Source organism: Phalacrocorax aristotelis, chromosome 3, assembly GCF_949628215.1.
Source record: "Phalacrocorax aristotelis chromosome 3, bGulAri2.1, whole genome shotgun sequence".
In the NCBI taxonomy this organism is placed as follows: Eukaryota; Metazoa; Chordata; class Aves; order Suliformes; family Phalacrocoracidae; genus Phalacrocorax; species Phalacrocorax aristotelis.
In genome coordinates this window covers 5,591,713-5,841,101 of record NC_134278.1, presented here as the reverse complement: position 1 = coordinate 5,841,101, position 249,389 = coordinate 5,591,713, and the positions used below count along the sequence as shown (strand labels likewise).

At 43.2% G+C, this 249,389-nt stretch overlaps 8 protein-coding genes and 2 pseudogenes across 24 annotated transcripts; 2 read left to right on the top strand and 8 right to left on the bottom strand.

Annotated features, from left to right (window-relative positions):
- Nucleotides 1–402: 402 nt before the first annotated feature.
- Nucleotides 403–36,165, bottom strand: CDC5L (cell division cycle 5 like). Its single transcript, XM_075086618.1, has 16 exons — nucleotides 35,984–36,165; nucleotides 33,617–33,720; nucleotides 32,536–32,697; nucleotides 31,597–31,724; nucleotides 30,551–30,650; nucleotides 30,072–30,290; nucleotides 28,391–28,535; nucleotides 28,078–28,266; nucleotides 26,376–26,524; nucleotides 23,921–24,083; nucleotides 22,037–22,201; nucleotides 20,322–20,402; nucleotides 19,720–19,965; nucleotides 16,817–17,014; nucleotides 2,675–2,887; nucleotides 403–911 (listed from the first exon to the last, which is right to left on the bottom strand). The coding sequence occupies exons 1-16, from the start codon at nucleotides 36,026–36,028 to the stop codon at nucleotides 807–809; spliced, it is 2,412 nt and encodes an 803-aa protein (XP_074942719.1). The 5' UTR covers nucleotides 36,029–36,165; the 3' UTR covers nucleotides 403–806.
- Nucleotides 36,166–39,534: 3,369 nt separating this feature from the next.
- On the bottom strand, nucleotides 39,535–46,363 carry LOC142054275 (uncharacterized). The gene is made up of 3 exons (XM_075086617.1): nucleotides 46,218–46,363; nucleotides 45,352–45,978; nucleotides 39,535–44,485 (listed from the first exon to the last, which is right to left on the bottom strand). Exons 1-3 carry the CDS (start codon nucleotides 46,270–46,272, stop codon nucleotides 41,829–41,831), a joined length of 3,339 nt encoding a protein of 1,112 aa, XP_074942718.1. The 5' UTR covers nucleotides 46,273–46,363; the 3' UTR covers nucleotides 39,535–41,828.
- A 31,599-nt stretch (nucleotides 46,364–77,962) lies between these two features.
- Nucleotides 77,963–86,352, top strand: LOC142055706 (opsin-5-like). The gene is made up of 4 exons (XM_075089827.1): nucleotides 77,963–78,272; nucleotides 81,498–81,791; nucleotides 82,396–82,727; nucleotides 83,541–86,352. Exons 1-4 carry the CDS (start codon nucleotides 78,200–78,202, stop codon nucleotides 83,886–83,888), a joined length of 1,047 nt encoding a protein of 348 aa, XP_074945928.1. The 5' UTR covers nucleotides 77,963–78,199; the 3' UTR covers nucleotides 83,889–86,352.
- A 3,906-nt stretch (nucleotides 86,353–90,258) lies between these two features.
- On the bottom strand, nucleotides 90,259–120,954 carry MMUT (methylmalonyl-CoA mutase). 4 transcript variants are annotated; one of them, XM_075086596.1, is made up of 13 exons: nucleotides 120,869–120,954; nucleotides 118,502–118,913; nucleotides 115,997–116,364; nucleotides 115,057–115,214; nucleotides 113,509–113,680; nucleotides 111,016–111,264; nucleotides 110,440–110,551; nucleotides 109,031–109,146; nucleotides 108,260–108,375; nucleotides 94,913–95,044; nucleotides 92,277–92,424; nucleotides 91,994–92,161; nucleotides 90,259–90,692 (listed from the first exon to the last, which is right to left on the bottom strand). In XM_075086596.1, exons 2-13 carry the CDS (start codon nucleotides 118,878–118,880, stop codon nucleotides 90,564–90,566), a joined length of 2,247 nt encoding a protein of 748 aa, XP_074942697.1. In that variant the 5' UTR covers nucleotides 118,881–118,913; nucleotides 120,869–120,954; the 3' UTR covers nucleotides 90,259–90,563. The 4 variants fall into 4 exon arrangements, with proteins under 4 accessions (XP_074942697.1, XP_074942696.1, XP_074942695.1 ...); XM_075086595.1 differs by lacking the exon at nucleotides 120,869–120,954 and adding an exon at nucleotides 120,674–120,702; XM_075086594.1 differs by lacking the exon at nucleotides 120,869–120,954 and adding an exon at nucleotides 120,568–120,681.
- CENPQ (centromere protein Q) lies at nucleotides 120,740–187,260 on the top strand. 14 transcript variants are annotated; one of them, XM_075086605.1, is made up of 10 exons: nucleotides 120,741–121,054; nucleotides 122,043–122,198; nucleotides 122,913–122,970; nucleotides 123,688–123,802; nucleotides 124,644–124,712; nucleotides 125,979–126,108; nucleotides 126,389–126,508; nucleotides 126,773–126,850; nucleotides 127,283–127,445; nucleotides 186,622–187,260. In XM_075086605.1, exons 1-9 carry the CDS (start codon nucleotides 120,962–120,964, stop codon nucleotides 127,409–127,411), a joined length of 948 nt encoding a protein of 315 aa, XP_074942706.1. In that variant the 5' UTR covers nucleotides 120,741–120,961; the 3' UTR covers nucleotides 127,412–127,445; nucleotides 186,622–187,260. The 14 variants fall into 14 exon arrangements, with proteins under 14 accessions (XP_074942707.1, XP_074942706.1, XP_074942705.1 ...); XM_075086608.1 differs by lacking the exon at nucleotides 120,741–121,054 and adding an exon at nucleotides 121,188–121,247; XM_075086613.1 differs by lacking the exon at nucleotides 120,741–121,054 and adding an exon at nucleotides 121,238–121,299.
- LOC142055593 (cytochrome P450 2K6-like) lies at nucleotides 134,530–142,672 on the bottom strand (annotated as a pseudogene).
- On the bottom strand, nucleotides 141,733–149,851 carry LOC142054272 (cytochrome P450 2K1-like). Its single transcript, XM_075086598.1, has 9 exons — nucleotides 149,425–149,851; nucleotides 147,991–148,159; nucleotides 146,506–146,655; nucleotides 145,250–145,410; nucleotides 144,421–144,594; nucleotides 143,832–143,973; nucleotides 143,476–143,660; nucleotides 143,105–143,246; nucleotides 141,733–142,886 (listed from the first exon to the last, which is right to left on the bottom strand). Exons 1-9 carry the CDS (start codon nucleotides 149,608–149,610, stop codon nucleotides 142,711–142,713), a joined length of 1,485 nt encoding a protein of 494 aa, XP_074942699.1. The 5' UTR covers nucleotides 149,611–149,851; the 3' UTR covers nucleotides 141,733–142,710.
- Nucleotides 161,609–169,963, bottom strand: LOC142054271 (cytochrome P450 2K4-like). Its single transcript, XM_075086597.1, has 9 exons — nucleotides 169,541–169,963; nucleotides 168,108–168,276; nucleotides 166,600–166,749; nucleotides 165,344–165,504; nucleotides 164,514–164,687; nucleotides 163,917–164,058; nucleotides 163,561–163,745; nucleotides 163,190–163,331; nucleotides 161,609–162,971 (listed from the first exon to the last, which is right to left on the bottom strand). The coding sequence occupies exons 1-9, from the start codon at nucleotides 169,724–169,726 to the stop codon at nucleotides 162,784–162,786; spliced, it is 1,497 nt and encodes a 498-aa protein (XP_074942698.1). The 5' UTR covers nucleotides 169,727–169,963; the 3' UTR covers nucleotides 161,609–162,783.
- On the bottom strand, nucleotides 174,109–193,521 carry RHAG (Rh associated glycoprotein). Its single transcript, XM_075086599.1, has 10 exons — nucleotides 193,283–193,521; nucleotides 186,566–186,749; nucleotides 185,172–185,322; nucleotides 184,820–184,967; nucleotides 183,908–184,074; nucleotides 182,894–183,031; nucleotides 181,966–182,087; nucleotides 181,229–181,314; nucleotides 177,479–177,552; nucleotides 174,109–175,735 (listed from the first exon to the last, which is right to left on the bottom strand). The coding sequence occupies exons 1-10, from the start codon at nucleotides 193,416–193,418 to the stop codon at nucleotides 175,658–175,660; spliced, it is 1,284 nt and encodes a 427-aa protein (XP_074942700.1). The 5' UTR covers nucleotides 193,419–193,521; the 3' UTR covers nucleotides 174,109–175,657.
- Nucleotides 193,522–208,176: 14,655 nt separating this feature from the next.
- Nucleotides 208,177–213,203, bottom strand: LOC142055592 (cysteine-rich venom protein triflin-like; annotated as a pseudogene).
- Nucleotides 213,204–249,389: the final 36,186 nt, after the last annotated feature.

Below are 249,389 nucleotides of genomic sequence, written 5' to 3'. Positions count from 1 at the left end.
TCAGCAGAAAAAGGTTCAGCAACCAGACGGCGCCAACGCACATTACGCACAGACGATTTTAAAAGCATTAATACTTAGAAAATTTAAGGGTACATTATTCTGCTGACGTCTGTGGGAACCGTTACGCGATGCCAGGTGCTTTTATAGAATTGAAACCTACCCTGATTCAGGATGGTGAAGTTATCCTTACTGCCACTATGACCATTTGAACATCTTGATAAAAATGGGAGTTTTTAGTCATGTGCACAGTGAAGAATCAGGAACATGGTACTGCACAGACCACAATTATCCTGCCAGGCCCTTCCTATTACAAATTAACAGTCTTAGAAAATAAAAGCAGCAGCAGGGGAAGAGAAGAAAGACAACGTACCAGAAACAAAAGAGTCCAGGGATAGGGGTGGATTCAATTTAAGTGGAAGGACAGGCGTTTTATTTCTTAATTATTTTTTAACATTTCAGATTTATTCAGACACATTATTCTGCAGGCAGGTATCTTACAGGACTTAAGACTGATAAAACACTAGGAATAACGTGATAACCCTAGCAAATGAAGACACGACTAAAATCATACCAGAGTGATTTTTTTTTTTTTCTTTTAATAAAATTTTGGACATTTCGATCCAATTTTTAATACTGGCCAAAGCCATTCATACCTAGAGCATCTGGAATAGTCCTTTAAAGGAACAAAACTTGACAAGATGCAAACAGCAGACTACAGTGATCTCTGCAATTGACGGCAAAAGCTGCTGGAGAAGTATCTGTACACTTTAAAAATGTCACATTGGTGATGAACAGAATTTTGTGCTTTAATACTTTGCTTGAAAAGTCTCTTTATCCAACATGAAGTCAGCAAATCTCTGCTGGAGCTCCTTTTCTCTCTCCTGCTGCCGCTGCACGTCTTCCTTCAGACACTGTAAGGAAAACATAATTAAGCAACCAGTCAGCTGTTTCCAGTAGTCACACCCATGAAGATCTTTACCAAAGGTTATATTTTAGCTCCTTCAGAGCAAGCGGTCAGAACTGAGTCAGGCCATTGCTAAAATTACTTATTTTAAATATAAATGTAAAGTACAGCAGCCGATTTAGAGTATCAAGAATCACAGTTATCTTACTTCAAATGTCAGGTGTCTCACCCTGGTTTTGACAGCACTTAATATCAAATGCTTCAAAAGGAGAGATTTCAAATTGGAAACTTGCCACAAGCAGCGCATTGTATTTAACAGTTATCCATGGATTCCTCTTCCATGAGTTCATTCAAAAACTTTTTTGGGTAAACTTCCTAATTAACCCTGAGTCCTGCCACAAGGCCTTCCACTGGCCTTCTTCCACTAACTACACAGTGCGTGAAGGAGAGCTACGGCTTGTTCTAAAACTGCCAGCTGCTAGTTCATTTGATCTCCCGTCACTCTTGTATCAGAACAGACAGCAAATGTATTCGGAGGATTAGCCCTGAGTCAAGTGCCATTTACTAAAACCAGCTGCTATTAGTAGCTATCAAGCTATTTAATACACTTTTACTGTTAACTTTCACTAAATCAATTAATCACTTCTGAGTCTGTAAACACATCTACCAGCATCTCTAAACTGTCTTCACACAATCAGTTTTAAGAACTGATACATTTTATCTTTTTTACAGCAAGTGGTTGAGAAGATTTGAGACTCAATGGAACCCTCTCTTCTGGAAAAAAAAAAAAATTAAGAGGAAAGTTGTGCTCAGATGAGTACTTATTTCTCAGAAGGCAAGCCTGGCACTGGCTCAAGCCTAGGACTGAGTTTTTGTCGAGGGTTGCCTTGTCAGCTGAATAAAGTAGAGAAGAATATCCTGGAGATCCTTAAACTAAGAACAGTGGCTCTAGGGCAGTGTTTTCAGGTATCTCAGTGTATCTGTTTCTGCTAGTTCCAGGCAGAAGTTAAGGCTGCTTAAGAGAAAGGTATCTTTCTCCTCAAAGCCTGTTAGAGGCCGGTAAAGGCAGGTTGTGTTATACAGGAGCAATGGTCCAGATCATACACACACACGTTGTTAGGCAGCAACAGGACGGCAGGCAAATGGCCTGAACTCTGAGGATGGCTCAGAACTATAATTACAGAACAACCGCTCAGCTTCTGAAACAGAGAGCCGTGTTTAAATCAGTACAATAACCCCATTTCAGTACTGCCTTTCTAAAAGTCCAGCCATCTGTAAGCCTGACAACATTAGCTTCAGGGAGTAATATAATCAACATGTGAAAAGAAAGGAGAATCTCCTGTAGTATATACGGGCATTTGGTCCACTGGCTTTTGAGGAAGTAGGAGGCTTTACACAAATTTCTGATCTACCCTAAGTTCTAACAGTAATTAAAACCAAAACAAGCCAAATTATGATAGATATGGAACTTCTGCCGATATGCTTTGCAGAAGATTAATAAAATAAACCACACAAGGAAATAAAATAAAAACAAAGTTAAAGAACACACTAGTAGATTAGTCCCAGCTTCTAATATATATATATAACAGAGTCTTTGATATTGAAGTGAACAGCAGAGGAGACTGGTAACAGCCAAAAATATAATTTAAAAAGACCATTAAAAACTTGATACAAACTCCGGCTGTGAACCTCAGAGCCCACGCACTGTAAAAACATCTTTTCCACTACAGGCTTGTATTTGACCTAAGGTATTACATTTAGGAATCTCACCTCCAGCCTCCGAGGGATTGCAGCATCTTCATGTTTCTTCAGTTCCTCAAAAGTACGTAGCTCCAGATGTGCCTGTTCGATTTGGTCCCACAAATCATTCAATTGTTTGATGAGGCCCATTGCTCGAGACTGATAACCACCAAGCAAGATCTTCAGCTTCTTCTCCATCTTGGCAGCCCTCTTTGCTTCAGTTGTCATGTGGCCTCTGTTTATCTGTCAGAAGGAACCCAAGAATTGTTTTATTTATCCAGAACTCAAAATTCAAGAAGAAAAAAAACCCTGTAAAAATATATCTGTGGAACTGTATAGAATTGATCGAGTTCTTTGATTTCTATTAACAAACCATACTGCACGTTTTACAACAACTTAGATTGCTGGATGAAAACCTTCACAAAGTAAACACATTATTCCAGGGGTGAAGTCCACTAGCCAAAACAGAGGTGACGACACGCTATACAAGTACAGCTTTATAGACAGGAATTGTTGCAGTCGCTGAGCTAAGTAAGCAGACGACTCTTATGGTAGCTTGCTATGCCACATCCCACTTACACAGGAGATGTTAGTGATTCTGTGATTTGCCTTAGTAAAGGAAAACTAAATAAAGATATTATGTACCTCCTTTTCAGAATTATATTCTTAGTATGCAGAAACAGCTACATCTTTCAATCCTTCTGCCTATCCCAAAAGCATTCACCTAAATCACATCCCATCAGGTAAAAAGGCAAGCGGGAACGTTGAAGCAGCTCTGAATCCGTCTCTCTGTTACAGAGAGCCGTAATGAAAACATTTAGACTGGTCTGACTGGCAAACGAATGGCAGTGCTGTGGCATGGAAGCACTGCAAGGAACAGCAGATCTATGAGAACGGCAACCAAATCCTACCACCTATCTGATGCATGTTCTCAGGACAGCCACATCAGGAGACAAAGGACCAAGACTAAATTCTGGTAACTCACAGAGCTGAGACAGGATGGACACACCAACTACTGTCTGTTTCTAAAAGGTATGAAAGGCAAATCCAAAAAAACCCTCCCAAAACCAAAATAACCCCCATGGTCACCATCCAATGAGGAAGCCAGGTGCCATGATGAGAACTCAACAGGTGGTGACCCTTCATTCCTGGTGTCAACATAAAGCATCTCAGAATGACCCCTTGGATTCAGACATCTCAGCAGCTGAAAGCTAGACAGATTATTTGATTCAGTGTTCAAAGTCAGGTTGGATGGGGCTTTGAGCAACCTCATCTGGTGAAAGACGTCCCTGCCTATGGCAGGCGGGGTTGGAACTGGAAGATCTTTAAAGGTCCCTTCCGACCCACACCATTCCATGATTACATGTCTTGGCGTCTGTAAGCACGTGAGTATCAGACTGCAAATAAGTGGAACTGGTTTTGTCTTAAAATAAATCTATAAGATCTCCCACTCAGCTTTACTACCTTCTATTATGTTGCAACATTAGTCCCTCCTGCACCATACCAAAAATCTGGAGCTCCCCCGTGGCCCCCCTCCTAACACTGCTTTTGTGCAGGGCTTTTCCCTTATGGATCTCACAGCAAGAAGGTAAGATTATCTTCAGCTAACAGACCAATACTGGGATGGCACAATGAATCAGCTGCCTGAGGTCAGTAGCAAAAGCCAGAAGCAAACCCCCAGAATTTACAATCCAATAGCGTACACAACAGATATGACAAAGTGATGAGATTAAAATGCGGTATCAAAACCACAAAGCAATTGGTGTGTTAGACATGAAGCTCTCCTTCCCGTCTCATTCTGGTAAGTGCTACCTGGTGCGCCCTGGATTAGGAGTCTTAGTTCCCTCAAAGCTGTCCAGGTCAGTCCTCTGAAACCATAATCCAGACATAATCCATAAACGGACAAGTGATACAAATTACAAAATTCTGCCAACTAGGACACAACGCAAATAAACAGGAATATTCCCGTTAACATGTTATAAATGTTTTATATAACATTTATAAAATAGCAAAGGTAACAGAAACCTTTGCGTACTTTTATACATGTATTCAGTGGGGCAAAATTAAATGAGCAGTAACAGCATGAAATAGTCATCAGCAGTTTTAAAGCCTGATGATAGACAGCATCAAAGAGATCTTTAACACTGAATCACAAACCAACGAACAACACAGGCCTATACCGCTGAGCCAAACTGTGAAGAGGTGTCACATTTCACATCTCTAAATAGGTACATAAAGTTCCTGGTTGGGTTTTTCTTTTAATGCTACTTCCTTTCAAAAAATAAACAAAACCCACATCTTTTTTTCAGAAAGCATTGTGCGAAAGACGCCACACTCAACAAAAAAGGACTCAGGCTTCTCAGACCTTGATTTTTGTCACAGTTAAAGATACATTAGTGCAGGAGATGAAGAAAAACGTGTAAGTTTCTCAAGTGTTAAAATATAAAAGCCTAACTTGGAACCACAGTGGCTAAATCACCTATCCTTGCCTTGTTTCTTTAAAAATCAAAGCTCTGCTGGTGAATGTTCTTACATACAAAGGAATTACCACTGATCAAGCAAAAAGCAGAGGCTTTTCACTGCTCTGAACCCTACAATTACCCAAGATATCATCTTTTACCAATGAAACTAAACTCCATTGGGAAGGAACTACTTTCTGATCTGTGTGTTACAGATCTAACCACAGTCAGCCAGGCAACCCCAGCCACCAGGACTAGTGCAGCCATCATAGTCATATGCACCAAGCTATTGCAAAGTGCATTTCATCAACCTTTCAAACGTCCAGCTTTATTAAAGCACACTCTATTACGCAGCTGCACATTTCTGTAAAATGCCCTACTCCGTAACAATTTATTCACTCATTTAAAACGGTTTTAGTAGGCGGTGCAGGGATAAACAGTGAATGGTCAAGGGAGCAAACTGTTAATGGGTGAGTGAAAGAGAAATGTGACTTTCTGAGCTGTCTGGTTTGCTCCTGGGGAGAGAGATGCAGACTGCTACGCTTTTCAGATTCTGTTTGCAATGTAGACTTAAGCTATGCCCAAGGTGCTTTAAGCATACAGAAAGGCGCCTCTTTTTCAATATTTATATAAATCCAGAGAAAATTAAATAAATAGATTAGGGATTTGTGAGGATACTCTGATGGAAAAGTATGAAAGCTTTAAATGTCTTCACTGGTAAATAATATGCTATTACTGCAACAACAAATACAACTGTGCGGTAAATGAACTATTTTCCAATTACTGTTTCTTGGATGAAAAACGTGTGTTGAGAACCACTGACATTTAGAGATCATGGAATAGATGGATGCACCCGCAAACAGAATTTTGTAACAGAGGTCTAACAAAGATCAGTTGTCCCACGTTGTTTCACAGCATTACAGACAATGTAGAGCATGCTTGGTGTGAAATGAAACTTCAACAAGATTTAACTTTTGAGACAGGTTAAAAAAGACCATTTAGAAATGTTCCACTATTCTGTCGTCCTGAGTGAAGACCTGTCAAACAACCTAATTTTCTAATAAAATGTTAAACACTGAGTACCTGAGGACATGAAATGCAGATATAGGCACTATCTCCACTGTACAGAAAAGAGACCTGAGCAAGGCATTGTGATCAGAAGTGCTGAATTATCGGCACGCTCCGAGTATCGCCAGTAGCTGTGGGAGTACTGGGTTGGTCACACATTTTTACAGACTTCAGTTGGGATCCACTTTGCTTGGCTTTAGATGTCAACATCCGAGCTTGTCACCTGAGGTCCTTCCCTAATCTGGAGAGAAACCGGCAAATCTCGGGCAAGGCTCATCTGATCTGGGGCCTCAAAATGAGACTAAGCACGCCACTGAAGTGCTCTTCACTGACCAAGATGGGAGCACAGGCTGCTTGTTCTGACACTGTTGCCTAAGGTCAGGTGGATCAGTCCCACCCTAAGTGTGTACTGTTTCAGCATATGAGATAAAGCACTTTTTTTCTCCAACAAAAAACACAGCCAGTTCAAATCTAATGCTTATTATAGTATCAGAGCCTGATTACTTAAGGACTCTTGAAATTTTCAGACAATGAGAACTGGACTTAATACTTCCAAGTTGCTCTGGATATAGATTCGTACGTTCAACTACTAGAGCTCCTTAGGCTATATACTGCTATTCGGCCCCTGCTTTTCTACTCAGTTCCTTGTCCACCTTGGGTTCTCATAGGCTTCACTGCTGTAAAAGAAAAATGGGGGGGAGGGGGGGCCCAAAAAAAAGCCTCCCAAGTATCTAAACCCAGAAATAACGGCCCTTTCTTCCTTCTCTGCTTATAGAGAGAAATGTGAACACTCACCACCTTCCCTCCTTCCTCCCAACTACAAGATTTTAGGACCTACTACAAAAAGGTCAAAGGAAGGTCTCAGCTTTTGTAACAAATACTATTTATTAAAAATTGCTGACTACTGCATTAATGCCAACAACTGCATATAATTTTAGTTCAAGCTTCGTAAAATTTTAAGGCTCAGATACCAAGCTAAAAATTCCAAGCAGTTATGCAGAGGTGTGTTTAAACAGTAGTCTACATTATTTGCTTAAAGCTAAGAAATAGATTTCAGTAAAATCTGACAACCATTTCCCCCCTGAACCTAGCAGAAAATGTAAAGGCATTTGAAAGATTTCTCCACTTAGTTATTTATTTTGTAGTGCTCCCTGGCTGGCTTTGGTTCCGCTGACTTTTGTACCAGCTATAGCAAAACCAGAACAGCATGGGGAGACATGGGGGAGGATGATATATGATGTTAGGGAAAGTGTGAGATCCTCATCCCGTCCCAAATCTCCTATCTAAAAGCCTTCCCTTGTGCCTAGCAGAGTTGTGTTCAGTTTTCAATACTACACTAGAGATCCAGAGAAGAGAAACCAAAATAGAGCAACAGACATAATCAGAGGTTTATATAACATGATCTCGAAAAGGGAGACTGACTGAAAAACAGGGTGGTTTTTTGTGTTTTGGGGTTTTTTTTCCCCCTCCAGAAAATGAAGAAAGGCACAACAACATGTTTTAAATATCCCAACGTTCATTGTAAAAAGTTAGTCTGCCTTTATGCCCACCGAGAAAGGAAGAGGGAATTAAATTTGGCAAAGAAATTTTAGATAGGAGGTTAGTTTTAAGGTTTAACTGAGGACAACAAAGAACAGGGAAAGGCTGCTTTATGAGAACAAACATCTACTGGGAAAGATTTAAGAAAAACTGACCCTAAGGAAGGAAGGGCACAAGTGCCTTCAAAACTACATTTTCACAATTCCTCATCTCACTAAGTCTACTGAGGACACCTCCTCAGTTCAAAGAGCTGTTTTTCCATGTACTGACTGTTTTGTTTTCCTTCCATTAAATGTGGAGCTCCTGGTAATCCCTAGAGAGCATTAAGCTCTCTTGTCTTCTAATTGATCTTCTTAATCATGCCTGATGGATATAACACATGGAATTAAAACTGCTGCATGTTCTTACCAGAGCCATAGTCAAAAGTAAACCTACTTGTTCCGTGACCTTGGAGAATCAACATACCATCATAAAACTGCTTAGCTTGTGCAGAGAAATCCTCTGCCAGCTTCAGCTACGCTAGCTGAATAGGTTACTCTTGGAACCTATATAGGATTACTCCAAACGCTACTATAACTTCCTTCCTCACCTCAGACCCACAAGCGGCCCTCCCATACTCAATTCTGCTGGCAGCAGCTGGATTAACGTAATTTAAATAGCAGGGTTTGTGAACTTGCCTCATTTTGGCTCAGTCAGCCAGAGTAGCTGGAATGAGACAATGCACGCTAACATGCCAGGTTACACCGAGCAGGTTTCACCAGCATTTCAAACCACCCCAGGGACAATGATGGCTGTAACACCAGAGCATCCTCTGTGCATATTTTGGGGATCTGCCTTTAGAAGCTTGATGGTGCACTCTAAAATAGGACAATTTTAAACAAAAATTCATTAATTGCTCTACTTAAAAATAGTTTGCCACTTCCATGCTCTTAGACAGATTTCTCAATTTTTTTGGCTTGAAACACCATTTAATCTGCCTATGGTCTGTCCAGGCAAAACTCTCTGTATAGCCTGCCACTTACCTCTGAGTTAGTAAAAGGTAACAGTCAACTCCGCTGAAAACTGAGGCTTGGGGTTACTATCAAACAAAAAATTGCATTTCCAGTGTAGAACAACATGGGCTCAATCCATCAAACTCACATCAACCCTAGCATTAGCTCGGCTGACCAACTGAAACCACTCCATGGCTTGACAAGGATCATTAAGAAAAGATGTTGATCGGTATCAGAGCAGCCAAGAGAGGACAGAGTGTGACATTTTCAAGAGGTGACAAAGTAGGATTTAAAACTAGTTGACTGGGATCACACAAAGTTTTTTGTGGAAAGATTCAGTCATAGGTGATCCTCAGATTAAGGCACTGCTGGTATGCAACTGCAACTTCACAACTTAAACTAGACCAAATGTTCAAAGCTTCCATGGGAATATAAAGCTACCTTTCCCCCATTTAATAGGGAAGCCTCAACATAAACTCCTATATTGTACTTTGTTGTGTAGATCATATAACATTATGACTTACTGGTATCTGCAGAAGGCTATTGTCTCTATTCACAGTCAAAACTAAACCCAAGAGCAATCTCCATGTGAACTGTTTCAGAAATTGCAATGACTTGCCTTCAAATGTCATGGTAGGACATGGTAGGACTGCCAAATAAAGACAGTACAGGGTATATCAAGAGCAAATGTTCCCACAGAGGTTCACAGCATCCAACTATCTAGATCTAGAATAATCCAGAAAGTTACTGGATCACTCACTGCTGATCTACAACAATGACATTAAAGCTCATTTTCAATATTTTTATTTGGGAGTTGCTTCTAAGACTAGCAGTATTATCTGAGATACCCACATATCACAATCACAGTAGAAACATGTCTAGAAGAGCACAGTTTAAGAAGAAAACCAAATAATTTATTTTTACTAAGCTTTTCTGAAAACTCTCTACCTCTCCCGGGAGGGGGTGGGGGTGGGGTGGGGTGGGAAATTACAGTAAGATCACAGACAGCAACAACTACCTCAGGCTAACAGCTCTGATTAGCTGTAAGCAACATGGGGTTACTGGTCTGTCTGATAAGAGGATACAGCAGCAAGCACAGTGTAGTTACCTTCAAAAACTATCCCTGCAAACCCAGAGTTCTTGGACTGGTCTCTTCCAGAGAAAAGGCTAACAACTGTGTGGAAGCTCGTGCAATAAACAACTTAGCAGACAGCCTGGTTCCCTCTCAATGCATAGCAGAAGTGCAATGATGAGCTTGCAGCAGTCACTAGTCCTCTTATTCCAGCAGCTACTATTACAGAAGTATAAATGAAGCAAGTTACTTTGTGAGCAGCAACTCACACTGCCCCAACATTCGCAGGTTCTGACACTGCTTCACATTAGGACAGGCTTTAAAGAGCAACACGTCTGCAGACGAGGTGGCTTCAGCAAAAGGCCGTATCAATTTATACTTTTCTCTGTCCAAACACAATTTTCAACGGTGATGGTGTGCAAAGGCCTTTTGCAATGAAGAACTTTGCAGAGGCTGAACTTTATTTCTAAGTACGTAAGTTCCCACTATGAACTACATTTCCAAATGTGAAATCTGATTTAACCTACCACCACAGAGGAAATCAATACTTGTAGACATGGAGGGAAAAAACCTCCCACCATACTGTGAGCAACTGGCCAAACAAAAAGTAACTGCTCCACAGTCTAAGCTTATTTTTAATGAACTTTTTCGTTGCTCATTTCCAATGTTTTGGCATCTCCTGGACTGAGGACATGCAGAAAAAGACTTTCTTCTATACAAAAAGAAATATCCATCCCCAGCCCCCAATTATGACTTTAGAAGAAAGACTAGCAGAAGAGTCCAATTTGAAGACAAATCTCAGACTCGTAGACAAGAACACAGAAATAAGAATATGATGAACCCTTTTCCTGGCATTCATCTGCTTCCTTCCAAAGGTCCCAAAGTAGGTCAATAACAAGAGAACTGGTATAAAATCAACTAGCACCATTTTCCTCTGAAAATAACTGTTTAACAGCAAAGTGTAGTTCTGTTTCCCAAAGCTGTTCAACTGACAGTCTGGGAAACATCATTGTTTTAAAAGTTGACCAGTTACATTTACATAAAACTAGATCTGCTTTCCTCCTTCCTGCTCAGGGTGATGAAGGTTTTGGGGGTGGTAGCTGCTAACTGCAGATGTAATTTGTGGGGAAAACCAAGGACTTAATAATTCACCTTACAAGTACACTTAAAGATTTAGCAGTTTTAGGTAGTGATTTTCGGTCACAGGTCTACAAGTGCTTCGCAAACAGAACTGCAGAGAGGCCCGTTAGGTAGACATTACTCCTGTTCCAGTGACAGAGGAACCAAGGGAGACATTAAGACCTAGTTTTGTTTCATTGATCTGTGGTGCTCTAGGTGCCTCTGTAATAAAAAGAGAAAAACAGGAAACTCGAGAGGGAAATTCAACTCTTAAATGGGCCAAGCCGCTCTCAGGAGGTGCCTTGTCTCTCTACCAAAACCAAAGGGAGCCTAAGGCAATTGCAGTTCTGTTTTAGTTAGGAGGCTAAAATAAGGTGTATCGAATCAGAACTCGTGCGACTTGCTCAAAAATACGCAATGAATACTCACCCCACTAGAAAGAAAACACAAGATTTCTGGCTAAATCCTTTTATCTTCCCTGGCAGGGTATTTTTTCTTACTGTAGACATAAGTTCTCCTTAGCAATACAAAACCTTTTACTTATTGCTTTCCTCATTATAGGTTATGGGTTACCTTCATTGTGGATCTCACAAATATTCCAAAATTTTGCAAGCAAAGACGTGATGTGTTACAGCAAAGCTGATCTAATATCTGGCTACTGTGGAAAGGGGTCTGCTGCTTAATCTAAAAATAACTTTTCTCCTGCCAATTCAATGAACTGATTCAGATTACCACAGAGTCATAAGAACTCTGGTACAAGGTCAGAGGTAATGGCAGGGGACGGCTGGAGAAAAATAAGTAGCACTGACCCTTTTTGGCACCAGCTAAAATGTTAGAGCATTCTAGCTATAGGACAAACTGTGTTTGAACTATTCTGGTAAACAGTAAAAGTGTTTTCTCCCACAGGTAAATACAATTTGTATTGCCAAGGAGAAGTAGATACCCTCCAAAACTGCCACGCTAAGTACATGTACCCTGATGATCATCTGTACGTTAAGCAGAGATCAGACACTGCAACAGTGGTCTTGCATAAAGTCAGCTCTATCAGATTCTGAGCAGCTTGACAGGCAACACCACTGACAGTCCTCAAATGTGATCCTCTGATCCCAACTACATTTCCAACAGACCTTATTTAAAAAAACACGAACAACCAAAACAAAAAACACAACAGCAAAAAAAAACCCCAAACAAACCTGTATTTCACAATGGCAACACAGTAGTACAAATGAATATACGCGACCATAAAAGCAGAATACTCAGGGATTCCATCATATTTTAGTTTTATGAGTAATTTCTCTATCCCTAGTCTTATATATTCTCTTATTTTCTCCAGGTGTTTTCTCAGTAACAGAACACCTGAAAATCCATAAGAAACTGCAAGCTTTAGAAGCATGTAAACCAGAGAGAAAATTAAAATACAATCTCCAATAAACCAGTAAGTGACACACCTTGCAGCCAAGAGTAAAAGGCAGCCCATCAAACTCCAGCGAAGCAACTGGTTTTCAATGTAAATTAATTCAGATGACTTGGGCTGCAATCAAAGCAAAAATGGACACTTTGGTCTGGTAAACTACCATCTTGGTGTATCTTGGATACTGCAAAAACCAGATAATGTACTATGCTTTGCATATACAGTGTAACTAGAGCTTCCTCCCCTGTACACTTTCAATTGTGTTTTTTTATAATTTAGCAATCAACTGAAATGATGACATTAACTACCACAGTCTTAATAGAAATATTTGTATGCTGCAAGCCAACATTACGAAACATCTTCAAAGCAAAAGTAATGCCAGCAGGAAGTTTCTACACTACGAACTACGAAGGGAAGCAACTAGCTTGGTAAACAGATGCCTTTACTATCTCATTTCATCTGAGAAGGTTCCTAGTTTAACATGCACCTTAGGTAGGAATGCTTTTCTTTATAAATATATTGCTTGCAAGAGAAGGCAGTACAAGGTATTGTAGTGAACTAAAGCACTGTGGAACTGTGAGCATCAGAAAACTCCCATTTCTGAAATGACTGGCTCTGCAGCATAGCTCAGCCTTGAACAAATACGCTAGACTTCCAGAAGCTACTGGAAAGATCAGAAAATTCCACCAGGATTCAAGCAAATCTAAGGTGTACCATAGTCATAGAGTGAGGTCACAAGGATTCACTCGCATGGACCTGAAACTCCCCATCTGTAATGCAAGAAAGTTCACATACTGGTCTTGTAACACTCTTAAGCCCCCTTAAGTAACACATTCAAAGAGTCCAAAGCCCTCAAAATAAAGAGGTGGGTAGTATTAGTAATACACAGCAGTGCATTCTAATACTAAAACTATTGCCGAGTTGTGCATTACTGCTGGTGCTGCCTGGACAGGATACCAAGCCAAACGGAAGCTCTCTGCAACTGCTCCGCTTGGCCTCCTCAAGTCCATCAATAACAGTGCAAATCTGTTTGTGATATCGCTATCAACTGCAGAAAGATAAATGTCATGTCAACATTATACAAGGCTGCCACCACCAAATCACTCAGGCAGTGAAAACAGGCCAGTTAGAGAAAGACGACCATTTGTCCATGCCATCAACCCACCCCGTAATCTCCAAGCAATGAAGACAGCACTAGACATAGCTGGCTGTTTTGCACAGGATCTGCAGGGTGTTAGCACTCCCATCTAGCAGTATTAGACAGTGACTACCCGATGTGCAGCTGTCTCCAGCAAGTATCACTAAACACTCATGTTTTTTTTTCCTAATGATCTTAGTGCAATATGAAGGGGAAGCAGCAGTCCCCAAAGCTGACCAACATCAGTTTCTGTTGCTGGCAAACTCTGTCTTACAGTTTCTACTCTTCTCTCAAAGGAAGTTAAGAGTACAAGCAAGTATCTTGGGGTATTGAAAGCTGAGCTAATATCCCTGCTTTTCATTAAGGTTGTCTGATACTTCCCATTAAAATATCTATTTCAACTGATATTGCTTTCAGACAATTTTCCTTGGAAAAACGTTAAAATGAAGGTGGGTTTTGCCATTGCTGAGAATGGGTTAGGAAAAAATAATTGCTGTGCTTTTTTCATCGTACATTTGTTCATTAATCTGCTACGCCTTTTATTATTTAAGAAATTATTCAGCTGGTGACCTATACTTGGAAAACTGTATATGTACACTTTGCTTTTAGGAAAGGCTTTTTAAATAGGTCAGGCAACAGAGCTGCACTAAACTGCATTTTACACACACTTGGGAGAGGTTTTCAGGTCAAATTTAACTTTACAGAGAGTCCACGTGCACTCAGAAAACGTTGAGCTGTGAAAGGCAGTGCACTACTTTCACTGCACCTGCAGCTGTGGGGCACAGCAGGCTCTCCTGGCCCTGGGTGCCTGACTAAATTGGGGTGTGCGGTATTTTGAACACACACACACACACAGGCACACTCTCTTACTTAACTGTAAGCACACCAAGCAATTAGTCTTATCTAGCAGTGCTCCAAGCTCCCAGCTAATCTGAGGAGCTGTAGCTACATCAGCGAGGCATGGAGTCTCATGACCACAGAACTTATCATAGACACAGCTAGCTAGATTTTGATAACTGCCTTCCACAGAGTCCCATGCAATGCTGGTAGCAGATGAAACCCAATTTTCTTTCTTAGCAAGACCTCTGATTTGTATTTTGCTTCCTGGGTGACTGTCTTGTGCCTACAGAGCAATGAGCACATACAGAACAAATCCAACAGCAGTTTGAGGAATGGATTACTTGACCTTACTTTCTTTGCTCAATAAGCATACCACCAGCAACTACTCATTCAAATACTGGGAGATGAACAGAAATCAACAGCACAAGAAAGCCCACACAGAAGTAACCAATTTGGACTGCAGAAATAGTGCACAGCATAAAGGCACAGGGCCACACACCGAACAATAAAGAGAAAACAAAATATTCAATAGCGACTCATTAAGCAAGTACCATCCACCCTGTGCAGTAAATGAGTCTGTGGAAAAACCAGTCTGTAATCATGAAATTAAAGACTGTCTCATAATGCATATGCATAGGCAAATTAAGGCTGCCAGAGTAAGGCTGTTTGTGCACTCCCTAACTTTTGACTGTTTGACTTTGCAACTTCAATAATGCACTTCTAATGTAGTTTGGGGTGTAAGATATTTAAATTTCAAAAGCATTTGTACACAAATTAGGTACAGCCCTCAGATCGCTGGCGTGCTGCCAGCGCAGCCCCTCCTGCCATGCAAGCCGGCTGCTGCTGTGCTCAGATACCGTTTTTGTGAAAGCAGAGCGGAGCAGAGCATGTCAGAGCGCATCAACCGGCGGCCGGCGTTGGGCAGGGCAATGGTGCTCTCTGCTGGGTGAGCGGCAGCACGGCAGCTGCTTTGGCACTAAAGCTAAGTTATTAGCATTACTGAATGCTGGGCTACGTGCAGGTGAACCGCTCCTGGCCCAAGTGGTTGACTAGCAACTGCGGGAGTCTACACCTGGACGACATTCTTGACTGACAGCCTTTACAAAACACACATTCACGCTGTATTTCATGTGTATGAATCAAGTGAAAATTCAGTCTTTCTGGCCTCTCTCTCTTGTTATTTCTGTGGTAGTAGCTGTTTGAGGAGGTTTACTTCTAGCAACAGTAGCTATGTTGATGTTAAATACAGAACTTTTTTTTAAAGTTTCCTTTTACCATGGAAAAAAATAATCTCATGCCTGCATAATTTAGAGAGACTTTTAGGCTAAAATGGTATTTTGGAAAACAGTTAATAACTTACTGCAAGTCTGAACAAAGCACATGTTCTGTGGGAAGAAAGAGTTTAAGACCAGATTACCTTTTATTATAAAAGCTGTATATTTTTGTGTTTTGCATGGAGTGTTTGGGTGAAACTCTAGAGAGGGGACAGGGCAAGGGAAATCAAGTGTCAAAGGGGGTTTGAACTGATTTCTTCTACTTAGTGCACCATACCTCCAATAATTGCCTCTCTGCACACACCTCCCTCAGCCACACCCAGGCTGAGCTAAGGCCTGTGACCGTTGCATTTTGAATAAACCGATGCATGCATGTTGACCCTGGAGAATGCTGTACTCTACAACTCAGCACAAAAAGATGTAGTGTCAGTGCTTTGGTCCTTTAGTACCAGTGCCCTGCCATAGTACTCAAACAGCACACGGACACATCGGTCAGACGTTGCTATCTGACCTCTGGCATTTTGTACATGCAGAAAATACCAGTTATGCAAACACACAACAGCAAACTCAAAATTAGAGTTTAAAATGCACTCATAAGGAATCCTACTATTTCCTGATAAAGTAGAACGGGATCATAAGCATCCACTGTTCTCTTTTTTGGAGTTAATCACTGGAATTGGTAGAGGACACCAGTCTGGCAAGAATTCAGAACTATCTGGACCCTGACATATGTAATAGTCAATCAGAAACCAAATCTTAAGTTGGAAAGAGAACTTGAGAGGAGTTTGGGGACAGAGATGTTTTTAAGCATCCTTCTCTGAAGTATCTCATACTGGCCACTATCAGGGACAAAGTGCAAAAACAGAAAGATCAAGTATCTGATCTACTAACAGCGGAGATTAACGAAACAGCAAAAAATCCACATGGAATTGAGAGAGGGCAGAACCTGACCTTCTCTCCAGTTGAGAATGAAGTGGGTGAGATGAGCAGTGTTACAGTTAGTAGTGCAAAGAGAAACTGTGTGTGGGAATACTCTAGGGATATTTTAAGAAAAGGAGGAGGATAAAAGAAGGTGATTTAAACACCTTAAGAAGATCTATGAACTCCCTAGAATTCCTCAACAACCTTTTCAAAGGAATCCCACCAAAAGACCTAAATGATTTATAAAGTAACCTGTAACTCTTACCTGGAAAAAAGAAACAAAACACACAGGGAGAAAAAAAACAGCTGGTGCAAAAAGCCGAAAGAAGTGACACTGACCTCAAGCCTCTTTTCAAGTGACTCTATCCTGTCTTTTTTGCTGGCCAAGTTAGCTCTTGTGTAGCGGCTCTGTCCAGGCAGGTATAACACTTGGCTGTAGCATTCTTCCCACACCTGGTTATAAGCTTCACTTGAGAGCTCTCCATGCCCCATTCCTTGCTTTACCACTTCCATCTCTTGTGCCAGTAGATCCTGTGCCTATTGGAAGTGATGAGAAATAAATTGCAGTTACAATACACACAATACAAGAAAACTCCTCGTTTTCAATCCTTCAGTGTGCAATTCACAGGGGCAGTTTCTCTCTTCATACTTAAACCTCACCATCAGGTTAAGCTAACTATGAAATCCAACACAGATGCTGTGGATTATAAATGAAACCCAGGCTAGAAGGCTACTCACGGTGCAAATATCCCTCATTTTATATAATTTGGCCAAACCTGACATCACTCTGCTGTAGCTAATGAAAGCTGTGGCACAGTTAGATACTTCATCTTGCTGCAAAAGAAAAGAGATAAAAGCAAGGACCTTGAGGGGAGAGAGAACTGTACAGACAGAAGCAGCTGTTCTATGAAACAAGTATCACTTTTCATTTCCTTTTGCTTGCCCTTCTCCACACAACCTGGAAAGTCGACTCAATATTAACTAACGGGTGAACTGCATCAGCTCCATTGCAGGAAATACTATTCTGACTTTAACTAACACACATTCTGTTGGTAGAGGACTACTAGTGAGATATGAGCATTCTGCTGTTTCCAGTTTAGTTTACAAAGTAAATTACAGTGAACTGAAAAGGTTCATGTTGTTCTCAAAATTCTTAATATTTCTGACATAGAACCTGACCCACAGACCTACCCAGGCACCCAGGTCCTTCCAATTTTATTTGTAAATAAAAAACTAAAACATCTTTGCTGATCTGGACTTCACTGGTTACAAGTGCATGTTGTCCCTTTCAACAGGATTTATATGTGCATCACGAATTTCCGCATCAGCAGTAGATATTTCACTACAAGCAGACGTAGGCTTTATTACAGCATATTGCCCAGGAATTAATTCAGATATCACCAGATTAGATTATTCCAGGGATATTGGGGAAAGGAAAATTAGTTACTTGTCCTCGATGGTCAAGACAGATAAAATAAGAGTACTCTAACCACACCTAAGAAAGCTAAATCTTTTTAAAGTTCACTTTCAATTAACCTCTATTCGTACACTGTGAGGAACTACTCAAGGCTATTTAGTTGTGGCACCAAAACAGTTCCACAGCTTTAAGAGCTCAGCACACTGTGCTTAGCACCACTGCTAATCCTTCCCAGAAGACCACTACACATCAGGAAAAGAAAGAAGCATTTTATGAAGGGATTTTAGTAGGAAGATGTTCTAAAAGCAAGTGAAGAAACAAAGCAAAATAAACAAGCCCCAGATGAGAACACAGAGATAGGAAAACTTCCTGGCTTGAATTTGATTTTTAGACAGAGGGAATATTAGGCTGAATGTTAGAGAGCAAGCAGGAGCAAGAATGCAAAAAAACTTCTGCCCACGAGTTAGGAGACAAAATTTCCAGGGACTCTGAAGAAAGTTTCCAGACAAAAACTACTGGACTGTGTAATAGTCTCTAAGGGAAGTGATACAAAACCCAATTCTCCTTGCACTTCAAAACAACCAGAGAAAGCACTCTGAGAGTGTTCCTAAGGGAACAATCTGACACTGGCAGGGCAGGGAAATTCATGATCTAACTGTATTTTCCATCTTTAACTTCTGCTCAGAAATCTTCAAGTATAATTTTTCATTTAACAGCAAATTGGAAGTACATACTGTTCAGTGCTTCTCATTTTAGGCTCTTAATTCATTGGTCAGATATGGTCAAGGAGACAGATTTAAAATCTGCTTGTATATCTTCAAAGTCACTTTAAAGTAATATGGGACTTAGGGGTAGAGATACACACAGCTATTGTCAAAACGCAAGCTTCAGATAGCAGGAGTCTGCACAAAACAGATGACTTGGTGGCACGTGATTTTGTCCTTTTCACTCAGTTTTATTCCTGTAAGCATTTGGTCAAAGGTTACTGGCACAGCTTCACAGGTGAAACTCTTTGAAAGAGCTAACCACAGCACTGTGTGTCTGAACTGCCTGTCACTTGGCAGCACAAGGCAACATCTGTAGCTGCTTAAATAAGCTAACAACCCGAACCAGAACCCTTGGTACAGGACTGCTATTTAACTTGGGATTACAATGCAAAACAGGACAGAGTGCCCAGACAGCCTACTCATTTCATCCAGCAACAACCTATTCTGCCTATTCAGCGCTTTTTAACCAGATATGCTGTAAGATCAGTTACCATAGCCCAGCAGGGTCTGCGCTAGCACAGCTAGTACAAGATCAAGCTTGACAAGCACAATTAAACAACTTGATTTGCTGCTTGAATTTATAAACTGGCTACCACTGTCGTATTTAGTCTGCACTGCTCTGGAAAAAAAAAGCTTATGATTACGGATTAGCAAGCTACACAGGCAGCAAAAGGTGGACCTCACAGCTAGTTAAAGAATCAATGATTTAACATCAATTTTCAGAAACAGCAAAGTAGAATTTGTTAACTGTCGGGGTATTATAGGTCCTACCCTTACTGAAAATGAGAAGCAATCACAACACATTCAAAATTGTATCTAAAAGACAGTATCTCTGGACAAATACAGCATTCTCATCATTCTCCTGAGTGCCTAGATTAATATTAGCTTCCAGAGAAGAGAATGTGCTCTTAAATTATCCTTACAGCTCCTCATACAACCCTCTGGAGACCTCTCAACTAAGTTCTGTGCAGACTTGACTCCACCTTTTTTCACAAGGTTACAGGACTACAACAAAAGGAGACACTAGGTCACTGGTCATTAGGCCACACAGTTCTCACCTTCTTGAGATCCTCTTTGGAGAACTTCTCATAAGGATTTTGTTCCAAGTAAGCCATATGTTCTGCATTGTTGCTTCCAAATCCTGGGCCTTTTCCCTTCTTACCACTAGGCTGTTCTCCAAATGGGTGGTGTAAAAGATCAAAATGAAGCATGGTAATCATCTCTTTCTTTATTAGCTCTTCGCTTTTCTGCAAGTCTGTTAGAGGTGGTTCCACATTTAAGGGTCTCAGTATTGTTTCATTAACCTGCCCAGGGATGAAAAAAAAGAGTTCATAAACACCATACACAGCAAAGACCACGTTAAATTCACAGACCTCCCCCTGAGCATGAATTTTATGTATCAGCTAAACCATGCAGAACAGGTGCCAATATCCCATGTGGTGTGACACACAGCAATCCGAACACCCAACCATGCTTTCATTTGTGCATATGAAATTACTCATAACAATTTTGTTGTGGAAGTTTCCTGTAATGTTGAAATCAGCATACTCAAATAAAGGTTTCATTCTCTCAGGATCTACCTAGACTGTATTTCCTCTTATAATGGTTAACACATTTATTTCTACTTTCTTCCATAAAAGTGAATTTTGTTTCCACTTACTTCTGAGGGCCGTGGTAGATTCTTCTGAACAGCTTTGTGCATTCTCTTCAGTTCCTTCGCACGCTCTGCATCTCGGAGAGCCTAGACAAAGAAGCTAAGTGTTACTCCAGCTACTGCAATACAATCAGATGCCTTCTACAAATGTATGCGATATAGAAACTGATTGATTACTGCAGCAAAGATTTCCTTAAAGTATAAAGACTTCATGTTATGAAGCCAGAGCCAAATAGCAGGTCACACTCTACCTGATGACATAATAATTTACTGCCTTTAAAGTAAATGGGAAGAGCACAGCAGACTAACTTAAGAGGAGAAATATCCTAAAAAGTCATTTCCAGCCATCAAAATTCTCCTTCAGCTTCAACCCCAGCAGACTGCTTTTTACAAATTTCTCCACATCAAGTTTGGCATCTGCTCTACCTCACCAGACAGGAAATCCACCAGGAAAAGACAGACCCTTAAATTTACAGCCAGGACTATTTGTACTCTTCTATGACATAAAGTAACTACTTCACTAAAACAATACTTGTGAAAGTATAAAAACATGAGATTTCTCCTCACATTCCACTTTCACGCAATAAATAATATGAAAAGGCAGTGTTGTCTAAAACTTCAGGAATGATGACCAAGATCTTCCATGTTCTAATCCCAGCCACGTCACACCTTCATTTGAAAGGCAGGATGCTTTTCTCTTGTATGATACTACAACTCAAATTCTTTTCCCTGTTCTACATACACAGATTATCGGTATTTATGTAGACCTTTTATGTGTGTGTGTATATGCATGAGACATGCATCTAAATGTATATAACATATTCCTTCCCAAATGGCACATGGTAGGAATCAAATTCTGGGAAATCCTTATCATGTTAGAAGATAGCAGAGCATAGGATTTTTTAAAAATATTTTGTTCACTTGTCAAAGCACAGGCGTTGGCAAAAACCTCTCTGAACTCAAAAACCACTTGAAGGTATATAACAAAAGCAGATTTGCATCACACAAATTAGGATAAGCAATAAATGGAAAAGACACTGTTCTTACAAACAGAAAAATTGAAAGTGTCTCAAATAGCTGTACTAGCCAGTAATTAAACCAGCAGAATTTAATCTAGCACTTTGTCCAGCCTTCCTAGATTCTGAAACAAAAGAAAAAAAAAAACACCCAGAGACCCATTCACAACCTGGCTGCCTGTGTAATCCTGTGGTACAAGTCATACAAAAGGGACCAATTCACCACATGGCAGATTTCTATCTGTGTGCAACCAGCCTTCCTGAATTCGTATATACCTGTCTCACATTTCACAAACAGTAACTTTAACTGTGAGAGAATAACATGAAACTGGAAAAAAAAAAAAGTACAATTCTCATGCGCTTAAAAATCGAACACACGCCTCTGCAGAAAAGTGATTTTAATTATATTTTTATCCTTTGGGGGACAAACGCAGGAGGTAGGTCATACACACTCTTAGAGACTTCATTGTAGAAAATGACGTGCGATACATAACATTAACAAATTAAGAAAAGGATTCAGAGAGAAACCTGGCTTAGCCACCGCGTGTGTATTGTCTGATGGCAGCACAGACAACAGGTACATTTTACTTTGTTATTCCGTAGAAGCTGTACCACTTCCACTAAACACGTGTGAAACTATGCGAACCATACAAGGAAGATATCTTATTTTAAACAAAAGGCACTACCCGCATCACACACACCTACCTGCTTGCGGGCATCTATATCAGCAGTATCTTCTACAAAGGTTTCATCTACTTCGTTCTCCTCAAGTTCTTTTTCTGCATTTTCAGGTAAAACAATCTCAAAGTCGTTCTTTGGAGCAGGAAGGGCCATGAGTCCAAGGCGCAGGTGTTCACGAGACTCCCTCTCCTGTTGAAACAACAGTAAGATGTAATGCTTCTGAATTCATGCACTACGGTGCAATACAATCAAATTCCATTAATCTACGCTAGCAGACATAAACAATACACAACTGATATCATCTGGCAATTTTAGTCTGCTACAAAGCCCAAGGGAATGGCAGGAAGGGACCTGAGGGAATGGCAGGAGGATGTGCTAGGGGAGATTTAGGTTGGGTATTAGGAAAAGGTTCCTCCCCCAGAGGGTGGTGGAGCCCTGGAACAGGCTCCCCAGGGAGGCATCAGAGCACCAAGCCTGACGCTATTCAAGAAGCACTTGGACAACGCCTTCAGACACATGATGTGAATTTGGGGTTGTCCTGTGCAAGGAACAGGAGATGGACTTGATGATCCTTGAGGGTCCCTTCCAACTCAGGACATTCTATGAAAGCAAACAGAAACAAAATATTTGAAGTCTGCCAAAAGGGGTATGTTATTAATCCAGGCTGGCCTACAGACCACCACCCCAGAGTTTATGGATTATAAAGCACAGAAACTCTCTGATGCTGAAAAAGCAACACACAGCTTTCTTAAAGATAGCTAATGAAATCTTCAAACAGGCTGAAACACTCAAGTAGAACAACAGCATGGCACCTTCGCCTCCCAGTAGCTTCAGTACAACAGTAGAGATTCACATAAACACCTTTCAAGAAACTGGAAATATGTGAAAATGGGTCTAGGCTGACAACGGACACAAGGGTATTTGCATGCCTAACTGGAACTTTTTTCCTTGCAGCTGCTCACAAATCTGGGGATTGTGGCACAGTACAAAAATGAGACAAACAGCACCAGATCTGGAAACAAGTGGAGTCCATCAGGAAACTGAAGCCCCAGCTTTCCTTTAGCAGCAAAAATCCTTTTTACTGTAAAAAGGCTAAAGACAGAACCAAAGGAAGTATAAGGACATGAAATAAACCTTGTCTTTCAAGCTAAGGGGAAAATCTGAAATTCTGAACTTGAAGAGTTATTTTTGCAAGAACAACATGCCCAAAACTTTAAGTAGATATCCTCAGCTAGCCCCAAAAGAAAAATGTCAATAGCTCTGGTGGGAGATACCTAAAGCCACAGTTAAGGCTGCAGAATGAGCCACATAAAAGGAGTTCCCAAGGTGCTACCTATTAGGTATATGCCCTTTTATACCATATCTAATTGGCAGGGTACATCTGGCTGAATCTCCAAGAATGGAAACATCTGTTGCCAAAGGCGATGAAAGAATCTGGATGGGACTCAGATTACTGGACATCTCAAAACCAAGTGCTCCTAATGGCAAAAATTAAACTCCTTTAGCTCAACGTTGTCAATGGGACAGACTGATGAAAAGGTCCTGGAGGTAAATCGGGAAGCCAAGATGACGAGGGATTTGAGGGCTGCATAGTATTGCAAGAAAAATGAATCTTTCCTTGAGATACATTTCCTGCTCAGCTTCAAAGATATAAGTAGGACTGAAACTTAACTATGTCTTCTTTGACAAATCGCTTTAGGGTGCTTTTACTGAGCACACCGAAAGCCATTCTAAGTGGCAAGATTTCTGTTCTTTCAGATGAAGATTTGATTTTATCAGGTGATGAGTACAGACCTGTAGACAAGTGGTAGAAAGTAACACTTGCTATCAAATTAAATTCTGATCAGGAGATGAGAATTAAAAATCCTAAAAGTTAGCACTGATATCCACGTCTTAAGTGCTTCTTACCATTTGTTTTGCATAAGATGGGTCACTGTAATCGGCCATTCCTTCTTCTGGGTTGATGTTCAATTTATCACGCAGTGGAGTTCTACCAGGAGTTGTACCAACCACAGGTTTAGGAGTTAGTCCTCCACGAGGAGTTAAGCCTTCTGGTCCATGAGAAGGTGTTCTAGAGGAAGAGGGATACAGTAATTTATTGTTTTCCCCAAAGAGCTCTCCTTGCAAGTCTGAATGCTGCAAAAAGTTATGTAAATACTGTTAATAAATTCAATCTAGATTTTTTTTTTTTTTTGGGGGGGGGGGGGGGGCAGTGAAACCCTAATATGCAGTTAGAAGAATCAAAAAAAAAATCATTTAAACTTGCCAAGGTGTAACCAAGTACCTGTCAAGCGGAAATCTAGGCACATCATTGTGTTAAGAAGTTTCAGATACTACATCAACACAAAATCCCACAGTTACTTTTGAGAGAAGAGGCTATCTACTCACCAGGCACTATTCTGGAATACAGTAATCAGGATTTAATTGCAACCTCTGATTTCCCTACCACCTGCAGCAAGTCACTCTAAATTCATCTGGCTTAACAGCTGTCCCATCTTACAGCTGAATGAATCACTCTGAAGATGCCTCTTTGCTTTCACTGACTAATTATTGTAATGTAATTACTCCTTCAGTACTTTTAAACACCTATGGTTAGGCAAGATGGAATAAGTCTTAGATTTTGTGGGCCTCAGTTGCTTCTCCTCTAGAGTGGGAAGAAATATTTTTCTCTGTCCCAATAACCTGCTACATGAAAGGCATGCAGACATTGTCTTGGACATAGTCACAAGTTTCCTGTTGCCAACTTTTAATGAGGTTTCACATAATGATGATAATAAACTGATAAGACGCTGTTAAATGTCTCAAAAAGTTCAGGAAGGCGAAGAACTCTTAGAAAAAAGCCTACATTATGGTACTCATCTACACTTACGTAAATATTTTCCGACAGCAGTGACAAGTATGCGTGCTGTAGAGAATAACCCCAGCAGAAGCAGACTGGACAAGATAATTTAATACATCGTTTCCGCTACTAACTACTGTAATTCTGTAGTGCCAGTAAGATGCCATAATAGTGGACAAACACAGCTGTATGTATGGCCTGTCACACACTACTGGTCCTCTTGTAAAGGATACAACAGTGCCTTATTTACTGGGTACGTCTGTGGGAGGCAAGTGATACTAAAACAACACAAAAAGTCTAATGCAAGGCAACAACTTCCATAAAAACCTTACATCAAGTATTACAAATTTCATACCATCATAGGAAAAAAGGAGTACTTAAATTAAACATTTGCTCTTTTAGCCTAATTAATAAGATAATGGCTCTGCTTCACTACTCCACCTCCTTAAAAATTTTGGCTTCCCTTTATTTTTAACCATTTAACGGGGTTTTTTGTCTCTCTGCTCAAGGTCCTGGATTTTGACACTGATAGAGCACTTTTGCAAGCAAGCCAAGTTGACACACAGGCATCATATTTACATGTCCAAATCTGAACTTCAGAAACTAAAAAACCACCCCAAACAAACAACAAAAAGAACCCCAAACAAACAACAAAATTATAATGTCTTTACATTTTTTAATACAAAATAACCCAAATGAACAGCCAGATCACTCCAGGCCAAACTCTACCTTCATTCTGCACCGCGCTGACGCCAACAGATCTCCAGAAAAGGATTCATTTACGTAGATCCAATTAAAAGAGCAGGGCTTTTGCACACAGCTTTTAAACAACAAAATAAAGCTGCTTTTGAAAAGCTGCCATAAAGGTCCTTTTTACTTCATTCTCCACTTTTCCTACTAGCATGATACAAGTAAAATTAGAACCTAAGCTGAAAAAATTGACAGACAAAATGTACCAAGCGTAATATTTTTTAGCTGTATGGTATTTGGCATTTGTGGGATATATATTTATTCAGGACCCACCGTAAGAGTTAAACCAGCAATTCCATACTATTTAGATTGGCAATACAAGAAATATTTTATTTTGGATATATATGGCTTATAAAATATTTACTCCAGCTTTTCAAAAATTCAGTGTGGGTTTGGCTAAGGGACCTCCCACACCTTCTGCTCAGAGGTAGTACTTTGGAAAGGCTAGGATTCACATACAGAACGACGCTCCATCTTACTATTTATATTCCTATGTTACTTCAGTATAATTTATATTGCCCTAGACCACCGAAGACCTCATTTTGGACCAAAACTCCAGTGAGCTATATACTATACAAATACAGATGAAGATGATGTGGCTGCGCTTGTGAAAGACACGGAGAAGGAGAAAGTTGTACAAGGGCTTGAAATAAAAGTGAATTAAAATTTGTTTTGAAGCACTGATTATAACCTACTGTCTCACACACTGCAGTCCGCTCCCTCCACTAGACATGCGCCCAGCCAAACACCCACTAGAAAAAGAGTCGACTTTACCTGAAGGGCGTGGAAAGCACAGTGTTTGGAGTCTGAACAACCTGCTTCTGTGGTGTTACCCCCGAAAAGTCACTTTCATGCAAGGGAGTGTTAAGACCTCCTTTCAGGGGGGTATCCACATTTGTGAGAGCCATCAAATTCTGTGCTTCCTGTATAACAGACAACACATGCAGTACATCACTAAGACTTTCAGAGTCACACTCTACTATACATGTTTAACAGATTCATTAGCAGTAAGAACAGCTGAAGAGTTCTTTGAATATCAATCAGTTTGTGGAAAACGTTTAACACTTCTTAACTGCCATACACTGGTATTTACAAACCCTACTGTTCCACTGAAAGGGATTTTAATCTTCATTTCCTGCAAAATATATTCTAAATTGGAACTGCAGAAATTAGAGGCTTACTTAATGTTTCAGATTCCTTCAGTCTGCCAGACTCCATAAATCTGCAAGATTTGTTAGTGACTGAATAGTCAGGTCATCCTAAGGATCCTGATTTTCAGCGGGAACAGGGCACTTGCACTCTGAAATCCAACATCAATGAAGTTTCTCCAAACTCCACTTCAGGGAGAATGCTCCACAAGAGACAGGTTGCTATTCAGGTTTTTGGTCCATGACTCAACTGGGGCTTTTATGAATACCCCCTTATTTTTTATTTTTCCTTTTACAATGAAGAATTAGAACACACTGAAAATGAACTGAGATGATGAAACTACTGCATATAGCAATTATTTTCACAGAAGACTACCAATCCGCCTACAGAACTGTGTATATGCATAATACTGAGACATATGTGATGTCAGAGTACTTTATCTGAAGGTGAACATGACTGTTCCTGCAAACACTGCACAGAGACTTAGGTCACAGAATCCCAGAATCGTGGGGGGTGGAAGGGACCTCTGGAGATCACCCCACCCCACCCCCTGCTTGAGCAGGCACACTTAGAGCAGGGGCACAGGGCCGCGTCCAGGCAGGGTGTGAATGTCTCCAGGCAAGGGACTCCACAGCCTCCCTGGGCAGCCTGTGCCCCTGCTCTGGCACCCGCACAGGGAAGGGGTTTGTCCTCGTGTTCAGGTGGAACTTCCCGTGTTCCAACTTCCTGTCATAATCTGCAGAGTCAGTAACCTTCTCTTTTCTCCTATCATGAAACAAAACCTGTTGAAATACAGCTTATTATCAACACGCAACTCTCAATCAGTACAACACAAATTCAGAGGTTTGCAGAGGTAGGTGTTTGACAATCTTTGTCTTAAGTGGTTTTAAGCCAATAAAGTGCTAGGAAAATATTAGTGCGCTGTTGCAGTTAGTTACTTCTTGTTAACTGAAATAAAAGCTGAACAGCAAAACTAAGTAGGAAACAACATAAAAGACATTCTTTTAAGGACAAAAACACCACATACATCTTCAATGCTGAGAGGTACCCAAGACAAGGAGAAACTATATAAAACACCAGGAGAATGGTTAATGCTGAAAGTTTCATGCAATACAAAAAAATGAAAGTATCATGGTGTTTTGAAGTGTCGTGACAACTGATCAGACAGAACGGCATCTGGTTCTATGCCTTTTGGTGTATCCTCAAGATCATGTGTCACTTCAAACCCCAGTATGGCACATAATCTAAGGAACATTTCTGTGGTACCTTCTATTCAGTTGACGACTGCACTAAAACTAAAAGCCCATTCTGTACATTTGTACTGTACCTGCAGGATCCTGTCCTGTGCTGCCGGTGTTTTGGGAGTCCTTAGAGCTATGCTGTTGTTGGTCACATTATATTCAGACAGAAGGGTGCTGGAAGCTGAGTTTGTAATTCCAGATTCCTCAGCAGTCTGGCGTGCAATCTCACTTGCTTGGCCTACTTTTACAACTTCTTCAAGTTCTGTATCAGATATCTTTAAAAGAGAAAATTCCAAGGCATATTAAGATAAAATACATCCACAAGACCCACTTGATAAAACAGGAATTATTGATAGGCATTGGCCTTATAAGACGTTTATTGGTCAATGAACAGCTTACCTGAGGAGCTGGAAGCACTAGTTTACTTCTTTTTTTGGTAAATTCTGACACTCCACTGGTCTGTAGAATAGCTGAAGGCAAGTCTGACTCCTTTTTTCGTTTCATATGTTGTTTGTCTTTTTTGCGCTCTCTTCCCTCCCTTTCACTGCCATTATGGATAACAGAATTATTTTAGAACACACAGAACAGCTACCAAGTAAAACAAACAAACAAAGAGCAAAAAGCCTGTACCCTAATCAGAAGTTGGATCTGCTAAAAAAAATACATGTTGCAGGAGGAGTGAAACCACCTTGTGGTGCAGAAGTTAAACCATTAGAATCATAGAGTAGAATCACAGAATCATTAAGGTTGGAAAAGACCTCTATGATCATCAAGTCCAACCATCTACCCACCACCCCCAGGCCTCCTAAACCATGCCCTGAAGTGCCACATCTACACGTCTTTTAAATACCCCCAGGGATGGTGACTCCATCACCAATCTGGGCAGTCCCTTCCAGTGCCTGACCACCCGTTCAGTAATGAAATTTTCCCTAATATCCAAACTAAACCTCACATGACGCAGCCTGAAGCCGATTCCTCTCGTTCTATCATGAGTAACTTGGGAGAAGAGACCAACCCCCACCTCGCTACAGCCTCCTTTCAGGTAGTTGTAGAGTGCGATAAGGTCTCCCCTCAGCCTCCTCCAGGCTAAACAACCCCAGTTCCCTCAACTGGGGGACATGGTCTGCAGATCTTGCAGCAGAATTTACAACAGGGTAGTATAAAGCTTCTAAATTATGGAATTAGGCAACAGGTGGTTGCTTCAGCCACAGTCAACAGGGTCACAGGAGCAAGAAAAAAATGTCAGTTCAAGAATTTATATAGCAAGAATCAGAGGACATGAACAGTCCCTTTTCTCCAGCAGTTGCTAAGGGAAGACGAACATTTTCTGTGGGATATGGGAACCAATTTCTCTTCAGTATTTAATAAAAATTGTATTTTCTTCAAACAGCAATGGATTCTGGCTGTGAAAACATAAGCTTCAGTCTGAAGCTCCTGCCAGACCCTCTGAATTAACAGCCATACAGAAAGAATCAATTAGATCGCAAGCTAAGCTAATAAACCAAATCATATGTAGCACTGGACCTACTCTCTCAGTAAAAAGCAATTGGCAGAAGTAGTAAGAAATGCAATTGTATCATTAAATATGTACCATACTGCTCATGATGAAGATGGGCGTTTAATTTCTCAGCTGCATGTTTTGGGGGTTTTTGGGGCGAGGGAGAGAAATTAAGCATTTAAGGAGATTCTACTTAAGAACAATTCCATCAAAAGTAATAGCACACCAAATAAGATCTAATCCTGTAAGCAATCTTGATAAAGTTATTACTTGGAGCAAGGTCTGCAGATACACAAGCAAATCTACTGCTAAAAGAAAATGAACCTCAAAAATCTTAACATTTCAATTTCAACAGCAAGAACGTGCATGAGCAAGTTTATTCTCATGAAAAAAGGTCAACTAGACCTTTTAGAAAGATTAAAAATACAGGAGACTTAAAAGGCAGAAGCAAGCTGCACCTGTACCACAGAAAATACAACTCCTACCCACATAATATTTCAGACATTTCCAGGACTTAACACTTATCTATACTTTGGGGTTTTTCAAATACACTGTTCCCTCCTTAGTATAACACACACTTACGATCTTAATTCTCCATCCAGGTCTTGCTGACGTAGCTTCCTAAAATCTGCATCCAGGGACTGGTAGTTTTCCTCTGATGTATCATAAAAACCAGGGGCAGGCTTCTTTTCAAAAGGAATTTCTGCATTATAATCAACACCCCTCTTCTTTTTTCTCTTTTTCTGGATTTCAATTCCAGCAGCCCGAAGTTCTCTTCTCTTCTGGAGAGCAGCAAGCCGTCTAAAGAAGGAGTAGCACTATGTGATTTAAAGTGCATACCTATAGGTGGCTCCTGTAGCCTAAGATCTGGTACTACTTTAATTGGTTGCCCTGAGATAGGGCTGCACAGACTTTCACAATGAGAATGAAGCTCTTGTCGCAAACGACTATCAAAAAGTCTGATTCTGCAATGACTTAAGGCTGTGCCTGACTTTATATGCATTTTAAATGCTCCAGTCAACAAAAGCAGTCCCAGTAAATGAAACTACGCCTCAGCTTACCTAGCTTCTTCCAGCTGTTTCTCTCTTGCTTTTCTTTTGGCCTTCTTCCCCTGTGTATTAGCCAGACGAGCTCTAGCCTCAGACAGCATTTCAAGTTCATCTACAATAGTTCAGAAAAATACAGCTATGAGTTTGCACTTGAAGATGGGAGTAAGGGAAAAAGTGACACTAAGATCAGAAGCAATCTTTAAAAGCTGAATGAATCAGTGTTTTCCAAAGGTTCTGCATGAGCGCTAAACTACTTTGCTCCAAGTTGTGCCAATATGTTTTCTAAATCTTTGGCCAGATGAAATGAAGACTTTAAGAAAAACAAATGCCTAATGATGAAAATGATTCAGCTCAATAGATTTTCCAAATCACTGGCCAGATGATCGATGATTGGCCAAACTAAGACTTGAAGAAAAAAACGTCTGATCTTGAAAATAATTCAACTGATTTCTACAGCATCATCAAAATTTCTACAAAAAGAGGCAACATGACCACACCAATGAAATTTTAATTTCATTTACGTCTTCGCCTGAGAGTACTGCATTAGAGAATTTGTTCATTTCATTTACATCCAGACCCAAGAGTGTCGTATTTGTGAACCCAAGACTCTTCAAAAACACCATTGGTCCACTCATGGAATTTTGGCAATGTTCATTTTTTAGTTCCTAACATTGCTATGTGCAATGAAAAGCGCCATGTAGTCCTCCTGTGCTTCAGCAGGGATTCATCTGGGAGGTATGAGCTGACGGAAAAAGATGAAGATGCAGAAGTAAGAATGTAAACCAGCAGAGCAGCTGTCAAAGCAAGGAACAGTCCGTCATGGCAAGAGATGACAAAGACAAATGAGAAGGCAGGAAACAGACCAAGAAAAGGAAAAGAAAACTGGAAAAATATAGCTGACTGGTCAGACACAGAAATAAGACAAAGCCTGTAAGAAAAAAATGATCTGGAGAGAGAAGAAAAAAAGACAAAAGAAACACGGGTACAGAGGCTGTGTGAAAAGCAAAACCACAGAGAACAGATTTCTGTCAAAAATGGTAAACAAATTCCTATTTTACCTTCATCCATGTCAATAGGATCGGGCCTGGCTGGTTTGGTTTCTGGATTTGGATCAATTTCTCCCGGTTTAAGTTTCCGAGGATCGTCAGCAGTTTCTTCTTCATTGTCTCTCTGAGCAGCTTTGTCCCTAAAAACACATTGTATGTACGTCACACCTGGCTCTTTGTCCCCAAAGACTGATTAAAAAAGTAACCTTATACTACATACCATACACAAACCTGTTACACAACTACTGCAGAAAAGATTCATGAGCATGGTACAGTTTTGTGATCTTAAGTTAGACAAAAGAAGCCAACACAGTATTATATTAAAACAATAAAAAATATTATATAAAAACACTATACTGACAACGCTAATAGTAGAGAACTGTCCTCGGGTAATCCTTAACAGCAAGGACAAGAATTCAAGCAGTGTGACAAAACTAGCAATCAAGAGTTTCCCATTATGCTTTTATACTCAACTAATTACACCAGAATGAAGAAAGCTCACAAGGGAAAACAGCACTTCCTTCTCTTCTCATGGCCTAAAGAAACCCTCTGTAGCATACAGAGATGACACATGACAACACATGGTTTATGTCTTTCTTTTCTCTCACACACTCTCTCGTGCTTATCAGTCAGTCAAAAAATACCCAAATAAACCTGAAACAGAAGCCCACAAAATGCATTAATCTTGACATTCCTCTAGCCAGAACAACCAGAAGCAAGAAAACACACAGCTCGCTCTATTCTAGCCTGCTCTCCCAGGTTTCAGGAGCTGCTTCTTTCAAGCCAGACATATCGACTGAAAACAAACAGTCCTCAAGGACTTGCTTACAAAAGGGCTTGGTCAATTTGAAACCACCATACTTCAGCACTGTAGGATAAAGGAATGACACACCGATACAAGAAACTCTGCAGATTCTCCTGGTATGCACCGCTAGCAAAACAGTAACTCACAGCAGAAATTCATAGTGTTCCAAACACTGTGCAGCAGTTCTCCCAATGATCGGGGCAATGGTTCTCCACTGGGTTGGCATTAGCTTGGCCAGGTGCAACAGCTTCTCCTCTTCTTCCCGTGACCACTCTGTCTTTTTGATGCTTGGGTCTAGCCATTCATACCTGTTAAAAAGTGAAAAAAATAAGGACAACAGAGCCAAGCTATCCACTGATTTGTCTTAACTCAGAGCAGTATTTACCCAAACTATCACAATATGGTTTCAAAATCTTGTCATGCAAATTTCACAAAAGTTATTTTCTGTACAAAAGGATATTACTCCAGAGTATTTTTATGGCATATGTATTAGAGCTTTAAAAAGTATTATTTATCCACCACTTCTCATGCAGATACTGCATCTTCTTCCTTTCCCCTTCTCTATACTGGCAAAATAAGGAGTCAGAGAATTAATCCAGAAAAAGAAAAGCAAAAATCACCACCAAAGTTACCATTTATGGTAGATTTGTTCAGTCTGGATCCTTCAACGGTTATCTTACTAATCTTAAATTGTGCCAGTACTGTTACCTTTACACAGAAGTATTCTAATAAATATGTACAGTTCAGTACTTGAGAAACTGAGTCTGACTCTGAAACAGATTCATATTACATGCATTTGCATTAGTTTTAAGCTTCTGGGTTTTTTATATAAACTGAAATGCCACAGTACAATTTCTAAACATTTATCCTCGAGTCAAACTCTCATTATGAAAAATTAGGAAGCTATCTATAAGGGAGATTAGTATCTTACCATTTTACTTCATTGGAAATACTCTCTTTGATTAAAAATGTGTAAATATGGAAAAAAAATGTACGCAATTTTATGTGATCTTGCATTTGCTGGCACTGCAGCCACTGGCAAAGAGAACATTTGGCTACTCTTGTTAATTTACTTTCAAGCAACAGGAATTCAAAATACACACAATAGCAGAAATCAAACAATCTTAAAACTATTGTTTCTCTGTGCCGTAAATTAATCTGTGGTAACCTTCTAGATTCCCACTAATTATGAATCTCATATTCCCTGACATGGCATTTCTTTCTTACCATCTGGCTTTGCACTGCTTTGCTGATTTTCTATGTAATAAAGAAGCAATACGAGACCACTGGTTTTTGCCATATTTCATCACAGCCGCCTTCAGAATTTCATCCTTAAAGAAAAAAAGAAACTGTTACAGATCACAAGAGAGAAAGCTTAAGCTCAAGCAGAGGAGTACATGGCAGATTTCATCTAACGGGCTGACCCAGTGGAAACAGCACAGCACTGCTGCTCCTTTTGCACATTTTATTCTCAAGATGAATGAGGATTTGTATTTCAAAGGCCAATGAAATCAATACAGATTAAATGAAAAAAGATAAGTGATGATTATTATGGCCTATTTCACAGGCCAGACAGAACCTCCCAAACAATTACTGTCACTGCTCTTTAACATACAGTGTTTAAAGGTTCTGAAAGTCTTCCTTGAAGAACAGCAATAAAGACTTAGGGAAGTCTTTGTTTGGTAATGACACAACATTTGGAAAAATAAAATAAACTTGACAGATACCTCTCGTGGCTTATTTTAGATAATACCAAAAATTATCCTTTTTTGTCTGTTTTTCACATTTTAATGCAATTGGAATATTTACCTATCAAAGGAATATGCTGTTAAAAAAACAAGTACCACAAAAAGCTTATGAACTGTAGGGGTGGGGGGAGAATGTAATGGATTCAGCTTGGGAGTGAGGTATTTCATATACATCAAAGTGTGCACTGAGATTTGATCATAAGCTAGAAGTTCTACCATTTGTCTGTCAATCCACCCATCAGCCCTCTCTCCCCTCCCCCCGCTACATGGGTTCATTATTTTTGGTTTCCTCAAAGGTCAGAAAATGGTATTTTAAATGCATCTAAGCTATTCTTGCAGCCTTGTCAACCAGAGATGTTCCCCTTCTGTATCCAATAAGTACTTGTAGTTGTGTCCGGAATCTGTCCAGCTACACTGTGCCAGTCATCAAGGACAGACACTCCGTCCAGCACAGGCACCTCTCAGCACATGGCAGCTTTACCTGTAAGCTGATGACAAGTTCCAGCTCGAGCTGCTACAGGAAACAATTCATTAAATTTCTATTAAAAAATAAACCCTTGCTTGATTTTTAAAATTTACTTGGTTTTATATGGCATACAGTAGCCATACCGATGACATTAGAAGGCTTTTTTGGAAGTAATGGGTCATTTTCCTAATTACCTGATATCAACTGGTTCCACTTTCTATAGTTTTAATGTTGTGTGTATAAACAAAATGTTACTAAAAAAATAGCACTAAAGAGAGCTATTTCGCCCTGGTACACAAAAATGGGTGAAACAGTAATCTACGTAACCCACTGCTGTTTCTCTTAACAATCACCAAAATTATGGAAGGCCATAAGAACTGGGTAAGCGCACAGTGGTTCTTCCTATCCTCTCCTGACCTCCAATTCAGCTGCCTCCTGGCACACAGCTGATATGTGACAGGGGTTAAAAGCACCTCCAGTATATTTCCCAGCACACATTACGTTTATCTTCCATTAATTTTTCTCACTGCTTTTTGGAACTATGTACATGCCCAGTGGTCACAGTATACAGTTGTTGACTTCTGGATTTAACAGTTTCAAGTACCTGCTTTTCCTTTAAACATGCCATCTAATAAAACTGACATCCTTGATTTCTTGTGATATTTTCCTTTCCATGATCACTTGCTGTTCTGAAAGCATGTGATGGTGAAAACGGGAGAGGAGGGTGGGGGTTTTGTGCTCTTTTTCAAATGGCACGTGAATGTCTGTGTACAAAAGCATTTCAGTGTATGAAGAGCCCATACCCATCTTCACCATTCCTGCATTTGGAAAGGTCTTCGAAGGCAAGAGATTCCAGCTCCTTCATACCTCTAGAGAACCCTGCCTAGCAGTAGAAGACACACTCCAGTCTACAACAGGGACATCTCCGAGAACAACACGGCCCACACACCCACTCCGGCTGCTTTGGGGACGGCTCCTCCAGGGGGCAGGGACAGGACAAACGGACAGCTGACCACCCCATCCTCGCCAAGGCGCAGCCTTCAGGCCAGACAACACCGATTTGACCTCTGCCCGCCAGGACAGGGGGCGAGGAGGAAGGTGCAGGCTGCTGAGGAATCCAGCCCTCCATGGCCACAGTGCCTGCAGACGCCTAACCCGCCGCCGCACCCCCCCCCCTCAAACACAACAGAAGGCCCAAGAAAGTCCCCGCCTTCCCCACCCCTCCCACTGTCTCAAGGCACCCCACGACACGAGGTCGCTGCGCATGCGCACCACCACCCCCACCGCGCCTGCGTACTAGAGCAAGGCGCCCCCCCCGCCCCCTCAGCCGCTGAGGCCCCGGGCCTGGGGGGTGTGGGATTAAAGCCCTCGCAGTCCTACCTCGGTGTTCCGCCACACGCCGCCTTTTATCATAATCCGCGGCATCTTGGCGGCAATGGGGGCTCGAAGTCCTGCAGAGAATAACGGGGTGAAAGGAACGAAACACCGCTCGCCTCAGCGAGGCCGGTCGAGCCCCTACGCAGGCGCCCTCCGCGCTGCAGGCGCGCGCTCTGCGCAGGCGCACAGGGGACACGGTACGGGCCGCGGCGGGAGGGGCGGGGGTAACGGGGGGGGTGGGCTGACCGCTCTGCGCAGGCGCGGGCTCGGCCGCGCTGCGCCCCCGCGAGCCGGACCTCTTGGAAGGCGCTTTGCGCTGGCGCCACCTGGCGGCTGGAGGTGCGCAGGGCGGAGCGGCCCGCGCGGCGCTGACGTAACGCAGGCGCTGTTTATTTAGTTCTGTCAAATTCCCCAACGGACACAAACACTGTCTGGGCGGCCGAACCCAGAGAGTTGTAGTGAGCGGAGTTAAATCCAGCTGGCGGCTGGTCACGAGCAGGGTTCCCAGGGCTCAGTATTGGGGCCAGTTGTGTTTAATATCCTCATTGCTGATCTGGATGAGGGGATCAAGTGCACCCTCAGTAAGTTTGCAGATGACACCAAGCTGGGTGGGAGCATCTGTCTGCTCAAGGACAGGAAGGCTCTGCAGAGGGACCAGCACAGGCTGGATCGATGGGCTGAGGCCAACAGTATGAGGTGTAACAAGGCCAAGTGCCGGGTCCTGCCCTTGGGTCACACCAACCCCAGGCAACGCTCCAGGCTGGGGCAGAGGGGCTGGATTCACTCTGCCTGGGTTCAGTTTTGGGCCCCTCAGGACAAGAAGGACATTGAGGTGCTGGAGCGTGTCCAGGGAAGGGCAGCAGAGCTGAAGAAGGGCCTGGAGAGCAGGTGTGATAGGGAGCTGGGGGTGTTTAGCCTGGAGAAGAGGAGGCTGAGGGGAGCCCTTCTCGCTCTCTGCAGCTGCCTGAGAGGAGGTTTTATGAGGGCGGGCTGGTCTCTTCTCCCAAGTTACTCATGATAGAACGAGAGGAAACAGCCTTAAGCTGCATCAGGGGAGGTTTAGATTGGATATTAGGAAAAATTTCTTTACTGCAAGAGTGGTCAGGCACTGGAACAGGCTGCCCAGAGAGGTGGTGGAGTCACCATCCCTGGGGGTATTTAAAAGACGTGTAGATGTGGCACTTCAGGGCACATCAGGAGGCCTGGGGGTGTTGGGTAGATGGTTGGACCTGATGATCATAGAGGTCTTTTCGAACCTTAATGATTGTGTGATTCTATGAAGGGGACAGCAGAAGAAAAACAAATTTCACCAATGTTACATTTTCAGTATGTTTCTGTAACTTGCAAAAAAACATGCATTTACATGGGTGCACTGTAGCCCAAATGAAAATTGAACAAGTAGCATATAGTAACATATGGATTTTAACACCTATTAAATCATACATTTTAGGCTCCCTAGCAGCACTCAGAGATCTCTGCACCTTGCTGCCTGCCAGGACAGGCCTGGCAAGGATTTCAGACATGGCTAAGCCCTCCAAGTGGAGCACCAGGCAGAGACAGCTGTCTTCTCCTCTTTTCTGGCACTGAGTCCAGTGAGTTTAAGGAGGGGTCACCCATCATGATTTTTGCATTAAACTGTTAGTAGTTGAAAGAGACCAGATAATCCACAGTTTGTACTTACATTCACACCTACAAGATTTAATTAATAGTATTTCTCACAGCTGAAGTCTCACCTGTGTCATCCGTTGTCCCACAGCAAAACTGGAATTTATCAAGAAGGCCATGGAGGAGCTTCATTACTGGATTATAGCTTACCAGTATTTGCAAGAGCAGCTGCAATAAGTCGCTGTTACAATGCCTCTTTCACCATCGTTTCTGAGATGCAAATGTTACCTGGGGCTCTGAAATTCCCAACTGGGTAACAATGCACTGAGCTGCCATTGCATTTCTCGCCCTAATCTATTTCTTGGCATTGAATTAGCAGCTATTTCTGCTATTTCAAAACAACTGCTGGACCTTCCACACTTCTTACCTTTTCTAAGTGAAACAAAGAAAATGTTGTATCTCCTTCCTTGTGTTGTAGATGAATCTGCTTGGTGGTTAACCCTATTGCAGTATGGCCTTATTCACCTACATTAATTTTGTGATCAATGGAGCAGAGTCTGGATGGAGGCCTGTCACTAGCAGTGTTCCCCAGGGGTCTGTGCTGGGTCCTGTCCTGTTCAACATAGTCATCAATGACCTGGACAAAGGGACAGAGCGTAACCTCAGCAAGTTCGCTGACGATACGAAGCTGGGAGGAGTGGCTGATACACCAGAAGCTGTGCTGCCATCCAGCGAGACCTGGACAGGCTGGAGAGCTGGGCCCAGGGGAACCTCAGGGAATTCAACAGGAGCCAGTGCCAGGTCCTGCCCCTGGGAAGGAACAGCCCCCCGCACCAGCACAGGCTGGGGGGGACCTGCTGGAGAGCAGCTCTGCTGAGAGGCCCTGGGGGTGCTGGGGGGCAGCGAGGTGACCCTGAGCCAGCACCGGGCCCTTGGGGCCAAGAAGGCCAACGGTGTCCTGGGGTACATTAAAAATAGTGTGGCCAGCAGGTCGAGGGAGGTTATCCTCCCCCCGTGCTCTGCCCTAGTGAGGCCACATCTGGAGTACCGTGTCCAGTTTTGGGCTCCACCGTTTAAGAAGGACAGGGAACTGCTGGAGCAAGTCCAGCAGCGAGCTACCAAGATGATCAGGGGGCTGGAGCATCTCCCTTATGAAGAAAGGCTGAGAGACCTGGGTTTGTTCAGCCTGGACAAGAGAAGGCTGAGGGGGATCTCATCAATGCTTGTAAACACCTAAAGGGTGGGCATGAGGACAGTGGAGCCGGACTCTTTTCAGTGGCGCCCAACGCCAGGCCAAGGGGCAATGGGCATAAGTTGGAACACGGGAAGTTCCACCTCGATATGAGGACAAACCCCTTCCCTGTGCGGGTGCCAGAGCAGGGGCACAGGCTGCCCAGAGAGGCTGTGGGGTCCCTTCCCTGGAGACATTCAAACCTCGGCTGGACACGGTCCTGTGCCCCCTGCTCTGGGTGTGCCTGCTCAAGCAAGGGGTGGGATGGGGTGAGCTCCAGAGGTCCCTTCCAACCCCCACCATTCTGTGATTAACTTACTTCACCCTGTGGTTAACTTTTGTTCACTTATTTAGTAGATGCATAGCAGATAAAATGACACCTATTTGCTCAAGCTACTTGTCATCAGTGTGATTTCTATTACGTTCTACTGCTTTGTCCAAATTCAAGATGTGTTCATAAAGAAAGTTAAGCAAACTTTTTTGGTTGAGATAGAAAACTTTGTAGTATGGTCTAGGAAAGGCTTTGATTTTTGTTAAATCTCTGCAAAGATAAAAAATTACCTTTAGCTAGCAAAACCAGTAATACTGAGAATAGCCTGTGTCTTTATTTTAAAATGAGTGTGTCTTTACATTTAAATTTCTCTGACTTGTCAGACTGAGAATCACTTCCAATCCCCAAAAGCGCAGTGCATTGCATAAAGAACAGAAGGAAGCCTCCTGAGTCATGAAACACTTTATTTTTTATTAGAGGCAACAACCCAGAATAATTATTTCTACAAATTCATCAAGCTCCATCTGAAAATGTCTTCTGTTCTTACTTACAACTAAAATAAAAACTTATGCTTCTTACAAACTCCTTTTACAATTTCTGTCAATGAATTTTTCCCCTTAAATTGGGCTCCCTTCTTCATCATTGTACACCATACTTTTAAACAATTATTCTCAGATGTAGCTTTCTTAATCTTATCTGATATTTAGGCTTACAATTGTCTTCACCAGTTTTGTTTCCTCTTTGTACTGGTTCTTTTGAGTTTTTTCTTCAAATAAATGATCAGAATTGTACAGTAATGCAGGTAAAAATTTATCTATGCTTGTATAACAGTGTTAATATTTCCCAGAAATGCTTTTCTTTATTCATATCAGAATAATGCTCTTCTTTTTCACAACTGTGTCGGGTGTTAGCTCAATTATTCTATGATTTGAATCACTGATTCCCAAATGGCAACTTCCCAGCTTGTAGTAAAAACATCTGTAACCACCAGGGTTCACAGTCAGACATATTTACTTGTCTGATTTTACTGCGACTACAAAGAACTAGATCACTTTAAAGACCTTTGCTGATCTGGCATATACATATATCTATTCATGAGTTTCAATCACTCTTGGAAAATTGAGTTCCAAATCACAGAATGGCTGCGGGACCTCTGTAGGCCATCTGCTCCAAAGCCCTGCTCAAGCAGGGCCACGCAGAGCTGGTTGGCCAGGACCACGTCCAGATGGCTTTTGAGTATCTGCAAAGAGGGAGACTTCACCACCTCTCTGGGCAACCATTTCAAGCCCATCTCCTACACTACCAGAGAGCCTCTGCAAAATATTATATTTATGAAGAAAAGCATACGTTAGAGAACAGTAAAAAATGCTAGTTTCATGTTTACATTCTCTAAATTAAGCTATAGCTTTACTCTGCTGTCTCATGGGCTGAACTGTAACATTAGGGGACAGTTAGTCTTTCCCCACACAGGAGGGTAACACCGCTGTTATCGATACCACTGAACATACTACAGTCAGTGATGTCCACATATGAGTTTCTGCACCTGCCTGGATGCATTCCTGTGCCCCCTGCTCTGGGTGTGCCTGCTCAAGTAGGGGGTTGGACAAGATGATCTCCAGAGGTCCCTTCCAACCCGTGCCATTCTGTGTTTCAGTCATTCTGTATATCTCTGTAAAACAAGCAAAGATTTGTCTAGATTTGAATACAAAGTGGAGGAACGATACATCTGTCTTCACCATACCAGGTAACAGCTGCTGTTTGGCACAAGTGGCCCTTATACATGGTATTTTAGACACACAGTAAAGCTCTTTAACAAAATAAAGTTTACAGTTCAAGATACTGCTAAGGTTTTTATTTAACTAAAGTAGTATTTGCGACATACCAGCAAGTGGTTAAATTAACAGAAGTTCTTTGAAAGCATGGTATTGTCTGTTTTAAGAAACAAAGAACACAGTAACTACCAGCCTGAGAAAAGATAAAGAATTTCATACTAGATTAACATTAGACATTTGCTTAAAATTGAAGATTAACTTAAGGATTCTCAGTATCATAAAGTATCCGATTAAGGATGTTACCATTTCTGTCAGACTGCTCAAATTACCCCACGTACCAGTAAGATAACTGCCTAATGAACCTTTTATAGACACACACATACAGAACACATTTTCACAATTATCCTGTGATGACATCAATCTTATTTCTGTAATTTGGTGAGATACTATTTTTCTTCCTTGCAAGTATTGCAAGAGAACCTGGGAGTACCGAATGCAACTTTTAGCAGATGGGAGGTAGCATTAAGCATCCAAACACACTGACAATTTTTAAATGAAGAATTATTACTACACAATATAACGTGCACTTCCTTCCCTCCCTTTAAGCATTCTTTCATTTAGACATGAGATTTTTTTTTAACTTTTTTTACAAGAAAATAAGTGGCACAGAGTAACTGTTTAAACTGATGAATATTGGTCAAATCATAACTGACCTCATGGTATTAAGAAATTACTCGGGCATGAAAAAATGGCTCCAAGATCTTCTTTAGCCCCAGCTGTGCCAGAACTGAAGCTCTCAGAAGAACCTGGAGCAAGCCATTACCCCTGAGTCTCACTCACTGGATCAAAAAGCTAGCTGCATCCATTACCAGCCATCATTCTGGGGACAGCAGGGGAATATAAAACAATGAGCAAATTCAGGACACGTAAGCACCTCCAGAATCGAGTGCCAACTTGCAGTTCCCAAGCTTATACTCCAAGCTTATGTTGCCGCTTATGCTTTTCCAGAAGTTTTTTGGTAGGCAGCATCACATTACACGTTCCACACTTGTACTTTTTTGCATGTGTTTTTACATGCTTTTGGAAAGCAGGTTTATCTACCGTAGAAAATTTACACCTTCTGCAGCGCAATTTTAAATGGGTCAGTAAGTGGCGCTTCAGGTGGCTAGATGTGCGGAAAGCAAGAGCACACTGACTGCACTTGAAGGGCTTCTCCCCTGTATGAATTCTCAGGTGTAGCTTCAAGTTTCCGTTGTGGGCTGTGCAATAGCCACACTCTTCACACGTGTATGTTTTGACAGGTAGCTGCTTTTGTTCATAGAGACAGCCAGTAGATAAGCTTTCCCCACACGAGTGTGAAGCCAGATGCTGTTTCAAGGACAGCCATTTGTTTGTTGAATAGTCACAGTTCCTACACTTGAGATGCTCCATATTAAAATGTGTGACTCTGTGTCTTTTCAGGTGACTGGAAGTACGAAACTTCTTCTGACAAACACTGCAGCTGTAGGGTTTCTCACCTGTGTGAGTTCTTACATGCAATTCAAGGTTACTTAAAATATAAGTAGTGTACTCACACTCTGCACACTGATAGAATTGTGGCTGACTTTGTTCTAGCAAATCATCTTCTCTGCCTTTCTGGACATCTGGCTGTACTCCACAGAATTCCGAACCAAGCAAGGAATGGATGCTGTTTGAACCTTCCGAGGAACGAAATTCTCTCTCTGGACACATGCCTACATGCATTTCATGTTGCAATTCAAGATCTTCTAAGCGGCTATCTACATAGAGGCAATGGCCAAACTCGTATTCATTCTTAATGTGAACAAGGCTGTGTTTCTTCAAATGGCTTGATGTTTGAAATGCCTTATTGCATTCTTTACACACAAACAGTCTTTCATCTGTATGTATTTTTAGGTGCAGCTTAAAGTCGCTATGGACAGCAGTAGCATAATTGCAACGTTGGCACTTGTACATTTTGAATGTAGACAAACTGGACGGCCACGTATCCTTTAATTTTTCCACAAATTTATGATATGCATCATCATCTTGAACTTGTGAATGAGAGGTCTTGGAGTTGAATAGAGGTTGCTCTTTGCAAAGGACTGCATCCATTTTGTATGAATTCAGAGGAACTTCTGATCTATTCCCAATAAATGGTAAGCTGCTGCTTCCATGGCTGTTTTCAGGGATTTTCTTTCCAGAGCACATTTTCTTATTGTCCTGCACATCACCTGCCCACTCAAAGTCTACTTCTGGAGCCAGCATTCCCCCACTGAGACAATCATTTTCTTTACCAGGAAACAGAGAAACATGATCCTGGGAGACACTGTCAACTTTGCATATTTTGTCTTTATGATATTCATTGCTCTGATTCATATATCCATTAGCAGGAGCCTTAAACTGTTCATGAAATTTCTTATGAAAGCTGAGATGCCCTCTAGTGTAAAACACTACGTTACACTCATCACATGTATAATTCTTTAAAGGTCTTCGAGTTCTCTTCCTTCCACTTACAAAGTCGCATTGCTGCCCTTGGCATGGTTCTTTGCCCACATGTAATCTTCTGTGTCTCTCCAACCCAGTGGTGCTTGTGAATGCTGACTGGCAGAACTCGGAGGAATATGGTTTAGCCCCTGTGTGTATGTAGCTATGCCTTACCATGCTTGCAAAATATAATGAGAAAAAGGTGCAAAACCTGCACTGGTACAGCTTATATCCAGCATGCCAGTACATGTGATTTAACAGATAGGATAAGCTAATGCAGGAATAATCACATTGAGGACACTGGTAAGGTGGTTTCGCTTTATGTCCTTTCATGTGATGAATAAAAATCCTCGGATTTGATGAAGCAAAGAAACAAATTTTGCAGGAAAAACTAACTGGCACACCCAGAGGTGTAAAGTCCCTTTCAATTTTGATGAAAAATTTCTCATATTTACTTTCTCTTTTCTTGGTCTCAAATTTCCTTTCTTCAGATTTTCTCTGACTAGCTTTTCTCGCATTTATTCTGTTTTTTCTTGCCTTTTGCAACCTAGTCATTTTATTATGAAGTTTAAGGTGATTCTTAAGGTTGACAAAAAAGAAGAAGGTTCTTTTACAAAAGCAGCATTTATGTATTTTCTTATCTTTATGAGCTGAATAAAGATGTTTCTTTAGATGCGCACTGTATTTATATAAAGAACTACAAAACCTGCACTTAAAATTCAATCTTTCAGGCTTATTTATAGAACAAGATGCTTTAGAAAGAGGTATGAAAGTCACATTATTACTTAGCCATGCTAAATTGTCTTGCTGGCTTTGGAATTCTTTTGGGCTTGCAAGAGAAGAAGCAACTTTTTGTTGCCGATGTCTTTTTCTAGGAAATGGTGTTAATGTCTTATAAATATGCTCTCCAGTAGTATTTGATTCAGCGGAAGTGGAAGCATTTGACTCCAGTTTCCCTAGATCTTTTAGCAATTCTTCTGAAGTAGGAGAACATCCATTATGAAATGGAGCAGAACAATTATAGGTAAGTTTCAGTTCTTCTTTCAGGCCATATTCCAAACGAGAACTCAGAGTTTCATGTTCACATTCGCTTCTTTTTCTGTTAGTAGATTCATTATCTCCATTCTTTGAAGAATCAGGATCTACAGGGGGATAAAGTCACATGCATGACATTGGTGAATGTTCATGATTAATTGGTAGTAATACCCCCAAATTACCTAGTGACTTGCTTACTCTTCACTCCTTTTGCTTCCTTAATATTTTCCTACCTCCACTTCTTCCCTAATGCCTCTCTCCGTGTCTCTCCCCCAATATTTAAATAATATTTTAAGAGAAGAAACCCTAATTAGGAGCCTCCTTCTTGCCACTTCCTCTTTTCACTCAAAGCTCTGAATTTCACAGACAACACTACATCCCCTACAGTTTTTAATAGAACAGCTTTATGCCAGAATTCCCAGGAAAGTACTGTCACCAAACTTTGCTAGAGCTCTGTTCTCAGAAGTACGATGCTCCTTCTGGTGTCTTATCTGTTACAAAGTACTCTTAGTACTTCTGTATGACTTTCTTACTGAAGGAATTCCATTTGCTGTAAGGGATGGTAGAGTTTAAACCTAAATTATGCCTCTCCCAGTCTCTGCTTACATCGATGAGAGTTACTGCCTGTTGGTTTTCTCTCCCTAATATCTCTAATTGGGATAAAAAAAAAACCTTTAACCTAAATTTTTTTTCAGATCCTTTTCCCTAATGAAAGGCCACCCTTTTGCAAACTGCAGCAGAATGAAACAGTACCAACTGATTGTAATTTCACTATTTTTCACAGGAGTCTGCAGAAGAAGAGAGCACACTCAAGCCAATGTTCTTTTTCTGCTGCATATATTAATCAATGCGGAAATGCTTACTCTAAAATAAACGGCTTTGCCATTCTTCCTATATACTTTCCTACCTATTTCAAAAAGTTGAAATTTACCAGGTTTCTTAAACTCTTGCACTAGTCTTATCAACAAGTTACCTTCCATTTCAACAACTGCCTCCATCTCCGTGTGAATTTCTGGTTGTTTCTCTCGACTGCCATCAGAACCAACACTTGCAGTACCGACGAGCTTCTCTTCACATTCGGGTATCACTGCCAACGTCAACTGACTGCTTGTCTTGACAATGTCATCTCTACCTTCATTGCCAGCAGAGGAGAGGGGAGGAGGCATCTTCTGAAGGCCATCATCACCATCACATTCTTTTCTGTCGCTGGTTTCGTTTATCTCCATAAGCTCTGTTTTGCAAGACGATGTAGGCAACACACCATTTTGACTATATTTATCTGTGCCTGCATCACATTGATCACTTAAAGATGATGATTTTGATCTGTTACACACACTCTCGGCAGCCAATTCTTCTCCATAGCATTTCATACTATTATCCTCATTTGGAGCGCTGTTTTCTTCCCAAATGCTCAAACTGTTACTGTCACTTGAAGGCATCACATCGCTTTTACGGAAAATGCTGTTGTTTAAGTTATGCTTCCACTCATCCTCCAGCTCGGGAAGGGACGCCACCGGCTCCTCAGCGTCATCTTGGAGAAAGTCATCATCGCTCAGCACAAAGACGGTGACTGGGAGAACAATTTCAAAGACGTGCGACTCTGAGGACAGAAAGGGACAATATTAATACAATTCCCCAAATACCCGAAGCGATCGGAGCCCGCCCTCCCGCCGCTGTGCCCGCGCGTCGACCAGTGCGCATGCGCGCACCCAGGCCACCACCCCGGCCACCCGCAGCATGGCGGGGGAGCGGCCTCTCCCCTTCCGCGGTGCCTCGCGCCCCTCTGCCCCAGCCCTGTCCGAACCCCACCGGGTCCCTACCAGGGAAACGGGCACTTACCACTATCGGCCTCCGGCTCAGGCTCAGGCACCGGCCCCCCCTGCCCCGCCGACATCTCCCGGCGCGGCCTGTACCCGCCCCGGCTGCGCGCTGCAATCAGACCGTCTCCCCCAAACCGCACCGCGCGTGCGCAGGAAGAGCAGGGGAACGGCGCTTCCTGGCGCGCGCGCGCGGTTTTCAAGTGTGCGCGGCTCCTGATTGGAGGGTGCGTCAGGGGGACGGGGCCTGAGGAGGGGCGGGGTGTCCGCCTGCCTGAACGCTTGTGGTTTAAGCGGTTTAAAAATCAGTTTTAAACGCGTTTTCTACCCGTTGCCTGGACCAAAGCACCCCAGCCGTGGGCAGGGAGGGATTTTTTAAAGCTCCACAAAACCTATTCCCATTTTAAGCAACACAAAAAGTTAAGGTAGCCTATGAAGCAGGCGGTGGAGGGCTCGGACCTCTCGGTGACCCCGAGCGTTACTCCATCACGCCGAAATACGAGGGGTGGTTTGGTGGTTTGGTAGTGGAAAGCCGTGTTCCCTTGGATCCTGCTTCTCGGGAGGGGGAGGTCTGAGAGCCCGCAGGGGAGGGGAGAGGCGTTTGCAGGGCGGGTCTGAGGACGTGTTTGCCGGGTGAGGATGGGGAGCTGCGAGGTCTCCGGCTCACCCAGGCTGCCGTTTCCATAGATACCGTGGGCCATCCCTCAGAGATGGCTTCCGGAGTGAACTTCAGAGTGTGTTGGTGAGGGTCTGAGCTCAGAAATCAGCATACTGCTTTCCTGAAGGACACACAGAAGGAGGGGGTTTCTGATTAGCGAATGAATTCTCCAGGCTTAAAGACTGCTTTGCCCCACTGTTACTTAGAATCATAGAATCATTAAGGTTGGAAAAGACCTCTAGTATCAAGTCCAACTGCCATCAACCCAACACCCCCAGGCCTCCTAAAATATGCCCTGAAGTGCCACAGTTACACGTTTTTTGAACACCTCCAGGGATGGTGGCTTCTCCACCATTCTGGGCAGCCTGTTCCAGTCCCTGACCACTCTGTCAGTGAAGACATTTTTCCTAATATCCAATCTAAACCTCACCTGGCACAGCTTCAGGCCATTTCCTCTCATCCTACTTGCTCCTTTGTGCCATGTCCCTGCCAACTCAGTGTATAAACAGAGGAAAAAAACAAAGTAATTTTTTCATTAGGCCCAAAAGCTTTCGTGGAAAGTGAAGTAAATTTTTGTACTGGGTCTGGCTGCCACAATTTTCTTCATAGCAGCCAGTATGGTGCGGTGTTTTTTGTTTGTGACCAAAACAGCGTTGATAATGCACCAATATTTTGTTTCAACAGTGTTTGCACCACATTAAGGCGTTCACTGTTCCTCTCTTTGCTCCTCATGGAGTGGGCAGGAGGTTGGGAGGGGGCACAGCTGGGACAGCCAACCCCAGCTCTGCAAAGGAGTTTCATCAAATGACTGACAGGGTCATTCCATACCATATGACTTCCATGTGTGTTATTAACACACAATTTAGTTACAAATCTAAAACACAGCACCTTGCAAGCTGCTTTGAGGAAAGTTAACTCCATCCCAGCCAGAGCCAGTGCAGGTGCTGGTGGCCATCTCACAGAGTGATAGGAGGATTTGTTCCTTTTTTGCTTACTGCTCGATTATCCATGCTCTGGGGCTGTTGAGAGAAAAGGCAGCGAAGGAAGGTAAACTGAAATAAAAAGTAAACCAGTAATGAGAGTAACTTTGGTCATATTTGCCCTGAAGAGATTGTTCTCAAGTGGTCTGATGAGCTCTGGTGTGCTACCAAAAACTCGCAGTCCCTTATAACGAGGTAACTATGCAGTGAATTGCTCATGCAAAGGCCTGAGAGAAAAGTGCTGGGGTTTGCTGAATCCAGCAGTCCACTACATGGGAGGCTGCTGCAGCTCCATCCTCCCTGATCCAGCCAGTAACACGGCTGAGCATGTCATCCCAAAAGGCACTCATGTTTTCATACACCTAGTACACAAATATGTGTATGTACCTATCTAAATATACATATACATATGCAGTCAGCCACACAGATAAGCTTGGGCAGAAAACACAAAGCACTCACACAAATAGGAATGGTACAGATGGCCTGATCCTGTTCCTCCTCACTGCCTGATCACAATGGGATTCTGCTAATGGAAGGGGTATATGTACATATATATATCCGTGCATACTATATATGTATGTAAGTACACGTAGTATGGATCATTGCAATAGCTGGTGGTGTGCTTAAAGTCTTGTTTATGGGCAAAGAAGCAGCACACCTTATGTGTATATATCAAGCCAAGAATTTATTATTAGCACAACTGATATCTCAACAGTCTAATTCAAGAATTATTATTAGTCTAGATCTAATTATTAGGAAAAATAGAAAGAATAAGATTGCACTTAGAATACTTCTGTGGAGAAGAAACCTCAATAATAGTAATGCAACTAAATATGCGCTTAGTTTCTATCCCTTTTTCTTGGTGTAATGCTCACCCTTTCATTGTTTCTCTGGGTATTAAAGTCAGAGGTGTTTGACTGTGAAGAGGATAACATCTGAATTGTCATCCTCAGGTCCTTCACTGGGAAGAACATGATGTTGATGTTGCTGGTTTCTTCTTCCTGCAGAAATGGACATTCATGTCCACCCCCCGTACTTAACAGTCCGTAAGCTGTGAGTGACAGAAACTGTGAGTGACGAATCTGTCCTACATTCACGGCAATTCCCCAGTTCATTAAGGCAAATATCCACCTTGTGTGCCATAGCCTGGAAACATGACTATTTGGTACTTTTCCTGGCACAGTGTCCTTCAAGGGCCTAAGTTTAGCCTGAACTCTAATTGGACTGTCCTCTATGATACAAGACTAGTCTTCTAAGGTCCATATCGACACCACACAGTTTTTCATACCAAGTGAACTGTTTTCAATATTAGTGAGGGCATGTTGTGATAACATGGCTCCCTACATCTCTACTGGTTGCAAACTGCAAACAAAATGGTTATGCTGGATCAGAAAATCATCATGAAGGTACCTATGCTAACTTGCTTTTCAAAGCTGACAGGGCTTGATCTCGGTCTGGTTCAGATTCCCAGTCCTTTTTTTTCTTTAATACTTGGTTAAAGGTTTAAAATTTATGTAAATATGGGTGTAATATCTCTAGAAAAGTTAAATGTTCCCAAACTTAACTCACACAAATTTAGATATGCAGGGAGCTTTCATCTGGGCAAAGGACAGTCTGCTGGAACACCCCGTATAACCCTAGAATGAAATTACCTGTCTTAGGAGGAGCAGGGGAAATGTGAGCACACCACCAGGAAAATGGGGGAAACTAAGTGTGTGTAAAACAACTTTAAGTAATTATTATTTCTTTTTCTGAAAAAGTAGATCTCAATGATTAGGCTTGCTCCTGCCTGAGCTCTATCCCTGCAGCATTGCAGTGCTGACTGTGCCTGGCCATGGACCCACAAATATGGACCCTGACCCCTACCGTGGGCTGGCTGCCTGGCCTGGCTGCAGCACCATGGACTTGCCCATCTATCACTGAGCTGTGCCTGACCCTGGTTACTCTCATGGGGCTTGACCCTGACCGTGACTTCCTGACTTGTGTTCCCAACCTGACCTCGGACCTGTCCCATCACTGTCTGGGGATCTAGGCTCTTCATTGATCCAGGCAGCCAACCCCAGGCCTGCCCTGCTGCCCCGCTGGGGTAGAGGGAGAGACCCTGGCTGGCAGAGTCCTTATCATAGAATCATAGAATCGTTAAGGTTGGAAAAGACCTCTGCGATCATCAAGTGCAACTGTTAACTGAACACCCCCAGGCCTCCTAAACCATGCCCTGAAGTCCACACCTACATGTTTTGTGAACAGCCTCCGGGATGGTGACTCCACCACCTCTCTGGGCAGCCTCTTCCAATGCCTGACACCATTTTGGTAAAGAAATTTTTCCTATTATCCAATCTAAACCTCGCCTGGCAGGACTTCAGGCCATTCTCTCTCATCCTATCGCTAGTGACCTGGGAAAAGAGGCCAACCCCCCCTCGCTACAACCTCCTTTCAGGCAGCTGCAGAGAGCGAGAAGGGCTCCCCTCAGCCTCCTCTTCTCCAGGCTAAACCCCCCCAGCTCCCTCAGCCGCCCCCCAGCACACTTGTGCTCCAGACCCTGCCCCAGCCCCGCTGCCCTTCTCTGGACACGCTCCAGCCCCTCCAGGGCCTTCTTGTCCCGAGGGGCCCAAACCTGAGCCCAGCATTCGAAGTGGGGCCTCCCCAGGGCCGAGCACTGGGGCCCCATCCCTGCCCGGCTCCTGCTGGCCACACCAGGGCTGACACAAGCCCGGGTGCTGGTGGCCTCCTTGGCCACCTGGGCACTGCTGGCTCATGCCCAGCCGGCTGTCAGCCAGCACCCCCAGGGCCTTCTCCGCCGGGCACTTCCCAGCCCCTCTGCCCCAGGCCTGGGGCGTTGCCTGGGGCTGGTGTGACCCAAGGGCAGGACCCGGCACTGGGCCTTGTTACACCTCATACTGTTGGCCTCAGCCCATCGATCCAGCCTGTGCTGGTCCCTCTGTAAAACCTTCCTGCCCTAGAGCAGATCGACACTCCCACCCAGCTTGGTGTCATCTGCAAACTTACTGAGGGTGCACTTGATCCCCTCATCCAGATCAGCAATAAGGATATTAAACACAACTGGCCCCAGTACTGAGCCCTGTGGGACACTGCTCATGACAAGTTGCCAACTGGATTTAGCTCTGATCACCACAACTCTCTGGGCTCAGCCATCCAGCCAGTTGTTGTCCTGCCAGCCCAGGGATCCCCTTGGCTCTCAATGCCCTGGTCCTGCGGGAGCAGCCAGGCTGCACAGTGACCTGACAGTATTTTATCACCACCCTCAGGCTGTGATCCCAAGTCCTACACTGCTGGAGGATTTCCAGTTCTCATTTTACAGGCTCTGCATCTTAATGGTGCCTCCATGTTTAGCCATTCCGATAGAGGGATTTCCTCTAATTCCCTGTCTTTTTTGTTCCCCCGTAAAAAAACATGTGAGGACCTAATTACAGGTCTTAACATCAGTGCCTTGCTTCCTGACATAAATGCAGATGCACCTATGTATTTGTTTTTTTGTATCAACAGGCAGGTGTTTTGTATGTAGGTCACTTCAGTATTGCTTTGGGTTGTATTTAAATAAAAATGTAACATGTTTAACATGCAGCATTGTTTTATTAGGACTGATCAAATCATGCATAGATAAAGGCAAGGGCAAGGTGTAACCTTCTCTATCCAGTTAAAATTCAACCAAATCCATGCTAGCTTTGGCATGTAACCAGTCATCATTTGCAAATATTTGTTTTGTATGCACAGAAATGTTACAGCTGGAAACCTGAAAGAGGATAGAGAAAAGCGGTACCATCCAGAGCCAATTATGTGCCTGCTTCTGTCTGCTGGACTTTTTTCTGCCTTCCATGAATGCTACCCAGGTGCATACCAGGCAGAGTAATTTTTCTGTATGTACAAGTACGCTGGTAGCATTTACTCTGGAAGCCTTTATTTTTAAAATAAGGTGGCTTTTCCTAAATGCAGCGTTGCAGCCCCCTTTTAACAGAAGATAACATGAAACTCCAGGACAGTTAGAATGAATAACCGAAATACTGGTCTTTCTTCTGCCTTTTAGGTAGAAACATTGGTTCGGTTTGTGAAATGCAGATGGCATAGTTATATTTTCAAATAGAAGTGGTAAAACCTCTTGGTGGGAGGATTGTCAAAACCCTCCTAACTCAGAGTATTAGATTAGGCAAAGATGAGGGGAATATTGGCTTCTGTGTTTCAGCTCTAAGGGTAAGAAGACTTGTTGATACTCCAAGCTGGGAGAAGCAGATCCTGGGGTGAGCAGGATGCCTTGCCTAGATTTTTCCTGCCACAGAAATCCATAGGACGTCCTCCTTCTTGTTCCTTCTATGCAAAAAAAAAAAAAACAAAAAACCAAAACACCAAACCAACCCAAAAAGTCTCCTCCCGCCAGAAGCGGCTGATTCTCCACAAGAGGGCTCTGCGGCCACAGGCTTTCTCCGTGGCTGTGCTGAGAAAGGCTCTGCAATGAAAGGTCCCGAAAATATACGAGAGATCACAAATAGTCCTGTTCCTGTTCAGCTGGTCCAGAACACCTCCTGTGGAAAGGGGGGAAGAGAATAGCTGAATTTCAAGTAAAATTAAGGAGGAAAAATACATAATCTCGGTTGTAATTATCAAAGCTAATGGAAAGGTAATATCCCACGCATTTGTTACTCCCAGTTCATAGCCGACTTTCAAAATGCACAAACCCCAGCTGTTTTAAAGAGACTAAACTACAAGAAATCCTTTGTGAATAGGATTTAATTTTGGCTGCGAGTCATGTCTGAATTCCCAGTGGTGTATATGCTGATTTCTTGTAGTGATTTGTGTCTCAGCCATTTGCTGAATCTTTTTTTAACATGAGCTAGTTCCAAATTTGCATTTTAAAAGTGCAGGGTTTAACAGATGAAAAGGATGTCACAACTCACACAGCTGCTGTTTCTTGTAACCTGAGTCTGCATCTGAGAAGATGCAGAAAATGAGGATAAGAACAACTTAACTGGGAATGTTTTAGTTGCTTTCATATTCTCAATGGAAGGACTTCAATATCTGTTTCCATTCTTTCCTCTTTTAAAGCATAAACTTTTAAACATTCTTATTTGAAAAATATCTCCCCCACAAAAAAACCTACAAAACTTTGCACAAACTTTACAAAGCTATAAATGACAAGAGTTTTTGATTCTTGGAGAAGTAAGGAGGGGGTCAGCAGCATGGCTACCGTGGACTTCCAGAGGGCAGACTTTGGCCTGATCAGGAGACTGGTTGACAGAGTCCCTTAGGAGGCAGTCCTGATGGGCAAAGGAGTCCAAGAAGGCTGGGCATTCTTCAGGAAGGAAATCTTCAAGATGCAGGAGCAGACCATTGCTTTGTTCCGAAAGATGAGCTGGCGGGGAAGAAGATCAGTCTGGCTGAACAGAGAGCTTATGCTGGCACTCAGGAAAAAATTGAGAGCTTTTGACCTTTAGAAGACAGGGCAGGCAACTCAGGAGGACTACAAGGATGTCATGGGGTTACTCAGGGAGAAATTTAGAAGGACCAAAGCCCAACTAGAACTTAATCTGGCCACTGCTGTAAAAGACAATAAAAAACACTTCTATAAATACATTAGCAGCAAAAGGAGGGCTAAGGAGAATCTCCAGCCTGTGTTGGATGGGGGAGGAAATATAATGACCAAAGATGAGGAAAAGGCTGAGGTACTTAACACCTTCTTTGCCTCAGTCTTTAATAGTAAGACCAGTTGTTCTCAGGGTACCCAGCCCCCTGAGCTGGAAGACAGGGATGGGGAGCAGAATGAAGCCCCCACAATCCAAAAGGAAAAGGTTAGTGACCTGCTGCACCACTTAGACACACACAGGTTTATGGAGCCAGATGGGACCCACCCAGGGGCACTGAGGGAGCTGACAGAAGTGCTCACCAAACCACTTTCCATCATTTATCAGCTGTCCCAGCTAACTGGGGAGGTCCAGGTTGACTGAAGGTTAGCAAATGTGACACCCATCTACAAGAAGGGCCGGAAAGAGGATCCGGGAAAGTACAGGCCTGTCAGTCTGACCTCGGTGCCGGGGAAGGTTATGGAGTGGTTCTTCTTGAGTGCCATCACGTGGCATGTTCAGGACAGCCAGGCCCAGTCAGCATGGGCTTATGCAGATTCTGTTTGATTCATCTGATGTCCTTCTATGACAAGGTGACCTGCTGTGGATGTTGTCTACATAGACTTAGCAAAGCCTTTGACACCACTTTCCACAGCATTCTCCTGGACAAACTGGCTGCTCATGGCTTGGATGGGTGTACTCTTCACTGGATAACAAACTGGCTGGATGGCTGAGCCCAGAGAGTTGTGGTGATCAGAGCTAAATCCAGTTGGCAACTTGTCATGAGCAGTGTCCCACAGGGCTCAGTACTGGGGCCAGTTGTGTTTAATATCCTTATTGCTGATCTGGATGAGGGGATCAAGTGCACCCTCAGTAAGTTTGCAGATGACACCAAGCTGGGTGGGAGTGTCGATCTGCTCTAGGGCAGGAAGGTTTTACAGAGGGACCAGCACAGGCTGGATCGATGGGCTGAGGCCAACAGTATGAGGTGTAACAAGGCCAAGTGCCGGGTCCTGCCCTTGGGTCACACCAGCCCCAGGCAACGCCCCAGGCCTGGGGCAGAGGGGCTGGGAAGTGCCCGGCGGAGAAGGCCCTGGGGGTGCTGGCTGACAGCCGGCTGGGCATGAGCCAGCAGTGCCCAGGTGGCCAAGGAGGCCACCAGCCCCTGGGCTTGTGTCAGCCCTGGTGTGGCCAGCAGGAGCCGGGCAGGGATGGGGCCCCAGTGCTCGGCCCTGGGGAGGCCCCACCTCGAATGCTGGGCTCAGGTTTGGGCCCCTCGGGACAAGAAGGCCCTGGAGGGGCTGGAGCGTGTCCAGAGAAGGGCAGCGGGGCTGGGGCAGGGTCTGGAGCACAAGTGTGCTGGGGGGCGGCTGAGGGAGCTGGGGGGGTTTAGCCTGGAGAAGAGGAGGCTGAGGGGAGCCCTTCTCGCTCTCTGCAGCTGCCTGAAAGGAGGTTGTAGCGAGGGGGGGTTGGCCTCTTTTCCCAGGTCACTAGCGATAGGATGAGAGAGAATGGCCTGAAGTCCTGCCAGGCGAGGTTTAGATTGGATAATAGGAAAAATTTCTTTACCAAAATGGTGTCAGGCATTGGAAGAGGCTGCCCAGAGAGGTGGTGGAGTCACCATCCCTGGAGGTATTTAAAAGATGTGTAGATGTGGTGCTTAGGGACCTGGTTTAGTGGTGAACTTGGCAGTGACAGGTTTATGGTTGGACCTGATGATCTTAAAGGTCTTTTCCAACCTAAACAATTTTATGAATCTGTGATTTTTTATGAAATATTATGATTTTTGAAAAATGTACTTCAACAGAAAACATCCCAGCAGCCTACAGCTTTTATCTGCAAGATGAAAATCAGACATTGATTTGTACTGAAGTTTTGTCTGCTCTTATTAACAGTCAAATATGTATCTTGTATTTGTGGAAGATAAGAAATTTTGAAAAACAATATGGAAAACATTAGACACTATGAGAAACTCAAGTGTCCCCAGTAAAACGTAATCATTTGAAGTGTGGATTTTTGACATCTCTGGGGCCAGAATGGTGTCCCACATTTATCTCAGCTAACATAAAGTATTGACATGAAATGCATAACTTGAGAGTACAGTCTAGTTTCTAGAGCAGTGGTTTTTTATCCTCCTGAATCTAGTGATCTACATTGGAAGTGCCTGTAACAGTAATTTTGTAAGGTCTTATATCAGTTTGCCAGACAGGGCTCTGTACCTCCAAGAGGGACCATTAAGGCTTCTGCAAGCTGAAGAAGGTTGAAAACCATTGCCGTGCAGTGAAAGCAGAGGTGATGTACCCTACTAGAGATCAGCTAAACTGAATCACCTTTTAGAGTGTGTCTTTCCTGACTATGGAAGAACCTATGGAAATTACACTCCTACTATGCAAGCTTTGGCTAAAAGAGTAAAATGAGGTGGAGTACAGGTGGCCGTCTGCCTGCGTTTCAGTTTGCATAGTACCGTGCTTAGTGGAGCACAGTCTGATTACAGCCTCTAAGTGCTGCTGCTGTATAAATACTATTATTGCAGCAGTTGCACATGCCACTTCGTATTTCATGCTCCTGATTCCGTTGCTATTAGTGGCTGTGTGTCATTATTACTCACACAGATACCAGCAGAACCTGTCATTTGTAAACCCTGGCAGATGGCAATATGAGTCCTTTCCTAGGCATTACAATGTGTTGTTTAACACCTCAAGACAAATATGGTCATCTGTAGGTGCTTTCAGATTGCCCTCTTGCCGTAGACATCCACGGCTCCTATAAATTTAATTTAAACCTTTGGGAGTTTGGCAGGTAGCAAAAAATCAAGCTGGAAATATCTTCATTGAGCAAAAAGCCTGAAACCCCAAGGACAAAATACAATGTCACTTTTAGACCAGGGAGAGTCAGAGAATTCTTCGTAGGAAAATAATGTAAAAGCAGTTATGGCCTGGAAATTAGAGCACAAAAAGTGGTGGCTGAATAGAAATCTAGCTGGAAAAGCATGGAAACAGGCTGGATGACTTGAGAATTGAATCATTAATCTATCAGCTAATGTAAAGAAAGGAAAAATCTCTCTAGGTCAGCACACTATCAGCTGTCTTAGGACTGTGAGCTACAACGACTGATAGATTTTTAAAAGCCAGGATTTTGCAATAACAAACCAAGACATAGTAACTAAATGGCTTCTTTTATTGTAAAGCCTGCTGGGTTGTTATTTTTCTCATTTTCACACTGCCACTGCCATTTTTTATTTTTTCAAATGCCTTCACTGAAGTCTATTCCAGAGGGAAGAGAAGAAAACACATCCGTGAGGAGCTAGTCATTGACAACGAGCTGAGCAACACTTCATGACAGAACCTTCTAACACCAAAGGCCCACAGAGAGCTGCAGTTAGGGATTGAGAGAGTCAAAGTCCCCAGCACACTCTTCTTTTCAATACTTTCTGCCCCAAGCTGATCTCCTTGTCATTAAGTTCACCTTGAACTTGTTGAAACTGTATGACTAGGGAAGAAATCAAGTGTTATGGTTAGGGCAGTGGAGCCAGGAAGTTTGATTTTCACTCCTGATTTTCGTGCAGGTTTGTGTAGATCACTATTGTTTGCGAAGTGCTTCAAGTTCTGCACATTGCTTAAATTGAATCATAGAATCATAGAATGGTTTAGGCTGGAAGGGACCTTTAGAGGCCATCTAGTCCAACCCCTCTGCAGTGAGCAGGGACATCTTCAACCAGATCAGGTTGCTCAGAGCCCCGTCCAACCTGACCTTGAATATTTCCAGGGATGGGGCATCGACCATCTCTCTGGGCAACCTGGGCCAGGGTTTCACCACCATCATTGTAAAAAATATTTTCCTTATATCCAGTCTAAATCTGCCATCCTTTAGTTTAAAACCATCACCCCTTATCCTGTCACAACAGGCCTTGCTAAAGAGGTTGCCCCCATCTTTCCTATAGTCCCCATTTAGGTACTGAAAGGCCACAATAAGGTCTCCCCACAGCCTTCTCTTCTCCAGGCTGAACAACCGCAACTCTCTCAGCCTGTCTTCTTAGGAGAGGGGCTCCAGCCCTCGGAGCATTTTGGTGGCCCCCTCTGGCCCTGCTCCAGCAGCCCCCTGTCTGTCCCATGCTGAGGAGCCCAGAGCTGGACGCAGCACTGCAGGGGGGTCTCCCCAGAGCAGAGCAGAGGGGCAGAGCCCCCTCCCTCGCCCGGCTGCCCACGCTGCTGGGGATGCAGCCCAGGGCACGGTTGGCCTTCTGGGCTGTGAGCGCACATTGTCAGCTCCTGTCCAGCTTTTCATCCCCCAGTACCCCCAAGTTCTTGTCCTCAGGGCTGCTCCCCACCCCTCCATCCCCCAGCCTGTATTGATCCCAGGGGTTGCCCTGACCCAGGTGCAGGGGCTTGCACTTGGCCTTATTGCACGTCATGAGTTTCTCACAGGCCCACCTCTCCAGCCTGTCCAGGTCTATCTGGATGACATCCCATCCTTCTGGTGTGCCAACTGCACCGCTCAGCTTGGTGTCATCTACAGACTTGCTGAGGGTGCACTTGATCCCACTATGTCATTGATGAAAATACTGAACAGTACCGGTCCCAGTATGGACCCCTGGGGGACACCACTCATCACTGGTCTCCATCTGGACATCGAGCCATTGACCACTACTCCCTGGACGCGACCATCCAGCCAGTTCCTTATCCACTGAACAGTCTACCCAACAAATCTGTATCTCCCCAGTGCAAAGAGAAGGATGCTGTGGGGGACTGTGTGAAAGGCCTTACAGAAGTCCAGGGAGATGACACCCATAGCTCTTCCCATGTCCACAGTGCAGTGGTATTATGTGTTTGCAGCTCTTGGTAATTGGAAACAGAGTTTGATTTATTGCCATACACAGCATTTTCCTAAATCAGGAGGCAAATATACCCAAGGTGGAACTTAGGAAAACCTGGAAATACACAGCCTTTTCTCTGGTGAATTGAGCATGGTCCATTCTACTGAATTTGCTCTTTCTCTCTCCTTGCAGTTCTCTTGTTCCTTTTTGATGTGAAAGACAGAAGATCTCTGCCAGCAAGCACACCAGTCTGAGCCTCCAGAATCAAAGGATTGCTTTTTATAAAGTCACATGTAGAGACCAGTCTGATACAGACGTTGCTGTTCTTGAAGGTGTGCAGAAAGATCTAGTAACATACTGAAAACCAGATTTTGTTTCCTGTTTTGATCTGAACAATTAGCCAAAAATTCTGGCTTGTGTTGTTTGTTGCAGTTTGAGAGAGGAACAGGAGGTGATACCACATATTTCTCTCATGCAGTCCTCATTGCAGTTGTTTCCCTAGAAGGGAGGGGGTCCTGGAGGTCCTGTGTCTGAAATACATGCTAAAATGCATAAACCATCCCCTTCATCTCTTTCCATTGTTCTGCAAGAAACATTGCAGAACCTGCTCTTCTCTCTGCTCTTACTTCTATTCTTTTACAGTTTTCTGTCCCTTTTTCCTACCTGCCAGTTTTCTTTTTGCATTCCCCAGATGCCCATCTTTCTTTCTGCTCTCTTTCCCTGTTCTTTCTCTCCTAAACTTTTTCACCCTGTCTTACCCTTATTTTTCAGAAATCTTTATTTGACTCAGTTTGCACCTTTCTTTGCATGGTAGGGGCTCCAGCAATTCCTTCTGCTCTCTGTATCACTGACCAGCACTTTGGTGGCGTGCAGCTCCTTGGAGAAATCTTTACAGGGAAGGCCTTGCTCAGCCCTGGTGACCCCAGGGTGGATGTGCCTGATGATCCAAGGGATGGTGGGAAAAGGAGCTGTGCTAGAAGGAGCTCAATGCCAGCACACTGGGCAATATAGCTGTCAAACTAAGTCTCTCCTGAGCATGTATAAACTTATTTTTCCAGGGGCTCAGAGCTGTGTCGCGTTTGGGAGAACATAATGAAAACAGCCAAAGACATGGTGTTGTTCCCAGGGTTACATGAGTGGCTCAATTTCAAGTTCCTGCTTCAAAGCACAGAAGCGCTAGAGCTTTTCAGCAATACTGTATGACTGATCACAATTTTTTATTATTATTTTACATACGCAAAATATTTTTTAACATTGGTCTTGGAAATGACTGAATATTTTAATTGAACCTTTCTGAAAAAATACCAATGTGAAACAAATGTAGCAGAGGTAATTTCAGCTTCAAAGTTCCATCATAGCAAGGCTTTATTGTGGAAAGCATGAGGAAATCTTAATATAGGATATTGGTGCCTCTGCCTTCGATAATCATTTGAAAACTGAACATTAAAATACTGACAGTTTAACAGAGAGTAATGAGCCATTACTTGTCAAAAATAATATTGTAGGAAAAGGTCAGCTGTTTAGGGAAGCAAGTGCCTATAGATTTGCAAGGTTAATCATAAAAGTAAAAGTGTATCGCTGCCAAATTGTCAGTTGCTGGGTAACCCACAGCTGAAGGAAAGTATATTTTCTTAATGGAAGGAATTTAATGATTTACCATCTGTGTGAAGCTTTATTCAGTGGAGCGTGTCAGACTGAAATATGTGTTGGACAGAAAAGAAGCAATCATCGGCTTTGTCGCTGGAGTTCAGGTTATAATTAAGACATGAGGCTCAGCCCAATTACCTGCACCCAGGTAGGTGCCTTGGGGTGATTGAGAAGCCATAAGGTACCTTACTGGTTCTGCTACTGATGGTCTAGAAGGAGCAGGTATCCTAGCTGTGTCATATTGGTGAGCCCCGTGAGGATATCTCCCATATCACAGAGCATTTAAAACAGTGCTGGAAGTCCATCTATGAACTGACTCAAGTCTTTAAAATGAGATTGAGCTACAGCTGAAGAGACCTGCACCACATGTGCCTACAGGTGCAGCAGATGTCTAAGCTCCCGTTATAGGCAGTAGACCCTAGGGGGTAATTAAGCTGATCAGCCACTACAGATATGGTTCAGTTGCCTAAGCATTTGAGGTGCCGTAGGGCATGTGACACATCTGTGTGGGCTGGCAGATATGACAGATATGATAGGAAAATGACCCCTTCTGGAGAAGCATCTGCAGACCAGGCAAGATAAATCGGGGTATCTCAAATGGCTCGACATTTTATTTAAGCAATGCAATCTACCTGCTATGTTTGGTCAGCTAATCTCTCTCCAGACTGCATTGATAACATTGACTGCAGGCTCAATTCAGCTGGCTGAACATGAGTAACAACAAGTTCCTTTATTTAGTCTCAATGTATCCCTAAGGGACTTAAAATAGCTTAAAATAAAACATCCACACCAGATAAAATAAACTACACATGATTTATTTATGGAAAACTTGCTTTACAGGCATAAGGATTGAAGACCAACCTGAAAACGTGATAAACAGAACTTGATAGCTAAGGCGCCTCACTCAAAATGGAGAATGTTCTGCTTGCTTTTGACTGGATATTATTAGATTGTTTAGCTGTTTCTCGACATGGTTTTTGCATGTGGCAGGGATTTTTTTTGCTGATTGGAGTCCTTTTGGTGTGATCTGGTCATGCCTTATTGTGAATTTCACTTACCCTCCAAAAATGGGTGGCTAGATCCCAGCTGCCATTTGGAATTATCCATCCATCTCTCTGCCAGGCTACACCAACAAATTAAAGAGTGACAGACACCTGCACAAGGCAGTAAAACTCAGTCCATCTATATTGTCAACAAGGTACTGGCCTGGCTTAGATCCAGGCAAACTAAAACTCTCCTAAGGAATTTCCAGGCACAGTTTAGGAGTTAGCATGGGCCAGGGACAGCTTCCCAGGACAGAGAGCAAGACAGAGAAACAGACAGAGGGAATGACCTGAGAAGATTAATTTCTTTACTAAATCAGGTGAAAACCTCTATCTAGCACCAGTGAAGTCATCTAGAATCACAGTTGCTACAAAATAAAATAAAACTGGGCAATTAGAACTGAATAAACATTTTCTCCTCTTTTGCCAATTCTTAGAATAATGCATTACCTCACCTACCATTCTATAAGGCTTCCTTTGTACTGGACACCTAAGGCCCTCCATCTGAATAAAAGAGAAATAGACACCTTTCATGTGCGATCCATCTGACCATTAGATGTCTATATTAAAAGATGAGTCTTTCACCTGGAAATACCTGTTGTAGTGTGTAAAGGGGATCTAGACTAACTTAGATGACTCACATCCAAATCTACCCCTGTAATTTCCTGAGAAGCTTTTATCTGCAAACTTAGTCCACTAAACCTCAGCAAGAGACACTAAATAGGTACATGCAGAACAAGAAACTCAGAGTTAGGGCTTCTGTTCTGGGCTGCAAAAAGGATATTTTGCTCGACTACATAAAAAGATATTTTGTCTGACTATAACATATAAGTAGCACCTAAACTATATGCTGATCAGATGTGGCGTATGGATTTGTAGCCAGCTTGGTTACTTTTCTGTAGTTAGGAGGAGTGTCTCAATTGAAAATGAAATAGATAGATGGTTTTTCAGCTGATTTTCAACTTTGTTATGTATTCCACAGCTGCTTCATAATCATAGCAAACCAACTATATTACTCATGCCGACCAAGACTGAAAATGATTGAAAATTAATAAAAAGGAGAAGCCAAAGCTTTTTGAGTTTGCAACCTTTTTCCCAGCTAAACACATCAGGTATCTCCTAGCCTATTTTTATATTTTCTTTACATCTTCGATTATTCCATCCTAAAGAGCTTAGGTTATACTTTTAGTAATGGAAAAGCATGTGAGGGGCATTTTATGTGATACAAAAAATTCTCTCCAGAATTGATTTTCCCCTGCATGTTGCAGAGTACCAAGTCTGGTTTCAAGCAAATTCCATCAATGCAAGTACAAAATACTCTTTTTTCCCATCATTTGCCTTGCATAAGTGAGTTACACAGCATGTTAGAAGTGATTGAGGCTTTCACCAAGTGGTATGGACTTCTCATTAGGGCAGGATGATTACTAGGGTGACCTGGCAGTCAAAAGGCATTATATTTGCAATGGCTATTGTGTAGTTAGAATCATAGAATCATTGAGGTTGGAAAAGACCTCTAGGATCATCAAGTCCAACCATCAACTCAACAATACCATGTCTCCTAAACCACGCCCTCTGTCCCCATTAGGCACAGATGAGACCCACAATCAAGCATTGCTCTGAAAAATACAGTTCACAACGCTGAACTGAAGGAGCTTCCCAAGGAAAGGGCCTAGGAAGAAACTTATCTGGCACACACGATGTCTCTGACCTGTCCCAAGCCACTAGCCTGTGGTGCTTCCCCAGAGACCAGCCTGTGGCATGCTATAGGGAGACACTTCATTCTTTCCCTGGCAAAACCAGCACTTGGGGTTTTTCTGGAGGGTCATTTCCTGTGCCTGGATTTAGCACATACTCCAGAAGTGGCAAAGCTCACACTGACAGACTTCTCCCTCGCTAAAGTTACCTGGAGTAGCTGTGGTTCACTCAGAAACAAAAGAAACCATATTTCTATTAGACTGCTCACCAAAGATATTACAAAGGAGAGATCTCATTTTAGAGAAGGAGAAAAGAAGACCCAGAGGAATCTCTTGCCTAAACAGAGAACTGGAATGCAGTCCTGGTGTCGCAGGTGCCATCACAGTGGTGTATCAATGGGGACACAAAAGGCAGTTAATGTTGTTTATTGCACTGACAGTTCTGCGGACCATGTGATCTTGCGCCAGTTCCCTTGCCTGATGCTGCGGTACTTTAAAACCTTATGCCATCTCTCTGGTGCAAAAGAGAGAAATCCTGCTTACACCGTCTCATTAAAAAAGAAATCATGGTACTCTTTCAAAGGTTAAATATAGTTTCTAGGCACATTCTGAGAGCAAAATTCATATTCAGCCTACCTGAATATCCAAATCTGACTCAATTTTCCGAAATCTGTATTCCTGCCTTTTCTGTATTTCTTCACAGATTTTTGAGAACAGAAGTCCAGTTCTTGCCCCAGAGGGAGCTGCATCCCCTAATAGACATGAGTCCGTACATCCCAGATAAGTCTGTTAAGTTCACAAAGCGCTCTGAGATTTCAAAATACAGCTATTATGGAAATAGCCATTGTTATTCTTGTTTTTAATAGATGCCGACAATCATGAATATTTTGAGGATAAGTGCCAAGTTAGAAGCTGTGTTTCTGAATAGAGCTTTTCAAATGCACAAGGACTCTATTATGTTTTGGGTAATTTCGTGAGAAGCTTTATGTTGGTGTGTCTGGACTATCATCCGAGAAACATCTGGTGGAGGGGATCAGACTGACACAACAAAGCCTGGCAGTCATACTTACATGTGGAGCCAGTTTATAGTTTTGGTTGTGCTAAAGATGTTGTACACTTCATCTCTGCAGGGCTTTACTGAATTTACTTGAGCTGTCTGAAACTCAACGTTCCCATTTCACGGCAAATGCCGAAGTTTCACAGTATATTTTCATTCTCAGTATGAACAAACACACAAGTATAAAGACTTTCCTGCCCATTTAGAAAAGTGTTGTTTTAAAAAAACACACATATATATATATATCTGTATGTATTCAGGGAGCTTCACTTCAAAATGAAATTGTTACTTCAAAGCTTATTTTGGGTTCTTTTTATCTATGTATTAGTTCATTATATCCTGAGAAAACAGTTCAAGTGGTCCAGGATATGGCACATCTCATCACACTGTATCCTGTCAGGATATGGTTCAGGTAAGGATGTAATTACTGGGCAACCAAGTGAGCAGTTTCCAGTGGATGGGATTCAACTACAGTTATGTACCTTTAGGTATCTTCACTGTGTACTGACTACATTGGAGCTGGTGGCCAAATCCCTGGTTTGGAGAGGGATTTTCTATAGCCAACAGAGCCTAGAGTGTAGTCTAAGTCACTCTTAAGTAGATGCCTACATTTAAGAAGGTGAATTGCTTTCCAGTCTCTATCTCCTGTACCGACTAGTTCTCCAGTAAGTGTAATGGGAGCCTAGATTCTGTTGTAGACGTGTGTACATTTAGGTTTGAGTTTGGTGCTGAATTTCACCCTATACTGTTCAGTGGTGGGATGAGAGCTGTCTGAGAATAAAGTAATGGCAATAATTCAAAGCCTCGTGTCTATTTAATATTATTATCTTTGGAATATACCTGAGACCATTTTGGATCTATCATCCAGAACATGTAACCAGAAAGGGGTACATCAAAGGCTATCTTGTCACTGAAAAAACTTGGTATATTTTTAAGCTGTTATTATAAAATCCTACTGAGGCAAAGCTCTGTAGTTCACGCAAGACAAAGCTGACTGGTTTTACCTGAACCTGTCTCCACTAGGATCTTGTGGTGACTTAGCTGGATTTAGCAATCGGATATAAAACCACAACAGTTCTGAAGCTTGTCTAATGAAGATGCTTGGAGTGAAATTCTTCCGACTACATGTCAATGTCTGAGTCTGAGAAAATTACCTCAGGCTCTCTTTATTGTCAATGGGAAGAAACAGGCATTTAGAGTATGTCATATGACCTATTTTAGATGTCCATTTTGGAGTGATGAGTTGCAGATTAAATACTGCATTGAATACCAGAGAAGCAGGGGGGCATTAGTTTAGCTGTAGGTTTCTAATGGGATTAGATGAACTCATCCCATCCCCACTCCAGACTACCATGAACGTATGCTTCACCTTATCAACAGCAAATAGCTTTATCACCCAGCAAACACCATGGCTGATATGGGATCTGCCCCAACTAACCTGCCTGGAGATTAGAACAGCCACTGGAACTGGCACTCCATTTCCATTTGAGAATGATTCGCACCCCACTGAGGTCATCGGGAATCTTTCCACAGGCTTACGTGGGCTTTGCAAACCCTGGGGTTTTGGCGTACATTAATTTAGCAGCTCGGTGCCACAATTTAAGATAACATCATTCTTCTGGTTTTTGTCATTAATGTTTTGCCAAAGGTCGCCACTCTTGCACCAGAGCTGGCAGAACAGTAGACTAATGTGGGTGCTCACTCTGTCGTAAAGGCTGTACATATGGTCTCCTGTTAGCATATGTGTCCTGGTTCTGGCTGGGATAGAGTTAATTTTCTTCGTAGTAGCTAGTATGGGGCTACGTTTTGGATTTGTGCTGAAAACAGTGTTAGCACAACCATCTCTTCCCTTAGTACCTGAGTCTCCTCTGATTTGGTTGATCTAGTCCACAGTCTTCAGTGTCACAGCAATCATTACTTAACCCCTTTTGTCCATCTCATCCAAGGCTGCCACTGGTCTGTGGTTTACAAAGAACAGCTTCGCCATCCAATCTGAGTGTTAACCGCCTTCCTCAAAGAGCCCCAACGGTCTGGTCAACTGGCTCACCAGAGACAAGACTACGTTAGGGATTAGGGATCAGTTAGGAAACTGATTACATAGGTTCTCGTTATGATCTGTGAAGGGCAGGTCACCTCCAGCTGAAGGGAGCTGGGATGACGTTTCACATGGAGGGAGCCTGTGTCTGTGCTGTAAGGGGGGCCTGTGGGTGACTAATGTTTACAGGACTGTAACCAGAATATGAATCCATCACTATGTCCGGGAAACTATTTCCCTGACATACAATCTCTGTCCTTTCATCATTTGACCATTCTTGAAGCCTACATCTCAGTAGCAAGTCTGGTGGATTAAACAAACTACCTCCGGTGATGAGGGGATGGAAAGTACCTTTGAGAAAAATTCAGGGTAGACAAAACTTTTGGGATAAAACTGTATGTTCTTCCTCTCTGCCAGACAGGCAGAGATGTTGCTTATACGAGGGTGTCGTGGTTTAGCCCCAGTCAGGAACCAAGCACCACGCAGCCGCTCGCTCGCTCCCCACTGGTGGGATGGGGGAGAGAATCGGAAGAGTAAAAGTGAGGCAACTCATGTGGTGAGATAAAGACAGTTTATCAGGTAAAGCAAAAGCTGCGCTCAGAAACAAAGCAAAACAAGGAATTCATTCACTCCCTTCCATGGGCAGGCAGGGGTTCAGCCCTCCCCAGGAAAGCAGGGCTCCATCATGCGTAACGGTGACTTGGGAAGACAAATGCCATCACTCTGAATGTGTCCCCCCTTCCTCTTTCTTCCCCAGCTTTATATACTGAGCGTGACGTCATATGGTATGGAATATCCCTTGGGTCAGTTGGGGTCAGCTGTCCTGGCTGTGTCCCCTCCCAGCTTCTTGTGCCCCCGGCAGAGCACGGGGAGCTGAAAAAGTCCTTGACCAGTGTAAGCACTGCTCAGCAACAACCAAACATCTCCACATTATCACCGCTGTTTCCAGCAAAAATCCAAAACATAGTCTCATACTAGCTACTACGAAGAAATTTAACTCTATCCCAGCTGAAACCAGGACAGAGGGAGAACTGTAAGAGGAAATACATTATTGAACTATATTACTGAAGCTTGAAACTTCATTAATCAACAATAAGTAACATGAAAGGACATTGTAGCTTTTAGGGTAAGTGAAGACTTCAGAGAGAAAATATGAGGGCTTAAGGATTTGTCTTATTTTTGTGGCATTGTGGGTTCTTTTGCAATACTTATACTTTTACTCACCCCATTCCAATCTTCAGTTTATGGGTAAGATTACTCTCTTGTACCTGGAGAACACCTCAGAGAACATGCTGTTGCCTTACTAGCACAGCCTCTCAGGTACCAGCCATTGTCTGCAACAACATAGTGGCAAACTCATGTTCCCCATTGCCCAGGTCAGCGTGATATGACCTGCACCATCAAACCAGGATCATTCAAGTACTAACAACATCATTATCCTAATCATGTTTCTACAGGAGGAAACTGGTAATTTAAAACCTTTGGGAAAATAATATTAAAGTTAGATGGCTAAATACTTTTTCATTTTAAATAGCGAGCAGGATTCATGGCTGTTGCGTGATCTGAGGAATTTCAGATTTTGGTAGTAGTGGAAACAAGGAGAATATACACAAAGTTTAAAGCCTTAACTCAAGATCTGAGACACCTAGGTTCCCGTTCATCCTTCCCTGTAGGATTCTTGTGTTGCCTAAAATAAGTCTGTTAGGACAGGATTCAGCTCAAGCAAATCTAGCCATGTCAAACGAGGTGGCTTGTTTAAGACACCTCCTTGGCCTCCCTGTAATGTCAATAGGCACTTCCAAATGGCAGTTGATCTCATTCAGAGAAGGTGCATATTTCTCCAGCAAGAGTGCCTGTCTTTCACCACTGGCTCTAGAAGTCTGGATGACCAGTTTAAACTAGATCTGGAAACTTTTAAATGGTTTTATTTAGCTGAAATAAATTCTGTTCTAATGTTAGGGTTATAAAATCCATTTAAGTACATGTGACAGGTTTTAATATATTCAGTTACAAGCCAATAAATAAGTTTTGCTTCTAATGTTAGGGTTATAAAATCCATTTAAGTACATGTGACAGACAAATATTTTAATATATTCAGTTACAGGCAAAAATAGATTAATATTAACCTGTCAACTCCACACATTAAAGTTGTCACAAGTCAGTATCACAGAAACGATGAGTGAAAAAAGCATCATAATTATGGTTCGTTATTGACCTCATGGTTTTTGTGCCTCTTGTATTCATGCTGTCAGGGTTTTTCTAAATAACTGTAATGGGTAAAGATGGCCCAGAATTTTCCCTTCTGAGTGAATACAGAGATTCTCTCCTAATGAGGAAAAGGAGTCTACAAACAAACAAACACGTTTGCAACACAGACTGAATAGAAAATGCTCTTGGGGAAGGATTCTCCAAGTGACAAGCATTTCTAGTTCCAGATAAGCCAAAGTGTGCCGTGAGGGCCTTTGCCCCCATGTGCTGATGTGAGTTCAACAAGCCCCTTTTGCTCCCGACCTTTGTGGTTATGTGAGGAAAACCATCAGCTGTGCTCTGGGCAGCAGGGCAGGTAGTGGAGTGCAGCTCAGATCTATGTGCCTGAACCTTCTTCCCTCCCAGCGCGAGGGAAACTGGTCCCTGGCGCGCTGGTACCCTTTGAATCGTGTCCGGACTTTGCTGAGATTGCTGGTTCACACAGGCCAGAACTCTGCCACGAAGCGTGCTAGCAATTTGAAGGATATAAAGAACAAGAAGAAAGCTTTACTGACATCCATAGTTTAATTTCTGAGCATTAAGGCACAGAAAGATTTAATCACTTGCCGAAAAGCAGACAGGAAGACTGTGGCAAGGCAAGGAGCTGAACCCAGCACTCCCCAGGGCCCTTGCCACAAGACTGTTGGGTTTTTTTTTTTACTGAGGCTAGGTTCATGTCTGTTTTTTCAGTGTAACTGAGTGCAGAAAGTATTCACAGTTGCTGTTGCTGTTTTTAAGCATGGTCTATTACAGAATAATCTGATCCAGTGTCTTAAAAGCGAGACAATATTTTTTCCGATGTACAGTGGTTTACTTAAGCAGCAGAGGAATTTGTGTCATACCTACCTAGAGATGCAGGAGGCTGCAGTGATGTGTGGCTTTTTTGAGGCTTTTTGTCTTCTTACTAGTTTTTCAGTGTAGAGTGGCCCTTGGAAGGTAATCAAAGGGGTAACTCAATGTTAGCAAAGCATAGCTGAGCACTGTTTAAACATGGAGGAAATAGCTGAAAGTGTCTCTGTGCAAATACAGGGAATATCCACTAAATATTTAACTTACCTCCTGATCCTACTTTTGTTTCCTGCCAAGTATCAAAAGCGATGAGCAGAACACCTGACTGTGAGTCAATGGCACTTGTGGGAATTATTTTTTGCATCTTAGATGATCTCTCATATCCCTGCAAACAGCATTTCACGCCACTGCAAAGAGGGGGTGAAGTGCCAGGAAGTAAACCCCAAAGCACCTCCCAATGCAGAGGTGTGGGATATGCTCTCTGAAAGCAGCATGGGGCTGCAGCTCAGTTAGCTTGGGAAACTCAAGCAATTGAAATGCTAGTGCCTAATATCTAATAATATCAGCATAGTACAGCAGTTTCTCTTCTTTGCCTCACAATCATACTCTGTGCCATATTTACAGCCAACTTGAAGCTCGGCGGTTTTGTATAGCGAGGATTAAACACTACTTGGCTTAAATCATCAAAAGGCAGCTCTGACTTGCCTCACTCAAATAAATGTAATCTGAAGGCTGAAAAAGAGACCTGACCGTGATTTTGCAAATTTGATGAAGACCTCAAAAGTGACAGAGGGTCTTGACGTGAGGCTTCTAGTGCCACCCCTGCTGCTCAGGACCCTTAAGTACACTCAGCCAAGCGCTATCTTTCCCATGAAGTTAAGGTCCAGGGAAGTTGCCTTAGCAGTGGGTTGTTGCGTTAGTGGTTGCCAGATAGGCAGCTATGCTGAATGCTGTCCTTAACAGGGTCATTTTAAAAGTACAGTTGGTGCCACCACAGCTTATTGTAGAACAGAAGTTTTGTCTTCCCCATTCTACCTAATAAGAGATTTGTTATCATAAAGTCTCTGTTGTGCCTTTGTTTCCCAGTCTGTCTTCTTTCTCCATTAAACATTGTGTTCCAGATTGAACAAGGAAACCTGTTCTTTTCCACCCAAAAGAAGCACGCCTGTGAATTTCCACACATATTTTCCACTATATTCTTACAGGGTTCAGTCTCTCAGCTATTTTTCTCTTCCAAGTCTCTCTAAATAATAAGTTGTAATCCTGGCATTTCTGAATTCCCAGTGTGGGTCCATTTAAAAATTAGTAAGAGTAAAATTAGCTAAATCCTAATATGAAAGAAAATTGGCCTCCTCCTTAAAACTATTGTTGTTGTATCACAATGGTGCTGAGAGGCAAAAGCCAGTAATGGCGCTGCATTGTTACCAGACGCTGAGCAGACGTAGTAGGAAATCAGTCAGACCTTGAAAAATGTACGATCTCAGTGGATAAATCAGAGGCAGAAAGAGGAAGGAAGGGACTTGGTGAGTGTCACACAGTAGGCAATAGCAGGCCCAGAGCAGTACCATCGAGTTCATCTGTAGTGCCATATGATTTCACCCTTGAACCCTACTGCAGCGTCTGCCTGCGCTGGACACACAGCCATGCTCGCTTTGGTATCACCCCAAGTCTGCTGTATTCCTGTCTTTGTGGATGAACTGGAAGAGGGAATAGAGGCGGGTGCGCCTTGGAGATTCAGTCCTGCAGACAGTTTGTAAACCAGTGTCCAGGGACTCCGTGGTGTCAACACAACTAGGTTACACCATCTGAGTAAAGAATATCAATATGTACTTCAGCTCTCTCTCCAAAGGCAGTAAAAATACCTTGATGTCTTGTCTCCCACTCTGGTAACCTTCCTCTGACTACCTTTAAATAAATCTTACAAGCTTCCCTCAAAACAAATCCCCCTTTCCCTCCTCCACTGAACCATGCAACACCAACACAAGCAAGGATATGATCAATGCGCTGGGCAGCACTGGGTGGGTTTTATTGTCATGCCTGTGTTGAAAAGGGCCCTCTAGTCTTTTCCATTCCATATGACCCTCCATGCCAAACGTCCCTATTTGTGGCCATCACTGCCAGAGCCTGTTCTGTCCTGTTTCAATTCTGCCAGATCTTAGCCTGGCTACCAAAGTTAAGGAACAAAGAGAAGGACCAGTTTCACCTGTGCTGTTGGAGTGATGCTACCTCTCAGCATGGTTCCAGATTTCCCAACAAAGTGGAGAGAATTGAGTTTTGTTGTTTAAAGGAGGAAGGAGCGAGTCTAAATCAGTGAAATCATATGAAAAAGAAGCAAAGAAGGAGCAGAGCTGGGACTAGTCTTGAAGCTGTGGAGACTCCCAAAGAGCTGGCCTTCCTGCTGCCAGTGCTGCTGGAGGGATCTGGGCAGGTGTGGCCCCAACCCTACACACTGTGATCCCTTTCTGATGTCAGACTCCTAGTGTCACGATTGCTATTTTGCTGCTTCCAGGACACTTCCAAACTTAGGATCATGGACAGTCAAGCCTCTGTTGCCACCATGCTACAGTCACACAGAATGGGAGAGTCTTAAATGATTCAATCTGTTCACTAGTTTTTGGTGTGCATAGTGGCTGCAATGCGTTGCTTCCCAGTTTGTTCTTCTCTTTAGCCACGCTCCTGCATGCAGTCTGCCTAGAGGTGTGCAGAGGATGATGGCACAGAGCTACTGCACAGGAATATTCTTGTGGTGGTAGAGTTCTGGGTGGCCCATTCTATGAACTGTATGATTTTTTTTCCCATGGTCTGAATGATACAGAGGAACCATGAAAAAATGTAGTGCAGGACCAAAATGCAAAGGAAAATTCAGTGGAGTTTGCTACCAAAAAGTACTGTCAATAAATGGTTGAAAAATTATTTAAACTCCAAGCAAGTGCCCCCTCATGATTATTTGTGCAATATCCAGCATAACAGGACGTGAATTTGTCTTTGAAATCTTGAAAATGAGAGGATTAGTGCTGTTCATACTACTATTAAAATGAGGTCTGGGAACACTGTCACCAAATCAAATATGAGCAGGTTTGCATTATCAAATTCCACACCATGGGCATTATATTTTATTTTTCTCTTTTCCTGACATAATAGTAGTTTTCATTTTATGTTAGCCATTTCCTTCCCACTCATAGTGTATTCATATCTGTCACCTCACACCTTTGGAAGAGATAGTTATAATGTGCTTTGTACTTGCGTGTTGAATTAACCTTTTCATATCTCATTACTGTCTTTCCCTTCCCACCTGATGCTATGTCTCTGCTTTGTCTTGTTTTCATATTGCTTCTCAAATTAGTGCCTTTCATTTCATATTTGGGAGCTGTGAAAAAAAACTTTTAAAAATTGTCCCTGAGAGGACAGCCTGTTGCCCAGTTGAAAAGAGCTGGCTTGTCATGTCGGAGACACGACACGTCTTTATTCCACATGTGACTTTCTTCACAGCTGTGCATCTTGTCGTCTCCCTTTCATCAATGCAGAACAAGTATCAATGGTTACCAGCTACAAACCGACGATGACATGGTTTTTTAAGAAATGTGAGCTTCTGGCTTTAATTCCATGATACACTTACTAGTGCTAGCGTGGAAGTTGTACGCATTTTTGTTTCCTCATATCTCTATTACTGGTCATTCATTTAGTGTTAAACTGCTATTTACTTGCACCTTAAACTGCCAGTATCATTGAACATGTCTTAAAAGTGAAGAATAGAAGTGATGTAAAAAGTCTTTAAATCATCTTTCAGTCCTGTGTGTACAAGGTGGTCTTGGGTTTGGAGTCCGTTTTCTGCTCTGGTGTCAAACACTCACTGGCATAACAGCTGCAATTCAGGTCTTCTTGGCAAGTCTCTAACTGCTATGGTGGAGAGCTGTGCTCACTCTGACTGGGTTAACCAACAGCCAAGTATTATATGTCAAAATGGTTTTAGTGAAAGAGCAAAATGTATTGATCCAAACTGGATTCTTCAAGGGGGCACTTACCTTGGGTTACTGTAGAGGAAAGCTAGGGAGGTTAGTGTCCCTAGACCAGACTTAGACTTTGTAAATAACCCCTCAGGCAATAACATGCAAGTCAGTGCAGACATCCAGAAGAAAACAATTTACAAATTACTATGCCTGAGGTTGCAAATACCAGCTTAAACAAGATTTTAATTGTTGAAAACATACAACTTCATGAGCAGACTCCGAGACTTCAACTTAAATGCTGATTCTGGTTTTCATAAATGGAGGTGAAAGCTACAAGCTCAGTTAGAGGTCTCAGCTCAAAGATGAGCTTCCAAAATTAAGACTGCAGAAACAGCCTGATAGTTAAATGGAAGGAAGTTGTAGGAATTCCTGGAGAATATGATGAAGTTGTCTCCTCCAAGGAGTGTGAAAAAGGTGGGATTTTTTAATGAAAAATCTTGAGTGTGCATCACGGCAGACTTGTTTTGAAGCAAGGAGAAGGGGCTCAAAAGGGACTGCCCAAATAGACTGTCTGCAGTACTCTGCTCAGCTTGAAACCTTGGAGTCCTCACAGAAGAGAAGATCTGGACAGCGCAGCCAGAGACAAACAGGATAGCGAAGCCATGCTCCTTTTCTAAATAGTACATGGCTATTTTTTGTAGACATGCATTCTGTGCAGATATGGACATAGATTCATAGCCTTCTCCAGGTATCAGGAGATATAAATGATATTGGTGTATGATACCAAACTCAACCCAATATTCTTGGCAGAAACAGCTCCAAACATTGAGACATTTTATCTCTGCAAAATGAACTACCACATCCTGGCACACTGATAATTCAGAATGATTCCTTTGCTCCTACAGATTCAGAGCCTTTCAGGCTTTCAGAATACTCTTTTTACCTTTTTTTTTTTGTTTTCCTGTGGAAAGGAAGAATGAAGTTGTAGGATGTTCTAACTTGGTAGCTTTGAGTAATTAGTCAGCCCATACCTTGTTTTTACATAAACAACAGGAACTTGGTCTATATACATGTATATATATTTACATCAAAAACGTATGTATGTATGATTTCATGGTGAGTTCAGTGTTTGTTTGAAGTTTCACATAACCTTTCTGAATTGAGTAGGTAGCGACTTTATTCTTCCGTCTGTTTAATTTAAAGAGTACTTCCTTAAATTGAAGGCAGATTTCACAAAACAATTCCACAATATGATCTCCAAAAATCATGTCTGTCAAGATGTGTAAACTTTGACTGTGCTTTGGTTGTAAACAGATGATCTAGATTGATCTGAAGTGCAGAAAGATAATGCTGGGCACAACTTGCTATTGTTAAACGATACATGAATAATGCACTGGGTTTGGGATCAGTCAACTCTTCTGGTTTTAATCATTTATTTTCTTTTCTTCCATTTCATAACTGAACTGTTGATGTAATCCCGCTCCATGTGAATGCTAAGTTCAGGGTTTCACAATAAATGAAATGCCATCTAAACCATAATGAAATATCCACACAGTGTAATCTAAGGTGCCCACAAAAGTTGGAAGAGGCCTAGGCTCTTCATGTAGCCAATGGGGTCTCCAGGGAGTAATTAAATTCTCAGCAAAAAGTTTTAATCTTGCCTCTGGTTTCTCTTTGCTTGCCTGAAGAAATTTAATATCTTATTTCAGTAGTGAGAGGATGGACCATGCAACAAGTGGGAAAGCAGGAGATCTGTCTTGGATTGAGTGACATCAGGCTCCTTGGACTGAGCCCTCTGTCGTGTTTTCACTGAGAAAGGCCAAAAAGACATGATAGGTGAGCTGACTGCATAGCACAGGCCAGGAATCTTTCCAAAGAATTTCCTTTCTCAGAATTATAAGCTCTATTTGAGCACTAACGATCCTTTAAAACAGTCACTTCTCATCTAACAACTGTACCTTCAGAATCTCAACTAAATGTTTGCACCCGTGATAAGAGCAAAACACTGGGCAACATCTCTATCAGGGAACTAAGCAGTGTCGCTTTGTCTTCAAAATCAATGGCCTTACTGCCTACTGGGCATGGTCATGAGCCTGTTTTAGCCGACCTGTGCCTGGGAATGACTTAGGACAGTGCTAGTTGGGCCAGCCCAAAACACTGCCAGTAACTGTTCTGTGAATTTAACAAGGTGAACAGTTGAATTCCAGCATCTTTGTGGTGATCTGGCATTGTTTAATGTACCAATATTATGGTTTTGTGTGCACTGTACTGGACTAATTGCCAGAATGCAGCAATATTTTACTTTCTGTTACAGAATTTACTGTGTCTTTTGCTGACTCTAGCAGACATTTCTTCCCCAAATGGGATCAAATGGTAACCTTTTTTTTTTCTTGAACAGACTACACTGATTTGATCAAGCTATTTAAGACTCTCATTATTAGGCATGTTTTTGAGACATCGTATCTGCCCCTTTTTAGCCTTTTCTGATATAAGAACTTAATTTTATAATAAATATTGTATGTATCCTACCTTTCTAGTCCAAACTGATATTCATTTGCTTATACACCCAAGGCTTGAGAGGCATTACAGCAAACACACACATTCAGCTGACTATCCACTGCCAAGGAACAGAGTTTGAAGGTGAAGGTGAAGGACATCTGCACTGAACAGCTAATAAGTAGGTGCTTGATTTCTTGAGTTAGGTGGTGTCATTGTGCAAAAACCATACGAGACTTTGAATGAGACCACAGAGGGGCACTGGAACAAGTTGCCCACAGAGGAGCTCCACCTATTGTGAAGTCTCCATCCTTAGAGATATACAAAACCCAAGTGGACACAGCCTTGAGCAACCTGCTGTAGCTGATCCTGTTCTGAGCAGCGGGCTTGGACTAGATGATCTTCAGAGGTGCCTTCCAGCCTCAGTGATTCTGTGATTCTGTGTCCTCTTTTCATTGGGTCGAGGTTTGGAACATCAGTCTCTCTTCACCCAGATAAGAGTCAAAGTCCCTTCTTATCCTTTGGTCTTCCCTCTGCTCATAACTCATCCCTTCCTAGATGTCCAGTGTAAACAGGAACTTTGCAATCTTTTTGTCTTCTCTGCTCAGATTTCTCAGACCAGCAATTTCTGTCATTGAATTAGAATTTTATAAGCTCTGGAGAACTGGTGGACTGTTCCGTCTCCTAGTACTTATCTATGCCACGAATACATGCAGACTCTGTTGAGCTTCTACTGACTTTGGAGCAACACGAGATGGGTTGGGGGAGTTTTTCAGAAACACTCGGGCTGACTACACATAAGCCAGCCTCAGTCAAGGAGTAGTTTAGCACAGGAAAATGGTTTCTGAGGATGGGAATCACTAGGTTGCAGCATCTCTTGAAACCACTCTGATAAAACTAGGAGGTACCGTATCTATTCTCTGATAGAAAAATAGGCATTCCCTCTAGGCTCTCCTCTGCCATATCGTGCCTACATCCAGCTCCTTGCAGCAGGACTTGGGAACTGGAGCATTGCTATGGGCTAATGAAGCCACCAAACTCTTAGTAGTGCTCACTCTCCTTTAAAAAAAAAGGTTTGTGTTTGTGACAGCAGAATTAGTTCTGAATTTTGTATCCAAGTTCTCTCTTCGGTGCTGGAGGCAGATTTAGTAAGAACAAAACTCGTAAGACCCAGCATGCTGACAGTGGGGAACCCTGATGTGGGGCCACGGCCCCAGATACAGGGATTTTATTTCCCAGAAGTGGTAATTATACCCTGAGCAACACCTCTGTAAGACTGGCTCACTTTGAAGCTGTAGCCAGTGGCCAATACTGAACCATCATTACCCCCACATATTTCTTTATGCTATAGCTGTTCATTGGAAAATATATTAACAACTTTTGGAGCAAGAGCTCCCCTCAGCATCAGAGAGTGAGATACCATTTGTTTTCTCTCCCTCTAATGAGACTTAGGTGTGGTGCAATCCAGCTTCAAGTGGAGAGGAAAGCACCTTTCTCTAATGGCATTTTCCTCACCCTAATGCATCTATAAACTGCAGAATAAAATACTCTTGCAGGAAAAACAGGTGTTCAAGTCTCTGAAACCAGAGGAGGGAACCGATTTCTCTATTTCAAGGAGGATGGCTAAGCTTTTATCCTAAAAGTGCTCTGAGAAGGCTGTGAGTGCTACTGGGCCCCGTGCTATATGTGTGTTGCTGCATGTACTTGGTTGCTGAATTAAACTCCTCAAAGCCTTCAGTGCGGGGATCCCTGGTGTGTAAGTCCCAGACAGAGTCAGCAGGGAACAAGCACAGAGACATGCAGCAAAGCTGAGGTGGCAGTGTATCTGTGCACGGCCAGTTTTGCTTTCTGGTGAAGCTCAAAGCTTTTAAAGCCTCTCAGATTCCTAAGGATTTCAGAATTTAGGCTGGTACTGCTATACTTAAGTGCCTAGATTCCACCTAGGCTGCGCATGAGATGCCTACGTGCTCTTGGGGATCTTAAAATTCCCAGTGTCTGACCAGAGTAAAATAGGCCAAGCAGAGAATGATGCTAATGCAGCTTAGCATATGCAGGTACCAGAATTTAATAATTTAGAAGAGATCAGCTCTTCAATGTGCTGGTTGGGTGCTGCCCAGGCTAAAAGCCAAGTTAGTGGCATTGCAACTACAGAGCTGTAAACTGTGTGCGCCAAAACCAAGACCTGCATATGTAAATTGATAGATGAGCCTGTAACACATATTTGGAGCCTGGAGCAAAACTTAGCATTGTTTATAAAGACCGAGAGAACATTATGATGATTTTAGGCTCAGATATTGTAAGGAGAATGTAAACTTGGATGTGAGGTGTTGCTCGTGTTTCTTGCCAAGTAAAAATACTGGAGTGTCGCTAGAGTGAGCAGAGCTTGGTTCTGCTGTGCGCACCGGACTGAGCATCCTCCAGTTCTGCCCTGGAGCAGCTCTGCACTCCTGCCTTCGGTGGTGCGACTTTGACCCGTCTGAGCCCCTGCAGCAAACAGCTTTCCTCTGATACTTCAACACAGAGATCCCCCCCACCCCAAACTTGTATTTTCCATATGCAGCCATAAAGCTGGAAAACAAAACTCCCAACCTTCCTTCCCCTGCCTGGATTTATTTTCCAAGGCTGCTGATGGTTGAGTGACAATTGTTTTTGCTCAGCAATGGTAGTCTGAAGGGATTTGCATTGTGAAGTTGCTTGACAAGCCAAGGAGCAGAGTGGTGTGAGAGGAGGGAGTGGGTGGAGAGATGCTCTGCCAGCCAGGCAGCCGGGCAGGCGGGATCGCTCTGGCAGTGGCTCTGCCTAGCTTTCACTCTGCCTCCCCAGGGAGGGAGCCTTTCTCTCACTCCAGGCTTCTCCCCTGCCACACAGAGGGAGGGAGGGAGGGAGAAAGCAGAAGGGTCCTTTCGCACAGACAGCACCCGACTGCCTGCCTCCCATCTGCAGCAGGCAAGCCTCGAGGAAGGGTCTCGTTGCCCCTACGGTCACTTCGCCTTTGATTTAAAACTTTCACCCACTTCCACAAGGGACAATGGAGGAGCAATACATTTCCAAACTCCACCCGGTAGTGGATTATGGGGCTGGAGTCTTTCTCCTGATCATAGGTGAGTTCTGCCTTCTCAACCTGCTTGTTTGCTTCAAGCCTAGGAGTGGACACACCGGGGCTGCCCTGTCTGTGCTGTGGTCAGCACCGGCAGCCCCAGAGGAAGCTGGAGGGAAACGACAGAAAAACTATTTCCACACAGGTTCCTGCTTATCGCCTTCAAGTCGGTTGGATGCCAGGATTAATCTCCACTCTCAGATTTGCAATGTTTTGTTTTGATGCTGAAGGCTTGCCAGCATAAGGTTGCCTCTGCGGCATCACAAGTACTCAAAATAAGTTGTCTGTGCTTATCCTGGCATCGCAGCCCTGTGAATTGAGAGATGAGGCAGCCCGTTTCGTGAGACTGATCAGGGGAGAGCAACTTTGGTTTGGCCCTTGCGGGGAGGATGGTCATTAGGCATGGAGAGCAGCTGTGCGTTGGTAGGATAAACTGGTGTAAAATAGCAAAGGGTTTCCAAACTGCAGTTCGATTTTTTCTAACGGCGTGTTTGCCCTGCTGAAGGCAGATTTGCAATGAAATACAAGTGGGGATATGTACCAGTCTGCTCCAGCGTGGCTTTAGCTAAGCATTTTCTTCCTTGACTGTTGCATGTACCCAGGTGATTTGTTTACCATCGGTGTAGGGTTAGAGAGGAGCTGAATTGGTTTAGGCGTGCAGTCCAACTGAATTTTGCTAAGATGCAAGTACCTTCCTCCCCTCAGCTGATTTGAAAACGCTGGTTGAGATGCATTTAAGAAAGACAAGCATATATTTTTATGTGCTTTAATAGAGAGGCTTTGGGCAGCAATGCTGGGCTTTAGCATTTCACATCTCGCCCCTGTCCCTGCACACTCTTCCCTCACTGACTGCACTGCAGAGCACTGTGCTGTCCCCTCAGTTGTGCTGGCAGCAGAGAGTGCGACTCAGGGTGAGGAAAGTCACTATCTGCAAAACAATGAAGGGTTTTGCTTTTAATCCACTTCAGCATGCCGGCTCCTTTCTCACACAAACGTAAATATGTAGAGGCAATGGGATGGGGCAGCAACAAAGGGCTGGAGGCTGGGGCTCCCCTTGCTGACATTGCTCTTGTGCCACCATGCAACAGCGTCACACCTCTCCTAAAGGGCTTTTAGGCACCTAAGCTTCAGGCATAGCTTCCAGCATCGGATCAAGGGCCCCGTGTGGCAGCCAGGCTTGCTACATCCCATATATGAAGCAGTGAGCTTAACTGGAAACCGTGTTGTGTTTATCCTTAGCTTTGCCACCTCACTGTGGGCTGCAGCAAGGCCTGTTTGTCCCTTGAAATTATGTTTTATTAGGAAACAAGGCCAGGGCATGGGCTGCAGCGCTCACCATGAGTCTCTCCGCTATTAGATTACTAGCCCACTCTTGCACAGCTTCGTCCCGCGCCATCCAGCAGCCTCGCAGGCAGTGGGATGGAAGGGAATAGCGTCTGTCAGTGTAAAGGAGTGGGTGGGCCTGGATGTCCGCCCCTGACGGTAAGACTAAGAGCTACTTCCTCCCATTAGGGCTCTCAGAAGAAAGTGAACTGGGTTCATTCTCCTCCTGAAGCCGGAGGATCTCCCAGCCTGCGGCTGTCGTTTGGCAGGAGGGTGCTCTTCCCACCCAGCCACAGGTCGCTCTCTGTCAGCAAGCGGTCCCGTGCCAAGCCACCGTGGGCGCCTCTGCGCCTGCTGGCACACAGCTCTTGAGAGCCCAGGGAACTCTTCAAGCCTATGCAGAGGTGACAAGCGAACGCGTGTGGTTAGGAAGTGAGTGAATGAGGAACGTGGGGTCTCTGATTTGTACCTTTGTCCTGTTTAAGGCTTTCTCTTGGCACATCTGCCCATCCTTGGATTTACGCCAATGTATTTATTCCATTTTGTTGCATGTGCCTTTATTAATTCCTCTCTGGGCACTTTATTATGGGCTATCTGAGAGCAAATGCAACCTGTCTGCTTTCACAGCGACAGGAACATGAGAGAATCTTTTTCTGTTTCCCTACTTCACTTCTGACTCCAGAGGACACCTTCTCGGGAAAACCTTTGACCAAAACGTAGCTCCAGCACAACGTTCTCTTGAAAGAAAAGAGAAAATGGGTTGTTTGATTCGTGTACTTTTGACACCGTGGTCATGAATGCTTCAAAGCCATATGGCATATCTGAATAATGTACATCTGACAGGTCCTTTTGCCAAGCAATCTCTGGTCTGTTGCACGCCTCTGGCTACACAATTTCTATGGTCTGTCTCGCTGCGCTCAGAGACCACCGGAGCAGCGCGGGTGTCTGAGCGGCGGCACATAGGGATTCTCAGCCGCTTGACCAGGCAGGACCCTGAGCTGCCCAGCCAGCACATGCCGACTCTCAAGGCAGGTCAGAGCCCAGAAGGCTTGTGCTGGGCTCCAGTGGAAGATACATGGCGAAGAGGGAAGGCTTTGGGAAGTGGAGGGCACCAGATGAGAGGAGAGGACAAGCAGGCAGGACAGCTGCAGTTCTTCAGTAGGAAGGAGAAGTAAGTGGGGCTATTACCAGAGAAAAATGAAGGTGGATAGGCCCATTTTACTTGATGGTGCGTGTGCAAGATGCTGTAAGAGAGTGGAGCAAACGGGTGTGGGCTACTCACATGATGGCAGCCTCAGGGAAATGGGTGGGATATAGTGCTTGGAGAGGGGGGTGTGACATGGAAGTGAAGATCTAAGGTGTGGTGATGGCAAGTGGCAAGATATGGTCTACTATTAATATGACAAAATTTCCCAGTCGGCGAGGCTGGCCAGCACTGCAGGGGGCTGTGAACAGAAATCTGAAGCGCTCTTTCCATTAGCAGGTCCACAGTGGAAACACAGCCTGACTGGGAAATCCCTGTCTAGCAGGGAGGCAGGAAGTGAAACCCAAGAGCTGGCTGAAGCAAAACAGCGGATGCGGTGGGGAGGATGCTGAGCTGTGTAGCAGCTCTCAGAATTGGTATTTCCCACCTGCAATCTAAGAGAACAAGTTTCATCGACAGCAGAAGGACAAGGTTTCATAGCAGGGCATAGCAGATACACGCCTGCGTGTTTTCAAAGCATCAGCACAGTACTGTGTTGGTCTGGGAGATGCTGAATTCTGGCTAGTCTCCCTGTCTGTCCTGTCTTCTGGACTTCAGTCCCAGGCTAACGACTGGCATTTTTCACACCCTTTTTATATATAAGCATTTCACAGGTGTGCTAACTATTTGATATCATTGTCTGTGCTGATTCTTCTCTTCCAGCCATCCTGACAATCCTTGGAAATTCAGCCGTCCTTGCTACAGCTGTGAAGCGCTCTTCCCTCCTGAAGTCACCGGAGCTGCTTACAGTCAACCTGGCGGTAGCAGATATTGGAATGGCAATCAGCATGTATCCGCTGGCCATTGCATCCGCCTGGAACCACGCCTGGCTGGGAGGAGATGCGTCCTGCATATATTATGCCCTGATGGGTTTCCTTTTTGGTGTCTGCAGCATGATGACCCTGTGTGCCATGGCCGTGATCCGATTCCTTGTCACCAATTCATCCAAATCTAATAGTAAGTAATTAGGTTTCTGGTAGCCTTGTAGTGGTGCGTTTGGGCTGTTATGTTTCAGAGGGGTACTTTGCCAAATACGGCGTGGAGTATCAGTTCAATAACTGTAGGAATAAACCTCAACTTTTACTCCAATATCAAACCTCTAATGTTCCTAGAAGGATCTGATTAAAATCCTTATTAAACAGTGAGGTTTCTCACTTCTCAGGAGTACCACTGAAACTACCTGAGGGTGCAGAGCCCAAATTTTTTGCTGGACCAGACTGTCCTATCTTCCCATTTGTGTGCAAGCAGACATACTGAAACTTGAGAGGAAGGAGTGTCCTCCTGGCATTCCTGGGCTGGGAGCACGGTCCATATTGGGTCAACTTGATCTTGTAAAGCTGCCTGATTTATCAAACTTTAGATCAGCACTGAGGGCTGGACTCAGGTGTCACCCAACCCATGGACCCTCTCTGTTACGTTTCTCAAGAAGACCAAAGATTTGGGAACTGCAGCAGCAGCCCAGGCATATTTGTAGCCACCATCCTTCTGTTGGAGAAGTTATGGCAAAAGACACATTGCTGAGATGAGGTCCATATATGCTTGCTCTTCCTCTTTGTTGCAGGTAACAAAATCACCAGGAACACTATTCGTGTCTTGATTACTTTCATCTGGCTCTACTCCTTGCTCTGGGCCATTCTGCCCTTGGTAGGCTGGGGCTACTACGGTCCTGAGCCATTTGGCATCTCCTGTACAATAGCCTGGAGCAAGTTCCACAGTTCCTCCAACGGCTTTTCGTTCATCCTGAGCATGTTCCTCCTGTGCACAGTCCTGCCTGCGCTGACCATCGTTGCCTGTTACCTGGGAATTGCCTGGAAGGTTCATAAAGCGTACCAAGAGATCCAGAACATTGACAGGATCCCTAATGCGGCTAAACTGGAGAAGAAGCTGACACTGGTGAGTTATCCCAGTGATGAGAAGAGTCTGCAGTAGTCAGGAGCTTGCAGAGAACGGGCTCTGCTCATGCGTGGTTCGTGATGACCCTTTATTGCTTTTGTCTGGTATTGACCAAAGGTGGAGATGTGTTTCCAGTCTCACCCGTACTCCGCACTCCTCAGCGGAGCAGGGCGCTCCTGGAAACCTTGTCGTTTCAGTAGCTTGATCAGGATTATATGTTGTAGGTACAACACAGCTTGCTGAACCTTCTTTAGGCAGTTGCACCCATGATTTTCATTAACACAGAGATTTCCGTTCATGCTGGAATAGCTGTTGAATCCATTCATGCTGTAGTTGGGGTGAAGGTCTTGTTCTGTCATCCTATGTATATTGAATTGATTGAGTGGCTATTCTGAGTGAGAGCAACACAGACGTTCTGTATGGAAACGGGATTTTTTAATATAACAATTTTTCAAATGAGCACTTCGGTTGCTCATTTCTTGTGGGAAAGCAGAATCAACCCGAGCTTTCTACAGGCCAGTCTATTGGTTGCTGTACTTCCTGGCTGGGCTGTGTGTCTCCCATGACATATTGCAGCCAGTGTCAGGGAAGGAGATGAAATCGACTACTGCCTGATAAGAAACGCACAGCGTGGATCTGCTAGGTGGGAATAAAAGCATAGATGCACTGTCTAGCGTTACCTGTGCTCCTGTCACAGCATAGCAAGCATACAGTTTCAGGTATTTCAGCTGTTTCAGGTGTGGTTTCACCCACACACCATGAATCAGACCCAGCCAGTGCAAGGTGAGAACTGAAGCCCTGTTTCCCTTTCAGATGGCTGTGCTCATCTCGGTCGGCTTCCTGAGCTCGTGGACACCGTACGCAGCAGCCAGCTTCTGGTCCATATTTAACTCCAGCGATTCCCTGCAGCCCATTGTTACGCTGCTGCCCTGTCTGTTTGCCAAATCTTCAACAGCGTATAACCCTTTTATTTACTACATCTTCAGCAAAACTTTCCGTCGCGAAATTAAACAGTTACAGTGCTGCTGTGGCTGGCGAGTTCATTTCTTCAGCACTGACAACTCTGCTGAAAATCCTGTGCCGATGATGTGGAGTGGGAGAGACAACATACGTCTCTCCTCAGCTGCAAAGGTGGAGAGCCAGGGAGCTGCAGCTCGCTGAAACGCAGCGATGGTTTCACAACATACATCAAAACCTGGGCTCGCTCAAGGGTCCGAATGAGTAGGAATGCAGCACACGGGGCTGTCACTGCATAGCTTATGTCAAATACAGAGGTTTAAGTATATATTTTTAAGCAACTCTCAAATATTGTCCTTAAGCTACACAAAAAAATCCTGCTATTTTTTTCAAGAATTTCCACTTTATAGGAAAAAGATAGATTTATGTAGTAAACATAAAACAACGTAAACTAAACTTATTTTCAGGGAAACAGCTATAACTAAAAAAGGATTTATTATTTTGTGGTTTTTTTTCCTTACACTTTATACTTTTTAATGCAATCTCTCTGCAAACTCTTGGCTCTACCAGTAAAACAGCCATCAGAGAAAACCGTAGGTTGAACACAAAGTGTTACCAAATAAATACAGCTGAGAGCGTAGATTTCCAGCAATACAGACAGAAAAACACATGGGTAGCAAGAAATATTCACTGCCAGGAAAAGATGATAAAGTGGCTGCCATCAAAATATCTTATGGATATTTACAGTTCCTTGCTCCGACGGAAGTATAGTTCCAACTCCTCAAAAGACAAGCTCGAGAAGGAGCGGAGCAGCCTCAGCCTGAAGCGGTTAGGTGGGAACGTGGCAGTCTGCGAGGGCCGCCTCCTGCACATCACAAATAGCACAATGAGAAGCGAAGGAATCTCTTAGCACAAGGAACCGTGCACTTACGCTGTTGCTTGCCGAGGTGTAACAGCTCTTCTACCGTGAAAGCTGTCGGAGCGCTTGTCTCCTGGAGGAGCACCGTGTGCAGCATGCCAAAGGACCTCCCCAGGATGACCTGCCTGGCAGTAAGCAATCGTGCAGGTGCAGTCCTAGCCCTCGTCGCTTCAGCGGGAGCTCCTGAGGGACCGAGCTCCCCCCTGGCTGCAGCACTGATGCAGCGGCAACTGAGAACAGAGTTTGCGAATTCAGTTTAAAGCCTACGTGCAACCGTAGCATCACCCTGCTAGCCAGTTTTAACAAAAGAGATTCGGAGGTGGAAATGATGAGCTCCTACGGTTTAAATCTCTCTCTCTGACTTACTGCTTGTGATTTTAAAGAACCTAAACACATAGCTTTAGGGTTTGAGATGTTGTACAAAATACAGCTTGATAGCTGCAGCAGTTCTTGCTGCCCCTGCTTGCTCAGCTGACCACATCTCTCTTCGCATTAGGTTCGGTGAAGACGAGAGGAATTAAATCACAGGCAGATTTGGCACAGATTTTAAAGAACGATCTAAACCAATAGTGACTGGACTCTGAGTTCTTGAAAACTTCTACCACGCTCAAACCCTAATAATTAGTTTCATTTTATAAACTACAGCTAAGGCCAAGAACAGGACTAAAAGACAGGCTTATGCACTTCTGTGGTTATGAGAATTTCTGTTCCTGTGGAGCGTGGATTACAAAAGAACAAACAAAATGAGACACGAGCTGTAACATACACCAAGGCACAAATTAACCTCTAAGTCGGGGGTTAGGAAACATTAGGGAGCTTGCCTTCTCCTGAACTCCAGCCACTGGCAGCGTCGCCAACTCCCATAAATATTCCACTACATTAAACTAGGTCTATTTGTAAAAAGTTGTGAAAAATTCCTGAATTAAGTTGCCCTCCAGGGTGACATTATCTTGTCCTGGGTTGTCACTCGCAGATGCTCCATACGGAATGAGTTTGCGCTTAGTCTTCTGCCCCAAATATGAAGAGGTCAGGCATCCTCTGGGGAACAGTCACCTCCGACAGCCCAGCACAGGAAAAGGGCAGAGGGATGTGGGGAGCAGGAGAAAACACCAGTAACTGAGAGGGGAGCATGTGAAAGGTGAAGGAAAATATTTGGGAAGAGGAGGAGAGCGTTATGCAAGTGTGTCTGTGGGGAAGGCGAGGAGATGGCAGGGGGAAATGCGAAAGTGTAAAACAGAAGAGGGGTCAGAGGAGTGTGTCAGCGGGGGGAGAAGGTGGTAACATGCTGGAAAGGGACTCGTTACAGTAAATGTCAATCATCAGCCTTTTTGCCAGCTTTGAAAAATGACCTGATTGATAGGAAAATGAAACTGTGTTTTATTAATCATGATGCACCTCAGAGTTTTGCTTTCACTTCCTCAATTGCTTGATGCTTAAAATAAATCGCAGAATATATATTCCCACCTGCTAATTGCAGATTTGTGAGCGGAACAATGAGACGCACATTAATAGTGTCATGTAACATGAGCTTCCTCTGTGAAAAATTTAGGAGCAGAACAGGTCCACATCCACTTGTAAATGCTTTTAAAGTGTATGTAATATGGAAAATACGCCACTCTACGATACAGACAAAATCACTGTAAAACCAAAAGATCTGTACGTTGTTAATGTGTAATACTTTAATAGCCTGATTTATTACCTGTTTATGTACTTCAGTTTTAAAAACCAAAGTCCAGGTGTTTGTGTATCAAATATGACTCAAGTCTCTTTTTGGTTTTTCAGACTCGGTGAGAAGCAAATCAAAACTTCCTCCGTAGAGACTCTGAATTTTAGATGGTTTTATGTTACATACAGAAAATTTAAAAAGCTGGGCTACCCTTGACCAGAGAACTAGGAAAGGAAGTATAGCGTTACTATATAGGGCACTAGATAGTTTTTCTTAAGTTTCATGAAGTTGATTTATGGTCAAATCATAGCTCTAGTTTCACAGTACTTCCTGCCCAGCCCTGGACTGTGTTGTGATCTGCTCAGACACTGAAGCAGAATGCAAGCACTTACCTCAGGAGCGAATCTGGGCTGCTTACGTGCGCAGACACCAGCACAGTCATCCCAGGAAAAATATTTAAGGTCAAAACTCCAGAGGCCTCTCTCCTGCTCACATACCAGGGGTTACCTCACCAGCCCGTGGAAGTTCACAATGCCGACATCCACATCTGAGCGAGCCACCTTCCGCTTGCTTTCTATTGAGGATAAATGGAGGTTCCCCACCCAGATGAGGACGTGTAAAGTTAAATAACATAACTAGCGCCCTGACTTGCATTGAAATAAATTGGAATTCAGTGCCTTACTTAGAAAAACGAAGGTTTTTCTAGGCAGTTTGTCCATCTCAGCACAGGAATAACTTACAGAACTAGATCACCTCTATTAATGGTCAATTTTCCACAGGTAAAATTAAATGTGACTCATTTCAGAACAAAGATCACTTATTTGAGGGAAATAATTGTTTTAGCAGTTAAAGCTTGAGGCTTCCACTGCGGAGACCTGGGTTCTACCCCGTTACTTCACCAGTTATACTGTGAGACTTTGGGGAAACTAGTTAAACTTTGTCTTGGGTTCTTCTCTTATCCACACAGTAGAGATGGCCTTGCCGCTCATCGCTGTGAAGCACCAATTGTTTGACGAACAATTTACTACAAGTTTAAAAGCACCAGTCCCGAAGGTTGCGAAACACTAAGAATGAAGGATGGATTGCCTCTCCCTTAGGGAAATCTGCCCTCTGCAGGGCCCACCTACCATGCTCCGGAGGTCACTTCACAACTGGAAATCAAGAGGGAAGCTCATTTCACAGTTAGGGCACCGGCCCGGGACAGTGCTACGCGCAAGTTCTTGCTTTATCATAGCTTTTTTTAATGAAAGACAAGGCATTGCAGTATGACGGTTCCTATGCGTAAATCAGGATCGCCCAATCTCCAGCCCTTTTGTCTTGCCTGTATCCCTTGCATCTTTGCAAAGCACGTTTAAAAAAAACAAAAAAGGTCTATTTTGGAACTTCCTAAGGGAAATGACTTAGCCATGCGCTAACCTGCTGCTTCCTTGCTCATTCCCGTTGGAAAGGCCTGAATAGGTATCCCAGGTTTACGGTCATCATTATCCTGAAACACGCCAAAAATACTCCTATTGAAGCAAAATTTTTCAGTATATTTGCAGAGTGCCTACTTGATTTTGCACTAACCCGAATTCTCACTAGCCTGAACAGCAGCGCAGTTTTAAAGCAGCCGGGTTGGTGAGGAGTGTGTGCAGCAGCTGAGATTTCAGCTGGAGGCCGTTCCCCGTCACCAGCGAGGGCCGGCGGCCCGACACGAGCGTGTCAGTAAGCACCGCGCTCACGGCTGTGCTGCTCCAGCAGCAGAGGACACATGGGAAAAGCGTGCCCCATCTTAGCTTGTCACCCCATACGGAATCTCTGCTTAGGCAGTGAACTGATGCCAGGTTTGAAGGGAAGTCTGTTCTCCTGAATGCTTTCCTCCCTTAAAGGGCCTAACACAAACACTGTGGGCCAGGCGAGAAAACCATTCTTTCCCTAGACTCACCATTTTGTTTTCCAACCTTGGTATGACAAGACAGAATCAATGCAGGTTAGTCAGCCCCAACCCAGAGTTTTAAAGGGCCCTCCTTCAAGCATTGAAGGCCCAGAGCAATTCCAGTGGAAGCTGGTGGGGATTTTTTAAATTTAATTCAAAAAGAACAAGATGCAGTTTTTAAAGATGAGAGTTAAAAAAAAAGGGGGGGGGACTCTGTAAGGCAAACACAGGTTGATGACATATATTATCAAAGAGCAGGGAAAGCACAGACAGAAAGAAATGATTGAAACCAGTGCCATCATGAAGTTTAGAGGTCACCAACACCGTGACTGTGTATTTTTCCAGTTGTCGGGCAAGAAGGCTTGTGAAAGGACATAAGGGAGTATCTTTACTGTTGTTACTTTCTGCATATCGCGGTTTGAACCACACCAGCCTCTCTTGGAGGGAATCAGATACTTATGAATAGTTGAGGATAAACCCCATGGAGTTTTGAAGGCAAAGGTCTGGCTTGGGATCAATAATTCAAACCTTAATTAGAACAGAGAAAAGAAAACAGCAAGTCAGTTAACGTCCCTGTTTCTGAGCAGTGTGAGACTACGGGCACATGCCCCATGAAATAACCTTATTTTAAGGGAAGAACTCATCAGTTGCAATCTTTGAAGTGAGGATACAGTGCTCTTAAGTGGATCTGTGATTTCAGGTCTACTGCAGAAAATCTCATTTTGAATACAGTATGATGGCACTGCAGCTCTTGGAAGCGTGCTGCAGCCTCTTCCACCTTGACGCAGACACAAGCGTTATCCCAGCGACGCTGTATTCTCATTTTACAATGGGACGCAATGAGCAGCAAGGCAAAAAGAAGCCAAGTGGGATAGGGCTGTAACGCCAGGGACTTTCCCCAAAAGACCCTCACACCCCATTTGCCCTGCAGGGATTCCACAGAGCACTTTTCACAGGTATAAATCAAATTCCTTCTGGAGGGGAGATAAAGATGGTGAGAATTTAGGATCAACTTACCTGAAGAAAGCCCAAGTGCTGAATAGACAGGGATAGCAAGAACAATACAAGATCAAGTGCAAGGTCCTGCCCCGCGGGAGGAACAACCCCCTGCACCAGCACAGGCTGGGGGGGACCTGCTGGAGAGCAGCTCTGCTGAGAAGGGCCCGGGGGTGCTGGGGGGCAGCGAGGTGACCCTGAGCCAGCACCGGGCCCTTGGGGCCAAGAGGCCAGCGGTGTCCTGGGGTGCATTAAAAATAGTGTGGCCAGCAGGTCGAGGGAGGTTATCCTCCCCCCGTGCTCTGCCCTAGTGAGGCCACATCTGGAGTACCGTGTCCAGTTTTGGGCTCCACCGTTTAAGAAGGACAGGGAACTGCTGGAGCAAGTCCAGCAGCGAGCTGCCAAGGTGATCAGGGGCTGGAGCATCTCCCTTATGAGGAAAGACTGAGAGACCTGGGTTTGTATGTAAAGGGTGGGTGTCAGGACAATGGGACTAGTGCCCAACGCCAGGCCAAGGGGCCACGGGCACAAGGTGGAACATGGGAAGTTCCACTTAAACATGAGGCAAAACCCCTTCCCTGTGCGGGTGCCAGAGCAGGGGCACAGGCTGCCCAGAGAGGCTGTGGGGTCCCTTCCCTGGGGACATTCACACCCCGCCTGGACGCGGCCCTGTGCCCCCTGCTCTGGGGGTGCCTGCTCAAGCAGGGGTGGGACGGGATGAGCTCCAGAGGTCCCTTCTAACCCCCACCAGTCTGGGGTTCTGTGAATACTGGACAAAAGTACAGAACTAAGTAAGGGAGAATGAGCAGTAAAATGAACCTCATTTGAAAAACAGTGGAGTATCAGGTTACTGCCAGATACAGAATTTGTATCTTATTAAGCAAAGCATGAACTTTGAAAAGTTATAGTTTATCTACTTACACATTTCTAAAGAGAGTTAAGTCAGATTAACATTAACATCAAAGCGCTGCTGGATTCAATCACATCTTAGCTGAACTTTAGTGATTTTGCCTGAAGACTTCTAGGCCTACAACGCCTGCCAAAAAATTCAAAAGAAGTTCTCTGCGTGCAAAAGAGATCAGCCAAAGAGCCAGAACGGATATTTTATTTACCAATGTATCTGGAAGAAAAAAAACCAAACCCACCTACTGAATTCCCTTCATTCCCTGAAGTCATAGTTCTAGTGATAAAATTTTCTTGCGGGTACATATATAAATAATCCTCAAATAGAACAAGCAGAGAATGTACAACTTTCTTAGAAAGCACAAAACACCAGGCCACAGGGCGGTGGAACCGAAGGCATGTGGCTGGCCATCCCTTGCTGATGATTACATCCTGTAAGCGAGCAGTATAAGGCTGGTTGCGTTGTGTGGCGTTTCAGCACTACAGGGATTGCTGCCTCTTCTCCAGGCACTTCTCGATATCATCCAACACTTGGACAGCTGCTTTTGGAATACGAGTCCCTGGGCCGAACACATTGGTAACGCCGGCTTCATACAGGAAGTCGTAATCCTGTTCAGAAAGTAATTTAAGATTTATTTATTAAGATAATAGTGCAACAGAAAATCGATAAAGAACTTCTAATTGGTGTGTGCTCTATCCTGTGTGCTGGGTCTGAGAAATTGTTTGAATTATTGTTGTTGTACATGCAACAAGTCCCAGAGAGAGGCAGCGCAGCATCAAGGGAAACGGGAAAAATACGGTAGTTAGGAGGTGAAAAAGAAATATTTAAAAAACATCCAGGGGAAAGATTTTATTTGTTTAGAATCAGACTGATGTCAGATCATTGGAAAATATTCACAAGTCAACTGGATGTGACCCTGAATAACCTAATCTAAATCTGATCTAACTTCGAAGTTTGAAAACACTGCTTTGAACAAGGGCCTGGACCAGATGACTCCCCCTGGTCTCCTGCAATCTAAGTTACTCTAATTTTATGATTGTCCTGAGATTTCAAAAAGACGTGGGAAGCAGTTATGTATTCTCTCTTACTTCTATATAGGATACATTTTTCAGCCATGGGTTAGTAGCATCCCATTGAGAGATACTGGACAGAACACAGTTTGTCTTCTAGAGAAACACTACAAGTTTTGTTTAATTTCAAAGTGTGTCACTCCTGAACACTCAATTGATTAGGAAAGGAAGAAGTCTGGGAAAAGGGAGTAACAGGAGGTTTATAGACAGAAGATGACCCCAAAGGTGATACAGCCAGGCAAACTGTGGATGAGCTAAGGAAAATTTTAAGACAAAAGCACAGATCTGACGGCAAGGGAATGCAACAGACAGTTCAACAGTTTAGAGGAGAGCAGAGGGAATGCGAGGCAACACTGAGGCTTCATGACAGGGAACAGAAGATGCTAAACACTGAATGAGATGTGTAGCCTATAGGTGTTGGGACCCGCCAGGTGTCTTGTCACTAGATGTGGCTCTTCCGAACTATTACTGGAAGTCATAAAGTCTCTGAAGAAAGGAGCTAGCCTTTACCAGTAATGTGCAAGGTACTGGTAATCTGAAACAACAGAGCATAAAGAACATCTCCCTGAGGGTAATCTTTTCACAACACAACTTAATATTCCATCCAACAAACACTGTAAGTTAAACCAGGACACGGTGTACAGAAAACCGGATCAATGAGACCCGACAGCACTCTGCAACCATCTTGCAGATCTGCGCTGATCCCAGCGATGGTACGCAGCAGCCTTCAGCGCTGTAAATCCCCTCTGACATGAACAGAATACAGGAAATGGCTAAAAACAGCACAGACAGAAATAAAGCAGTCTCCTAGTCTTTATGGAAATGATGTTGACCCGTACCTGAGGTGGGATGACACCTCCACATATGACAAGAATGTCTGGCCGGCCAAGGGTGTTGAGTTCTTTGATGAGTTCGGGCACAAGAGTTTTATGACCTGCTGCAAGCGTGCTCACGCCAACGCAGTGCACGTCTGCATCGACCGCCTGCTGGGCCACCTCTCGAGGCGTCTGTACGGAAAGAGGATTACGGGACAAGTAATAGCCCCAGCCCGGCTGCTGAACAAGCATTAGAGGGAAAATCGCTGCACTTGAAATACATTGGACACCACTCAATCGGTCATACCTGGAAGAGGGGACCTATGTCCACATCAAAGCCAATGTCTGCAAATCCTGTAGCAATAACTTTGGCTCCTCTGTCATGGCCATCTTGACCCATCTTTGCAACAAGTATACGAGGCCTGCGCCCCTCACGATCCGTGAACTTGTTAACTCTGATTGAAAACACATATTGTATCATTGTAAGTCACTGAGAATCAACAGAATTATTTCCACAAATAAAAAAAGCACTGGTTGCAACTGTAGCATCAATTCTGTACCTCAAAGCAAAAGATCTTCTAAGTCATGGCTAGTCTGTGTACTTGGCATACTATGTCAACATTCAAGTTATATGATCACTAACTGATTTCTTGTAATCACTATCTTGAATAGTAAAACGTTCTTTTTTAAAGAAAACCATTCCACTACTTTTCTGCTTTGTAACAGACAAAATACTGAATTCTCTGAGGGTTTAATGAGCTGAATTACAGCTAAACAAAACACACTTTTTAGATTTTAAGAATAATTATGACCAATTATTTCAAAAGTACTTGCATGGACACAGGCTATAGAGACGGGTCCTAAACATCATACTGTGCGTCATCATTCACCTGGCACAAGTCTGTGCAGAAGAGGATCACTGTATCCCCCATTCTGTGCACTCGTCCCATGGCCTCCCTTTTTCTGGTTAGTGGCAGTTCAGATTTCTGGTGAGTGAAAGTGACGGTGTAACCACAGCCTCAGACATTAATCTTTCATCTTACTTCTCATTATCCACGTAACACCAGTACCACAGAATCACAGAGTGGTGGGTGTTGGAAGGGACCTCTGGAGCTCACCCTGTCCCACCCCTGCTGGAGCAGGCACCCCCAGAGCAGGGGGCACAGGGCCGCGTCCAGGCGGGGGGTGAATGTCTCCAGGGAAGGGACCCCACAGCCCCTCTGGGCAGCCTGTGCCCTTGCTCTGGCACCCGCACAGGGAAGGGGTTTTTCCTCATGTTTAAGTGGAACTTCCCGTGTTCCAGCTTGTGCCCGTGGCCCCTTGGCCTGTCGCTGGTCCTTGAGTGGGACACTAGGAGAACCACTGCTCATAAATAAAAGGGGTATTGGTTTTGGTTTTTAATATTGTACTGTTCTGAGCATTCTGTTAATGATGGAGTTGTCTGGTTTTGGTGCGCCTTGAAACCATATGCTGACCTGGCTGGGAGAATCGCTGTATGAACCCAGTGCCTTAGTTTGGGGGAAAGAGTGACTCTAGATAAAGCGTTTATCAGCACAGATTTGAACAGCCTCAGGAGAGGATTCCAGGACAGGAATATGCATCATGTAAAAGGGAAAAAAATAAGAACTTGGGCAGCTTAAAAAGGAATTATGTCAAGAGAGCCTGAAGAAACAGACTGACAAAGCTTCTGTTTGAGAATGTACAGGGGTTGGGCCTGCCTCTCTCTTCCTAAGGACTGCTGAGAATATCAGCGAAGCAGGTACTGAATTGATTTGTGATATCTTAAAATGTTTTTCTCTGTATTGTCTTCTGTTTCCATATTCTTGTTTTCTTACTTCCTCACCCACAGGCTCCTTCCCAACAAAACTAGTTCTCGGTGCTCTGAGCCTGCCAGGCTCAGACCACCTGCATTACTGCAACAGGGCTTGGTTTAAGTGTGGGCAAGTGTGAAATCACACTTCTGATGGCCTGGGCAAAGGTGACATGTAGTAAATCCAGTTTCATTACCATGTTTACTAACTGGCACACATGATCTTGGACATAAAGGCAGGTATGTAAAAATGGGAGCTACATCTTGATCCTTAAGGAATCAGTTCAGTTCAGTTTCATGTAAATGCATAATTACAAATACTTAAATTTAAATTAAAAAATGATGGTGACATCCCCCAGCACAACTACTTTCAAGTCAGGCTAATTGCGAAGCCATCGAGTATGTCCTTTTAAGACATCCTGTAACTCATTAATGTATAAGCCCCAACACGGCAGGGACTGATGAGCATCGATGCACATTACACCACCACCTGCTATGGCAGTTCAGTCTCTTCACCCAAGAGGACAGCAGCAAGGGCAGAAGCTGAGAAAAGGCATGAACAGGCACTGCTTTCACACATGCTACCATCTTCTGATGTTTTCTCCCTTGTGATACAAGTAAGTAACACCCGTAAGCTGGAAGCTGTATGTGGCTATCCAGGCAGATTTTAGCCTTACAATTTTAGGAACAGCAAGAGTGAAGTTGCAGAGGTGCCTTATGGGCAGAACAAAGCCAGGTTTTGCAAATATGAATTGCTGGAAATATCTGTAGAGATTACTATTACAGGTCTTCAAAAGAAGCAACCCAATGTATGGGGATTTCAGGCAATGTTTCTCAGCTTCTCAATCTCACGGCTGCCTAGTCTATTTGGACAAAATCCTCAAATCGTAACATCACCTCAGCAGATTTTGTTTGCAAGAAAATACAAGTTCAATTAAGTTTTGACTATTCTCTTCTTGCACTTATTTCTTGCACTTCTCATTCTGCTTACAGGGAGGAGAATGTGCAGATCTTTTGTTCTGGGGATGTCACTCAGGTTTGGGGAACGCTTTTTTAGGGCACGTGTGAGTAGCACATGTATCTAATGGATTAAATATGAGACTGTGTTCGGCTTCCTGGGAAGCTATTCTCACCTATTGATGGCATGAAGAATTTCATCACTCTCTCCAAACTCCTGGCGATAAGCTCCGCTCACCATTCGGTCACTGGCTTTATGCTCCCCAAACACCTTCTTCATGGCATCTGTTATTTCTCCAACAGTGCACCTAAGATACAGAAATAAAGTATTAATGCTATCAGGAGGCTTATATGAAAACAGAATACAGAAATCACTGGCAGTGGCCCAACTATTTGCCTTGCTGCAGGACAAATTCATTTACACTCGTTTCCCCTTTGGTGCTACAACTCTGAACATCTGACTCACCCCACTGTCATCCACTAATAGATCATGCAAGAGTATTTTTTGATAAAATACTGTTTGGCTGATGTAAGAAGTGATTTTACAAGTTGCAAGGCAACGGGGACCACTTCATGGCAAAATATTTCAGGAAACTTAATCAAATTTTCTCAACCGGGAATATTTTGGGGCTCATACTGCAAGATCTTGCATTTGGACTTGTTACTAAAATACAAAATACAAATCAAGAGGGGGAAAAAAAAAAGGAAGAACACACAGAAGAGACTGGAGCCTAACTTTTTAACTGTTTTGTTTGCCTTTCCCTTGTTGTTTTTATTTTAGAATTTCTTCTTCTCTACTCCTGACATAGCTCCCTTATCCACCAAGATGCGGAAGAATCTGGGAGATCCATTTACACGCACATTACATGCTTTGTTTGCTACTGGAGACACTGTGCATGTTAGAAGTAATACACATTCTACTGCTGCAGCACAAGTGCTAGAAGCAAGCTAGGATGTGCTGTGTTCTTGTACAAACATCAGAAATAACAGCCTCTGTCCCAAAGCATTTAAAAATCTCATGCTTAATGGATTCCACCTTTCTGTGTAAAATCTCTAGTGCAGACTGCACCAAAAAACCCCAGCGCTGTGCTCTAATTACAGTTGAACCCCCAACCATATACTTGATGAGAGGAACCTGCTTGGAAGGGAAAAACAACTCATCTGTGGAGAAAGATTCCACACCTTGAGTACTGTGTTCAGGTTTGGGCCCCTCGGGACAAGAAGGGCCTTGAGGGGCTGGAGCGTGTCCAGAGAAGGGCAACGGGGCTGGGGCAGGGTCTGGAGCACAAGTGTGCTGGGGGGCGGCTGAAGGAGCTGGGGCGGTTTAGCCTGGAGGAGGCTGAGGGGAGCCCTTCTCGCTCTCTGCAGCTGCCTGAAAGGAGGGTGTAGCGAGGCGGGGTCAGTCTCTTCTCCCAAGTAGCAATTGATAGGATGAGAGGAAATGGCCTCAAGCTGCGCCAGGGGAGGTTTAGGTTGGATATTAGGAAAAATTTCTCTACTGCAAGAGTGGTCAGGCATTGGAAGGGGCTGCCTAGAGAGGTGGGGGAGTCACCATCCCTGGAGGTATTTAACAGAACGGTAGATGTGGTGCTTGAGGACATGGTGGACTCGGCAGTGATAGGTTAGCGGTTGGACTCGATAATCTTAAGGGTCTTTTCCAACCTTAATGATTCTATGATTCTATGAAAGAGCAGTGCGGCTAGTAGCTCCATCATAGCAAGTTTCTTACATCTGGTATGAAATTAACTGGGATTCGGTACTGTGTAACAATTTTGGAGGTATGATACTGAGCTCCTGATGAAATCTTTCATCAAAAATATTTTGATGAAAATATTTTAGTATATGCTTGGATAGGAACAGACTAGAGAATTTGTGTATACTAAGAAATGAATACAGCTTGCTGCAAACTTTGTCAAAGGAAAGAAAGAAAAATACTGCTCTTATAAAACGCTTCAGAATTATGCTTAGAGAGACCAGACCCCACGCATTCAACTACTGCTCAGCACATTTCAAACCCCTGGAATTCACATTTTCTCCTGTCATATTGCATTTAACTATAAGCTACTCTGAGGCAAAATAAGGTTAAGCATCCTTGAAAGCTTTTACAGAAAAGTCCTCAAAGGATATTTGGACAAGATACAACTTCTAGTCCACACTTGTAGAAGGGGATGGCCAAACGACCTGTACTCAGTTTTCCTTCTGCTATTCACAGTTTCAGTAGCTATTATCTGTTTCCTACCGTATGCAGTGTGCCACACATCCAACGTAACAGAAAATGGATTTCTCCTGTATTAACTGAATCCTTCAGTAAATTTCAGAGATGTCACATTACTGACACAGTCTTGGACACTTCTTGTCATCACTCCACCCCCGCTTTCTGGATTTATATTTTTAAAGTTTCCTGCTTTTATCCATTTTCTTCCTCATCACACTAAGTAGTTCAGATCTGGATTTATGAGGATCATAGTCTAGAAAAGCAGCTAACGCAAAGTAATACCAAATTTATAATATCATAGAATCACAGAATTGTTTAGGTTTGAAAAGACCTTTAAGATCAAGTCCAACTGTTAACCTAACACCGCCAAGTCCACCACTAATCCATGTCCCCAGGCACCACACCCAAAAGTCTTTTAAATACCTCCAGGGATGGGGACTCCACCACCTCTCCGGGCAGCCTCTTCAAATGTGTGACAACACTTTGGTGAAGAAGTCTTTCCTAATATCCAATCTAAATCTCACCTGGTGCAACTTGAGGCCGGTTCCTCTCGTCCTGTCACTGGTGACTTGGGAGCAGAGACCAACCCCCCCCTCACTCCAGCCCCTCTCAGGCAGCTGCAGAGAGCGAGAAGGGCTCCCCTCAGCCCCCTCTTCTCCAGGCTAAACCCCCCCAGCTCCCTCAGCCGCCCCCCAGCACACTTGTGCTCCAGACCCTGCCCCAGCCCCGCTGCCCTTCTCTGGACACGCTCCAGCACCTCAAGGGCCTTCTTGTATCTGTATGGCTATGTGTGAACAGGACTTATCCTGATACTTTCTTTGGATTTATTTATTAGCAAGGATTTAGAAAGCATTAGTTATAAAGCAAACTGTCCATGATTGCACCAGAAATCATTGACATCACTATGTAATACTCTTAATTTTAACAGCACCTGTAAGATTTCAGAAAGCTTAGCAAGCACTACCTGAGTTACAATAGTTCTCAGACCTTACTCCTATATAATAATTTTTTTGTTTTTAAGGACATCTAAATAACCTTATTAAGATTACTGTTCTCTGATATTACTAACAAAAAATTGAAAAGTAAACTGCATAAGTGCTAGGTTAAGAGACTGCACCAAGGTTACAAAGCAAGTTTGCAGCAGACCAATATCTATGAACACCGCCTCCCTCTCAGAGTGCTAGACGTCACAGACTGCAGCCTGATGCAGATACATCCCACGCATAAACATTGACAACTTACGCCTGTGTAAACACTGCCTGCTTGCTGAAGGCTTACAGTGGCATAATATGTGTCCTCCCTTCTAGAGAAAACTAAGTTTAGATCAATCTTTCTCCTCCTTCTCTTTTGCAGAAGCAGCATCTGAGTATAACTTCAGTATTAAATCAAAGTGCAGCACACGTAGATATAGTTGTGTTGTGCTTTTCTGTTCTTATTATGTAAAAGGATGAATGAAAGTTTCATGTAATAAGTGAAAATAAATGGTTTGGACTATCAATTTTATTGAAGTATAATCTGGTGGCTAGGATTAAATTTTTTTGTGTACTGCACAAAATATGTAACATATCTCTCTCTTCCGCAAATACTGCTTCAGCAATCCCTTTAGAGTATTTTGAGAATTCCGCCCCAAGTCTCTGCAATGCTTTAAATCTAAAGTTCCTAAGTAACAATAGAGTTCAGCTTTTAAACAACTCGTGACTTTTTTCTTACTATTTACCAGTAAACAATTAAAAAAGAAATAATATCCCTGCTTAGTCCTGCTGTATCAATGGGTGCCATCTATGCAGCCACAGTGGAATAACTCCACCTGGAGCCAAGAAAACAGCCTCTCTTCTTAACAGGAGAGGAAAAGCATATTTTTAATGATGATTACGCTTTTCTTTAATCAGCTAGTCGTAACATTGGACAAGTTCCTTAAAATCTGGATATATAAAACCCCTCTCATTTCTGCTTATCCTTACAGCAAAACTTGGTTCTTGAGACAATAATTTTCACTTCATTATTATAAAACTTAAGTAGCATAAGCAACAATTCTTATTATTAATTTACAGTTTTTTCAATGCATGCTGATAAAAACCTACTAGACAATTATGCAAAATTGACAGAACAGAATTCACTTTGCCTTTATTGTATAAATTTGCGTTTCCTTCACATTTATCTTGTGTGGAACTGCATGGTCTTTTAGCACCCTGTGTTTTGGGATAGCAGGTAATTTACAACCTAATCTGTGGTTTGAAGTAAATTTAAAATTTTGCAGTGGAGACCAAAGATAGCTATATTCACCATTTTTGTGTTGTATTAGCCTACAGCCCTTACAGCACGTCTTGTGGCAAGGACAGCATGTTTGTACATAAACTACAGCCTGCATCCTAGGAAATTCTGCACTGCTCAGAACTACTGTCGACCAACTGTGCTATATCAGAGCCCTCAACCGTTCAGAGATTCCCTGAGCCTCCTCAAAAGCAGGGAATTTCCAAATAAGAGGAGCCTGGCTCTTTGCTAAGCTTTTGGGCAATACAACAAGGGATGAAATACAACCACAGCTGTGATGGCCAGAGAGGATATCGTTCAATTCAGTGTGTCCTACCAGGCACAGGATCTATCTCCGCTAGCAATCTGTGCTATGACGTTCTCCCAGTGGTTCACAACTGGCTGTAGATGTGTGCTGGTTTTGGCTGAGAAGGGGTTAATTCTCCTCACTGTGGGGGTCAGCTACCTTTCCAGCTTCCCGCGCTCTGCCGCGTGGCGTGGCAGGGGGGGCTGGGAGGGGCAGGGCCATGGTGGGGGCGGCTGACCCCGACTGGCCAATGGCAGGTTCATTCCATACCATGTGACACCATGACCAGTATATTGAGGGGGGGCAGTGGCAGCGCGCAGGCGGCGCGGCGTCGGGTCGGCGGGCGGCGAGCGGCTGCGGCGCGTGCGGTTTGTTCCGGCGGTTCGTTCCCCCTCTCCCCTCCCTTCCCCCCTCCCCCGGGGCTTTGCGCCTCTCGTTGTTCTCCTTCACATTGCATTTCTACTGTTGTTTCTTTTAATTTTCATTATTAAACTGTTCTTATCCCAACCCACGAGCGTTACCCTTCTGATTCTCTCCCCCATCTACCGGTGGGGGAGTGAGCGAGCGACTGTGTGGGGCTGAGCTGCCGCTAAACCACGACAGTCTTTTTGGCGCCCAACGTGGGGCACGAGGGTTGGAGATAACAACAGCTGCTGGTCACAGCACCATGTTGTCCTTTTTGCAGTGGGTGTTAAAAATCGGTGTTGGTTGTTTGAGTCTGCTGTGTTCTGCTGTGATTAGTAATGTTTTGCCTACGAGATTTGTTATACAAACACTCGTTTTCAGCTTTACCTGGTATTTGGGGTTTTTGCTGAAACCGTTACTGTACTTCGGATACCACCTTGTTGAGGCAATTAGCAATTATACCTCCTCCTCTGAGAGATTTTATATGGAGGAAATACAGAATAATACCTTTGCAACTTTGTTCTATGATGTCTGTGCCTTTGTTACAACAACGTTTTTGTATCTTGAACATCCTTGGGTGGTTAAGGTGCAGTCATTGTTAGTTTTTGGGCATGTTGTTTTGGTTTTGACTAAGCAACTTAAGAATATCACCCAGAAATCTGCCCCGAGGCTTGATAGTTACGAGTGGCAGGGCATGTGGGATAGCATGGGCAAATACCTAGGGCAGTGGGCACCCCCAGTGTTTTGGAGTTTCACCCCCGAGCAAGTGCAGAATCCTAAAAAACTAGTAGAATATTTGGAGAAAGTATGTTGTTACGCTGGGAACTCCAGAGAGACACAGATAACTGCAACGTGCTGGGGTCTGGCCCATGCATACCGAGCCCTGCTCAACAGTATTCAGTGCCCCCAGGGGGAAGAGAATGTCTCTGGATTGAAATGCAAAGTGACTGGCACTGTAGACAATCCAGCCCTGACAACAGGCACTGCAGCCACTCAAACCCCCACAACAAGTACCGGAGCTAGCTCAGAAAATAAACCCGTACCAGTATCAGTTGCCCCCATACATAAGACGAAATATTGGAAGCGGACATCAACCCGTTTAGAACGGGATGATGAAGAACCAGGGCCATCGCGGGGAGAGGAGGGAGAAGTAATAAATGAAATAGAGACCACCCGATCCCTGTCCTTAAGCGAGTTGCGAGATATGCGAAAAGATTATAGCCGTCGTTCAGGTGAGCACATTGCCACCTGGCTGCTCCGATGCTGGGATAATGGGGCCAGTAGCCTGGAACTAGAGGGAAAAGAAGCCAAAAAATTGGGATCCCTTTCTGGGGAAGGGGGCGTTGACAAAGCAATTGGAAAAAAACCACAAGCCCTCAGCCTCTGGAGGCGACTCCTGTCTGGAGTGAAGGAAAGGTATCCCTTTAAAGAAGATGTTACATATCGCCCAGGAAAATGGACAACTATGGAGAAAGGCATCCAGTATCTCAGGGAATTAGCTGTGTTTGAGGTGATTTATGGTGACCTGGATGATCAACGGTCATCCAAAGATCCAGATGAAGCCGAGTGCACACGACCCATGTGGCGGAAGTTTGTACGGAGCGCACCATCTTCGCATGCAAACTCATTGGCAGTGATGTCCTGGAAAGATGACGAGACACCAACGGTGGCAGAGGTGATAGATAGGCTCCGGGATTATGACACAAATATCTCTTCCTCGCTTGTCTCTGCTGTGGAGAAACTATCCCAAGAGGTCCAGCAACTCAAAGAAGATCTGTCCTACTCCCCACCTCGACAGAGCAGTGTCTCAGCTGTTAGGAATAAGCGTCCTTTGGCTCAAAGAAGGGGATACACACCACGGGCCACCCTATGGTTCTACCTGCGTGACCACGGAGAGGACATGATGAGGTGGGATGGCAAGCCTACTTCGACCCTACAGGCACGAGTACATGAACTGCAAGGAAGAACAGTCACTCAGGGAGGCTCTTCCAGGAAAGCTGCTGCTCCAGTTTCCAGCGAGCAAGTCCCCAGACAGAGGAGTAGAAGCGCAGATTTTATTTCTAAGTGTAATAGAGGGACTCCTGATTCACATTTACAGGAAGTGAGTTGTGACTGCCATGATCAGGACTAGAGGGGCCCTGCCTCCAGCCGGGTGGAGGAAAGGGATAACCGGGCTTACTGGACTGTGTGGATCCGATGGCCTGGCACGTCCGACCCACAGGAGTATAAAGCTTTAGTGGACACCGGCGCACAGTGCACCTTAATGCCATCAAACTATATAGGGGCAGAACCCATCAGCATTGCTGGAGTGACAGGGGGATCCCAAGAGCTAACTGTATTGGAGGCCGAAGTGAGCCTAACTGGCAATGAGTGGCAGAAGCACCCCATTGTGACTGGCCCAGAGGCTCCGTGCATCCTTGGTATAGACTACCTCAGGAGAGGGTATTTCAAGGACCCAAAAGGTTACAAGTGGGCTTTTGGTGTAGCTGCCTTGGAGACGGAGGAAACTGAACAGCTGTCTACCTTGCCCGGTCTCTCAAAGGACCCTTCTGTGGTGGGGTTGCTGAAGGTCAAAGAACAACAGGTGCCAATCGCCACCACAACAGTGCACCGGCGGCAATATCGCACCAACAGAGACTCTCTGATCCCCATCCATAAACTCATTCACCAACTGAGGAGCCAAGGAGTCATCAGTAAGACCCACTCACCCTTTAACAGTCCCATATGGCCAGTCCGGAAGTCTAATGGAGAGTGGAGACTAACAGTAGACTATCGTGGCCTGAATGAAGTCACTCCACCGTTGAGTGCTGCTGTGCCAGACATGCTAGAACTTCAATACGAACTGGAGTCAAAGGCGGCCAAGTGGTATGCCACAATTGATATTGCTAATGCATTCTTCTCAATCCCTCTGGCAGCAGAGTGCAGGCCACAGTTTGCTTTCACATGGAGGGGCGTCCAGTACACCTGGAATCGACTGCCCCAGGGGTGGAAACACAGTCCTACCATTTGCCATGGACTGATTCAGACTGTACTGGAACAGGGAGAAGCTCCAGAACACCTTCAATACATTGATGACATCATTGTGTGGGGCAGCACAGCAGAAGAAGTTTTTGAGAAAGGTGAGAAAATAGTCCAAATCCTTCTGAAAGCTGGTTTTGCCATAAAACAAAGTAAGGTGAAGGGACCTGCACGAGAAATCCAGTTCTTAGGAATTAAATGGCAAGACGGTCGTCGTCAGATTCCAATGGATGTGATCAACAAAATAGCAGCCATGTCTCCACCAACTAGCAAAAAGGAAACACAAGCTTTCTTGGGCGTTGTGGGTTTTTGGAGAATGCATATTCCAAATTACAGTCTGATCGTGAGCCCTCTCTATCAAGTGACCCGGAAAAAGAATGATTTCAAATGGGGCCCTGAGCAACGACAAGCCTTTGAACAGATTAAACGAGAAATAGTCCATGCAGTAGCTCTTGGGCCAGTCCGGGCAGGACAAGATGTAAAAAATGTGCTCTACACTGCAGCCGGGGAGAATGGCCCTACCTGGAGTCTCTGGCAGAAAGCACCTGGGGAGACCCGGGGTCGACCCCTAGGGTTTTGGAGTCGGGGATACAGAGGGTCTGAAGCCCGCTATACTCCAACTGAAAAAGAGATATTGGCAGCATATGAAGGGGTTCGAGCTGCTTCAGAAGTGGTTGGTACTGAAGCACAGTTGCTCCTGGCACCCCGACTGCCAGTGCTGGGCTGGATGTTCAAAGGAAACATCCCCTCTACACACCATGCAACTGATGCTACGTGGAGTAAATGGGTTGCACTGATCACCCAGCGGGCTCGAGTAGGAAACCCCAGTCGCCCAGGAATCTTGGAAGTGATTATGGACTGGCCAGAAGGCAAAGATTTTGGATTATCACCAGAGGAGGAGGTGACACGTGCTGAAGAAGCCCCACTGTATAACAAACTGCCAGCAGATGAGAAGCAATATGCCCTGTTCACTGATGGGTCCTGTCGCCTTGTGGGAAAGCACCGGAGATGGAAGGCTGCTGTATGGAGTCCTACACGACAAGTAGCAGAAACTGCTGAAGGAGAAGGTGAATCGAGCCAGTTTGCAGAGGTAAAGGCCATCCAGCTGGCCTTAGACATCGCTGAACGGGAAAAGTGGCCAGTGCTCTATCTCTATACTGACTCCTGGATGGTGGCAAATGCCCTGTGGGGCTGGCTGCAGCAATGGAAGCAAAGCAACTGGCAGCGCAGAGGCAAACCCATCTGGGCTGCCACATTGTGGCAAGATATTGCTGCCCGGGTAGAGAAACTGGTTGTAAAGGTACGGCATGTGGATGCTCACGTCCCCAAGAGTCGGGCCACTGAAGAACATCGAAACAACCAGCAGGTAGATCGGGCTGCCAAGATTGAAGTGGCTGAGGTGGATCTGGACTGGCAGCATAAGGGTGAACTATTTCTAGCTCGGTGGGCCCATGACACCTCAGGCCATCAAGGGAGAGATGCAACATACAGGTGGGCTCGTGATCGAGGGGTGGACTTGACCATGGGTATTATTGCACAGGTTATCCACGAATGTGACACATGCGCTGCAATCAAGCAAGCGAAGCGGGTAAAGCCTCTGTGGTATGGGGGACGATGGCTGAAATATAAATATGGGGAGGCCTGGCAAATTGACTATATCACACTCCCACAGACCCGCCAAGGCAAGCGCCATGTGCTTACAATGGTAGAAACAACGACTGGCTGGCTGGAAACATATCCTGTCCCCCACGCCACTGCCCGGAACACTATCCTGGGTCTTGAGAAACAAGTCCTGTGGCGACATGGCACCCCAGAGAGGATTGAGTCAGACAATGGGACTCATTTCCGAAATAGCCTCATAGACACCTGGGCCAAAGAGCACGGCATTGAGTGGGTGTATCACATCCCCTATCACGCACCAGCCTCTGGGAAAATTGAAAGGTACAATGGACTGTTAAAAACCACACTGAGAGCAATGGGGGGTGGGACATTCAAGCACTGGGATACACATTTAGCGAAAGCCACGTGGTTAGTCAACACGAGGGGATCTGCCAACCGAGCTGGCCCTGCCCAGTCAGAAATCCTACATACTGTGGAAGGGGATAGAGTCCCTGTAGTGCACACAAAAAGTATGCTGGGCAAAACAGTCTGGGTTCTTCCTGCCTCTGGCAAAGGCAAACCCATTCGTGGGATTGTTTTTGCTCGAGGACCTGGGTGCACTTGGTGGGTGATGCGGGAGGATGGAGAAATCCGATGTGTGCCTCAAGGGGATTTGATTTTGGGTGAAAACAGTCAATGAACTGAATGGCACAATGTGAACTGCTATATAATATTGTGTGTCACCTCTGTGTTGTATCAATGATATCAGAGTACGAGCCTCCCAACCCATGGAAGATCAACTATGAAACAAGCCGTGCAGCAGTGATGGAACGATGACTGACTCGGTATGCAGCAACCCAACGCCACACACCATCTCTCCCACCCGGAAAGACTGATACAACAGATGGAGCCCAGAGTCATGGACTGCGTGAACTCAATGGACATTTTAATGGACATTTTACAGGGAAGATCCATGAACTAAGGGAATGATGTCTGTGTATTATGTTAAAGGATGGGAAGGGGAGGGGTGGTGGTTGGTACGGTTGTATTGCATCATATGGGACCTGGGCATGGTGTAAGTGGTATGGAATAAGGGGTGGAGAATGTGCTGGTTTTGGCTGAGAAGGGGTTAATTCTCCTCACTGTGGGGGTCAGCTACCTTTCCAGCTTCCCGCGCTCTGCCGCGTGGCGTGGCAGGGGGGGCTGGGAGGGGCAGGGCCATGGTGGGGGCGGCTGACCCCGACTGGCCAATGGCAGGTTCATTCCATACCATGTGACACCATGACCAGTATATTGAGGGGGGGCAGTGGCAGCGCGCAGGCGGCGCGGCGTCGGGTCGGCGGGCGGCGAGCGGCTGCGGCGCGTGCGGTTTGTTCCGGCGGTTCGTTCCCCCTCTCCCCTCCCTTCCCCCCTCCCCCGGGGCTTTGCGCCTCTCGTTGTTCTCCTTCACATTGCATTTCTACTGTTGTTTCTTTTAATTTTCATTATTAAACTGTTCTTATCCCAACCCACGAGCGTTACCCTTCTGATTCTCTCCCCCATCTACCGGTGGGGGAGTGAGCGAGCGACTGTGTGGGGCTGAGCTGCCGCTAAACCACGACAAGATGCTATGCTGCACAAATACAAGCTCGAAGAAAGAAAGTCAATGACCATAATGTGCCTGTTAGGACTGTCACCTTCTGTCTGCTCAGTCTCACACTACTGCCGCTGCTTGTCGGCATTTCACCAGTAACAAGAGGTAGCACTGAGTGGTCAGGTGACAAAGTACCATGAGGACACAGACTGGTCAGACAAAGAAGCAGCTCTACATGCTACATTGCACTTTGTGCCTTCCTTTTCCATCACTCATAGCGGGCACAGCAGGAACAGCAAGTCTGGAGAGGGACAGAAAAACAGCACCGCAGATGAAAGAGATGAGGAAGAACTTAGCATAATCTGTCTCATAGCCCTACCCAACTACCCCCGTTTTCCTGGAACATGGCTTCTCACGAGAAAGGAGGCACAGAAGGGAGCTAGTACTGTTCCTGTTCCCTACCACCTTCAGCCTGCCTTATTACTTTGCTTACAATAATAAAATGACTTTTCTACTTGCACTTGTCAGTGCTGAAATCTCCATTTTAGTCCCTGGAGTCTTTTCCATAGTTCAGTGCTGAAAACTCTGTGCTACTCCTTTTATTTCAATTGAGTTATATTACCTGACTTCATGCTTAAAACCCATCATTTTCCATTCATTAGGAGACAGGCATCTGTCACTCATGTGCTGGTTATACTGGCCTACTTGTCTACTACCAGTAAAGGATGAACGTGATCACTCGAAAATCTTTTCCCACGTTGCCCTTAACAGAAGGGCTCCCGTAAATGTTCACAGACCTCACAATCCTCCTTCAAACACTCTTTATCAGATGCCATGACAACTTCTCTGTGTGGTCATGTCCCACACATAGTTTTGGGGCAGAGGTAGGTTTTGCATTTGCAACTTACAAAGCAGATCTGCGGTCCATTAATGCTTTTACAAGTAATAAAACCAAGGTCACCAAGGAGAGAAACTAGCACTTAACTGGTCAATTTTGATACAGAATATATGAATCCCTGGTGAATCCAACACTCCCCTCCCGTGACCTTTACAGTTCAAAGACAGGTGTAAACATGCTGCTGGAAAATTGTTACAAGCTCCCCGTGGGAGAAAATGTATCAAAATATGGCTGTTAAGTGTTCAGGGAATGGGAATGAAGGAATTTGAGACATCACAGTAAAAACAGGGGAGCGTCCCAATAAGGAGAGAATTTGGTTTGCTCAGTTTTGGGGCATTTAGTTAATTAAGGAACAGACAAATAGGACACCAGAGGGAAATTTTTCACAGTGAGGACAGTCAACCATTGGAATAAACTCCCCAGGGAAGTGGTTGACTCGGCCACGTTGGACACCTGCAAGAGTCAGCTGGACAGGGTGCTGGGCCATCTTGTTTAGACTCTGCTCTTCCTAGAAAGGTTGGACCAGATGATCCCTGAGGTCCCTCCCAACCTGGGATTCTGTGATTCTATTCTCGAGACTGACGCTTACTTCCGATTCTCTCCCCGGTCCAACAGGGGTGGGGGGAGTCAGCGATCAGCTCTGTGGTGTTTAGTTGCTGACTGAGGCTGAACCACTTTGAAGCAGGAATGAAAATAGTCTTAAAGCACCTTAGGTGAAAAAAGTAATTGTTCCACTGGACTCGGAAGGATGACTCACTGCTCTACTCAAGAGCATCTTCTACATCTTTGCCTGACTAAGCAAATGTATTTCTCCTTCAGTCAAAAAATGCTTTCACACCAATCTGTGGTGCAAGAAAGGACGAAGCAACAGACCGTGATAAGACTGTGAATATCCATTTTCACACCTCAGACACTTCTTAAGCTCCCTGACCTATGAAACAGCAGGGTGACGGAGAAACCTAGTTACGTCCTGAAACTGGTAAAGAGTCTGAGTTGTAAACAACACGAACGGCAGAATTTCATATGACATTCTTTGTAGCCATACTGTTCTTTGTGAGAAATTAAAACACAGCCTTATGAGACACTAAAATGTAACAGTCTACCTTTCAATGCCAGCTGTGGCCATCTTTCACTTCCACCTCTGAAAACAAATGGAAGACACCAACCTCACTGACTTCATACCCAAGAACAGTTAAAAGGTGAAAACAAACCATTGACTTTTCAACAGCAGTTGGATATTCACCCCCACCCTCAATACCTCGAACGTGCTGCTTCCACTGCAAGCGCAAGTAAGTTGCCTTCCCCGGTAGCAGCACACTGTGTTAGAGCAGCAAGACATTGCTGGGCTGCTGCTTGATCTCTGCTAGCCTTCACCTACAGTGGAGGAGAAAAACATGAAGTTAAAACAAACTTCAAAGTGAGCTGGGAAGTCAGGCTTGTAAGACTTTCTGATTTCAAATATTAATTCTGAAGGCGTGGAATTGTCAACTGACAATACATGCTATATATTTCAACGAGATCAGAAGTAAAAAGGTATCTCAGACCTTCAAACGTGTGTACAAGCCCACGAAATAACTCTAAAACCATTTTATCTACATTTTCACTAATTATGAAGGTGGATGTTGATTTCTCGTTCTATAACCCTCTCCCTTAATAGCACTTGACAAGCTACACCAAATAGTCCGAGCGATTAAGAAACGTTACGTGCTTTTAGAGCAAAACATTGCATAGCTATTTTCTCTGATTTTCCGAAATGCAAAGTTCTCAATTTTGAAAGGTTAGCCATATATTCATGAGACTATCTGAAATACAATGATTAAAACCAAATGAACCTAACAAAAACATTCGTTTAGATGCCAATACTGTGTTTCTGCCAACCTCCAAGCAAAGCTGAACAGAAATCTAGCTTCCCTGCTAAAGACTAGAGTGGATTCTCAGAAATTTGCAGGTCAAGTTCTTGGCAAGCCACCTTTACTCAAGTTCTATCTGCAATTATAAGAATTTTCATTTTTAAGAAGGCAGTTCCCACCTTATTAATCTTCTCGATCTGCTTGCTACGGACTGAAGTATTATCAATAGCCAGAACTTCGACTGTCTCCTCTTTTTCTAGCTGATGCTTGTTTACTCCAACAATTACTTCAGACCCTATTTCCAGTGGAAACACCAGAAACTCAGAATACATTTGCAAGCTACTGTAAAAAGACACAATATTAATAGGACAAGAAAACTTTGAGCTTTACAATGCAGTGCTTTGCTTTATAACTATATATATTTCAAATACTTAAAATTTGTTCTTTTAGGAAGGACTTAAGTCTGTACTTTCCATATTTTAGGATGAGAGAGAGGATTAGCTGCATGAACATTCAACTCAGTGAACACTGGGCCAGAGAGAAGATTTCAAATAGAACAATACTTACCTTACAAGCTGATTTAGTAATGAGTCACCAATATACGTTAGCTATTTTTCTCTTTTTAAGTTACATAACCTAATCTCACAGAATTAAACTGAAATGCTAGTCTCCTGCACTGCTCTGCATTTATTTTTCTGATGTACCAGATAAATAAGAATGTGGAGCTCCTACCTAAAACTACTCCATGTGAATAAACATGAATTTATCATGCTGGAAAATTGTATTTTAGCTTTTAGCCAGTATGAACTTAACAACCATTTCTATTTGCAGCGCCTGATAACATTACTACACTTTTCAAAGCAATATGAAGTAATTTACCTTGGGGGAGAAAACACAGAACTTGATTATTATTCTTTACTGGTTTTTAATTAGAGACCTGCTTCAGATTTTCAAATTTGAATTCAATTTTGTTTGGAGGATCCAAATCCTCCAAACCAAAAAATTCATGTAACTTCTTTCATGTGCAAGTTATCCCTAGTTTCTGTTACTGGACTGCTACTGGAATGCGGACTAGAGCTATGAGCACACATGAACACACATCTCCACATATAGCTGCTATATATGTACACATGCATATACACATATATATGTATCTCACAAAGAAAGACCTGTATCCGAGATGACTGCATTGGGCAGTTCTGAGGCAAAGCCAGGCATTTGGCCAGATACATTCAATATCTCCACCTGCTGGCGGTCATGCTTTTGAATTCAGGAATCGCAGTTTCAAGTTACTATCACAAAAGAAGCAATTAACTACTGAAGGCCCAAAACACTCCTTTAAAATCGTCTTTCTAGAGCTTTGTCTAATCTAGTCTTAAATATGTCAAGCAAGACTGTTTTCATACTGGTACTGCTATCTCTTTCCAGAAGCCTTCACTGACATAAAACTATCACCAATTTATCACTCACAATATGCTACTCTTAAACGACGAAGAAAAAAAAAACCACTGAAAAAGTGTGTAAAAAACCTTTATACAATGGTATTCTATTGGCAGTTTTCCTCCTCTTTCATGTCCCTGCTCCCTACCCGAGTCAATCCTGGCTTGTCTTCGAGCTGCACACTCTTCAATACGAAGTTTGGGAATCCCCTCGGCGACAGCTTTGGCCATTCCACCCATTTCTTCTATCTCCTCAACAAGCTGAGAAATTAAGAGGATTGAGAAACTGCATAGTAACAAGGTTCACAAAACGAACTTTGCACTTGTACTACCACCCAAATTGTTATTATACCTATACATACAGTCCTGTGCTCTAAAAGCATGTTTCCTATCTCCGTGTCCCTGACTCCAGGTTTTGGTATAAATTAAGAGACATCTCAAACAAAAGACTATTTTTACTACCAGAACTCCATTAAGTCAAACAACAGTGCATGGCATATTGTTCAACCAGTAACACCCATGGCTGAAAAGACTTAAAATTTGAAACCTTGACTGTGCACCGATTTCTGTGGGGCAACCAGCCCTTATGGTTACATGTATGCAAATACAAAGAAACTGAAAAAAGCCACGGTCAGTTCTCTGAAAAATACACCCTTCAAAGACATTTCTCAAAACTCCTATACCTAAAATTCTCCCACAAAGCATAAAAGGTTATGCAAACTGACCTTTAAAGCAGCTTCATAGACATCGTTGGTGAGGCACTCCATCAGGTAAGACCCCCCCCAGGGGTCCGCCACTTTAGGAATACCTGACTCCTCTTGAATTATGATCTGCGTGTTCCGAGCAATGCGAGCACTCTTCACCGTAGGTAAACCCAAGGCTTCATCAAATGAATTTGTATGCAAAGACTGTGTACCTCCAAACACTGCAGCCATTGCTTCAATTGTAGTACGAATAACATTGTTAAAGGGGTCCTGGAAGGAAAAGGAGGGCTCTGAAGCTCAGCCGTTCTGCCACGGGGCTGAGGCAGAACATATATATCACGTATGTTCTGTCATATCTGTTCAGTCACACATATCCTACTGCAATGAAATGAATGCAAGATTCCCAATAGAAACACTGTAATCATAACACAAGCTGAAAAGGAAAACCGTCAATAATAAACATCCAAACTGATATATCATTTATCAATATCTCAGATAAAAAAATTAATCCATAAAGAAAACCAAAAATATCAGTGTATGAGTTACAAAGCAAAGCCATATTTACTGGTGTTTCAAAGAACTTCATGAACCCAAGTTGGAGAGGATGGAACAGGTAGTCCCGATGTCCTCCATCCTGGGATTCCTGAAGCCTTGGAGGAGCAAATAGCATGCCTGACGGACAGGTTACTAGTCAAGATGTGTTTTTGAACTAAAAGTGCGTAATATTTTCATTAATGACAGCATTACACAAAGGTAGGAATTACTGTTGAAATTTGCTGGTGCTATAAGATTGAAAGATATCTATGGGAGAACTGGGATATCAACCAAAACAAACGGATAATCTGGAGTACAAGGTATAGAAACAGAGTCAGCATTAGAGAATATAATCTCAGCCTTTAGGTCAAAATTTTTATCTGCTCTTTTCATACATCTAGATAGTTGAGTTATATATATGTGCCTTTACAGTCAAAGAAGAATTGTCATTATCTCCAGGGGCTGAGTTGTGTTTTGAGATGCAGTGAAGATTCACCCACTGCATCTTATTTCATTTTATTATTAAGGGAACTTAACAGTAGCTCGGACTGCATACCTAATTCTTGACATGCTTAGTTCGGGTTAAATGTACCCAAAATAATTAAGGGTTACCTATGTAATATGACCTTCAAGAAGGCAAAAGGAATCATGAGATCTGTGAATTAAATTATTTTCCATAAAGAAACTGAATTAATATCACTATTTTACAAGGACACGGTAATTCTACCCATACTGGAGTCTATTTTTGGTTCAAGTATTCCATTTAAAGAATTACAGGAAAAATGTGATTTGGATAAGCAAGAATGTAAAACCTAATTTATGAGTGGATACCTACCTAAAGGCAGGCCAAAGGAAAATATACTTGTCCTTTGAAACCTATAAGGAGCAAACACTGGTCACTGAGGAGCTATATTAATGTTTAGGCAGGAGGGCTATGGTCTGGCCAGAAATATATTTACACTGGACACTGGACGATGGTTGATCATATTTTTTTTAATATTAATATTTTGCACTCATACAATACTTTTGATTGGAGGTCCTGCAAAGGCTACTGTTCAAAAAAATTCCATTGTTTTAGTTTTAGTGCATTCCTGCAGTGTAAGTAAGCATTACATTTGCTCTGAAGAAAAGAATAAAACCAAGGCAGAGGAGTCAAACAACAATGATTGCAATCACAACCTAAAAATAAAATGAAATAAGACCTAGAATCCAGCTCTGACCTCACTTGGGAAACTACATATCCAGTCTAATGATTTATTTTCTTGTTATGAAGTGATATAACTCAACAGGAAAAGGAGAAAGTGCACCCAGTTTCAAAAGAGCAGGCAAGCTGTAACCATTACTTCGCTCTCCAGCAGTGAGAGACAGGGGCATGAACAACTCCCTTGGATGCTCAAACGAATTCTCAAGCCAGTGACCTTGAGAAAAAGGAGTCTCTACTTCCTTATTCTGCTGCATTCTGAAAGGATAACTTACAGGACAAATCCAAGAGAGCGCTTCATGTTCATGCACCTCTCTGCAACTCCCTCTCTAGTTAGTAGGTTTGGATCCTATTCTCAATTCAGTATCCACCAGACCGAGAGAGCACATGCTTAAGACAATGATTCCAGAATGAAAATGAAGCCAGACAATGAAAAATTGGGCACTGAGACTGCCTACCACCATACTGGAATCCTTTTGTGAATCCAGTCTCGAGACTCTAGTTTCTGCCCTTTTACCCAAGTGCTACTGGGCAGTCCAGAATACTGAGGTATTTCTTAAACCAGCATTTTGGGAAGCAATGCTGCTGGCACGCAACAAGACTTTTTGTGTTGCGTAAGCAAAAAGATGTATCCAGTGCTAGCGTGTGCGTTTGTCAGAGTAAGACAGGTTGTCTCCTTCAGAAAGCTACATTTTTATGAGTAAAACCAGCAGCTCCCTTTAAGATATACACCATGAAAACATTTAAATGAGGAAGCTGATGACAGTCCAATTTCTAACCTGCTCAGTGAGTGACCAGCCGGAAGTCTGACAATGAGCTCTCAGCAGAAGAGATTTGGGATCCTTGGGCTTAAACATTTTCTCTACCAAGTGAGCCCACAGCCGCCTCCCAGCTCTCAGCTTAGCTATTTCCATATAGAAGTTCATGCCAATTCCCCAGAAAAAGGAGAGCCTGTAATAAGAGCACATGAAGAGGACAAAACATTAAACCATTCTAACAACTCTGTTTCAGTAAAGGAGAAGTCCTACAGCAAGGCCTCCAATTAATTTACTTTTACAGATATAACCCAGACGTAAGATGATGGGAATGTTCCTGGCCACCAATGCCAATTGCTACAGAATGACAGACATTCATGCCAGTGAACTGCCACCAAACAAGGTGACTGCAGGCAAACTGCCAGCGACAACGGTCCCCGGAGCTGCTAAACTGTCCCCAGGGTCTGTTTTGGGGGAGCCCTAGGTCAAGCAGTGTTCCAGCAAGTCACTAATACAGACAGTGACACTCCAGTGCCAGGGAATGCTCCTGGACACAATCGACTAGTGTATTTACACCCACAAACTACTAACCATCAGATGACATTACATATTATAAGCATGCTTTCATCCTTTTCCTGATGCTTTTAATCAAAATCCAAATCAAACATCAGTTCAACGCTGGATAGCGTATCAGGGAACAGACTGATCTCTTTTCTCCTACTTATGGCTTCTGTGATTTACAAATGTAAACTTGCATCGTTAAAGCCTGTGAAACTCATTATACTAAAGATGTACTTTTAAAACAGTGAATTAACTACTGAAACAATTTGCCAAAGGCTCTTACAGATTCTCCATCACTAGAAAGTCTGAATCTTTGTCTACGTGATCCACTCTGATTTTGCCACAGATCTTGGAAACAGGTTAATTCAGCTGACTACTACAGACTGAATATGAACAGGCTACGTGAACAATGCCGCTTGGTTTTCAGACTCGCCAAACAGTTAGGGAATTTGTAAATCAACTAGACCACTGAAACTGTGATTCTGCTTTATTTGGCAGTAACTATACAAAAATACAATATTCTGCTTAAAATTAAATTTTATTTTTAGAAAATTTGCAACTGTAAATTGAACTACCTGAACTTGCCCTTGTTAAGCGTTTTTCTCCAAATATTTCAAAATACAACTAATAAAAAAAAAAATTCAATAATGCTATAGTATAAAAGAACTGTGAGAGCTCTTGTTGCATTCTGCAATCCTAAAGCTACAACTGTATTAGATATAAGATCTTAGGGATCTTCTTGCTGACCTAGAGACCAGCAGTCGCAACAGGCCGTGACAATGCTTGGGCTTGTGCATGAGCTTTATTCAGTTTATTAGCATAGATGTAGCCTAAGTGTCTGTTGGACCAAGTATTTTCCTACTGCTGAAACTGTAAAAAACCAAAACCAAACCTATCTACAATGTGAGCATTGCCAATATTGCTTGTATGTGCAAAAATACTGAATTTGATACTAAACTCTAGAGGTTTTACCAAAAGTGAGTTTTACACCTGCAAATTTCTTTAGCTCACCTTGGTGCAAATTCATCAATGGTAAGGCCAGCTTTAAGTCCAGTTCTGCAGTACTCCAAGCCATCTGCTATAGTATACGCTAATTCCAGAATGGTATCGGCTCCTGCCTCTTGCATATGGTATCCGCTGATTGAAATAGAATTAAATTTTGGCATATACTGCAAAAATAAAAGACAACATGGTATGACATTGGAGAGGGGTTGGACTTGATGACCTTTAATGGTCCCTTCCAACCCAAACTATTCTGATTCTATGACAGAAGAAGAGGGGAGGATCAGATAACTGTTCTACCAACATTTACAATCTATCCTTCGTACACTGCAAATACAACCCATCTCTACTGAACAGTGTTTGCAGATGTACACTTTACGTGCTTTTACCTTTCTGCACTATTCACTGTGCTTAAACTATCACCCACCATGATAAGTCTCCTTCTCGATTACAGGCTGTGTTCCAGCTCTCCAATGAAAACACAGCTAAGAAAAGAACTGGTAGTACTGAACTTCCACTCATCAGTTCAGGACTTCATTCCTTTCATTATCTGCTTCTCATGCTCACTTTTGCAGCATAAGTCCTTCAGGATTTCTCACCTCTTCACCCCTGCTTACATGATTAATGCCTGAATTACTGAAAAATGCTTCTTAAGTGTGTGGCTTCTTCCTTTCTAGGAACTGCCTGTCTGTTTCTCATCTCCAAGCTTCCTGCTGTCCTTTCAGGCTGAGGCTCATCTTAATCTGACTTTGATTTGGATTGATTTAAAAATCTTAAAATTTAGGCTGTAAGTGATTTGGGATCTTAACTTCTCCTGCTGGCCCTTTCCACAACCACATCATTCTTCACTACGACAGGTCTTCCCATCTTCTGCTTTGCTCTCCGGAGTGCCTCATAAATAGTTAACTAGATATAATAACAGAAGTAAATATATTTAAACAATGAATACCTTTGAGGTGTACTGGAAGATGTCAGCAATAACCCTCATGGATGGTTCTGGGGGGAAAATGTACGTATTTCGGACCATGAACTCCTTCAAGATGTCATTTTGGATTGTCCCTGTCAGCTTGGCCTGAGGCACTCCCTGTTCTTCTCCGGTTACAATGAACGTTGCCAACACGGGAATGACTGCCCCGTTCATTGTCATAGAAACTGACATTTTGTCTAAAGGAATTCCATCAAAAAGGATTTTGGTGTCTTCCACTGTATCAATGGCAACTCCAGCCATTCCAACGTCTCCTCGAACCCGTGGATTGTCTGAATCATAACCACGATGAGTGGCTAAATCAAAAGCAACAGATAATCCCTGCTGGCCAGCTAAATGAAAAAGGAAAAAACCAAAACAAAAAAGAAAAAAAGAAAAAAAAAAACAAAAAAACAAAGAGAGGGGTTCAGAAGTGTTAAACTGTTTTGCATTAGGATCTAAATGTATTACTTCTATTTTACATCATCATCCAGTCATCCAAGCTTGGATGACAAACCAATTTCTGATGTTAAACGCTGTTCCCTCCCCAGACTTGTCCAAGGTCTTCTAGTCTTAAACTTTAAATGAAAAAGCTTTGAACTGAGAAAAGAAAACTATTGTAGTTGTTCTGGTTCAGCCACACAATCAGCTTACTGTGCTTAACAAATTACCGTAGACAGACAGTATCAGGGCTTATATACAGGAACTCTACTTAGCTTAGCTGGAAACAAAAGTGTGATAAACTACGTCACGTTACCTTCTCTTTATCACAAATTAAACACATGCATACTGATTGTTACCCTGGATCCACTGACATACGTTGTTTATTCCTAAAGTGAAGTGATGCATTACTAAATCTGCAGTAAAAGAAAATTGTTCATATAAAGCAGGGAACAGACAGGCAGAGCTCCTGACAGACATGCTGCTCTGACCTGAATGCAATACCTGAAACTCTGCTAACACCAGGCGTTCACCCTCCAACCAGAACTGCTGTTCCTGAAGTAACCATATCCACTGCATTTGCAAGTCTGCTTCTCAACATCAGCAGAGCTCTTAATTGTCAGATACCAGCTACTGCCTTTGATCTAAAAAGCTAGGTGTTAGTTCTGAAGCACAACAACAAAAATTTAGATTTCTGCCTAGCTTCAAGCAATAGAAATTTCAGCAATTATAAGAACTGGTAATTAATTCTTTTTTCAGCATTCCTCTAATTAGAGAGAGGTTTTAATTGAATTATTAAAAGTGCTTTACATATAGGTCAAATTCAGAAGCTATGCTAAATGGTCCAATATTAATACAACCATTAACACAAAAACAGAGATTAAATTGCAATATCACAATGTCAAAACCTGAATAAAGATGAAAAACTCCCGTCAGCAAACATTCCTGAGTAACTGAGCTGTGCTGCCAGCTAACCTAAGTGTTAGCACTTCTGCTTCAGCAGCAACGCTCAGCAGTAAGAGAGAGTATATTCAGAACAATCTTTCTATTGAAATGCTTGTTTGCAAGCCTCTCCCTGTATTTACAATTTCTTAATTTACTGAGTTTTATAAATTGAAAGAATCAAGAATACTTGCAAGAACACTGCAGCAGCTAATACTGCTTCATTTTAGCTAACTGTGATATGGCAAGAGGTAAAAATCCCCAAACAACTCTTCAACTCTTGTCCCCTGCCCTACATAGTAATGTTTTGAGTAGGAAGGCCTCTAAAATGGGAAAGAAAAGCATCACAGATGTGTTACTCAGAAGGCAAATTTCAGTGGTCTGTTGTGACTGGTAAGGTTATGATTAGCCTCAAACAATTGCTAAGATGTACGGCTTGTGTCAAACTAATGCATCAGTCTATCAAGAACAACTTTTCAGTAGTGGTTTTACAATGCCTAACTCAATAGTATATTATGATGACACTCTGGCTATTAGTTAAACAACTTGCTGCAAAGTGAAATAGTCTGCAGAAATATTGGGAAAAGCACTCTCAAATAAGGAAAATACCAATACTTTTAGGAAGATGGGTTTACTAATAGACCATGAATGACACTATTCGTATGTATTTACTTGAGTTCATTTAAAATTTACAACATGAGCTGGAAACCCAAAATGTTAGAATGCACTAACACCAGAAGTACTAAGTGACAAAGTTCAACAGATTTTTCCACTATAATCTTCTCTCATGGTCCCACAATGAGTGTAAAGTGCTCCATGATCTCTGCTGGTTGGACTCTGGGATGCAGCCAAATTGTCTCAGTCAGTATCAAGGCAGAATAACTAAAAATAGCGTTTAACATGTTATTTTTCCACCTCAATAGCAAAATGAAACAAGGACAGTTTCAGAAATGATCCAGTTTCCCAGTACTAAAATAAATACTGGGAAAAGCCTATCAGAAATCAAAGCTCACACGGTGGAATAATCACATTTGCCATGAAATTCATCATATGAATGCTCCCCGTTGCTTTGCAAGGCAATGTTGTTTCCCAAATCAGCTGCCTCACCTTTAATGTTGTCCTTGTAGAACTTGTTGCTCTCCTCCACTGTACTGAAGCCAGCATATTGGCGGATAGTCCACGGCCTGTATGTGTACATGGTTGGGTATGGTCCTCGAGTGAAAGGTTTCACCCCTGGCAGCTCCTCAGGGAGGTCTTTCGTGTCCCTTTTGGAGTACAAGGGCTTGATGTCGATCCCCTCTGGGGTATGCCAAATTAAATCCTTTGGATTCTTGCCCTTCAGCTGCTTTTCAGCGAGGGCAGCCCACTCGGGGTGCAGTGGCTGCCTGTGCAGCAAACGCCACGCGAGCCTGCAGGCTGGAAGTTGTGCCAGGCATGTGCACTGGTGGGGCTGCAGGCGCAGGACAGCATCCTTGGCTCTTAGCATGTCTGCTCCACTGGCTGGCAGGTATGCGGTAAGCTGAAGAAAACAAAACTATGTATTTTGCATTATCATATAAATCCAATATGGAAGAAGTGAGCATGGAGAGGTCAAGCAGTTTACTGAAGCCAAAACAATTACTCAGGAGAAAACCAAAGTGTATTTACTCACTTACTGATTTCACAGCCATCCCTTCCCCTTATCTTTCAAGCAGACAATGCATAAAACAGAGTTCAGAAAAAATCCTATGTTTTCCTCTAGCTAAGTAAAACATTCCTGCAACTCATCTATATCCATATCTGAAACATGTAACTCTTTTCGGTCCCTAACCAGCACCATCATTTATCCGCCACTGAAAGTCAGTGTTATGCATGAAGATGGCATGCCTAGCTACCTTCTCACCTTCCCAACTCTCTCTCATCTATATATTCCTTTATATCAAAGGAGGACCTTCAATATCAGAGACACTCTGAAGGAAGTGGACTGTCAGAAAACTGCTGACACATCATACACTTTGGAAAAGGTGGCTTGGGCTGGATGAAAACCAGAGCTATACTAAGAAAGAAAGGAGCAAAAAATGTGGTATGCAAGAACACAGGGATAATACAAGCTTCAGAGCTTGTCTCACGATGCATAAGATTGAGATGGTGGATAACTGAGTAACTCCTGGAAGCTGTAAACCCCTCTGCTTCTGCTCTCTCTGTACCCTACCCCTGCACTTCCTCCAGAACCTTTAAAGCTTTGCTCCAAGGGCCAGTACCTCCTCTCTGCCTCATCTCCTTCACAACTCCCTGGAAACATACGCTTCCTTGACACCTTTATGAGAAAGTCTGCATAAAACTGGAAAGCATCTCTATCACTGTTACGGTGTTGCAGCAACATGCTCCACACAGCTGCTTTAATGACATACATGCTATATATGGTATACATATCATCTGACGAGCATGAAGGAGCACCAGAGGAGCACTCCGGTCCCTGCAGAAAATCATAGAATCATTAGGGTTGGAAAAGACCTCTACAATCATCAGGTCCAACCATTAACCCAACACCACCTTGTCTCCTAAACCACATCCTGAAGTGCCAAGTCTACACATTTTTTGAACACCCCCAGGGATGGTAACTCCACCACCTCTCTGGGCAGCCTCTTCCAATGCCTGACCACTCTTGCAGTAAAGAAATTTTCCCTAATATCCAATCTAAACATCACCTGGCGCAACTTGAGGCCGTTTCCTCTTGTTCTATCACTTGTTACTTGGGAGAAGAGACCAACTCCGCCTCACTCCAGCCCCTCTCAGGCAGCTGCAGAGAGCGAGAAGGGCTCCCCTCAGCCTCCTCCAGCCTAAACCCCCCAGCTCGCTCAGCCGCCCCCCAGCACACTTGTGCTCCAGACCCTGCCCCAGCCCCGCTGCCCTTCTCTGGACACGCTCCAGCCCCTCCAGGGCCTTCTTGTCCCGAGGGGCCCAAACCTGAGCCCAGCATTCGAGGTGGGGCCTCCCCAGGGCCGAGCACAGGGGCCCCATCCCTGCCCGGCTCCTGCTGGCCACACCAGTGCTGACACAAGCCCGGGGGCTGTTGAGACTCGCGGTCCTGCAGCCAGGACGATGGAAGGCAGCCTCTGCCTCCGCTGCTGCGCGGCTCCCAGCGCGATCCCCCGGCCCCGCACCCCCATGGAACCGCGACACTACCCCCTCACCTCTCCCTCCACCCCTCACACCACAGCACCCACGGCCGAACGGAGACGGGGACCTGACAGCGCCATTCACCGTCCCGGCAGCCCCGCACCGCCCTGACAGACCCACCCAGTGCCCAGCGCCCAGCACCCCCCGCTGCCACAGCCCGCCCCCAACACGCCCCCCTCGGCGGCCAGTAGGGACGGGGGATCGGGACGCGGGGTTGCCCCGGGGGGTGGCGGCCCTGCCCGCCCAGCGGCCGAAAGCGCTGGGCAGGCTGCAGACGGACCGCGGACCCCGGCCCCGGCCGGCCCCCTCCGCTACCTGCTGTCGGCCCCCAGAGCCCGGCGGCAGCGCGCATGCGCACAGCGCCGCACCGCGCACCTCCCTCCCGCCGGCGGGGCTGCCGTAGTGCGCATGCGCCCGGGTGCGCGGGGAAAAACGGTTTGCCGAGGGCTGGACGGCCGTAGCGGGGGAACCGGCGGGGAGCGTCGGCCGGGAGCCGGGGGCGTAAGTCCCGGGGCGGGATGAGGCTTTGTGGGGGTTCCCGCAGTGTTATCGGGCAGCGGGGGGGCGCAGGAGTTGGGGGGGCACGGGAGGGTGGAGACTACAACTCCCAGCATGCGTTTCGCCCGCCGGGCCCGGGCCGCAGCGGCGGGGCGGACCGCGTTGCATGCCGGGAGTTGTGGTCCGCACCGCTGAGGTAGGCTGCGACCCCTGTCGCGATCTGGCGAGGCGCCGCGCTGCCCACTGAGGTGCGCCCTGAGAGGCAGGCGGCGGACTCCGTATTATGGTAGTTACTGGAGGGGGGGAGAAGCAGGGTTTATTTACCTGGTGTGGGTCGCGATTGACGCCTGGCGAGCCGTGATGGGGCCTCTGCGTGAGGGAAGAAGTGGCCCGAAGGGATGAAAGAAAAACTCAATACATCTGAGTGGTTGTGCTTAGGAAAGAGAAGGCTAGGGGGGTGTAATGATTACTCTCTTCTGTGTGGCTTCTTTTTCCGCCTTTCTACAGTGAGTGAGAAAAGAAAACACAGGTTTAAACTGCAGCAAGGAGCCTTATGGTTAGGTGCTAGGGTAAAAAGTTCTGGTAATAGGATGTCTGCACTGAACTATAGTAGGAGGATAAAGAATTTCTGTCGTTGGAGGCCTTTAAGAACAAATCAGGCAGTTCTCAGTGAAGTTACCGATGCATTGCCATTGCTGCTCTTTGTTGTACGGACTTGCTGGCTTTTAAGTTTGGAAAGAGATGTGAAACGCTCAAAGGCTTGTCTAGAAAGCAAATGCGGATTTTTTTTAGGGATCCTGCACTTAGATAAATATGCCAGATTTAGGCTTAGGTTTAGGGGTTAGGACTAGCAGATATGAAAACATTTGGGCTTATTTAGCACTGGGTATTTCTGTCATTTTACTTGTTAGTGTGTAGTTTGTACTGTATGGATTATAGTTCCTGGATTTTAATATTGGTTTTGTTTTCTCCTGTTCCATTTGGTTTACAGATAATGAAGCACCGCCACACACCTTCCAGTAAAATGGGGGAGAGCACCAGTGGCAGATCGGCAAAAAACCCATTTAAATCACAAAATCAGCAAGGGCCTTCCAGGAAAAAAAAGGAAACAGATAGAGAAGGAAGAAAACAAGGTGAAAAAAGAAAGGTAATAATTATTTTGCATCAAACAAATGAGAAAGGGAACCAAAAAAAAAAGAGGCCTTTTTTTTTCCCCAGTTTTTTACTGGAATTTTTAGAGAATGTTTCATTAACTAAACATAGTCCTCCTGAGGAAATGTCCAGTGTGAACAGCTCTTGTGAGACCCGCTGCGTTAGCTGCTCACTGGGTTCCAGAATTTCTAGTTGCCTGTGATATGTAGAGGGAACCATTGCCTGATAATTAATTAAAAGGCAAGCTGGCTGTGCAGTTTTGAAGAGCTGCATAGCATCTGTTTGACCAGAGTGGTAAAATCAGCTTGGGTGACGTTTATTCAGTTCTGGAAAAAATTTTCTGCGTGTCTCGGGATTGGACTAGGCAGCTTTCTGTCAGCGAGAGCTTGCTTAACCACTTAACTTACGAGCAGCATGATCTCAAGATGCAGCTGGATAGCCACATCTCTTGTGCATTTCTTTTTTCATGACCTTGTTATTTGAAGGGGAGGAACTAAGGAGAGTGAATTGCTTTCCTTAACTTGCTTGAGATAAATTCCTGTTTCACAGTTCAAAAGAACCTTTTTTTGTGGTCAATAGCAACAGACCTCTGCCAAGCACTGAAGTGCCTTCACGGCCTTTTAATAGTGGGTTGCTAGCAGTAAATGAATGGTTGCACAGCAGAGGGTGTTTCAAAATTACCATATCTGCTGTAAATTTTTCTTTTCAGCAGGTCACTCAGGGGGTCAAGAGGAAAGTTAAGGAAAATGGGGACTATTCCCCCGCAGGTAGGACTGAATTCTTTCCTTAGGTTTGTCTCATGCAAATTCAGCATTTTGAAAAAAACACTGGAAGTAAAAATAGTAACTGCTGTGTTGAAATTGTAGATGTCTGAGGGTCACTAAAATAAGTTTCAAAAGTTTTCTTTTGAACAGCAGCAGCACATATTTGCAGACCAGCCCCAGCCAGGGTGTATTCATATTGTATGTGTTGTACATGTATGTATCAATCATATGCTTTTATTTGCAAGTAGTGTTCTTCTCTTGTAAAATTCTACCACAAGTACCCAGAATATTTTATCTTTCTCTTCACAAGTCATTGTCTTCTCTGTTAACCTTCTGTCTTAAGACTGGCATGTGTTGTATTGAACATAAAAATGAGACGAAGCCCCTGAGTTTCTCGCTTATGTATATTCCTACTCTTTTTTTTTTTTTTTTTTAATTTCCTTCTGTGTTTTTTCACTTATATTGCCAAAGATCTTGGGACAGTATCTGGAATGAAACTGCTGTAAGAAATAACTTATTCTGTTTTGTGCTTTTTAAACAACTTGTGACTTGCAAATAATAAGTATCGCCTAATGCGGATAGATTTGACCTGGTAGTTTTGTCACATGGAATAATCTTGACTGTTACACCTTTGACTAGGACCTGACTGAACTGAGTCACAAAGTTGTCTATCCAGGTTAGACAAATCATGTCTTCTCCTTTTTCCCTCTGTGTTAACAGGAGGAAAAGGTTCTTCAAAAAAGGTGAAGCTAACCAGTGCTGAAATACGATCTTGGCAGACTCTCTCAGAGAGCAGTAGGCAGTTTTTGGAAACTGTGATGGATTCAGTAATACTGTAAGTGCCAAATGTCCTGGTGGTGGATCTTTGTTTCCACAAGGAATAAAGCAAAAATCATAACATTGCATGAACTGGAAAACCTTTGGAGCTTTTTTGGGGCGATAGAGCTGGCTGTGTATATATTGTCTGGTATAATATAACACTTTCCATCTGAGGTTGGGAATTTTTAGCCAGAGAAGTTCTGACTCTGTTCATTTCACTTCATGTGTTCTATGTTGTCATGGTTTTAGCTGGGATAGAGTTGATTTTCTTCACTGCAGCTGGCACAGTGCTGTGCTTTGGGCTTAGTATGAAAACAATGTTGTTAACACCCTGATGTTTTGGTTGTTGCTGGGCAGTGCTTGTACAAGTCAAGGACTTTTCCAGCTTCCCAGGCTCTGCCGGGTGCACAAGAAGCCGGGAGGGGAGGGCGCACAGCTAAGAGAGCAGATCCAACCTGGCCAAAGGGATATTCCATATCATATGATGTCATGCCCAGTATGTTAACTAGGGGAGCTGGCTGGTGGGGGCAGGCAGCGCTCAGAGACCAGCAGCATCAGTTGGCAGGTGGTGAGCGGTTGTATCGCTTGTGGTTTTTTCTTTTTTATTATATTATAATTATTATTATGATTATAATAATAATAACAATTATTATTACTATTTTATTTTAATGATTAATCTGTTCTTATCTCAACCCACAAGTCTTCTTGCTTTTGCTCTTCTGATTCTCTCCCCAGCCCACATGGGTGGGGGCAGTGAGCGAGCAGCTGCGTGGTGTTTAGTTGCTGACTGGGGCTAAACCACAACATCTGTGCTTGCAGGCTTTGTGATGAAAATTCTGCCTTTATTTTCTTTCCAGATCTATTTTGTGCCAAGAACGTGAGGGAAAAAGTGATGTTCAGAAGCACCTCAATTTACTGAAAAAAAGGTAAGAAATTATTATTTAAAAAAACCCAAACAACCAACGAGGGAGAGAAGGGGTTTAGTCACAGTTTGCCCTGTTGTTTTGTACCATGCTTACAGAATTGCTTCTGGGAGCAATCACATCTAGAAAATCTTGGAAGGGAGAGCTGATGCAAAATCAGGGAGGGAAGTATCTTGATGGTGCGTTGATTGAAGTGGACAAGCCAGAGTTGTTGAAAGACCCACTTTAACTATTTCTATCTGAGTAACAGACCCTAGGAGATATTCTTAAGAGCTCCTTGAATCAACTTTGTACACTTTACACGGGGTTTAAATTTGTGGGCAGCTATTTTATTTTGTTACCATTTTATGCCAGTGGCAGGAGCAGTTACAGCTAAATTTTCTTAAATGCTAATTCCTTTTCTGACTGTTGAAGTTACTCCAAAGAGAGCTGAAAATTTGTATTGGGGCATAACTTGTAGCTGTTTTATGTCTTTGTGGGAGTAATTACGTATGCTTGAGTGTCTGAGACTGTGTGTGTTGTGTTGGTATACCGGGCTTTTATCAACATGGAGCCTGAGCCTATATGTTGCTTTCTTTGTTCTTACAGTACCTCAAGATTCAAACACGAGGAGCTAGCTTTTCATAAATGTGGGTTTTTTGGGGGTGGCTTTCTTCACGTTTAATTTGTGACGTGTTTAGTTTCTGAGTGGCCAAACTCCTGCAGTCACATCTGGGATGCGTGGAAATCATGGCAGTTTGATGTATCTAACAGACAGCTCCAACCTGGAGAATTCAGGTCTTCCTCAGAATCAGAAGGACCTTTGAGAGCAAGCTACAGCTCTTCCTCTGGCATAAAACTATATATGATGTTTCACGAAAGCATTTTACTAAAATGGTCTTTGTTTGGAAGCAGTTAAAAATGCTGCTTTTACATCTTAGTTTTGCTTTGAAAAGCAGAAAGGTCAGAACTGGAAAAATATTAGTTAACATCTCTTTAGAGTCAGGGAGTGTCCAGGCCAGTGGGATAGCAACCATACAATGTCAGCATAAGAGCAAAGGTTAGAATGGTGGGATTTCTTATTCCCGGTTCCACCCTTAGCCATCTATTCCATGTGTTTTAGGAAAACGATTAAAGACGGCTTTTCTGCCTGTCTGGATCCTTTTACTTCTCTGGCAGCAATTGGGCTAAACTGAGTTTAGTTTTTCCCCAGAGAAGTCATTAGTCAGTTTTCTTTTTGTTTTGCGAAGAACTCTAAACAAGTCATGCTTTATTTTTTCTATACTAAAGGGTGCTGAGAGTTTTCAAGACTTTAAAGGTGCCTCCTGGGAAGTTGGACAACCTGAAGAATATCCCGAGTCTTCAAATGGCAGAGAAGCAAATGCTTGAGACAAACAAAGAGTCTTTGGTACATTTGCAGGTATGAAAGGCAAGGAAGGGAAGAAAATCTCTTACCTACCTGCCTGCTGCTGCTCAGTGTGTTGTAACTTTTTAGTAGACAGACTGGTGGCCACGCCTGTGCTGTTGCTGAGGAGTTGCCCACTGTTCATCACTGTCACCCACCTTCCCTACAAAGCAATGTATCATTTTGGCTATTTCTTCAGTGACTCAGCTGATGCTGATTATCAGTACCTTATACGCACAAGGCTTACCATCTCTAAAGTAGATTTTGTTCTGGTTTTGTGTCTCTCTTGTCTTAGGAAGCAATAAAAGAAGCTGAGCAATCAGCAGAACGCATTGAAGAAACTGTCCAGCAACTGCAGCACAAAATCCAGGTGCTCAAGAACCAGTTAGAGGAAGATGAAGAAAAGGCCAGGAAGGTATTTGCAATGGATGTTGCTGCATTCCTCTAAGGAGAACATGTTTCTAGAGCTGCCGCACCCAAGCTGTTCCTGCAGAGAGAGTCCTCTAAGGAACGCTTATCAGCCTTTGGGAATGTATCTTTTCAATCTTTGCAACTTCAATTGCAAAATTAAGAAGCTTAATTTTCAGAAGTTGGGTAATGACAGCCAGCTTATTTTCCTACTTGTGTGTCTGATGTTTGAGTTTGTATTTCGTTTTTTTCCTCTATTTTCCCCTTCTAGGTATTCCAGGAAAATGGTGGTGGAGCACTCCGCCTTCCAGAACTCCCCAAGCACAGTGTACAGGTGCCCACTTTGCAGGTGAGTGTGGAATATATTTTCAGAGACTCCTTGGCTATGAGAAGAAAGGCAACAGAATGTACTTTTCTCACTTAACCTTTGTCGGGGGGCAATTCAGAAATTCTGAAACATCTGAAAGTTTTCTCTCTTTTTTTTCTTCTTTGTTTCATTGAGAACTATATGCTTATGTTTTAAAAATAGAACAAAACGTAGAAAACCTGCCATTTAAAGGATCGCCTGTATTTTCCTAGGAACCCCATGGTCCTAGGGAACCTGTAATCATTTCTGAAATATCTCTCTGTAACTGATGGAAGGAAGACTGTCTCATTCTGAGTCTTTGAATCTTATTTTATTTTAGCTGTGTTTAGGTACAGTGAAGCTGCGTGGAAGTGAAATTTCTGTTGGGTTCACTGAAAGCTGTTTTTTATTTGTTGTCTTTCTCTCATTCTTTAGGAAGAAATTTTGAAGATAAAAAATCAGAATGGTCTTTTAAAGGATTTGAACACTATTCAGCAGTCAACTGACTTGAAGAACTTGTTAACCCTCATTGAAAAGACCTATGAGAAGGTGGACTTCCTTTGAGAAACTGAAATACACGGCATCTCCTTTGCAGAAGGTAACCTAGGTCAGCACTCTGTGTTAATGGACAGCAGCAGGATGGTGACTGTGGAAACTCTTTTCTTCCTAATGGCTTTACTCTTGTGACTGATGGACTTCTGTTAAAACATTTTCTGTGGATATTGGTATATAAATCTGTAGATGCATTCTGGGACTCTAGTTTTTTCAGTGATCAATTGGGGTTTTTTGGACCTGTGATGATGTCTAATGCTGATATATACTGTCTTAGGAGAAGGGAGGGAAATGGATCCTGGGTTTATTTGGGCATTTTTATAGAACAAGGCAACCTATTCCATTATATATGGACTTCTATATCGCATCTGCAAATTAGCGAAGGCAGTATCTCTTACCAAACTAACTTGTTTTGGAGTTAAATCCTCTTTAAACCTGAAACGCATAGTTAAAATATGATTACCTAATGCTCAGTTGCAAATCCCCTGTTGAACTTTCTTACCATTTGTAATAAAAAATCTCTATGACAGCAAATTTTTATCAGATGTACAGGATTTTTATTTTCATTTTTATATTCACAGCTTAAAAAAAACCATTCACACCTGGTTTATCGAGATGGTTGGGGAAAGCAGATAACGTTATAGAGCAAAGCTCTAATCTCAGAGTTGTGTACTCATATTTCATGAGCTGTCAGGTATTCTTCAGCTTCAGAGGAAGAAAATTAAATCTAAAGTATTTGTTACATCTAGGACCAGGAAAACCAGACAAAGTACTTGCTTGCTTTGTACTGAATCGCATGAAAAAGTGTATAAATATTCAGAAATATTTCTCAAATTTTTGATCACTGAGCAAGTGTAGCACGTACTGGCATAGCCACTAACCTGAAATAATTTAATCCTGTTTATGGGTTAATGATTTTCTTGCATGCCAGCTATCTTAATTTTTAAGTAAAAATATGTTCCTCGTTGCTTTTCTTAAGGGTGACTTACATAGGAGTAATTTACTATGTGGGTTTTGAACTTCGTGAGCCACATCATAGATACTGTTTTTTAAAAAAAGAAAAAAAGGAGGGGAAAGTGTGGAGAAGGGCAGTAAGAGCCAGCGATGTGATATACCTTCCATACAAGGAAAGCTGAAACAGTAACTGAAGAAGGAGATAAAGATCTAAAGCATTTCATGAACATGTTGAGAAGGAATTGGTTACTCGCTGCTTTTTACAACGTGGGGATGAAGGAATAGCTGGTTTGACGGCCAGACAGCAAGTTGTTAAAGTAAGGTGCTGTGTGTAACAGTGCCAGAAGATTCTGTCTAAGCCAAAGTGTACAAACAGATGTGAAAAAGAAGTAAACAAATCTGGGAAGCGTATGTGCGTCAGAGACAATGAAATGGTTTGAACAAGGTAGTGATTCATTGCTGATGTATCTCGAATCATACGTGCTGACCCTCGGAAAGACAGGGTACTCGAGGAGGATGAATTTTTGCTTAGCTATTTGCAGCATTTTTTTTTTTGTGTTCTCCCAAGAAAGGCTGTAATCACAAGCCCTTTTGCAATTTTTCCGATGGGGTCAGCTCCTGGCATTGAGATGTGTGGTCTCTTCCCTTCCTTCCAATTCTGGTTGCTTAGATTGTGATATGTTATGCTCAAAGTAGCGTTTAAATGCAAAGAGGAAGCACTCCTTGCAGGGAGGGTACAGTGCCTTTTATGTCTGTTAAACGCCATTTCTTTGTGACTCCTAAAACCACTTGTGTCCAGCTCTGGGTCTGTGTTTCCTGAGCTGATTGTTGGTCACTTCGTAGCTGAGGGAACTCCCGTCCAAAGCCTTCTCTCTTGTCATCCTCATCGCTCTCCTGTGCCACATTGCTTGTTACCCTGTACTTGTCTGCACCGCATCCCATGTCTCCATTTATCAAGGCCTCTGCTCTCATACTTGGTCTGTATTTCTCTATACGCGTCATTGTATGCGTCATAAATATCTCATTTGACATAGAATAACTGCTTGTTACTGCTGTCTGTATCAAACTGTGGTTGTACCGTACAAAGATAACAAAAGTAAAATAATTATTCATAGACACCTGGTCAGTTAGAGGAAATGTGAACTTACACAGCGAAGTAATACGTTCAAAGAGCACCTGATGAGCCTCAATTCTGGGCCCTTGCAATTGCAGCACAATTCTGTCACTAGCAATGGAGGCGCTGCGTTACTGGGCTAGATACTTACGGGAGCGAGCTGTAATTATTTTAAATTAATATTTTTCTGTCCTGACATTGGGTGATTGATGATAGGCTGGCTGGCTGTGAGCGTTGTTACTTTGAGGCTGTCACACGCACATAACAAAGGCAACATAAAACAGGAGCAAACCCAGACTTGTAGGAGGTGGTCTTAGTTCAGCCCTTCTGATGGTGGATACCCTCTGATGAGATTAGGGGACTCTTCTTGGAGAAGGTTCACCGTTCTGTGTGCATGGAGCTGTGAACTTGTGTGATTTGACTGGGGAGCACCTGAAACTCTTCAATTTCACACACCTTGGCTTCAAGTAGGGAAGTTACAAGCTACAGATTTCTTAAGAATATCAGTCCATATCCTGTATCAGCTCTTCCTCGTGGTCAAATAAAGCATCTTTGGGATTGTGCTCTCCCATAACACTTCAGTGTTTCTCTCTACTGACCCTTCTCTACTGACCCTTCTGCTATAGGTTATCAAGTCCAAATCAAAAGGGCAGGGTGGCTTAGCATCATCAGACTGGACTGCATTTATGTGTCTGAATTTGTAGCTGATTTCTGCCAGTTGCATGTGCTTTTAACTAATAACATGTGTCTTGAGATACTCCCAACACATAGCATGGGACAAGCAGCTCTGAAGATTTTTCTTGCCGGAGGTCACCATCCTTTGCTAACCAAGGCAGTTGATTCCAGAGCACATTCATAACTTCTAGTGTTTCTGTTGGCTCCTGGTATTGTATAAATGACTAGCCTGGACCACCTCTTCCTGCACCTTGCAGAAAATAGTTTAAAATGGGAAGACTCTTGTTTCACAGGGCATCTGGTCCAGTACGCTGATTATCTTTCACATTTTCAGAATCAGGAGACTGTTGTTTAGTCAGTATTTCTTAGTTTTCCATGTTACAGCATGTCTATCTACCTCTCTTATGACGGCAGGCTGGGAGAGTTGGAGTTGTTTAGCCTGGAGAAGAGAGGAGAAGGCTGCGGGGAGACCTTATTGCGGCTTTCCAGTACTTAAGGGGGGGACTATGGGAAAGATGGGGTCAACCTCTTTAGCAAGGCCTGTTGTGACAGGACAAGGGGTGATGGTTTTAAACTAAAGGAGGGTAGATTTAGACTGGATATAAGAAAAAAAAAATTTACAGTGAGGGTGGTGAAACCCTGGCCCAGGTTGCCCGAGAGGTGGTCGATGCCCCATCCCTGGAAACATTGAAGGTGAGGCTGGACGGGGCTCTGAGCAACCTGATCTGGTTGAAGATGTCCCTGCTCACTGCAGGGGGTTTGGACTAGATGGCCTCTAAAGGTCCCTTCCAGCCTAAACCATTCTGTGATTCTATTTACCAATACATCCCCAGAGGAAAGCAAAGTGGCAGTGTAGCGGTGGTTTTCTAGTGATAATTAGTCTTGTGAGCAATTTGTCACTTTTGTGGAAACTACTTTCGCAACAACACACTGGTGCCTTCTGCTCATGGAAAAATGGAGCAATAGGCATCATGCCATGCAAGCTCATCTAAAGAGCCTGAACCTCAGCCTGAGATGTGTACCAAAATTAGATCTCCACTGGAAAATAGAACAGTGGGAGGCTTATTATGCCATCTTGGCATTTAACTTTGACCCAGAGAGGTACTGTACTTTCTATTACACCTATGTATGTCCAAAACTATATTTGGATACATCTGGATTCAAAATCAGATTGGATAAAGCCCTGCTCAGTTTCATCTGACCTCATAGCTGCCTCTGCTTTGACCTCCTGCAGTCCCTTCCAACTGTCTTATCCTGCAGTCCTGTGAGCCTGTGAATCTACTGTGAGAATCCAAGAGTGAGAACCAGTTTTGGCAGTCCTGTCTGGCAAAGGAAGGAGTGCAGAAAGGTTAGGGACAGACAAAGGCAGAAGGAAGAATCCAGGTGGTGGAAAGGGAACCCTGTAAAGCTGTGCAGATTCATTCCTGAATTTGTCTGGAAAACAGAGCAAAAGATGGAGAGAGAGAGACAAGGCATGGGGGGAATTGAAAGAAGAATTGAGGGGTTAACCTGTTGCAGAAACAAGGTTAGGTCGGTCTCTACTTGAGAGAATGAGCCACGAGCTTCAGGGAAAGGACCTTAGAGAACCAAGCCTACAGAAAGGCTCTGAAGGGACTGGGGAGGAACCATGGGCTTGTTGATTATGTTTTCTACCTATTTCTTCTGATACTGACAGCAAAGGTGTCCTTAGTCCTATATGAAACCTAAGTAATTGGCTCCATTACTGTGAAGGTTTAATGCAAACAGCGTATGCCCAGGAGGTGTATTATAGAAAGCAAAAGAGGAAAAAATGCATTCTATGCAGATTCACGTAAAAAGTAGATTGGTTAATACCCAAGGGACTGTTTCTTCCTCCAAGGTTTGCCTGTCCTCTAAGCTGCTGGCTCGAATTATGTCAACACTGTCACTCAGCTCTTCTTTAATTCAGACAATGTGGATTAGGAGCATAGCAGCAGCATATTGCTGGCCAAACAGCTGCCAGGGAGCCTCTGAACAGCAGCTGTCAATCTGCTAAAAATATAAATAATATGAGCTCTGGCTTCACCTAGTTTCAAAGCTTCACGAAGGACAGAACTGATTGGCTTGCTGATTTTCTTCCTTGCATCCTTTGGCATCACTAACAATACAACCTAACGGGTTAAGTAACAACAAGCCATGTGAGTGAGTAAGGTAAATAGTTTATGTACATAGACCTTTGGAAGGACCGGATGCCTGCAGGTGTGCAGGAGGCGATGCTCGACATAGTCATGGGCTAGTTCTAGTGTAACTTGACTTGCAGTGTGTACCTGATGAGATGATATTAATGGAAGGCCCTTCCAATTGCTAAATATATGTGTCGTGCATGGAGCAGAGTAAGAGGCATGTGTCCTTTTAGGGTACAGAATCACAGAATGATGGGGGCTGGAAGGGACCTCTGGAGATCATCCTGTCCCACCCCCTGCTTGAGCAGGCACACCCAGAGCAGGGGGCACAGGACCGTGTCCAGGCGGGGTGTGAATGTCTCCAGGGAAGGGACCCCACAGCCTCCCTGGGCAGCCTGTGCCCCTGCTCTGGCACCCGCACAGGGAAGGGGTTTTGCCTCATATTGAGGTGGAACTTCCTGTGTTCCAACTTGTGCCCGTTGCCCCTTGGCCTGTCGTTGGGTGCCACTGAAAAGAGCCCGGCCCCATCCTCCTGACACCCACCCTTCAGATATTTATAAGCACTGATGAGATCCCCCCTCAGCCTTCTCTTGTCCAGGCTGAACAAACCCAGATCTCTCAGCCTTTCCTCATAAGGGAGATGCTCCAGTCCCCCGATCATCTTGGTAGCTCTCCGCTGGACTTGCTCAAGCAGTTCCCTGCCCTTCTTGAACTGGGGGGCCCAGAACTGGACACAGGACTTCAAATGTGGCCTCACTAGGGCAGGGGAGGGATTACCTCCCTCGATCTGCTGGCCACACTGCTTTTAATGCCATGTAGTGATTGCTCAGTAAACAGCAACTCCCTTTGCACCTGCACTTGGCCGATGAGCCCTGATGCATCTGGTTTGCACCCTGAGGATGCTGGGCCTGAAGCAAGAGTGCCACTCGACTCCCACGCTGCCTGTGGGGGGAGAGCAGACGCAGGGGCTTGAGTCAGTATCAGCCTAGGGCTGTTTTGGCTCCCAGTCAATTTTAACTTCCTTTTGCTGTCGCCAGGAGGCAGAAGCCATCTGACAGCTGGAATTTTGTGTTTATGCAATGTTTAGTAGCAAGTCAGAAGGTTCATTACAGGAGTATCAGCTATTTACCACAGGTGCATGCTTTAGTTACTGAGGTTATCCATTTACAGAATATTCAGGAAAAACATTTATGACCTTCTGGAGTCAGGTCATCTTGGCGTAAGGTTTTTCATGGGAAGTGATTACTGTGTTCAGCTCTGGGGCCCCAAACATAAGAAGGACACGGACCTGTTGGAGCTGGTCCAGAGGAGGGCTACGAAGATGATCCAAGGGCTGGAGCACCTCTCCTGTGAAGACAGGCTGAGAGAGTTGGGGTTGTTCAGCCTTCCGGGAGACCTTATAGCAGCCTTCCTGTACCTGAAGGTCTGGTTCCTTTGAGAAGAAGGAATGAGTATCTTGCTTCAACACCTACTCTCAGGAGAAATAGCAGAACAGGCAATATTGTCCTTCTAGAGCCAAGTAAAATAGCCAATCTAAGAAAAGCTGAGCTTTAAGGCATACCACAGAGGGGCATCACTGATTACTGCCCAGGCAGAAGCAGGGACTCAGGGACTTGAATGCTCCTGAAGAGGGGAGGGATTAGGGAGAAGAGCCAAGGGGAGAAGCCGCAGTGAGCTGTTGAGGAACATCGGTATATCCAACCCAGCTTCAAACCCATCTGCCTGCCGAGACCAAACCACCCTTTTTGTTGTGAACAGAACAACAAAACTCTGCTCTGAGACAGAGCTTCTGACCTGAAGCTCTCAACATCTCACATTCACCACAGAGGCTCTGCAATGCTTATCTTTAAGTGGGATAGTAGAAGCCAGGCACAACTTCATGGTCCATATGTCTCTTTGGAGAAGGCTGGACTTGGGAGCATTTCTGGGGGACATGCTTTCAGCAAACATACATTACCAAGTGAAAATGGAAGTAAGAAAGTGAAAGCTGAGGGTCTGTATCATTTTGCACGGATTAGGTGACCTAATAGGTTAATCCACCAGTCATCAATTAGTCCACACTTTTGGTCCACTTCTCCTTTCCCCCAATAAACAAAAAATAAAACCCCACCACTTTGTTTCAGAAGTCCTGGAAACCTTCATTAAGATGTAATGTTGTGAATTATTTTGGCCAAAGAATTAAGAAGGCAGATATCATGAAAAAGTAATTTAAACATTTTTGAAACAAATTGATACTTCTTAGAGCTTTAAGAACTTATTACAGCACACATTTTACAGGGTTTGGGGATGATGTTAAATGAAATAGCAGGGCTGAGTTCCAGGTCTGAGATAGAAACTCCAGGGGTAGGTTGGAAGGTGAACCTCTGCACGAGACTGGTGTCAACGAGGAAGAGCTCCATTTTGGCAAAAGTCTCACCATGCAGATCCTCTGCCCTGGAACGCAATGGAGAATGGCCATAAGAGAGTCAGTGGGAGCTGCTTCTTCAATAGTTGGAAGAAATAAAAACATCTGAGCAGCTTTTATTCTGAGGAAGATCAGTGGGAATCCAGAACATGAGAAATACCATATCCTAGCTATCAATAAAAAACACAGTAGCTCTTAAAAGTCTAATGACTACAAGAATCATCTGAGAGAGAGGATATCTGATCTTCAGAGATATGATAATAAAGCCACCGGGTGATTTTTTTTTTTTCTTTTGTCTAACTGTTTGCATTTAGGGAGAAACATATGGAAATGCAATCTGAATTCCTTCATTCCAGTTTTCAATGAAATTTTAATTTTTCTTAACTTTCAGATTTTCCCTCTACTTCATTCAGTTTTTGGATCCCAGACCAACTTTGGCTGGTTTAGTCTAGACTTAGGCTCTATTAATCCAGTTAAAGGCAATTTTTTTATATTAAATTTCAACAATTTGTAAAGTGCCTTAATCGGAGCATGGTGATTCAAGGTCAGAACTAGCAAAGACCTGAACTATGATGTGGTTTTAACTCACTTCTATGACAGAAAGTGGAAAACGAAGAGCTATTCCATGGCTGTGCTATGGAATAAGCCCTCCAGGAAATGCCCGGACCTGACACTCCCTGGATGTGCTTTCAGCTAGGACATCTAGACTTAAATCCAAAAAAGAAGAGGCCTGTGAATTGCAAGCATCATAAGCCCTTTGATGAAAAAAGTATTTGCTCTATGTTGGATGGTGAGTATAACAAGAAAAAACCCTATTCAGTTATCATGCAGAATTCAATATACGCAAATAGGGTCTGTAAAAAATGTAGAGCACTGTGGGTATGATAGAGCAGGTAGCCAGAGACTGGGGTGCAGGAACTTAATTGAGCAATGACAGAACCTGCAAAGCAGCAGAAATGCCAGAGAAGGAGCAGTCGTCATGGGGGCCTGAATCTCCCACGCTTTGGCAAACAGTGCAGGTGTGTCAGCTGAGGTGACCATCGCGCTCTGTGGCAGCCTCAGAAGGCAACCCCTTTCTTCCTTTGGTTTTACACAGAATTCAGGTTTTTATATAAGGCAACTCCTCTTTGTTGGCACAGTATATGAAGTTTGATCCCAGCCGACACTATCTGTGACTTTTTTAAAGGGACATGCAAAAGTGAAACATAGTTCCCCAGGAAAGACACGGAAGCCACCTTTCCTGTGTGCTTTATGAGTGGTCATAGACAGTGCACCTGGGTATGGAAAGAGTCAGAGACAGAGCAGCCCAGGCCATAGAGCAGGTGTGAGCTACAAATTATACTGGAGAAATGTCTCATGGAGTTTGCTGAAAACCTTCCTCGTATTCAAGAAGGCACTACAAATTCTCATTTATAATCATTGGATACTACCTGGGAAGCCGGTAACGTCCAGCGGCTGGAGGAATTAGCAGACATTTGTGAGTACTCTCTCTTATGAGAAGTGTGTCCTGAGAAATCTGTGAAATATGGGTTGTGAAATGGTCCCATGAAAAATACAGTGTGGAGGCCAGGCGTCAGTAACGATAAAACACTGACACAAGTAGTTCTTGTCTAAGGTCTGTACTTGCAACAGCAGTAACTGGAAAAGAGAAGTCACCTGCTGGAATAGGCAGACGGTGAAAGCATCTTTCTTCACATATTTTCCATTGGCGTCAAGAAAATGCTCAGGCCAGACGTGTCTGGTTTCTCCCAGTGTGATTAGTCTTGCAGAAGAGAGGTCAGTAAAGGAATGATGTAGATTTAGGTTCCCTGTAAAATGAGACAGTGGTGGAATTAATCCATAGGCAAATATTGTGGTGGCAGTAACGGCAATAAGACTTCAAGATTGTCAGCCTGGAGAAGGAGGTTATTCCGACTGCTGTTATGTCACTTCAAGAGAGAGTTCATGCTCGTTACATTAACCGGGCTTGAGAAAGCAGAAATGCTGAAAGAAACAATCCTGTAGGCATCTCACCTTGAGAATGAAATAGCCTTTGAGAGTGACATCTGCAGCAGTCTCATGAGGCAAATCCAATGGCAGGATATTAGCGAACCTCTGAATTTCGTGGACGACAGCATCCGTATGTAACATCTGAGGTCAGTGCTCAGTCTGTGGGGGTTTGACTGTATCAGTTGCCCTATCTCTTCTTGGACTTCTCCTGAGGAAAGGATCAACTACAAGGCAGAGCCAAGGGGTGATTCACCCCTGAGACATACTGTGTTTTACTGATATAAAGTATAAAACACCCTGAGTGAAAACCATAAATTCTCCCAAAATCTTCTTTTCCTCTCAGAAATAAAGGGAGGTGGACAGAACTACAGTGTTTGATCATTTCTTTACCAATAAGAAACCTGAAGACTTGTATTTTTCTGCCCTCTCTTCTGCCTAAAGTTTCTTGCTATGACCAAGAGGTGTCTCAAAACCCCCACTTGATTCCCAGCAGCCCTGTACCATAAACCGGAATGGAAATGTCAAAGAGCAATTCCCTGAATCTTCTCAGGTACTTAAAGCATCCGTACAGTCCGCTTAACATCAGGACAGTCCTTTGGTTTATCAACAGCCTGTTTCTGAGGGAAATCTGGATCAATTTCCTTGGCCAAGACAGGACAGCTCTCTTCTTTCTATTAATGAGATTTCACCGAGCAAAGGACTTGGCCCATGTGAACTCTGTTTATAATCTACTGGTAGGCTGACTAGAGTGCCCCTCACTGGGTCTGAGCCACAGGGCACAGCGATACCTAGACAATAATTAGCTGGAAATCTTGGCTTATTAACAGATATGTTGACCCTCCAGGTTCCTGTTCACTTCCTAATGCACGGAGTGTAACAGCATCTGTTGTAAACAGCTTGCTCCGAATTTCAGGGTACTTTAGCATCAGCAGAAATCTCCAGTTTGGTGTGGTAGAAACTGTGTCAACACCAGCAGCAAACAAATTGCTCACCGAGCTTAGCAAGTTGCCTTTATGGAAATACCCGTTAGTAGTGGATTTCTCCTGAAAGAAGTGGTTGAGGTAAAAGGATAAAAACTTAAGGCTTTCCATGTGAAAATGTGTGAAAATGTAACTAACTATTTACTAAGAAATACCTCCTATATTTTAAAAAAGTGTGGAAGGCAAAGGCGAGCTCTGGGCTTGTACCTGGAGAAGAATGTTGTCGTAGGTTTTATGCTGTGCGTGATCTCTGCATTTACTGGGGCCAGCTGCAAAGGGAGCTGGTTTCTCTGAAGAAGAGAACCCAGAGACCCCAAATAAGGATCCCAGTAAAGCCCAGGTAGCACTTTGGTTCGGTAATATATTATGTTTTTGAAAGGGCCAGAAGGACTAGGACAACAGAGAGAGCAGATAAAAAGATGCAGCCTCTGTAAATGTATTGATACAGTCTGAAGAAAAGCACAAATAAGGCTAAATGTTTGCTGATTAAAAGGGGTTGGAAATACAACGGAGTGAAATATCTGCTCAACTCTACCAGTGCGTTATGTGTGTTTTGTCAAAGATAGATTCCCTAAGGAAATCTAGCTATAATTATAAGGACTGAAAGGAAAGTGTAAATATCTTCATATAACGATAAAAGTTAGAGTAAATGAGAAAAGATCCAGTTACCTGCTGCTGTTTAACCAGGAAAGCATCAGTAAATCTTCTTTGATCATTTTTGTCCAGGGTTTTGAGATGTTCTCCAAAAGTAACTTGTACATAAGCATGGAATTCATCTCTGCTCTGGAGGCGCCTTGTGAGCCCTTAGGAGGGACCCAAGGTGCGGGACGATGTTGTACACCTACAAGAGTAAAAGACGTTAGAGAGAATTTACCAGCCAGAGGTCTGAAAACACTACGGAAACAGATCAATAATGTTGTGCCCGCTTTACGAAAAGACAAAGACAAAGTCAAAGAGAAAGATTTAACATCAATGTTTTGTTCTTTAGACCATGAAAAAGCGACTGGACGAATTTGTGGTAGAAAATCCATCAAGGACCACTGAATACATGGAAAACTCTCAGCCCCAAATTACTCTTTTGCAGGAGTAGTGTGGATGTCAGGTGCAAACACCTGCAACTTGCCACCAGGGAGACGGAAATGTTGGCCAGCAACTTTTTTTATTGTTTAGCCAGCTCTTCCGCTAACACTTTTTTCTGTGTCAAAGCCTAAAGGAACAGAGATTAGTCTGGTGTGCGGCAGCATTGCGTGTGAGTGTCAGAGAGTATTTATTACTCATTGAGACATTTCAGTGTACTAGAAGAATGGGCAAATGGATTTTGTATCAGGGCTCCTTGTACAGGGAGACCACGTATGCTATAGCTTCTCCCTGCCCCGTGTTCTGAGAGTGTACTGTTTTGCCTGGTCATTTTATACATTTGAAACATTTTTGGGGAATGCACTACGCGGTCTTATTTCTTCAGTCCAGGTTTAGCACTCTTCGGACTATAGCTTAAATATATTTTTGAGAGTCTGGGGGCTTGATTGTTGGCTTCAAGATTCTCAAACTGTCTCCCAAGCTTTGTTTTGCCCCCAAAAGTGCTCGTAAGCCTATTATCTCTCAGAGTCTCAGATTTTTCTGTCTAATAGAAGCAATTGACTGCCGGTATTACTGCATTCCAGTGGCAGCCAGTGGAAGAGCAACATGAAAATGTTTATCGTAACTGTAACCAAAGGTTTCCCGGCAAGCCTCATACCCGTACTCCCCCACAGTGCAGTCCTCGGTGGCCCATTTTCCCATTCGAAAGCCTCATAAGGCCGTGAGAGTGAATCTGCGCATCACCTTCCAGTTTTCACCACGAGCAAAACCAAGCCCTTACACGAAAAAGAACATTTCAAGGTGGCAGAAGATTTTAAATAACTAACTTGTAGACAAATAATGTAGATATTTAGTAGTAGTGACTTTTAAAACAAGCTGAATTGCACCTGGCTGAGGAAAAACCAATTTTCTCTTAAGTATTTTCAGGCCTTGATACCCTGAGAACTGAAATCTCAATTCCAGTGCCCAGGTGATGAGTGCACAGAGATGTATTTCTTTAAAGCACTTAGGAACTGGTATAACTTTGCTTCCATTGAGTTCATTGGGAATCACAGAATGGTTGATGTTGGAAAGGACCCCTGGAAGTCGTCTGTCCCAACCCCCCTGCTAAATCAGGGCCACCGAGGGCCAGTTGCCCTAGACTATGTCCAGACAGCTTTTGAATATCTCCAGGGAGGGAGACTCCAGAGGCTCCCTGGGCAACCTGTGCCAGTGCTTGGTCACTCGCAGTAATAAAGTGTTTCCTGATGTTTCAGAAGGAACCTCCTGTGTTTCAGTTTGTGCCCGATGCCTCTTTTCCTGTCACTGGACCCCACTGAAAAGAGCCCGGCTCTGTCTTCTTTGTACCCTTCCTCCAGGTGTTTGTACATATTGATAAGATGCCCCTGAGCCTTCTCTCCTCTAGGCTAAACAGTCCCCGCTCTTTCAGTGTTTCCTCATATAAGAGATGCTCCAGTCCCTTCAGCATCCTCACGGCCCTTTGCTGGACTCTCTCCAGTACGTCCATATCTCTTTTGTACTGGGGATCCCAGAAGTGGACACAGCACTCCAGGTATGGCCTCACGAGTGCTGAGTCGAGGGGAAGGATCACCTCCCTTGACCTGCTGACAGCACCCCTCTAATGCAGTCCCGGACACCAGTAGCCTTCTTTGCAGCAATGGCACATTGTTGCCTCCTGTTCAACTCGGTGTCCACCAGGACCCCCAGGTCTTTTTCCATCAAGCTGCTTTCCAGGTGGGTGGCCCCCGGCATGTACTGCTGGTTGTTCCTCCCCAGGTGCAGGACTTTGCACTTCTTCTTGTTGAACTTCATGAGGTTCCTGTCAGTCCATTTTGCCAGCCGATTGAAGTGCCTCTAGATGGTGTCACAACCTTCTGGTGTATCAGTCACCTCTCCCAGTTTGGTGTCATCAGAAAACTTGCTGAGGGTACACTCTCTCCCATCATCTAGGTTGTTTATGAAGACATTAAAGAGGACCGGACCCTGTATTGACCCCTGGGTCAACTGACCCTGCTACTTCCTGGCTTCCAGCTGGACCTCATACCACTGAGCACTAGCCTCTGGGCCTGGCTTTTCAGCAAGTTTTCAACCCACCTCACTCTCTGCTCATCCAGCTCGTATGTCAAAAACGTGCCTATAGGGACCTTAGGGTAGGTAGTGTCAAAAGCTTTACTGAAGTCTAAGAATACTTCTTGTGACTAAGTTCTTGTGACTAAAAAGCTGCAGCAGGGGTGTATGAGAAAGAAATTTGAGAGGCCTAAGCGGTGCCACAGAAGGACTGGTTTGCTCGGTTCCTGCTGGGAGCACAGCACTGATTGTCTCTTCTAGGCAAGGATCCCTCCCCAGAAGCCATTTCAGGTGTGAAGGAAGATCTTTCCAGCTTTGAAGACAACATTGGCAACAGTTGGATTTGAAATGGAGAAGGACTTTTTATTTTTCCGTGCTTTTATCTTTACCATTAGCATGCACATTATTCTGTAGTAAACTAATTTTGCCTTCCAGACTGTGTACAACCACATGGCATCACCTGAGAGCCCTCTATGCATCTGCACTCCGGTTCTGCATCCGGTGAACGTCTCACATTTCCTTGTCTCAGGTTGAGCTGCTCAGTTATATTTCTCTGTGTGTGTGTGTGCATGCATTTAGGGCACTGGTGCGGGGATAAGTTGTGTAATGGACCATTTTTCTTAGGTAGTTTGGATGCAGCTGTGCTGGAAGTGAGGAAGGTGAAAGCCCCTGGGATATTTTTTTTCGTGTGTGTAGGTCAGTGCAGTACCTTCTGAGGTCTGGCCCAAAGACTGGCCCCAGCCTCTTTCATCGAGGGTGTGGTGGGTTGACCCTGGCTGGATGCCAGGTGCCCACCAAAGCTGCTCTGTCACTCCCCTCCCCAGCTGGACAGGGAAAGAAATATAATGAAAGGCTTGTGGGTTGAGATAAGGACAGGGAGAGATCGCTCACCACTTACTGTCACGGGCAAAAGAGACTTGAGATTAATTAAATAAATTAAATCAGTTTAATTTATTACCAATCAAATAGGAGTAGGGTAACGAGAAATAAAAACTAAATCTTAAAACACCTTCCCCCATGCATCCCTTCTTCGCAGGCTCAGCTTCACTCCTGATTTCCCTTCCTGCTCCCCTCCAGCAGAGCAGGGTGATGGGGAATGGGGGTGGTGGTCAGTCCATCATATGTTTGTCTCTGCCGCTCCTTCCTCCTCAGGGGGAGGACTCCTCACACTCTTCCCCTGCTCCAGCGTGGGGTCCCTCCAATGGGGTACAATCCTTTAGGGAAAAACTGCTCCAGTGTGGGTCCTCCTCAGGGTCACAAGTCCTGCCAGCAAACCTGCTCCAGCGTGGGCTCCTCTCTCCATGGGGCCACAGGTCCTGCCAGGAGCCTGCTCCAGCATGGGCTGCCCACAGGGTCACAGCCTCCTTCGGGCATCCACCTGCTCCGGTGTGGGGTCCTCCGTGGGCTGCAGGTGTATCTCTGCTCCACTGCTGACCTCCATGGGCTGCAAGGGGACAGCCTGCCTCACCATGCTCTTCACCACAGGCTGCAGGGGGATCTCTGATCTTGCACCTGGAGCACTTCTTACCTCTCTTTCTTCACTGACCTTGGTGTCTGCAGAGTTGTTCCTCTCACATATTCTCACTCCTCTCTTCTGCTGCCATTACAGTTGTACAGCAAGTTTTTCCCCTTCTTAACTGTGTTATCACAGAGGCACTACCACCATCGCTGATGGCTCGGCCTTGGCAGCAATGGATCCAAAATGACTGTCACCTTCCCTTTCAAAGAGTGGCTGGAAGTCAGGACTGCCGCCTGCCGTAATGGTGGGAGAGACATCTCAGGCTATAAGACAAAGTACGCTTGGGCTAAAAACCTCCTACTGGATTCAGAAGTACCGAACTTCTCACATGGGACAGGAGACACAGATTTCATCTGGGTGTTTCAGGGAAAGGACATGACTACGAAAAGCCTTAGGAACGTGGCACTGCACAGACTGGGGGGATGGTGAGCTCGAAGGAGGGAGAGAGGTCCAGGTCTGAGATGGAAACTCCAGGGGGAGGACGGAAGGTGAACCTCTGCAGAAGGCTGGTGAAGAAGAGGAAGAGCTCCATTCTGGCAAGAGTCTCTCCAGCACAGATTCTCCGCCCTGGAACAAAATGCAGAATGGCCATAGGAAAGTTAGTGGGAGCTGCTTGTTGAGCTGAGAAGAGAAGAGTTGAGAGAGGAGAGGAGGGGAGAGGACAGAGAGAGGAGAGGGAGAGGAGAGGAGACCTCTGGTAAGAGTCTGAGAGGCCAGCTCCAAGGGGAAAGGAGTCTTAGATGCCTAGTTCCCCTCAGAACCCCTTAAAACAGAGTGAAAGATACCTGCTGAAAAAGGTATGAAAGCTTCTTTCTTTACAAACTTCCCCTCTGAGTCGAGGAAATGCTCAGGGTAGAAGATGTCTGGTTTCTCCCACTGGGATTTGTCTCGCAGGACAGAGGCCAGTAAAGGGATAATGTAGGTTCCCTGCAAACCAAGGCAGAGCAGTTATTGCACTGAGGATGGTGTTGCTGTCATCATCAGAGGGATGGCAAGTGTTGGAGCTCAAAAGACCCACTTTAATAGGGGAGCTCCTACCAAAGTGCCTGTGAGAACCCCAGGGTGAGGAAGCACCGTTGGGTGCAAGCAGGACTTGAACGGGAGATGTGTTATGCTGGGGAAAGAAGGAAGAAAAATAGGGCAGAGGTTGTCTCACCTTGGGAATGAAATAGCCTTTGAGGGTCACGTCTGCAGTAGTCTCATGAGGCAAGTTCAATGGCAAGATATTAGCAAACCTTTGAATTTCATGGACAACAGCATCCGTGTATGGCATTTGAGTTCGATGCTCGATTCGTGGCGGGGTTGACCCTATCACTTGCTCTATCTCTTCTTGGACTTTTTCTGTGAAAGAAAGAGGGATCATCCATAGATAGATCACTTGAATGTCTCTCCCTCCTGCTAGGAATAGGGGGATGTGGAGAATTCACATTTTGTTCAGCCCTGCCTAATGTGAAGTCACATTTGAGGTGACCCGATGAGAAGGAAGCTGCTGATTGCCTAGTTTCCACTTACTCTGAATTTCAGGATATTTCATCATGAGCAGAAGGCCCCAGCGCAAAGTGGTGGACGTGGTCTCCACACCAGCTATAAACAGATTTCTCACAACCTCAGTTAAGTTTTCATTATTGAAATAATTATTGGCCTTTCCATTCTCCTGGAGATACAAAACAATAATAATATGAGCTGATTAAAGATTCAGGAAGGCACTTTTTCATTGGAGAACAGGGAAAAATTTTCACATAGAGCCCTCAGGGAGGAGTTAAGTGTAGGAAAAATGAGTTTGCTGTCAGAGCTGGTTTTTGACATGAACTCAAGAGGAGCCGACCCATCATGATATTTACCTGCCACTAGCATCAAAAGAGACCTTAGAAAGGTGGTTCATGTTTTTTATTTTCCTGATAAATTACTGGGGACACATAAAATATGCTTGTCTGTGATCAGTTTATCTCCTAGCTGACATGACTGCACAGTCTTTTAGCCTGACCACAGTGTCTGCTAGGAGTTTTGCACGTGCTACATCTCTGCCGAAGACCATTTGTTTATCTACCAAGCCTTGAAAGGAAAGTGAGGAGAGTTGAAGAAGCTGCTGATATTCAGTTACCTCTTGTTGTCTCACGAGGAAAGCATCAATGAAGCTCCTCTGGTCATTTCTGTCCAGAGCTTTGAGATGTTCTATGAAAGTCACCTTGATAAAAGCACTGATTTCTTTTACATTCTGCATAAAAATTTTGTAGTCCTTCAGGAGGAACCCAAGGAACGGGAACATGTTGTATATCTGAAGATGCAGAGATAGCGAGGAAGAAAAAACAGCTGCTAAGCAGGTGCACTACAGTTCAACAGTGTGTATTAAGAAAAGACGTTAGAGAAAGTGGTGTGTAGCCTTGTACTCAAGATGCAATACGTTTCTCTGTCCTCCTTTTTCCCTGGCCAACTGTGTAAAATGGTCGAAACATATTCCCTCTTACACTGAGTACTGATCTCAGTAGTTGATGATGTCCTAGAAATCCCATGTTTGTGCACATGTCCTTGACAAAGTTTCCTACCTCTCCGCTACTACAGAATTCATCCCTCCCTCTACACACTGGTTGGAATTGGGACTCTCAAGTTTAAGAGGCCGTTGCAGTCATTCCCACACTGATTTTGACCTTGTTTTTTTGTGATGGAAGATAGGGAATAATGACCACCTTCTATTGCTAGGGGACACAATCCTTGTATCGTATTACACGTTATTCAATTCTTCAAGAAAGGAGGAACTTATAATTTCCCAGGCTGTGCTGCCAATAAATAACATCAGAGGTCCACCTTCTGCCATTTCAGGCTGCATTTGTCATGCACAGATAAATGTGTTGCAAAGATCAGCATTGGAGAGGTGTACCTCTGTATACCACCATCATGCTTTTGAAGAGCAGTATTCAAACAGTATGAATTACCGAAATTGATGGAGCTCCAAAAATCCTGACATATTCATTCACCAATAACAGGAGCCTTTTGAATGTGGGGTCTTCATAGTCATATCGCTTTCCAAGCAATATGGATACGATGACGTTAGCGACAGCGGCATTCAACATCAGATTAATCTCAAGGGGCTTCCCTAGCATGGGAAAAGGAGGTACAAACAACAAAGTCAATAGTTATTCTAATTAATTAAAGTAGCATGCAGAGGCTCAGTGAAGTCCGGGACATGATAAGCATGGAGCTGGCAGGAGGAAAAGCTCCCCCATCTCAGGGTTCTCACATCCCTAACAGCATTTAGACAGACCAGAGACTGAATGCAAGTCTTTTGTGCTCCCTTCCATTTTCTCCAAGACTATTGCAGCCCTGGGGGTCTTTGTGGCCCTTCCCCAGGCTGCTCTATCTGGGCATACATGGTCTTAAAATTTCCAGGAATAAGGGAAAAACTGCATTGACACTTCCCCCATCGGTGCTGTCCTGGGCTGTCCCTTATCAGCACTCTTCTTTGAGGGTTGAACTGTGTCCGTTTAGGCCCTTTAGGTCCAATCTCTGAACTCAGTAGCTCCTGGTCACTCAGTCTTTCCTGCTGGGGCTCGCACTTCTACAGCTTCTAGATCCCTCTGGTGCATCCCCTTTGCAGCTGGATACAGCTCTTGCTTTCAGGGTTCAAGGTGAGGACTTGAAGCCTGAACTAGAATGATGATGTAGAAATCTGTTTTTATCCCAAGTCTGCTTGGTCAAAAGAGCTACCTACTGAAGTCCTGTTGTTGGTAACAGCCTCGTGAGAGGATTAGTCTTGGGCGATGCTGGTGAAATGTGTAACTGGATGTTCTGCCTCCTATTGGAAAGGGTTTTGCGGACATGCGCCTTTAGCGACAATCAATTTTTTAGTATAGGTATGCAAGACCTCGCAATAGCCTTCTGCTCTCCCAGTGCCACTAAATCGATCAAAGGCGCTGCACGTGGAGGAGCAATTACTCTTCTGAGATGTGCTGCTTGATGTCTGACTCCACATTTGACTTGCAGTGCCTCAATGAATGCTTTTCATTTGCATGTCAGGCAATTGCCAGGTAGAGAGGCAGAGGCAGACAGCTTGTGTAAACCCCTTGGAGCATGGAGGCTGGAGAAAGGTAGATCTCTGAAAGAGTTCAGAGACTTTTCTTCCTTTACTATTGGCATTTTTGTGGGAGGCTTGAGGAAAATCAGAGTGTTATGAAGGTAAGATTCCCCCCACCTTTCTGTGCCTCGATGGTGTCTGCCAGGCATCTGTACTCTTCTACAACACGATCCTCTATGGCCTTCTTGCCCATTCCAAAGTCTCGTAAGGTTGTAAGAGTAAATCTTCGCATCACTTTCCAGTTTTCTCCATAAGAAAATACAAATCCTGAAACAGAAAACGAAAACACAGAAATAGAAATTTCACCATGAGAGCAAAGGTTCCTCTTGTACCCTGAATCCTGGTAAAGATCAGTGCTGGAAGAAAACCTGTCAAGCTCTCAGGACATGTTGTGTCCCCATGTAGAATGAAATAAGACAAGAAAGATATGTCAGGAGAAATCTCTGAGGGAAGCAGCCACCATTCTCAGTTCATGAGGTGTCTGATGTGCCCTGAGACATGAGGGCTTTTGTTCAGCTTTGTTTAGAACAAAGAGTGAGATTTGTGCCTCTGGGACATCACCTGGGATGATGAGTGTGCTCATTAACCTCAGATGTCTCCCTTAGGTGATAGGCATCCTCTCTCAAAAGCACCTGTGTTCTTACATAGACAGCAGAGGGTAAATGAAACCTCAAATATGGGCATCTGTTTGTAAAAACTCCCCACTTGATGGGGGTAATCCTACCCCCTTACACACTAGAAAAGCTGCAGAGACTTGTCCGTGGCATCTGCAGAGAAGTTTTGGTCAAGCTGGTGCTGCTATTTACTCTCCTTGCACCTATCATGCTCTCTTAGTCTTGCTCAGAGCCTTGTTCAAGAAACTGTCATTAGTGAGGAAAGAAAACGATTGCAGATAGGTGGCATTTGACAATTTCTGGGTTACTCAGAGCTGGTCACAGGATAGAAATGTGCTCACCCTTGCTTTCCTGTCAGAAGAAGACAATCCCTCATGTCCCTACTTCCACGTATCCCATCAATATTTATGGGTCACAAAAGATCAAGTTCAGTGTCTAACACCTGTGGAGGGTGCAATCTGCACCAGAAGGACTCAGAGCAGGAGTGAGCTCCCTCTGGGGAAGCAGACTAAAGGCTCAGGTTATTGTTGATTCTCTCTTAAAGAGAGATTTATTCTGAAATGTAAATTGAAATAATATCAGCCTCACAAGGAGTATTTGGAGATCGTGCTGCTGAGGTAGTAGACACTTCCCTGCCGACTTGTTTTGGGTTTATGCGGCAAGGTTTCGGTAGCTGGGCAAGTGCAGGGATGGCTTTTGTGAGAAGAATTCAGGAGATGGCCCCATGTCAGCTCCTCAACGTGTCATCTTTAAGGGAAGACTCAGCTGCAGATTCAGGCCTTTAAATTACATGCCTATGTGTAAATTACGAGTATCATCTCTCCTTACCCCTGATGAATGTCACCACACATTGTTCGATTTCCACCTCATTTCCATTGCTTAACATGCTTAGCAAACAGAAGTCAGACGTTCTGCATTCTCCTCTCCATGGCGAAAGTCTCATTCTTTGCAGAAGGCAGGTGTATGTGGAATAGAACAGCACGCTCACCTTTTTCTCTTCCTCTTCCTGCTTTTTCAAGGATTGGTATTTTAGGTCTCCCTGCAAATGCATCCGCCTGGTTCACCAAAGCTTCTTTCATTGTGTCATATCCTGATAGCACCACCATTTTCCTTGGTCCCATCTGAATGCTGAAGACTGGGCCATAAGTTTTGGCTAGCTAATGGGACGAAAGGGGACAATAAAAGAAGATGATTTTCAGATGATTTTTGGCAAGCTCCAAATACTTGTTCTTCAGCAGGTTTAGTGTTCTCTTTCCTTCATGGCATTGGCTTTTTGCTCACTGTCCAAAATGTGGAGAATTTGTCAGAAAAATGTTGGAGCTCTTTTGAAGAAAAAGAATCACAATGGCTTCTGTAAATCTCTGGGGGGTATCTGAGTAAGAGGCTTTAGACAGGCTAAAGGAAAGGCTGAAGAGCAGACGGGCTTGGCCCTGTGTTCCTTTGAAGAGACAAATGGAAAGTGAATTTCTCAGTAATCATGGCAAAACGTGTTCAGTTCCTGGCATACAAATCTGGGGAGGTACAAATCAGCTGGAATCAAGAATAACAACTTCTAAATAGCCTGAAGTTATGCTTTTAGGTGCATCACTGCCTTTAGTGACAGCGTGCAAGAGCTGCAGCCACACCCAGGCAGGAATAGACTGCATGGCTCACATGGGAATGATATCTGGGAAAGCAGGTTGAGAATGGCTTCATTTTGAGTTGTGAGGTAACTGTGTCCACTACACGGACTCGGTAGGTAACTTTTGATTGAGAAGTTGAGAACTCATAGGGGATATGTTGGAAATGTTCCCCAACCTAGAAGGGGACCAGTTTTCAAGGTGGTAGTACATCAGGGCACAGGAACTGTCTGAAACTCTTAGGTTTGCTCTTCATGGCTTTGAGGAGTAGTGCAGTGAGAGAACCCCAACATTCCTACACTATCCGACTGTCACAAACGATCTTCCCTGAAGTCACGGAGTTTACTGACACCAGATATGAAGGAATAAGCAGTGTTTATTTATTTCCTACTTTGTTTTGGGAAACCTGGAAAGCTCCTCCCTCATGGTGAGGATGAAGGGAGGAGGTCAAGAAGCTGTTTTCTGCCAGTTCCCTGATGGCTGAGTCCACCAAACAGCCTCCAGAAAGTTCTGGTCTTCTCCCTCAGTGTTTCAGCAGCCCCTGGTGGAAGCTCTGGTAGAAACTGGAGGGCCCCTCTCTTCTGGCTACCCTTGTCTGGAGAACCCCAGCATTTCCTGTGCTCCACAGAAGACAATTCCCCTGCACTGACACAAGATTGTGTGATAGGAAGAGAAGTTACTGCAGATAATTAATTCTGCTGCCTTTGTGTCTACCTGTCCAGAGAAAAATTTGTACCCCTTTTTGGGGGGTCAGTGACTGCCTTAGACAGAGAGCTCTATAGAAAAAGAACAAGAGAAGTTACCTCTAGCATTGTCAGGTAAGGTCTCTTCAGATCCACAGTGTGCAGATTTCCAATGATGGGTAAAGCCCTGGGTCCTGGGGGGAAGTTGTCTCTTGTGTGGCTGTTCCGGACATGTTGTCTTTTCAGAATCAGCAGGAGAACGAGTATAAACAGTAACCCTACAGGAGCAATATTGACCCAATCCATTGTCTTTCAGCAAAGGCTTAACAGAGAAGAAGAAAGTTCAGGCAAAGAGTGCAATCTTCTGTCAGAAGTTAAGTTTCAAGCATTAGTGGCACTTCTGCACATACAGAGATATGAACTTGGCCTCTAAGAAATGGTAGAAATGCCTGCCTGGGTTTTTACCCTTGGAGAATCCCTACTAGGCACTCTCACCACTGTGTGCGCTCACTTGACCGTATGCTGGTTACTGTTTAATGAGTGATGTCTAAACTAGTCCTGTGCATTGGCAGAGGTGTCTGTGGGCATAAGTCCAATTTGGAAACAACAACTCAAACAGTGCCTTGAACTTTGAGACTGGGAGGAGGTGGGAGAAGAAGGAAGAGGCTCTACTGGTTGCTCAGGCTTTCCGTTCTCTCTCTATGGAAGATGGTTGGGATGCCAGGTCTTGACAAGAGCAGAAGCTTGACTGACTAGGGATCTGAGACAGTAGTGAAGATTCCTCCTGGGGAGCCTGACTGTGGATTTATGGCCTTGATGAGCTGTGGGTCCTACAGTGGAAAGCTGCATTGATCAAAAGTACTCAAGAGAGGAGGAACTCAGTGCCAAGCTCCTCTGAGCTAGCTGAATAATTTGTTGTGGCACACACATCTTTGTTTCGGCGGGAGTTCAAACAGAGTGAAATGTAGGGTAGAGTGATCTGGCCAAATGGTGAGGTCTGTATTGATCTGATAGCCTCAGCTTCCTTTAAAGTGAATAGAGGGCAAGGGGCACCTTCTTTTCCAAAACGAGAAGCTAAAACCAGTCAGGTAATCCATGCCTTACATGGTCCTAATTTTCACATAATGGTTGAGGCTAGAATGGAACTTTGGAGGTCACCTGGCCCAACATTGCTGCTCAAGCAGGGCAACCTACAGCCAGTTGTACAGTAGGGGCTGTATCTTCAGCTGTGGCAATTGCTGTAACCATTTCAGGAAGAGAGGTGGAGAGAAGAGCTGCATGATTATCTCTGAACGGACAGCCAAAGCTGAGGAGAGAAACTGAGAAAAGATGGCCTCTGTTGGTTGAGGAAAGAAGGCTGAGGTACAGCCTGACTTGTTTGTCTTAGAGTCTATGAGTGGCAGAGAAGGAGGTGTTAAAAGAAGCAGCCATGGAGAAGAGACCACCCAGGGCTTTTGTTGGGACTGACGAGAGAAGATGAGACACAGCCTTTGGAACAACGTTTGGAAGAGCTTTCTAGTAGAAGTGTAGAGAACTGAATTGTACATGACCTTGAGGAAAGAACGTGAAGGCTGTGTGAGGTGAGGTGCCCAGGCTGAGCACCTTGCCCTTGACTCTTTAAAGAGTCCGGATCCCTGCAGAGATGTGACCAAAGGCATAGGAGAGGAGTCAGCCTCACAGGGGATGGGGATGTGGAGACCTAGAGGAAAATAGCAGGGGGACCTGGCTGGGAGTCTGGAAGAGGAGCTATAGCAAGCCTGCTCTTGCACCAGCTTGCCCCGAGGCTGCTGCTGCCCCTTGAGGTCTCTGGAGAAAAGGCCAGGACACTTCACCTACCTGGAAGGTGTCCTGGAAAAAGTCCTGGGCTGATGTCCAGCTGTGTGCCAGTTGGCTTGTTTCTACTCCACCTCCCCAAAGGAGGTAAAAAGGCATTGAGAAGGTAATTCTTACCGCATATATCTGGGATTTAACTATTAACAAAGGATGAGTCAGATACTGACTCTTGAGATATGAAGAGAATTCTATGGTGGCGTGACTGGCTGGGTCAGTGAAGGGAGAGCAGTGGATGTTGTTTATGTTGACTTCAGTGCGCCGTTCAACACTGTCTCCCATAAGAAGCTCACTGACGAGCTAAGGAAGTGTGGGTTAGATGAGAGGGCAGTGAGGTGGATTGGGAGCTTGCTGAACAACAGAGCTTAGAGGGTTATGATCAAAGGGGCAGAGTGTGGTTGGAGGCCCGTAAATAGCGCTGTTCCCACTGATTAATATGTTCAGTAGGACTGGACCCAGCACAGACCCCTGGCGGGGGTGGTCCTCTAGTTACAGGCCTCCAACCAGACTCTGCCCCATCAGTGACCTGGGTGAAGGGACAGAGTGTACCCTCAGCAAGTTTGCTGACGATACCAAGCTGGGAGGAGTGGCTGATACACCAGAAGGCTGTGCTGCCATCCAGCGAGACCTGGACAGGCTGGAGAGCTGGGCCCAGGGGAACCTCATGGAGTTCAACAAGGGCAAGGTCCTGCCCCTGGGGAGGAACAACCCCCCGCACCAGCACAGGCTGGGGGGGACCTGCTGGAAAGCAGCTCTGTTGAGAAGGCCCTGGGAGTGCTGGTGGGCAGCGAGGTGACCCTGAGCCAGAAACATGCCCTTGTGGCCAAGAAGGCCAACGGTGCCCTGGGCTGCATAAAAATAGTGTGGCCAGCAGGTTGAGGGAGGTTCTCCTCCCCCTCTGCTCTGCCCTAGTGAGGCCACATCTGGAGTGCTGTGTCCAGTTCGAGAAGGACAGGGAATTGCTTGAGCAAGTCCAGCAGAGAGCTGCCAAGATGATCAGGGGACTGGAGCATCTCCCTTATGAGGAAAGGCTGAGAGGCCTGGGTTTGTTCAGCTTGGAGAAGACTGAGGGAGGATCTCATCAATGCTTATAAATATCTAACGGGTGGGTGTCAGGACGATGGTGACGGACTCATTTCAATAGTGCCCAACGACAGGCCAAGGGGCAACGGGCACAAGCTGGAACACAGGAAATTCCATGTGAATATGAGAAAACCTTCTTCCCTGTGCGGGTGCCAGAGCAGGGGCACAGGCTGCCCAGGGAGACTGTGGGGTCCCTTCCCTGGAGACATTCAAACCCCGCCTGGACGCGGTCCTGTGCCCCCTGTTCTGGGTGAGCCTGCTCAAGCAGGGGAGGTTGGAGGAGATGATCTCCGGAGGTCCCTTCCTACCTCTACTGTTCTTTGATTCTGTGAACAGCAATTTTCAGTTGTTTCCCAAGAGGTGGGTCCATGGTTAGGTCTGTGCAGAGTTTGAGTACAGGCACAGCATTTACCTGCCTCTGCAAGACTCTGGGTTATCGGTAGGATGCTGTGGGAACTGGGGGCATGTCTTGAAATGCAGTGGGAGAAGGAGGCGGCCCCTCTCACCCCATTCCCCTTGCCTGCGCAGTCCTGCTGATTTTCTCCAGCAGGTCTCTGTTTCCTGCAGTGCTGGAAGGTAGTGAGTGAGCCCAGCATAGTGAAATTGTCACAGACATGTGTGACAGGCTGCAAGTGTTTCTTCCTTGCTTGGGAACGTTTCCCCTTGGCCTTATTTTGAAGTGGAGATTTAAGATCCTGCTATGGGCCAATATTTGTGGCTCTCCAAGGTCTGACAGGCAATGTTTCTATACACATCTTGAAAAAGTTGAGTTGTTTCTAAAGTGTTTGTTAACTTTATGATAGTAAAATTCTTCACTGGTACTTTACATGATGCATGAGGAAAACTTGGCCAGGGTCTTTTAGGAGCAGGAGAAAATTCTTGTGGTGCTTAGTCTTCTCAGTGAGCAAGATTCAGTAGAGCAAGAATCATTCTTTTCACTGTCCCAATTCTTCTCACCTAACATGAACTCAAGAAAAAAGTACCCCAAATGGATGCAGACCATTGGCCAAACGTGCTGGAAAATTGGGGGATCTGTTCACATTAGCTATGTCACTCATAACAAAGTAAACATCTTTGCATCTTTGAAAGCAATGCTGGAGGCAGTTTAATTCTAAAGTGGGAAAATTGGGTTTGTTTTTTTTAAGAGTTCAGTGGATCTCAATAATATGCAGACTATTCTGAAGAAAATTAGTTCTTAGTTCCAAGTACAAGATTTTCTCTGTTGCTCTTCAACATTTTTTCACAGTAGTTCTGAACTGGGACAACTATGATTGTCTTGCAGTAGGTTGTACTAGTATTTGTGTGCATCTGTGTGTGTGTGTGTGTCTGTATTTGGAGGAATGTGTAAAGAACCAAGCCCTGCCTTGGAGGTAAGGGAAGAGAAAATGTCATTGCATGGGCATGTGTTCTGTGTAGTACCAGAGACTGATCCCTGGCCTGTTTGCTTGATGAGAAGATGCATAGGTGTAGAGACACATGTGGCAATGGACTGTTGATATATTTTGTACTAAATGTATGCATTTTTTTTCTGAGTCTGAAATACATCTGAAAAAACCTCTAGGAAGGTGGTATATTGTAGACTTCATAAGGCTTTGGGTAGACAGAAAACCCAATGTAGTGGAAGAGGTCCAGGTCTGAGACAGAAACTCCGACGGGAGGGTGAAAAGTGAACTTGTGCAGGAGGCTTGTGAAGAAGAGGAAGAGCCTTCTTTTGGCAAGAGCCTCACCATACATATTTTGTTAACAGGTTGATTCCAGTGAGAGAGAAAAATGACTGTATGTCCCCAAGAAATATCAAACAAATACAATTGATCTTCTGATCATTTAATTCATGCATTTAAACAGCAGCAGATTTGAATATAAATGATAAAAGAAATTTTGTAGGCAAATGTTCAGTAAATGGCTTTAAAATAAATTTGCCTTTCAGTGATGAAATACAAAGATATTGCTCTGAAAGGGATAGTACTGAATATCTGTAAGACAGTCTTCAAAGTTATATTCATCCACTGGTGTTTTGGAAAAGTGCTGAGTGTCAATAAGCTTGACCTTTGGTTAGCTTAAATAAGAAATAATTTCTTAAAAGAGGAAATAATAGTAAGACAAAACTTACTTAAATTCAAATTCTTTGTTTCATTTCATTAAAATTTATCTGTATTTAATCTCTTTAAAAAAAAAAAGAAAAAAGAGACACTGCATTAGAAACATTAAATTTGAAGTTTTCACTTAGGAAACCACCAATCCCAGTGGCTTCTGTCAGTTTGACTCTTACAGAGAAAGAGATCTGTTTTCTGATTAGGGCTGGATACACAAAATACATTTTAAAGAACAGCTGACCTACCTTCCAAAATTCTACTGATTTGAAAAATATGAATAGTCTTCTAAGAAGAAATCTCCTTAGGACAGAAATCTAAGGAAAAGCTTTCAGCATCCTGATGGTGGAATCTAATTTCAAGTCAAAAGTTACATACAGTCACTGCCATTTAATTAATCTTTTTCAGATATTTTTATGCACAGCTTAATAAATGTTGATACTGAATGAGGTTTTCCTCACTTTAAAAAAATACTTATGTAAATGTTTTTATGTAAAAACAAGTCAAGGTGAGTACAAAGGTAAGACAGAAAGAGTGTTCAGTGGTTATTGGAGAGGATGAAATATTGGTAGTCTTTTATCAGAAAGAAAAAAAATGCTAGTCATTGTGAACCTCAAATTTAGAGTAGTTTAACTTTGGTTTACTCTTCAGTCCCATCCTCAAAGCTCATTCTCCACACTGTGTCTTAACTCCTTGCTTTCATTTCCTGTCAATGTATGGTTCCCTCACTGATGAGCAAAAGGGTTCTTAGCAAAACATCTTAACCTTCTGTAAGGCTGGACACCTCTCCATAGTGCCCAGGAATGTATTAAACAGAAGTTGTAACTATGTACAAAAGAAGCTCTATTGACTCAGGGTATTCAAAGCTTTAATTAATTTGGAAATAAGCAACCAAAGGAAATACCCTAAGACAGAACCAAATGCCACTGGCATTTGAAGTATGGAGATGAGTGATTAGGGTAAAGAACCTCAGGTGAAACAAATCATACACTTCAAGGGCAAAGTCACATTGAAAAGAAATTAATGTGTAAAGCTCTGATTAAACAAAGATTATCTAGAAAGCCAACAACTGCTGTATTTCGTTTCCTCATGACACCATCACAGACGTCTTTGTGCGCCATCTTGCACAGAGAGAGTCTATTTGGGGTGAAGAGCAGTCTGAACATACCAGGAGAATTCTGTGTCCAATCTTTTCTTTCGGGATGGTCAAACTGTAAGGCCTGGATTCATCTCCCTTTGAGCTGAGGCACTTGTCTAAGGCTTCTGACAATAGAGAATGAATGAATTTTGGGTTGTACATGATAAGCAACTCTCCACCATGGCAGGGTGGAGACTGCAGGAGGAAATCAAACACGCCTGAATGATCAAAACAAGAGATTTCATTTATTGTCTTGCTCCGGGCTGCAGTGATCTGTCTCACAACTGCCTGATAGATACCCCAGACAGCTATCACTGGAGCTTTTTTTGCATGCTTCATTGTCCCTTTTCCTGTTCCTTTGCCTTCCCCATCTTTGCCCACTAGTAATTAAATTTTGATTGGTCTCAGATTTGCTGCGTCTGTACCTGAGGTTGGTATTTCAGTTGTGCTTGCAGGGACACTGCTGGCCTTTTAAGCTTATGCTCCCCAGAAGGTCCCAAATACTCTCCTACAATTATCTGTGCTATTAGGCCATTTCTCATATAATTCACTTCTCATTTTTCATTATGTTATGTTATATTCTGATGTTAAATTCTTAGCAGAGTGTCATATTGTTTCCTGTCACATTGAGCAATTTTCTCATATAATGGCCTGTATTTTTCACATCCTGTTCATGTATTTTAACTTCACATGAGGGTTTACTCATCTGGCTGCACCACATTGTTCAAAAGGTCACTTCAAGTCCCACTTTTTGTTTGTCGTTTTTACAACACAGGTTTTTTTACATTTTCAATTGTCCTAATCCATTCTTTATATCTAGTCTGAATCTATCCTCTTTTACTTTAGAGCCATTACTGCTTGTCCTATTGCTACAGGCTCCTTGTCCTATCTGTACAGGCCCTATTTCTAGGGTCCTTAATCAGAGCATGGTGATTCAAGGTCAGAACTAGCAATGACCTGGGCAAATATTGTGGTGGCAGTAACGGCAATAAGACTTCAAGATTGTCAGCCTGGAGAAGGAGGTTATTCCGACTGCTGTTATGTCACTTCAAGAGAGAGTTCATGCTCGTTACATTAACCGGGCTTGAGAAAGCAGAAATGCTGAAAGAAACAATCCTGTAGGCATCTCACCTTGAGAATGAAATAGCCTTTGAGAGTGACATCTGCAGCAGTCTCATGAGGCAAATCCAATGGCAGGATATTAGCGAACCTCTGAATTTCGTGGACGACAGCATCCGTATGTAACATCTGAGGTCAGTGCTCAGTCTGTGGGGGTTTGACTGTATCAGTTGCCCTATCTCTTCTTGGACTTCTCCTGAGGAAAGGATCAACTACAAGGCAGAGCCAAGGGGTGATTCACCCCTGAGACATACTGTGTTTTACTGATATAAAGTATAAAACACCCTGAGTGAAAACCATAAATTCTCCCAAAATCTTCTTTTCCTCTCAGAAATAAAGGGAGGTGGACAGAACTACAGTGTTTGATCATTTCTTTACCAATAAGAAACCTGAAGACTTGTATTTTTCTGCCCTCTCTTCTGCCTAAAGTTTCTTGCTATGACCAAGAGGTGTCTCAAAACCCCCACTTGATTCCCAGCAGCCCTGTACCATAAACCGGAATGGAAATGTCAAAGAGCAATTCCCTGAATCTTCTCAGGTACTTAAAGCATCCGTACAGTCCGCTTAACATCAGGACAGTCCTTTGGTTTATCAACAGCCTGTTTCTGAGGGAAATCTGGATCAATTTCCTTGGCCAAGACAGGACAGCTCTCTTCTTTCTATTAATGAGATTTCACCGAGCAAAGGACTTGGCCCATGTGAACTCTGTTTATAATCTACTGGTAGGCTGACTAGAGTGCCCCTCACTGGGTCTGAGCCACAGGGCACAGCGATACCTAGACAATAATTAGCTGGAAATCTTGGCTTATTAACAGATATGTTGACCCTCCAGGTTCCTGTTCAGTTCCTAATGCACGGAGTGTAACAGCATCTGTTGTAAACAGCTTGCTCCGAATTTCAGGGTACTTTAGCATCAGCAGAAATCTCCAGTTTGGTGTGGTAGAAACTGTGTCAACACCAGCAGCAAACAAATTGCTCACCGAGCTTAGCAAGTTGCCTTTATGGAAATACCCGTTAGTAGTGGATTTCTCCTGAAAGAAGTGGTTGAGGTAAAAGGATAAAAACTTAAGGCTTTCCATGTGAAAATGTGTGAAAATGTAACTAACTATTTACTAAGAAATACCTCCTATATTTTAAAAAAGTGTGGAAGGCAAAGGCGAGCTCTGGGCTTGTACCTGGAGAAGAATGTTGTCGTAGGTTTTATGCTGTGCGTGATCTCTGCATTTACGGGGGCCAGCTGCAAAGGGAGCTGGTTTCTCTGAAGAAGAGAACCCAGAGACCCCAAATAAGGATCCCAGTAAAGCCCAGGTAGCACTTTGGTTCGGTAATATATTATGTTTTTGAAAGGGCCAGAAGGACTAGGACAACAGAGAGAGCAGATAAAAAGATGCAGCCTCTGTAAATGTATTGATACAGTCTGAAGAAAAGCACAAATAAGGCTAAATGTTTGCTGATTAAAAGGGGTTGGAAATACAACGGAGTGAAATATCTGCTCAACTCTACCAGTGCGTTATGTGTGTTTTGTCAAAGATAGATTCCCTAAGGAAATCTAGCTATAATTATAAGGACTGAAAGGAAAGTGTAAATATCTTCATATAACGATAAAAGTTAGAGTAAATGAGAAAAGATCCAGTTACCTGCTGCTGTTTAACCAGGAAAGCATCAGTAAATCTTCTTTGATCATTTTTGTCCAGGGTTTTGAGATGTTCTCCAAAAGTAACTTGTACATAAGCATGGAATTCATCTCTGCTCTGGAGGCGCCTTGTGAGCCCTTAGGAGGGACCCAAGGTGCGGGACGATGTTGTACACCTACAAGAGTAAAAGACGTTAGAGAGAATTTACCAGCCAGAGGTCTGAAAACACTACGGAAACAGATCAATAATGTTGTGCCCGCTTTACGAAAAGACAAAGACAAAGTCAAAGAGAAAGATTTAACATCAATGTTTTGTTCTTTAGACCATGAAAAAGCGACTGGACGAATTTGTGGTAGAAAATCCATCAAGGACCACTGAATACATGGAAAACTCTCAGCCCCAAATTACTCTTTTGCAGGAGTAGTGTGGATGTCAGGTGCAAACACCTGCAACTTGCCACCAGGGAGACGGAAATGTTGGCCAGCAACTTTTTTTATTGTTTAGCCAGCTCTTCCGCTAACACTTTTTTCTGTGTCAAAGCCTAAAGGAACAGAGATTAGTCTGGTGTGCGGCAGCATTGCGTGTGAGTGTCAGAGAGTATTTATTACTCATTGAGACATTTCAGTGTACTAGAAGAATGGGCAAATGGATTTTGTATCAGGGCTCCTTGTACAGGGAGACCACGTATGCTATAGCTTCTCCCTGCCCCGTGTTCTGAGAGTGTACTGTTTTGCCTGGTCATTTTATACATTTGAAACATTTTTGAGGAATGCACTACGCGGTCTTATTTCTTCAGTCCAGGTTTAGCACTCTTCAGACTATAGCTTAAATATATTTTTGAGAGTCTGGGGGCTTGATTGTTGGCTTCAAGATTCTCAAACTGTCTCCCAAGCTTTGTTTTGCCCCCAAAAGTGCTCGTAAGCCTATTATCTCTCAGAGTCTCAGATTTTTCTGTCTAATAGAAGCAATTGACTGCCAGTATTACTGCATTCCAGTGGCATCCAGTGGAAGAGCAACATGAAAATGTTTATCGTAACTGTAACCAAAGGTTTCCCGGCAAGCCTCATACCCGTACTCCCCCACAGTGCAGTCCTCGGTGGCCCATTTTCCCATTCGAAAGCCTCATAAGGCCGTGAGAGTGAATCTGCGCATCACCTTCCAGTTTTCACCACGAGCAAAACCAAGCCCTTACACGAAAAAGAACATTTCAAGGTGGCAGAAGATTTTAAATAACTAACTTGTAGACAAATAATGTAGATATTTAGTAGTAGTGACTTTTAAAACAAGCTGAATTGCATCTGGCTGAGGAAAAACCAATTTTCTCTTAAGTATTTTCAGGCCTTGATACCCTGAGAACTGAAATCTCAATTCCAGTGCCCAGGTGATGAGTGCACAGAGATGTATTTCTTTAAAGCACTTAGGAACTGGTATAACTTTGCTTCCATTGAGTTCATTGGGAATCACAGAATGGTTGATGTTGGAAAGGACCCCTGGAAGTCGTCTGTCCCAACCCCCCTGCTAAATCAGGGCCACCGAGGGCCAGTTGCCCTAGACTATGTCCAGACAGCTTTTGAATATCTCCAGGGAGGGAGACTCCAGAGGCTCCCTGGGCAACCTGTGCCAGTGCTTGGTCACTCGCAGTAATAAAGTGTTTCCTGATGTTTCAGAAGGAACCTCCTGTGTTTCAGTTTGTGCCCGATGCCTCTTTTCCTGTCACTGGACCCCACTGAAAAGAGCCCGGCTCTGTCTTCTTTGTACCCTTCCTCCAGGTGTTTGTACATATTGATAAGATGCCCCTGAGCCTTCTCTCCTCTAGGCTAAACAGTCCCCGCTCTTTCAGTGTTTCCTCATATAAGAGATGCTCCAGTCCCTTCAGCATCCTCACGGCCCTTTGCTGGACTCTCTCCAGTACGTCCATATCTCTTTTGTACTGGGGATCCCAGAAGTGGACACAGCACTCCAGGTATGGCCTCACGAGTGCTGAGTCGAGGGGAAGGATCACCTCCCTTGACCTGCTGACAGCACCCCTCTAATGCAGTCCCGGACACCAGTAGCCTTCTTTGCAGCAATGGCACATTGTTGCCTCCTGTTCAACTCAGTGTCCACCAGGACCCCCAGGTCTTTTTCCATCAAGCTGCTTTCCAGGTGGGTGGCCCCCGGCATGTACTGCTGGTTGTTCCTCCCCAGGTGCAGGACTTTGCACTTCTTCTTGTTGAACTTCATGAGGTTCCTGTCAGTCCATTTTGCCAGCCGATTGAAGTGCCTCTAGATGGTGTCACAACCTTCTGGTGTATCAGTCACCTCTCCCAGTTTGGTGTCATCAGAAAACTTGCTGAGGGTACACTCTCTCCCATCATCTAGGTTGTTTATGAAGACATTAAAGAGGACCGGACCCTGTATTGACCCCTGGGTCAACTGACCCTGCTACTTCCTGGCTTCCAGCTGGACCTCATACCACTGAGCACTAGCCTCTGGGCCTGGCTTTTCAGCAAGTTTTCAACCCACCTCACTCTCTGCTCATCCAGCTCGTATGTCAAAAACGTGCCTATAGGGACCTTAGGGTAGGTAGTGTCAAAAGCTTTACTGAAGTCTAAGAATACTTCTTGTGACTAAGTTCTTGTGACTAAAAAGCTGCAGCAGGGGTGTATGAGAAAGAAATTTGAGAGGCCTAAGCGGTGCCACAGAAGGACTGGTTTGCTCGGTTCCTGCTGGGAGCACAGCACTGATTGTCTCTTCTAGGCAAGGATCCCTCCCCAGAAGCCATTTCAGGTGTGAAGGAAGATCTTTCCAGCTTTGAAGACAACATTGGCAACAGTTGGATTTGAAATGGAGAAGGACTTTTTATTTTTCCGTGCTTTTATCTTTACCATTAGCATGCACATTATTCTGTAGTAAACTAATTTTGCCTTCCAGACTGTGTACAACCACATGGCATCACCTGAGAGCCCTCTATGCATCTGCACTCCGGTTCTGCATCCGGTGAACGTCTCACATTTCCTTGTCTCAGGTTGAGCTGCTCAGTTATATTTCTCTGTGTGTGTGTGTGCATGCATTTAGGGCACTGGTGCGGGGATAAGTTGTGTAATGGACCATTTTTCTTAGGTAGTTTGGATGCAGCTGTGCTGGAAGTGAGGAAGGTGAAAGCCCCTGGGATATTTTTTTTTGTGTGTGTAGGTCAGTGCAGTACCTTCTGAGGTCTGGCCCAAAGACTGGCCCCAGCCTCTTTCATCGAGGGTGTGGTGGGTTGACCCTGGCTGGATGCCAGGTGCCCACCAAAGCTGCTCTGTCACTCCCCTCCCCAGCTGGACAGGGAAAGAAATATAATGAAAGGCTTGTGGGTTGAGATAAGGACAGGGAGAGATCGCTCACCACTTACTGTCACGGGCAAAAGAGACTTGAGATTAATTAAATAAATTAAATCAGTTTAATTTATTACCAATCAAATAGGAGTAGGGTAACGAGAAATAAAAACTAAATCTTAAAACACCTTCCCCCATGCATCCCTTCTTCGCAGGCTCAGCTTCACTCCTGATTTCCCTTCCTGCTCCCCTCCAGCAGAGCAGGGTGATGGGGAATGGGGGTGGTGGTCAGTCCATCATATGTTTGTCTCTGCCGCTCCTTCCTCCTCAGGGGGAGGACTCCTCACACTCTTCCCCTGCTCCAGCGTGGGGTCCCTCCAATGGGGTACAATCCTTTAGGGAAAAACTGCTCCAGTGTGGGTCCTCCTCAGGGTCACAAGTCCTGCCAGCAAACCTGCTCCAGCGTGGGCTCCTCTCTCCATGGGGCCACAGGTCCTGCCAGGAGCCTGCTCCAGCATGGGCTGCCCACAGGGTCACAGCCTCCTTCGGGCATCCACCTGCTCCGGTGTGGGGTCCTCCGTGGGCTGCAGGTGTATCTCTGCTCCACTGCTGACCTCCATGGGCTGCAAGGGGACAGCCTGCCTCACCATGCTCTTCACCACAGGCTGCAGGGGGATCTCTGATCTTGCACCTGGAGCACTTCTTACCTCTCTTTCTTCACTGACCTTGGTGTCTGCAGAGTTGTTCCTCTCACATATTCTCACTCCTCTCTTCTGCTGCCATTACAGTTGTACAGCAAGTTTTTCCCCTTCTTAACTGTGTTATCACAGAGGCACTACCACCATTGCTGATGGGCTTGGCCTTGGCCAGCAGTGGGTCCAGCTTGGAGCCAGCTGGCATTGGCTTTGTTGGACATAGGGGAAGCTTCTAGCAGTTTCTCACAGAAGCCGTCACTATAGCTCCGCAACGCCACCAAAACCTTGCTTAGCAAACCAAATACAGAAGGGAACATGTAGAGGTGTAGGGAAGGACAGAATAAAAAGGGCTTCACTATCTCCCTTGTGGGATTCATCCTCAAAATGACCATCAACTTCCTTTCAAAGAGTGGCTGGAAGTCAGGACTGCCGCCTGCCGTAATGGTGGGAGAGACATCTCAGGCTATAAGACAAAGTACGCTTGGGCTAAAAACCCCCTACTGAATTCAGAAGTACCGAACTTCTCACATGGGACAGGAGACACAGATTTCATCTGGGTGTTTCAGGGAAAGGACACGACTACGAAAAGCCTTAGGAACGTGGCACTGCACAGACCTCATGAGTCACTGGGGGGATGGTGATCCCGAAGGTGGGAGAGAGGTCCAGGTCTGAGATGGAAACTCCAGGGGGAGGACGGAAGGTGAACCTCTGCAGAAGGCTGGTGAAGAAGAGGAAGAGCTCCATTCTGGCAAGAGTCTCTCCAGCACAGATTCTCCGCCCTGGAACAAAATGCAGAATGGCCATAGGAAAGTTAGTGGGAGCTGCTTGTTGAGCTGAGGAGAGAAGAGTTGAGAGAGGAGAGGAGGGGAGAGGACAGAGAGAGGAGAGGGAGAGGAGAGGAGACCTCTGGTAAGAGTCTGAGAGGCCAGCTCCAAGGGGAAAGGAGTCTTAGATGCCTAGTTCCCCTCAGAACCCCTTAAAACAGAGTGAAAGATACCTGCTGAAAAAGGTATGAAAGCTTCTTTCTTTACAAACTTCCCCTCTGAGTCGAGGAAATGCTCAGGGTAGAAGATGTCTGGTTTCTCCCACTGGGATTTGTCTCGCAGGACAGAGGCCAGTAAAGGGATAATGTAGGTTCCCTGCAAACCAAGGCAGAGCAGTTATTGCACTGAGGATGGTGTTGCTGTCATCATCAGAGGGATGGCAAGTGTTGGAGCTCAAAAGACCCACTTTAATAGGGGAGCTCCTACCAAAGTGCCTGTGAGAACCCCAGGGTGAGGAAGCACCGTTGGGTGCAAGCAGGACTTGAACGGGAGATGTGTTACGCTGGGGAAAGAAGGAAGAAAAATAGGGCAGAGGTTGTCTCACCTTGGGAATGAAATAGCCTTTGAGGGTCACGTCTGCAGTAGTCTCATGAGGCAAGTTCAATGGCAAGATATTAGCAAACCTTTGAATTTCATGGACAACAGCATCCGTGTATGGCATTTGAGTTCGATGCTCGATTCGTGGCGGGGTTGACCCTATCACTTGCTCTATCTCTTCTTGGACTTTTTCTGTGAAAGAAAGAGGGATCATCCATAGATAGATCACTTGAATGTCTCTCCCTCCTGCTAGGAATAGGGGGATGTGGAGAATTCACATTTTGTTCAGCCCTGCCTAATGTGAAGTCACATTTGAGGTGACCCGATGAGAAGGAAGCTGCTGATTGCCTAGTTTCCACTTACTCTGAATTTCAGGATATTTCATCATGAGCAGAAGGCCCCAGCGCAAAGTGGTAGACGTGGTCTCCATACCAGCTGCAAACAGATTTCTCACAACCTCAATTAAGTTTTCATTACTGAAATAATTATTGGCCTTTCCATTCTCCTGGAGATACAAAACAATAATAATATGAGCTGATTAAAGATTCAGGAAGGCACTTTTTCATTGGAGAACAGGCAAAAATTTTCACATAGAGCCCTCAGGGAGGAGTTAAGTGTAGGAAAAATGAGTTTGCTGTCAGAGCTGGTTTTTGACGTGAACTCAAGAGGTACTAGGGAGCCGACCCATCATGATATTTACCTGCCACTAGCATCAAAAGAGACCTTAGAAAGGTGGTTCATGTTTTTTATTTTCCTGATAAATTACTGGGGACACATAAAATATGCTTGTCTGTGATCAGTTTATCTCCTAGCTGACATGACTGCACAGTCTTTTAGCCTGACCACAGTGTCTGCTAGGAGTTTTGCACGTGCTACATCTCTGCCGAAGACCATTTGTTTATCTACCAAGCCTTGAAAGGAAAGTGAGGAGAGTTGAAGAAGCTGCTGATATTCAGTTACCTCTTGTTGTCTCACGAGGAAAGCATCAATGAAGCTCCTCTGGTCATTTCTGTCCAGAGCTTTGAGATGTTCTATGAAAGTCACCTTGATAAAAGCACTGATTTCTTTTACATTCTGCATAAAAATTTTGTAGTCCTTCAGGAGGAACCCAAGGAACGGGAACATGTTGTATATCTGAAGATGCAGAGATAGCGAGGAAGAAAAAACAGCTGCTAAGCAGGTGCACTACAGTTCAACAGTGTGTATTAAGAAAAGACGTTAGAGAAAGTGGTGTGTAGCCTTGTACTCAAGATGCAATACGTTTCTCTGTCCTCCTTTTTCCCTGGCCAACTGTGTAAAATGGTCGAAACATATTCCCTCTTACACTGAGTACTGATCTCAGTAGTTGATGATGTCCTAGAAATCCCATGTTTGTGCACATGTCCTTGACAAAGTTTCCTACTTCTCCGCTACTACAGAATTCATCCCTCCCTCTACACACTGGTTGGAATTGGGACTCTCAAGTTTAAGAGGCCATTGCAGTCATTCCCACACTGATTTTGACCTTGTTTTTTTTGTGATGGAAGATGGGGAATAATGACCACCTTCTATTGCTAGGGGACACAATCCTTGTATCGTATTACACGTTATTCAATTCTTCAAGAAAGGAGGAACTTATAATTTCCCAGGCTGTGCTGCCAATAAATAACATCAGAGGTCCACCTTCTGCCATTTCAGGCTGCATTTGTCATGCACAGATAAATGTGTTGCAAAGATCAGCATTGGAGAGGTGTACCTCTGTATACCACCATCATGCTTTTGAAGAGCAGTATTCAAACAGTATGAATTACCGAAATTGATGGAGCTCCCAAAATCCTGGCATTTTCGTTCACCAATAACAGGAGCCTTTTGAATGTGGGGTCTTCATAGTCATATCGCTTTCCAAGCAATATGGATACGATGACGTTAGCGACAGCGGCATTCAACATCAGAGTCATCTCAAGGGGCTTCCCTAGCATGGGAAAAGGAGGTACAAACAACAAAGTCAATAGTTATTCTAATTAATTAAAGTAGCATGCAGAGGCTCAGTGAAGTCCGGGACATGATAAGCATGGAGCTGGCAGGAGGAAAAGCTCCCCCATCTCAGGGTTCTCACATCCCTAACAGCATTTAGACAGACCAGAGACTGAATGCAAGTCTTTTGTGCTCCCTTCCATTTTCTCCAAGACTATTGCAGCCCTGGGGGTCTTTGTGGCCCTTCCCCAGGCTGCTCTATCTGGGCATACATGGTCTTAAAATTTCCAGGAATAAGGGAAAAGCTGCATTGACACTTCCCCCATCGGTGCTGTCCTGGGCTGTCCCTTATCAGCACTCTTCTTTGAGGGTTGAACTGTGTCCGTTTAGGCCCTTTAGGTCCAATCTCTGAACTCAGTAGCTCCTGGTCACTCAGTCTTTCCTGCTGGGGCTCGCACTTCTACAGCTTCTAGATCCCTCTGGTGCATCCCCTTTGCAGCTGGATACAGCTCTTGCTTTCAGGGTTCAAGGTGAGGACTTGAAGCCTGAACTAGAATGATGATGTAGAAATCTGTTTTTATCCCAAGTCTGCTTGGTCAAAAGAGCTACCTACTGAAGTCCTGTTGTTGGTGACAGCCTCGTGAGAGGATTAGTCTTGGGCGATGCTGGTGAAATGTGTAACTGGATGTTCTGCCTCCTATTGGAAAGGGTTTTGCAGACATGCGCCTTTAGCGACAATCAATTTTTTAGTATAGGTATGCAAGACCTCGCAATAGCCTTCTGCTCTCCCAGTGCCACTAAATCGATCAAAGGCGCTGCACGTGGAGGAGCAATTACTCTTCTGAGATGTGCTGCTTGATGTCTGACTCCACATTTGACTTGCAGTGCCTCAATGAATGCTTTTCATTTGCATGTCAGGCAATTGCCAGGTAGAGAGGCAGAGGCAGACAGCTTGTGTAAACCCCTTGGAGCATGGAGGCTGGAGAAAGGTAGATCTCTGAAGGAGTTCAGAGTCTCTTCTTCCTTTACTATTGGCATTTTTGTGGGAGGCTTGAGGAAAATCAGAGTGTTATGAAGGTAAGATTCCCCCCACCTTTCTGTGCCTCGATGGTGTCTGCCAGGCGTCTGTACTCTTCTACAACACGATCCTCTATGGCCTTCTTGCCCATTCCAAAGTCTCGTAAGGTTGTAAGAGTAAATCTTCGCATCACTTTCCAGTTTTCTCCGTAAGAAAATATAACTCCTGAAACAGAAAACGAAAACACAGAAATAGAAATTTCACCATGAGAGCAAAGGTTCCTCATGTACCCTGAATCCTGGTAGAGACGAGTGCTGAATCCTGGTAAAGATCAGTGCTGGAAGAAAACCTGTCAAGCTCTCAGGACATGTTGTGTCCCCATGTAGAATGAAATAAGACAAGAAAGATATGTCAGGAGAAAGCTCTGAGGGAAGCAGCCACCATTCTCAGTTCATGAGGTGTCTGATGTGCCCTGAGACATGAGGGCTTTTGTTCAGCTTTGTTTAGAACAAAGAGTGAGATTTGTGCCTCTGGGACATCACCTGGGATGATGAGTGTGCTCATTAACCTCAGATGTCTCCCTTAGGTGATAGGCATCCTCTCTCAAAAGCACCTGTGTTCTTACATAGACAGCAGAGGGTAAATGAAACCTCAAATATGGGCATCTGTTTGTAAAAACTCCCCACTTGATGGGGGTAATCCTACCCCCTTACACACTAGAAAAGCTGCAGAGACTTGTCCGTGGCATCTGCAGAGAAGTTTTGGTCAAGCTGGTGCTGCCATTTACTCTCCTTGCACCTATCATGCTCTCTTAGTCTTGCTCAGAGCCTTGTTCAAGAAACTGTCATTAGTGAGGAAAGAAAACGATTGCAGATAGGTGGCATTTGACAATTTCTGGGTTACTCAGAGCTGGTCACAGGATAGAAATGTGCTCACCCTTGCTTTCCTGTCAGAAGAAGACAATCCCTCATGTCCCTACTTCCACGTATCCCATCAATATTTATGGGTCACAAAAGATCAAGTTCAGTGTCTAACACCTGTGGAGGGTGCAATCTGCACCAGAAGGACTCAGAGCAGGAGTGAGCTCCCTCTGGGGAAGCAGACTAAAGGCTCAGGTTATTGTTGATTCTCTCTTAAAGAGAGATTTATTCTGAAATGTAAATTGAAATAATATCAGCCTCACAAGGAGTATTTGGAGATCGTGCTGCTGAGGTAGTAGACACTTCCCTGCCGACTTGTTTTGGGTTTATGCGGCAAGGTTTCGGTAGCTGGGCAAGTGCAGGGATGGCTTTTGTGAGAAGAATTCAGGAGATGGCCCCATGTCAGCTCCTCTACGTGTCATCTTTAAGGGAAGACTCAGCTGCAGATTCAGGCCTTTAAATTACATGCCTATGTGTAAATTACGAGTATCATCTCTCCTTACCCCTGATGAATGTCACCACACATTGTTCAATTTCCACCTCATTTCCATTGCCTAACATGCTTAGCAAACAGAAGTCAGACGTTCTGCATTCTCCTCTCCATGGCGAAAGTCTCATTCTTTGCAGAAGGCAGGTGTATGTGGAATAGAACAGCACACTCACCTTTTTCTCTTCCTTTTCCTGCTTTTTCAAGGATTGGTATTTTAGGTCTCCCTGCAAATGCATCCGCCTGGTTCACCAAAGCTTCTTTCATTGTGTCATATCCTGATAGCACCACCATTTTCCTTGGTCCCATCTGAATGCTGAAGACTGGGCCATAAGTTTTGGCTAGCTAATAGGACGAAAGGGAACAATAAAAGAAGATGATTTTCAGATGATTTTTGGCAAGCTCCAAATACTTGTTCTTCAGCAGGTTTAGTGTTCTTTTTCCTTCATGGCATTGGCTTTTTGCTCACTGTCCAAAATGTGGAGAATTTGTCAGAAAAATGTTGGAGCTCTTTTGAGAAAAAGAATCACAATGGCTTCTGTAAATCTCTGGGGGGTATCTGAGTAAGAGGCTTTAGACAGGCTAAAGGAAAGGCTGAAGAGCAGACGGGCTTGGCCCTGTGTTCCTTTGAAGAGACAAATGGAAAGTGAATTTCTCAGTAATCATGGCAAAACGTGTTCAGTTCCTGGCATACAAATCTGGGGAGGTACAAATCAGCTGGAATCAAGAATAACAACTTCTAAATAGCCTGAAGTTATGCTTTTAGGTGCATCACTGCCTTTAGTGACAGCGTGCAAGAGCTGCAGCCACACCCAGGCAGGAATAGACTGCATGGCTCACATGGGAATGATATCTGGGAAAGCAGGTTGAGAATGGCTTCATTTTGAGTTGTGAGGTAACTGTGTCCACTACACGGACTCGGTAGGTAACTTTTGATTGAGAAGTTGAGAACTCATAGGGGATATGTTGGAAATGTTCCCCAACCTAGAAGGGGACCAGTTTTCAAGGTGGTAGTACATCAGGGCACAGGAACTGTCTGAAACTCTTAGGTTTGCTCTTCATGGCTTTGAGGAGTAGTGCAGTGAGAGAACCCCAACATTCCTACACTATCCGACTGTCACAAACGATCTTCCCTGAAGTCACGGAGTTTACTGACACCAGATATGAAGGAATAAGCAGTGTTTATTTATTTCCTACTTTGTTTTGGGAAACCTGGAAAGCTCCTCCCTCATGGTGAGGATGAAGGGAGGAGGTCAAGAAGCTGTTTTCTGCCAGTTCCCTGATGGCTGAGTCCACCAAACAGCCTCCAGAAAGTTCTGGTCTTCTCCCTCAGTGTTTCAGCAGCCCCTGGTGGAAGCTCTGGTAGAAACTGGAGGGCCCCTCTCTTCTGGCTACCCTTGTCTGGAGAACCCCAGCATTTCCTGTGCTCCACAGAAGACAATTCCCCTGCACTGACACAAGATTGTGTGATAGGAAGAGAAGTTACTGCAGATAATTAATTCTGCTGCCTTTGTGTCTACCTGTCCAGAGAAAAATTTGTACCCCTTTTTGGGGGGTCAGTGACTGCCTTAGACAGAGAGCTCTATAGAAAAAGAACAAGAGAAGTTACCTCTAGCATTGTCAGGTAAGGTCTCTTCAGATCCACAGTGTGCAGATTTCCAATGATGGGTAAAGCCCTGGGTCCTGGGGGGAAGTTGTCTCTTGTGTGGCTGTTCCGGACATGTTGTCTTTTCAGAATCAGCAGGAGAACGAGTATAAACAGTAACCCTACAGGAGCAATATTGACCCAATCCATTGTCTTTCAGCAAAGGCTTAACAGAGAAGAAGAAAGTTCAGGCAAAGAGTGCAATCTTCTGTCAGAAGTTAAGTTTCAAGCATTAGTGGCACTTCTGCACATACAGAGATATGAACTTGGCCTCTAAGAAATGGTAGAAATGCCTGCCTGGGTTTTTACCCTTGGAGAATCCCTACTAGGCACTCTCACCACTGTGTGCGCTCACTTGACCGTATGCTGGTTACTGTTTAATGAGTGATGTCTAAACTAGTCCTGTGCATTGGCAGAGGTGTCTGTGGGCATAAGTCCAATTTGGAAACAACAACTCAAACAGTGCCTTGAACTTTGAGACTGGGAGGAGGTGGGAGAAGAAGGAAGAGGCTCTACTGGTTGCTCAGGCTTTCCGTTCTCTCTCTATGGAAGATGGTTGGGATGCCAGGTCTTGACAAGAGCAGAAGCTTGACTGACTAGGGATCTGAGACAGTAGTGAAGATTCCTCCTGGGGAGCCTGACTGTGGATTTATGGCCTTGATGAGCTGTGGGTCCTACAGTGGAAAGCTGCATTGATCAAAAGTACTCAAGAGAGGAGGAACTCAGTGCCAAGCTCCTCTGAGCTAGCTGAATAATTTGTTGTGGCACACACATCTTTGTTTCGGCGGGAGTTCAAACAGAGTGAAATGTAGGGTAGAGTGATCTGGCCAAATGGTGAGGTCTGTATTGATCTGATAGCCTCAGCTTCCTTTAAAGTGAATAGAGGGCAAGGGGCACCTTCTTTTCCAAAACGAGAAGCTAAAACCAGTCAGGTAATCCATGCCTTACATGGTCCTAATTTTCACATAATGGTTGAGGCTAGAATGGAACTTTGGAGGTCACCTGGCCCAACATTGCTGCTCAAGCAGGGCAACCTACAGCCAGTTGTACAGTAGGGGCTGTATCTTCAGCTGTGGCAATTGCTGTAACCATTTCAGGAAGAGAGGTGGAGAGAAGAGCTGCATGATTATCTCTGAACGGACAGCCAAAGCTGAGGAGAGAAACTGAGAAAAGATGGCCTCTGTTGGTTGAGGAAAGAAGGCTGAGGTACAGCCTGACTTGTTTGTCTTAGAGTCTATGAGTGGCAGAGAAGGAGGTGTTAAAAGAAGCAGCCATGGAGAAGAGACCACCCAGGGCTTTTGTTGGGACTGACGAGAGAAGATGAGACACAGCCTTTGGAACAACGTTTGGAAGAGCTTTCTAGTAGAAGTGTAGAGAACTGAATTGTACATGACCTTGAGGAAAGAACGTGAAGGCTGTGTGAGGTGAGGTGCCCAGGCTGAGCACCTTGCCCTTGACTCTTTAAAGAGTCCGGATCCCTGCAGAGATGTGACCAAAGGCATAGGAGAGGAGTCAGCCTCACAGGGGATGGGGATGTGGAGACCTAGAGGAAAATAGCAGGGGGACCTGGCTGGGAGTCTGGAAGAGGAGCTATAGCAAGCCTGCTCTTGCACCAGCTTGCCCCGAGGCTGCTGCTGCCCCTTGAGGTCTCTGGAGAAAAGGCCAGGACACTTCACCTACCTGGAAGGTGTCCTGGAAAAAGTCCTGGGCTGATGTCCAGCTGTGTGCCAGTTGGCTTGTTTCTACTCCACCTCCCCAAAGGAGGTAAAAAGGCATTGAGAAGGTAATTCTTACCGCATATATCTGGGATTTAACTATTAACAAAGGATGAGTCAGATACTGACTCTTGAGATATGAAGAGAATTCTATGGTGGCGTGACTGGCTGGGTCAGTGAAGGGAGAGCAGTGGATGTTGTTTATGTTGACTTCAGTGCGCCGTTCAACACTGTCTCCCATAAGAAGCTCACTGACGAGCTAAGGAAGTGTGGGTTAGATGAGAGGGCAGTGAGGTGGATTGGGAGCTTGCTGAACAACAGAGCTTAGAGGGTTATGATCAAAGGGGCAGAGTGTGGTTGGAGGCCTGTAAATAGCGCTGTTCCCACTGATTAATATGTTCAGTAGGACTGGACCCAGCACAGACCCCTGGCGGGGGTGGTCCTCTAGTTACAGGCCTCCAACCAGACACTGCCCCATCAGTGACCTGGGTGAAGGGACAGAGTGTACCCTCAGCAAGTTTGCTGACGATACCAAGCTGGGAGGAGTGGCTGATACACCAGAAGGCTGTGCTGCCATCCAGCGAGACCTGGACAGGCTGGAGAGCTGGGCCCAGGGGAACCTCATGGAGTTCAACAAGGGCAAGGTCCTGCCCCTGGGGAGGAACAACCCCCCGCACCAGCACAGGCTGGGGGGGACCTGCTGGAAAGCAGCTCTGTTGAGAAGGCCCTGGGAGTGCTGGTGGGCAGCGAGGTGACCCTGAGCCAGCACCGGGCCCTTGGGGCCAAGGAGGCCAGCGGTGCCCTGGGCTGCATAAAAATAGTGTGGCCAGCAGGTTGAGGGAGGTTCTCCTCCCCCTCTGCTCTGCCCTAGTGAGGCCACATTTGAAGTCCTGTGTCCAATCCCAGGACAGGGAACTGCTCGAGCAAGTCCAGCGGAGAGTTAGCAAGATGATCAGGGGACTGGAGCATCTCCCTTATGAGGAAAGGCTGAGAGGCCTGGGTTTGTTCAGCCTGGAGAAGAGAAGACTGAGGGGGGATTTCATCAATGCTTATAAATATCTAAAGGGTGGGTGTCAGGACGATGGTGATGGACTCATTTCAATAGTGCCCAACGACAGGCCAAGGGGCAACGGGCACAAATTGGAACACAGGAAATTCCACATAACCATGGGAAGAAAACTTATTTCCTCTGAGGGTGATCACAGAGCAGGGGCACAGGCTGCCCAGGGAGACTGTGGAGTCCCTTCCCTAGAGACATTCAAACCCTGCCTGGACGCGGTCCTGTGCCCCTGCTCTGGGTGTGCCTGCTCAAGCAGGGGGTGGGACGGGATGATCTCCAGAGGTCCCTTCCAACCCCTGCCATTCTGTGAGTCTGAGAAGCAGCAATTTTTAGTTGTTTCCCGAGAGGTGGGTCCACGGTTAGGTCTGTGCAGAGTTTCAGTACAGGCACAGCATTTACCTGCCTCTGCAAGACTCTGGGTTATTGGTAGGATGCTGTGGGAACTGGGGGCATGTCTTGAAATGCAGTGGGAGAAGTAGGCAACCCCTCCCACCCCATTGTCCTTTCCTGTTCATTTATTTTAACATCACATGAGGGTTTACTCATCAGGCTGCACCACATTGTTCGGGAGGTCACTTTAAGTCCTATATCTTGTTTGACGTTTTTACAACACATGGTTTTTTACATTTTCAATTGTCCTAATCCATTGTTTATATCTAGTCTCAATCTACCCTATTTTAGTTTAGAACCATTACTCCTTGTCCTATTGCTACAGGCTCTGTCCTATCACTACAGGCCCTATTTCTAGGGTCCTTCTTTGTCAAAAAGGAAATGAGAATTTCCTGAAAAGTGTAGCTAGGTTAGGTGGAATAGACCTCTGTGTAAAGAGATATATCTCCCTTCTCTTTTTTTTGAGAGAACCTGAAGGACTGATTTCTGTGGGGCAGTAATCTTCTGAAAAAAGGCAGAGGACAAAAATGAGTACTTAGTGGATGAGGGTCTGGGTTACTACCTCAAGGGAGGGGATCCTGCCCCTCTGCTCCGCTCTGGTGAGACCCCACCTGCAGTGCTGCCTCCGGCTCTGGAGCCCTCCAACACAAGAAGGACATTGACCTGTTGGAGCGGGTCCAGACGAGGGACACAAAAAGATGCGAGGGCCGGAGCACCTCTCCTATGAAGACAGGCTGAGATAGTTGGGGTTGTTCAGCCTGGAGAAGAGAAGGCTGCGGGGAGACCTTATTGTGGCTCTCCAGTACTTAAGGGGGGGACTATGGGAAAGATGGGGTCAACCTCTTTAGCAAGGCCTGTTGTGACAGGACAAGGGGTGATGGTTTTAAACTAAAGGAGGGCAGATTTAGACTGGATATAAGGAAAAAAAATTTTACAGTGAGGGTGGTGAAACCCTGGCCCAGGTTGCCCTAGAGGTGGTCGATGCCCCATCCCTGGAAACATTGAAGGTGAGGCTGGACAGGGCTCTGAGCAACCTGATCTGGTTGAATATGTCCCTGCTCACTGCAGAGGGTTTGGACTAGATGGCCTCTAAAGGTCCCTTCCAGCCTAAATCATTCTATTCTATTCTATGATTCTATTATGGAGAGATTATGAGGAGAACTGGAGAACAAAACTACATAGTTTGTTTTTCCTCCGTTTTTTTTTTTTTTAAAGAACAAAAGATAACTGTTGAGGGCATTATTCTGAAAGATTTACTTACAGGGAGTGGTACTTTCTCACTCAGGTATTCTTTTGTGGTCAACAGTCACAATCAGTGAAATTACCTCACGGATGTAAGTGAATGAAAGACCCTCTAAATTCCCAAGTAGGATTTTGAGGAGTAAGCTTCATTTATTGAGGATAAGATTTTTACAGTTTGTCTACATACGGAAACTTTTTCAAGTACTTCAATACTTTGTGTTTGTAAATTATGCACAAAATACTTCTAAAATCTTCACATATGCAATATTCACATTCTTAAATACCTTCTCAGTTTTTACAAAAATTATTTTGTGAAAGCTTTCAAAGGATAAAAGGTGTCTTCTAGCCAAAAATATAGAGAATAGTCAGTAGTTGCATATCTGCAAAAGAGCATATCTGAACTCAAGTGTGTTACAACAAATGCATTTTCATTCATAGATAGAGACCTGAGATATATAGCATTTTACAGCTGATATAACATATGGGACAGCTCTGCCCAGTATCTTTCTAAAGTTTTTCAAGGAAAAATACATCAGCAGAACCAAAAATATCTGTGCTATTTTATATGAGAAGAGTTTCCCCCTTAAATCTGATAAGTAAGACTTGAAACAAGACAGTGGTATAAAAAAGTCTTCAAAGTTCTTCCACTGTAGCTTGTCCTTCTGAGACATCAGTGATAGCTTTCTGTGTCTGAATAATGCCTAAAGGCACTGTGATCCTTCTGTTAGACTTTTCATCTCCCACCCATTGCCTCTCAATGGATTACCCCATGTAGGTAGGCACAGATGTGTGACTCTGCTCCCAGCTACTGTCATCTTATAGAGTTCCTTCAGCTATCTAAATTTTTGTTTCTTTTAATTGAGCAGCCATCGTCAACACTTCTCAGGTGGAGTTAATTCACCTTAATTTAGCTCAGTTTTCTTCTTTCAGCTTTCTTTTGTTTTAGGAGGCAGTGACTTCAAAGGTAGCAACTCACCACACACAAGTTCTCCACTGAGTCTTCGGTAGGATGAACAGAGTTGATTTCTGATCAGCTCCTAACAACTCTTGCATTTTCTTGGAGCTATCATTTAGTTCAGTTTATATCTCTTGACATTAACAGTGCTGCTATCCACTTATTACTGTTGGATGTAGTAAGACATATGTAATTACCTGTTCTTCAAGGCTCCTACTCAGTTTCCTTATTGTGTCCTTGAAACAGTCTAAATAAATATTTTTTTATATTATTAAAAAGTTAATCTGGGATACCCTGGTGAAAGTCTTGTTAGAATCCAAATAAACATTATCAATCCATTTCTTCTTGATTATCCCTATGCAGTTGAAGGATGTGACTGTAACTCAGAAATCTTGCAGTTAAATATGGTATCCTGTAATAGGCTTGAAACACAAAGGTTGTTTCAATGGCTGTATTGACTCAGTGATGACAAAAGGTAAAATACAGATAATTTTGTATAGCAGTTTGTGGTGGGTTTTGGAAGGATCTAATTAATTCACCTGAGCTTGGGATAATGACTATGTATTCTAAAATCAAGCTTGTTTTACATTAGAAAAATATACCTATCTACAGCCCCTTCTTGAAGACCTAGTGTGGTTTAGAAACTACTTGGTTGTTGTTTGTTAGCATTAGAAACTGAAGAGCATCATTAGGACAAATATTAGAGATGAATTATTTTTCTACATGGTGGTTTCAAGTCTGCTGTGCTCATCATAGTTGTTGAAGTGAATTTCATGCGGTTTCTCCTCTTCTGGAACCTGCCATGAAAATCAGAGAAGAGCTCAGTTGATGAGATATAGACTTCCTTTTGCCATAAAAGGAGACTAAAGTGAAATGAGAATGTAATTTTGTTTGTATATATTATTTGTCTATTTATTAACAGAACCTGACATGAACCACCAGTTCTGAATTCTGAGGGATGAGTTCAGGATTTTCTTAATAGAAGAATTCCTTAACATTGATTTTAGCTATGAGAGTGCAAAATTAATATCTGGGATTTTCAAAGAGCTCTAAAGAAACAAGGTGACCATTTCTAATGAAATGTAAGCAATGCTGTATGGCAAATGTCATGTCCTTTCCCATTACCTGATAAAGCTCACTTAGAATAGATTATTTCTGAGCAGTTCTACTGATACTACAAGACCTTCAACTGAGCAGGGTTGTATTATTATCACTGGTCAACACAGGCTGTGAATTCTTCAGCCACGTTTTAAAACTTTCCTTTTCCTGACTTTTTTAATCATTTACATATGACAGCTTATTTCAATTCTTGCCGAAAATCAGGGCTTTGGCTTTCCCAAGGTCAAACAGTGAATGACTTGTGGAGTCGTCATTAAAAGTTGTTTTTTTCTGTTTGTCATTTATACAGCTGATCTTTTGGCTCAAAAATTCCCCTTAAATGAAAAGCTTTCTCTCACCAAAAGCCAAATTGTGGGGTTCATACTGGAGTTTAATTCATTAAAATACTAATAAAATCTCCTTTGGGGTTCACAACATTTTATTTGCAATGAATGTACATCATGTTTTTCTCCTTGTCTTGCCTTTTTGAGTTTGTCCTGGCATAAAGGATAAAATTCAGACTGCCTAAATTAAGAACCTGTCATCTGTCTGTAATGAAGGGAAATGCAGAAAGCCTACAAACAGTACAGGGAACTTCTTAGGTTAGCCAAGAGGAAAGGTATGTCTCAGTTTCTCCTCTGCACTTGGTTGTAGGCATCCAACTCAGAGATGTAGGTGGGACTCAGCTGATCAAATCTAGGTCTCTACGGTATACATCTCTATACTTGAGGCAGGCAATGAAAGGTCTTTCATTATCAGTGGGGAATATAGAGACTTTCAACGTTTTAATTCATGTAACCTAACATAGATCTGGAAGGATTAAAATGAACTGCAATCTAGAGCCATTTCTTCATGGAGCATAAAGGGAGCCTAGCAGGGCTATTTCAGATATACTTGTTTCTCAGCCCCATTATTTGTGTCTTCATGCTTAAAACAATAGTGCCAGGAGGCCATCTTCTTCTGATAACCTCAGTTGTCAGATCATTCAACCAGAAAGCAGAAGAGCTTCTGCTCAGCCTAAAGGAGGCTCACCCTAGAAATACTGAAGAAGTACTCTGAATTTCATTCAGTCTGAAATTCTAGATGACCCTAGAAAAGCAGCATCATTTAGCCAAAATGCAAATATCATGTGTCTAAACTACAAGAAGGAAGAGGATACCTGACACAGTGAGCACTTAAAAGAGAGGTAAAGAGCTCCATTGAGGTCTCAATTTATTGGGTCTATTTCAGCTTTTTGTTCAAGGTTAGTCCAATGTAAATGGCATAACTAGCTAGCAAACCCAAAAAAGATCCTGAAGGTGGCCTTGATAAATTCAGAGCCTGAGGCAGTGCAACATTTTTGAAAGCTGACTCCTGTGCAAATCACAAACCTCAGGAGAGCAGGACTGCAGTGTGCTGTACATCTTCCAACATAATGAAAATAAAGGGAGGTTTTATCTTACCTCCCAATAAACAGAGTCATCAAAGCAGTTCTGGTCAGATGCTTGTCCCAAGAAGGGCAGCTTTAGAATAGCACCTGCAGGAAAAAACAGCAACAGAGATTAAAGAATAGACAAAATGCCCAAATAACTGTTCCTCAGATGTGCCCTGAAGAGTGACCTAAGTTTTCTGACCTGTTTCCTAGTCTACAGAAATGCCCAACCATCTTGGGACATTGGCTCACTCATTATGAAAGGTGATCCAGATCTTCCTGCAGGGCAGCTCTCCCTTCTGGAGTGTCTACTTCCCCACTCAACTTGGTGTCATCAGCAAACTTCATCAGGCTACACTTGATCCCGTTATCCAGATCACTTATAAAGATATTGAATAACATTTGGCCCAATATCGATCCCTGGGGGACTCCGCTAGTGACAGGTTGCCACTTGGAAAAGGAGGCATTTACCACCACCCTTTGGGTGCGGCCTGTCAACCAGTTCCCCACCCACTGCACAGACCACTTGTCTAGGCCATAATGCATTAATTTCTCCAGGAGGAGGCTTTGGGGGACCGTATCAAAGGCCTTGGAGAAGTCCAGGTAGACAACATCCACTGCCCGCCCCATGTCAACCAGGCAAGTCTGTTGTAGAAGGCCACCAGGTTTGTCAAGCACTATCTGCCCTTAGTGAAGCCATGTTGGCTTTTTCCAATTACGTGCTTCATTTGACTTGTGATGGCCCCCAGGAGGATTCATTCCATAACTTTCCCAGGGACTGAGGTAAGGCTGATGGGGCTATAGTTACCCGGATCCTCCCTCGAGCCCTTCTTGTAGATAGGGGTAACATTTGCCTTCCTCCAGTCCTCAGGGACATCCCCCGTTCTCCATGACTGCTCGAAGATTATGGAGAGTGGCCTCACAATGACGTAAGCCAGCTCTTTCAACACCCTCGGGTGGATGGGGTCAGGGCCCATTGATTTGTAGGCGTCAGGCTCCTGTAGTAATTCACGTACTAACTCTTCCTTCACTGATGGTGGGTCGGTGTTTGAATCAACTGGCAATTTCATTCCCAAAGCCTGGGACCCAACAGTGTTGGTAAAGACAGAGGTGAAGAAAGTGTTGAGGACCTCTGCCTTTTCAGCATCGTTGGTGATTGACTCTCCTAATCTGTTTAACAGTTGGCCTATGTTTTCCTTCTTTTTCTGCTTGTGGTTGACATACCTGAAGAAACCCTTCTTGTTATTTTTGATATCTACGGCCAGTTTCAATTCAAGCTGGGCTTATGCTTTTCTAACTGCATCTCTGCATGCTCTGGTAATGCCCTTGTAGCTCTCAATGAATAATTCTTCTCTTCTCCGTCTCTGGTGTGCTTCCCTTTTGGATTTGAGTAGACCCAGGAGGTCATGGTTGAGCCATGGGGGCCTTTTGCTCCACTTACTTCCCTTTCCTTTATAGGGGATAAAATGGTGTTATGCTTCCAATGGAGAATTCTTTAAGAACTCCCAGCACTCACTAGTTCCTTTATGTTCCATGGAAGCTTCCCATCAAATCCCTCCCAACTGAGCCTTGAGTGAACTGAAGTTTGCTCTTCTAAAATCAAGAATCCTTGTCTTAGAGGTGACCTTCAGCACACTCAGCAGGATCCCGAACTCCACAATATTGTGGTCACTGCAGCCAAGGCTATCACTAACCAAGATATTACAAAGCAGGCTTTCTCGATTTGTGAATAGCAAGTCCAGCAGCGCCTCATTCCTGGTTGGCACTTCTAACGTTTGTATCAGGAAACAGTCCTCTATATTCCAGGAACTTGGTGGATGACATGCGAGCTGCCATATTGTTCTTCCAGCAGATGTCTGGGTAGTTGAAGTCACCCATCAGGACCAGGTTCTGCTGGCCAGAAGCTTGCTTTAGTTCCCTAAGTATATCTTCATCGCCATTGTCATCATTATTAGGAGGTCGGTAGCAGATGCCCACTGTGAGGTCCTGCTTGGAGACGACCCTTTTGACTTTAACCCAGAGCCATTTGATAGAGCAGTCGCAATCACCATAGTTGACTTCAATACATTAGAGGTTTTCCTTAGAGTGTGACACCTCCACCTCTTCTACCCTGCCTGTCTTTATGAAAGAGCCTGTAACTGTCCATTGCGATCCCCCAGTCATTTGAGGTGTCCCACCATGTTTCAGTTACTCCTATGATGTCGTACCCTTCTGAGTGGGCACTGAGCTCCAGCTCCTCCTGTTTGTTACCTAGACTGCGTGCACTCGTGTACATACACTTGAGGTGATTACTCTTCTGTTTCACCTCTTGGGAGACAGCTAAGGAACCTTTATCACCACGCTGCTTGGCCTGACTTACTCCCCCATTGGACGTGCTGGTGTGAGCATTTTCACAACAGATCCCACCACCCAAGTCCTTCAGTTTAAAGCCGCCTCACCACGTTAGCCAGGCTACTGCTGAAGATTCCCTTACCCCTTTTGGACAGGTGGATTCCATTACTCTCTAGCATATTGTAGTCATTGAAGAACACCCCATTGTCATAAAAGCCAAACCCCTCACAGTGGCACCAGCCACATAGCCAGGAGTTGATATACAATATGCCTGTTTCTGGCTGCTCCCTTCCCTCGAACTGGCAAAATGGAGGAGAAGATAATTTTGGCACCTATGTTTTTCACTTGCTTCCCCAGGGCTTGAAAGTCTTCCTTGATCTTACCCAGGTTATGGCTCTCAGTGTCATTCATGCCTACATGAAATAGTAGCAGTGGATAGTAGTCCATTCTCTTGATGAGTTGTGGCACCCTCTCGGCCATGTTGACTACTTCTGATAACCTTCTTCCCTACATGCCTGGAGACAACTTCCAGGATGAACTCCTCCATCACCTTTCCAGGGACGGAGGAGAGGCTGACTGGCCTATAGTTTCCCAGGTCCTCCTCCTTGCCCTTTTTGAAGATTGGAGTGACATTTTCTTTCCTCCAGTCCTTGGGCACCTCTTCTGTCCTCCATGACCTTCCAAAGATCATGGAGAGTGGCTCAGCAAGAACATCCGCCAGCTCCCTCAGCACTCGCGGGTGCATCCTATCGGGGCCCATGGATTTGTGAAGATCCAGTTTGCCTAGGTGATCTCTGACCCAATCCTACTCAACCGATGGTAAGTCTTCCTTCCTCCAGATTTTCTCTCTCTCCTCTTGGGGCTGAGATGCCTGAGGGCCAGCCTTAGCAGTAAAGGCTGAGGTAAAGAAGGCATTCAGTAACTCTGCCTTCCCTGCATCCTGTGTCACCAGGGCCCCTTCCTTGTTCAGCAATGGGCCCACTGTACCCCCAGTCTTCCTTTTACTGCTGACGTATCAGTCAAACCTTTCCCAGATTTCAGACTGGAACTTTCTTTTTCAGCCTGAATTTTTATTTGGAAAGTATCCACAATCACATGGAAACATGTGACACCTAAATGAATATGTCTTCATCTCAAACTGTTTTCTGTTCAAAATTTTAAGTGTCTGAACCTAGAGAAGGATTCCATCCAGAACAACATCTTACTATTCCTATATATACAACCCAGTATCTTTGAAGTATGTATTCAGTAAGATACCTAGGCTTCATTTGAAGACAAAATTATTGGAAAACTGCTTTTCCATATTTAAGTTTCTGTCAGGGTGCCATCATGCATTATTTCTATTTTTCTATTTTGTATTATTCACACAAAGTTGTTGATACATTGAAGTTCTCCATGGGCAAACCTCTAAATTCACATGCATTTCAGTTGCTATATGCATCATACTGACCTGTCAGTGCTCCACCCACCAGTGCAATTCCAATTGTACTGCCCAGGGCAGCGGCCTGCCTGCCAGGAGTTAAGTAGATACCTTGCCTGAAAAGCACAGAAAAACAAACCATTGACAATCAATAAATGGTTACACTTTGAGACTGATAATTGGTCTTACAACATCGTACTTGCTGTCTGCTGCACAAGGTGGCTCGTAGGAAACTACCCTGCCATTGCTGTGTATGAGACAGAAATCATGATTTTATTTTGGTTTTGTTTTACGCTACAGATGAAAACAAGTTCTTTGCAAAGATTATTAGTGTCTTGAAAGCCTTTAGAAAATGCTCCCCTTTGACAAAAAGACCAGCATTTCACCTTCTTGGAGTTTTTTAAGATAGTGGAAATTGCCTGTTTTGCCAATTTTCTAGGAAACCTTACAGTTACCACCAGTGTAATTATAGAATCATAAAAAAGATTCTTCCATGTTTTAGTGGTTCTGTATGCTGTTTTTGTGATGTTTTAAATTTATTTATTTTTACTTGAGCTTTTAATTTGGAACAAGCTTGGCATATAAACAGTGTGTTAAAGGCAGGCTATCAAGAAAAGTCCTATTTAAACCAGAACACGATGTCTGACATCAAATCAAAGATGCATTTTCTGAAAAAAAAAATCATAACTGGATCCAAGAAAGGTGGAAGATTAGGATAGACTTTCAAAAATCAATAAACTCCCTTCTCTCTTCTCTGTATAACTCACCTACTTTGGTCTCTCATCGCAGTTGCTACGATGCCAGCAATACCTCCCAATATTCCAGGTAAACCATGTAAATTATGAACTCCACAAGTGTCTTGAATTTTCAGCTTGGATGCCAACAAAGGCTGAAATGAGGAGAAAATGAAGTTTATAGTAAGTTTACAGTCTTCCATTATCTATAGAATGATACGTAAAAGAAAGTAGCACAGAAGTACAAGAAAAGACTTATTTCATGGACCCAAAATTTAGCTATACAACATGCTATCTTTTCTGTCACTATGAAATTATTTATATGCAGAGAAAAACAAGTACTTATGTATAATATCCAAGATACGATCATAAATATAATGGTACAAAATACATGACAGTCCACTGAGGTTCCTAATCTTTCCAGCCACTGCAGCAAAGGTTGAAAGATGTGGCTAAGTAACACCTACGTGCCTGTTCTGAGTCTGCTAGTCAGGTATTTTCTTCCAGACTGTTTCTCCATGGGAAATGACAGTTTAAACAGTTTTAGTCAGAATATTTTGTTTTTACATTTTGCACATGGAACAATTCCTTTTTATACTTCAAAAGTATTTTTTGGTTACAGATCTATTTAGAAATTTTAAAAGACTGAAATGTAGTTAGTCCTATTTCACTGAAACATGGGCTTGGAGCAAAATTCTGGCAGCTTCTTGAACAGAAATCCCAACTTTAATAAACTAATATCTGTGTAGCCCTTCTCTGTTTTTAACTAGGTGAGAGACTGAAGTTAGCTCATAAGCATATATTTAAATCACACTGATTTAAAGATAATCATTATCTAGAGCTTACTGTCTGTAGTGCATCAGCCAGTTTCTAAACTCCCTTTCTAGCAAACCAAGGGAGCTCCAGTGAAGCCGGTGAAGTAGTAAGTAAATAAGAGCAGAGATGGGTCCTCAATACTTACAGTCAGGAAGCGGAACCCAAGGACAGAGATGATTCCAGCAATGCTCCCAATACACATGGCAGCATAAGAGCCGATTGACATGTCAGCACAGGTACCCACTGCTACTCCTCCTGCCAGGGTGGCGTTTTGAATGAGAACCTGCAAAGAGTATACAGAGATGGAGATGATATATGTGGAACACAGGCTAGTTTTAGGGCTGAATGACTTGTAAGACTCGCTTGCATACAGGTTTTTCTTTTCTTCGGGTGGGACTTTTTTCCAATGAAGAATGAAGGAATTTAAAACAGGGTTCCCTGTTACATGTTCCAGGTGTTGGTTCAAGGCTGGTCTAAGGGAGTTTAACTGGAACCAGTTTAATGAAGCCCAGCTTTTGCAAAGTCACTAAAACTCATCTGACCTCTCAAGAAGCTAGGCTGAGCCAGTGAGAACTGCCTCTTACAACAGCAGCAAATTCTGCAAGCTCATTGAAAAGTGCCTGCTCTCACTGGGCTTAGATAAACACTGCTGGAAAGAAGAGGGTGAAAACATAGGGCTGAATTTTAGGGCAAGGAGATGAAAGGTGGGCAGCTTGGCAGCCCCCACCTAGTTTGGCCTTGCCTGTTGTGCAGCTGGACTGTGAGATTGCCAGGGAACAGGTCATTGCCTTGAAAGACCTATTTTGGCTATTGCAATACAGTAACTCACATAGGATCTTCCTTGCATAAGACCCAAAAGTTCACCTGAGTGTTGGACTAATGTCTGTATGGTCCAGCAGGTTCTGTGGACAAGAGAGAACAAGGAAGCAGGACCATCACTATAATGCCTAAGAGCTTTTCAGTCTCCAGAGTGAAAAAAACAGCGTAGGTTGCCTCAGGGCCCAATCTTACATTATAGCTTTTAGAAGTATAATAGTTCTAATTTTGCCCACAGTGTGAGCAAAGACTCCAGATAGCTCGCGGACATTGGGAATCTGCCTAATCATCTCTGTTATAGAGAGGTGACTTGATTTAACAGAGGTTGTGATGTGATTCTTACCATACTGAATTTGCCTCTTTGGTCCACTAGGCTGGAGAGGGCAAACGTTACAACAGTAGATGCAGCCAAGGAATAGTAAGTGTTGATAATTGCTTTTTCCTGGTAAATTTGTTCAACTGCAATAGCAGAGTTCAAACTGGGCCAAAAAACCCAAAGGAACAGGGTACCTGGATGAATATAAGACAAAACGAAACAAACACTGTTCAGTCACAAGTGGGTATTTCAATGTGAAATATCCAATACAGCAGATGAAGCTCCAAGAAATGAGGAAGATGATCAATAAGAAACATGAAATAACCAAAATACTAGAAGAAATAATAGATTATGCAGATCTTTTGACACTGGCAACTGGGATTTTGACACGTGGTCTCTGTCAAATCTTACTGAAAGACTTAACACATTGTGACCGCTTGTCGTGCCCCACTCACTGCCAGAGCTCACCACCACTGTGAAAAACATACCAGAATAAGATGCATTAGCAGGGCAGTTCACATGCAAATCCTTTACCATCTATTGTCATAACTGGTAGCTTTAGCTCGTAAATTGATTTATGAATAGATCTCACAGGCAGTTGTATGGTTTCTAACATTCATTAGCGGGACAGGCACAGCCCAATACTTTTAATTATGGCCAATTTCTATGGAAATGCTGCTTATAACAGAAGATTTAACAAAAAAGGGAGTCACTGCTAATGAGCAGTGAAAATGCATCTTTAATTTTATTTTTCCTTTTTTTTTAACCAAGGAAAAACTGTAAAAATATGTATGTCACTAAAACGTTTTGCATGCATCAGACAAAAAAAAGACTATGCCTCTAGGAGTGCGCTTAAGGAAATGGGTGCAGCATAATAATAAGCAATCATTAAAAGATAGCGATGAACAACTGATCAGCACTCACTGTTACTTCACTTACCAATCATGGCAAATAATTCTGAATGATAAGTAGACTCTTCATTTTTGTGTTTCGTTTTCAGACCAGGACGATACAAGACTAGAGTTACAGCCAAACCAAAATAAGCTCCAAAAGCATGGATAGTCATTGAGGCTCCAACATCTGTGGCCTGTAAGAGGGACCCAAAATAGTGCCACAGATTTTATACAGCATAAAGATGAGGATTTGATGAAAAAGTCTGGATGACTTTAATGGTTTATTTTCTATAGTATAAACTAGAACCTAGTATATGTAAACTGGAAGTATTACAAAGTGAAAGCATTTGCTATAAACAGAAAACAATTAGAAAACAATTCTTGCTAAATTGTAGTACCTGAAGTACTTCGGTAACTAGATGTTCGTTGCACGCAAAGATTGTGATCTCCAGAATTGTCAAGATCAGCATCTGAACAGGACTTGTTTTCCCCAGGACTGCTCCAAATGAAATCAAAGCAGTTGCTGTACTGAAGTCTGCATTTATCATGCTGAAGTTAAGAAATGAATAAAAACAAAACAACAACAACCAAAAAAAAAAAAAACCAGAAGAAAAGAAAATCAGCCTAAAGAGACCTGAAATAAGGCTGTAATAGCAAACCTGTCATAGCATAAAAATGATAAAGCTTTAACTTTTCAGATATAAAATTATCAAGATCATATTTGTGATGAAAATTAAGCCTTTCTAGATGGGTTTTGTGGGGATCTTGCCAGCTACTGAGGAAAAAGTGTGGGAAGGTGTCCTTCTGCTTATACCATAAATGTGTTTAGCTACTTGAAATTATAGTGAAAAGTCAGATGAGATCTGTATTGCGGACGTGCAGGGGTATTTCCAGCTCTGATGGTCACTTGAACTTCAAAGATGACAGGGTGCTCTTAGCTTTGGTCAGATGGTTTATCTCATTTCGGAAGCCTTGCATGCCTTTCTATCACTGTGCATCATGTTTTCACTAGCTGTCAGAAAGGTCCAGTGTTAACAGGGAATTGCAAAGGTAAAACCACAAATTGGTCAAAAACTTGCAGCACAGAGGGACTTTAACTTCTGGGTCTCCCTACAGGTGCCAGTCTTTAAGCATTAAGGAGCTACTTGCGTTATTTCTGCTTGTCCCTTAATAATACTTGGGTGGTGTTCCTTTCAAAATTGTCTACAAGTTGTCTCAGAAAACAGAGCTGCAGATGCGGAAAACACTCTGAGACCTTGGCAGAAGCAGGACAGATGAATGGATGGGGGATTAAAAGTATCTAGAGACATTTTTCATGAGGTTTCTTATTCTATGATTGGGGTCCAAAACCTACTGCGATATGGTGCTCATGCAAATCATTCCTTGAGATGTATGAGAAAACCTCTTGAGGGGATAGACACACTGTTCCAGCCTTCCTTCTGTGACCCCATGTGTCATGGGACAGATCCCTTCATGCCTGCTGGATGCAGGAGGTGGTGTTACTGCTGGAAATCTGCCCGCTTCCTCAGCTCCAGAGATTCAAAGCAGTCCTCTGCATACCTATGGCCCACATGTAATGTAGCATCTCAAACGTCACCCCACCCTTTGGTTCCCTTTGCCCAGTGCCCAAGATGTTGCCTCTTCAGAGGTGAAGGACAGGTGAATATGGAGAGGTGGACGCTAAGGCTCAATGAATTAGTGAATTTAGAAGTCTGGTCCCAGATTTGTATTTTATGGCTCCTCCTGATATCTTAAGGGATAGAAATGTCAGTTATGGTAAATTCACATGTACCTTTTGATATCAACCTGAATTTTCTGTTCTGTCATGTGCCAAAATCCTTGCATCAGGGTTCCCCACTGGAGACCGAAGGCAGCAATGAGCATATTGATACCAACACTGCTGAATCCATATTTCTTCAGAAAGGTCATGAGGAAACCAAATCCAACAAATATCGTCACATGGACATCCTGAAAGACTGAAGGAAAACATGTCTATGTAGTGACTATGGCAAGTGACTATGAAGGGAGGAAAGCTAGGGGCAAATGAAGATTTAATAAAAAAGAAGAGAGCTCCAAACTCATGTCTTCAGTGTGATTCATCCTTCCCCACTTCATGACCAGTCTACTAGTTGAAGATTGAGTGTCTGGAAAATGCAAGACCCAATTATTGCTGTTACTCCTTGCTATGTTGTTATGGAAAAAAAACACCAGATCTCTATACTAGGAAATTTAACGTGTCTGGAACTGTTCCCTGCATGTGAAGCTAGCTGGAACATCACAGCTTCATGTCCTTACAGAAAAATTCTCTTCCACCTCAAATGAAAGTTGTGACATGCAGCGTGTTCTGGCTAACTCCAAAATTGTACATGGGATTGGTTTGGTAGAGTGCTAGCTGGCCCAGTGAAAATATATGCTTGTGATCCCTAAAAATGACTGTACAAGAGATTGATTTCTTTACCTGGGTAAAATAAAATGCATTTAAGGTAATGTCTGAACTAGTAAATTAATATTTCTAATCAGCATATACTTAGTCCTCCTTCAAATGTTTTTTTTTTCCAAATATGAATTTTGTTAAAATATGGCTAATTATTTTTCTACTTCTTTTTAAAATGTTTGGGTTTTTTAAATTTATTATGATTTCCTTTTTTTAGGCTTTTTAACACAACTGAGTTTATCACCACAACATGGATATTTTATATTGTAAAATATTTTGTTACTCTGAAGTGTTTTATGTGAATTAACGGACTCTACACCAAACAGGTTTGAGCCTTATAATTAAAGCTTCTTCTCTGATTTTATTGTTAGTGAGAACCTCGGTATAGAGAAACTATTTATCTTCATTTCTATTTCATTGCCTTTTACATGCAAATACATGTGAAAAACTTGAGACATTGACCTGGTTACTATAATATTTGGCTTGACGTTACATTTCACAGTTAGTTACATACCTCCAGCATTCCTATAGTTTTGCTGTATGCATTACCATGTTTAGCCAAAAGAGGGCCCAGAAGTATAATGTTACTGGAGATTCCTAATAAACTATTATATTTGCACTGTCATATTTCAGCCCTGACCTAGCACTGAAACACATACGTGCAAGTAGTAAGATCCTTCACATTGGGCTACACGCATTAAGAAACAGCACAGAAATGCAGTTGGTTTGCAGACATCCCCGACGCTTTTGCTTCCTCGTTAGGCTGGATTTCTTCACAATTATTTCCTGATTGCAGTAATAGCCAGTGATGGGATTTTTGAGGCCCCTGCAGTCCTTTGGAAGCTTCCTGGTTTTCTCCATGTTTCTCAGTTTCCAGAACTACTATCCAAATTCTTGTGTTGTCCTTACTACTTATCTTAAAAGACACAAAATCAACGTAACTTCCCTATTTGGGCATCTGCTTTTGATATATTTGCATATTTTGTATTGCAATGCTGTGGGAAAAGAACTGTCTTGCTTAGAGCTCAACATATTCCCTTGCTTCAGAGGACCTGGCAGTACATGAAAAAGATATGGCCGGGGACAATACAAACCATGCTAATGCAACCTTCCTGATCCTACCAGCAGCAAACTTTTTAGTGTCTTAGTGGATGCAGAACCCCAAACGCAGCTTAATTTGCCCATATTCCTGTGTCAGAGGGACTCAGCAGGGGTTGCTTAGGAAAAGGATATTTAACTAGAAGATTATTTGACAGGTACTTCTGACTGTGCACCCTCCCAGCTTGCAGCAGCCTGTGCCACAGGAATGCAGAGCTGTGGCTTCGTGCCTGGCTTGACTGTGGTGGTGGACTGCGTATCTAGAGCAACTCTCCTTCAAATGTCTTGGAAAACATGTAGCAGTGGTTAGTGCCGATAGGACTGAGAGTGGATAGCCTTCCAGCGTTCTTCTGACACCTCCCTGATGATGTCAAGTACAGAGGATCACTCACTCTTTGTTTCTTTTTTAAGTGGGACAAAAATATGTTGGCAGGTCACATGAGAAAGCTCTCTTCAAATACGGGACGGAGTAACCCAAGATCTCTTTCCCTCTTTTTTGAGTATAAGTGGAAATAGGATGCTGAACAAGCCTTTTTTCCCCCCTTTAAAAAAAATTTTCTGTGAGTGACCATTCACTCAGTAACCTGTGGTATCAGTGCTTTTGCATTTGAGAAGTGGCCTGGATTATTTGTCTGACTCTTGTAAAACTACTTTATTAAAAGCTTCTTAATGTTACCAGAAAAATACAGAAGTAGAGGGCAAATCCATAAAAACTACACAGCAACACCTCAAAAGCAGCCTTTTTGTTTGACTCTAGCAGAAGAAAATTGAAATGTATTTAATAAATGCTTAGCATAGCAAGTTGAAGTATACATGGCTTCATGAGTTTTCAGTTTATGTCACACTCGAGTCTCATGCACAAAATCAGGTGTACATTTTAAAATGACCTACTTCTGCTCTTTTTATTATTTAATCTGACTATGCCATGGACTTTCCAATAAAGTTTTTGTTTTGTCCATTCAGGGGAGTTGGCTACAGGTAAGAAAATTTTTTGAGTATCCCAGAGGGGATTGTGTTTTTTTAGTATTTATTCCTTGCTCTTGTTTGCAGTCTCCTGGTTAAATCACTGCAGACAAAGCAGGTAAATTGCTCTCATCAAAACAATCCCATTCATGTACCCAACATCTCAGTAAATCAAGTCTGGATTAGTAAAAGACACTTTACTCCTTAAGTAACCTCACTCTACATATGAACAAAGGAACAGGTTTCAAAGGCACGTTGATGACTGAGGAGTTTAATTCTCAGTGCCCATCAACTGGGCTTCCCGCATACTCAGGTCTCTTTTAAAAGGTGCTTTTAAAAATCTTACCCCAGCCCTGAAGATTAGAAGCAATTCCGTTTGAAACAAGCAGCTGGTTGACATGTAACCCTGGGTCCTCCTGAGGGCTAGCCAGGATTAATATAAATGTTTTAAAGCTGTCTGGACTTCTTTAAACAGAAGATTAATAGTCCTGGTTAAAACTAGGCTAATTCGTGGATGTTGAGGACAAATTTCAACTAGTCTAGTTTATACCTTGTGCTTTATCTACCTCTTACACATCCTTTTAAAAAGTAAGTTTGGAATGATTTCAAATGATGGAGAAAGCAGCATGATTTCAAATAAGCTCTTTCAGTAACTAGCTGTGTTTAACAAAACATAGTATTTCTATTCTGTGAGACAGGAAAATAAAGATTGGGAAAAATGCTTCAGCAGCTCCTGAACAAAACCACTGCACATGATTCTGCAAAGCTGCCCAAGACCAACGTATTAATTCCACTGCAAGGTGGTCAGTCCTAATGCAATGATGCTTGCGGCATCTAGATTTATACTAAAACTATGATTTTGCTGTGCCTAAAGGAGTAAACTGTCGAACCCTGAACAAGAGGGGTGCATATGTTTTCCTAAGCCATGAGTCATGGTTCAATCACACGACATTACATACAGGATACCAGTACTAAAGAAACCCCCTAGTAGCGCTTGCAAAACCATCACATGCCCTTGTCCTCCCATTCTAGTGGAACGACACACCTGAAGTTGTCCATCCAATTCGCCATCCCTGTACTTGCATCCACCAGAAACAGATATAATGGAAAGCTATGCTTTGAGAATGATCTCTGCTCAGCCCCTCCTACATGACTGCAAAAGTATGCTGATCCTCAATTATTATTGTCATCTTTCTTCTGTCCAAAAATACTGAAACAGCTGGGATCCATGGTGCTGAAGTATTTAAGGCATATAAAAGCAAGCCCTGTGCTGCAGTTCTGAGAATAAAAATTGGCCCATGGAAGAAACAACTAAATCTATGAGGTACAGATGGGTTAACAACCCTGGGATAGCATGGGAAGCAGGGAAGCAGTTTGCACCCAGACTCAGGATATGTCCTAATACATCTATACAACCATAGCATTAACTTTGTGCTGGGTCCCCAGGCAAACTGTGCTCTTGTATGCACTTTGTAGACAGGGAAGTTTGAGAGGAAAAGGGCCTAAAAGTGAAAACACGGATATTAGGAAATCCTGCTTTTATTCCACTTCTCTATTGTGAATGAGATCCATCAACTCTTAGGTCAGCACCTAAAAGTCCAACACTGCATCTGCGGCGTTTGCTTAGTTTATGTCTCTACTGGTAAACTGAACAGCCTGGCCAAAAGGCAAATGGCATAGGTTGACTCACATCTGTACAGTGACATGCTCATCTCTCCCAAAACACTGTTCCCACCTGTACTGCTTCTTGAGAGGAGTCACTTACCTATGCTATGCCTAAAGCCATACGCAGGAGGAGGTCAAGGTGCTGGCCTGCATGAGCCAAAACCATTCCAGAAGCTTGCTAGTTTGGACAGCTGGGGGACAGTGTGCAGGTATAATACAGTCATACACTGCCTGTGCAGGAAGGCATGGGAGACAGCAGGCTATTTCTCCTACGTTTTAGACACTGGTATTAGGGAAGGAATAACTATAGGTGAACCCTAACTGGATAGATCACATTTAAAGACCTATATTGTAGTGTTAGCATCTGATGAGAAGAATCCTTTTCTCTGTGATGCTGATGAGGGTCCTACCCTCTCTCTGATGCATTTTTAAATGGAGATATTAAATTAAAAACAGGGCTCCACACAAGGGCTGGGAGAGGCTTTTGCGAAGTGTGAGAACAGTCTGTCCCAGGAGCTCACTAGGGAACACAGTACCCACAGTGATGCATGTGGCACGGTCAGCCTCCATCCAGAAAACTCAAGGTTTACCAAGAAATGCACCACAGTACTGTAAGGGGCCACTGAAGACTATTAAATTACTGGCATAAGCGCAAGGATCCCATGCACTTTTCTTAATTTTCCTTGGTAAGGGGAACTCCAAGAAAATGCAGGTCAGTTTAGTACCAGAGCCAGCAGGTGTGATATTCAGACTGGAGAAGGTAATTTTCCCTGCTCTTGCCAGACAAACAGACCTCAATCTGAGTCTGAAGGACCCGTGTCCTAGATAGCATTCTTCTGGCTTACCAGATTATACAAAGATGCCCAAAACACTATTGTTCTGTGGCTGTATCTGTTGTTGACTTGTTGTTTTGGGGTCAAATCAGAGAAGAGGTAGGTGGACAGGTGTTTTAGGCAATAGCTGTTATTAAAATAACAGCGCCAAAATAGAATTATCTGTGCTGTCAAATTATTAGTGTGATCTCTGGCATAGTTTTTGCCTAGGCCAACTATCACCTCCTGGGTGACAGTGGACCAAGGGTCATTCCCAGAATACTGCCTAGATAAGGCCACCTAATTTAGGAACTGGGATAGTTCAATATCATGGACATGACCAAGCTGCATCTCAGAAAGAGAACAAGCTCTGATGTAGCCTAAGTTACTATTTCTTAGGGATACTGCTGCATCTCAGTGGAGTTAACCCAAATGTGAGTAATTAGCTCCTGATGTTCATCAGGTGACTTGCATGTGGAGCTGGATAACACCATGCATTCACTGTTCTCTCAAATGGACAATGCTTTGTGTGAGAATACACAAACCAAGGGAGTGAAGTGACTCCAAAACCCCATACCCCTTTAATAGTAACTGCAAGGCCAGTTAGAAAGAGACAAAAAGAGGGATACAATCAAAATTACATGGGCACTACATACAGGCAAGGAATTCTGTACCGTTTTGATCATCATTAAGAGGTTTTCAATCAAGCCTACAAGTCATTAAGACATCAGAGCCAAGAAAACGAGCAACAACCCTTCAATACTGCCAGCAAGACACAGGCTGCTCCTCTGCAGACTTATTTTTCTATTTATTTAAAACAGTCTGATCTTTGCATGAGGAGGAGGAGGGTGGGAGAAGTCAGCCGCTACTTCTCAGGCCAAAAGCTTTCTCCCTGAACTTCATCAAGCATTTGCAGAACAACAAATCAACAGAAACTTTTGCAGGCTGAACCATTACTGCCTACAGCGGAGCCACTGCTTTGAAAGATAGGAGGAGGTTATCCACCTTGTGACAAAAGCTATTACCCTTCGTGGAGACCAGTTTCTGCAAACATATTTTTTTTAACAACGATGATTTTGCTGCCCAATTTCCATGTTCTCATAAGACAACCTTTTGAAACCTAGATGATAGTAATGAAATGTTCTGTTCATTTTCATTATTTGATAAAGTAATTGGGGTAGAAATTCCAGCAAGAAGCACTACCATCCATCTCTGGAAAATGCTAGAATTGTTCAAACCAATTCATATTTCTCCAAGTTTTAACCTGCTATGCAAATATTAGAACTATTTTCAGGACTCCTCTCTCCCGGAACAGCCAATTTCTCAGCAGTTTGCCTCTTTCAGAATTTTATATGTGCTCAACTTGAATTTGTCTTTGAAGCCTGCTGCTTTCGCACCTCAGAAAAAGTTTGTTTGCCCCAAAGCATGCCTTTTTTTTCTAGCTATATTGGTAGGTCTCATAAGTTATTCAGAATTCTTGCTTAGGATTAGTTTAAAGAAATTCTAACTTCTATAAATCTTAGATAGCAACACTTACTTGGGTATAATTTCTTGTGGGTATCACTGTCCTTATATTCCACAAATATCCCAGACAAAACAATCATGATCACTTCCAGAAGAAGAGCCAGGATCGAGAACTTGAACCTCATGTTGGTGTCATGGGCTGGAGGCATTGCAGGAGAGCAGGAGGCTGTAAGACCCTGATAGAGGACGCTTGCCTTCAGGAGAACTGACTAATTCAGTGGATCTGGGTGATATAGTATTAAAAGAAAAAAAGAGAGACAGGCGAACACACTGTCACACCCACTGTGGGAGGGACACAGTACGGGTCAATATGGCGATTTCTATTTCCCAGGCTATTACTGTGCAGGAAATGCTGGCTTACATATTTTTTCAATTTCTAATGCAAACCAGCTCATTTAGACACGCATATGCCTCTCACTGTCTATATATGTCTTTTAAAAAGGAGATGGCCTAAAAGAAAATCTCACAGAGCCTGGTTTGCTGCACATATAAGGAACACAGCGGCAGTACATCGTTGTTTCCTGTCGTCAATAATTTCTTCAAGTTGTAGCTTTCATTTTAAAAGTTAAATAATATTTCATCTTATAGGAAACATGGATAACCTCCTACCTCTTTGTATAGGGTATGATAAGCAAAGAGAATCTCTTTCAGCAGGCTGAAGAAGTACTTGCTCTTATTTCACAGTGAATGAAGTACTCAGAGCCCAAGTTCTCATTGTGAACTCTTATTTAAAAAGAAAAGAATTATACTTCTTCATAAGAAAAAAGGATATTCTCGGTTGTTAAAAATAAAACTATAGATTATTAAAAAGAGGAATTTGAAAAAAGAGCTCAATTTTTCAATTTTAATTATTGCTTTTTACATTTCCCTTAAGTCGAACAATGAAATTAGGTCAGATACCAAATCTCTCCAGTGGTTTTAAAAAGCTCAGCTTGTACACTTTCACATGAATGAAAGAGCAAATTAAATTTCAGTTAGATTGCTGTTGGATCATCACTTGTTCTTGAGATTCACATCGCTTGCCAAAATTTGTGTTGACTCTTAGAAGTTTTGTGGATAAAATATTTTATGGATGTGATACTGAGTAACTCGGCCTCTGTTAATCCAGTGTACAGAACATAGGACAAAATTGAATGGTAGGAGCCTTTGTTTCATTAAAAGATTGTATCTATTAAAAAAAGGGATTATACTGCAGTAATAGACTAATTGGTCATGAAGTAGTAGTGCTAGGATACAGCAATAAAATGCTGTGTCGGTGCTTGGGTATAAAAATTGGCATAATCTATAGATGTTGAGGGGTGATGCTACCTTGGGCTGCTGTCCTGGTGAGATTACTTTTGGAAATCTGCTCATGTGCTATGGGACTTTAAGAAGTTATTTTTTTTAGGGTACCTCTACACCGGTGTACCAGGCAGCACGAGGTCCTTTTCCCCAGTCCTGAGGCCAATTTACATATTTGTCAATCTTTTGCTTGGCAAGAAGGGTGGCTCACACCAGGCATCATTTAGGAATGGTGCCCAGTTCATGATAACTCTTAGACTAAGTCTGCTCGACACTGCTGTTGTAATCTTAGGGACGATAAAAGCCCTGGCACTGTTCAGTTTTCTAGTATAAAGGTAGAATTAGACCATTGTCCAAACTAAGTTTAAAATGATTTCAGCTTTTTCTCCTTGAAAATGGGTTTGTGGATTTGGAACGGAAACCAAATTATTTAGCAAAAGGAACATACCAGTCTATCACAGAATCAAACTTGCAAGTGGCAAAGCTAAAATAAGCATATACTTATTTTTTCTTTGTAGCAATTGTATTTCATTTGAACAGCTCAAAGAGAGGAAGCAGAGCTTTGTTAAAAAGCTATTGCCCATCCTTGCTGTACCACAGGATAAGACAGATGACAATGTTTGACTGCAAGGACCTGTGAACTCCTTCGATTGCACAGGAAGTGATTAAAAAAGAAGTAAAAAATCACAAGAAAAGTTCATAGTTTTTTACCCATAGCTCAGCCATGAATATCTTTTGTTATTACATAATGTTTTCCCTAGCGAATATCTCACATGATATATGTGCAATCCTTATATTAAGTTCTTTCGGGGGTGCAGAAAAGGCTCCTTGTGGAAATCTTATTGGGAAAGTGCCTTTTAAGAAACGTTTAAATTTTAAAATAGGTCAAGTCAAGTTCATTCAATCAGGACTTTCTCTGAGATTGTTATTTTACATCTTAAATTGCATGCAGGTACATAACACACACAGAGACACACAATCTATATTGAGAGATTGAGAGATGCATGTCTTAGTCACATTATACTGCCTTTTTAGTTAATGCATTTCAAGAAAATGGTTAGTCTTAACTCAGATGGTTCTCTTAGGAAAACATGCATAATGTTTTAGAGATTCTCATTTCCCTTTATTGATTATAATGCAAGCCTTTGGTCAGTAGTTCAGATTTAACCATCCAAACTCTAGAAGCTTCACTGAGGACCAGGCTTTTCACCCAAGATTTTCAAGGACTTGCCAAATGTGCTCATTTCCTCTACTGTAATTCATGTGACATGTGCGTGGATGAGATGGGGGTCTATTACCTGAGAGTATAAAAAAAAGCTGTGCTTCAGCATGTATGGACCAGAAAGCTGATGTACCAGTGTAACTGGAATACACAGTCCTTAAAAGTTACATTTAGCAAACCTCACATTGCCTTCTTAGCAGACTGCCCGATGCCTAGCTTCCGCTCCTCCTGTCCCCACTTTTTCTTTTTTTTTTTTTTTTTTCTTTTTGTTGGCCAGAAAGAGCAACTTACCCATTTTTCTGGTGAGGTAAATTTAAGTCCAGCAGCCACAGATAAATGGCCCCTACACATGTGCAGGTGATTTATGTGCAAATGGGAACTCTGAAGAAATTGTATTCCAATATTTATGTACTCCAGTATTTGTTCTTCTAAATAAATGAAACACTTCTCTCTCACCATTAACGAGGCTTAATCTGTCAACATTTAACTTCAGGTAGTACCACCTTTAAGCAAAAAGGACTGCCAATACTACCTGTCAGGAGGGAAAAGATGCTTTATCCAGAGGGTGGAGCTGGGCTACTTTGCCAACTGGAGTTTTTGGGAAAACCCAGTTTGTCTTGACTCGCTGCCTCACTTTCTGCCTGTTAGGACAGGCTCTGGCTTGTATCTTGTTTGGGTCTGGGGACTGCTTCAGGGAATAGCAGGTCTTTTAGATATTCTCTTCAAGCCTTTCCAAGGGAAGAAGGGTAAATAGCTATACCCTGAGTCTGAAGCAGTGGTGGCAAGGAGAACAGTTTCAGATTTCCTCTGCAAAAGCTTGAATTGCTCTTTGTGACTGGGACAAGATGATGCTCTACCCCGAGCATTGAAAATGACAGTTTTAAACTACTTGTAGCTCATCCAAACCCCATGAGAATTTCACAGGACAGGGAAAAGGCCTATTTGCAGCATGTGGACTCCCCAGTGTGCTGGATCTGCTGAAAACTGGGTGGGTTTCTCAAAGAAAAGAGTGAAATGAAATCACGGGAATCATGGGAAGCATTACATGAGCCGTAAACGCTGTCCTCTGTATACATAGTTCAAAACAGAAACAGCTTCATTTCTCTGGGGGAAAAGAAATTATTCCCACTCTTTCAGATAATTTGTGTATGAATGAAGTTCCCTATTAAATAGAAAAACTCCTACAGGTGGCTGTGGGCCCTTGATTGTAGCATCTGTGGAAAGTATGAAATGTCTATCCTGTTAAATTATGAAAACAAGGTCTGATCCTGCAGTCCTACATCACAGTGGAAACTTTGTGCATAAGATAAAGTCAGTGCATAAGACAAAGCTCAACCAAGTAAATGCAGTTTGTCAATGCAGTCCTTAAATAGCATTCACCTTGAAGAGGGGAGTAACAGTAAGCGTGTTTTCTGACTCTTTGGATAGCAACAGTAAGATTGTCTTGACTGGATCCATATCACCCCCACCAGCTTCTTACCTGATTTCTTACAAATGTGGGGAAAATAAGGTCACTAAGGCACCATTAAAAATTTATTACAGCAAACACTAAGATGTCCATCAGAAGAGGGGGGAAACATAATGGGAAATAGCAATCACAGATTAATAGATACATGGTTTAGTTTACCTCGTTATTACAGGGTCTCTTGCTGAAGTAACTGTGTGTTATTTTTTCCATTTGAAATCACACAGACTTCTCTGTGGAAGGCCTTGCTTGATTACTATACCATGCTTTTCCTCTCTCCAGTGCACAAAGAACTGATAGAGGTTAAGACTAGAAGGAATCACTCAGTCTTTTTGCTCTCCTCTCTAAAATAAAATAGGCCAGAGAATTACATCCAGTTAAGCTGTGTTTGGCTAAAGTGTATCTTGTGGAAGAGGAGCATGGTGGGCTTAAAAACGTCATTCTTTCATGTTCTGCTTTTATTGCATAAGTGTTGCAAAGAAGACACCAAATGCAGGAGCAGAAGCTTTTGGTTGATGTGTATCCCAAAGTTGCAGGAAAGCTGTTTACAAGAGATAACAGGGTTTGTCTTGCTGTACACAAGGGCTAGTTTGTACTGCTCTTGTGATAAAAAGGGACTACCGCAGGGAAGATGGGTGTTTTACATACACCTTAAAGCTCTACTTGTTATACTGAGAAAGCAATAAAAAATAGTATAAATGAGATGAACACTTTAAGTCTCAGATGCTACTTGCAAATGTGTATTGATAAACCATCTATGTCTAATGTCCTTGTGTTAACGTAAGTTTGTCTTGCTTCCCATCAGTCCTCTCTGCTTAATCGTATCTGGGCACTTGAGGTGACTCTTAAGGGATGCTGTCCCTGCCAGTGTGAAGTCCCTTACTTAAGCCTTGCTCTAAAGGCAAGCAGCTATTAAGCTTCTGAAGAAACACAAGGAGATTACTTCAGGCTTAGCAATGATCATTTCAGTTGTCTTTCCTTACTGAGGACTGTCTCTAGGTTTCAAAATCCAGTCTGGAGCTGTGAATATACCTGTATTTGTGTTTACTCTACTCTTTGCATCTTGACAGAAGAATACTAGGAAAGGGCTCTTCTGTCAGGGAAATTGAGAAGTCTTTTGTTCTTCAGTGATCTTTCATGATACTTCTTTCCTTACTGGCATCAGCAAATGCAAGTGCATGTCAACCTGAGCAATCTCCAAGCTTCTTTTGGGTTGCAGAGACTCTACAACATCACTTCATGTAGATTTGTTGCCTTCAGTTGTCAGGAGGATGGGACTAGGCTCTTTTCAGCGGTGCCCAACGCCAGGCCAAGGGGCAACGGGCACAAGGTGGAACACGGGAAGTTCCACTTAAACATGAGGAAAAACCCCTTCCCTGTGCGGGTGCCAGAGCAGGGGCACAGGCTGCCCAGGGAGGCTGTGGGGTCCCTTCCCTGGGGACATTCACACCCCGCCTGGACGCGTTCCTGTGCCCCTGCTCTGGGTGTCCCTGCTCACGCAGGGGGTGGGGCAGGATGAGCTCCAGGGGTCTCTTCCAACCCCCACCATTCTGTGATTCTGTGATTCTGTGATTCTGTAATGTGTTCTTGTTACATTCATGTTAATAAAAATAAATTTTCCCCACAACGTAGGACAAGATTTAAATGGAAACAGAAAATTTTTATTCTACCAAAGCAAAGGCTTTAGTAGAAGCTCAGTAGTGGGGATTCTGTTAAAAAAGAAAACTGGAAAGGTCACTTAAAATAATTATTTTTCATTGTTATTTACAGGATTTCTTAGCTGTGCTAGCTATAGGGTTATTGGCAGCATGGAGTTTGGAGGGTTGTTTTCCAGTGTCAAGGAAGTTACATATTCTTCTGAATTACCTTTTACCTGAAGATCACATACACATGGGAGTCTTCAAAACAGTTTCTAGCAACCTCTTCTATGTCTTCTATCAGCTGAGATGAAATTTAGGTAGACTTTCAGCTCTAGGTAGAAGTCCTGGTCATCTATGAATCTGCACAGATTCTGTAACATGCTGATTTCCTTTATTAGTTTCACCCTTCCTAGCTAGGAACATGAATTTTCTCTACCAATTATTTTCTTCCCTAAAGTTTCATTTACATAGTGGGTTTTTTTTTCTCCCCGCCCTTGCCTCCCTTGATTCCAAATGTCACATTGCAGAACTTGTTTTCTAGACATATACAAGATGTTTTTCTGGGCTTATGCACAGATCACATGTACCACTTTAATAATTTAAATGGTCGACTTAGGTGCCTCAGTTTGCACATGGGTGGGGATCTGTTTCCCTGTGAGGAATAATGGCAAAAAAAGTGCTTCTGAGAAATAGTGACTCTAGAGATCAATGACATTAGATGATACAAATGCACCAGTAAGTGTATTCATCTCTTTGCCTTGTCTGTGACAAGTTGATTTACAATCTCTGTCTTGTGGCCTAGGAACTTTTGGCCCTCATATCAAGTTTTTTAGCAGTTTTATGTGTTTCTGAGTTTTAAGGTGTCTATTCCATTTTCTGTAAATATTGAGCGTGATTTCCATTTCCCTGTTTGCTGAAAATGAAATAAACACCCTTCAGCTTTATAAATACTCTCTTTTTTTTGCCCCCAAAGGTCTTTTTAGAGTAACCATTTTGCTCAGTAAAATGCTGTGCTATTCCTGCAAAGATCCTGTGTGCTCCATTTGCTGCAAGGAAAGGCCACACCATCAGTGATGAATACAGGAAAATTGGCATGCTTTGTTTCAGCTGAAGGACCTATTCCCATCTCTTCCGCTTCGTCATGCCCTTCTATTGAGAAGGTTAATTTCTTCTCTCTCCACTAAATCTAGAAGAGTACACAAATGGTACAGAAATCTTAAGTGGGCTACATAATGCTAAGTTTGCCGCAATAATTGCAATGCATTCATGAAGAGTCAAAGAGGGCAGTTAGTGAATATTCCTCAATGAAAAGATGTGTTAGCTTCAATTTCCCTAGCTAATATAGCTCCCAGTGCTACCTTTGTACAACGATCCATCCACAACAGCCAGATTGGAGAAGGCGTCTGTAGGCTGAGACTGTAGGAACCAGGTTCCAGGGAGCTCATCCCAGAAGACCTCCTGTTATGTGTGGCACATTCATCATTTATATAACTTCAGCCTTTTAGAGGCTGAGCTGTGGTGTTCTTAGTGGCACAGCAGCATGGTGCCATTTAGTGGCAGTGCATGAAATGATTGGTCTGACCTACCTGAGGATTTGTTAAGACAGAGAGGTAGTAAATTTCTGATTTCAGTGACTCAATGAGTTCTGTAAACTCTGAGCCACATGACAAGTTAAAACCCAAAATAAATTGTGCATTTCGTACATGTGTTAACGCCGATCCACAAATTCTAATCAGTAAAACCTTGGCAGAAGTCACAAATGTAGGTAGAACAATCAATACATAAAAAACTCCTACAAGAAACTCCCATACTGTTTCTTTTTCCTAGGTACAACTAACACCTCCTTCATTTGCCTGAATATTAGGCAAATAGGGACTTCTTTGTTTGTAGCTTGGATGCTGACCAAATGGAAGACATGATTTGTGACCTGCATAATTAATTTATATTACTGTTTTTTACTTGTCAGGAAGTAGGTACTAAATCACTGAATTCTCAGTAGTAGTCCTGTGCTATTGAACTGACAAGGTGAATTTATTATTTCCTTTCCTTGCAATGGGCCAAACACAAATTCAATGAACAACTGCAACGTAACTTACTATCTAAAATACAACACCCCTTCCAGGACAAGGCAACACTGGAAGTACTACAATGAGTTGAGAGCGCATAATATGGGCACATAAGGAAAAATAATTTCAATGGAAAAGTCCAGTGTCTGAAGTGTTCATACCAATCTGTGAAAGGTACACGTTTTCATGCCATATCTCATTAGGTGCTACATTCTTCCTAGACACTTTCCACGTACCTCTAAAATGTATGCTTACCAGCAAACATATAGGGCTGGATAAAAATCTTTTATATCAGTTTGTTCAACTGATTTGGCTAGCTAGATCTGCAGTGACTGTTAGTGTGAGGCTACTGGAATAATCTGAGCTCCAAAACTTGGTTTATGACATATTATGGTCAATATTATCTCAAAATGGTCTGGATTGTTGTTTTGTTTCAAAAGCACCCACCCATATGTTTATTATTACATAAAGGATGGTCCAAGGCCCACCCAGGAGTTAGGGCAAAAACAAGACTAGAGACAGGTACACTGAGATGAGACAAGCTGAGCTAAAATGGGGCTCCTGGGACCATGGGCAGGTAGTGGAAGAGGCTTCAAGGGAGGATGGTCAGGGCTGTTAAAGCCTATGAGTGCCTTCAGTGCCCTAAAACCTCTTTGATGCCCATTATTAAATACTAGGCTTGGATGGTCATTCATATTTCTGGTGATTTTTGCCTGTCCAGCAAACTTTCTACATTTTTGGATGGCCTTTCCCTTATCTCATGGTTTGCCTCCCTGCCTTCGCATTCTTCTGCTTGCTTTCATATCATAAACAAGGGCTGCTTTAGTTTATCCTAGGAAGAGGGTTAGCTGAGACAACAGCATACTAGATAGCACCGTTTCTGCACGCAAACATTAGTTGCCTGAGGAAGGAGAGAGGATAAAGAGTTGAGCTTCCTCCTCTGGGTACATAAAGTGGTAAATAAAACTCTTTAACCTGCAACAATAGTTCTCCAGGCAGTCACGAAACCACAGAATTCCAGGAAAGCCTGCCAGATAATCACGAAGTCACAACAATAGTGTCTGTTTGGGAAAAAATAGCAGGGAGGAGACTCAAAACCTGATTTTGATCTAGAAAGGCTTGTGAATAAAATGTGTCCAGGTTTACCAAACTTTCACAGACATGAAGTGTTTGCCTCCTTTCCTGCCATCACCTCAGATACCCAGATTTTGCCTTGAACCAAGAGAAAGGATGCTGTCCTTACACTTCCAGAAGACTTAGAGCATGTGCAAACTAGATGCTCCCAGATCTTCATCTGGACCTTGCTAGATATTAACTGACTGGCTCTGACATACACTGTTGTCACAACCATTAGTAGGCTCTTCTTCTTACTGGAAGTATTTATGGCTAGAATCTTGGGCCATTAGACTGTCATGCCTTATGGATCAAGGTGATGAAAACAGAACTTGACTTTGAGTTAGTCTACCTATAGATGAGAAGTCTGTATTCATATACCAACACAGCATCCTGCCAACTCCTTCCTAGCTGGACAGACAGCTTTTAGTAGCAAAAGAGGTTTTTGACAACATTTCCAGTATTAGAAAAGCATCTCTGATGAAGGACATGTTTTGCTGCTATAAGCTTCTGTACAGTAGAACTTCTTCCAGCACAGAAATGTTGGAAGGTAAGAATTCTTCACACCTCTGAGTTGACAAACTCCCCCCCCAAATCATTCTAACATTTGGACTCTGCATGAACAGTATTGTATTTTGTGCTCCTCATCAGTCTGAGGAAATATGTATGGAGTCAAGCATAGGAGTGGAAAAATTTTCAATGGAGCTTGCCTGTAAGCCACAAATTGGGGATGTATGCTGTGAAGGACATCTAGAACTTATGGTTAAACTGAATTATTAAACCAATCCATGTGATAGACTTCCAGGATATTAAATGTTCATGTGAAGCTCAATTCTCTTTCAGAGGTATTAAAATTAATCAAATATACTTTTGCATTACTAATGCATTACCCCCTGTACAATAAAAAAGGGGAAAAAACACCCAGTTTTTTCACTTGTGGTAACTGGTATGATGAGAAACATCTCCTGACATAAGAAATCAGGAGCCACTCCTAAAAACAAAGTACTAACTTAGGAGTCTATTTCAAAAACATAGGAGACATTTTTATATTTTCTGATACATCAGTGGGTGAGGGAGAAAAGTATCCTCTATCACATGGCCAGAGTTGCACAGCCACATCTGCACAAGAAGTGAATCCATTCTTGCTTTGAAATGGCCAGTTTTGTGTAATTTTTGTGCTTGAAAAGCAGTAGTCCTTAGAAAGTCTCCTGAGCTCCTTAGTGTTTCAATCCTGTGCAAAAATCACAAGGGCTACATTTCAACTTTTGTCAAAATAAACAGCTTGTGACCCTTCAGGAATCACTTTGTGGGAAACGTGGGTTATCATATGTGCCTGCACAAAGAATGCTGTATATCACTAAATAAAAATAATGTGGTTTAACATATACTTCCTTTGTTATCTTTAGTATGTGTTTCTGGAATATGTTTACATTGGGAAATGACTTTTTAAAAAAGATAGGTGAATGGTTATGCATGCCCTAAAATAAAAACTGGCATTTTAAAGTCAAAGAATAAAATAAAAAATCTTGTGTTTGATTCAAAATTTGCCAACAAAACAAATAAAAGCCTTAATTTGATTTTAGTTTGGCAGCTTGGGTTTTCCTCCTTTACTTCCATCACTTTATGCAGAAGTGGGAGAGGAGAACAAAGCAGAGGAGTGTTAAAGATGCAAAACAGAAAGAGAAAAATGTCATTTGATTTGAAATGGTTATTCCTGTTACTGTGGAAAAACGCAAAAATCACATGATAAGGATTTTAAAGAGCCATTTTCAGTTACACATGTGTTGAGCATTGGGTTGATCATCAGGAACAGAATGACTAGGTAACATGGGCCTTTTCCTTAATGTAAGCGAGAGTATTTCCATTTTAATCTGTTACCTCAATTTTTCCTAAAAATTGCCTTTATTCAAGACTTAATATTGATGTGGGTGTCAGAATATCTTTGTTAGTCCTAGGGAACAGCCCCGTGGCTGCATTGCACAGACCCAAAACCAGACGACTAAGCCCCGTGACCAGCCTGTGAACCGTCAGACGTCACCAGTAGGTCAGCATGGGAGGAGTGTTATTTCCTCACTTGTATCTCCTGGTGCCCCATGTCCCCTTGACTTGTGGTTAAACTGAGATATAATTACACTGGAGGTGTGGCTACCAAATGTGATATTATAATTAACAGGTCTTATGGCTTCATAGGCTCTTTCTCAGAATTTGCTAATTAATCTTCCTTGCCCTGACCATGTCAGTTTATCTCTGTGTTGCAGTTGGTGAGACTGAAGCACGGAGGTTAAATGTCTTGCAGTCTGGAGCGGAGACAGTAGCTGTCAAGTTGCTTCTTCATGAGAAAGCTTGTCTCCTGTTTTTCATAGTTTAACCGTGGCCCTTACGCTTAGAGGAACCTAATTTTTGGCAGCCTGGCCTAGAAGAGCTGGGAGCAGCCCAGGGGTGGGGTCCTGTCCCTGCTCTGGTGGCCTTTTGCTGCTTGGTTTTGCTCAGGCATCTTGCTATAGGTTTTGTTTCGTGGGCATTAATTGGAAATTTGGATAACACAAATTTCTAATGCCATGTCAAGGTTTCCAAACCTTGTTTTCCATTTAATATAAAGTCTTAGCTTCAGCTGCTCGCCCTGTTGTTACTGTAGGTGTGATATGTTAAGGACATGAGGGAGACAAAATTTATGGAAATGTTGTTCTCTCTATACTACCAATAAATGGAGAAAACCAGGGAAGATTTAGGCCCATGACTCTTAGCAAGACTTTGTGATACTGAATGTGAAAGACCTTCCATTTTGCTTAGCCCAGAGGCTGATTCTCGGACAGCCAAATTAGATAACGTGACTACTGCAGTTGGCACATTTTAAATATCAAAAATATTCTTTCTTCACAAGCCATAAGACTGTTAAAGTTATTTAATAACATTTGTTCAAAACTCTGTTTGCAGTCCTTGTCGTGTAAATTAACTGCTGAAGGGCTCTTACACAATTTTCCACAGATAAGACTTAGACTTGCACCATAGTAGTTGCTCTTATCTTCTTTCAGCGTATGTGTTTCTTTTGAGTATATCTGGAACCAGACTAGAAATTCTAAGAAATTATCTGTGTTACTAGCTTCTCGCCTGAAGTATACCTAAAAAGTAGCACAATTCTGTAGGTGTAACCAGCACATACCAAAAAACTTATACTAGTACCAGAAAGAAAACAACTCTCAGGGCATCAGTATAAAAAATAAGTCTGTGAAAATGCAAAGAATGGAGAAAAATATTACTTGACATGCTGGATCTCAGTGAATGTCATATTGCTTTTACCTCACCTGTATATGGCAAACTCATATTCAGAAGCATCTCAGCCTTTCCAGGGACATGAAAAACTAAGTGGAGTGACCTAAGCTTTCCTTGAAGTCTGTACTCAGAAACTGGATCATCCAGGCAGCATTTCATCTCACCTGCTGCTACTTCTATTCCACATCAATACCGAAGCAGAATCTTATGAAATCCCATATGGAAGGAAGAAGGTTAATGCCTGGATACCCTGCAGTAGCCCAGCAGGATGCGTTATGCTCCAGGGTGACACTTCATGATGCAGATCTCTTCCAACTCCTGCTGCTACCATGCTCAAACACCATAGCTGGATATCCAGAGCATAAAAGCTGGCTCTTTGGGGAGGGAGATCTCTCAGAAATCTCTGATAATAAAATCGTTCCTTTTTAAATATTCATTGGCCCAGAGAGAGAGAGGGAGGAAAATGTGCGTGGATGGAGTTTTAACACCCATCTCCTTCGTTGTAAGCAGAAATTAAATCTTAGAAAATATCCCAGAAAACACCTGAGAATTTTGACAAAATTATGTATCCTTCTGTAAAGAGAACTGTGGTTGTATAGAATAGTATTTTCTGGGGAAAACATAGGCTTCCCAGGAAATTTTCACCACCTTTGGTTTGAATTACACTTTCTACAAATATCGCTGTAGCTGTAGGAGCCTTGAATAGTGACACACAGTCATGATGTTGCAACTGAGCTTCAGGCAGGTAGAAAATCAAGGCTACCAGAATTAGTCATTGATATCCTGGAAACCATAAGTTACCTTAATTTGATGGTATAAATTGCTTTAATTGATAGTAATTTGGCCAACAGAGACAGGATGAAACAACAGAGGGAAAGAAACTGCTACCAATCTGTTTCTATATGTAGTGATTATTGATTCATCCAGATTTGGCTAAGAAATTCTGTGCAAACAAATGTTAAAATCAGGCCAGGGTAGGCCCAGAACTTTAATGTCTAGAAAAAGGAGGAGCCCTTTATACAGGTAGCAAAATGAAAAAACGATGTAGCTGAATGTCTGGGTATGGTTCACCCTCTTGTGTTTTTAACCAGAACTGCAGTCCTATGGAGAAAATTAATTTTACTGGTTTAAAATAGGAAGGGAAGGTGGCAAGTGGGATCAGTCCTGCTCAGGGCTGGTATATGTGACTCAAGACCTATGGGAGACCAGCACCCATCTTGAGGAGCAGCTGGAGGCCCGGTGGGACACCCTAGTGCATCCTGCATAGCACTAGGATGTATCGCTTCGGAGAAGTGTCAGGAGGAAGGTTAGTGGGAAGGATCTTCTCTGTTCAGTGAGAAGATGCTGTTCCACATGTTTGCTCATTTTTTAACACCTACCAAGGTTTATAAACTGTAAGAAAAGAGCTTCTATTTCTTCTGTGTCTACCTTTTTATTAAAGTTAGAAATATAAAGATCAGATAAAAGCTATAACATGTAAAAAAATAGCTTTAAGATGATTCTGAAATACTGTCTTATTAATGTAATAATATTTTCAGTATCTAAAGACGCATGTTTGTGATAATGCCCCTCATAAAATGGGTCAGAAAGTTTCTCCAAGAGCCAATGCCACTGGCAGGTAACAAATCTAAGTCCTCAGTCCTAGGTCAATAGAGATACACAGTCCTTTGAAGTCATGCCCTGCATTGTAAAGGGCCTAGAAATATATGAAATTAAAAATTTCACTCAAGGAAATGCATAATTAGAAGCAATACACCAACTAACATGGCACTGTGACCCCGCACAGCAGATCCAGCTAAACTTCCCCCTAGGCAGGAGCTGGCGGCCTACCTGCAAGTAGAGTGCTTCTCCCACCTAAGGCCTTCAGCTGAACTTAGTCTTCTTGGAGACATCCTAAAGGTGTGCACTGCTAGGAACAGGCACTAAGATGGTTCCTGGGAAGTTCTGGAGAAAATAAGATATTTTGATGGGGATTTCTGGGGATTTGGGTCTACTGCTTTTTGGGGTTTTTCTTTTGTAGCAACATTTTTTTTCTACATGCTGGAGTATGAGTTCCACGCAAGTGTGAGACTTATAGAGAGGATGGGAAGGGATATACACCCCCTTCTTTGTATGAATGCTTTTAAAAAGTTACGTATTTCTCACTGTTGGTGCCATATGAAAAAACATTATCATTTATCACCTGCATACACAGGTGTACGAGAAGCTTTGTGTTCAGGCCACAGAGTAAAAGTTGGCAGATTCAACATGTGCTTCTTATTTTGGCCATACAAAAAAAATGCATCACTTTTTCCTTTACCTTTCTTTTCCTGTCTCATCCCCACTTAACATGAAGTATCAAAGAGCCTTGAAATGTCCATAAGGATTTTTCCAAATGAAAAAATTGAATGATAAATAACTTTAATGAAAATCTGTTTGCGAGCTTGTAGTAAATCGTGTATTTATTTAGCAAAAATACATTCCATTGACAATAAAAGAGAAGGTAACAGAAGAAAGTTAAAAGTGGCTGTCATGGTTTTAGCTTTCACATATTTTGAAAAATACCTGAAGTGTTTTTAAAAGTGTGTTTCCTATTAAAAAGAAATGAATCAGTGGAAGGTGCATTGCAAGGAAAACCACAAAGTAACACTTTAGTAGCTTAAGCATGATTTCTACAAAGTCTAAAATACCATCAGAAGTTATTTTGAGCTACTAGTCTTCTTTAGGACTGAAGTAATGGTGAGATTTCAGAAAAAAGCATTACCTGTGGGTCAATCTGAGCTCATGCACTGAGAGTGAATATTCTCAGTGAGTTCTACTCTTTCCTGATAAGTAAGTCTCAAAGCGACTATAACGACAACCACCAGGACATTATATGATTTGAGTCGTGCATCTACAGGCAACAGGACCCTTTTGCTTCACGAGTGAATGGTTACAGCTAAACAAGATTTTCAGATTTCTGCACTTTCCAAAGAAGTCTTGACACTTGCAAGGATTGACTAAAATACAAGAGACAGAAACAATAACGAAAAAAAGAAATATTAATTGAAAACAAAGTCCTGACTGACACTTCTGCATTTTCAAAAAATTCCAGGTTTTCACATCTATATAGTCTTTGTACTTTTGGTCTGCTGTCAAAATGGCTTGAATATTATAGAATAGGGAATGCAGGCAGAAAGGTGGTATCTTACAGTTCCCATCTATTTGTACACTTTGACTTGCCCCACATGGAAGGCTGCAGAACTGAGGGGCCTGTAGAGATCTGCACATACATGCAGATGTGTGAAGCCTCAGAATCTGTTCGTGCTCTTAGATATAGATGTTAACGTTTTTGGCGTGAGCTTTCCAGAAGAGGGCAGCAGAAGATTGACCTATTGCTCGACACCAACACAGTTTACCCATTATCACGGGATGGTTGAGGTTGGAAGGGACCCCTGGAGGTCATCTGGTCCAACCCCCTTTCAAGGTTGTGCCTGTTCTGGTGGGATATTTAACCACTATTATTTTGGGGGGGGGAAATGAAGTGGGCAGTTCTAGGATCTTTTGTCCGGATTAGCAAGAAACTACTACACAAAAGTAAAATGCTGCTAAGGAACGACACTATTATCTGAGGTAATGCAATGTTTGTTGTAACGAGGAGGATGCACTCACTTAATGCAAAGCCCTCTCTCATAGTGGCCAGGGCAGTCTGCACATTTTGATCTGCTTTTGTAGATGTAGCTACTTGCATTGCATTATTTCCTCTGAAATTTGAAAGAAATACAAGACAAAACAAGGTCAAAGTGCAACTCTGAGCCATTAACAGGAGCTTAAGTTATTTATTGCAATGAAGGGCATCCAGAAGTTTTTGGATAAAATTATTTTCATAGACAGTCATATTTTAGTTTCAGATATTCATAGAATTCAAGAACTTTGATTTTAAATAAAAGGAAGAAAAAGGTTTAGAGAAACAAAATTAATCAATTATTAGTATTTGTGTGGCGTTATCAGTTTAAAAAAAACACCTTATGTTCTTCCTAGTTCTGCTTTTCTAATGGCTTTCAAGTGGACAACAAAGCTGGTGAAGGGTCTGGAGAGCAGGTCTTATGAGAGAGGTTGAGGGACCTGGGGGTGTTTAGCCTGTAGAAGAGGAGGCTGGGCGGAGCCCTTCTTGCTCTCCATAACTGCCTGAGAGGGGCTGGAGTGAGGGGGGGGTTGGTCTCTTCTACCAAGTCACCAGTGACAGGATGAGAGGAAATGGGCTCAAGCTGCGTCAGGGGAGGTTTAGGTTGGATATTAGGGAAAATTTCTGTACTGAAAGAGTGGTCAGGCACTGGCACAGGCTGCCCAGAGAGGTGGGGGAGTCACTGTCCTTGGGGGTATTTAATAGACGTGTAGATGTGGCACTTCAGGGCATGGTTTAGGAGGCCTGGGGCTGTTGGGTTGACAGTTGGACTTGATGATCGTAGAGGTCTTTTCAACCTTAATGATTCTGTGAATGTGGCCTATAAGGAAATAACCTCAGCAGATGCTTTCTGACATGCACCTGTTTCAGAGGTACTGTTTACCTCTGTGAATATTTGTTTACTATTGGCTTTCACTTTGCATCTGACTTTCTTGTTTTTCATCAAAGTTGTAAGATGATTTGTGCATGATGCCTGATTCTGCAGAGACAGACTTTTCTTTGTTCATATGCTAAAATTTCCCTAATATCTGTTCCAGTGTGAAATAATGTGGGTATTACTATTTAACCTGATGCTAAACCCACATTTTACATTGGTATTTTTAAAATAATAAGCAGTTAAAATAAACTGTAATCATTTTATCCTACACACGACTAATGGACCATAGAGTTATTGAAAACATATCCATAATTATTGTATCTTAAATGAATAAAAAGGAAGTACATATGGAGGACAGTATTGGCAAACATAAAAGTAGTTGAACTGGTTCCTAGGACAGTAGGCAACTGCATATCCCATCTGGTAACTGTTTTACCAGATTAGGTGTAGAATAAAAAATAAACACATTATTTCAGAGTCACCTTTTATTGAATTCTCATCAACTTGATCACAAAATAACAGAACCAGAAGATATTTGTTTTGTTTTGTCTATTTAGCTTTTAAGTTTACAATTTAGCTGTCAGAAAGGATAAATAGAAAAATGGGTTAACCATGCCCTCCACTTTCCAAATGTTTCTGAACACAAATTCTGGCAGGGCACTAAAGTTTTAAATTAAATATTTTCATCATAAATATTTTGCTTTGTCATTTCTTAATCAGGTGTTTTAATCCCTGTAAAGAAAAATAAATATTTCAAAATCAAAGGTATTGAATTTTTTTCTATAGAATAATATTTCTCGTCTGGACAGGTCTTCCAAAATACTGGTTCCATTCCCTCAGAATTAGGTGAAACGCAGTTTTAATTTACCATTTATCTTCAGATCACAGTGTGAATGAATGATAATAGTTTGATGGGACTGATAAGTTTTGCTGATGATAAGTACTTCCCCGCTCCCTTAAGTGTACTCCTGTTATTCTAGCGTATAATTGCACTTTGTTTCAATTCTCCATACCTGAGTATAGCTCTTGATACTGACATTTTTCAGGGTTGCTCCAAATCCGTACTTGAAATTGAAGGCCTGACTGTACCAGACTTGAACTGCTTCAGCCCGTGTTCTTGGGTAAGATGATAGCAATACATTCTCACCACAGGTGACACCTCAAGTAGAAGTAAGTCTATTTTATTATTTATGGGAGAAGCAAGCTGTAGGGTGAGAGGTAGGACAGAGGGATTGTATGTACATCCTAAAAAGACCACTATGATGCCAACCTATTTGCCCTGTGATTTTGAGAAGAGGACAGTACACCTGATCTTATGAAAGCTGCAGGACATGTTACTCTGATTTTGTGAGCTTTCAGTCACAGATATTTACCTGACTACAAAGTGTTACACAAAAATGTCTGTACTTAGTCATGCTGAAAGTCATCTATTGCGCTGTCTTGTCTCCAGCAGGAGCCAAAAGCGAAAACTTGAAGAAAGGTACAAACACGGGGCAAGTACAAAATATCCCTCTCTCTAAAGTTTCAACAATTTGTCTTTCAGGGTATCTATCTGACAAAGATGATGGTTCTGTGTTTAATTATCCTAACAAGATATTCTGCAAGAGATGAAAAGTTATCCTTACTTCTATTTTACATGCACAGGGGTCATCTGCAAATTGTCATTAACCCATCATCTCAGGCTTCATATTTGTCACGTACTATTAATGACTCTCTGATCTCTTGCACAGATTTTCATCCCACACTTATTTGCCCATTCCTGAGCATTTTGGCAGCTTTGTCGCTCCACACCTGAAGAACACAAAGGAAGAAGTAACCAGGTCACAGATAGGTCAGTGCAGTCCATGAGAAGAAAAAAGAAACAGGGAGTGACGTGGGTGTTGTGTGCTGAATGCTCCCATGGTCCTCAACAGAAAGCAGAGGAGTCATGCCAGTTTACACTGCTGGGGCATGGGCACCACATTTGTTCAGCTGTTAAAGGTTGCAAAGCAGGTTATTTTGCACAGTATCACACAGTCCTGATCTCGAGAAAGTCCTGGTTAATAGGAATTTTGTAACATACTGTTACTTTCTTTTGGCTTTGTGTCTGACTTTGCAGGATGCTGTGCACTAAATGATATAAAATTGATTTTCAGCCCAGGAGCAGCTGACACGTACTGATAGACACCAGCTGGACTGTGAACCTGGGAAATGTTTGTAAGTCTTACTGTGTAGACTTAACAGTAAAGCACTAACCAACTCGTCAGCTATTGGGATAGGGATAACGAAGAATATCAGGGGTGATGGGGATGGGAGCACTGATGGCCAAAGCAAGCTCAGCTGCAGACAAATGGCTAGGCAGGTCTAGGCCTTTTTTGCCCGCCTGACAAGTGTGTGATTCAGAAACAGGTTCCTGCTAGTGCTGCTGCTCCACCTTTGCTTTACACATGCTTTCCTTCATCCAGAGCACGTGTTTCCCATCTACTAAGGGAGGTGCTTATCCCACAGACTAAAGAGTGTTATCCATAATCTGAGAGCCATCACTGCATTTTGTACCCTAACCCCAGTTTAAATAATAAGGCTTGAAAAGGGTAAGCCTGAAAAGGCTTGCAGTTGCTGTCTACTGCAACGAGCAGACATAAGGCAAGAACATCAGATCCACTGTGCAGGCTATGTTAACGTAAGCTTGATGGCAATAAATAGATGTGGTTGGGGCAAGCCTGTGTTTGTAGCTCCTGTAGATGAATAACCCTAGGCAGGGAACATTTCCGATATTGCTTAATTGAGTTTTGCTAAGTGGAGAAACTGAGGCATACTGGTGCTCATCCTGAGATGTTTGCAACGATTTTATGAGTGCTTGCAGCACTGAGGAGTGCAAAATTAAGCATGAAGCATGCTCACATTGTATGAGAATCCCACACCAGTTTGCAGTCAGAGTATTCCAACACACACGTCACAGTGTATCATGTCACGGTAAGGGACTTGATGTAGCGCTGCTCTTGCCAGCATTTACCTTTAAGGATGAAAATTACTTCCTCTGAATTTAGATGCTAGTAAGTATAGGCATAGCTAGAAACATTAATCATTTTTACAACACAGGAAAGACTTTCCACTAAGACAGAAGCACAATCAACCAGAGAACATAAATGTACCACATGACTTTTGCACTCAGACAAAAGATCTTAGGGCTAATATTCACAGAAAAGTGTTAATGAACAAATATAAGGCATGAGTCCATATATCAGAAGGTGCCAGTTGAGCCACTGTTGGAATAAGACACGATCTTTATTTTTTCAGGTGCCCAGATATTCAGAGTTTCAACCTACCTCTAGGGAGGTAAAACCAAAGAAGAAAAGTGAAGTCTCCTTTCATTTGCATGGTAGCAATGCAAGACTAATTTGTCTGAGCTCAGACCAAAAGCTGTTGGGTTATTCTATGCAACGTGCTGTATTCTTTCATGAACTCAGAAGGTAATGAGCTCGATGTATCGATTTCCAAACTGATACTAAGGAAAAATGGTAGCACAGCATCACCAGTCAGAGGTGTGAGTTTGAATTCAATGGACTTCATAGTTACCTTATGGTGGCATTTTGCCTGGGCTAAGAAATACTAGGAGGTCTATTCAACCTACAAAAACAGCAAGAGAATGTGATGTGGTGACCATAATACTCCCATTATGAGACAGGTTGCAGTTAGATTGATCATTGTTTTCAGTTCTGTATTCCATTGCATGATATAAATCAACAAGACATATCCCATCGCACCAAAGACTTCACGTCATTCAGATATTCAGCCTTTAGCTTGTTTTCCCACGCTTGCATAAGGAAATCACTTGCATGAGGTAGAGGCAGGGATCTCATATTAATGAAGAAGAAAATCTTAAACTGAAGGGATATCTTTGGCCACTGAGGAGTTATCTTGTCCTTACATGCAGAAACAAGATCTTCCTGAGACTCCCCAGAAAAATGATACAACTGGAAACATAAAACGTTTCCAGCTCCAGAATTAAACTTGATTAAAATACAACTGCACATCATTGATTGTCAGACTGTATAATCAAATCTGTCACTTGGAGTAAATGTATTTGGCATTACTTTCAAAGTCGAAAGACGACAGTTCCCAGATACAATTATCCTTCCATGTCAATAGTATTCAATCCACTAAATCACTTCTAAGCTTCTGAAAAGACAAATGTGAGCAAAAACTTTCAGTTAGCTCTGCTTGAAAACTGGAATTCCATGCAAATTTGGTGGAATGTAAAAAATAAAATCTATAGATAAAAAGCTAGAAACAGAGCTTTCTTTGAAAAATACAGTCCAGCCTTCTTGTGTTAAGTCCTGGTGCTTCATTCTTCAGCAGAGTCTTTCTCCTGCCAGCTGATAAAGCTTTCAGGGCATAGCAGGTTTGAAAGTTTGTAAGAATGGGAATATTTGTCTTTTCAGCTACCTTGATATAAGTTTTTTTCTACCTTCTTTGAGTTTACATCTCTAACTTTCATTTTGTAAAAAAAGAAAAATTCACTCTGCATTAAGAAAATGCAATCAGCTTACTGCACACTATAAGATATAATAGACATTTTAGTACTGCATATACCTGAAAGCTTAGACAGATAGATAGTTAAAATTTCTAGATGGCAAAATTCTGAGTTCAGCTGTACTGGTGTATCCCAATACTGAAGTGAAATAATTTAAACATAACATTAATTAAAATGACATTAAAAAGGCATTTCCAGTGATTGACCACCCTCTGCAGAATGGATTGTTTTATGTTCACGTTTGAAGAATGAAGCAAGTGAGTCAGTGTTACCTTTTGATCTAAAGAAACATGGGTATTAGACTTCACTGAAGCCATTTCTCACCCAGAGAAGTGGAAGGCGTGCTTCCTAAGCACAGATATAATTTATTTTTAAATTCTCCCTCTGGGATTATTATAAGCAGAATTTCTCTTTTAATTATCACATTTGGTACAACTTAAATATTAACTACATTAACCTTTGCAACACAGTGCCCAATCGATACCGACCAAGTGATTCTATGGGTAAAAGCTGCAATACTGAAATTAAATTCTGCATACACTACCTTTGTCCAGGCAGAATCCTTCTGAATCTTAGGAAGAGTGGCAGGAGTTAGAGGCTCTCCTCACTCTACGGTTGTGTATGCATATGTATGCATTCCCTCCTCTTCCCTTGTCAATATTTATTGCTGGTAAATGACATAAGCTTTGGGGCTGCACATTTTAGAAGAAAGAGCTTTTCTTAAGGAATAGGTGACTGAAAATCAACCAATCCAGCTGCATTGTTCTGGCTTTTTTTTTTTTTTTTCTTGTCTCCAGGGCAAGGAAAGAGAGAAAATAAAAGGCCTGTTCTTTTACAGCACTTTGACTTTGCCAAAATGCTTGCAGTCCGATCAGCAAGCTGCAGTGCTGATGATGCGTTCACAAAACGAAAGCTCAAATTTAAGAATGATTGCTTCGCAATTGTCTTTGCCGGCTCTGGCAAAAGAGTGGAAAAAATATTTTGAGTCAGCAGCTCACTTCATAGCCACGCACAGAGTGACCTGCCCACTGGGCACCACAGTGGTGTTTTCTTCCAAGTGGTTCCTGAACTTCCATTTGCTAAATAAAATGTATATTGCATTAGCTCGATGAAGCCAAAAGGCTGTGGCACGAGGCATTATAGTACACACAAGCCGCCCTGTGTGTTGCTCAAGAGTGACCTGCTTACAGAATGGTTACAGACATGTACATCTTTGCCCTTTAGTCTGAAGACGTGTGGCGTGCGCTTGCTTTTTTGCGCCAGGGCAGCATCACTCGGCTCACCTTCCCTTTCTGCAGAATCTTTGCTTCCACTCGTTTATAAGGTAATATCACAAAGCCAGCTTTGACAGCTCAACGCTCAGTGCTGCTCTACTGAAACACAACCTGCCTTGCTTGCTTCCGCGCTGCCTGTTGGCTTTCAGAAGGCATAAAGCATCCGCACATCTCCTCATTCTTTTGCAGTTCCTTTCTTCACCCTTGCCTTTGCTGTGATGCCTCGCACACCGAGCACCATTTTCGTTACGCTCGGTTGAGGTTGCTGCCCACAGTACAGCTCAATATTGTTTCATTGTTTCCTGTTTTCTGCAGTATTTCTGCAGTGACATCTTGCTGCCAGCATTTTAATATTGGATTATAATTCCTTTCTAACACAGCTGCTTTTGTTCTTTATTTGTACAGTGAGGAGCACTACGGGAAATTGCTTGTGATAAGGTCTCCCATCTCCTTCCTCCTGGTGATTTTTAATCTGAAGTGCTTGTGAGAGCCTTGATGAGACCAGGGCTATCACCATCAGAAAGCCTGATAAATTGCCTACCGCAGTTATTAAGATTGCACCTCTATTGACTGCGAGGGGAGGCAGTCTAACACCTCCAGATGCTCAATGTCCTCAGAGATAGTGCCATTACTTTACCCCATCCACTGTACTCAGTAATTTTCATTAATTTGCTACAGTCACCTGAGCTTTATTTTCTATTATTAATTTCACGTTAAAATGAAATAATACTACCGCATGTGTTCCTTTAAAGCCTGCCACACCTGTTTAAACAGTGAAATCCATTTGTTCTATAAAGGACTTCTGTCATATGTTACAATTCATGGTCTGTGGGTAAAATAATGGAAGAAAACAAAGATTAACAAAACTGATGTCCAGGACCATGGTACAAAAAGCAATTCCCACACCCTCATGTGGCTTACTTGAAGGGGTGGAGTAATTTAATTTTTAAAAAAAAATTAATTCCACAGGGTTCTGCAAATGTATGGGGTTTTAAAAAAGATAGATCTGTTGGAAGTCCTTTAAAAAAAAATAGTTTGAGAGATTTGACTGTGGAAGTTCTTCTTCCAGCCCTTATATAAACCTGAACAACAAGAATCTAATATAAACTCAAGCAATGAAGGCAAAATTCCAGTTTCTTCAACTCTTCAGTTCCACCGAAGTTAATGACAGCTTAACTAGTACTTAACTAGGGCCTTTGATTAAAATTCATGCTGTTCTGTGTGGCTCAGGCTTTGCATAGACCTTTTTCTTAGCTGTACAGAACACCTTACAGACCAGATTCTTTTAGCTAACTTTGTTTTGCAAAAAGGAACATTACTAATTTCTTCCACACAACCCAACCATTCCAGATTATTATTAGGGAGATAAACAACAGGGTAATAACTCAAACAGTTACTGTCAGATGGGGGTAGGAAAAAAAGCTAGCCCAGTCAAAGGCAAGGCGCACAAATGCAGAAACTGTGAGTCTCTGGGAAGGCTATTGGACTACCAGGGCTGAGATGCTAGGCGTAGGCGACTTGCAAATTGGAAATTTTGACTCTAACACCATTATAATACTGTGCCATTGTTTTTGAACTGGAGGACGTGTGTGTAAAGCCAACGTGGAGAGCAGGTAGACAAAATCCACCCTCCTCAGAGAAACACACCATTTGATGTCTGCCCTCAGTCTTCAGCGAGCAGAGCTTCTCACCACGGCTTTCCTCTGCCATCTGTCAGTCCAAGCAGACGTACTGATTAGGTCACCACCCGCTGTGGCACAGCTCCAGTCTTTAAGGGTTAACATTTGCTTTCACGTTACAAAGGAGACATTTCAGGCACCATTGCCTACAGGTGATTTTTCAGGTCCGCTGTCAGAGGCAGACTTGTAGAGTTTCATTGCAACTGCTCCTTGTTTGCTGGGCTGCATTGACTTGACTGCTGAGTTTAAGCCTCTGCTGAACGCAGCTTAATCGGATCTACAGTGCTGAGGGATAAGGAGCAGCTGGGAAAGACCCAAACCATTGCCTACTAGCTAAATTTGGAAAGAGAATTCTGCTTAATCCTGAGGTTGTTTTGGTCTTGTCCTTGCAGTGGCTGCTACTGAGCTTTGTATGCTTATACACATAATATAATGTGACTGACTTGTAAGTTTAAAACTACTGTGAATAAATATTGTTCAGGTTATTTGCTCTCTGGCCAGTAACATGGAAATTCTCAACAAGTGAGGCTGTAGACTAAGCACACGCATAACTGTGTCTGACTGTGGTTACCTGAGGCAGTGTTTTTTCCATAACTATTCACTTCTGCCACAGAAAAATAATCTCATAAATAGATTTAATGGTTAAATATATTTGTATATAGACTTCAAAATAGGAAGGAAGTGTTTCTGAATTTCCTGAGCTCTTGCTTTGAAATGGAAAGGGAGATTTTTTAACCTTTTGTGACTTATAAACAGGAGTTCATTACTCTTACGTACTTCCTTAGATAAATCAGGACCCTAGAAACAGAGAGCAGGAGAAGATATGAAATATCTTTGCAATTAATAAAATAAGAGATAAAATTGTCAGCATAATCATGGTAGTCACTCCCACTACCTGCAAGGACTAACCAGGTTAAGTCCTTCAATTTCCTATGTAATTTTGATTTGTTTAACGAAACATCTATTCTATAAGTACTAGTCTAATTCTTAGTTAGAAATAATATCTTTTCAAAAGAATGATAGCTTCACAACTGAATTCAGAAACTTATAACCCTAGCATATTGTTACTTGAAAAAAATTGTTAATAAAAAAGAAAAGATTTATTTTTTGTATGATCAAATATGAGTCTGTCTTATTTGACTAATCTGTCACTTCTTGTATCACCACATTAGGAAATTCCCATTAATTATATAGTAATTTGCTAGTTTTATTGAATAAAGGTTTTACTACCAGATTTGAAGTGGGATTCACTTCCCCTACATTGGCTATTGAGAAGTTAAGTATCTACTCCAAACTCTTGGTAGTCAGTGGACGGGGCAGGTGTAACCAATAGGTCACGCTTTGCATTAGAAGTCAGAGATCTCAGGTACACTGGCTGAATTAAGAGCATATGAAATAGGAGCTAAGCACACTAACAAGCAGTCCCACTACGTCCCTTGTACAAGCTTCCTTTTTGTGGGAGGGGACGAGATACTTCTAGATATTTTGAGATGTTTTCTAGACTCTCCTGCTTCTGCAAAACTCCAGATCTCTCAAGCAAATGGAGACAGTACTGACTGGAGTGCACAGCTTGTAGTGATTGCTGCTAACCTACTGCTAGTACCCGTCCTTTGGACTGCAGCTGAGTTCTGAAAGTATTCATCCTGAAGCAAAAAATACTGGTCTACATCCTCCACAGGGGATTTCCACCATTAAAGAAATTTAACTTTTTTACAGTGCCCAGAAAATACAGTGATTGCCCTAGCGTTTGCAGTAAGTGTCCTTTCATGTCACTGTGAAACTTGAAACCACTGCCTATGTGGCTATTCATGACCAAGGGAAAAAATCCAAAGAACTAAATGAACCAACAGTAACTGTGTAAAATGGAATAAATTTTAAAAAACTGTCACCCAGATACTTTAAGAGGCCTATTCCCTCCCTTCTGTCCCCAGAACAGGATCTGTTATAAATAGGCTGTGCCTGACAGATGTTTTTCTACATGGTTCTTAAAAGTTTACAGTGAGGAGAATTCATGGTTTCCTTGGGTAATAAACTTTATTCCTTTCTAGTCTTGCCATTCAAAAACTGCTCTTAAAGACAAAAGTACGAAATTATAGAAGGAATTTTTTCTTAAGGGGGTGGACGCCATCTGCATGAAGCAAAAAATGGATCAACAAATGATTCGATTACTAAAATCATACACTTTTCAATATCAAAGCTCAATACGTGCATATGTACATGTTCTTTTCAATTTTCTCTGTTGAAAAGTGACAAAGATGAGCAATGTGAAAATGTGGCATTGCTGTTTTTTAACTGTATGCAGATTGGCACTTCAGGTACAGTTTAGATCTAGTAATTCATTAGAAGCACTTTCTAAATCTATACTATGGGACATCGAGGATCTGGCTCCAGAAATCCCTTCCCACTCCTGGGACAACTCAATAGTGAAAGCACTTGCATTTGAGCTAGTCTTTTTCATCTCCCTTTCTTGTAAATAGCTAAAAACCACTTTTAAAGTCACCTTTAAGGAGCAACATATCTAATGCATTTAAAATGTTAGATTAGAGTAAGAGAAACTACCAGATACAGGTCAATGAGACAGGTAAGCTACATCCCTTCAATTGCTTCTCCTCCATAAAACAAATAAACCAATGCCTGTTGTAAGTGAATGTTAACAACAATATGAAAGGATACAAAGAAAGTGAACACAGAAGAGTTCTGTATGGAAACCTCATGTGGAACAACACTTTTTTTTGAGTATGTCTTCCTCTGTGAGAGTCTGAGGTAACCAAACCAAACAGGTATGCCCAGCTGATGTTTTAGAACAAACTTGTTATTTGAAATAAATCTGGCCAATAGAAAACAAAGCAAGCAAGCTACATTTTCAGAATCCAAATTAACTTTTGATAAAGGTGATATTTTGAGTGATTTTTTTAAAAAAAAAGGAAATGGAGAATACATCCCTTTCCTTCCAACTAATAGTAAATGACACAAAGTGGTACAGACTCCAAACTATCACAGATATCTCAAATGTAACGATGATCTGGAGATATTTATTTCTTACTCAGCGATAAAAATGGTTTTAAGAGCTCAGCTTCAGTTTACATAGTTAATAACTTCAGCCATAATTACCTCTGTGTAAAACAGGATATACGAGCTGAAGATTTTAATGAATGCCTTTTTGTTTGCTACGTACATTTGCTGGGAAAAGGCGTTTCTCTAATCTAACACTAGTGATGACAATGTAGGGACTTTTGTTGTGAATTCTTTAAAAAAGTTCCAGCCCTAAATTCATTCCATACATGAGCATTTTAGCCTTCTCATGCACTTGACATAAGAGTGTACCAGAGGTATTTTAGATGGCACAGAAAGAAGGTTGATCTCCTTGTAACAATTGGTAAAAAACACCTTGAACTTGCTGAGACTGAAAAGCGTGTTGAAATGTAGAAGAACACAGGAGAATCTGATTTGCAAGTCAGTCATCCTGCAGGGACGGTTCTATTGGACTGGTTGCAGTAAGCAAATGAAAAACATTTGGAGCAGTGAAAAGAAGTACTAAGATAATCTCCATTTAAAATCACAATATCCCGACACAAAGAGTCATTTGGAAATGATAATGCTGATTAACTACAGTTTGACTCATAATAATTACTGAACTAACTGTATTTGGCCACAGCCAGGTTTGCTTGTTGAGTGGCTTCTCACCGTTTTTATAATAGCATAGAGGTTATAACACTCTGAAATGGGAAACTACTTGATAAAAGATGAATCTAACCTACATAACCAAAGGCATATTACATACCTATTCACAGCATATCTTGACTGAGAGGGTTTTGCACACACCTCTCTGAAGCTGAGCCATTCCACAGTCTGGCACGCAGGGACCATAGGGCTAGATGGAAAAAAAAGGCAAGAGGAAGTTTTCAATTGCATGAAAAAGGCCCTGAGAAAAAAAAAGCACTGTAAAGGGAGGCAGAGATTTTTGGTTTCTGCATCCTGTGATGTTCTTCCCTTTTAGAGAGACATGATCTGATATAAAATGTATACACAGTCGGGAAGCAGAACCTGGAACACTCTGTTAGATAATCAACTGCAGAAAAATAATTGGTAAGAGTAAAAATGTTTCCTGACTGAAACTGATACTTGTCTTTTACAAGTTCCTGCTATTGGAAAGTATCCAGTTAGTCACACTAGTGTCAATGATATCTAAGCACACGTGCTTACATTAGTGCTTTCCTATGATCAAGGCAGGGAAAAGCAATTACATACATTTCTTCATAATTCAATGAATAAACTCTTTTGAAAGAAGTAATAAAATATAGTTGTGCCTAACTAAAAGAGGGTATCTAAAATGTAGGTTTCTACATCTGAGCTAATTATCCCAACTGAGGGAAGGAGATCTTCTAAGTTAACAGAGACCTAAGGCTAAATGCAGCAGCCTACATGGAGGCACTTGGCATCATTTCATATAAAACAAGATGTCCAAGACACCCTTGAAGTGCTACAGATGTAACAGAGGACATATGGAAGACCTGCGCCCTTCTAAATTGTAGCTGGACTCCTGGCAGGAGTTGTGGACTCCCAAATGAATGAAACGCTTAGACAAGACAATGAGGGATGTCTGGGAGCCACTTCTCTCATGCTAAGACGTCTACTTTTAGCAGGTTTATTGTGTATTAAGCTCTGTTGTCTTCACTGATCTAGCTCCACCAAGGAGAGGAACCCAGAGCAGTTTACTGGACAAGCAAACCTTGTAGAATCAGGTGAATCTATATAGAGAAAACAATAATGCATACCCAAACTTGCAGCAGCCAGAAATTGTTTTAGAAGCAGAGTAAATAAATACTGCAAGCTTTCTGTTTTCTTTGTGTGACGGATGTCTCATAAATTATATCCATTCTAATAAATTAATCTTGCTCAGAACAACTGTGTTCAGAGATGTGGGCCTGATGGCTTTGTTCCACCTATTGTTCCAAATTCAAGTGCATTTACTGACAGTGTCTGGTTTAAGTTGCCATCTTTGTCCTGGGTTCTGACATTCTGTTGTGTTTTTTTTGGTATCAAAACTGGAGCAAAGACCACCTTTCTTTTCCAGTTTGCCTAGTACATGTCGGGACATGGTAGAACCTTAATACAAAATATAGTAAGCAGGAATTAGTGAGAAGGCAGGGAAAGAAATGAGATGTAAAAAGAGAACAATGCAAAAGTAAGATAAAGGTATAGTGAAGGCAAGGTCAGCTACAATACGGGGCCATTGAAGGGCACCACACTGTTGAATTCATACCCACCTGAAGTTATGCTTTGTGGAGAAAGCCTGACAGTGAGTTGCTCAGGTGGTTAGGGCTAAATTCTGCTCTGCTGTATCCATTGACCACACAATCAGCAGCTAAACAAGCGATTCAGCAATCAGGTCCTAGAACAGCACACACGCTTTTCTCCTCACGTCCACTGTTGGCAAGGAGAAGTCACTGCAAAAAGTTCATTGATACACAGCCTGCAGGTGCAAAAAGAAAAAGGTACTAACTCTCTTTTCCTGACCTCAGCTCTTAACATCTTAATACCTTTGACGAGTGTCTTGCTTACAGTTAGGGATTTGGGGATGGGAATCCTGTCCCTCACTGCATCAGTACTGCTGCAGAACACCAGGAGAGATCAGTTTTGTGGTAACAGTTGTGGATGTGGATTTCAGAGGCTGCAGCCATGTGCAGAGAGGAAATGGCTAGAGTAAGAAACATAGGGCTAATGGCTCATAAAACCCAAAGCATAAGGGCAGACGTCTATGATCAGTGCTATGTGAACAGTGCAGCAATAGCCTAGGGCCATTCATTGCAGGTTGAAGCTCTTCCAGGTTTGATTTCTTATCCATCCAGCTCAAACTAAGCAGTCATATGTGCTTGCCAGACAAATAGCAAATCTGTGGCCTACAGGGGGAGAACTTGCCAGCTGGGAGGCAACACAGAGCTGAAAAAAAATGTCTGATGTTGAAAGCAGTAGATCTTTCACATCCTACCTCTGACACTGAAGATGAAGAGGAGATATCAGGAGTATGCCACTTGCTAATGTCAGATTGGGTTGTGAAGTCAGCTAGGTCGATGTTTGCTGATCCTTAGGAGAATAGAACCGACAGAGAAACGGTAGATAAAGGAGTTGACATGCACATTTTAATCTGTCCCCTTTGCAAGCTGTAACAAGCTGTCCCTCAACCTAGATGACTCATGAACTACCTACTAACCTCTTCTGAGGAAAAGGAATACCTTTTTTGGATAGTCTAACCTAAAGAAATGTGATGTGACTGGGTTGCTTTGGATCTGTGAGTTTTTAGCCCTCTGAAAAGTCACAAGAAAAGAATTTCTGCAAATGAGCAAGATGACGCTGTGCTCAGAGAGAGCAGAACTGTAGTTCAGCTGAGGACATAGCGACAAACCAGTTTCTCAGAATGGGAAAGCTCTAGTGTGACCACAACCATGAACAAAAGTTTTATTGGCTCCGGCCCAGAATGCTCAGCTGTAGAATTTGGAGATGCTTTATTATGTATTCTTGTTTGGAAAATTCTGAGCTAGCTGAAGAGCACTGTTTTAGTTATCCCGAAACTACTGGGGGTTTGGGTCACATCAGCCAATACGTTTTGTCTGGAAGTAATTTTTCAGAGTTGGATAAACACTGTTGTTTTCTCCTACTGGCATGGGATTAAACCACCGAAGCAGGCTACATAAAATCCAATTTAATTCCCTTTGTTTTAATAGAGAACACATAGCAGCTCTTAACAGAGTTCCCCAAAAGGAGTTTATCCATTATTTTGAGGCTATTCTCCCCTGGTGATACCAACTCTGCAGCCTCATGGTTAAAACATACCCCTAGGAAACAGTGTAGATTTATTGCAGCATTGCTTTAGAAATTGAAAACCCTGACAGATATAGATGCTTAGAGTGGCAGTGGATGCCATGTAGGTATTTCCTGGACTCTTCCTTCTATTCCAGAAGGGTATGGGTCAGTCACAAACCATTGCCAGCCCCACACAGAGGTACTGTTGGCAGTGGGTCATCTAATATGGCATTACACACTTATTTTTGGGCATCTTAACCAATTCCAGAAGTCACTGGGAAGAGGGAGAAGAGGGGATAAAGACGGCATATTCATGAGTGCAAGCCACTCCAAATCCCTGGTGATGGGAGGATTACAGCACTCTTCCAAGAGGGACGTGTGCTACAGAACAGATAGGAGAGAGATTTGTCCAAGTTTCCTATGCAGTGGGTGAAGTATTTTATTCATGTAGCTACTAACTGTGAATGAGATGGAGATCCAAGCACTACTTGAATCAGAGTCATAGAATGGTTTGTGTTGGAAGGGACCTTTAGAGGTCATCTAGTCCAACCCCCCTGCCATGAGCAGGGACATCTTCAACCAGATCAGGTTGCTCAGAGCCCCGTCCAGCCTGACCTTGGATGTTTCCAGGGAGGGGGCACCAGCCACCTCTCGGGGCACCCTGGGCCAGGGTTTCACCACCTTCATTGTAAGAAATTTTTCCCTTATATCCAGTCTAAATCTCCCCTCCTTTAGTTTAAAACCATCACCCCCTGTCCTGTCACAACAGGCCTTGCTAAAGAGGCTGCCCCCACCCTTCCTACAGCCCCCCTTCAAGCCCTGAAAGGCCGCAATAAGGTCTCCCCGCAGCCTCCCCTTCCCCGGCTGCACAACCCCAGCTCTCCCAGCCTGGCCTCGCAGCAGGGGGGCTCCAGCCCTCGGAGCATTTCTGTGCCCCCTCTGGCCCCGCTCCAACAGCCCCGTGTCTGTCCCGTGCTGAGGAGCCCCGAGCTGGAGGCGGCGCTGCAGGGGGGTCTCACAGAGCGGGGCAGAGGGGCAGGACCCCCTCCCTCGCCCGGCTGCCCGCGCTGCTGGGGATGCAGCCCGGGGCACGGCTGGGGGTCTGGGCTGCGAGTGCACATTGCCGGCTCATGTCCCCCAGCACCCCCAAGTCCTTTTGGGCAGGGCTGCTCTCCATCCCTCCACCCCCCAGCCTGTATTGATCCTGGGGGTTCCTCTGACCCAGGGGCAGGACCTTGCACTTGGCCTTGTTGAACCTCATGAGGTTCTCACAGACCCACCTCTCCAGCTTGTCCAGGTCTCTCTGGATGACGTCCCATCCTTCTGGTGTATCAACTGCACCGCTCAGCTTGGTGTCACCTGCAAACTTGCTGAGGGTGCACTCGATCCCACTGTCTATGGTATTGATGAAGATATCAAATAGTAGTGATCCCAGTACAGACCCCTGGGGGACACCACTCATCACTGGTCTCCATCTGGATATTGAGCCGTTGACCACCACCCTCTGGATGCGACCATTCAACCAATTCCTTATCCAGGGTTCAGTCCACCCATCAAATCCATACCTCCCCAGTTTAGAGAGGATTCTGTGGGGGACCATGTCAAAGGCCTTACAGAGTCCAGATAAATGACATCCGTAGCTTTTCCCTTGTCCACTGATATAGTCACGCCATCATAGAGGGCCACTAGGTTGGTCAGGCAGGACTTCCCCTTGATGAAGCCATGCTGCCTGCCTCAGATCACCTCTCTGTCCTTCATGTGCCTTAGCATAGCTTCTAGGAGGATTTGCTCTATGATCTTCCCCAGCACAGAGCTGAAGCTGGCAGGACTTTTGAAATTTACTTGTATGTCATTACATATAAAGAAAGAAAATGTGGATTAGATTACACCTCCATGAAAGAAACACAGACTTAGTTGAAACTTGGAAAAATTTCAATTCGTATCTCACTTTGACATGAAGAATTGATATCAGGTAAGGGCCCTGAGGGCTCTCATCCTGTATGAGCCAATCACTATTTTCATTGTTTATTTGTACAGTTGAACAGGGAGTTCAATTCTAAAAAATTTTTTATAACTGAACCTGGTTGAAGTTCTACATTGTGTAGGGGATGGGACTGGAATTAAAGGGCCTAATAAATTGGAAATGTTATCTGGTCTAATAAAAGATGAGACAACAGAATAACGGAGTATAGAAATGTAAATTGGATGATAGCAAGCTTTAAAATGGATCAGACATCAGGAAGGCATGTTTCGTTCCAGGATGTATTAACCACCTTCCCGTTAGTAAGATCCTATAAGTTAATTATTTCACTCTGTTCACCATCACTAAGTCCTAAGCTGATGTACGAATATTCAAAAGATGTTTACAGTATATTGCTATGTAAATATTAGTGCAGAGATGACTCAGTACATAACAACTATACTGCACTTTCTGGAAATTCCTAGCACAGTTCTTTAGAAGAGAGATGTGTGAGTTCAACTTTATGCTGGGCTAAGTAATTTGCATGATAACTTAAAATATTACATGGCTGCATTAAGCAAGAAAACGGCTTCTTTCCTGCAGATATTCGAAATTTTCAGGGTTTTTTTCCCACTAGAAATTTACAGCTGTAATAATCCCAGTAGAATTATTTCTCCATCTAGAGCAATACTTTACCTCAGGCAATGGGAATTTTAGTGAGGATACATTTGGCTCACACAATATATCAAGACTTTCCTCAGTTTCTCAATGTGATTGTGAGACTGATAATGTTCAGAAAAAAGATAGCAGGAAGCAGTCTGAGTAACTAGAACTAAAGGATTTATTTATTCTTCCTTCTTGAGGGGGAAGGAGTAACCGGACCAGCATGGCCAGCATGGTCAGAATAAAATACAACGTGCAATATAATAATAATCAAAGACAGAGTTCTGAGTAGCCGATACACTGTAGTGCACATTACCAAAAAGAGATGATCCATAAATCAATATTCCTCCTTCATAAAGTAACAATCCTTAAAAAATGACAGGACAAATAAGAAAAAGGGACAAAAATCAACAATCATCTGTAGCAGAAAGCTACAGCCAAAGTCTTATGATTTCACAAAAATGCTTTAAATTACAGTGTTAGAATTTTAATTGCATTTGAAACAAGAAGCCTGAAAAAGTCACCATCCTGAGACTCCCGTAACTGCTCCTAAGTTCTCCCCAAAACCAGTCATATGCATTCTCTATATTTTGCATCCAGTGCATTGTGAGATGGTCTTTGATGAAGTACTTAAAGTAATTGGCTGGAAGTTATTTTTCAGATCTGGATAGATACTGTTCCTTTCCCCTACCAGACCTTTACAAATGCTTACATCAATCCTATTGCCAAACCTCTCTCACCACAGATGAACTGAAAGATCTCCAGAGTTGTACTCTAATAAAGTATTCTCAAAGAGAAATATGAAAGTGAAGCGTTAATGGAAAAGAGCACAAGGATCTGTGATCAGGCAGTACCCTAACCTGTTAATTGTGGTGTCAGACTGTGACTGTAAATACTAAATAAAACACAGAAATGTCTACTGAGTCTCTTTAAGACAGACAAATTTAAAATTAAGGCTCAGACTTCGGAAATTAAGTGTTTGATCCTGTAAAGTTTATTAAAATAATTGTTACTCTTCTGGTGCTCTTTTCCTGCAGCTCAACCAGGGACCTAGAGGTGGAACTTCATTTGAAATAAAAAAAATATAAACTTTTCTTTCCCATTTTCTCCAACATATCAGGAAAAAAGAAAATCAGACTGGATGGCTCCATTCAGTTGGGAACAAGGTGCTTAATTCAGGGCATTTATGGGAAAATCAAAGACAAAGAGAAGTATAAGTCATGCACCTGGGTCAGGACAATTACTGGGATCAATACAGGCTGGGGGGTGGAGGGATGGAGAGCAGCCCTGCCCAAAAGGACTTGGGGGTGCTGGGGGTGAAAGGCTGGACAGGAGCCGGCAACGTGCGCTCGCAGCCCAGACCCCCAGCCGTGCCCCGGGCTGCATCCCCAGCAGCGCGGGCAGCCGGGCGAGGGAGGGGGTCCTGCCCCTCTGCCCCGCTCTGTGAGACCCCCCTGCAGCGCCGCCTCCAGCTCGGGGCTCCTCAGCACGGGACAGACACGGGGCTGTTGGAGCGGGGCCAGAGGGGGCACAGAAATGCTCCGAGGGCTGGAGCCCCCCTGCTGCAAGGCCGGGCTGGGAGAGCTGGGGTTGTGCAGCCGGGGAAGGGGAGGCTGCGGGGAGACCTTATTGCGGCCTTTCAGGGCTTGAAGGGGGGCTGTAGGAAGGGTGGGGGCAGCCTCTTTAGCAAGGCCTGTTGTGACAGGACAGGGGGTGATGGTTTTAAACTAAAGGAGGGGAGATTTAGACTGGATATAAGGGAAAAATTTCTTACAATGAAGGTGGTGAAACCCTGGCCCAGGGTGCCCCGAGAGGTGGCTGGTGCCCCCTCCCTGGAAACATCCAAGGTCAGGCTGGACGGGGCTCTGAGCAACCTGATCTGGTTGAAGATGTCCCTGCTCATGGCAGGGGGGTTGGACTAGATGACCTCTAAAGGTCCCTTCCAACACAAACCATTCTATGATTCTATATCTTCTCTATTGCTATCAGTGTACTCATTTTGCTGTTTATCCATTACAGCTGAAGGTTGATACTCCCCCGTTGGATCAAACACCTGAGATATGATTTATTGAAACTGATCAAAGTGTTTCTTGATTAGTAAACATACTTGGAGGTAATAAGCAAAGCAGCCAAAAATCTAAGGGACCAAAATAATCCATAATGCAGTTAACATAATAACAAGATATTGATATTAATTGACTGTTATATAGCTATGCAGCTGTTTATATGCAACTATGAAACTATTAATTATAGCTCTTAAATCTAATTTAAGTTCTAAATCCACTATTAAATTTTACAAATACTGCAGCCCCACACTATTTCCTGCTCCCCCCAGCAGATGATGACCGGCTACAAAGTACAATGTGTTGTCCAATGGGAGACCATCAACTGTCCTGATGGGCTCCGCTCTGCAGGTTGGCATCACTGACATCTGTACTTGTCCATGCTTTTGCTGCCAGAAGATTCACTTGCTATTGTTCTTCGATTTTATTCATTTTCCATTTTTCTGAGTTTGAGTCCACCTTTTACTGCCCCTGCACCCTGTTTTCTCTTCTCAAACCCCTCTCAAATAAGCAGTCCTTTCCTAAATACATCTTCCCCTTCAATCCTAATTTGGCTTCTGGTGTATCCAAAGCTGATATTTCTGATAGCATTCCCTAGGCAATCTTGCCCTTACATGGTATTACTGATATGGTAGGTGTGTGCCATTTCAACCCAAACACCCCTGTCATTTTCCAGTTCATATTGGTTGTATTTACCTTACCATATCAGTCACTTGACATAAATATTGTCCTTTAGCCTTGATTCTTCTGCCTAGCCCCAGCTGAACACAAGTAGCTTCTTATGTACTGGTAGTTTGCATACCAGCACAGCAGAATAACCCGTTTCACATTTCTGCTTTGCGTACAAAAGGGAAATGTAAAAGTTCCCTTTTAAGGACTTAGGGACTTTAAGGACATGAGGTCTTTTCACCTCTCAGGCCTACTTGATGGAAATTTGAAATATTAGATGTGGTTTGTTATCCACAAAACCTTTATGGATTTATGAATTGCTTTTTAAATAAATCGATCCAGAATTTTTCCCTAGATCAAACTAGTTCAGTGATTCAAATACTCCTTTAGTTCCATTTTTAGGCAGAAGTTCCTATTCACCTTCCCAAAGCTCTAAATTACTTCTTCCATAACGTGATTGCCTTCAAGAAGTTGGTTTTTCGTGGTTTAAAGATTTGTTCAATTAGTTCCTTAAGTATCAGTGGTGAATTTCATTGGACTTGACTACACCTCTGCATCTCACTGCTATCTATAATCTTGCAGATGGGTTTGTCTGGTCTTCATTGTAATAAAGACAATTTACATGGAGATTTATTGCATTTCCTGTGTATGACTAGATGTTTAAATTTCACTACCTGGGTCAGCCCCATATCTGTGCAGCTTTAGGAGAGAAATAGAAAAAAGTTTTTACATTGTGACATTCTCATATAACAGATCTGCAGATTACAGTCTCACGGACTTCTGTCTTGCTTGTCTTTTGCTCTGTGGAAAGCAAACACTCTGGGTCAGTGAAGCATCACTGCCACAGAGCCAGAGAATGTTTACCAGGAAACCTTCTGTTTGCCAAAGTAATTTTTCTTTAATATTCCATGTTGTATAGCCAGGGGATTTTTTCATCTGCTCTAAGAATACTTTTAGTGCCAGGCAACAAATCACAAACTCTGTTCAACTTATCAAATAAACAAGTTAGTGTATATTTACCTTAAAAGTAAGTTATCGTTTGAAAGCCTGAGTTGAAGAGCAAATTACAACTCCTTTCCTGATTTTCCTTCCTAAAGCTTTTTCTTTCTTTGTCCCTTAATCCTGCGTGAAAGACCTGGGCAAACAGAGAGAAAACCATGTATAATGATGTCAGTATTGATCAAATGTGTGGACCAGGGTGAGGGTCAGGCAGTCTGGAGGCAGGTTCAGTGGATGCCTCCAGCTTCCCAGGTCTTTGTTTGGTCACCTCTTGTGTTACGACCTCTCTCTTCGGTCCGTTTGCTCTGGCATCTCTAGTCAGGCACAAACTGTTCCAAAAGCAAGAGATAAGGTCAGTGGGCACAAGTTGGAACACAGTGAGTTCCCCCTGAACATGAGGAAAAGCTCCTTTCCTATGCGGGTGCCAGAGCAGGGGCACAGGCTGCCCAGAGAGGCTGTGGGGTCCCTTCCCTGGAGACATTCACACCCCGCCTGGACGCGGCCCTGTGCCCCTGCTCTGGGTGTGCCTGCTCAAGCAGGGGGTTGGATGGGATGGTCTCCAGAGGTCCCTTCTAACCCCCACCATTCTGTGTTTCTGTGAAAATATGAAGCAAATATTTATTGCTTATATGATTTTTATCATATACAAAAGTGGCTATGGTCTGAGAAGCTTTGAGGCGAACGGGCTCACCACTGTGCAGGATCTTTGCTGGTGGGGCAGGCACAGAGGGTGCTGGTTGGCCTATCCAGCTCATTAGAGTGCATGCCCAGTGGTGCTGAGATGCCAATTGCCACCGGCTCTGTGGACACCGATAGCTCTGATGACTCACACAAAAGTCTGGTGATTCCCAACTAGATCCTGACTTGCTTCCCTGGCCTTTTTATTCTTTTCTTCTTTCAGGACTTTATATATTTCCATGTTGATGTTTTTCTTTTTGAATTGTTGAGCTACTAACAACCGTATCTCAACAGTACTTCCTTTCTCTCTATTTTTATTCTGCTGTCTTTCTACAAACTTTCCCTCTGCTCTTTCCCAGCAGGAGGAGTCCCCGCTATACAAAAAGGATGTGGACAGGCTGGAAGGGGTCCAGAGAAGGGCCACCAGGATGATCAGAGGGCTGGGAAGCTGCCACATGAGTATAGGCTGGATGAGCTGGGTTTGTTCAGCCTTGAGAAAAGGAGGCTCAGACGGGCTCTCATCCCCATGTACCAGTACTTAAGGGGCAGCTACAAAGAAGATGGAGGCTCCCTTTTCACACGGAGTCATATGGAGAGGACAAGGGGGAATGGACACAAATTGCTCTTGAGGAGATTCCGATTGGACATGAGAGGGAAATTTTCCACGCTGAGGACAGTGAACCATTGGAATAATCTCCCCAGGGAAGGGGTTGACTTGGCCATGTTGGACACCTTCAAGACTCAGCTGGACAGGGTGCTGGGCCATCTTGTCTATACTGTGTTCTTCTTAGGAAGGTTGGACTGGATGATCCCTGAGGTCCCTTCCAACCTGTGATTCTGTGATTCTGTGATTCTGTGAGTCAAGGGAATGTGCTTGGGCCGCGGATATTGGGAACACAGGCAGCTGAACCCTGGCACATGTCTGGAGGGGCTCACAGCTGGGGTTGCAAAGCGACAGGATTACACTCATTCTCAGTGTAGAATTCAAAGCTCAAACTATTTGCGCATATATTTGTATGCGTACTTTTCTATTGCAAGCCTGCTGAGTAATTAGCATTCAGTGATGTCCAGTGGCAACGACTCTGACGGATGAATGAAGCTTTGTACACTGGTTTGCTCTCGCCGGTACCTCCACATTTGCAGCAGGAACAGTTCATTGGTGAGGGTGAGGGTGTTCAGCTGGCTGTCAAAGGCATGCATCAGGTCAGATATGCAAGGACAGATTAAGTCTCTTGTGAAGTGAAGGAGGTGGTTGATATGGTAAACCAATCCAGTCCAAAATATTGTTTTAAGGTCTCCCTTTTATTTTGCCCTTGTTCAAATCAAAGGGGCAAATGAAGCGGGATATTCACATCACCTGTGCTTAGCATACAGAGTGAGCCATCCCAGACTCCAGCTTCTCTGCAGGGCACCATGGGGCAGCAAATCGAGATCTTTGCCTGACCCATCGCACACAGGACCCTGTCCAAAGCGCAGCCAGCTGTGATGTATGCTGCTGTTCAATGTGCTGGATCCCCCAGAATGGTTTAGGGGACCACTTCCAGTCTAAGTGGACATTTCGCTCTATTAATTGTAGCATAGGTGGGATGTTACCTCTGGGCAGCAGGCACAGAGGAGCACTTTGCACACACAGCTTCCCCTCCTACCCGCAGGAATGACCAAGCACACAGAGTGTGTTGGGTTTTGGCTGGGGTAGAGTTAATATTCTTCATAATAGCTTGTATGGTGTTGTTTTGGATTTGTGCTGGAAACAGCATTGAAAATACAGGGCTGTTTTCATTATTGCTGAGCAGGGCTTACACTGAGTCAAGGTCTTCTCTGCCTCTCACCCCACCACCAGCGAGTGGGCTGGGGGTGAACAAGGAGTTGGGAGGGGACACAGCCGGGACAGCTGACCCCAACTGACATTCCATACAATAAGACGTCATGCCTAGCGTGTGAAGGTTGGGGGAAGAAGAAGGAAGGGGTGGCTGTTCAGAGTGATGGCATTTGTCTTCGCAAGCAACTGCTTTCCTAGAGATGGCTGAATCCCTGCCTGCCCGTGGGAAGCAGGGAATGAATTCCTAGTTTTCTTTGCTTGTGGGTCGGCTTTTGCTTTCCCTACTAAACTGTCTTTATCTCAACTCACAAGTTTGCTCACTTTTACTCTTCTGATTCTCTCCCCCATCTCACCAGTAGGGAGTGAGCGAATATCAGTGTGATGTGTAGTTGGTGGCTGGGGTTAAACAATGACATGGGGTAAAACCTAGGCCCAGCCTTATGGAGAAAACAGAGGCTATCAAATGCACTGTTGAGTTTTCCTACTAATAAGCAACTCAAGACAGCAATTTTCCCATGATCATGGTGTCCTGTTTCCCTCTGATGGATAGCAGCCATCCATCCCCTTCCCAGGCAGAGTGGGATGGCCACAGACATGCTCTGCACATGCAACAATTTGCTGGGCGCTCATTAGTATGGCTAAACTTGGGTAAGACTGCATGGGTGTCACTACACAGGCTTTCCCGCCTCTTCGCAAGCCCAATGCTGCAAGTTTTATATGAGTTCAGTAGATTTTCTCAGAGTGTGGTATCTAATTGCAGTGTCACATCTACACACATTGACATGCAGACAGAAAGGCTTTATTTATACTGACACAGATTTAGTATATTAATATAGACCTGCTCCCCGTAGGGACAGCTGTATGACTATGGAACAGTTTCATGTCAGTGCAACTGAAATAACAGTCTTGGCTTGTGCTGCTTTATTTTTTCGTGGGGTGATGACAGTATCTCTAGGAGCCCCTGGAAATTTGTCATTTTAATTTGAAGTACCCCACTTAGTATTTTTTTTGTTACAGAAGATGCTTTTCACTTTTCTTTTAAGGCTTATAAACAAGTGGTGAGCAATGAAAAGTAACTTACACTTCACTTTGCTTAAATAAAAAATAGATTTGGAAGAAACTTTGAAAGTCCAAATGCAGAATCCACAGGCCTAAAGCATCCCAGACAGCTGTTTGCCTAAATTGGCTTCACCTCTGTTTTATTTAGTCTCTGCTGAATTGGCTCTGGGAGCCAATTTCATCCCCCACTCTCTCCCAAGAGAATGGTCTCTCAAAGTAAATAATAAAATAACATAAAATAAAAATTTAAACACAGTACTCTAAATAAAAATCAATGACTTTCCAGTTATTAATGTATTACAGTATGATGAACTGTGTGATAGATTTTTTCTTACTCATTATCCATGTAACCTTAAATAAATGTGAGGAAAGAACTAATATTTAAGATTATGCTCCTTCAGAGACAAAATTGCAAAAATTTGTGGGGTATGGGGGGATGGGAATCTCTGTCTGAAGACAGGCTCAGTGCCAGAAAAAAGAGTCATATCACAATATATTGGTTTTATTATTTTATCACTAATTAAAATTTTTCTTCCTCTGTGGAAGTTGGAAGTTTGTCGATAATGCATAGTTATCTTATTCTATACAAACAGTGATTGGTTTGTAGCTGGGTCATACTTCTCATGAAAAACCTTACTCATTTCTTTCTCCTGAATTTTCTTATCTTTGATTTCTTGTTAGATTATTCTCTGTAAATATTTTAAAAGCTGCATTGAACATGTACTGCAGTTGTTGTTTACACTTACTTGTCTGCTCTTTATAATATCAAATCTATTTATTATATGATATAACACAGACCCACTCTGAGAGCTAGGATTAAATGGCACCCACCTTCCTATCCTGCTTTTTGAAAGTGAATGTTCTGCAATTTTGCCAAACCAACTGTCTGCCTCAGCATCCCGGCCACTGGGAAAGCTCTGCTGTAACCTCAAACTGGGCCTCAGCCCAGTTCCTTCTGCAGGGAAGCCTTCAGAGCCCTGAAGTTAAAGACAAGCAATAGTTTTGCTCTACAAGGCTGAGCTGACATTACTTTTCATGTAGCTCGTTCAGCTGGTCTTGCAGTGTTGTAGAACAATCCTAGTAAGTCCAAGCCTGAACAGGTAAATGAATGCGAAAATGGCAGCAGTGGATCACTCCAAAAGTCAGCCTAACCCCGCTGTCTTTCTGCAGGAAAGGCCCAAAGCAAACTCTTAGGAAGATTTGAAGGGCAGGATAAAGATATGATGCTTCCCAGACTCTCTCCCAGCCTCAGCTGGGTTCCTTGAATTAAAGACAATGTATTTATATTCAATATTTTTGACGGGTTTTTCTTTCATGAGTTGGCCTAATAATCTTCGAAGCCACAAAATTTTTCACAAACATAATGCAATGAGTTTTAAGAAGAAAATTTAATACAAGTAAACCAAGGTGAACTATTTTACAATAGTGCTGCAGGTGTCATTATCATCTACAGAAAGGCAGGCACCAAGCTCTCACCGAATGTAAGAATCAGGTTTTACAACCTTGTCACTTTTGAAACCAGTCATGGTGCTTTTGCGCGGCCACCCCTCCACATTAATTTGTTAATGTACAAATTAACACAAAAATAACTCTGTTTTCATAAACTTGGAACAAATTGGTACTGAGATCCTGATTCACTCTACTTCGTGCTGCATTTTTCCCAACATCCTAAGATATGTTTTATGCATTTTATATATCTTAGGATACATAAAGCCCTCTTGCAGATATTTACAAGATATTCAAACAGGGATATTATTTATTTTCTGGAATTACCCCATTCTGGGTACACTAGCAGTATATTTATTAACTGTGTATTTATTAAATATGTATATTTATTAACTGTGTTGTACTCTGTGGTACCGTGCATTTGAGTACTTTGCTGTGGCAATGATGACTAAGACTCAGGGAAGGACATAACTGTGCAAAACTCTTTGGCATCACTGAACTAGTTTCTGAGTACAACTTTGACGGAAGAAATAATTGACTGCACTGGGCCCTGATCCAGACAAATACTGAGGCGTTTATGTAAGTTTAAGCACTGGATTTTTTATATTCAAGCCCAAAGACTGAGTGTCTTGGAGAATCAAACTCTGTACGCATGACTGTGAGCTTTAAATAACACAGAGGGGTGCTACAAGATGTAAAACATTTCTCTATCACAAAGCTAAGCTGCCAGTAGCTTAGCGCTGAGGTGGGCAGAGGTTGTTTTTCTATTCTTTCTGTGCTCTCCCTTGATTGTGAGGAATTTACAGCCATTAGACAGACACAGACTGTCCTCTAATCCAAAATCACCAAGGGGAGAGCTTCTTCTACCTTGACATAGAGGTATGCAAATTACATACTTAGGTCTAGACCCCCTTTACGGAGGTCTAACCCCTCTACACCACTACCTGCAAGAGTAGTTTTTGTGGCATACTGACAATAAAGGATGCCCTTTTGGCAGTGTCTAACTCTCCCAAACTTAAGAGAAAGTTTAGTCATGTAAAACAGAGCTCCATATGCTACAATCCCACCAAAATTATTTATTCAACATAAAATGTATTATGCTTGGTAGCTGTCAAGCAGATAGTCTTTTCAAGTTTCAGGAGATGAAACATCAATCCCTAGTACACCAAGACAAGCTGTGTCCCAAGGCTTTTATTAAGGTAGGAAAGATGAGATTTAAACCAAGGGTTTTTTAAGAATTAAAAAAAATATCACTTCCTTGCCTAACTAGGGACACTTTTTTAGTAAACTCTTTTATTTCTAGGTGAAAATACCCAGTATGTGGATGTAACTAAAATCTAATTTGGGCCCTGCAGTTTCTTTTGGTTTACCAGCAACAAATTGCATGCATTTGCAGTTGAGGAAAAAGGTAATTTTTAGTGACACTGAAACTTTAGCTTCCGATGTTCAGCTTTCCACCAGAGGGCACTCCTATATTTTTAATGAAAGCAAGTTTCTGAACAACGTTGGGCAAGTCTGCGTAGGTACAATTCTAGCTGCGACACGGCAAGCAGCAAAATGCAGGGTCAGATTCACCTCGTTGCACATCTGTCAACACTACGCATCATCTCACACCCTCCACTGCTAGGCAACTGTGCACAGCAAGTCTTCAGCCCGCCAGATGTGTCAGGCTTATGCACGTAATAATAACTAATCAGTTCAAACACACAGTGTCTGATGTGGTCGGGATATGACCTGGTTTAATCTGGGAGTGAAGGGATCTGTATCTTCCTCCCGAGGAGGAATGAGGCCACCTGTGTCACCAGGGTTGGTGCCAGATTTCAGTATTTTCTCTGGAATATTCCATCCCCTGCACAGTCCGGTGTTTTAATCTTCGTTCATGGAAATACACATTGTTATAAAAATTAAATCACTTCGAGTGTTGATGCAGCTTGGGTTGATTCTGTAGCTTTGATGTTCGAGAATTTATATCAATATACAGTAAAAACCAAATATCTGCAGTCAACTCTGTAGAGACTGAAAAACCTGTTAGTTTAGCTGAACTGTGTCCCTATCGAGAGTCATATATTATAGGGCTTTTTGAGGTTTTATTAGACTTTTTACTTGTTTTTAAAATGATATTACAGTAGTTAAGGTAATATACTTGGATGAAGAAAATCTAGGTATTATGTTCTTTGATGACAGAAGAGAAAGCATAGTTTTTAGGGCATCCACATGAGGAAGCCAAAGCTTTTTCAAAAAAAAATGGTAGAGAAAATTAGAAGTTTGTTTCATCTCGGCATATAAGATGAAAACACATTTCTTAACAGGTTCTGTCAAGGCTGAATTACCTCCTAAGGTTTTGTTAAAGTTAGTCTCATTCTTTAGTTACTGAAATAGTTGGCAAAGGCAGTTTAAGGAGGAAATAAACTCTTCTGGTAATTTGACCAAAATATATATGAACTGGGTCAACAGAGATTGGAAGTGTGACACACCAAACAGTTTGCAGGTTCTGGCACATGTCAGTAGTGGCAGATTCTCACAGCAAGTCTTAAACTGAACAGGTAAATATTTTTCCCCTCCTGTAAAACCAGTGAGAAGGAACAGCCTGAAATTAGACTGCCACACTCAGCTCTACTCCATCTGTGTTGACCCAAACTGAGCTGAGACAACAAGGGAGAGCCAGGCTGAGCTAACACAGGTGTAAGCATGCTTTTTTTTATTTTCAGTCCTTTCCTCTTGGTTGTGTTTGTCCTATGGACACCCGGTTATAGCTCTGCAACAGGTGCTTGCAAAATCACTGGTCTTCACCAGAGCTACAGATGCCACGTGTCTGTGACCTACTGGTCTAGTCAGAAGCAGAGAAAATCACAGAGAAAACCCAGGCAGCTTTTAGTTACAAACGTGCTTTGTACTAAGATGACAACTCTCCACCTTGTTACCTCCAGTGCTCCAGCTAATGAGACAGTCGCTGTCTGTTCTGGGCCAAACTCTTCATCCACAATGTAATCAAAGGGAGATCAAGAGTACGGGGTCTGCAGCTGTCAACCTGTGCTGTTGCACTTCAGGAGGAGACAGACGACCTCTGTGCTTTCAGGATTCGAATATGGGGAATGTCTAGCTAGTTCATCTGGTGGGACCAGTCACTTCACTTCTCTGGAGTGTTTTGTGACTACTTATCTTAATGTGCTTCCTAAACTTCTTTTGACTCACTGCAGAAAATGTCTCCATGTTTAACTGCCTGCCAGTACCTCCACTATTCAGTCTCTTGCTTTTCAGCCAGAACCTTTATGCTCTGCAGATCTCCCACCTCCCAGCCCCACCCCAGTCAAGCCTGCTGTCATTAATGTTAGCCTCAATATAGCTAGCCTCCACACAAGTCTCTTGAGTTTGCAGATGATGATGAATACCTGTCCCTGCAAGGGTGTGATCTAGACTGCTGGGGTGGGATTAATCTCATCCAGCTCTAGAAGCCAGGGGTCTACTTCAAAGCCATTCTCCTTATGCTGCCTTTAGAGGTAACGGGGGCACTTCAGGTCTGCATTACACCTCCTCTGCTTACAGCAGATATCTGAGATAGGCTGGATGAGCAACTAAGTTAAATGACTGCCTTGACACCACCAAGATTTAAAAAAAATATTATTATATGGGTCAAGTTCTATATTTCTTTGATGACAAGGTTGAGGAAAAGAATTGTTTCAGGAAGAGATGCAAGAGGGAGCTGTAAGGATATAAATGTTATCTCTATAGGACTATGTGTCTAGGATAATGTTTTGGGCCTTAAAGCCAGCTGGTTTGGCTCTGGTCAGTATAGCTGAACTCTACCTCTTGAACCACTATGACACCTTCCAAGCTGCTGGTAATGAAGAGCCCTTGGCGTTACTAACCTCTCAGCCATGTCAAGGCTTTTCTGGAGGGTAATGCTAGTTGGTCTAAACAAAAACAGTGTCAAGGACTAAGATTATAACGGTACAGAAAATCACATCAGTGCTCAAGCCTGTGTTCTGGCTCTCTGTAACCTATTAATATAGATAGACATGGAAAACATGAATGGGTGGAAAGAGTTTGAATGAAGATGTAGAAAAAGGTCTAAAGTTAAGAATAGATACAGGTTATGCCATGGAGACAGCATTTACTCTTCCTACTGTAGAATACCATCAGTGATAGACCAACAGTGTCCATGCATCCTCTAAAAGACACAGGGATTATATTAGACTGCAATGGACACGTGTAAGGAAGACCTGTCTGAGCTAGTTCACATTTATTGGAAACAGCAGCACAAAGTCACCAGGAGGAAAACCTACTCCCAACTGAGTCATCTTCTCATCAGCGTGTTACCTTTGGGGCCTGCTTGATGGTGTCTCTGTATGGTTTGTAGGAATGTTTAAAATATGCTGTGTTTCCTCTGTGAGAAGTAATGCAGAATTGCACCTCTCCACTTCTTCAGCTGCTTGGCTAATCACAACTACCTTCATAGCTCTGGTGTGTACATACGTCGCCCATTCCTGCCCTAGATCTGAGGGCTATTTTAGAGTGCAGTGCAGGTGTTGACTTGTTTCCCAGTTGCACAGTCACACAATACCTGTTCATGAGGATGGCCAATGCTACATATACCATAGGTATTCTATATAGGTGTATTAACCAGGCATTCTGCACAACTGCTATTTTGTCTTCAAAACACACCTGCTGCTTCCCCAGAATGGTGCTCATACACTCGTTCGCCTGCACGGTGCACTTATGTGACATACCTGCTGGAAACAGTGGCAAAAAACATATCTCGTTTTTTTTGTGGAACAATACATCTCATAGAGTCATAGAATGTTTCGGGTTGGAAGCGACCTTTAAAGATCATCTTGTTCCAACCCTCCTACCATGGGCAGGTACATCATGAGACATGGCGAAGTTTTTATGACTGTTGCTGTTTAGCCCGTGTAGGGGCTCAGTGGGATGCAGGGGGAGAATCAGAAGGGTAAAAGTGTAAAAACTCATGGGTTGAGATAAAGACAGTTTAACAGGGAAAGCAAAAGCTGCACACACAAACAAAGCAAAATGAGGAATTCATTCACTGCTTCCCATGGGCAGGCAGGGGTTCGGCCATCTCTAGGAAAGCAGGGCTCCATCACGCGTAAAGGTTCCTCGGGAAGACAAGCACCATACATCCTGACATCCATCCCTACCTCCTTCTTTCCCACAGCTTTTATTGCTGAGCATGACATCATATGGTGTGGGACATCCTTTTGGTCAGTTGGGTCAGCTATCTTACCTGTCTCCCCTCCAAGGCTTTTGTGCCCCCCCAGCCTACATGCTGGTGGGGCAGCAGGGGAAGCAGAGAACACCTTGATGTTGTACAAGCACTGCTCAGCAACAGCTAAAACAGCAGTGTGTTATCAACACTGTTTTGGTCGCAAATCCAAAACATCACCATACGAGCTACCATTAAGAAAATTAATTCTGTCCCAGCGAAAACCAATACGGTGGCAAAGTGTTTCACTGATTGAAAAGATGAAGACCCATAGCAATCGCTTTTAGCAGTCTAAAACTATCCCCTTATTTTTCTGTAGATCCTGTATTGTACCCACCAGCCCTATGTGTGGATCTTTGCCAATCCAAAGTATCACATAATGCCTCTGTTTGAGAAAAAAATGTGGGTTTCCTATGAATTTTTCCACAAAATTTCCAATTTCTCTCGCTTCTCTCTATTAAAGACTGTCTGTATGACTAAACTGGCTGTAGATGGCTAAAGTAATTAAAGATGGATCCCACTCCCCATATTGATATTCCTGACATTTTAACGGGTAAGCTCATTTGCTTTGGTTGACCCAGAAGCAGTGTGGTACCTCTTGGCTAAGAGGTGTCTTCAGTGCCTAACCCGTGCAATCTTGTTTCTTACTAACTGGCAATGGGCGGACTGGCTGCCAGTGTTATGACTCATTAGGTGATGGGTTAACCGGAATGGTCTCGTTACTTGTTAGTTTCTTAAATGGAGCAAAAATGTAACCTATGTATTGTGCATCACTTCCTGGCAGGATAAGCCTCCTGCTACCACCCACTAACAGCAAAGCAGGTCTGACGCTGCAGTTCATAAAGTGAACAAAGACAGCCTGGGCTCAAGGGAGATGCGTTATGCAGAAGACAAGATCAGGCTCAGACATCGAGCTGCTTGGGGCGATGTATTATTAAATGCTATCTACTGATATGCTACTTTTGTAGAAGCTGATTAATGACATCCTACTTTATTATTCCTTATCTTTTATCTTCACCTTGTTTCACAGATGTAGCTGGCAGTACACGGCACTAACCAGAGACCCGTGGCACTCATTAGATGGTGGCTGCTCCTTACAAGTGCCATCAGGCATGCAATTCCTATTCACAATTTTGCTAACGATGCTGGTTAACATGTTGCTGTGTTGCTGTTCAAGCAATCTAGACAACATGGTCTTGTCAGTCTCGAGCAAACTTACCTTTTACTTATCATATTCTTTGACACAATACTCTGATAAGATGAGAGATAAATAGATGGCAGACTCTGCAACGTATTCCCCTGGCACTAAAATCTTAGCAGGAACACTGTAGAGGGGTTTTATCTAATGAGTACTTCTTTTGACCTGTTTTCTGTTTTCTTAGAGTGTTGCAGCTGCAGATCTTAAGGCACCTTTAAACTAGAAACAAATTATTGTTTAGCCATTCCCCATGCCTCAGGAAGTTTTCTGTCTCCGTGTGAATGTGGGTGTTTAATTCTATCAGCCCAGGACAGGTACAGGGTGCAGGCAAGTCAAATACATTTAGTTGCTTAAGGTCCTGTTTTGTATTAGCTTTGATGCTGTGATTAGAGGAGACGAGTGATGCTCTCTAAGAGAAAACTAACTAGAGGAGTAGTCTTCTGCTGGGTTATTGTGCTAATTTATCTTGGTAAGGGTTAATCAGGTGCCAGGACACTTTCAGTGAAGACAGCTAAAACTATCTTGGTTACTTCTTAAGGCAACCAGATGTGGGTTTGGTGAGGAGGGGGAAAAAGGGGTGGATTAGGGAAATGCAGCTCCTTGTTAGTACTGGCCAGCCTCATGGTGATGGTATGAGTGTGTTGTGTGACTGCATGGTCTCTCCTTCACCCTGAGGCTGTGCTTGATCCGGGGGATAACCCAGAGCTCTTACAAAACCCACGCAGGTCAGGAGGTAAATAGCAGGGCAGCTGCACTCCATGGAGCTGTGAAGGCTGATGGTATTACCTGAGTTATAGCCAGGATAAAATCCGTTCAAAACAACCATTTATAGCCAGATGGGCTTCAATCATTAAAATAATAGCAACATGGATATTCTATGGAGATAACTTCTGCCCAGAGAGCATGTGATGGAAAGAGGATGCTGTGATGCAAAAGGAAAGCACAGACAGCAGTACCTGTCACTGCAGGTGAGACCATGGTATTCCCCATGCCTTGCCCGGTGCTCTGTCTCTCACTCTTATAGCTAGCTGGATGACTAGACTAAATATCACGGTACTAGGATGCAAACAACGATTTCGCTGGCGTACCATCCTGTGGAATCAGGCTCTGTTTATTTTATCTCAGTGGTGCACAGGAAGCCTGAAAATGGTGTTAAACTAAATTGCAGTAATATCCTCACCTCCTCTTTATATCAGGACATTTTTAATACTTGTCTGCACATTTGCAAGGGTTTGATGGAATATAAAGAATGGAAAATTTGAAAGAATGTATGTGTCAGAAGAACTGGCTTTCAAGCCATGCTTAATATTAGAGATTTCCAGATGCTGCAAGTCCATCCTGCTGCATGTCCTCATCCTAGCTGATTTCTAATGGGAAGAAGACTGATTTAATGAAGTGGAAGTGAGTAGGATGCAGCTTGCTTAAAATGCTATCCCTTTTCTATACTTTCCCAAGTCAGAAGGGTAGGACCTTCAGTCACACCATACACCTCACCAGTGTATGCTGGGTTCAAATCTCTGCAAGTCAATGTCACAAGAAATGTTTCCCAAAGTCATCCTCCTGGGAAGGGGCTAATAAAAAAGCTTGTATTTCATACATTTTTTGGACAAGTGCCTCTCTGAAGCTTTCATGCTTCTATTAAAAATGGCGCTGGGAAATGAAACCTTTTGAAGTGCACATCTACCCGATTTCAACGGTGGAGAGTGAGGGATTATGTTTTTGCAGTTCTTGCACCTTTGAGCTCTTTAATATATGGCAAAGAGGTATTTAGTGCATTTTCTTAATCTCCAGCCCATGCAGTCTCTTGGTTAAGAAGGATCCATAACTTTTGTTTTGCTTGTAGCCTGTGCATTTCTGATTAAATCCTGAAAGACCAGGCTAGAGCAGAGAGAAAAAATTCTTTAGGTGTATTACTTTTTCAAAGTAATGATTTTAAGTAAACCTGTAGGTTCATGAACTATGGCTCATGAGTTCTGACCTTGGAAAGAGGTCACAGAAAGCCTCATCAGTGGGACTAACGGCCACCAACCAGAATGAACCATGGTTGACATGAAAAAGTCTTCACCACAAGCCATAGCTATAAAAAAGTCAAAAAGATGAAGTCCCCAAAAAGTAACACAAGAAAGTCTAGGTCCTGAGTGTGCAGGCATGTGAACCTAGTTATCCCAGGATAAGCTACAGCTGGCAATGAATAGCCACCCACCATGACTCCTCAAGCGTCTGCTCTTTCTCCACATGCCCACTAAAAAATAAGAGGTAATATGTCTCTTTTGTACTGGGAGTTTGTGACCTCGTGTTTATTGCAGGATAAAAGCATGTACACGGGCATTTACTACAGAATACTTGAATATTATGCTGAAGACTGTTGCAATAGGTTTCTCCTACCTTTATTTGCTTAGGTCTTTATTCACACTGAGAAGTACCTTTATTCGTGAGTATTGTGTCGTGAGAAATGACTCCCAAAAAGCAAAGATTGTCTAGGGAATGAGTCCCTTCCCATGAAATGTTTTCAACCATCTTCCAGAACTGACACATCTAAGCATTTATATTTAAGTCTTCAGAAGATATTTGCTTTCCATCAGATTGCTTTAAACGTCTGTTTAAGGGGTCTGATTTGCTGTAGATTATTAAAATTATTTTTAGAGGATGAGACATACAGAAAATGAAGGCCAACTCTGATCTGTATACAGTTGGTGTACTGAACCTCATAACAAAGGGTGCATTGAGGGGGCAGCAGTCCAGTTTAGAGATGGCCCAAAAGGCACTACACAAACTCCTGTCTACTGTCCAGAGAATCATTATGCTTTAACTAGGTGGAGCAAACAATTAAATCAAGCAAAGTATATACAGCCTATAAACAAGATATAGAGGTAAGTTATTCTCAAAATTTAACAGTATGGCTGGCTGAGGCAGAATGGGGTTAAGCACCTAATTTTCACATCCCTATATGAAACACTTGACGACTCTGCAGGTAGTAAATAGCAGTTATTCAAAGACAAAAATTTCCTCTCTGAACCAATCCTGATTCCACCTAGAATCAAGAGTCCATGCACAGAGATGTGGGTGCTTTAAGAGTCCCCAGAATGAAGCGTAGCACATAGGTGGATGTAAATGGAGGAACACCAGCAGCCCTGGAAAACCCAGTGGATTATTTCTTTGCAGCACTGTGATTATGTATAGATGGACTATCCCAACTCTTTCACTTAGTTGTTTTCTTGTACTGCTAAGGAATGTGGGATTAAATGCACTGATCTGCACAGCACTGGGGATTTCTTGCAGCAGCAGGACTGCATTCCTTAAAGAAAGAAGAAAAGTTGATGTGTGCCTCTCTCCGACCTGCATTACAGGCTGAATGAACAGTAGATGAGAGGACCAGTTCCCACTGACAGTCACTGCCTTTCTTATCCTTTCACAGAATCACAGGATCCCAGACTGGCTGGGGTTGGAAGGGGCCTCTGGAGCTCATCCCGTCCCACCCCCTGCTTGAGCAGGCACCCCCAGAGCAGGGGGCACAGGACCGTGTCCAGGTGGGGTGTGAATGTCTCCAGGGAAGGGACCCCACAGCCTCCCTGGTCAGCCTGTGCCCCTGCTCTGGCACCCGCACAGGGAAGGGTTTTTTTCTCATGTTTAGGTGGAACTTCCCTTGTTCCAGCTTTCCTTTTAGTTCTTTCCCTTCACAGCACATCTACTTGATAAGGACAAGTCTCTTGATGAGGAGGGACTGTGCTGGTGGCTGAAGAGGGGAAACAGATGAAAGGAGAGAAAAGGAGAGCACTCCTGGGATGTGACTGATTTGGAGCCATCTAATAGTTTCCCACTGTCTCTGTAGGAGATTCTACTCCTTTCCGTGTCTACATGTCTCAGTCACAGACTGTTGCCCTTCCTCCTCTGCCTCTGCAACTCTAGTGCTTGCTGGATCTTTTGCCAAGTCAGCTCAACTGTAAAACCAGCAAAGCAGCAGCCCAGCCAGACTGGGTAGTTTCCTGCCAAGTTAGGAAATGAAATCAACTCGGTAATGAGGAAACGTAGTGGTGGCACTGGGGACGATCCTCCTCTTCCGATGGTGGTAACCTGTGTAAGCCGTCCCAAGTAACTTTAGTTCCATGGTGCTGTCAGAAGAGACAACCAATCTATTCTAGTAACTTTTTGCTGCTCCCCCATCACTCAATTCCGTCCCTACTAACTCAGTGTCTGCGCTTTAACAGATTGTGACTGAAATCCCACCCATGAGCTACAGAAGAAGTAATAACATATTTTAATGTTCCCCCTCCCACAAAGCTCATTTCTCCCTTTTTATAGCCCCTTAGTTGTAACAAAAGGACTTGATGTTGGTCCTTATGGTGAATTGTGCTAAGGAGCTGAACCAGATTAAAATTAAGTTATTTTTGATAGGTTATTTTTAATCATAGATCAGCTCTCTGAAAAACAGCTCCCCCAAAAGAGCCAGAACAACAGCAACAGCAAAACTTAAGGAAAAATTGACAGAAATTGTTTGATACAGTGCTGCTACTAAATGAAAACTTAGCAAAATATCACCAAAACATATTATAAGCAGAGTAATAAACATATCTACAGCAATGGACAGTCCCTGCTACTTAAAGCTGAAAAAGAGAGAGGTTTATTCTTAACATATTACAGCAAGTACTGGTTTGTGGACAGGCTGAGACCCGGATTAGTGGATCCCTACAGAAAGCTCTAGAATAGCTGTTTAAATCCAAATGTGTGGTCCTAGCTGCCTCTGATATCTTCTGCCATGCCAAGGGAAATCTGTAACCCTTATGCATGTCACAGCATGGAGGGAGTGGGAGGATTAAAACCTTGCTTCCCATTAAATTGAAATAGGCCACTCCTTGCTCAGTCTTTGTTTGGAATTTGATCTATTTTGGAGACACTTACCTCTTGTGTAAGGCACTGTGAGGGCAGCCTGGGTGCCAAACAAAGGATTGTGTATGTCACAGCTCGATTTCAGGGTGTAAAACACCAGGTTCTGCAGTATTTCTTGGGCCAAACAAGGGCACAGATGATCTCTGGACCTGATAAGATCTGAAAGTGCATCTCCAGAGCATGCATCTGTTGTTTTCTTTTACAGCTGCAAAATGATAAAATTATAATGTAAAGGTATGTAAAATTATCTGTAGATTATTTCTATTTTCTTTAAAATTTGGTTTATCTTTTTTGCCAGTCCAGCAAGCTGATGTAGCGGAGCAGGTGGACACACACATAAAGTAAGGAAATCTATCTGAAAATGGCATAGAAAGAGTTAGAACAATATTCATTACTTTGGTGTATAACATTTATCTATAAAGCTTGTCTGTGGCTAACTGTTAGGGAGAAAATTAATGAGGATTATCTCCATACAAGTAGAAAAAGCACCATTCTGCTCAGATGGTCAATATCTGATTTACAACAGTTCCAATTTTTTAAGGCCATTTTAAAGTCCATAGTATTTTTTATGATGTCTTTACTCTTGCAGAACTGAATAAAAACCTGGCCGATGCAGACTGTGGACAGTCTGGTACTAGATATAGCATTGTATATAGCAGATGATGACTCAGCCTCAGAGGAAATCTGTTTGATAAAACCAATCTTACACATGATAGGTTAAAAGTTACACAAACAGTGTGGAGGGATGAACCAGCCCTGGTAGGAATTAACTGGATGAGAAAAAAACCCCAAAATATTTCATGATTTTGTGTAAACTTATGTTTCCAATTAATTTCTCTGGGTTTACATAATTATGTCAGAGAAGATTAAGTCAAAGGTACATGCTCTTGCAGAAATGTGGGAAAAAAATACACTAAATATCAGTGCATTTGTCTAATGCGGCATTCAAAATCAGAATTGTGAAAAGTGTAAGTGCAACTTCATTATGGTACTTCATTATTCCCAATCTTTGTACGCTCACTGGAACCTCTCTCTTTTTAGTTTTCATCCAGTTAGGTTTAGCTGAAGAATAGGAAGTTTCCTCTATCATGCAATTTCAGCTACTTGTGACATGCATTTCAAAAAGTCAAACTGTCCTTCCCTTCAATGCTTAAGACTTTCTTCAAGACTATACTTGAATACTGTGGAACTTTCCATATTTTTATCAATGCATTTATGTATGCTTTCATAGCAGGATGTTGGTAGTGATTGCAAAGCCTACATTTCTTGGCTTCCTCAAATGTTAATAAATTATGTTTAATGTGAAAAAGGACAAAAAAATAGAAGTTGATAGATACATTAAAAATAGTGCAGAGGATGTTAAATTTCATTGGCATACTTTAAAACATTAATATTTGTGAACTGTATTATCTAATGATGATGTCTCTTGCACTAAGTACATTTTTGCCTTTGTGATACATGCCAGGCAGAGCTTTGCTGAAAGATGTCAGGCAAATTAAAAAAATAGAGCCCCCTCATCCAATCTCAAGAAAGTATGGAAAGAAATTCACTGAAGACATTATATTATCAAAAGTCAGTTTTCAACATTTCAGATTAATTTATGAGATTTGTTGGTTTGTTTTTCCTGCTCTCAAAGATAGCCTTGTATTAAGCCCAAGTGATTGTGTGGTTTCTAGCTCTGTCTTTTAGAATGTTGTGGAGTTTGCTGCTTGGATGTAATTTAGAAATAAATAAATTAAAAGATACAAGCAAAACGAAGTAAAAAAAAAAAGCCTGATCATGTGAAAATGGTTTTGAAAAGCGACAACATGGCAGCATTTTTCTACTGCTGTTGATTACACCATATAGTTTGGAAGTTATGATAGGTCTCACCAATCTTTGGAATACATTGCCATTTACTTAAAATTTACGCCTTGTATAAAGCCTATGGGGTGCAGAGATGCATTGTTAAACAGCGCTGTCCTGCCACATGCCAACAAATGCAAAGCATTCATTGGCTTAAGGAAAGTTAGCTCTGGTCAAGGTGGTGTTTAAAAATCAGAGGTCCTTCTTGCAGTTATTTTGTTCAGGTGGATGCACAGTGTTTCATTCAACTCCCTTTCACATGGACCAAATGTTACTCTAAAGCACATACAATATATTTTTCTTGAATTTTGGGAAAGAGCTGCTGCACCATGCAGCCAGGAGAGGGTCTAAGTTAGAGGCAATCCACAGTTTCGGGTGGGGTATTTCAAACCCACCACATGCAACAAGATGTCACCATTTTTCCATCCTCACCCTTGAAACATTGTTGGAACCCTTCAAAGGGTCAAATCAATCAAGGCCTAGGCACACATTTAAAAGTGCGCTGCATGTTTTTGCTCTGCAGGTTTTAAGAACATTTCTTCAAATTCTAAGAAATAAGTGAATCAAGCCCTACAGCATGAGAAGGGTATAAAATGCATCCATCTTAAGCTTTCAGAAGGCTACGTACATTCTAGGAATACCCAGAAATTTCATAACTGATGATGATATATTTTCAAAATGACATTAAAGTTTCTATTTCAGTGCTAGAAGGACGTCATGACTGTTGGATATCACATCTAGGGAAAGCAAACTCAGTTCTGCCTGCCACAGG

Bases quoted from the DNA above. Each gene is read 5' to 3' on its own strand.
- CDC5L (XM_075086618.1), bottom strand. From the start codon at position 36,028: ATGCCGCGGATTATGATAAAAGGCGGCGTGTGGCGGAACACCGAG. The intron at 30,651-31,596 runs GTAAAATAGGAA...GAACTATTGTAG, and splicing joins TCCTATTGACATGGATGAAG to ATGAACTTGAAATGCTGTCT. The intron at 26,525-28,077 runs GTACAGTACAAA...TCTGTTATACAG, and splicing joins CACAGGACAGGATCCTGCAG to GAAGCACAGAATTTGATGGC.
- LOC142054275 (XM_075086617.1), bottom strand. From the start codon at position 46,272: ATGTCGGCGGGGCAGGGGGGGCCGGTGCCTGAGCCTGAGCCGGAGGCC. The intron at 45,979-46,217 runs GTAAGTGCCCGT...TTCTGTCCTCAG, and splicing joins TGAGCCGGAGGCCGATAGTG to AGTCGCACGTCTTTGAAATT. The intron at 44,486-45,351 runs GTAACTTGTTGA...ATCCCCCTGTAG, and splicing joins GGCAGTTGTTGAAATGGAAG to ATCCTGATTCTTCAAAGAAT.
- LOC142055706 (XM_075089827.1), top strand. From the start codon at position 78,200: ATGGAGGAGCAATACATTTCCAAACTCCACCCGGTAGTGGATTATGGG. The intron at 78,273-81,497 runs GTGAGTTCTGCC...CTTCTCTTCCAG, and splicing joins AGTCTTTCTCCTGATCATAG to CCATCCTGACAATCCTTGGA. The intron at 82,728-83,540 runs GTGAGTTATCCC...TTTCCCTTTCAG, and splicing joins TGGAGAAGAAGCTGACACTG to ATGGCTGTGCTCATCTCGGT.
- MMUT (XM_075086593.1), bottom strand. From the start codon at position 120,633: ATGGCGCTGTCAGGTCCCCGTCTCCGTTCGGCC. The intron at 118,914-120,600 runs GTGGGTGCTGTG...TGTTTTCTTCAG, and splicing joins GTCCCCGTCTCCGTTCGGCC to CTTACCGCATACCTGCCAGC. The intron at 110,552-111,015 runs GTCAGTTTGCAT...TTAATTTCTCAG, and splicing joins TCTATGAAGCTGCTTTAAAG to CTTGTTGAGGAGATAGAAGA.
- CENPQ (XM_075086602.1), top strand. From the start codon at position 121,450: ATGAAAGAAAAACTCAATACATCTGAGTGGTTGTGCTTAGGAAAGAGA. The intron at 126,109-126,388 runs GTATGAAAGGCA...CTCTTGTCTTAG, and splicing joins AGTCTTTGGTACATTTGCAG to GAAGCAATAAAAGAAGCTGA. The intron at 126,509-126,772 runs GTATTTGCAATG...TTCCCCTTCTAG, and splicing joins ATGAAGAAAAGGCCAGGAAG to GTATTCCAGGAAAATGGTGG.
- LOC142054272 (XM_075086598.1), bottom strand. From the start codon at position 149,610: ATGGATTGGGTCAATATTGCTCCTGTAGGGTTACTGTTTATACTCGTT. The intron at 144,595-145,249 runs GTAATTCATACT...CTGCATCTTCAG, and splicing joins TTGGAGCTCCATCAATTTCG to ATATACAACATGTTCCCGTT. The intron at 143,247-143,475 runs GTGAGACAACCT...CTTGGTTTGCAG, and splicing joins AAGGCTATTTCATTCCCAAG to GGAACCTACATTATCCCTTT.
- LOC142054271 (XM_075086597.1), bottom strand. From the start codon at position 169,726: ATGGATTGGGTCAATATTGCTCCTGTAGGGTTACTGTTTATACTCGTT. The intron at 165,505-166,599 runs GTGGGGGGAATC...TTCCCATGCTAG, and splicing joins CACCATCGAGGCACAGAAAG to GGAAGCCCCTTGAGATGACT. The intron at 164,059-164,513 runs GTAACTGAATAT...TTGTATCTCCAG, and splicing joins TCCTCGTGAGACAACAAGAG to GAGAATGGAAAGGCCAATAA.
- RHAG (XM_075086599.1), bottom strand. From the start codon at position 193,418: ATGCCTCCAGCCCATGACACCAACATGAGGTTCAAGTTCTCGATCCTG. The intron at 184,968-185,171 runs GTACTACAATTT...TCCCTCTTACAG, and splicing joins TAGTTACCGAAGTACTTCAG to GCCACAGATGTTGGAGCCTC. The intron at 183,032-183,907 runs GTAAGAATCACA...TACTCTTTGCAG, and splicing joins AAAGAGGCAAATTCAGTATG to GTTCTCATTCAAAACGCCAC.